At 37.3% G+C, this 243,793-nt stretch overlaps 2 protein-coding genes across 2 annotated transcripts; both read left to right on the plus strand.

The window, feature by feature from the left end:
* The first annotated feature begins 32,154 nt into the window (after positions 1-32,154).
* C11H10orf90 (chromosome 11 C10orf90 homolog) lies at positions 32,155-68,476 on the plus strand. Its single transcript, XM_053451133.1, has 9 exons — positions 32,155-32,336; positions 48,459-48,526; positions 50,498-51,503; positions 53,527-53,727; positions 55,600-55,736; positions 56,140-56,329; positions 67,231-67,294; positions 67,889-67,988; positions 68,347-68,476. The coding sequence occupies exons 1-9, from the start codon at positions 32,183-32,185 to the stop codon at positions 68,383-68,385; spliced, it is 1,959 nt and encodes a 652-aa protein (XP_053307108.1). The 5' UTR covers positions 32,155-32,182; the 3' UTR covers positions 68,386-68,476.
* Positions 68,477-88,858: 20,382 nt separating this feature from the next.
* On the plus strand, positions 88,859-241,271 carry ADAM12 (ADAM metallopeptidase domain 12). The gene is made up of 23 exons (XM_053450939.1): positions 88,859-89,033; positions 111,228-111,361; positions 126,530-126,603; positions 171,759-171,837; positions 179,478-179,554; positions 183,042-183,222; positions 186,199-186,264; positions 189,433-189,504; positions 192,127-192,296; positions 195,387-195,471; positions 198,408-198,553; positions 210,510-210,687; positions 213,063-213,152; positions 214,900-215,095; positions 223,171-223,279; positions 223,373-223,571; positions 228,471-228,548; positions 231,140-231,248; positions 231,679-231,814; positions 233,370-233,472; positions 234,465-234,644; positions 239,697-239,827; positions 240,937-241,271. Exons 1-23 carry the CDS (start codon positions 88,931-88,933, stop codon positions 240,995-240,997), a joined length of 2,757 nt encoding a protein of 918 aa, XP_053306914.1. The 5' UTR covers positions 88,859-88,930; the 3' UTR covers positions 240,998-241,271.
* The last annotated feature ends 2,522 nt before the right edge of the window (positions 241,272-243,793 follow it).

A 243,793-nucleotide genomic window follows, 5' to 3' on the forward strand; every position in this document is an offset into this window, starting at 1 on the left:
AGATACAATTTATTTAATAAATGATGGTCTTAATATTGTGGAATATTATGTTTAATAAAATATCTCAAATGCAATGTTTTCACTTTACAAAATACGGTACCATCTTTGAATAATTGTGTTCGGGTTGAAATTGCATTATTTTACTTAGTCAGTATATCGTAAAATATATATTAGTGCATAAATTGTCAGGCTCTGTGTTTTGCTGCTCCCGCAGTAGTATGTATCCAGTTTCCCATGTGGCTGTGCTTTACTTTGTGTTTCTCTGTTCCTTGTATTTAACCTGTCCCACCATGTTCCTCTGGTTCCCCCTTTCTGGTGACCACTTCCGCATCTTCTTCTTCATCATCTTTTACCTTCTCCCTTCTCTTTTATTTTCAATGTTTAATCTTCAATCTGCTCTCTTCTATCTTCTTCTGCATCTCCGTGGACATAACCCTGTAGGAATGTCCACCAAAATGAAATGCCTGCGGTGATGTCCTCTCCCCAATCATCTAATCATGGGAGAGGACGTCACCTAAAGCGCCGTCACTTTGCCCTCACTTCCATATGGTGGCGGGTCGGGTGTATGAACCGTTGGCAGCTACAAATACTAAATAATTAAAAAAAATAATAAAAAATGCAATTTAAGTAGACGTATTGAATTCCCCTTATGAAACAAAACACAGAAGCCCAGAACGCTAAATTATAAAGCATGTTATTCATTGTTTTTAACACGTGTGCAAATTGTATGTAATGCAAGGATATTGTTTACAAAGACTTGGCAGGTATTCCTTGTGTTTTTCACTCAATTGGAATCATTTGTGTTTTGGATTGTGACCTGCCAAACCATGTGGATATCATTTAGGTTGTCATGAAGTCTCAGAGGCAGCTGCCAACGTGCCTTCTGCTGAAATTATGTGAAAACTAGCCTGAGATTGGGGATCAATGATTATTTAATGATGAACATAGGTATTAATGTTTGATATGTTACATAATTCCTTCTCTCAATGCACCAAACATCATTAGTGGATTGATTGCAACAAATAACCTACTTATGTTTTAGAAGCAAAGCATATGCAATTTAATTATGAAATGCACAATTAGAATACACAGAGATTAAATAGTTCTAGTAATTTCTTCTCTTGCTAGAGGCGAGTGGGCTCCGTTTCTTATCAACTAAGTCTGACGACAATGATGTTGTTTTGGTGGGCTTTCTTGTTTTAATATAAAGTAATACGCCACCACCTATTTCCAGGTGAATTCTGAATTAGGAATGCACCAACTAAAGAAATACATGCAATTTCCAGTTCTAGACAGACATTCCCACAAAAATAGAAAAGGATCAAAATGTCTCTGGATGGTGAATTTTTTATCTTAAATTAAATAATTGCAAGTAATATAACAAGAACAAATTTGTGTTTTTTTTAATATTTTCCAGTTTTTCCCGTCTTAATTGTAAGGAGAAATACTGATACTGTATTATATTGACAGTCATTCTCATGTAACACTCCTTCCATACCTTCCACGTATCTCATGCTGCATACGCTGTGTTGGTTACCATTAGACTGTGTTACTTTTGTGCACTGCTCTGCTTCCCTTTCTCAACTGTCTCCTGATCACTGACCCAGGGACGTGGTTTGTAGAGAGAAGAGGAGAATACAGGGCATGCTTTTACAGTTGGTTTGGGTAAACGTTATATGTTAAATTCAGTAATGTAGACACCATGGACACATTCTGTCACCTAGTGTTACAGTACAGTTGTCCTTATTCAGTAACTCATATTCATAGTGTGCGTCTCCCATCATCTTGTGACTCACATTAATAATCCAGTATGAATGGGATGATGTGATAGCATTCAGCCCAGAATCAAATCCCAGCCAAAAGTTCTATTACTCTGTGAATCTAAAGTTGTGTTAATGGGCATGCTTCCTTTGCCTCCATTTATTTATGACTATTATGTATGGAAATACTAAAGAAATTGAATAGTAAGTATTAGGGTACTATCTATCTTAAATATATAAAAGTATTCTTGATTAGGAAACCATTGTGTCTAGTGTTTGCACACATCTAACATTTAAACATTAAAAAATGCAGAGCAGTGTTTTTTGGTAGCACTTTTGGTGGAAAATAAAATAATTTTTTAATTATGAATATATGTAAGGTCATCAGGCTTAGAACATCTATTTCTGGACCTTTAAGAATAAACGTTCAAAATGTTGTTGAACAGTTGAAACATTCTGTTCCATGTTCTCTGGACAAGAGTAGATAAGGCCCATAAAATAGATATACGGTACTCCCGCTATACTCCCGCTATAAGGCTCATAGCGCTCCATTATAGGTGGAAGGCAATGTTTTAGCCAGAAACAATGAGCTTGATTCAAGGATCCAACTAAACTTTAAGTGGTGTCAAAAAAGCATGATTTGCAAATCAACTACGTGTCTAAACTCTAATATGCCGTTGCCGATTCTAGACTTGGACTACTTAAAAAAAACCTGTATTGAAGGCATTTAAAGAATACTTCAACTAAGAGATTCAAAAGTGTTAGCATGTCTGCAATACATTTCAACATATAGATCTTAGACCATAAAAATAATTTGCCTAGAAATGTTTAAATACGTCTGAAGAAATGTTACATCCTGAAGACAGCTGAGAAAGTCGAGCCCAGCGTATTTGTGCAATAAGATCTGTTTGTTATTTCTTTGTGTTCAATGTATTGTAATATCCAGAAATATCTGCAGTGACATTATATTGTGTCCTACCGTTAGGTTTAATTATATAGACAAAGGATAAAGTAACCAATAATGGTGATATATTGAAATTGGTCATTTGGACCAGTACGATTGATGGTAGAATTCCCTATGATTTTGGCTATAATTTGATGTTGTGTTTTCCCAATTTTTTGATGTCCGCTCAGAACAGAAGGTTTTAGAAACAGATGGCTTTCTCAGTATACAGAATACCTTTTATAACTACTAACAAAAGCATTTCCATAACAAATAGCATGAAAACTCATTTGCCATAATGTTTTATTTATAGGGACCTAATTTCAGTATTTTGTACCGTATATCATATTGTATTCTTAAAACATAAATTGTTTACTCTACTGAATCCAGCTTAGAATCATCAAACGAACATTTTAAAAATGAGTAAAAGTGGTAATTTTAAAAATTACCACTTTTTTCAGTTTAAAACAACGAGCACCAAAGCTATATAAGGAGAAAATGTAAAATGTTCATCGCCAGATGCCTTATTCCTTTTTGTAATTGCCTGTACAGTGGATTGTAGAAGGAAGCTGTGTTATTGTTACCAGGGTCTTGGGATGAAGAAAAGAAGATGATAAATTGAACTTCTGACACCCACCTGCACAGATGAATCGGTTACCATTGATTTTATGTGTTACTTCCACCTAGATGAATGCGGGGTTGGATGCTCTAAAAAGGCAATTGTCTGTAAGAGTTCAATTCTTGAACTTATGGAATTGTAAGTTTTCTAAAGGCGCATTGGAACAAAGTTAATGCTTGAGGTTCAGATATTAGGCTGCTATATTCTAGGCAGCGTATAAATCATATTGCTCATTTGCTAAAATATAGAAAAGCAGTAAAATTAAAATTTAAATATATATTAGAAATGTATCATTTAAAAATGTACATATTAATTCTTTGATGGAAAGCAGTGCGCATATTCCATCTGAAAACTTATTTTTAGAGAATGTAAGTTTAAAGTGCTTGAGTATATTTAACCTGGTTTTGTATCATGAGGACATTCTGTCTCCGGACTGTTGTTTACACATGACTTAAAAACTGTGATTTATAGACATTGTCAAAGATTAGCAACAATATCCCTAAAATGCCAACTCCCTGCTTGTTTTCTGTCTAAAACCATAAATGCTCTAAAACTAAAACAACCATAATTACAAATTACATTTGTTCTATATGCAAAAATGCGAAAAATAAATCCACCTTACATATAAAAAAGGCCATGAAGTGACGCAGACAACTCCATTCTAATTCTCATAAAACTTATATACAGCCAAAGCCAAATTCCACCTGGTTCCTCCAAATGGTTCCTGGAGCAGGTGGATTGGAGTGGAATACTTATCTGAAGCCATATTTCCTCTAACTGCCAGAAGCCTCAATTTTTCTCTAATAACCCATTTTTCCTCATTCTTACTTCCTCTGTATTCCCAGAGGTAGATGAGCTGACCATGGTGTAGTTCAAACCAAAAAGATGCCCTGCTCACCAAACTGTTCTCACACTCTAAAAGTGAAGGGTCAAGGATATACCTGAAGACTAGAAGACAGATGCAGAGGTGCCTTATTGCTTCTGGTTCAATCAGACTTGTTCTTGTTGGGTCAGACAAAGAGTAGTGTTTGGCTTTCCCAAGACAGATGCCCATGGGGCCCTGGCTGTTGTGCAGAGGAGGGGTAGGCTTTTTCATGGGAAATTAGGGGGTGGGGTTGGGTTAGATTATTTAAGTGCCTCTTTTCCCAGGCTTAGGAACCATTCTTGTGGTTAGCTTACCTGGTTGTGTGTCCCACCCTCCCTCTATTTATATTTGTATTCTGGTTTTGGGTTTGTGGTGCTTTTATCACAGTCTGTGGGGCAGCAGCTTGCCAGGTATCCAGGGGGTTAATGTGGTGATAAGTGAGTTGTTGGTAACAACTGGTGGGAGGTTCTTGTCTGTCAGTGCTGGGAACCTCAGGTCAGGGTGGGGGCATCCGTGTATGTCCCTTCCTTAAATGGCATTTAGTTATGGCACCTGGATTACTTGGCAAGCTTGGTGTGTTTATTGTGTTGTTTATTTTTGTATATATTTACATGTTTGTGTTTTGAGTCATTGTCCTTGTTAACGCATCTATGTTTATTGTTTCAGGTTTTGGCATGACAATGACTCTAATAAATAAAGTTGGCTGTGGCCTTTTCTTATCCATATTCAATGGTGTGTGGTGTCATTATTGGGGTTATTGGGGGGTAAAGCCTAGCCCAGAAAAATCGAGGCAACAACAGTCACAAGTGTTGCATTTCGTCTGAATCTCACCTGATGTCCATAGTCTTTTCCCCCTTAGTCTCCCATTTTGTCGAACCCTCAATGGAGGGCCAAATAACAAAATTAGAATTTAACTTTTTAGTAACTAACGTTGTTGTTTTGGAGACCAAACTCATTTTTTAAAATTCATATGTTCAAATCAAAATATGTAATGATGGCAATAAATATGCTTCACGGCTAATAAACTAATTTGCCCCTTTTCAAAGAGCATTGTTCCTCATTTCGTATGAATAATTTTAACACACCATTAAAAGGATATTCATTGAGGTTTTATTCTTCAACTTCTGAGTATCTGAGATGCATTGGAATTGATTTCCTACAACTAACTCCCAGAGGGATTGACTGGTTAATGAGATTATCTTGCTAAAAGTTGTATGGATTTGCAGCGGGGAAGCTTTGTTTGTTCATCTCTCCCTAATAATCTACCTCTTATTAGTTGCCTTCAATTTATTATAACTCTGGTTTATTTAATCGTATGTTAATTCATATTTGTTTCTCATCAATCAATACATTCCGCTACTAATTCAGCTTTATGGTATATATTATTCTGCCAATATATCAATGACGTTTTTTCTGCGATAACATATATTATCAGCACTTCCTAACTACACCAGCTGTCAGAATTGTCGCCTATCTAGCATAAACTGTTCGCCGGTCAATAAAGGTACATTTGGAATTGTGATGAACTATTGGTTATAACTGGAGTACAGTTATTGCTTACAGAATGAGGAAGACCTGAGTTCCAGAAAAAAAATCTATTACTACAACGTGCATACATATAATCATTTATACATGTTCTTCTTGAGCCTTGGGGATAAGCCCGTGTGCACACAATTAAATTGAAATTTAAGGTGGCAAGGTCACCTGTTAGTTAAGTAGACCAGAAAAAAAACAGGAATAATTTTCATGCAGCTCTCCAGAATATGTTTTCTATGAACATTATAGAAAAAGAACATTATAAAAGAACAGGGCCCTCTCCTTTTTTTCTGGAGACTGTTTTAACATTGCTACGGAATCTGCCGGCGCTATAGAAATAAATGTCATGTAATAATTCAATATGTGTTCCCCCTGAGCTTGCGTAATGTATTTAAGCCACCCTACTGGTACTTATAGGGTTAAAATACCAGATTATTAAAGAAATTAGTACAATTTAAAAATATATTGAAGATTAACCATGCTTTGCTCATCCTCGGGCACAGAAAAAAGTCCAAGGCTAGGTAGTTGAGTTTAATGCATCCCTTTCATGTATAATATAGTAATAAACAAATATATTTCATATGCATCCAAATATTATATTGATTGTGTTATAAATGTACCTGGGTAGCTTGCATTGCTCACTTATGCACATTTTATACAACATGATCTGACACAAAGATATGTTTATGCAAGAAAGCAAATGTATCAGTTCCTGATATTATATTCATGAATTTCTCAGCTGACAGTTAATTAATCAAATGTTCCTTGTTGCTAGTGAAAAATTGGAATGCAGACTTCCAAAACCTATAGCTATGGAAGGATATATATTTCCGATAGCGTTCTTTTCGTGAAATATTTAGACACAGTATTCCAAAAATGTACAGGTATCAGTGATATGAAAGTATATATATATATATATATATATATATATATATATATATATAAATATATATATATGTTCTGGGGGTATATATTTCAAATGGCATATTTTAATGAATTCGTGGTACACAGGGTTTGATATAAGTTCTGTAGAGGAGATGAAATTGAATCTGCAAGCAGGTGGAGCTAGCTGTTCACTTTCAGGGCATGGAACCCGTGCAGGTCTAATTAAGTGATCAATTCCACATTTTAAAACCAGACAGAGGCATTTATCATCGTCTGTGCTGCAAATGTGATGCAGAGTTGCATTTTGTGTCACTTGATTAGTATTCACAGACGCAAACCTACAGGAGTGAGCTTACCGGTTTCAAGTGATAAAAAAAAATGTAATCTGTGTTATCTGTTTTTGTTTTTATTAAGCGCTAATGTGCGTGTCTACAGAATATTATACATATTAATATTATATTTATGGCTGGCTGTTGCTGGGGCTTCTAGTTTTTACTGAACTAGGCTGGTCATATATGTCATATATATGTTGTTGACCAGCACATGCTCTACGGGGGGATTAGTCACCCCTGTTTACTGCGTGAAATATATATCTGTCCTGAAAACATGGCAGGTGGGTTACGCCTTCCATCATCTTCATTTATGGCTTGCTGCGGGTATTGAGAGTTGGGCTTCAGAAAATTAACAGTGTCTGATTTGTACAGCCTCTGGGATCTCAGGTGGGACCCATTCCAAGACCCCCTTGCTATGGCTTCATTTGTTACTGTATGGTAGGTCATTAATAAAATGGTCCCAAGAGATCAAGCCCAAAGTATTTTGTTTACTAATAAGGAAGAAAGGAAGATTCTAATTTATAAAATGTGGTATACCTCTCAGTGTTAAGCTTATGACATCACTCTCTTCCTAAAATGGATTTTTGTTCTATTTCTGAATTCTCTTGGGTGGTAATTTAAATGGTAACGATAGGATCCTATCTTTTTTACCTTCAAATATTCATTTGTTTCTAGCCTACATTTAAATATAGAGTTTAACCGGATCGAAAAAAATGATAGCAGAACTTGGGTGTATAAACTCGGTTCCTTGGTTTTATGACCATGTTCTGGATTTCTGTGGTGCCACCTGCTGGAGTAACAATTGTGTGAGATCTAGAAAATGTACTGTGTATTCATACAGGAACTGCCTATGTGCAGATAATGGTAAACTTTGATCTGCTTCCTTATAATATAATTCCCTGTTCTTGCTACTGAAATACATCCAATTCATTCATTATATATTATCATATACTCATATACACCGCCTTTCTCTGTTCCTTATGTTTTCCCTCACCGCATTCCCTCCAGATCGTAAGCTTGTGAGCCGGGCTCTCTCCCCCTAATGTATCGGTTTGTCTTAGTCTGTCAATTCTCGTCTTGTCAAACCCCTTGAATATATGTATTGTATTAAGCGCTGCGTAAATTGTTGGGGCTATATAAATAAAAGAAAATAATAATAATAATAATATATTGCGCAAGAACAGAATGTCAAACAATATCAAACTGAACATAGCATTCACATTTTAGGTGTTTTTTTCCACTGTTTTTCTATATATAAAATCTATAAATCAAATTTCTGTTCATCCTGCTTATCCTCAACTTAAACTCATCGAGTTTCAAGTCCTGTATGTAAGTGAATACCAGAAAAAGAAGAAGAAGAGTAAACAGGGGGATGACGTGGGGTCAAGCAGCATTCAGTCAATCTGCAATTAAATGTTAAAGTGTGAAAATCTTACATTTCCCATGACTGTAAAATCAGGATGCTACTTTAGTTGGGCAAGTGTTCTAAGCGCGGAATTAAGGCATTTTCCATCTAGTGAATTTACAACTGGAGCGGGGCAGGCCAGCTGCTGTTAAGTATGTGTCAGGCACAATAGAAATCAGTGAACGATCACCCAGTTTCATAAACTTGAAATGAGGTATAGAAAATGTCATCAGGAAAAACATGTCACTATCTCTCAGTTCAAGAAAAAATGTAATTATTTTTACGCAGTGCTACTTTATAACAATTGAAATGAAACATAGCATATTTAGTTTAATTGTGATTTATGTATTATTACGCTTATTCTGATTATTATTCACTTAAAATCATGTTTTTGTACCTGGAGGACTTAATTTCCACCAAACCTTGCAAAAATGTATGCAAACCAACACATCTAAATGAGCTTAGCCGTTCATGAGCTCTAATTATTATATATGCCTTTATTTCAATAGGGGAGGTTTAAAATGATAAATTGTAAATCTTACCGATAATTATGTTAGTGCACGTGGGCAGCAAAAATAATTCCAAGGGAGTAATTCTGTCCAAACAAGTTAACTAATGTAATTGTTCATTAGCATGGTCTACTGCACATAAGCTTGAAAAGATATATGGGATAAAATGTTACAATAAATAATATATATTTTCTTATAACAGCTGATGTACACGTGGTGTTATTGAGAAAAATGTGTAGATCTAAATCCAGATTTTCCCACATCTTAATAAATTATATTTGCATTTAGTACCTTCATACGTCAAATGCCACTTCATCAAAAGAATAGTGAATAAGTTACTGCAAGGTGTTTGTGTGCTGATAGAGAATGCGAATTTAAATTTCATGTTGTATGTTTTTTTTTTTCCGTTTTGATATTTACTATAGATGGCATTATATAGGTGTTTTTTCATTCTTAACAGATCATTTATAATTCTGTAACTGTTGCATACAAATTAGCCGTATCCCAGAGGAAATACATTCTCTCTATAACACAGGGTTTCAAAAACCATTTTGGACAAATGGTATTATCCAGTGTATGATTCATGGGTGACCTTTTATAATGCTTTGTTTGATTATAGGTTGTACTGGAAAGTATAAATAAAAAAAATTACTGTCTGGAATGAATTTTTGACCCAGGTTCAACATTGAACTAAATGAAGAGATAAGGCGAAATAAGAAAAGTAATGGCCCATTGTTTTGTTTGTTGGGAGCCATAAACCTCTGGGTAATATATATAATAAGGTGGGTGATTACTTGGTACTTAAGGCTGAAATTTGCTCTAAGGTGAAAAGGGTAGTGGGGTATTATTTGTTGAGCACCATCTGGCTCATATTGAAAGATCGGAAGCAGTTACTTGAGCAGTCCCTAGTCTCAGTACTTAAGAGGGAAGATGCTCCAATTTTTTAGGGAGCCTTGGTGAAGATGGTTTAAGGTGTTGCCGCTGCCTAAGTTTCCAGTCCATTACTCCAGTGATTTTGTAATGGAGGAGCTGGAGCCTGGAGGACTCAAAGCGGCTGCCTGGCATGCTAGCTGAGTGCTGTGTTTTATCTCTCCCACTTTTATTTGATCCCCCTTTCTCATTAGGAGATTCTGAGATTCTCTTTATCTCAGATTTCTCTTTATCTCTCCTCTTATTTCTCTGCATCTCTCCTTTTTCTCTGCATCTCTCAGTCCTAGCAGGAGCACAGGACCAAAACAACGAGCAACAGCAGGCAAAGGCCTGGACTCAGTGGCTGAGTAGGTTTTTATGGGGAAGGTCAATGCCCAGGAAAACAGGTGCAGCTGATAAGGTCATTAGTATATGGTTCTTCTGATCTTACAGAAGATATGCCCTTTCTTGTTATCTCTGCCAATGTTCCCTATCTCGCACCTTTCTCATGAACTCTCCCCTTTCTTCCCATCTATCTTCTTTCTCATAACCCCCCTTCTCACTAACTCTCCCCTTCTTTTTTCTCTTTATCTATCTATATGTTTCTCTCATCTATCTCTCCCCTTTCTCACCATCAATGACCTTGCTGAAGTTCTGTGGTGGGAGTGCAAGGCCTCTGTCGTGGTGAGTGCGGCTTCACTGCCGAACAATGGAATCTCACATTATTTTCCGGCGCTCAGAATCAATCACCAGGACCGTGAGAGAGCAGACAGAGGCCTTGCACTCCCTCCATCGCAGCCCTCCTCTGCATTGGTCCTCCTTAGCTCGAGAGGTCTGTGCTCTAGGTCCGTCCCTACCTTTAACGTCAGGGTCTCTTACTGCAGGCGATGGAGTCCAGGAGGAGGAGAGATAGCCGCACACACGTGCAGAGACATTGTTGCAAGCAGTTGTAGATGGGAATAACTACAGTGATAGTAAATTGGTGCACAAGTGCAATAATTCCAAAATGTGATCAAAATGAAACTGGCTGAAGGTTAGAACACAAAATATCATCAAACAGCAAATATGTTCTTCAGAAATAACAGGAACACTGAAGGTAGCTTAATAACTAAGAACAGAAGGAAAGGTGTGGGTAAATAGAGAGGAATCAGGGTATGCATCTTACACCCGGAAAAGGTATTGTTAACTGATTTATTGCTCTGGCATCTGCATAGCAATGCTAATACCCTGTCTATATGAAGAAAGAAGCCAGGCCATGCCATCCAATGGCAACTCAAGTGTGGCAGCATAGAGGAAAGCTGTCCTGCATACTGTGGGCATGATTCTACGATGGCTGTCACTTCCAAAAGGTTGGTAAGGGTGAGGTTGCACCTGCCATCTTGGACGATGGCGAGATCACCCTCCATTTTAGGAACCCATCAGGACTTGCATCTCCTCGCTGTTGATGGACGTAAGGCAGCTGGGGACATTACAGTACTTTGCTTATAGGTAGTTCTGGCCCTTTGTATTACAAAACGGTAAAATTTTCAGGGAGCTCCACTACCCTTCTGGCCACCCTTGTAAATTGATCCACTATATCATCAAGAATGGTCAACACCTCAGAGAAATCCAACTCAAGATAAAAACTAATTTTATTAAATCACTTTTAAAAACAACTGACACAAGTTAAAATACTGTAAAGGCATCCTGATGATAAGAGCTTATCTGCTGTTCCATGTACTCCTCACTCCTCCAGTCTGATGCGTTTTGTATGCATGCGCATAAATCCTCAGACACAAAATGCATCAGAGGGGAGACACAAGAAGTGCGTGGAACAGGGGATAAGCTGTTATTATCAGTATGTCTGTCTAACAAAGCTGCTTTTAAAAGTACTTTAATAAAACAAGTTTTTGTCCTTTCTTTTGAGGATTGGTACATAATGTTTGGTTGTTGCCTCACTTGGCTCAGGGATGGTCTTCTTCAGGGCCTCTCCTTGCCCTGGGAGCGCAGGGAACTTCCTCTTCCCTCTTCAAATATAAAATTGTATTTTCCATGGGTTCTCTTGTGTACATTTTAATATTTTATTATTTTTCATTTATCTGGATCTCTTTGCACAAATCAGTTAAAGGCAAAACTCTTTAAAATGCAATGTGCAGTATACACTGAAAATATAGTAATCCCATTTTATGGAATATTAGTCTGCATATTACCCTTTTTTCTAAATGTTTGCTTTTAAGTATTAGATCTTTCTGTCTCCCCATCTAATGGATAATTTGGACAGTTGTTGTCGGTACACATTGCAGCAGAGTGTGGAGTTGCATGTTTCTTTGCAGACATCAATTTACTGATCTTTATATGTATTAATAATAATAATAATAATAACAATAATAATAATAAAGAAGAAGAAATCAATGGATGGTAACAAAAAAATTAGTAAACAAAGGTAAGCAGTCCACAAAGAAAAAGGCAATGTCAGACTGTACCAGATGTACAAATTATCAATCTAAATGGAAGACCACTAAGGGGGATAGAAAAAATACAATAGTATTATTTAAACTGACAATGTTCCCTGAGTACTATTTGCGGAGTTTAAATACATATCCTACATGATAGAACTGAAATGGCAATGTAATTGTAACTACCTTATACATTTTTAATTCATGAATATGCCGTTGCTTCTGAATCTTTCTCCCTTTATTGTAACAACAGAGCTACTGTATTACCTCCTCTAAAACAATGCTTTGTTATAACTAGCACTGAAATAAGAAAAACTTATAAAATATATATTATTTTACCCCTTAATGACAAAGCCCTTACATGTATGGGCTCAAAATGCATTGTTTTCAATGGGTTTAGGGAGCGCCCATTGTCCTTAAGGGGTTAAAAAATCACCTAAGGTACCACCATAAGCATCATAAGGTCCACATCTAAGCTATGACATGGACCTTATGAGAGAGCTATGAGAGACATTTTATTTTATTTAAATAAATCATTTAAATATGCTACTATACTTCATTTTAATTGTCCGTGTCTTCTGTTCTTCATAAAGATATGACTCAAGAGCATTCCAGCATTTTGGAGTAATGACCCTCCTTTGATAACATGGTTTATGTTGCTCTAGATATTCTCCCAACAAACCAACATGTGCTTTATATCCCCTTTGAAATAGGATTAGGTTATTACACCCGGCAAGGACATATTTATGTGGTCATAAGAAAGGAAGTGATAAGGACTATGTGTAGGTTTTACTTTTGGTGATCAAATAAGTCTAACTGAAGCCTGGAACGCTTTGCATTATTACAGACTGTTTATTGATTGTTGTTATTCAGTGTTTTTCTCAGAAGCATTATATGGCACATTAAGAGATCAGCACAATAGTCCGGGAATCAATCGTTCGTTTCTCTTTACTCCTCCATTTAAATTGCAATATCAAGGATTCAGAAAATCACTTTTTTACATAACGTGTATTTAAAACCTGAATTCAAGTATATTGTAGAAGTGGCGAGTTCTTACGGTTTGAACATTCAGTAAGTGGATCCACAATTAAACATAAATTCATTCTACCTTTCAGCCATTTTTCCTGTTTCACCAATCCGATTTCCAACAATTGGAAGAAGATGGAAGATGGTGCAAGGAGCAAAAGCAAAGAAGTCCAAGATCCTTCCATTTAGAGTTCCCCCTTTCCCAAGCAATATAAAGGTATGTGATACCCTTATATATTTAATTTCATGTTTTAAAATAGCTATTTTGAAATATTGCCACCTTTTGAGGATACGTTGAGAAGTTTTGAGTTGGGACACGGACAGCTGGTCAAATTTAACTGTTTTCAGTTAGTAGTCCAGCTGAACTTAGATAATATCCATTCACTAACACCATTTGGTTACCAACTGGAAATAACTTAACCTTTAGCAAGAAACCCAACAACCTTTTTTGTAAGGGAAATAATCATGAATAAAACATTTACTACAAGCATTAAGCACATGTTAATTTGCTGTAAAAGATCCTCGGGGTTGTAAGCTTGAGAGCAGGGCCATCTTTCCTTACGTGTCGGTTTGTCGTAGTCTGTCAGTTCTAGTTTTGTCAGACCCATTGAATGTATGCACTATAAGAAATTGTAATTTGTTAGCGCTATAAAAGATAATAATAATAATAATAATTCTACTACAATGAAACTAGTTTCTTTTACAGATTCTGTTTTGAATACAACTTTTCTAGAAAACCTGAATCTATTAGCAGTCAATCCACTTGTTTTTCTTTCCCCACAGAGTGAATTGAGTGACACAGCAAGCAAATTTATGGGACAGCTTTATCAAGCTGTCTTATCTTCTGGCCATAATTTTCTTTTAAGGCTGTTGGAGTGACTATGCTGTAAATATGTTAAACACCTCCGCAAAACATTCTCTTAGTGGTTGACTTTGGTAATGAAATCTTATTTTAAGTATTTTGTGGATTCTAATAACAAATGATACTTCAAAATGAATTATTCTATTCTAACAAATTATCTCAATTTACGTGATAACAATATCAGAATAGTAATATGTACAATATAGTGAGTCGCTAATGATCAACATTTATTGTTTTGCTATTTGTGGTATAAATATATAATTCAATATTTTTAAGTATATAGTTTTTCATAAATCGACAGTAAATATCGTGGAGCATAGAGTTTTTACATTTTGTAACAAATAAGCACCTTAACTTCCATTCTAACTGTGAATCAGGTAAAATATATATTTGGCAAAGTTGGTTAGACACTTTGGCCATCCAATGTACGGAGTTCACTACTACTAAATATGAAAATAAGGATACTTGATTTTGGTGGGCTTCAGGGACCATTAAGCTAAGCTGTCAACCAATGCCTTGTCTGGTGTCTGTAGATGAGTGTTTTATAATGCTTCTCCTACCCCTTTAATTTTAATGGAAGTGTTTTCCATTTAGCCAACATCACAACCTCATGCTGATGAGTCTTATTAAAGATGAAACAGCTGTCTATGTCTGTAGTATCTAGTGAGCAAAGCTGTCCATGAGCGGTGATCTGGCTATTGCATTTTCTCCTGAGTTTTGTCTAAAGGCTGTCCTGTATAGTGGGAAATTACTTTCAAGGGATCCATGTATAAAGTGGATACAGAAGCAAATGGTGATAATTATTGACCTTGTTTGCATGCGCCTACCCAGAATCCCTTGTGGTTGTGGCAGCACCATGAGATTTCTGAGGGAAAAACAAGACTTCTGGCTTATCTGGTGTCTGTAGATGAATGTTTCTACTATAATGCTTCTACTACCCTATTAATGTAAGTGGAAGGGTTTTCCATCACCTTTACCCACCATAACTTATGTAATCATATTTCTTGGCTACCCCAAGCCTCAAGTGATAGAGCCAGTATCACAGCCTTATGCTGGTGAGTCCTATTAAGGATGAAACAGCCAGGCTTTATCATTATTTGACAAAGTTTGCACTGTTCAAGGAGGATCTTTGGGCTCTGGCCTTTTGACAGGATCTGGATGGTCCCCCACAGAAGTTCAAGGGGAGCTGCTGGGCCCTGGCTCTAAGACAGGATCTGGGTGGTCCCTCACAGAGGTTCAAGGGGGACCTCTGTGCCCTGCCTTCTGGCGGGATCCTGCTGGTCCCTCACAGAAGTTCAAAGCTGCTGGGCCCTGGATTTCTGGTGGGATCTGGGTGGTCCCCCACAGAAGCTCAAGGGGACTGCTGGGCCCTGGCAAAGAAAGAGTGGTGATCTGCCAGTATCACAATCTCATGCTGACGAGTCCCATTAAGGATGAAACAGCTGTCCATGAGTGGTGATCTGGCTATTGCACCTCCTCCTGAGTTTTGTCTAAAGGCTGTCCTGTGCAGCGGGCAATTACTTTCAAAGGGATCCATGTATAAAGTGGATATAATTATTGACCTTATTTGCATGTGTCTACCCAGAATCCCTTGTGGTTGTGACAGCACCATGAGATTTCTGAGGAAAAAACAAGCCTTCTGGCTTGTCTGGTGTCTGTAGATGAGTGTTTAATAATACTTCTTCTACCCCTTTAATTTTAGTTCAAGGGTTTTCCATCACCTTTACCCACCATACAGAGAATATATAATTGGTTTCCTTTAATGGGTAAGCAGAGTATCTTATTTGTAAATGTAATATAATGCCTCATAAAGTTCTGGAGGTGACAGTTTTTACTTTGGTCATTGTATCTGTCAGCTTTTCACTTAAACATTGAGAAAAGCTACTTCTACCTCTGCCTTAAAAAAAGAAGACAGCAATGGTAGGATTAACTAACACACATTCTCTCATGTGCCGACGGTAAATTGTCAAGTTAATTATTAATAAATGAGTCGCCAATTAATATTAACAGCTAAGTGAAGATTAAACAAAATCCTTTATTAACAGTTTCTTTAATCCACCAATAATTATGTGGTAGGCTATCAGTGAACCACTTAAAGTCTGAAAAGCTTTAGTTAAAAGCAGAAGGTAATTGTCTGACACCGAGTACCAGAGTAATGGATATGGACCGAATCCAAGAGAGGATATCATTTTTTTCCCTCTTTTTTATCCTAATTACAGACATCCTTTAATTGACAGTTTGTTATACAAAAAAAAAACACCTTATGATCCATCGATGCCATCGGAATACCATCTGCTTTAACAAAGTCCTTACATGATTTCATAACAGTGTATGATTTTAAACAGGGACTCTTCAAACAAATTCGAAGTTTGATAATGCTGTTTTAAATGCTAGGAACTGCTGCAAAAATCAGAAATCGCAAAAAGAGCATGAAATATGAAAAGTAGTAAACACAGTTGGGTTTGTCGCAAGCCGTCACCTTTAATGGTTCCATGCATATTTTTTTATTTTCGGCATGCGGAACTGATGCTCGCCAGCACTAATGCTCGTGATGTAAGTGTGACAGGACCGACCTGTACCCAGACTGGGTACTCCCGCCAAATGTTGCTTCCTCCTGCCGGGACACCAACAATTAACCCCTTCAGCACCAGGCAGAACCAGCGTTGTAGCTAGAAGGGGGACGTCGCTGCACCGGAGCTGTGTTGGCACTGTGGCTATCCGAAGCTTAGCTACACAGTGTGGCTATTGTCCTGAAAAGAACAATAAAAGATCATAGCAGCCACCCATGCATCAGGCAACACTCATGTTGAGGTGAAAACAGGACTGTTTTATTTAAACCCAATACAGAGCTATATATATACAAGTAAGAAAAGGGGCAAGACAAATATCACCTTTATACATGGATCCCGCTGTACAGGACAGCCTTTAGACGAAACTCGGGAAGAGGTGCAATAGCCAGATCACCACTCATGGACAGCTGTTTCGTCCTTAAGGGATCCTTGTATAAAGTGAATATAGAGCAAAAGGTGATAATTGTTGACCTTATTTGCATGCACCTACCCAGAATCCCTTGTGGTTGTGGCAGCACCATGATATTTCTGAGGGAACAACAAGCCTTCTGGCTTGTCTGGTGTCTGTAGATGAGTGTTTGGGAGCATTTTTGTATATAGTTTTTTCACTTGATTGTACTGTTTATTTCACAGCGCACGTGTGCGTTTACTTTTTGATATATTTTTGTATTTTGAGTTTATTGATACAAGCTGTGATTTGGTGGACTGGACACGAACACGACACTAAAAAGCCACGGTGGAGCCGGGTCCTGCTTCTCTGGTGTGGAAGGGAGTTAGGTAGCTCTTCTGAGCAGCTCCCCTCCTCCAAATGAAGATTTCAATGGCCCCAACCCTTGCAGGAAGGGGCCAAGAAGATCCGGCCCTCCTGCAGGCCTTATGGCCGCGGAGGGAAGGAAGGGGTTGCATATCCTTCGGGAGTGCGACCCCAGAAGAAAACATGTACAGCGGGCAATTACTTTCAAGGGATCCATGTATAAAGTGGCTATAGAGGCAAAAGGTGATAATTGTTGACCTTATTTGCATGCGCCTACCCAGAATCCCTTGTGGTTGCGGCAGCACCATGAGATTTCTGAGGGAAAAACAAGCCTTCCAGCTTGTCTGGTGTCTGTAGATGAGCGTTTTATAATGCTTCTACATGCACTTTATCGTAGCATGCTATGATAGCCTATAATTAACATGTAAGGCGTTATCATCTTTGCGTATTTTGCTGTATGTGTCCACACTATAGCTTGGAATAAAAGCACCGTTTTTGCACTCACCCTGAATATTGTGGAAGCTCTTTGTGTCCTTTTATTATTAGTAGTATCAATCATTGAGTAAGGTTGCTCAGCGGGGATGAGAGTGTTTTCTGTCTCTCAATCATTTAGTAGTTTTGTTAAGAGCGTTTCTGCTTCCATCTAAAGTGAGCTGTTGATGTCCATAAGTGATTTCTTTGGTCCCTGGGTGAAACCTTGCTTCCCCTGGGTCAGTTTTCTTTCTCTGGGAGGGTAGTGGTATTTGCCCATGCCAACTGGTTGCCTACTTCGAGGCCTGGACTGGCCATCTGGAACATTGGGTCCGACAGTGCCATACACACTGCATCATCAATCGGCCACTGGCCCACTTCAGAAGAGGGAGAGCTCCAGGTAGCCTACATTGGGGAATTGCGAGGTATGAACATATTACATTGGCAATTAAAGCTTGTGTATTATACATACACTGTATGCATAATGACCAGAATCTAACCAGAAACGTGACAAAATGTAACCACACACTGGCCATTGCTAAATTCAGATGTACTAAAAGTGCTCCTTTCTTTTTTAAATATTCTTCAATATAAATTCAAATAAAGCACGAACAATTTCTGCTTGCCTCCTACTATTTTGCAATGGAAATTTGTCAGTTCGGTGATGTTTAAGCTGCATGGTAAACTAATTAATTTCACTCAGTTTTGACAGACTGCTTAAATCAGCTTAGAAATACCACAGTTGAATGAACCCATCTTAGAGTTTATGATTGCTTTCTTCCTTAGGCCCAGTTCACGCGCCAAAAGCAACTGAGACAGTGCAGTATAAGCCACTTAATTAAAAGCAAAAGAATTTGTCTCACATGGGGTAGAATGTCATCCCTCTTAGCGAGCACTAAACAGAATGAGTAAAAAATGATTTGATACAAGCCAAAATGTGACTGATTTTGCCAGTGTCCAAAGGCTACAACATGTTAATAAGGGGCAGGCATAATTCCAGGCTGGGGTTTAACCAGTACATGTATTTGTGACTTATGGCTAGCTTTAGTCCTATTGATTGAAGAGCTGGAGGTGTAGACCACAGAAGTCTGTTTGCTAACATGTTAACCTAGACGTCGATGGGTGATGAGGTAGTCACATGCGTAGGTTTTCAGTTGGGGTTAGTTTGGTGCATTTACGAAAGCACATTCTCATCCTATTTACATTGGTAAGAAACCAAGCTGTCGGATTGTCTACGTTGGCAAACTTACTAATAGTTGGTGTGATGGTGATGTTTTTAAAATGAGTTGAAATATGTTTTATGTGTAGAATCCGATAAAACTGATGTTTAATGCTACAAGGACAGCAGTTTCTACTAATGAGGTCAGAATTCACTGACACCAGCATTTTCCTGCCAAGTTCCAATGACTTTAAAAGTCCGTGTTGGCAGGTGCTTTGAGAAATGTTATCAATACTCGGAATCAAGTTCATATATCATCTTATGTACTGGTCCGATATAAACCCAAAATGGTTTCTGATGGTGAAATACAAATTTATCAAATCTAATTTTAAAACGCGCCCAATTTGTATTGAATATTGTATTACCATTGCCTTTTCCACTGCACAATACCTAAGAATGGTAAATATGTTATTAGCGTCTCAGAAATATAATTATATATTTTATTGAAACAAAGGGGCACCATATAAATACAGTGACTATATTAATACCAAATGAAAGGTTGATTTATCAACAAATGGAATGGGATGAATTTATCTTGGGTTAAGTCACATTGTCAGTAGTTCTTTGAGCAGAGAGGAGAATTAAGTTCTCATTCACTACTAAAATAGGTAAAATATTTCCAGATGTATACTCCATGTAAGATGTGCAAGTCAAATTTGTCAAGGGAAAAAATCTGAAACCAAGAGAAAAAGAAACGCTTATATATTGCAATTCCATAGGTTGCTATAGTGATTGGTTACAATGTAGAATTTGAGAGTGCTCTGGTTGTGCCTTGGTAAACATGGCCCTCCAATTACTAGACCATGTTGAGAAATATATTTGAGTGTACCTTCCCATCAGTCGGTATTCATTTTCCATTCTACGTGGCAGGGATGCAATATCCTGGTGTTTGCTTTGTGCCGTCACACCATCTAACTAGGATATAAGGACAGAACGTTTGATTATTTGCATTGGGCAACTAATTACAATCCTGAAAGTCACCGGATTGTTATGCAGTAACAATCCATAGTGGAGATTGTTAAGAAGGAACAGCAGTAACGCATTCTTCACTCTATGCAGCAAGCTTATCTGCGACTTGCAACATTTTATTCGCTCTAGTCTAATTCACCCCCTACTCAGAGCCACTTGTGCTATTGTTTCCAAGAAGCAATTTTCAGAGTGACAAATCATATAGCTGTCATCAATGACTCAAAGCCCCCTTAGATGGAGAAGGAGGATGTATCTGGATACGTGTTCAAGAGCCCAGTAAAGTGCTTGTTTGATGCTTTTGCATCAATAAATTCTGACTATAATGAATATTATTCTAAAAAAATCAGAATGCAAGGCACTGAATTTCCGAAAAAAGTAGAAACACGACAATGGGCACATGAATAAGGAAAGATACATTACATGTTAATGAGGCAGATAAATCCAAAGGCCTCATAATTAATAAGCTCGGCAGCCAGGACTCTAACAGATGTTTAATCACAAGCCTTGGATAATGGACTTGGGTTTTTACCAAGCTATAACTTCAGCAGCTTTAATTTGTAATTTGACCTTGTTTTATTTATCTGATCTTAAAGTTTAGTAATGTTTTGTGTCATTTTTGCTCAATAGACATTAATTGTGTGATTTGTTGCAGACATACAAGAGTGAGATTCTAAAGTATTATCTACAACAATGGTCTAAAGATGCCATTTTAAAAGATGTGATAAATATAATGATTATTCTAATCATCCAATTGCAGTATTTTTGTTATACAGAACAACCACAGTAAAAGTAACATGTGGAAAGGGAACAGTGTTTACTTATAAACCAGTAGGGAGGTTATCAAACAAATAACTACTGAGGATCATCTACAAATGAGGATCATACACCATACACCATACACCATACACCATGGGTAAAGGTGATGAAAAACCTTTCCACTTAAATTTAGGAGGTAGTAGAAGTATTATTAAACACTCATCTACAGACACCAGACAAGCCAGAAGACTTGCTGCCACAACCACAAGGGATTCTGGGTAAGCGCATGCAAATAAGGTTAACAATTATCACCTTTGCCTCTATACATGGGCAGCCTTTACACAAAATTCAGGTAAGAGGTGAATTGCCCAATCACCACTGATGGACAGCTTTTTTTTGTGGTGGACTGCCCAAAGGCCAGGGCCCAGCAGCCCCCCTTGAGCTTCTGTGGGGGACCGCCCGGATCCTGTCAGAAAGCCAGAGCTCAGCAGTTCCCCCTTGAACTTCTGTGGGGGACCACTCAGACCCCCCAGAAGGCCAGGGCCCAGCAGGGCCCCCTTGAACTTCTGTGGGGGACCACAAAAGTCCTAGTAATAATTTTTTTTTTCTTCTTCTTCAAATAACGATAAAGCCTGGCTGTTTTATCTCTAATTGTACCCCTCAGCATGAGGTTGTGATACTAACGTTTCACTTGAGGCTTGGGGTAGCCAAGAAATACCATTACATAAGTTATGGTGGGTAAAGGTGATAGAAAACCCTTCCACTTTAAGGGGTAGAAGAAGTATTATTAAACTTAAATTTTTCCCTCAGAAATCTTATGATGCTGCCACAACCACAAGGGATTCTGGGTAGGCACATGCAAATGACGTCAATAATTATAACCTTTTGCCTCTATATACATGGACCCCTTGAAAGTAATTGCCCGCTGTACGGGACAGCCTTTAGACAAAACTCGGGAGGAGGTGCAATAGCCAGATCACCACTCATGGACAGCTGTTTCATCCTTAATGGGACTCGTCAGCATGAGGTTGTGATATTTTTTTTTTGGAAGCCCGAGGTGTCGTGCTTCTCATGGAGGTGTGTCTGTGAAATTCAGTGATGAACTACAGCAGAGCCAGATACAACTTTTACTATTTGTCCTGCAACCCCCCATGGGATACGCCAGGACTTTTTTCCTCCTTCCTCAGCCAGAAGGCCTGCAGGAGCGTCGGATCTACTTGGTCTCTTCCGAAAAGGAAGACCACTGTAAGGAAGATGTAGGGAGCCATAAGGCCTCCCCTACCTCTCCCAACAAAAAAAAAATGGATTTCAGTTTCATCTTCACTGCAGTGCGCAAACGTCAAAATCAAAATCGTGTCCAAAACAATCAGTGTGCATTGCCGTATTTCAGAAAGCCGTGACGCAGTCCTAATTCATGAGCACACTTGCAAAAAACATGGACAATTCCATAAATAAAGGCCACAATCGGGCAGACAAATAAAAAAAATTAAGTCCCACACACAAGCCCATGAGGGTCAAGGAGTGAAGTGCTTCAGTAGCAGGCCTTCTCTGCTTGTTCGCGCTCAATCCTCGTCAACATAAACACAAGGTTGTGAAGACGGCAACCAGAGTATACTCTGGAAATGAATAAGACACCTTGGGCTCCATGTTACCTCAGCCCTAAGGCCAGAGGATCAAGCTTTTCCCCCATTCCCATAGGGTGCCACATTTAACCTTAACCAAAAGACAGAGACGCTATTTTAACCTTGTGTTAACATGAGGTTGTGATACCACCATAATACTTGAGGCTTGGGTTAGACAAGAAACACCATTACATAAGTTATGGTGGGTAAAGATGGTGGGTAAAATTAATAGGGTAGTAGAAGCATTATAAAACACTCATCTACAGACACCAGATAAGCCAGAAGGCTTGTTTTTCCCTCAGAAATCTTATGGTGCTGCCACAACCACAAGGGATTCTGGGTAGGCACATGCAAATAAGGTTAACAATTATGGATATAGAGGCAAAGTTGATAATTGTTAACCTTATTTGCATGCGCCTACCATTCTGGCTTGCCTGGTGTCTGTAGATGAGTGTTTAATAATGCTTCTACTACCCATATACATATACATATACGTATACATATACATATACATATATTGCATTTTCTAAGATATATGCTTGGTATTAGATTAACTCATGCTATTCCTTGTTGCCCCCTGCAACTGCTCCTCTTCATGTATATTCAGTTGTATAGTTAATGTGCTCATAATATAACCCTATATAATATAAATATATTGTTTAGGGAGCAATGATTACCTATCATACTATTGGCATATTTAACATAATTCCAAAATGCAAAATGGTTTTATTATGATCTATTTTTTTAAATTTCTTTATAGATATCCTCGTGTCCTGAATAAAACCTTTTCTTCAGCTTTGAAAGCTGCTGATTTATTGTTTTCATTGTGCATTTGGAATACGTTTGAAGTGCTCTGAACAATGTGTTTAATGCATGCGGTGTTCTGAGGGCATCCCAAAAAAATCTTGCAATACGCTTTTTTGTAAAATATGCATAATTTAGACACACTGTTATTAGAAGCAGTGCTAGTATGGTATGCATACTACATGCACAATTCAGCATGATTATGAAATATAACATCTTTACCTTTAATTTACATTACCCTCAGCACTGACCCTTGCTGAAGCACGGAGATTAGTCAATCAATTATTGATATTTCTGAAAGAAAGTTTTAAACTGATTAACTGTAAATGTTACTTTGTGGTAATAAAATAGCTGATTAAGCACTGGCTGTAGGCCCATTGCTAAGAAAACAAAGTATCATAACCACATTAATCATATTCATAATTTGGACCTTACAAAGGAACATAGAATTTGACAGCAGATAGGAACTATTCAGCTCATCTAGTCTGCCCATTTTTCCTGCCATAAAGACTCTGACCTTGGTCTTGTCTAAGATCCCGGATAGCTTTATGCATAGCCCAAGCACTTTATTTCCACACTGTATTAGCCTTTACAATGTCTAATGAGGGGCTGTTCCAATTATCTACCACCTTCTCAGTAAAATAAACTTTCTTATGTTATATCGAAATCTTTGACCCTCTAGTTTTAGTTATTACTTCTAGTTCTAACATTTCTCCTCCTTCGAAATATATTTCCTTCGTGTATTGTGAGAACAGCCTCCAATTTCAGGTGCTGCTGATTATGTCTAATTTAAATTTTGAATTGAACAAGCTGGCCTTCTGTATCTGCCTTATGAAGAAATAGGACAATGTGCAGTTTTTTACTAGACTTGCGCACAGCAAGCAAAATCAACTCTGGCAACATTTTTGTTTTACTTTCGCCAAGTTTTCATCTTAGATGTGGCCGCCATCTTTCTTGTCATCTATTTCTGTTTTCTGTCCTCCAGGCTAGCAAAAATGACATTCGGGGGATCAATAACACCTTCTGGACTCACCTTTCACCTACAGCGGCAATTATGTCAACGTTTAAAAAGCAACACTAGCCCAGTGGATACATACATCCAGCAGATTCAAGAAAGCCATCTGCTCCACCAGGATTTGGAGAGAGTTGTGTTCTCTGGGTTGTGTTTGTTGCCTGTCACAGAGAAAAACCTCTCACTTTGGAGACTGGTGGGCATAAATGTAACTGCTGGGACACTAAGGAGAGGCTTGGCTAGATAACAGCCTAATGGTCCTAATAATTTAGGGGGTCAGTAGTATGAGGTAGTGGCAGTTCCTCGAGGTAAGATGACCATTTTAGAGATGCTAGTCTGACTTTGAGGAGCTTGGGTGGTATCCACCAAAGTATCAAGGTTGCAATGGCTGCAAGGGATTGGGAACTGGACATGTTGGTGGCACTTCTGGAACAACTGATGGAAATTTCCAACTCTTGCATCCCGTCTTTGCTTAGCGTGTCCCTTTTGTGCTGAATCTCATTCACCTTATGGACGAGCATATCTCTCTAAGTTTGAAAATTATTTTTAAGGGCTGGAGACTGCAATGTTCATGGAGTGAAGAGCCGGCTGCTGCTCTAGGATGTGCTTTATCCAGGGTGAAGATCCAGCAGGTCACCATGTCCTGACCTAGATATGATGGGGAAGACCTGCCTTTTCCTGCTCCTCACTGAGGAGCAATAAAATATGCTGCCACATTCACAGCTTCCCTACACCATGAAGTGTCTGTTGTGTTCGGGTACAATCATTCATTGCTTATCATTTTAATTTCTAATCTTTTATCAAAATTATTTACAAGCATCTTAAACCTACAGTATGTTAGATTTTGTTTGTTCTGCCCAGTTCTCGGCTATAACATTGTATTGCTTGTTTATTTTAAATTAGATACGCTTAAAAGAACAGCCTATTAGTAGAAAACACCATTCATACACTCATTTCTTATTCACTGTTTGGAAAAATACTTATATCCTGGGGTTGGTTGTTACTGTTTGATCTATAATACAATTATTGAGGCTCAAAATATTTTTTTAATCTAGAAATTTAGTACATTTTGTAAATTATTATTGGTGCCTGCTATTATGGATACTTTAGCTACATGTGTATATGAAATGTCTACGGATAGAAGCTGCATGAATATTTTTAACTACCAAGGTCATCAACACCAAAGCATTTCCAGAGCAGAGTATCAAATATTTGTGTGGTCACTTTAAATTACCGTGTTGTCTGTTTTGTAAATGCATGGGGCGATTATGCAAGGATGAAGTGAGGAAAAAATCTAAAGAACGGATAACAAATATTTTGAGGTTTCACATCCAAATCAGAACGCACAAGTCTACTAAATAGCACCCAACTGGCACAAATCTTGGCTGGCAGGATATCAAGTTGAGGTTTATTAGTATATGTGACTTTCTTATCCAAGACTTCTTTCTCCTGGAACAAGTTATCTCTATTGCGGTTTCATACTACATGGATCTGTTAGAATATTTACAGTTCAATCTAAAAAAAATGATTTGCTTATTTTAGTCATACCAGTCTTCAAATGGCATTGCTGGCCCCAACAACAAAAACAAACTATTCTCAAGCTATATTTGATACTCCTCAAACTAGTGCTAGAGCGCAGTTAATATAAACTACTATACTATAATGTAGCAGATCCTGTCCAGACAGGCCCTTGCAGAGGTTGCCTCCTCTCCCCCTTGTGTGTGCTTTGGACTCTCTGCTACAGAATGTTCTGTGTAGCGTTCAGGGTATACCCACTGGTATTATGTAAATCAAAGTGTCTGCATTTTTACAGATAATATTTTTCTTTTTCATCAGTCAATCTTTTTTTTCATCAAAACACTCTGCAGGGTAATTAACATCTTTAAATAAACTAAGTAAAATTAAAAAGAAATCTTCAATGGGAACCCTTGTTGCGCTCAAGTGGCACTATAAGAACTCATTTTCAAGATGCACAATGTTGTATTTTCAGTAGTATGCCAATAAAATTGAGAATGCTAGCCAGCCATTGTGCATCTTCAGGTTGGTTGGAGCTGAACAAGCCCTCATAGGGTCCCCCATATGGTTCAATAGTTCATAGTGTAAATTTGTGCCGATACTTTCTACTTATATGTGTCTAGACGTCACAAGAACTCTTTGGATGGGGGAGCCCCTAAGCCTGTTTTGGCTCAGGTGCCTTCCACTCCCATTGTGTTGGGCTGAGTCAAGTATCTGGCTCAATCCTGTTCCTGCACTTAGACGTATAATTAGAGAAATTCTAAAGCTTTGCAGTGTGAGGGGGATTACTATGTAGCAAACTTGGATACTAGAGCCATCAAAAAATTGGTTGAGATGGATCATGCCTACCTACTGAACAATACTGTATATTAAATCCAGCACAAAGGCTCTATCATGAGGACCCTGATTTGGAACCATTTCTAGGGCCTAGAGAAATCTTTCAGGGAAATAGTTTGACACTTATCTTAATAATTTCTGTGTGAAATTTACATTTGAAGAAATATACAATGGCAAAAAAAAGCATTCATAGCCACAATGAATGTATCCAAGCACAAGGAATTATAGTGTTTAATATAAAATGTCATTAGAGCATAAACATTGCGGGACAAAAATATAACAACAAGAAAAGAACAGCATATTTTGAAGTATGTATCAAATAAAAATAATTTTTATGAGCTATTAGGTCGAATTGTAGACCTTGTGTCACAGAGTAATATTTTCATTTGTGTATTGATATGAAAAGCAAACATTATTGTTCTGAGAGTGGCATTGTCCTGAACCCTAGCGCCACGGAGCAAGAACATTTCTGGTTATGAAGACAAATTATTGCATCTTTCTTGACACTTGTGCCGTGTACTTTTATATCAATGTGTGAAAAGTCCCGATAGTTTAATTACACCACAACTTAACAGCGGCATCTCTTCTTATGCATTCCAAGCACAAAATTCATTTGTTACTTTTTTATTTTATTTTAGGAAAAGGAGTAAACAATGTAACAAGTACAAAGTATTTTCATGTCAAACTGGCTGGCTGTGATGCCAGGTGTCATCTGTATCAGACGAAACTGGGATCTTTCTCTGTTGTATTATTTTTTTTTTCCTTTGCTGAATTTAAGGTAAAGTGTTGGATGCACCACTTTTGAAATGGAAAGCAATAATAATAATAACAATTTGATTAATAACTATACCAAAAGTCTCCATGAGGTACTGGTAGCTCAAGATGCATCCTACCTTGATACCACGGAGTAGCTTCTGAGCCACAAGCACACTCAATTGTCTAAGACAGTTGGTTAGTATGTCTGTTCTAGCATAACTATCCCCCACAAAGATTATTAAAATGTTTTAAATATATTCGTAATCTGAAAAATTCTGCTTTTATTAAACACATGTTTATACATACTTGTGTTTATTCATTAAATGTGTAAGGGTTGTTGAATGTGGCACATGTATAGTCATCAGTAACTCATTAGAGAATCCAAGATCATCTTGCAACAATGTGGCATAGGGACCACTTAGACATAGATGGAACTTTCCTAAAAAACAAAGAAGCCAGTGATTTATATGTAAATAATTATTACATTATAGACCAAAATCTCTTGAAATACTGTATGATTTAACCCTAATATAAAATCATATTATACGTATTATATAGGCAGTGGTGACCCAGAATGGTCTCTTTTGAACAATCAGTTACATCAGCATTTAATGTACAGATTTAGCCCACTCTCTTAGCCCACTTTCTTTCTTATACTGACAAAAATACATGTATTGTGCACAATTTAATAAGGTAAACGTGGGTTTCTACTGTGCACGTATGTTACGCATACCTCATTATTGAGCACAATGAAGGTTTTTCCCGCTTTTACGAATTACATGATTTTGCATTTATCTGCTGTAGCACTTTCACCAGGACAACAAATCTATCCGTTTTCCATGAATGTTACTATTCAGACATAACTTTCTATGGAAATGAAACCTCATAGAATGAAGGCATTACAGAGGTGCTTAGCAACAGGTATTGAGAGGACAATCATTTAAACTCTTCACAAGCCAAACAAGGATGCTACACAATAAAGCAATTACAGGCCTATTGCCTCAAAAAATTGTAGAAGTGTCAGAACCTGCTTTTACTGCGTTAAACAGGCAGTCGGACATTTTCTTTTAACGCATTAGTGAAATTAACTTCTCTTTCCACTGATACCCCTAATTCAGAATATCAGATGCTTCCTCCCACTTTCTGGTGTGCTTTTCGGTCTGAGTAATTATGTTAGAGATATTTAATTTGAAAAAGTAAGGGATTGTTTTACCTCAGGCAAGCTGAGATATGTCAACGCATGGCAAAACATGCACGGCAATACATTGTTACTCCCTTCTTCGTTCTTTCGTTCTCCCAGCATTACTACAAATAGTAATATAGCCATGAAAATTACACAAACATTATGGAGGCAGTTCACACACAAGGGGTTTTTAGTATATATATATATATATATATATATATATATATATATATATATATATATATATGCAAGCATTTATTAAGTACTGTGAAAAATAGAAATTGAAAACTCTTCTTTTTAACTCTCAGTGTTTGACCCTGAGTCTCACGTTTTTCGCTCTTTTCTAAGGGTGAAAAGGCAAAATCTCAATGTTATCCATTCTGTGTCTGACTCATTCATGCTCTACAGTGATCCGGTGATATCTAAGACTCCTAATTAGGGCTCTTGCTGTCAGGATCCCATGTTAATATCCATGCTTGAATGTATGTTACTCAATTAAGCGTATCTATAAATAACGAATAAAGTCAAGGTTTCCATGAGGATAGGTATCAGGACAGGAGTCTTTTAACGAGCCACTACATAGAATCTGCATGATGGGCCGATAAAGGGTTAAAATTTATCAGGTCATTTAGAAAGTTCTCAGTTATGAATATAACAAAGAAGGGTAGGTACAACCTGCAACATTTATATTTTGATGTCCACACTAGACATAGTGTCCTTCTTAAGGTTGATGAGAGGTGTCGTTTAAACAACAGTGGGTTGGTTAGTCGCTATCTATGAAGCAGTAAGTAATATTGAGGCAATCGCTGAGTTTTGAGCGCACTCTTAATAATTGCTCAACTTATGTTGATAGGCCCTATCACATAAATACATTCCAGAGTTTTACTTTATGGCAGCTTTATTTACAATTTTTTAATCAACTGTTGCTATGGATACTGAAGATGGTAAACTCAGGTTACATAAAACATGGAGAGAATTTATTCAGCTACAGAGGACTCATTCATCAATGTCCTTCACAAAAAAAAATGCTTCCTGTGACTGCTAATTGGTCTGTATTGCTAGCTGTGGATATTTTTCTTTTATTAAAGATAAATAAGTATTTATTATAGCTTTGCTTCTTGACAGATTTAACACAATCCTTTAGTACTGGAAGGTTCAATGATAATTGAAGTGTTAATACTTGATGTACTATACTGTATATCCTATATAAACCAAAAAGTCCCAAAATGATTGCTCTGTCACCTTCAGTAACCTCTCTGCCAGCAAGTTAAACTGTATTTATGAAGGAACTGTCACCTTTAATTCTAAAGGAACCGTCTTGTTATGCTGTATATTTATTACTCTAAAGCATGATATCACTATTAGACAGGAAAAATACCCTTCCTTGGGTTCTAGTTTCATAAAATGTCCTGTGAGGTTATGAACAGGACAACGCTAGGTTTGATGGCTGCAGATGAATTGACCAACAACTGGGTTGACCACATCAGCCACTTGCCCAGCAGTATGCACATACTTGGGAACTTCCCAGAGTAGGCTACCCAGATACCCCGGTCCTGAAATTGCGATTTTTAAGGTGAAACTGTGCAGGCAACAGATCTCTCTATAACACTCTATACCTGTGAAGTCTGCCCTGAGGGCAACCACTTATTCCTGCGTTTCATGATGTTCTTGGTCAGAACTTGTTGCTCAAGTCACCTTAAATGCACAATGTCTGTTGCAAACTGATGATCTTGGGAGAGGCTGCCATATTGGAACTTTCCTTTATAAAGAAACAGAAAATTCTATTGTACTATTTTAAAGAACTAAAAAAACGGTCATATTTAAAATATTTAGGGACTTTCTCTATAGATATGCAGAGTGCATTTTACTGTGCATTTTACTGTAGACTGGGAAGATCTGGGATACATTAGATCTACAATAGTTCAACAGAGGCGAAAAATGCTTATAGAATATCTTAATAGTTTAGTCAGTAGTTGTAGCTGTTTCTGCTCATTTTAAAAAGTTCACAGGTTGTTCAGAGTTCACAAGTTATGAGTTTAAAACTAAGTCGAAGCAGGGAATTGAAGAGCCCTCACAGGCACAAATGTTACAAAAAAGAAAGAAAGAAAAGTTTTTACAAAAGTTTAATATTTTATTTTAACTTTACAAAGGCTGCCTAACAAGATTATGGGGATATTACTGATATACTGTTTGCGTAGGCATTAAACTTCCAGATTTGCTCTTAACTGAGCTTAGGGAAACACTCTAACAAAGAACGCTGACTTCAATATTAAAGTCAGAAAAATTAAACATTTATGCATTTTGCCATCACATTCCTTGGTGCTATTGGTGAACTCACAAATTAAAAACAAAGCAAGAATTCAGCGGATACGCAGAAGATACAATTCGCTGGGTGTGCACTGAGCTATTGCTTTGTCTTGTGTGCTTATTGGTCTTTATTATCCAGACAGCAACCCGGAAATCTCAATGTTTATGTCTGTTATGTTTTTTAAGGTTGTGTGCTATTTTTTATAGAAATTAAAAACTGTTACACTATAGAAAAAATGTATGCTAAATATGCACACACAAGCATACCCCACAACGTTTTAGGACCACATTTCAAAAAGGAAGCATGAGAAGAGGTGGGGTAGGGTGACCTTACTTGTCAGTCCACCTTGAGGGCTCAGCTTAAATGCACCAGAAGGTGGCAACATGGGAGCTCCGAGGGTCTCATATCAAACCAGTGGATATCTCCATCTTGATAATCTTGTTATCATGGCACCTGTCAGTGGGTGGAATACTTTAGGCAGCAAGTGAACATTTCGTCCTCAAAGTTGATGTGTTAGAAAAATGGGCAAACATAAGGCAAACGTAAATCTGAGGGACTTTGACAGCGGCCAAATTGTGATGGCTAGACGACTGGGTAAGAGCATCTACAACACTTGTGGGGTGTTCCTGGTCTGCAGTGGTCGGTACCTACCAAAAGTCGTCCAAGGAAGGAAAAGCAGTGAACCAGTGACAGGGTCATGGGTGGCAAAGGCTCATTGATGCACATGGTGGGCAAAAGCTGGCCCGTCTGGCACCTACAATGGGCACGTGAGCATAAGAACTGGACCACTGAGCAATGAAAGAAGCTAGCCTGGTCTGATGAATCACGTTTTCTTTTACATCAAGTGGATGGCCGGGTGGATGCATCCATGGAGGCCGCACTTCACAACTAACAGGACTTAAAAGATCTCCTGCTAAGGTCAGAGGTTCAGGGGGACCTACACAATATTAGGCAGGTGGTAATAATGTTATAACTGATCAGTGTACATATATATATATATATATATATATATATATATATATATATATATTGCACATTTTTAAAGAAAAATGTCACAAAGCTTTAAAAATTACCAAAATATATGCTTTATTTACTTTTTGTTAGTTGTATAAACATTTTTTAAAATAAGATTTTTTTCTCTTTTAGAATCCAGATAAAATAATGGTTTTGTGTTAAGCAGAAAGACAATAGTGGGAGGTGAGTTGCATTAATTATTCATCGTTGCAGCTCAGACTCTGTGAAAGAGCAGATCCTGGCATTCCCTGTTACCAATGCAACAAGTAACTGGCCTATTCTCACACGAATCTCAAGAGACAGCTAATGCCTTCCCCGGACAGAATTCCTGTGTTTTCAAACTATATAAACTATATAAAGCATCACAATATGGATTTAAAACCAGCACCAACCAAGACGTTTGTTACTCAAGTTCACCTTACTCTGGAATGTCCTTTAAAGAAGAAATCTCATTGTTTTAGTAAGTAATGATTAATCCACATTTAAGTTTAAAATTGATAATCTGGCGATCCCTGTTAAAGAAAAACATGATTTTTAAAAAATATATATATATTCTTAATATTTGAATGTTAATAAATAGTAAAGGTTTAAAACAACAATGAGATTTATCTTTATTATCACCAAGTTTAATTTCACGTTGCAGTAGTCCAAAGCCAATCCATATTTGCACTTAAATCTGCAAAATATTATTAAATAACAGGCAGGGAAGTGTATCTAGGGTAAAATCAATTGAGCTACAGTCAACATGCTTTTAAAATAATAAAAAAGCCATTTACAAAGACATAATTTAATGACTATATAGAACAAATTAGATATTACAATCATTGCTAGAATAATTTCAATTGTGGTTTTACTTTTTGAGGTTGATTGAAAGGCATTTACAAAACCCAATGCAAATATGTTTTTTTTTTCTTTTAACTGTTGGGATGAATAGATCATTATGCAAAAAGTTGCCTTAAACCAAGAGATAACAGAATTTACAGCCAGGGGTGACGTTTTTAGTCTTGGATAAGGTTTCCTTGCTTTTGTGCTCTCGTTGGGGAATGCGAAGCTGTAAATGAGACTAAACGACAAACTTTCCCACTCAGAGACACCATGACAACACGGAACCGACGGGGAATTAAGCAATTAAAAATGCCCTTTAGAAACAAAAGTGGCAATAAAGTTAAGCCTATATTAATAATTATATATATATATATTTAAAATTTATATATTTTAATCTCAAACCTGAATCTAGAGCGCTTTCTCTTACTAAGAATCAATTTACAGGTTTTCTATACGTGCTTACAAAAACTTTTTGGCAATTCAAAATGTTTTTAAACTATAAATATAAGTGAAAATAAGTGAAAGATAAGTGAAATAATAAAAAATAATGTTTAATATATTGTTAGCTTTATAATATTTGCGTATTGCATAGGATTTGTTGATTTAATTATGAAAAAAGCTGTGTTTTCTAAATGAGTAACTCCCGTACTGTTTCAGTAAGCCAAGTAGCATTCTTTTCAGCTTTTTATTTCCTCTCCTACTCATCACTGTTTCGCTGCATGCATAATATATGTGGAGACACAATAGCACTAAACTTGTATAACCACGGGGCCTTCTGACGTTACAAGATAAGCGTCTCTTTGTTTTTTTGTTGTAACCATGGCAACTGATGCATGGGGAACCAATTCAGAAAAATGAACCAAGGACAAATAACTTTTCACGAACATCAAATAGAAGCCATTAAGTTTAGAAAGAAACGGATAAGTGGTAATCCATTATAACTTTACTGGGAGTAATAGTAATGAATTAAAACAATACATAAAGCAATGATACAGTTAATTTGAGACATTGCAAACTGACAGAAAAAACACATATTGCTTACTGTGAGCTTTTTTATGTGTTTGGTATCAAGAGGCTTCAGTAATATAGAGCTGGACGGGGAATAAACACGTCCATTTTGTTACATGACCCCATTGCCAGTCATACGTTTCTGTAACTTCCAGCTGTGTTAAGGAGGCTTCATCACCGGCCTCAGACGGCCTACTGGTAAGGAAGGCAACGGGAGAAGCCCATAGATACCAATGTGAGAACGTGCATGGAGACTAGGAACACTAGCAGTGACGCTGTGGCCTAAGCACTGCAGTGTCGCAGACATAGCACAGAGGCTGTGTCATTGATAACTTTGATCGCCTCACCTGTTATTATTATTATTATTATTACTATCTTTTATTTATATAGTGCCAACAATTTCTACATGTTTTAGCTGGCTTTCCCTTGTCATTCTGCGGAATTCCTATACAGCACTAAGTTGATAAGTCTATTATTGGCTGTTGTTACCAATTCGTCCTGGACCATGAATTGCTAATCAGAGTTGCCACCACAGCTCTTCCTGTTTGCCACCTGCGCTATACTGCTTGTTTATTTGCTTGCACCGTATATGTTCATCAGTGTCTCAGCCTCTGCTCCTCATATTAAGTCATCCTTCCACGTTCACATTGAAGTTCCTCTCTTGCTTTAGTTAGTTATATTAACCACACATGGCAATTTGAACTTGGAACCTCAATATCTGAGTGATAATGGCTATGGCAAAAACTGAAAAAGAGCTGTTTCTGTTCTTTTAATTGGGCACAACTGTCCTATTTTCGTGTGAAATGCATATTGGAGGCCATTTTGCATAGATTCCAGTGTATTTTAAATTAGTTCTAGTGTTCTTTAGCTACTGGAGTTGTTCTGTGTCCTCTCTGTCACCTACTACCCATTTTTCCTTTGGGTACCCATTATGTCTTGCTTGTTGCAAAGGCACTTAAGGAGGAACAGAGGTATCTAGGGGAAGGGTATGGGGTGAAATATAATTGTCCACTTTTATATAGTGCCTGATATACGATCAAGAGGAATTTGAAAGCTGCTTGTTGCTTCACTGGTAGCCAATGTAGTTTTCTCAGCTAAACAGATATGTGATCTAAGTTTGTGTTTCCAAGATATAATTATGTCTGCAGTATTCTTGATTACCATACTTGGGAACTTGTGGGTTCCTGCTACCCAGAGCCTACTCCTGTGGGAAGCGATCCGCTGACATTTGAGGTGTTCTCGCTGACATCTCGGCAAACACCCCCATTTAAAGGGGAAATTGGCAGGGAGTGGGGCTTGTCAGGACCTGGAGGGTTTAAGTGTTGACCCCAAGAAGCAACTCCAAACCCAGAGAGTTTCCAAGTATGTTGAATACCTGTAGCGAGGAGAACAGTTAATCTGGCATTCCTACATATTATGTTGTAGTTCAAATGGGATAGGACTAGTGATATGTTACTGTTTTTAGATCCCTTTGGTCTAGAAGATATGCTATTCTGTGTATCATGTCTACTGAGTTCAGAGCAAGTTTTGTACTTCTAATGCTTGATTCTAGCATCATCTGTTCAGTTTTATCTGTGTTGAGTTGTAATAGGTTAGCCATCATCTAGTCTTGAATGGACTGGATGATACTGACATCCCTTCGGGGCTGTCCTCATGATCCAAGATATTTCTGTGTATCATCCGCATACAAGTGGAAACGTAGCCGTCTTGATCAGATAGGGTCTGCGCAAGGTTTGAAGCATATGTTAAACAAAATGGGTGATAAGGATGACACTTGAATGACTCCACAAGTTACTTGAGCAACATGTGTGTGGTCAGTCAGGAATGATATCACTCAACGGATTGCTGAGCTGGGAAGTAAGGCAACCTCCTTAGGTATCTGATTATCATTGTATGGTAAAGGGTGCCAAATGCAGCATATAAGTCTAGGAGAAAAAAGGCTACATTCTTACTATTGTCCAGGAGATGTTGGATGTTATCCTAGACCTTAACCAGTACAGTTTTAGTTTTTATTTTTTTGGTCTGAATCCTAATTGGAGGGTATCAAGCAACCTATAGTCTTCTATGTGCTTATGGAGCTGGGTTGTGATTTTCAATTACTTTAGCCAGAAATGGGATGTTGGTGATAGGTCTAAAGTTTTCAGGGACATCTGAGTCAACGTTAGCTTTAGAAACTCACTCCCTGACTATGGCATGGATTGGTGCAACTAGTCTGAGGATACTTGGTGGGCAATGACTCAAAAGTAATGACTGTCCCACAAAAATGGGACAGTTGAGAGGTATGTGTTTATGTAGTACTTGCGTTTAGTTAGATTTAAAAAAAAACACAGGTTTAAGACGCAGCTTTCCAACTTCTGCTCTACCAAGGTGTTCCAAATTCTAAATTAGTATTTGTAAAATCTACCTATAGAAATGTAACAGTTTATTTCCCCCCCCCTCAAACTACAGTTACAATATAATTGTATAATGCTGTATAAAATATATTTATTTGTCCATTTATTGGTTGAAATTAAATGATGAATGTTTAACATTAGATTCAGCAGAGGGGGAAGTTATGTTAAATTAATTATCCATTGACTTTGAAATTATATTATGTGCTTAAAAAGCATGCTACATATGTTTTGTTTAATAATCGTACGCAATATATGTTCCATAAAGAAAAAAAATCACCTGGCACAGGCATTATTGCAAAATGTGATACAGATGTATTGCAAATATCCATAGTAATTGGATTTTAGCATATTATATTTTAGCTCCCTTTGAAAATATTGATTTTACATAGAATGTTAAACTGAAACAGAGAACATGAAGTCAACAAACGAAGCATTGTTTTCATATTCCCTGAAGAATTTTCACCTACTTTGTGAGTATAATCAATATAAACAAATAACTCTTAAAATATTTTATGTGATTGAATGTCGAACACAATTGCGGAGTATTGCTTTTTTCTTTTGGACATATTCTACAATGCTTTTATTGTTAAAGTCTTTTCTTGCAGATAGAGCAGACCAAGTCTTAAATAAAATATTTGAAGCTTTGTTGACAATTTTTGGAAATAATTAAAAAAATATACATTCCTTTTTGTTTTATATATGTGGCTGGATAATTATTAGTTTATTTAATCGCATCCAGCCTATTCGCCAATGAAAAATGAAGGATTTAGTTGAGTTCATGCCCCTTGTCACAACACTGCGCTTTAGGACTCTAGACGAGGCAACAAATTAGAACCACTCTGCATTATACAATACAGAAGATATTTGTGAGTGAGTGACCATCATATTGGAGGGTTTATGAAGTCTAGGACAAGAGTCTTCGTAAGCTAAAGCCTGAGACCTTAAGCAATAGCCTTAGAGGCCCAGTGGTTATTCCATCCCTGCAGGTGCAGATAGCACCATCGTTTAAGATACAATATACAATATACATAAAACTGGAAGTATGAATTGTTATACCAAGTCAGGTAGCTGATTGCCAGGCCTTTATGTAGTAATTGTTTCAAAACTGGAACAAAAACAAGCCACAGTAGACAACCCCTGCCTACCCTCCAGGAAAGGATATTCATATGATTTGCCGACATCAATTTAAGTGTTCAGGGGACATTTTGTTCCTACCTTCCCTGGCCAAAAGGTCAGAAGAGAGGGTTACATTTTTACACTTGCTCCAGAGAGCAAAATCCATCCATAAGTCTTCTTATTCAATGAAGATGTTGACCAAAAGGACAGTAACCAACCTCTCTGAAAAGGTCAACACACATTCTTCTCTAGCCTTACCAACTTCCTTGGTTCTTTACCCCATTGTCCTTACTTATGGAAAAGTGGTGGGGTGGCCTGAAACACCCCCATCTTTGCTGATGATTAGAATCTTAAAGTAATCATATATTTTAAAATAATCTATTAATGACTGTCAATTACTGAAGCTTTTTGAGTATTTTCAAAATACAATATCAATTAAAGTCAAATTATTACCTACCATGCACATATTTTTTAAAAAATAACTATAAGGAATAAATAAATAATTTAGATCTTTCAGCTTCAACACTACATATTGTTTCATAGCACAGCCTTTGCAAAAAATAATATAGAGTGAATATGCATTATTAACAGCCTTGTGGTTTTCTGCTGTTATTCTGTATTTTTTTTAAAAAAAAACTTTTTTCTTTATGTTCTAGTCTATCAAACAGTGTAGGTGAATTCAAGGTAAAGTTTTAGATTAGTATATAGCCTCAAACGCATATGGAAACTCTGGCCTTCACCCTCTGTAGTTTTCCACCCCTGTAAAATCATTCAGTCGTAACATTCTGCCGTCTTCTCAGCATCTCCTTCTACTTTTGATGTCTTTGCTTGTCTCCAGCGCAGGAGAACTCATGCAAAAAAAAATAATCCCAAGAACCAAGCAAGGGTAAGAAACATGTAGGAGTGCATACTGAGTCATTCTAGATGTTCTCTTGGATGGCAGTAGTTTTTGAAATCAATACTTTCAGGATTTACAACTCTTTTTTTGCTTTTACTGGAATGTATTATATTTTTATTGTTGTTTTAGCCAGCAGACATTTAAAATGATCCATTAGCAGTTAAAGTAAAAAAGCTGAACTTTTCACCCTAAATTAATTTGAAAGGAACTACCATCACCAATCTTTACTAGATCTACGAAACATTCTCTATGTTTCCCCTGTACATTCTGTAAAAAGGGTTGGATGCCCATGAGCACTGAATCGTGTACCCATATTGTTCCTATTTAATTGTTGTATGCACCACAAATACACCTATTTTCTCATTTTCTAGATACTCATTTTCCACATATTTCAACCAGAGAAACAACCTTAGTTCCAGAAATCTAGGCTTTAAAAACTATAACTACATGTTAATATACATAGATCACTCCTCCCAGACTAAAATCCTGAAGCCCTCTATGCGACCATAATAGTTTTTTGTTGGTTGTACTGAAAATGATAGGTACTTTCATTTCATTCATCAATGCAATGTGCGTAATGGCTGCATGCAGCCACTGTGATAGCTCTTGAAAAATGCTATTTGTAATATAGAAAAACATCAGCATTTTCTAGCTCACTTTACAGTGGATCTAAACCACAGAGAGTAATAATGGGGTCCCAATAGAGCACAACAAAAAAACTCGAGGGCTATGTATATTTAAATTGTATGTTTTTTTTAATTTTCATGTTCTGATCGAGAACTCATTCTATCAAGTAGTACCGTTCCAAATCCCAAATGGTCCACGCATTTGCATTGATACGTACAGTTCTAAAACTTAGCTTTTAGGATTTTGTCTTTTTCAACTCCAGCTTCTCCAGACCTTAATGGGCCGCATCACCCTAGAGATGACAGCATATCCTTGCTAACAAAACCTTTTGGTTGTCACTTATTGTGACATTTTTGTAATGTTTTGAGATATACATGGAATTGTTAAACAGTATCTATACTTACCAATACGTTTGCAACACTTTAATACACCATTACAGACAAGGCTCCTTTTAAAAGAAGTCATATTAATAGCTGTAGAGTATTTGTTGTGTAGGGTATTTGCGTACATAATATTAACCTGTCCAAATATTTTTCAAATATTCTACTCATACTTTCAACAATGAATGTAATTTTTTTTAAATAAGCAGTGGAGATCTTGTAGTATTTATGGCTAGTGGCATCTGTATAGTAAATTTGCTACAAGAAAGTAAAGTAAATTTACAAGACAGCTACTATTCTCTATTTTCACCCCTTCTTTTGTTTCAGTTAGCCATATAATTCCTATGATATTATTATGATTCATTGTTTTATATAGCGCCATCAAATTCCGTAGCGCTGTACAATGGGTGGACAGGACATAACAAGTAGTATGTAACATAACAATTTGACTAACAGAGACAACAGGTGAGGAGGGCCCTGCTCAGACGAGCTTACAGTCTAGAGTATATTTGTAATGTATGTGTTAACCACCCGATTCAATTGTACAGTGCTGAGTAATATGTTGGTGCTTAATAAATAAAGGATAATAATAATAATAATAATCAATTTAAACTTACATATCAACAAACTACTCTGGTCCAAAGTTTTAAAAGTGTTTTAAAGGTCTTATCAAGTAAGCAATTGAATATTGCTGGTGAATAGTCCAATCAGCATATATAGAGAGCGAGAGACAGTATTTAGGAAACAAAACATTTTGTTTAATCAAAGAAAAAAGAGTTTAAACTGTAAGTCTTCCCAATTATCGTGACAGATTTAGCAAATAGTTTCAATCGTGTCTTAAAACATATCTTGCTGTTTAGCGCACCTGCCTGGTTTCCTGGAAAAGAAATGAAAGAAGGCAATCATGATAACGAACGACTGCAGCTGATAAAACAGCAGGACACACACATGGCTGCGCTATACCACTCACTGATAATGCAAAACATTACTCTCTGACCTATAGCCAAAATCAGTATGGATTTTATGAATGGGTAAGCATCATTCAGTGATCAAATGAAGAGGTATGATGCTGGGGCAATGAATCTTCTCCAATGCTTCGCCTTGATGCTCATAACTAGCACTTTTAGACATAATATTTCAGAGAAACAGCTGTGCTTTTAAATATATTTAAAATGTTTCATATTTTTAAAGCGTTGCAAAAAAAAAAGAGTGCAAATGCCCAGTACGCATTAATATATTCCAGTCCGGCAGTTAAAATGTTGACAATTATTCAAGAAAATAAAAAAAAATCTGGACCATATTTTTAGTATGATCTTATGATAGAATCTGTTAAGGTAATTATAAAGTTTAATGTGGGCTGGGAGTTGGAATAATCACTTCCTTTGTCTTGTTTGAATCGTTGTAAGCTCTATGGACTCTAAAAATAATATAATATGAGGCAGAAGGGAAACTTTAGGCTCAATGGGAGTTAAAGAGGACGCTGCAGCTTATGTGAGCTCAGTGGGCGAAATCGCTCTTGGGAATTTAGTGGGTTTGTTAATCAATGGGAATTCTTAGAACTTCATGAGTATATTAAGGATGATAAATCTTAAGCTCTTAGTCATATAATGTGATCATTTAGAATTCATCCAGTAATGCCCTTGAATAGTTTTGCCGTCTTATCATGACAACGGGTGAAAATTGGTTTCAAGGTATAGCGGTAGAAACAAAGGGGGCATGTTGGAGGCTTGATGGGTTCTAGAGTAAACAACCAAGAAGATATTTGTAAGTTCTAGAATATATTGATGGAACAAGCCAAACAAAGCTATTGTGGGAATAAAAGTGTAAAAACATAAAATATGTAGATTACATAAAAATGTTAAAATTCTTATCGCCTTGAAATTTCTGTGTTATCATGATGGCATCACAATTATCACCCAGTATATCTCCATTAGCATACCAAGCCCACAGACACTGCACGATAGTTTAGTTTGATGGTTGTGATTATTGTTGGCTCCACAAGGGGAAAAATGTAATTTGCTGATCTTGAAATGCAGCTTGTGTAAGATACATCTATTACAGCCTGCCTCCGAGATGATTTATATGTACCAAGTAAAGATTGGTCCTAGAAAGTAGGTTTAGTTATATATTTTAACGGTATTTAATGAAAGAGTTACTTACTAAAGGTGTTACGGTACAAACGAGTGGAAATGGAGGTGAATCAGTATGCAATAAATAGTATAATTATCCTTTTAGTTCATATTTTACTTGTGCACCAATAAGCCAACATTTTTCATTATACTGTATATTCATTATATCTATAAATATGCATTTTAATCAAAATTGAGGTCAATTTGCCAAGTGTATGTTATATAGAATTCCCTTATGACTACAACCCATTACTCATACTTAAGTTTGCTCAATGCTTTTGGTTAAAATATTCTTGGTTCAGTGACACATGGGACAAAACCTACAACTAATTACCTCCCTACACTAATTTCGACTACCTTCTCAATTCCCACTAATGTACATATTGTGAGGCTGACTCACTTCAATGTTAAAATGTTTTGTAGTTGCTCTGTGATATGAGATGTTTAATCTCATTGCATTAACCATCTCTATCAGAGCCAGATATACGTGGCTGCATGTTCCATTTTATTTAAATGGCTTGTTGGCAAATCAGATAAGTATGGGGGGACCTGGCATTTGCCCAGTGTGCGAGATGGCCAGTCCGGGCCTGATCTCTGTATACATATATAAGGCCATGTCAGCATGCAATTGTCAGTCACGCTGGATGGCAAAGTGTATTATGAGTGGTAATTCACTGTATTCTTTGTCCAGAGTGACCAAGAATTCATAGCAAAGCTCTGGCAGATAGTGAAGAGTGCAGAGAGGAGATAGACTGTTGGATCATGTTGTGTGCAGGGGTTGGAGTAGCTGTTGAATAGTGTTGTGTGACGGAGCGGGTGTCATATAGTGATGTGAGCAGGGAGGAGATGGGCTGCCAGGGCAGAGTAAGGGGGCTACATACAGTGTTGTGGGTGCATGGGGAAGCTGCCACAAAATCAGACATAAAGATAGGGGGAGGGAAAAAAGAGAGTAAGAGAAAAAATGTGAGGGTTGTTAACATTAATTTCCTAAAACTACAGGAGCAGAGGTTAAGATGTAATGTAAGAACGTTTTACTTTACTGAGAGAGTAGTAGATACATTAGAAGTGGTAGAGGCTAGTAAAGTAAGGATATTAACCTGCAAGCTATAGGAAAGTAACTCTCCAGACTCTAAGGCAAGACCAAGGGCTGATAAAGGTTTGGGTCTTTACATCTGGAAAAAATGGGTAGACTAGATGAGCCAAATGGTTCTCATCCACAATCAAATTCTTTGTTTCTAGTCTAGATGGAGAATTCATCCATTAATGCCATGGGTTCATCCTTACTCAAATAGCAGTAAAGATATGTATGGAACATCAAGTCGCGTAATAAAGATATAATTTTGCCTCTGTATAAATCAATGGTAAGGCCGCACCTTGAATATGCTGTGCAATTTTGGGCACCTTTTCTAAAGAAGGATATCATAGCACTAGAAAGGGTGCAGAGGCGGGCTACAAAATTAATAAAAGGAATGGAGCACTATAGTTATGAAGAAAGGTTAACTAATTTAAATCTGTTTAGTTTAGAAAAACGTCGCCTCAGAGGGGATATGATAACGTTATATAAATATATTCGGGGCCAATACAAACCATTGTGTGGAAATCTGTTCATAAACAGGACTATGCATAGGACACGTGGTCATGCATTTAGACTGGAAGAAAGGAGATTTAGACTAAAGCAGAGGAAAGGGTTTTTTACAGTAAGGACAATAAGGATGTGGAATTCTCTGCCTGCAGAGGTAGTTTTATCAGAGTCTGTACAGACGTTTAAACTGCGACTGGATGGATACCTGGAAAAACATAATATTCGGGATATAATCTTTAATTATGGGGAAACAGCTTATTGATCCAAGGAGAAATCTGACTGCCATTTTGGGGTCAAGAAGGAATTTTTTCCCTGGTTAGTGCAAAATTGGAAAGAGCGAAGCCGGGGTTTTTTTGCCTTCTTTTGGATCAACAGCAACAAATTAACAGATATAAGAAAAGGCTGAACTTGATGGACGCATGTCTTTTTCAGCCTATGTAACTATGTAACTATGGAACAAGCATTATAAATAGGTCTTAATACATTGACAAAAATAAATTCTCTTGCATGGATATTTAAGTGTCTTTTGGAAGATTTTTTTGGGGGGGGGTACAGCAGATAGTAGCAATTTCCCTTGGTAAGAATTTGTTGAACAAAATTATCAATTTATATTTAAGAGGATTTGAGAAAATTCGTGTTATACACAGTATATTTAATTTTATTTTTGAGTTATGTATTATACTATTTCAAAGGCTTAAGGTTTTCATGTGGGATAGAATAGAATCATGATTTTTTGGTTGGTTGCTTGGCAACAGATTTTTCATTTCTTGGAAATGTAACAAAGTATTCCACTGCACAAAATAATATTGCTTCAATGGATGGATTTTATAGGATCAAGAACAGCTGGAACGTGCTCATATTATTTAAACTTTAAAGTAACAATATCAAAGGCAATGTCAGTATATTTCATAACAAAATATATTGTTGTAAAAGTAATAAAAAAAATTGAAAAAATACTTATTGAGGAAAAGGTCATTTAACAAAATTGTGGATCTATGCTTTGTTAGACATGCATAATACAATAAAAGGGAATATATAATTTATTTATTTTATAGTGGCATCACTTTCATGTTAACCTATAATAAAAAATTACTATTTATACATATGTATAAATTATATGTAATCCCAAGAAAATACATACTCTTGGTAAAGAAAGCATATGCCGACCAACGGTTCAACTGCAGAACATGGGTCTTCGTCAGTACACATTGGTAGGTGTTTTCAAAGTTAATGAATGTTTTACTTTGTTTTGCAAGAATGTGCATGAATTTGTCTCGGTCCTAATGTATTGTACCTCTGCTGTTCTTTAGATATACACGTCTCAATTTGTCTTTGCTGATGTAAGTGTAACTTTGCTTATTTTCTTTGTGATGTAGAGTAATCCTAAATAATTCTTCCTAGCTATTGTTCAGGGACTAGATTGGGTTAACTTGTTCAATAGAACAGAACTGAAAGAAGTGAATGCGTTATTTAGTTAATGGAACACATGAGGACTGTGCTATGCCCATCCCCATGGAGCTAGCCACACATATAGGCAAGGCTATGGCACATGTGGATGGTGCTAATGGCACATAGGGAAGGAGCTAGCCCAAAAAGGCCTTTAATAGGAGTAAACAGACTGAGGATCAGCTGAAAAGTGCCTTAGAGTAAGTAGAATGTGGATAGAAGAGGACATGGCAATAGAACACTCCCCAACATAGAGTAAGAAGAAACTGACCTGGAGACCCAGGGAAGTACGGTTTCACTAGGAGACTAGGAGTGTTTCTAGGTATGGATATGGTCACATGACCATGAATTGGCCACCCACATAAAATATATGGATGGGGCCCCACAACAGTTGGCCTTCAGAGAATTAAAGATGGTCCTGGTGGAGCACTGTCTGAAGGTATAGATAGCCTGTCTCTTACTTCCATTCCTTAAAAAAGGCCTCTTTTCTTCAATGAAGTGCACAGATTGTACTTAACATAAATTTGGATGAATAAGCACTAGGAAAAAAAGAAGAAATTATTCCACGCTGTAATCTTGGAATCAAATAGCTCGGGAGGACATGATCTGCTTCACTAAAGTTGATACATGCTGCATATTATGTGAAGTAATTGACCAGAAAAAAAAACAAGCTGAAAGAGCCCAGGTACATTGAAATGCATAATGCTGTTTTCTTAATTTTAAAGATAAATAATGTATCTGTGTAGAAGAATCCCCTATTTAACCCTAATCATATGTAAATGTCCGTATTAGTTACCCCAGAAGGCCAAGTTTTTGGCATGTTAGAAGAGGAGAGAGTAAAGCTGCCTTTCCACTAAATACAGCATTATACAAACAGAATTCATAGTATTGTTGGAAAAAACCTTCCCAGAAATCATTCTTTAATCATCTAATGATTTGCCTCATAATTGTCATGAGACACATAGCAGGAACTTACTTTTTTTTTTTACAATAAAATCAGAAAAACATTCCTTAAAAGTTTGTATGTTATTTTTATGCAATTAAATGTTCAGGTGACCCTAAGGACTACCAGAAGATTGAAACATTGCTTAAAAATTTTCCCTATTGTTCCATAACAGATTTTACCTGGTGATTTAACCTCATTTCAAACTTTAAACCAGACTCTTTCTATACACTGCCCTAGTAGCATTATTTAGGCATGGGGCTTAGTTTAAAATGATTTTGAAACTCCATTCAGCATTCATCATGCATTGTCATAATATCAGCAGATCAGATCCAAAGCTCTCTGGGCACAATGCTTCTAAATGTAATGCTTTACGATAAAAAAGCAATTACTGTTTATCTGTTGTTGAAAAATAGATAATATCAAAATCCACTTACATTCTATTTTAGATTTATATATTAACTGTATTTCATTTGATCACAGGCTTTGCAAGTGGTAGGTGAAATCATTTTTAAGAACAAGTAAAGAACTTTAATTGAATTTCCAGCTGCATAATCTTATCCCCATTTTGATCCTATTTCATATATACATATAGATAGCTGGGAGCTTCCCAGGATAAGCTACCCAGAGCTCTGGAAGGGCAGGGCTAGCTGCATGAATGGGCAGAGCTTACCATATGCATGGGTGGGGATTGCCCCAGAAAGCCCTTAGTGGGTGGGAACTAGGCAAGGAGCAGGGGAAATGGGGAGTAGGCATGGAAATAAGCTGCTCCCCTTAACACATTCGCAAACAAGTTACTGTCAGATTCTATTGGAGGTGTCCAAGCAAGGTTTCTCATGGACATGGGTACAACACATTTTGTGTTTGATTTTCCCTGAAGCAGAGCACTTTTTTGGGCAGAAAACACACTTCATTTGGGTTGAGTGTATTGTTAGGGTGTGTTGTTTGGAAAAAGTTATATTCGAGGATAATTGGCCCTTGTTTCTTAGTGATTCATATCAACCTTTTTCGCGTTTACATACACAACTTTGCCAGAGCTGTTATTTTTTTCTTTACACTTCTTGGAATCGCTTATCAAGGCATCACTGATTGACAATGCCCACACACATTCATTTTGAAAGGTTGGGTGCGAGCAGCCAAAATGATGAACTTTATTCTGGGCACCAGATGCAAGAAGTTATCTTAATCCAATTAACTCAAATAATCACAAAACCACAGCAGATCTTCGAAGTTAATTGCAGCCTTTGTTGGCTTTGAAAATATGGGAAATGTTGTTAGGTAGGCTTGTCTTTGCTGGTTTCTAACATCACTTTGGAAACATGTGTGCCTCTCTTCTGCAGGATGTGTTGATATCTTTGTTCTTTTAAGACAATTTGTCAGGTTTGCCATCTCCAAATCTGGTGAAAACAAACATTATCATAGACTTTCTTCCAATAATCAGTAGACCATCGTTCACTCCAATGCAACTTTTGGGCTATCCAGTTATGATTAATGAATATTTTGCCAGCCTCCATCACTTCTCTGTATGCATGAATCCATTCATCATTCATTAGTTCACCATCATTAACCATAGTGGAATCAACAACATTGTTATATATACAGTACACACAGTATATTATATATATATATGATATAAATACAGTATATACATGCATTATCATCTAAAAAATGGCTAAAGTTACCCATAATGTTCCATTGAGTCATCTATAATGATATGTGTCACTCTGAATACCTTAAATTGGTATAGATTGGTACCTGTTTGAAGCTTTAGTTTATATGGCTTAAAAAGAGCAATTCTGATGCAAAGGGAGGTTATAAATTGTGATTCAGGGGCAAAATCTGACTAGCCCCGATAAGATCATCTAATTTTTCGCTATGGTGATAAATCCACTTTGTAAAACAGAACTGCTCCCTGCAAATTTGATCCTAACATATATCCTATCCTTTAATGTACTATATAGCAGTGTTTTCCGTTTGCTATATAATTAGGCTCGGCTTGTTAATGCCGTCTTCTGTCAGCCCCTGATATTATGTTTGTGTGCTGGCCGAAGCAAAATGAAACTATAGCTTCTATAGCAGGTGAGATTATTTTATTTCTCTTTAGCATGCACCGGAATACCCTTGGAATAAATTACCAAACTATACGGAGCAATATTTATTCTCAAGTATGATAGATTGTGCATAAAAATATAATCTAAAGCATCACAGTAATATGTGTATATTATGTTGTATATTTCACAGACCATTGGTGTGTGTGAGGGATTTGTAAGACATAAATTACAGCGATATAAAAATAATATACATGTCGGTATTTGGTATAGTTTTTAGATTGGATAGAAATGGTCCAGGAGGCATATGATGTGACGTGAAAACAAAACATTTGACATAAAATATTTGCTTATATTTAAAGTGAGATTACAATGATTTAGGTGCAATAGCCTAGAGTTATATGGAAACAAGTCTATCAGTTTTGAGAGAAATTATATCTGATATCCCAAATGCCTCTACCAAAAGAATGGAAGGCATTTCCCATGATGCCTTAGTGACATTTGCTCTGGAGTCATTTTCAGCGTAAACAGGAAGTTGTAGCACACTTCCTGTTCTACGATTGTCTCCTCGAATGTTCTTATTTGAACATTTGGGGACACTAAATCCTTTTTATGTGTGTTAATAGAAATTGCACATAATGTTGGTAAAATTATAGGGTGTCCAAAGTCTAGGAAGAATTTATATCTTGACATTCGACGAATGTTATTGGGGATTATTTACATCCTTGTGGTTCCTTTAAAAAGTTACTGTCATCATTTTAGAGCAGAGCAGTAAACGTAATCTAGCAGCAAGATGGCTACTCTCACAGTGCAACAGTTTAAGTGTTCCCCGAAAGTTCCCTGAAAGTATCAGTTAAATACAGAAGAAAAAGAACAAAATTGTATATTGGGGTCTTTTGGAGCGTTCCTTATTTAGATGGGATATTCAGTATCTGTAAAATCTATCCCATATACTTTTAAGAATTCCTTTTGTTTCAACTAAAGTATGTAAATGTAGAATCTGAACCCATACTCCCAGCATGCTAAGCCATTTGTTTGTTTCAAGCGAGCATCCCGGGGACTCGAGTGCCAGATGATTTTCTGTGCAAAACGATAGGAGAATAAACATTTTTTATTATCTTGCATCCATGGTTTCATCACAGGGTATAATTTATTATTTCAGATGGTGTACTATTTTATTTTAACAGATTCTAAAGAAAACCAACAGAGTTCTTCAGTTAATCCACTTGAACGTGAAGAAGACCATTCTAGCACGGTAAAATATCTCATTTATGTATGCATATTTTTACTTGTATACAATCACATACTGCGTTCTGCAAGCTGCCGAAAGAAAATCAAAATAGAAACAATAGGTACAGAATAAAATAAATAAGATGAAAGATGTGTTGTGTGTAATATACACAGGAAGGAACATAGATATTTAAATATTCATAGCAGATAAAAGTTGTTTGGACCAATTTATCTGTTATTCTATATGTGCTATAAGACCTCAAACTCTACTTATAAATAACACTTTAAAAAAGTCGAAAACTCTCCAAAGCATCCTCCTTTTTTTGTTGTGCACACAAAATAGCCAGCGACATATTAGGTACACACTAGGTATGTGCCTAGTGGACTAATGGACAATCTGCCAGCGCATCTCCACCAGCAGGCTACCGTAGCTAGGATGTGGGCACACAACGTGGTCACCATGCATTACAAATGTGGCATAGGGTAGCTTTTTGTGCGTGCACAATTGCCCATGTATGCATGTGTGTGCTTAGGGGCCCCAGAGGTTATTACTCTGGTACTGCAAATGGCCGTGGTAAAGTCAGACACCGTAAAACAAACTCACAATGGACCTCTACTGCACATGTGACGACACTTCCTATGTGTACATACATCACATGCTGCCAACCCATCTTTCACTAGTTGCACATTAACACATTAACACGTTTGTAAACATGAAAGGCTTTTAAAATGTAATTGTTTTTATATATATATTGAAAAGCCTGGCCAAAACTAACACCATCATTGTTTGGACTGTAAACAAAATTGAAATCAGTAAATGAGCATAATTTGATTATGGGTTTGTATCGTAAGCGCAGTCGAATGCAAACATTAATCACAATGGCATAGACTTTTTTATTTCCTCTTCGCCAAACATTTAACGTCAGTTAGTGTTTTATTTATTAATGTCTATAGTGCCCATTACCCTGTACCCCAGGGTGCTGTACGAAATAAGCTGGAGATAAAATGGAATTACTTAAAATATAGATTACCAAATTATTGAGCAAATTTACATGCTGCCTAAAAAATCCCTCTGTGTCCATTTGTAGTTTATAATAATTATTTAAAAAGCAATTATGTCCTGATTCACACAAGTGTTTTTTTTTCTAAAGATAAATGATCTGTTGCTTACTTTACTGGTGATCTCTTGGAAAAAAAATTATATTCCATGAAGAAGTATAAGACATGAAGGGGGAAGATATGGCAGGCATGGAGGAATATAGAACAGTCTTCTATCCATCCATACCTGCCATCTCCTTTCACTATTATGTATTTTCCTCCTCCCTCTGCTTGTTAAATTATGTACACCATTTTCTTATTCAAGTAACATGTCCCACAGTGCCACCATTGCCCCCAAACAGTTTATGAGTACCACCTTTGTCTCCAAACAGCTTGTCTGTGCCGTCTTTGCCCCTTGCCCCCTCTAACATACACATATGTAAACATACTTACACAAATTTTGCTTACTCATACTTACTAACACACTCTCACACCACTTATATATACATTAATACACACACACAAACATCTCACACCACTTACACATAAATGCTCACACACAAACACATACACATCTATGCCCACATACACACTTATGCATGCATGCTCACATATACATAGACATTTATGCTCACATACACTTGATGCTTACATACACTTATACATATACATCCATGCTCACATACATACAAACATACATACCATTATGGACTTATACTATTTTGGAACAATGGTTACAATGGTTGCTGCATGTCTGAATAAATAATGCAGACTATTTAACAGCAAACATTGCCACTTCAACACAGGAGGTTTGTACAAAAGAAACAAAATAACAAGCTCAATTATTATTAAGGTTGAGCTAATACCATTTCATTATGAATGGCGCATTCCAAATCATGAATTTTGTATAATACCACATGTTTTTATAATCAGATGTATTAACTTTTTTTTTTTGCAGAAAATTCTTGGTTCATACAATGCTGAATTGATTTCATCCATACTCAGTTCACAGATAATTGATAAGAATGAATTGGAAGACAATGATCTCCTATTTAGTTTGCACTCTGGCACAGAGCCTACATTGTGGCATATACAGCAATCTTTGGCTGATCGCACTTCACTTGGAATTAGCAGAGAATTCACACGGCTTCCAAGCACACTGGAGATCCAAAAGCCCGTAGACATGAAGATTATACACAGGAAAATCTTGTACCCTACAGAAGAAAAGCAAGTCATGCATATGAACAAAGGATTTTCTTCTATTACAATTACAGCCAGAAGAAATATTGCATCATTAAAACATGCTCTGAAGGAAATTGCCAGTGACCCAGCTCCGTCTATCTTCAAAAATATTGATTTATTAATGAAGATTCCTATTTCCTCTGTTGAACGAGATCAACATTGTAGATACTTAGATGGCCAAGAATGGTCTATACAGAGTTGCACAAGCCACAGAATATTTAATTGTAAGAGAGGGTGGAGAACAGTTTTGATTTCTAATGCCAAATTAAACACAGAGGGCGGAAATAAGAAAGCCCCATTTTTTATCTCTTATGTCCATGCTCAAGTGAACCAGGCATGTCCAGGTGTTATTTACTATGTTGACAGATCATTTTCCTTACCTATCGGTAATGTTCATGTAGCAGATCAAGCAACTTATTGCTCAACATTATCCTTTCAAATAAAATACCATTCATCAAAAGTAGTTAGCACCAACAGAAAGAACATTCTTAAGACGCAAAGACTTGATGGTATCAGGGTTGATAAAGCATCACTTAAAATGGAAAGCCAGCAAAGGCAGGCCAATTACCAGCCACATATCATCAAATCTACATCATTAAAAGATCTACCTGATACATTTCATCATTTAAAATGTGAAAAGAACTACGAAGCCCCAGTAGATCAACCAGATGGACACAATCATGGACTGTGTAAAGACATTTTGAATTGTCTAAATACTAAAGGTAAGGAATGCATTAATTGTAAGTTTTACAATTTCTGTATTGTCCAGAATTATCTTATACATAAAGGACATTACTTTGACATGTTGCTGACAATAATTCAACTTAACACCAATAATGATCTAAATACATTTTAAGAAATTCAAAATTAAATTAACTTTACAATCTGGATGCCTATACTTACACATATTTTTTCTATATCCCATCCCACAAAAAGTTTGTTTTAGGAATTCATCTTTTAGAAATGGAAAGAATCAATGACATTTTTTAAATGTTGTCCAATTTATCTTTGGTTACATTATAGTTATGGAGGGCCAGCAGATTCCGTAGCACTATTTCAATAGGGGAATGAACAATAACTTCACAATAACGGTAAAACCCAATAATGTATACTGGAACAGAACGAGGAGAGGACCCTGCTCTTGTGAGCTTACATCTATTAAGAGAATAGAGAGGAGTGAGATAGAAGGTGAAAAACTTCTTGATGATTTGATGGGACAAAGATGGTACAGAAAAAGTTGGTGGGGTTTATTTCTCTCAAAGGTGGAGAGAACAGGTTGTTTCTTTCAGAACGCAGGTTGTGGGCATAGTATGCTCCAATGAACAGGGGGGTTTAGTGAGCTTTTAAAGTTAGATTATGCATGATATGGTATGCAAGTCATGAACAAAGAGAAGTAGGTGACTAGGTGACTAGGAAAGAAATTGGGGGTTTACAGTGCTCTGTAAGTAAGTGTCAGAAGTTTAAATATAATTCTGGAGGGTATAGGGACCCATGGGGAGACTGACACAATTGGATGACCAATTAAGAACAATGGAGTAAGACAATTGGCTTCAGTAGGACAGCCCTGAAATAAAGCGGCAAACTTTGAGTAACGGCGTTAAGGCTCCGTTGCCGATTAAATGACCGGCCCTGTAGAGGCAGACGGATTTGGGAGCCTACCTTTAGGAAAAGTCATAGATTTGCTTATGTTTACTTAAATAAATATTTATATGTGAGAATATTTTGAGTTTGTGCAAATATTATGCTCAATATAGATCTCACAGCTACATATTCTGAAATGGGTCCCATATGTCAATGTGGGCCATAAGCAGCTGTTACGTCTGCTTACATGATAACCCAACCTCTACTCAGGTCAGCTCAGTACCTAGTAGATCACTATGGTTAACTTCTAAATGGTACAACAATAATTTTAAAAGCCTCAAAAGATTCTGCTTACACCTGCTTAGAATGAAATGCTCTGGATTTGGCATTGCATGTTGAGCAGCTGTGCTGGCTTCAATGCAGGACATAACGAAACATATTTAAATATTTGTATTTCAACCCATTCCATCCCAAGGGGTATAGGACTACATCATGAAAAATAATACACATTTTTGTGTAAATCTTCTAAAATTGGTAGGGCAAAATAATAATAATAATAATAATAATAATAATAATAATAATAATATGAATATTTCTTAGACATCCATACTTTAAGGTAACATTAATAGTTATTTAATAATCCTTTACAAATTCCTGTTAATATCCCCTCATATATAATTTTATATGTTAAAGTAGATATTTTTTAAATTAAAACAGACTAAAATAACAGCCTTTAAGTTGTGTTAAATTATTTAAACTGTTTTGGACAAGATTGCTTTCCATATAACTGAGATTCTTCATACTGGTATTTTTTAAACACGGATCTAAAAAAAAAATCAAAACTTAAAATGCATTCTCTTTGAGCATTATAACAAGACATTTCATGAAATAACAGTAAAGACATAAATTAAGAATACCAGGCAGTGATTTTTTGATTTATCTGATGCCTATGGCTCAGCCAGTGGAATATATTATATTTATAAATGTCAGCTGATTTTATCAAAGAGCCCAAAAAATTGCCCATCCCAATATTTCCAAGTAAACCACTTAAAACCAAACTTCTACAGCTTAACATTAAGAAATCATTAAAAGCCTGTTTTAAAAGATACATTGTTTTTGTGAACAATAATAATAATGATAATAATATATTTCTATGATTTTCAGCTTCCAGTGTAGGAGTCAGAAAAGAAGAACAAATCCCTATTTCCAATATTTATTCACATAAAAATGATCCTCCAAACTACTTTAGTGCCCTTGGAGCAGAAAGATCAAACATTACACGGTTTAATTTCATTTTTGGAAGACAAATTTCAAAACTCGACAAGGAAAAACAGAAGCTACATAAGGAAAATCTTCCTCCAAATGGTAAGATGGGAAAAAGATGTTTTCTATTAGTGAATGTATTGTTCCAACATTAAAAATGATTACTAGTACTGTTGAATGCCCAAACTCCCTCTGATTATAGTTGTCTAATTAAGTAAAATGTTGCCTCAGTTTTAATCTTTGCCGTGAATGGGTAATGGTGATGGGAGGGAAAATGGCGATTCCCAAGAACTGCCTCGGGTGAAAGCAATCTCCTGCAGTAGGAACCACCATTCATGGCGATCCAGCCTACCGCTGAATAACATTTTTTTCTTTTATACCTTATTATTATTTTTATTTTACTTTAATTTCTTTCACTCTTTCGCTGTTTTGTTCTCAACTGATCAGCTGCACTCACTTTACATGGAAGGAACATCAAGTTCATTTAAAGTCTTGTGTGGTAATGCGAGACTTCTGGCATGAGGATCATGAATGGCGACTCCATAGGACTGCTTCAGATGCAAGGCAGTCCCCTGCACAGGGAATTGTCAGGTAGCACTCCCATGCACACCGTTACATTCTTCATGACAATCCATGCTGTCATGATGGCTTTTTGGGCCACCGTTTTCATGAATGTTTAAAGGGGTTAAGATCCAAAGTTTGAGGGTAGTCTTATAATTGAGAAAACACGGTATGAAAATGAAATATGGAGGGATAAATCGGTTGCCCTTATAGAACACTTTATCTCCTACATCCTTTTAATATAAGACCTCAGCAAAGATTCTTTCTAGACCAGCAAACTATATATTTTTTAAATGGCATCTTGGATTGGCCGTTCTGGATCATAGCTGGACACTAATTTATAGCTTAGCTGTTATATATGATGGCATCTGAACCGGATTTGTGAGCGGAATGACAAACAGACCATCACATTACCTACCATCTGTTGACTCAATGATATTTCTGAACATTATGACTCCTACATTGCAGGGGAAAATGAGCTGGCAAACAAACAAAACTGTACAGCCATCTATTTTTTCCAGTGCCTTGAACCTCTTGTTGTGCTGCTCAGCGTGAGGATGTCAAATGCTGTTAATAAGACTGATTGAGGCCTTGTTGAAAAGTACATACATTTCTTCAGTGTTAATATACTACTTCTGTCCAATTCCAAATATTTTGGTTTCGGCCGGTGGTTAAAGTAAATTGACTTAACTGATAGATATGTACCTTTTTTAAAAAAAAACAAAAAACACAATACTTTAGATGTTCACAAAGGTTTGAATGGAGTTCAATGAGCGTATTTTAACATTTTTAAGATTAAGGTGGATCTGTCACCTTGCCCAAATATTCCTTTTTTTAAACTAAACCTTTGTAATTGCACACTGTATATAATAATATATAAGACAGTCACAAATTATCCTTTTATTAGGCAGAGGTGGTGCTACATCTAAGCGTACCTGTGACCTTTCTGGGTTTGACCTGGAGTCTAAAGGTGAATTGCTGCTCCCCTGGATCTCCGGGCCACTTTTCTCCATGCACGGCTATCCCCACCCACATGTGGCTGGCCCCACCTCCACATTGAGCCACTCCCCCAGAAAAGGGAGACCCCTGGGTAGCGTCAGAAATGCATATAAGAAAATTAAGCAGCTGCTCAGGCCCCCAACTGATTTCCCAGTATTGCCCTATATAATTCCATATTTTCTAACAAAGAAAAGATTCTTTTATTGAGAAACCGCTCAAATTCTCTGGTGGCCAGTAAGAGTTCTTTAGCCTCCACGGTAAGCCCAGAAATCAACCTTATTGTTTAGAAATAACTATATAATATTAAAATGTGTTTTTTAGGAATAAGGACAGGTGTACTATTTGAATTTCAACTATTCTATGACAATAAAATAATTACATTGTGCTAAAATGCCATTTTCTTTCCTTACTTAGGTTCTAAACAAGTGATTGACATTTATTCTGCAGAGCACATGTCAATAACATCAGAGACTAAAAATAACATAGTGTTTTATCAACCGGGACAAATTAATGAAAACAAGGACATTTTACCAGCGATGATGAGTCTGAGGGTAAATATATATATTTTTTACTTATTTCTAAAAACATGAATCCTATGAATAGAGTATTATGTAAGATTTTCTGTATTTCAGAATTATGACTTCTTTTTTCACACTTGTAGGTCAATGTACATGAACAAGGGCATGATAAAGTCACTTCTGTTTTAACAGGGACCTCATGTGTTCCAGTTTTAAGGATATCTGTGCTTTTAGGTGTTAAAGTACAGTCCATTCATACAGCTAATGATGCATTCCTTGAAACCGTAAATGTATTCCTGAATGCTGTCATTGAAAATGGCTCAATTATTTTGAGTCAGTATTGGAGAATGTATCTGCACTAAAATGAAAACTAACCCATTTATTAAACATTCTAAAACTTTAAAATATACTTTAAAATGAAATTTCTCTCCGTCAGGACGCCCTAGAACATCGTAGGCCAGACTTTATCACTAATTCCAAAGAACGGCTACGCAAGCTTGAACTTATGGTACATCGCAGGAAATTCCAACAGGGCCAAGAATCACCAAATGGCAAACCACAAAAGTTTCTACCAAAACCTACTTCCATCAGAAGGAAAATCTTCACGGTGCCTCATCCGCTGAGTGGTGAGTCTATGCTAGTAGGGTGTAATAAAGTTAATTTTCAAATGGTTACCAGTATCAATACCGTATTTGCTCGATTATAAGACGAGGTTTTTTTCAGAGCAAATGCTCTGAAAAATACCCCTCGTCTTATAATCGAGGTCGTCTTCTAATAAGACCTCAAAATGTCCGCTGGGGCCATGCTGCTTACCGGGCTTTGGTCGCGAGCAGCAGGAGACCAGGAAGCTAGAAGAGTGTCACATAACTCTGCCTCCCCCCTCCTTCCTCTGGGGGCGGGGCCAGAGAAGTTGCTCGCACAGCCGGGACCCTGCAGAAGTCTTCGAGTGAGAGATCTGCAGTTCAGGTAAGGGGGTGGGGGAGGGTTTTTGTGATTAATGTGTGAAGTATGTGTGATTAATGGAATGAATGAGTATTTAAATGTTTGTGAATGAGTGTGTGTGTGTGATAGCATGGATGTGTAAGGTGGGTGGTGGTGGTAGCATGGCATAGGGAGGCTGTACTCAGACTCCTATCATCCCCAGGTTCCAGCATGTACTGGCTGCCTTGGCTTGATAGGAGTGTGATTGCTGTTAGCAGTTATATATATATATATATATATATATATATATATATACACACCTCCAGAAATGCCTTTTAACCCCCTATATGCCACTCTGCCCCATGATATGAGTGGCATATAGGAGGGTATAAGACATTTCTGGAGGCAGAGTGGCATATAGAGGGTTAAAAGGCACATCATGGGGCAGAGTGGCAAATAGGGGGTATAAGGCATTTCTGGGGGCAGAGTGGCAACCCTGGGGGCAGATGTGCATAACTGGGGGGGCAGGTTGGCAAATAAAAGGAAATAAAAAAATATATATTTTTCTCAATCATAGCTTTTATTAAATATGAAAATTAGTTTACATGAATTAACATTTACTGGTAAAACTTTTTCCTATAGGGTAGTCTTATATTCAGGCTTTTTGTTTTTTTCCTAAATTAATATTTAGATTTTGGGGGGTCGTCTTATAATCGGGGTCGTCTTATAATCGAGCAAATACGGTATGTTTTTATGTTCACATACATCAGTGTTAACTTTATACTTTGTCCTTGTCACAAATATGTATAAATGTCACTTAAACAGAAAGTTTTGCACTTTCCAAGTATTTTTGTGCTTAATTATTGGCAAAACTACTGTAAATTTAGGACAAACTCAACACTAACTTGGTTGCAGTTCCAGAGTTACCCCATTTGGTCCACACTCAACTGAGGACATCTCAAAACTCCCCTAGAAACAAAGGCATAGCTTCTAAATGTACCTCTTTCGGAAGAACAGTCTCTTTGGACCCCACATCCCTTTGCCCCTCTTTCCGCCACACACGACCCTCTTTTCTAGAAGCTCAGAATGTTTGCCAGGTATCCGAATATCACAATATTAAAAGTGGCAGCAATGTATTTATAAGCAACAGAAAATATGTTTCTAAATTAAATTGTGTAAGAATAAATATAGGTGACAAAGCAGCGTAAAATGTCTCTCTTTGACCGTTGGAATTGTTGGAATATATCCAATGAGTTTGTTAGACCTCAGCAGAACCTGAATACATCAGAGATCAAACATTCACCTAAGCGTGGATTCCTAACACGCCATCGATTAATGTTCATATACACCAAGATCTGTTTTTTATTAGTAAAAGTAGCAAAATCCATCCCAAATCAATAGCTATGTTTCGGTTTTGAAGATTTTGGAAAGAAGATTTACGCTTTCATAATTACTACTATATGTCACTACACGGAAGTATTTTTTCATGCTAACAGTGATTCTCCTCTTTACGTGTATATGATTTTTGGTTTAATTTTTTATTACGCTGAAAATTCGACAGCGTGGTTTATGCAAAAAAAAAAACCAAACATTTAAGGCCTCATTAAGCAAGCATAAAACAAGCATTTTCTCTACAATATTTTGCTGACGGTACAACAGAAATGCAGATGTGTTCTCCACATGCTGAATCAGCATTTCGTCCATTCTAAATAGGATTTGTTTTAGGAAATTTAAGCAAAGGATAAAGGCATTAGGCAGACCTAATGGGCTGATGGAGAATAGAGTGCATCGTAGGTGCAAGGTACTGTGTAAGGTAACATAATGAGTTTTCCTTCACCCTTTTTGTCTTATGACTGCATATTTTTCTTTGAGTTAACAGATAATACAGTATATACAAATTACAAATGTTCCAAGCTAATTTCATATAATTTTCTTCTCGTTTTGGCAAAAGCTTAATGTAGTATAATACAACATTCATCATTCACCTTACTTGGAGTAATCATTTGAAACTGTTGTGTAACATTTAGGAATGATGGAATACGCCTGTCTCTACAATAGTGTAATTATATTAGCATATGTAGGAGAGAAAAAAAAAACATACTTGCAATATAAAATTCAGAGAGGGTGAAATTATTTTTCATTAAAAAAAGCTTATCACGGCTGATCTACACTTCACTATTGAAGATATTTGTTGACAAATAGTCAGGGATGCTCAGGGTTAATTAAAGTCATAGCTGCCAAAATCCAGTATTTGCCTCCGTGGCTCTGGGGAGAGCTGGGTACCTTCTGGCAGGGATTTCCCCTTACTTTTTTTCCATATGTCTCCTCTTTCTGTTTATTTCCCCTCCTCCTTCCTTTTATCTCTCCTCCTCTTTATTCTTTATCCCACCCCTCCTTCTCTTTATTTCTCCTCTTTCTCTATATCTCATCTTGCCCGCTTTATCTATCTTTTTATTTCACTTTATCGCTCCCCTTTGTCCTTATTTCCCCATGTCACTCCTCTCTCCATCTCACATTATCTCTCTCCTTTCTGTTTATTTCATCTCCCCCTTTTCTCCATATCTCTCCCCGTTACTTGGTGGCCATTCCCACTTAACTTTTTGGACGTGGCAAATGTCCCTTTTGTTGGTACTGCATACTATGCTTTTAGACTATATCTGCAGGGAGAGGGGAAGACGTAGCCTGTTCTGCATGCACGTTACTCTCTTGCATCTCCATATGTGGGACATTTGAAATGTATGCCTAATCACACAGTGTGGACATGATGTTTGAAAGTATTTATGTGGCATAAACAGAGCACAGATTATTGGACCTGCCACCCTAGGCATAGGTTTACTTTTATTCTTAGGCAGAGCTGTGCAAAATTTAACAAAAACATTCTTCCATAGGAGTACCATGAAAATCTTGTATTTGTGTCGGCTTCTGCAGTAGTTCAGGTGCAAGCGAGTTGGTAGAACATGTAAGCTCATAGAAGTTCTGCGTTGGCGACTTACATTTGGACTTGCAGAAATTATCACTTTACTTGCATATACTTGACTGCATGTAGGGTTAAGCATTGTCCCTGATGGATTAAACTGTTAAGAAAAGGGAGTTTAGGAATCGAAGATCACCAGTGAAAATCAAGACTGGAAAATAAATCTATTCTGTTATAGTAAGGTTGTATGGTATTTCCATTCTGTCTCTTTAATCAAATGGCATTTTTCCCTACATTCCAACTGGAATAATTTCAAATTTGAATGCGCAAAGGCCAAGGGCTGCAAAATGTCATACATGTGGCCGCAGGCTGGACACGTTCGCTTGCACACTATACTCAAACTCTTGCAGCATGCAAGGATTGCAGTTTGAGTGGCAGTCACATTAAGTGAGCCATGCACCTCGTTTGGGAGATGGCCAGTCTGGGCATGGGTCTCACAATAGTGTAAACCATTTCATATGTAAAATTCAATGAGAACTCATCTCGCTACCTAATGAAAACATAACTGGAAACAACTCATATGACATACTAACCTTTTGTGAGCGAGAGAATTTATGAGATGTCCTTCCGAGGATGAAATAATCTACGCAGCAGCTGGAGTGATTCTGTGCCTTATCTGCCTACTGGGCTGCAAATATTACAATTTAAATATTTTTCAACTCAAAGAAGAAAGGAAACATAATAGATCGTGTTAGGTTAAGTAAATAAAAATATGTTCTCAGCTCAATTATGGAACAAAATAGCCCAGCATTCTCATTCACAGCAGATTAGTGGATTCTTGCTATTTCACACACTTACACAGATGCTTTAGAACTAAAATACAAGGTGAGAAATAGCAAAGTAAAATGGAAAGGAACCCAAGTTGCCCAAAAGCCCCAAAATGTACAATTTTACAATAGTTATCCTCTTTTTTTACCATTTGACACTTTCCCCAAATATCACAGTTTACTCACCATAGAAAAGAAAAAACAGCAAATGATACTGAAAGACATAACGAAAATGACATAGGCAAGACATACATAACCCAAACAAGCTAACAAGGTGAGTGTGATGCCTGCTATATGTATAAATTACTACACACCCAGATGTCATTACGCCCATATGAACTCATTCTAACAGACCAATAAGTGAACAGAAAATTCACAACAGCAGAATCCCCTGCACATTATAAGCCTTTTTTACTGTAATTCTGTAATTCATGGGGGCACGTGAGAAATTTGCTTACAATATCAGGTAGTTAATACCTAGTAGATTTTATATATATATATATATATATGTGTGTGTATATATATTAATAATGGTCCAACCAATTCATTCGTAAGGATCTGACATGAAGGAATAACTTGTCGGTAGTTAATAGTGAATAGTGAGTCACAGCCATTCCCTGGGCTGGTGTAATTTTAAGTATTTGAATCGCTTCACATCCCAGCTATAGTTGTTATATTAAAGCAAGACGCTATCTCCGGAGACTCACAGCTGTAGAACATTGTTCTGCTTTAAGAGATGTCCCTTGATAAATAAATACGCAGTGGGAAAACGGTTAAAGTAACTATGCTTCCCAAGAGATTCTGCAGCATCTGAGATCTTTCCTTCTTCTGGTTATAGCTAGCAAGCTGCAGGGATTGTCCATGTTGTATATACGTTGAAAGCGTAATTTTTTCTGAATGTGTTACGATCTCAGGGCCAGTGTGATTATCCAGCCTCCTTCTCTCCTCTCTGTCAGTTATACAATAAAATACTGACTCATAACCTTCCACAAAAGCACCTGATTTCTGTTTACACATCAGCAAGGCCACAACACAATTTATAGCGTCTATCAGACAAGGGCCTTAAGAAAGCCTACTGGATTCTGGAAAGTAGAAATGAAAAGCTATAATAACTGATCTTAACCTTGTTATTTGGTTAACATTACATACAATGAGAGATTTTTTTATTTGTTTATTTATTTTTTTGAAATGCTTGTTGAATTAAATAGTTATTGTACTTTATTGTTCCAGATGGGAATGCAGTATATTGCTTTGTTATGCCATTCACACCTTAGTGGTACTTAACAGGTTATATGCAGTTCCAAGGGTTCTCAGGCTACCTTGACCAAGTTTTATGAAAATGAATAATTTATTTAATCACTAGAGTAAACCTGAGTGCCAGCCCCACCACACTTTAATTTGACTTAACTCAAGTCAACGTGACTAGCAACTTATAGGGAGCTGCTGTAGAAATGCAAAGCAGCTCATCTAAGATGAAATAAGTTGGCAGCTCAGTTTACAAAAGGGCTTTAACTTGACAAAATCTGTTCAACTTTTTAGGAGGAGTAGTTGACCAAGAACATCATGAAAGCCTATAGGGTAGCACAAGTCAGTTGCTTACTGATAGACTTGCATGTAGATAACTGACAAACATAGTAAGTAATCATCTCAACAGCTGTCAAAGTTCAACTTTGAAGGCAACTTCAACAATATGGGAGACTTGAAATTTCCAACTTGATAACGCGCAAGTTGTTTGTAAATAGACCATTTGCTGTTCGAGTTGAATTAGCCAAGTTCTGTAACTCAAGTTTGGTAACTTACCAATCGCCAAACCTTACCGAGCTGACCTGACTGCTACAAGAATAAGCTGCGTAGTGTTTTTGTCGTCCCTTAACAATGACAGTGAAACTTTAATTCCTTTCTTGTGTTAAATCTGTGTTCTGCATAACTGACTGGTGTTCTTTATGAAATAAATTACTGTAAATTGCAAAAAAGTGTTGTAAGTCCTAGCACTTTGACAAAACATGCTCTAAAGCAAGAACTGAGAAGCCGTGTGTGCAAGCCTCTGTTTTTTCTTTTTAAAATACCGTAATATTTTTGACCTTTGTTTAGTGTAACTTAAAATAATTGCATCCAAAATCTTTGAGGATAAACTTGCTTTCTAGAAACGAAATCCTGCCCTCTGAGTGAAAGAAACATTGTATTACCCTCTTCGCGACCTAGTGGAAAAGCCGTGAACATCACATTAATTTCAGATTTCACTTATAAGCTTTATATTGTTAAAAACTTATAACACATAAAGTGTCCATCAAACCCATCCTATGGAAAATACATGATTTGGAGTCAGAATCTCCTACAGACAATTTTTTTTTTTAAATTGTTTATATAGGCCAGATCTTAAAGTGAACATCAGTATGAATTCCAGTATGAGAATCAGTGCCCAGTAAGTTTTGATGAGCCTTGTGGAAAGTAAGAACACTCTATAAGATTCTGTTCAGATATTGAGTGTAATGTAATGTGAGTTGCGGGGCTGAGTTCCAACATTCTTCTCTTGGCCATGCCGTCTACTGCTGGGATCATTTGTAGTGTGGAGAAACTGGGAGTAGTCCAGTGATCAGACTGAGATTCTTTCCCAGTTAGTCCCAATATGCATATATTGTCCTTTACATGTCTCATATCCAGAATGTCTGAATTGGAAACACATCTGTATTTAAAGTGCATTTGTCACCCCAAGCTGACCTTTTTATAGATCCTCTGAATCGCTTTTTCTAAGATATATAATAGGTAATATTTAGTGGATCTCTTAAAGAACTAAAAGCAAAACTACCTCTGGGATTTGGAGAGTTATTGCCCCATGGACATTATTGAAAATAACAAATGTATACCACTCAGTGTGTTAATTGTGCTGAAGTGTGTGCCTTACTCAGCCTCTCTGACGATTGATTTATGTGTTTCATTTGAAGACACCAAGAATGTGCCAGTTTCTTTGGTTAGCATATGCACAAAGCCATTGCTGGGGTTTGACTGGCCCCTAGGAGACAGCAAAGCAACTGAATGACCTGAAACAAGAATGGCAGTACCTACATTTTGACCGGGAACCATTTTTTTTACCTAGAAGTTTTTATGTTAGCGGGCAATATATCAGGCGCCAGGTGTCCTGTCTTTGGTGTGGACTTCTGGAATCATGTGCATGTTCTAGGTTATCCTTATAGTTATACACAAGGGGATACAGTTGGTTTTAGAAATCAAATTCTTAACATTAAGAACATGTTAATAGTGAGTTTATTATTGTGACCATTGCCAGCAATCCCTTGCTGCCTGCATATTAAATAACCCGTTCTGCTTTATTAAAATGAATCAGTTCCCCATGTTACAATGCCATAAATATTTGTTGTCCTAGTTTATAACTAAAACAAAAACACACACAGTACTAAGCAGCTGTACCGCGCTGTGAAATCAGTTCTCCTCTGACTCACGCTATTGTATGACAGCGTTGTCTCAGCCTGAGACCGTTACTTGTGTTAAACTGCTTGGCAGTAACATTTGTAACTCTTGATTATTCCCTGACATTTTAATGTTTGTGTTTGTTCAGCATTTCCATTGCCAAAATTGCTATTGTTTTACCAGATCAGCTTTAAAAAAAAATGGATTTGCGATTTAAAAAAATGTATTAAAAATAGAAACATTATCAACAGCCAAAAGAATTACAACTTTGCTTTAACTTTATCATGCGACCCTGGTTAAAATATAATGAGAAATAAACTCAATTATAGAATCTTATATTATCACTAAATAATGATCAGAAAAGACGGATGTGTTTGTATAGACCTGGGGAATAACAAGATAAATAATTTGACTATTTTCACAATATTTATGGTAAGAAAGAAGACATTAATTGAACATATTTAGAATATGTAGCTTTAAATGGGATCCTTAGGGGAAACTTCCATTTTAAATGCTACAGCTTGGCGAAATTCTACTTCTGTACTATTAAGAAGATACTCAACAAAGAACAATAGGGAAATATATAGGTCATGTCTAAAGCTAGTACTTCAGTGGCTTAGATGCTTTTTAAGTAAGTTTTAATTTATTGAGAAGGTGGTAGATATGTGGAACAGCTTTCCCGCAGAAGCGCTAGATGTTTATACTGAATGGAATTGAAACCGGCATGGGATGGGCATAAGTCATGGGCAATGGACCATTGCTGCTGCTCGCTCAGTAGTCCATTGCTTTAAAGTGTAGTGGAGGGCAGGATAAACATGGCTACAACTCTACTAGGGCCAGGGCCAGTTTCATCTCTCATGGAGCCCTTGGCTATCATGAGGAGGAGACAAGACCATGGACCAAATACAATTTGATTTTCCCCAGCAGGAAACCATGGTCAGTGTGATCGGAACGAGTGTGTGTGTCTGCTCAAAGAGTGTCCCTAAGTTGGGCATTGTACTGAACTTAACAATAAGCACAAGCCAAATGCAGTTCTGATAAAAATCTATTACATTTTGAGGTTAAAGACAATGGAAATTGGTGGGACTTGCTCTGCTTGTATTCCCTAAACATTTTCAAAGATACAAAAAGTATAGATATGGGACTTAAATATTTGAAAAAACCTTATGACTAAAAACCTTCATTTGCATTTCGGTAACTCCTACAGTATCTGGAGTGACAACGCTTAATCCCTGAATATGGTTTATAGAATAAATAAATAGGCACATCAAAAGAATTTAATGTGATCTACACATTTGTTTAGCAGAGAAAATAGATTGTACTAATCAGTGTTATAGATTATGGTGAGCTCATAACAAACATATTAAAAGCCAATCATGCACTCATTCTTTTGCCTTCTGGCACCGGCACGCCTGATTAAGTGTTTTCTACCACCTGTCTTTAGTCCTATGTTATCCGTCCGGCTTGTCATTTGTTTAACTCCAGGTAGGAAACGAGGTCTCATTCAAACTGGAAATAATTAAGAATGCGACCAGTCACCCGTTTCATCAATACCCAACAGCAAACGCGTTGATTGAGAGGTTTTATCCTTAGTTAATTTACCCACAAAAGGTTAAACTACATAAGGTTTTTTGAGTTTGGAAGTTAGAGCTTTTGTTGCAACAAATTTTAAATAATTTCATCACCGATTATATAGAGATTTGTTTGCGAAAGAATATTTTCTATTCATTATAAACAAAATGCATTGTTGACATCTCTATTTGTACTTAATATTATTTACTTTAATTAGTTTGTCTAAGATTTATTTTGGAGGACGCTTGATAAAGTGTGTTGTTGCATTTGATTGAATGTTAAAGTATTTTTCTGTCATGTTAAGTGAAAAAAAATGCTTCATTGTAAAACATTCAGCATTTTTTTTCTTTAGATTTAAAATGAATAAATAATCATTATTTGTAGATCATTATTTTTTTATTATTTTGGAGTGTGCAATTATTTCTTAAATATTTTCAATAGTGGTATTTTTGTTATATGGAGCGATGAGTAGTACACAAAATGTTCATATTTATGTATTTATTAATAATCAGCTTTGGAGTCTATAAGCAGAATAGAACCAGGAGGTTTAACGAAACTTCCATTAACAAATAGACAATTAAAAATAGATTTAGGGAGCTGTTAAAACAAGCACATCTTCAATCAAAAACAGTAAAGATTTTCTTCAAGTAAATGTGAAGTTGAACAAATATGCTGTGATTAGAGTAATGTTTCAAGCCATTATGTACTTTGCTCATGAAAGGTAGTTCTGAAACATAACTACCTAGTTGTTAATATCTACAGGGTGGTGTGTTATCGTGCAAAGGTGGGCTCATGCATAAGTGACTGTGGTTCCACTAACAGGAGAGCAGAGATAAGGCCTCCACTGTGTGAGTGGTTTCTGAGTGGTGTACTGGGAAATAAGGATCTATGGACTGGTCACTTGGGGGGATGCGTCATAAAGAGAGAAGTAGTCTTGCATGGGAGTGAGACTAGCCCTAGTAAATAGAATGAGGATAGGGCAGAGATATGATTCCTAGACCCTATAGGCTCCCAAGCATGTATATTAGACATGTGGAAATGGACCAAAAATGATTAGGACACATTTTTCAGTTTGTTTTTGGCCCATTCCTTTTTATACGTATTATGTCCATAACCTCTTGCAAATCTTGGGGGAGGACGTCACTGAAAGCTCCAAGGTTTTGGCAGAATTTCACATAAGGACCAAGTGGCAGTGCTTTTGGTGACATCATTTCACCTGATTGGAGGATTGGCCATAACTGGCGTGAATTCTGCTAAGGTGAACTTTTACCAAAATTGTGATGCTCTTGGTGGCGCCCTTTCGCAGAAGTTTGCGCTTGTTTATGTCCAGCCGGTAATATCCAGGTGCTGGCCGCACACTCCAGCACCCGATCTGCTGCTTAGGTACTAAGGGTATATCATAAGAAATTGTCAAAGGAATTTCTCTTACTGATATACAAAGGAATAATAGGAATAAATGAGATTGATTAGAATGAAACATAAGTTATACAGTATACGAAAAGTCATTATAACCCCTAATATAGCTAAGTTTGATAGCAGCGATATTTGTTAATCATACAAATCCTGTATTTTTTTGACTTGTACCACAAAATATCAAATTAAATGTGTATAACAAATGAAATGTAGTAAAATTGATTATGAAGCCATTACAATATTTTCAATATTATTTTGATTAGATTAAGATATATTTCTTTATTTAGTGCATAGTTTTCTTTAGTCCCTTCTCTTCTACTTTAGTCCCAATAATATTCTTATTAATAGACTGCAATTATATAAAAGATTTGAACAGTGATACGAATGGGGCGATGAACACCATTACTACCAAACTATGTAACACATTATTCAAACTTGTTTTTTTTCTTCCTTCCAGATAACTTATTTAAACCAAAGGAAAGGACTATTTCTGAGCAAGAGATGCAGAAAAGATCTAAAAGGTACAAACGATCTCCTGACATTATGAAAATGTTATCAAACTGTCAAATACACATTTAAGGTTGACTACACTGACTAGGTTCAAACAGGGGTATACATTATTCCTGCTCTCTTTGGGACCCTTGAGACCTCAAGTTTGATATCCCTACTTTAAAATTTGTTCAGAAGAAATTTCTGCTTTATACAGTTTTACAATACCAGCCCATAGAAGGAAACACAAAAATCCACCTTTTCTCTCTTCAGCTTATAAAACTAGAATATTGGCTCCTGTTTAAATTCCAGAGCACAGCATCTTTGTAGCCCCCCTTTGCATAGTCAAGGGCTCTGACACTGGCGTGACCTTCGTGTTTCTTAAAGCTGATTGGAGTAATAGCCTATACCACATGCTCACATATGTGTTGATGTGTCCAGAAATACATATTTGCACATACATGGTTTTGATAACCATGGCTCAAATTTTTCCAAGAAGGTTCTTCTCCTAAGAGATTCCTCAGCACCAGGTAGAAGTCAGATCAAGTGTAAGACTTTCTTAAAACCCAACTTGAAAGTTAGATGCCCAGTCTTGAATACTAATATTACCATTTAAATGTTTTCAGGATTTATAATAGTTTGCCCGAAGTAAAAAAGAAAAAAGAGGAAGAGGAAAAAAGGATGATAACACTGAATAACAGAATGAGAGCTGAACTATTCAAAAAGGTAAACACTTTGGAGATCAGTGTTTGTGTCGTTATATTTGTGAATCTATTTGTTGATTTAGAATGGAATAATCTTGTTCTGTGACTATTGGACTTATAAACCTGTGTTAAAGCAGTAAATGCATGGCATGTCGTGACAATATTCACTAGCCTGCAAGTCTTGATAATCCAGATCTATGAAAAATGCACATTATTATAACTGTAGGTTCTTTTTCAGAAAGAAAGCCCCCCCACAATCGGTATTAGGAGTAATATTAGTATATAATAAAGTTTAAATTAGTTACCAATTGCACATGCCTGATAAATAATGTAACAACTTATAAATAATAATCATAATCATATATGTTCTTTCTCCTCAGAAACTCCTGGACCAGGTTCTGCAAAGAAATACTGCCTGATATCAGACTGCATACTGTAAGGATGACTTTTCTTTAGTTGGGATCTAACTAAGGACACAGCATCTATAGCGCGATTCAATAATTCTTGTCCAGAAGAATGTTGTAATTTGTAGGCATTAAGAACTGACGTAAACTACTCTGGGATATACAAAGAAAGGTTCATATTTAAGCCACTTGGCTAACAGTATGCAGCAATTGGCTAATGTAATGGAACCACTGTTGTCTACTAAAATTGCTCCAGACCCCTAAATACTGTTTTCTTAGTTTGTTTTCCTTATGGGACTAATGAGTTCGAAAGCTTGAATCCTAATATAAAAAGGTAGGTGATTTCAAAGAATTATAGCTTAGAATTGGAATGTTTTCATATAATTTTTATAATTGGATAATTATTACTTTATAAAACTATTTACTGGGATTGTGGATTGTTTGGCTCCCAATGAACATTTCTATGTCTAGTGATCCATCTAATATTTGTATATGCTTGCCGTCATGCTTGATAATTTCCCTAAACGTTTTTCCAAAGAGTCTGATTACTGGACAAAATCAAGCACATAGCAAATTTAGAATTTGTTATTCTCATTCTTTGTCTAGCGCAGAACTTATTGGTTATAATCAGAGTATTTTGATTGCGACGGTGTATTTACACTGGTCCCATTCAAGTGAAATTTTGATGACATTTACCTGCCACATAAGTTGGCACGCTTACTTACAAAGAACAATAGCCATATAGATATAGCAACTAAAAAGTCATCATTAAACGTATTGCTTATAGTGGCATAGCTGCTTGATTTTGGAGCTCTCGAGCACCGGAAGTTAAGAATCTTAAAATATCCTTTGGACTGATATTTATTTGATCCTAAAGTGCACTGGAATTTTTAATGTGTATATTTGTAGGGATTTTATGAGGACCTTTTAATATGATTCCATCAATGCTTAGTTCATTAGGGGCAACATTTGCACTTAAGTATCCAAGTTTGAAGACTTTTAAACTAATGACTAGAACAGAGCCAAACTCTTTATTTATGCACTTGCTTATGTCTTATGTCTCTTGAAAGTAATGCATATGTCACACTTACCTTTGCATGGTGGGGTCCAAGTAAGGAGTCATTTCCCTTTAGAAAAGCTCATAGGAGGTAAAATTATGAACCATGCCGATGAAGTGTATGATAACGCTAACATACAATGTGTTTCTTATATGTGAATATAAAGGGGAATAGGAGACATACAAACAGACGGGTACCTTAGAAGGCCAACAGGTTATCTTTTGTGGTAAGGGTTATTCTGTATTTTTGGAAATGCCTACTTGACATGACTCTGCATTAACTTGTACAGTTATGTGTGCTCAGTCTATTAAAAATAAACTAAACATGTTGCATATGTGTTACTGTGCTGGCTCTTGATTGTAGCTCGTTCTACTTAGATCTGTTTCTGTCCTAAACCCACAAAAGAAGACAGAGCGGAGTGGATCAGATGCATTTGAAATGTATGTTGCTTTATATTTGTTCTTGCCCCTTCCTTCAGCTGCTGTATAAGTGCCCAGGAAACCCACCATGTTTGCACTTATGGTACCATTAATCGTTGTCCTTTAAGGGTGACCAGTTACCTGCAGGCACAGTTGGGGAGATCCCAGATCTCCTTGATAAATTATCTATGCTTTAAGATTATTTGAGTACAGACCTTCAAACAATCCCACTGATCATACAGAGGCTGTTGACGATAGAAAGGATCATTGATGTGGAATGTGTATCCAGGGTAATGCTTTCTTTCCATAACACTGATCTGGAGGTCTGTGCCTCCGCTGCTCCATATACTAGACCTTGAATATATATACATGCAGTCCTTCTAGGCTAAGAAGATCAGCCATTTTTTCCAGAAAAAGACCATTATCACAATGTTGAGTTCTGTAACAGAAAAGGGAGATAAATATGCTTTCTGAAGCCAAAAGGCATCCGGCTATGTGGGCTTTAACAATTTTGTCTGTTTACTTAATAACAGGAAATGCATTTCGGCAAGGAAATCATTTGAGGTCTTGATGGGTTTCAGCTGCAGTAAGCATTATTTGAAGCATTGATTGAAACTTCTTTGTAAAACCATGGACAAACCCACATTGGCTGCAACATATTGTGCATTTTATTTTTAGATCTTCAATTTTTTTTGTTAGCATATTTCAGTAGCAAGAAATTGTTTACACAAATCAGCTCAAGGCCATACAATGGTAGCTATAATAATATGCTTGCTATCTGTAACTGGTGTGAATTTTTTGCTGTATAATTGCTGTTTGTCTTGAATAGGAAAAGGAAATAACAAAGGAAGCTCTTGCCAGTTTATTGGGCAAATACACTGTATGACCAAGAGTATGTAGACAACTCACATTGTGAGCTTGCTTGACATCACATTCCAAAACCATGGAGTAGAACGTGTTTTAATTCATCCCAAAGGTGCTGATTTGGGTTAAGGTCAGGGCTCCAACAGCCCCAGACCATTATCCTTCCTACACCAAACTTTAGTCTATTAGACTTCCGGATAGTGGAGCGCGATTCATCACTCCAGAAAACACGTTTCCACTGGTGTTGTCCAATATTGGTATGTTTTACACATCATTCCAAGAAATGCTTGGCATTGCACATGCTTTTCTTCGGCTTGAGTGCAGTTGCTCTGTTGTGGAACCCATTTCATAAAACTCCTAACACACAGTGGTTGTGCTGATGTTACTTCCATATGCAGTTTGAGACTCTGTACTGAGTGGTTCTACAAAGGACAGGTTATTACACTTTATGCACCTTAGAACTCAGCAGCCCCCGTCTGTGAGTGTGAATGGTCTACTGCTTTTTGGCTGAGCTGTTGTTACTCCGAGATGCTTCCACTTCACAATAATAGCGCTTAACAGTGGACCAGGAAAGATCTAGCAGGGCAGGACCTTCACAAAATGACCTGTGCCAAACGAGGCATCCTATGAGAGTGCCATGTTTAAGGTAACAGAGCTCTTCACTATGACCCATACTACGGCCTACGTTTTGTTCTATGAAGATAGCTGCCTCTGTGCTTGATTTAGAAAATCTGTGAGCAATGGAACTGTCTGAAACTCAATAATTAGGAGCAGTGTCCACATACATTTAGTCATGTAGTATCTACAAATGTCCAGGTTTAGTAGAGAATGTTTTGCTTCTCTTAAGATGAGTTACTGTGAGATGTCATAGCGCAGTCCTTAGAACAGAAGCTAGCAAATGTAGTTCAATTGCAACCGTTATCAGTGTATTGTTTAATGATCCGTTCATTGCTGTCTTGTGAATTCTGGTGATGAATGGACTGATACGTAGTTCCCTGTTCACTGTGCATTCTAGCTTTTTATCAACTTGCTATGCCTTTGGGGGGCAAGTACAACAAAGTGGTAAACCGTCAATTAAGCTTAGGCACAGGTAGCATGAATGACCATCGACCTGCCCCACCCCAGGACCTGGAGCCCCCTAGGCCAGATGTCATTAGCCTATTGCCACCTCATGTTTATGTGACTTAAGACTTTTTGAAAATGGAGTTGATTTAACCACTAACTTGCCAAGGTACTGTTTACATCTGCGCCATTCACACAATATAACTCCAAATCCCAGATATAGAATGGAACAAACCAGTGGAGATTGTTGTTCCAGCCCTTGCAATTTATCTCTTCGTTTTATTGCTTATTGCTTTTTAAGTACCTTTTATTTAAGCTGTGTCCAGCTTCTTATTAAGTGCCCCATTAGTGCGTTTAAGTAACAAGCCCAGTCCCTATGTAAACTGTACTAACAGAGTGTCACATTTTATAGTGATTTTCTTTTTTTATGAGTCTTTGGTTTGTTCTTAGAAGTGTTCTTGCTTTTAAAAATATGAGCAGCCAAAGAAAGAGGACATTTGGTTTTCAAAGGAGAAAACATCGCTGGATGAACTAGAATAAAAAGCTTTTTCCTCCCTGAGCTTCTATCCATTCATTTCACATCAAGATCTGTGAGTGGCTCACAAATCAGAGGTATTTTGGAATGTATCACCATCTCTCTCTGAATATCAAGCAGCTGGAGAAAAATGAATTGTAAATGCCAAAGTGATGAGGCATTTAATGTAAAATGTTTTAAAGCAGCATTACGGTCTGGATTTTTTTTTTATTTTTAATGGATAGAAATGAAAAATATTGCTCATTTATGTGTTTGCATGGCTGATAATATTATCCTGTCGTATTGAAAAAAACTGCTGTCATGTTCTCTTTGCTGTGTATGGAATGTATGTTATTCGCAAACTTCAATGAAAACAACCGCTTATATCAAGCAGGCTGCAAGTAATGAATTCCCTAAACCAGGAGTTTCAAGGTAAGCTAAAAATTCTACATCAATGGCCAACGCTGATCAGTTTCTCCTGCAACAATGGCCCGCCATAACGCATTGTTAAGTTAAAGCTTAAACTCTCCCATTGTTAATCACGCTGACAAACCCAATAAATCCTAATTATAGGAGTAGTTATTGCCCTTCTTCATGGATTGCTGTTTTGAAAAGACAAAATATTACTGAAGAAGGTTAGCACCATGAACATTGGTCGTACCGTGACACTTCCAGGCCAATGATGTCAACATGCAAATCTATGATGTCAACACTTTTACGAGTGTGGATGCTGGTCCAAAAAGTAATGCACCACATAACAATTTAGGCTTATACAAAAACCAGTGTAAGGAAATCTCCCACAGAAATGGTTTATTTATTTATGTAAATGTTGCATTAATAATTTTGCTAGCAACACTTAATTGTCATGTGATTTAACAGTCAGGAAATAATAAAATGACAGCTAATTTAGTAAAAACTAGCGAAAATTAGAATTTTTTTTTAAAATATATTTTCCCCTCTGAATCCTCACAAAATTAGGTAAAGTGACGGAAAATCCCCTCCAAGTTTATCAATTCAGGTGTCCTGAGCACTTATAGGGAACATACTATAAGGTGTACATTATTCTTTACAAAGCCGTAGCATTTTTACACTAGGTATGATGAGATTGCAACTCTAATTTTAAACAAATAAACCAAAAATACCCACAAAAGTATATATTTCTGTAAAGCAGACAACCCAGACTATCGTATCAGGGGTATTTGGGCATTCTTCATGTAGCTATTTGGCCACCAATCACTGTCACAGGGGGCCGCAGAAATTACTTCCTGCGCTTTTTTTCAACAGCTCCTCTGTGTTGCTTACATTTTTTTGCACAGGGTATGTGTTACGGCAGAGAAACCCGGCCAATTACGGAGATACCCCACTTCCTTAGTTTTTTCTTTCTAGAGGGCCATATCCATCCCTTACATATAGTACCCTAGGAGGGTTATACCTTTTAAATGTTAGGGCAATGGCATGTAAGGTTTTTTCTTTTTATTATTATTATTATTATTATTATCTTTTTTATAATTTTTTTATTATTTTTTAATTTTTAAATTTTTTGTATTTGTTTCTTCTTATTATTATTTTTTATTATTTATTATTATTTATTGTATTATTTTAGTGATTTTTTTAAATGTAAAAAATCAATCACTAACACTTTTTGTTTTGGCTGATTTGTGTTTCAGCATGGGAGAAGAGTGAGAAACATGGACGTACCGGTACATCCATAGGTGATTCTTGAGATGCGTTTTATGGATGTACAGGAACGTCTATAGGGGACTGAAGGGGTTAAGCATGACAGTTTCTTCTTACTTCTCTTATTCAGTATAAATCGAACAGAAAATGAATTAAAGACTCCATGTTGTCTTTTATTTGCAACTGGAAATTACTCATGAACTTGTGATCAATCTGAAGATATTAAGCAAAAAGGCAGCATATATACAATTTCTTTTGTTAACTCAAAAGAATTACAGAACACACTCTTTTTTTCCATGACCACACATTATCAATTTCATTTGATGTAAAGTAAGCAGATGTGTTAAAGCAGTGGAATAAAAAGAATAAAACCAATCAACACCTCTATTGTGTGTATTCTTTGCAAGACTGCAATTTTAAGATGGAAATTTTGCAATTTACTTTTATTTACGTTCATATTCAGTGCGCTGTCAAAATATTCTTTGTTTTTTCCAATCTAGGTTTGTATAGGAAAAATGCAAAGGTACAAATATTAGTAGGTTTACATGAAGTATCAATATTACAGTTCTCCTGTGTTTGATCACTACAAGTCTGTAACATCTGACTCCAGACAGGAAAAGTCCATGAAAAAAACGTATTTAGGTGAGCAATGGAATTGCAGAACCTGGAACATAATGTGATCCATCTCCTTCTTATCTTATTGGCTGAAATGAGAAAAAGTTACAGGTAGAATTCTTGTGTCTACAAATAAACAGGACGTGTACAATAACTCAGGATCTAGAAGCTAGAAGCTAGGAACTAGAAGCTGGTGGTACGTGGAGAGCCAAGGTCAATTAGAAGCGCCAAGTTGTAGCTCCTGAAAGTACACAAGCAACTCAGTAGCTTGACATACGCCCTGGAGGTGCAGAACACTTTAAAAAAGGACTTTTGTTTGATGCACGTGTATTAGTGGTGATCATAGCTGAGAATGCTGCAACAGGGAACCTACAGCCTGCCATCGGTAATTCACCACTGGCTGCCATGACAACATCTTTAGCCTATTGTGCAATTTAATCCAGTGTTATGAGATCTAAAGCCCATCTGACTGCCACTCACCAAGTGAAGCATTTCACTTTGCAACCAGCTGTCTGGTGCTAGATTCCCAAGGTGATCTCAAGGTCATTTACCATGTGCTCTTTTCTTTGGAGGAGCACAGGTGGATTAATCGTTGTCTGCTTTTTTCAGTTACCGGTGCTCATGTGAAGAAACATGCATCGTTGAGCACCAACATTGGTCTTGGGTGCCTTAGTCTTAAAGGTTGATTCACTACCATTCATCATTTAGAAGTTAAAATATTACTGAAAATTCCTAACGTTGTGTGTGTTTTGTCTTGACCTGTGCAATTCATACCCCATGAGTTATCTTAGAGCGTGGTAATCAATAAGATAAAATGTACTATCTCCATAAACTGAAACTATAGATTTTAATCTCTATCTAACTGTTCCGGGTGATTTGTTATTCCTAGTCCATTTATAATTAGCATTCTAATACATACTTTGAAATAAATCAAATTCATGGCAAAATACTTATGTTCCACATGAAAAGGGAAGTAGATTTTAGATAACATTTCATCTATACCCTTGCCATTGCCACAATGTAGAGATGATTTTTCGTTCTGTTCTACAAAGTGCACTTGAAAGATCAAATGGGCCTTGAAGTTTTTTGTCTAAAAAAATGTACCCACAGAAGCAGAATATACTTTACTTTGTCTTTATATAAACCTGAGATGAATTTTGTGTCTTGTAAGGCTTGTTCCTATGAAGTGCAACCTTGGCTAAAGATGATAAAGACCCGGGAATGTTTTTTCTTAAAGAAGATCCAAGTCTGTGTGTTTATTTTTTGTGTAATTTCTATAATAATCATATCTATTTATTTTACTAAGTGTCATCATACTTTTTTAATTTTGACCTATGTAGATCTCCACCTCGTGCCTTCAGTACATACTTATTCATCTTCTGTGTGTCTTCTCCCTTCTAAAGCTGCTATAGTATTTCATGCACCTTCACATAAGTTAATTAGAAAGGAGTAGAAAAACCAAAGCATATCAAGGATGTCATCGCTGGTAGGGTAAACATTCGCAAGGAGACGCATTTACTAAAAAAACAAATTTACTAATATTAGATAATAACGTAATCTGCAAGATATTTCATAAAATGGTTTGTTCTGTTCACTGACTCACCACTTTAAATGTTGCAACATTATGACCTTGAAAAGTTATGAAGACAATGGAATTTTAAGGTACACTGTGCTAGTATTCTTTCCATTAACCTTGAATATGAAGGGACGCCATGCAGGTCATCCAAAAATACTATTTTCATTCCAACCATGTACTTCCTTCCTAACCTCTCCATTCTTACAAATAATAATGGTGCTCTTATTGCAAAAGATACAATGAAAAGGTCTTGTGAGTGGTACAAAGTAGAGGTGGCAGTGGTCCATGGATAGATATTGATCACATGTTTACTGGCCAGAGTCATCCTAGATTCCATGACATCACTCGTCTTCCGCTCCTTCCCTGACAATATCATGCTTATGCTTATTGTGGAATTCAAACAATGGATCTTTTTATCACATGTACACACATAAAAGTGTTTATTGCCATATTAGTCCTTAAAAATAGTCCAAATATACCTCCAATATCATTTAGTGGACCAGTGGTCAGATGTAGCGATGCTTTCTAGACCTTAGATGTGCCTTCTTCAAATATAATAATAGGAAAGCTTAAAGAATTTCCTGCCTTGCCACCGAAAGACATCATAAACTTTTTCGAACAGAGCGTTTCACTTTCTGACACTTCTTTAAACCTCCTGATTGTGGTTTTGAAATAAGTAAGTAAATAAGTAATTGTATATTCAAGTAAAAATAGTGCAAGGGGTATATTTTCCTTTAAATTCCACATGAAAACTGATTTTAAGAGGAATGTGTAGAATTTTGAGCAACGAGAGAACATATAGATTTCTATTTTAAGACTATAGTTTACCTTGTTTGTTTTTTTATTTCTTTTTGTGAATGAACTAAAAAGAGCCAGCACACTTGTCATAAGACACCTATACGTAAAAGGCATGCTTTTAACAAACTGAAGATATCAACTTAAGAGTGTACTCTCTAGTGTAATACACATCGCTTTGAGGGGAAAAAACTGGCATCATAGAACAAACCGAAAGGTTAAAGAAGGACGCTTTTGCTTCCAGAGACAGTTTAGGGACTTTGGGAAAAGGGGAGATTTATAGAGATAGGTTTAGAAATTTATGGATGGATTTTACAACATGATAGTCAGAAGTGGAAGACTAAAAAAGATCAAAACACCCAGGAGGAAAACAGGGAGAGGTTTGTATAAATATTGTACAAAAACTCTGCTCTTTTGTGGAAATACGATTTCTAAACCAAGAATGAGTGCTACATTACACATCCAAGGTCTTTTTGTTTCAAGAAGTCACACAGTCAGCGTGAGGTAGTTGCAAAGAACAGAAGTAAGAAGAAAGTTCAGTGCCATTAATGTTATTTTTTCTGAAGGCAGAGAGAGAACCAAACATTAACTAATTGGTATATAAACAATGTACTAACAGAGCACGTTTTAATAGTGAGACCATGAACTTAGTCCTTGATAGAGAAAAATATAAATGAAATCGAGTAATTTTCATGGACAGGTTTACATATTTATTGTTAAACTAATGGTTAATACTCCAGCACATGGATGAGAAAAAAACACATCTAGAGAAGGGCTCCATTAATGGGTGTCTAAGGTTTGAAGACACCAAGGACACCAATTCCTTTTTGGAAACCAATGCCTTGTAGCTACTGAAAATATTACTTAGTAAAATAGAATCAATTTAAGGTCATTTTATCTACCAATTTAAAATAATTTCAGAAAAGTGTATACCAATTAAAAACTCAAAATTTTAGCTCCTGTTTAAATCAACTAGAAGTGATGGAACAGGGAACATAGTTACAAGAACATTACATTAACCCATTAGAGTTCTTCTGAAAAATGATATATACTATATATATATATATATATATATATATATATATATTTGAAATCTTGTGACAGCATGTTAACAGTGAAGCATCATAGGATCTGTAGTGATATGGAACCCATGGAGTTACTGTTGCCTACCCTTAAATTTCCTGTGTATTGGGGTAACATGTGTGAATTTAGTGATGGAAGTGTAACTGTCAGTAATAATCCGGTTTAAAAAGAACCAAAGGCGGTAACAAGCTGTGAATATAGAAGAGAATGCGCCAGGGCTCAGGGATGCCTGGTGAGGCTTGTATGGATCCGGATGCTGATTGCGGTTGCCAGAAGCTGAACATGGCAGCTGAGTAAATGGCTGATTAAGGCTGAGTGATAGCAGATGATTACTGATAGTCAGAATGCCAGTGATTCTAAACAGCCCAGACAGAGAAAAAGCAAATGATCGTCTTGCTACGTTGCAGGGTAATTCACTATCTATACAATCTAAAAAGCACAGCTGTCCTCCCTTACTACTCCCGATCCTGGTAGCGAAAATATCTGTATTGCAAAAGTTCAAACCAGAACAACTGTAACCTAATTAATTTCTTCTGTTTTCAAATCCGTTACGCCGGTAGGAAAAAAGATGTAGTAACAAATATCTGGAGTAAGAAACTTCCCAGGAGCCCGAACAGGCATCTTGCCTGAGAAATCTTGAAACAGGAAAATGTCCACGGCGATGTTATACGGGTTTATCCAACAGACTGTGCGAAAAGTGGGATTTGTCCCCAAGGAAACAAATGGTCCATGGTCTGTTTCCATAATATATGTGTGGGAAAGTTACACATAACAATATGTGCCAGAAACTGCAGGCAGGCTCACATCTGAGAAAGCTTGGAGATAACCTGGAGACAGAGGTATAACAATAGGGGTCACGGTAGGCCCAGCCAACCTTAACCCCTGCAACCCCTGGGACAGCATGGAGCTTATAGACCTGTGCTTTGGCAAGGGGGGAGCTGGCAACAAGGGGGTGTCCAGCTAAGTGGTCAGCAATGTAACAAGTACATAGGAACATAGAATTACACGGTAATTCTAATCATTCAGCCCTTCTAATCTACCTTTCTTTTTGATGTGAAGACCAAGACCATAGTCAGTCCTTGATCTTGTCTTAGATATCCTGAATCTAAAACCTATTTCCACCATATTTTGCTACAATGTACTTAGGTAATCTGATTTACCTTACTCAGTACTTTTCAGTTTGGGGTTGAGGAAGTGGAACGGCCTCCAAGTGGAGCTGGCAGAAGTTAATAGAGTAAGGAAAATGAAGCACGCAGGCGATAGGCTCTCCTAAATCTAAAACTTGACCAAGGATTGACTAAGGTTTCAGTCTTTACAGCAGGAAAATACAGCAGCCTAGCTGGGCCAAAATGGTTATCTGCTGTCGGATGTCTATGTTTCTGTGTTACTCTATGTAAATAGATGCCAAATAAGATGGCCGGTTAGAAACAGAAGTTGGGTGTCAAAATACGCACAAGGTTGTTTAGCATTATATGCTCTTTAAAAGAAGGATTACTTAATTGAATCCACTTCAGGCATAACAGAAGAGTCCCGTTTTAACTGCAAACCCGACGGTTTCAATCTGTTGAGGGTGCTTATTTCAATCCCACTGTAATTTATCTAGCAAGATTGTTTCTTTTTTTACAGCAAGGGGTAAAATTACTAGTTATTAAGCTTTGTTTCTTTATTACATGCAACAGACATATTTCGAGATAATAATGAAGCTGGCATGCTTACAATAAAAAAGTAAAATCACACTTAACAAAAGACAAACTTCTTACTACAATGTTTTAAAATGTCAGTTTTCTACGTATAATTATAAGCATGCAAGATCACATGGCCTTGACAAAGGCTTCAAATAAATCCCCAGGGGATATTTGCCGGAATCATTAATTGTTATTATTAAACCTCTTCTTCCTGTGATGTTATGTAACTGTAACGCAGCATATATTCGTATATTTATATAGCCACGTCAGACTCAAAAAATGCTTATTAACTGTAAATTACCAATCTCGTAAAACACTTTCAGCAATATTGGTTTAAATCAAGCTGCAAAGTACTTATTACCTAAGTCCTGGAGAGATTGTGTACTTTATCATATATAACAGAATACATAGAGACATAGAATACTCAGGGCCGGGCTAGCAATGACGAGCCTCAAAGTGCAAGGGCCACCTGATGGGGCCACACGTTACGTTTTTATGCTCACGTCGCATGTAACCGAATGAGTGGCCAATGGCCAGAGGCCCACAGTGCATTTCCTGGTGCAAAAAGATCAGTTCACTTTTGGCATTAGGGACTTTTGAATGTTTCACTGTTAAGTAGGACACCAATAGTCTGCCCCACACCCTGCCCATTTGCCCCTTAAACAGGGGTGTGTCCAGCGATGTCAGTGATGTCAATGGGACCGCCCTCCAATGTCCGTGGCACCGCCCGCAATGTCAGCGCGAGTTTAGCAAAGGGAGGCTCCGGTTAGCTGGAAGCCATAAAGTTCTCAGGTAGGCTGATATAACATACAGTATAAACCCGTAGGGTTATTTACTGCTCTTATGGTAAGAAGCAATCTACCAGATTAGAGCCATCCTCATGGAAATTCAACGTTCAACATGTATGGCGTGGGAAATAACCATTTGTTAGGGGTTTACATAGGGGTTCACATAAGGCTCACATGTCAGTAGTGTATATGTCCTCCCCAGCCCCCTGACGGACCTCAGTCTTTTGGGGGGAGAACCATAACAAACTCTCAAAGTTTAGTGTCAGGTTCCATGTTTTTTAATACTTCTTGAAGTTGTCCAAAGCTTCTTGTTAATATCTGTCCTTATCTCTTTCTTGAAGCACAAGAGACTTGACTGCATCTTTCGAAACTGATCTATAATGTTCAGTCAAAATCAAATTGGATGAAGCTTATGTTTGATTTGCTCTGAAACCTGGTCGTGAAGAAAACACACTTCATATTGGTTTTTTTTTATGCTTCTTGGAATAACTCATCACATTTAGTGCACATAAGTCCATACTTTCAGAGCATATAATAGCATTTGATGCATTGTTTATCATCTAGGTTATAGAAATCCAGCAAATGGATATTTTCCACCCGTACAAATTAATACATGCAAAGTAAATTCATATATTCCCACAAACAGCATCATTTTAAACTGATGAAAAATATATCAGACGCCACAGCCCTCTCGATGGAAAGTCGGATATAACAGATATCAAACTGTGGCCTGGCAATTACGTTTTGCATGAAAATTACTAGAAATGTGCCGCATAATATATTAAAATATTTAATTGACTACCTTAAATAGGCCCTTACAAGTCGAGTGGCATTTTAAAATAAAATGTATTAATTGCAGTGTATAATACATCATATTACGGCCTATCTGAGTTATGTAGTTAAATTAGGTTAAGACTTAAACATATTGAGTTCAACATTTCCAAGATATCACTTTTTGTATTGATCCTGATGAAGGCAATTAAAAGGATAATATTCATAAGCAAAATAATCCACATTGATCACCGTTACCATCTCCATAGGCAGTTTGTGACTTTACAGTAAAGCATCTTATTTTTGGTTTAATTGTAATATTTTAGTTGTGACCCATAGGATACCGGTTTGTTCCTCCGAGTTCTTCTTCTGTTAAACTGTTGGAAAGAAAAGTATTACTGAGAAGTAATCTAACAAACACATTGCTAGATGATATATATAACAAATAAAATATGGACACCCCGACTGCAAGGTAATCTCGACAACGTACTGCGGCATGAAAAATAACAAATAAAATATGGATGCCCTACTTCACTGTGCATTTATAACGTCACCAAAAGTGCTTAAACAAAATGGTTATTTTTGTTATTATGCAGAATTTCATTGATTGGTGCTCAGAGTCTTTAAAATGATAATCTTAACACAAGACGTTAAAGTAATCAAGACAAACATCGTTGAAGGTGACATTAAAATAACATCCTGCTTTTTGTTATTAAACTTTGCTTCTTTTACTGTGTTGTCCTCCAAATCTCAAAACTAAGATTAGATTCACGAAAGAAAACGTAGCTGGTTCTCCAAAACCCATTTCTTCGGCGGTGATTATTTCACCAGATACAGTAAAAAGGTAAACATTTCTTCCGTATTTCTGCCCAGAAAAGGCTTCCTACTGGTATTGTGCTGAATGGATAACACATTGAATGCTAAAGCGGTTAAATCAAAAGATGGAATTAATAAATAGGAACTCTTGGCCATATTATTCCAGCTTGATGATTCAAAAGACTCAAACAGCTTATTGCGGCAGAGCCAGGAAATGAGTACACGGTCCATGTATGGTGTTGTCTGTAACAAAAATGATTGTAAAATGTCGGCTGAATTGACTGTTTGGTACCTGCCAGATTGTCTGGACTGTGTTTGAACGGAGAATCGTGTAAAAGACCAGGGCAGATTGTGTCTCTGACATGTCGCATAAGCAGATACGTTTCAACGACCCTAAAAGATGACTTCACGACTTCACGAGGACATACCTTGAAACTTTCAAATTAAATCTTTCCATAAAATGACTACTATATCCCAGCATATGAATGAGTAAGTGAGGCTGAAACGTTTCATATTACAACTGAAGGATATCACAATGCTCTACAGATGCCATTTAGATTGGAAAAATATGCAGGAGAAGCTTCCTGCTCCTTTAAGTCAGGTGAGCAAATACAGTCAGCATTAACAAAACAGGAAAGCGATCACCACCAAAACAAAACAATCACAATCTTCTTAACACTGGAAACATGGAACATGTACATGTACGTGCTCAAAATGCATTGTTTTCAATGGGTTTAGGGACCGCCCATTGTCCTTAAGGGGTTAAATGGGGGCTGTTGGCTCATACGTTGTCGGAGTCACTTTAGGACTTCTATCAATACACACATAGAAAAGCCAATATTCTACTGCCTTGCTAACTCTACTGGTTCTACCACCAGCTTTTTCAGTTTATTTCTGTATATTTCTAGTTCTCCATGACCTCAGAGATCTAGCATGTGATCTAGCTATGCCAACAGTCCAGACAGCACTGCCACAAGTGACCTTAACTGTGTGTTCTATGGATTTTCAGTGCAGTCCCCTTTGGTGAGTGTCTCTTGGTCAATGACAGAGGATTCAGTGTAGACCTTGTTGGAGTAGACAACATGGCATCATCTCATCTTGACTGAAATTTGCAAGCTTGTATCTGGCCACAAGCTTAGTGAATTCATGGAAGTTCTTTGGAGACAGAACTCAGCTCAATATATTGTAGAAAATCCTCAATGTTATACCCAAAAGGCAGTCCGGCATTCGGACATATAGTAGGCATGGAGGGAGTATCTGGAACAGGAAACCGATTTAGACTGATTTAGCAGTAAAACCTGACAAGCACTTGACAGGGATGTTTCTCCAGTACAATTCAAGGCATAATGTTCAAATCAGGAGCATTCTTCATGCATTCATGTTTAACCAACAGCTGTAAGCTGGAATTGCATGCTATGTTTGCAATATTCCGTATAACCCTCTGATTACAGAGATTTATTTAGTAAAACACACATTTTGCTCTTGTCTAATTGGAAAATATTGACATACAATCCATTTGTCTGCACACACATAAACAAAAATTCAAAAATGAATATAGTTTTAATTTTCTTTTCAAAGTAAACAGATAAAGATAATTACCACGATACAATGTATTTTATTACATGTGTTGCCATTTTAGTGCGTTCAGAGTTAGAATGTATTCAAAATAAAAGCTATTTTAAAGGGTTTTGACGTGTTCTAGCACCTTACATGTCAAAATAAGTGCCATTATATCAAACATTCTAGGTATTGGTTGGTGTATCTTTGAGTTGGAGATGTCTCTGCTCTGCATGGATGGGATCTAAAAAGATTGTAACAGCTGCGTGTCGGTGGTGAGAGTCTGGCTCATGAGATTTCATCCCTGGGCTATGCTAAAGTAGCAGGTATATGAAAATAAGGGAGCCCGTGTAACAGTGGATAAGGAATCAAAATGTTCTCATTTGTATAACTCTGCTTAAATTATTCAACTGGATTCCAAGCTTTGCACTTCTTGAGTGCGCAGGATTGTTTTTAGACATGACCATCTGGAATACAGGGTAAATGTTTGGTAGCCCATTATTAGATGGCACGGATCAGTTCCTGCAGATCCAGTGCTTTAATGTACAGCCACGGACTGGAAACACATGGCTCACACCATGCAAGGGAGCATCCAACAAGTCCCTTGGTTTACAAGTCACTCGTAGCTCTCCAAAAATAGTGAAATTACTCTCTGCATCCCATCTTGGGAGAAAAGCACTGTCTGAACATCCATCGCTCCTGTATCTTAACCAACATTGTCAAGGTATGAAGAGATCAGGAAAATATCAGCTTGTGAACTGGGTCAGAATTAAGAATTCACTTCATTTGAGCATGGGCTAATCTATCTATCTATCTATCTATCTATCTATCTATCTAATCTATTGATCATATATCTATCAGTGTATCTATCTATCTATCTATCTATCAATGTATTTATTTATCATATATCTATCCATGTATCGATCTATCTATCTATCTATCTATCTATCTATCTAATCTATTGATCATATATCTATCAGTGTATCTATCTATCTATCTATCTATCTATCTATCTATCTATCTATCAATGTATTTATTTATCATATATCTATCCATGTATCGATCTATCTATCTATCTATCTATCTATCTATCTATCTATCTATCTATCTATCTATCTATCTAATCTATTGATCATATATCTATCAGTGTATCTATCTATCTATCTATCTATGTACATGCTCATAGTTTAGATTTTTTTGAAATATATAACTTTGGAACTTATAGAATTATTTTTTTCAGCTTGGAAAAAAAACTGATTCCTTATGATTGCTAATATTCATACAATTCTTCTTAACAGACTCACTTTCTACAGAAATAGTAATAGCCATCACCATTATACAAAGCAGATTAGGTTCAAGCCCCTGGAGCTTCTTTATCATCCTTTTCACGTCTCAGGTAAATTGCTGTGATTTCACGCTATCCCAAACTGTAAATCGTATACTAAATAACTTTGCATGAAGGAAAAGTAATAACAGTGATCAAGGTAATAATGTTGAATCTGATATGCCCAGTATCCAGCTCAGTTTAATTTACAACACAGAGGGCAAAATGTTATGCATTTAACAGATGCCACCACTAGATGGCGAGCTCACATTTTACCGAACGGTTACAATGTTGGTTGGGGGAGGGGAACTTCATTCATACATCAATATGCATTTAGGAAAGTCCAGCTAATATTTCTAAAGCCACATATAAATATTTCATAAATAAATGGCCCCACCTAATGAAAAAATAATATTGTTGATAATTAAGTTAAACACCAAGGGGCAGAAATTTATTAGTAACACACATGTTTTCGCACTTGAGATGATATCATTAGGCTAGAAATTGATTTATCTCCAGGCCTAGAATATATTAAAAATATATTGCTTTAAAAGTACAATGTTGGCCTCACCATGCCGGCAATGAATCTCTGTTGTATAATATAGTTAATCAGGTATACTTCTGGCAATTAATTTAATAGGCTCCATGGTCATTATTTTTCAAGGTTTTATACCTCAAACATAATACGCCATATTTGAGCACATTGTCAGATTACGCAAGATGAACAAAAAAAAGATCATTAAAACACCTTCTCTAACCCAGCTTTACATTTACAGTTTTATTTGAACAATTACATTTTTTAGCTTGTCATAATGACCTTTTCTTGGTCAGTGAGGATTCTGACCCGTAAAATTCTACCAAAAATGTTCTCCTTGAAGTAGGTTCATTGTACTCCAACGGCTTTGCATGCTAGTTATAAACACTCATTATCTGACAAGGACATACAAGCAACGGCCCTTGGTCCCCCACTCCATATCTACTAACATATTTTGAGATACCTTCAAGATGAGCCTTGGTGTTACTAGGAATTACAGTGTTTCTGTTACATGCATAGTGGAATATTTCTACAAGTAGGAACAATATTTATATATTTAGGTATACATTTTAAGATATTTTATTTATTTTTGTAGTTTCAGCATGAATACGATTTGTTTTAATCAGCAGGCTATCCCCAACCCTGTTTTTGGAAGTTGCTTTTATTTGTTAATATCATAAGGTAATTTATTTGTAGTATTGCACTAACCACACTTTTATTAACATTTGCAGCACGTTGGCCCATCTTGGTGGGCTTGTGACTGCGCTGGATGGCACACATAAGCGGTAGGTTTGCATGAATGTTACAGGCACTGACATTCCTGATAATGTAAAACTAAAACCGGTCATTTTGGAAACATGCTTTCATCCATAAGCACCAAGATAATGTAACTTCACTTTCTCGAAACCACACTCCTGGAAGTACTGTGCATAAAGTAAAGCACCATCCATCAAGATGTTGTTACCCCAGTGTGATGCAGTTAGGCTTTCATAATAATGGTCATTGGGCAGCCTTTGGTTGACACATCATTTTAGAGAATAATGTGGTTAATACTATATGAATCCTAAGGAGCGCTTACTTAAACCGTCTGTTTGACAACATCTTGCAAATTTGACTACAGATTTTCCTCCATGTTTCTGCAACTTGAAGTCCAACAGATACATGACTGTACTTGATAATATCAGACGCTTGATTCCAGATGTCTTGTGTATTTCTCAGGACTGTCGGTGTTACATGATTTATTCTAGGGATGGCTGATGATCCAACTAATATTTTATGTCATCAATATATCCAGGCCTATTCTCTTCAGTAAAAGGTACGGGGTCATTTGATTTTGAGCTTCCACTCACTATTGAGCAGGGCTAGGCTTAGTAAAGTCTGGTGCATGCTGTCGAATACCCGGGAATCTCTAGCTGCGTTGCAGGGAACATTTTGATGTCCTTCATCAGCTACACAGAGTAGGCTCTCCTTAAATGAACTGGATTGCCAATCTAACCTAACCTAAATATATAAAAATCACCTGCCACCATAGTCTTAGTTATATTTATATTATTTCTTTATCACATAATATATATCACAACTTTTGATGAACAGAGAGAAATATTCCGGTAGTTTTACAGGACCTTGACATTAAGTTACAAGTGACATAAAGAAGAATATGGTCGTGGACACCTAATCCTTAAATAATAACTTTAATATCTCCAAAAAGATTAAGGAACAACACTATTTAAAAAATAAAAAACACAAGGTATGAGAATCAATTTAAATTTGAAAAAAAACCAACCCTGCCTGAATTGTAACTTATCAATAATGGAGAACCCATGAGATTAATGACACTTAACCTGAGTAATACTAAATACAATTTTAATGAAATTATTGATTGATCTCTTCCTTCCTTTTTTTCTTCTTATTCTCTGCAATAATTGGAAACGAAGAACGTGCAGGCCATGTTTCCCATTGTTTCAGGGTTCTATACTGTGGCCAGTAGCCAGGGAACTTGTGTCACTTGCCCCGTCTCATGAAGTGCCACTGTCTCTTGATATCAAATGCTTTGTGAACAAACTTGGATTGTCTCAGTTAACAATGGTGACTATTGTATTATTCGATTGCCCTTTGACATTTTATTTTTATGCTTTTAATGTCCATTTTTGTGCTTCTGCGATTTCTGTTAAAAAAATCATTAAACTTCAAATTTAAAAAAAAATGATGGTTGATGCAGCAACGGCTTCTTTGGGTCAAAGTCAACGGCATAAAGTGTGGTAAAGAGTTTAGTGGACAAATGCCCTCTGCAGCTTGAAAAGAAGTTGCCTAATATTTAAATGTAATTGTAACTCTGAGACCTTACACACACGGCTGGTAGTTAAGCAAGGGGTTAAACAGTCTAATCACTCTGACATCTGTTATTCAAGACATGTAATAAAAGGGTGTATTACTTTCTGCACACTCCGTGGTAGCATAAGAGGTATTTATAGTGCAACGTTGCAGTTTAAGTGGTAAAAATATGCGTTTTGGCATTACGAAATAATGGGGTATAGCATTCAGAGATATAATTGTAAGCCTGTAATGCTCAATTTATATTAAAAAGCAGGTGTTTTCTGCAAAGTCGTGTTTTTCTCTTTAATCCGTAATCAAAACATTAAACCGGAATAAATGTGAGAAAACATATTTTCTGATTATTTAATTACACACCACATTAGGCCAGTTATTGTCAGATTTGTCGACCCAGAAATCTAGATATATTCCAGAGCAGAGCTAGGAACCCTCTGAGGGCCCCGGCTGCTCCGGACTTCAACTCTGAGCACACTCAGCCTCCGAGACCAGCCACCTTGGTCCGTGGCGTAGAACATTGTCCGCGCAATAGGTTGTCACCTCACAATTCTTCTCCTTCTGTACCGCTATGTATTAACATCATCGTCACTTCAAAAATGTGCACTGTCCCCTATTGTGACAGCGCTACGGAATCTGCTGGCGCTACATAAATAAATGTAACGAGTCTGGGTGAAACATATGTACAGACATGGCTGCTGTGGGATTTTAGGATCCTGCAGAGTACTGGAGGCTGGAGGACAATAATTTGTTCCATTGTAATGAAAAACTGTAAATGTTGGCATGGATAAATTTCACAGGCCTGTCTTTCCTTTACTAAAAGGTCTTTTATGCCTTTCTCTAGCCAGCGCAGACAGTTTGCTCATTTATTGCAAACGGTCAACTTGCATCGCCTTTGCCAAAAAGGAAAAAAAAAAAAAAAAGTTTGGAGAGGGGGGAGAGAAAGGGACTACATGATCATCCCAAGCAGGAGGGGTTAATTCAAACTGCATGCAGGAAATTTCTCACATCCTGCATCCCTCGTCCCCTGTAACTGTATATTATGGTGCTGCGCTCCTCGCACAGCTGATGAAAGCTCTGTTTCAGTCTGGATAAAATGTCAGAAAACCTGAAACCAGAACAACCATTTTCTGTAACATTCCAGATATTTATCCTGCTGTTGTGCGCAAGCGGTGTGTTTATTTCTTCCCGGGCACAAGGTAAGACGTTGCTTTTCTTAACAGAGTTACTTTTTTTGCTGCCTTTAGGCAACTTTGTTAACTTTCAGACAAAAGATCAACTCGTGGAAGTTACATTTTCGGATTGTTAGAATGTCCCCATTGTTCTTGCTTTCACACAGTTTCGTACGTCTGGGGGTAAGTGTGTGATCATGGGGCTGCTGCTGACACTCAAACCTGCCTGCTTCAGGGGTGCAGCCCTATTGCTGCCATGTAAACAGGGGTACATTATAGCAGCCCCCCTTATGTGCGGAGTAAATGTAATGAGAGATACGGTGTTAATGAATGGGATGCCTGTCCAGTTGTCTTATGTAGTCTGGCCAGGAAATCAGTGGTGGCTCATTCACTCTCCTATTGTTTATACAGTGGGCAAGCCACTCTCCAGTTTGGCTAGGAAGGTTTATACCTCCAGCAGACACTTTGGGAGGTAGAGATGTGCACAGCAAGCGAGTCTCACTACATCTTCATTTGGCAGAATGATCCCCTTCACAAGATGCTCTGCAGCAGCTGCGGGGAACATTGACAACTAACTCACACTTGCCCGTATCAGCCTGAAAATAACGTCATCATATGGCATTTCATGACTTCATTATATTTCATGTAACAATAACAACGTAAGGGCTGCGTTAACTATATTTTGCTTAAAATACTCAGTAAAATGCATTTAAATAATGAGATGACCATTATGTGTTGTATGGATGTTGTAGTGAAATTAATTACTGAAAAAAAGACATAAATATTACAGTATTGTATTAGAATATTATTGAAGAGACACATCAAACGTTTTCCGGATTGGTTTATTACATACCATTAAACCAATTAGTTCTGTGCTGTGAAGCAGTGATCAGCAAGCCTGGCCAGTGTCATACAAGTGTGATTTTTCAGACATTTCACTGTTTCTTATTGTTTCTTATTGTACTGATGCTGTATTAACAAAAAACGTTAGCAAGTCATTGTTAAGCTGTTTAGCCTTACAGGGCACACGGGCAAGGGGTAGGGGTGATATGGTACCACCCTGGGTACCTGGCTTGAGTATTAAGATTCATTCTGTTTTGTGTGCATTATTGTTGTATATATAGCTATATATATATATATATATATATATAGCTGTCAGTGTCTGTGACTATGACTGTGTATTAAGAATAACTCTAGGCAGTATTTACACAACAACTGGATCCTTTCTGTGCTGGTTTAATAAAATCTCTTCTAATGAATGGGTGCATGACAGGTCAGGATTGGGTGAGTGGAAATATTATCTGCTAAGTCAATTTGGGGCCGTGAGTCATTTTACTGGTCTTGTAAAATGCTATACTGGTGTCATATTAGGGCTTATGCACAAGCACCATGCTAGCTGTATTCTAAGCACACATTTCCATTGTGCTATTTAAATATTTATGATTTTTTTTACCTGTTTCTTATTTGTATTTAACATAAATGTAGAGTAGCATGCCTCTAAGATTGGGTATTTGTCTATCAGTATTGTTTATGTAATCTCGTTCAGTAAATTGGGATTAGATTGGGATTCTCTATTAGATCAATGAAATTCCAGCAGTAAATATAGTTGGGAAGTGATTGTCTTAGAAGAGGAACTTTTGACAGGATACAATTTGTTTCAATAACTCATGGGGTGAGATGGTCACGTGGACCTCAATTGATGATTGTTGATGCTGATGAAGTATAGTAGGCATGAAGGTATATTTCATGGGTTCTTTGATCTAATTTGAGGTATACAGATTAAAACTACTCTAGTAATGGGAATTGTTGTAATTTAGTGTCAGGGTAGCCAGCAGATGGCTCTCTAGCTGCTATGGAACACCAACTACCATAGTGCATAGTCAACATTCTACAACAAAAGAGCATACAAAGCACCCTGGTAGTCCCAGAACCATAAGACTTGGCAGCACTTGTTGGCTACGCATTGGTCTACTAGATAAGGACTATATTTATACCTGCCGTATGCTGCAGGATTTCATTGCTCCCCTACACGATTTGCTCCTTTATAAAAGGATATAGAAATATTGTATCACTTTTTGTCGACACTGTAAATTGTTACAAGTTCGATTTAAGTTTATCAATCTGTTCTAGGATAGTATCTCCTGCAAGAGCATTTTACAACATTTCCCACCGCTCATAAATACCTCATCACAACACATATGCTGAGATTTATTAGATTCAAACAGGTTTTTACCTAAAATAAAAAGGGAGTCATCTCCAGTATGGTTATTTACATTTTTGGTCAATGTCTATTCACACGGTGCCCTCTGTATGATTATGATCTTTTATTTATATAGCACCAACAATGTACACAATGCTACTTATACTCCATAGAATCAAAAGGTAGAATTTAACTAAAATTCAAAGACAAACTGATTCATTAGGTAAAGAGGGCTGTGCTCACAAACCGACAATTTGTATTACCAAAAGAAAAGCGCTTTGGCTCCGAACCTGTCCTTGATGTCTGCCTGCTGGATTCAGTCGTAAGCCCAGCTGCCAAGGGATTACTGTGGGAATGGTGACCATATCCTTTCCTAAACTAGAGATGCTTATAAAGTCTTTTTTTGCAAACACTTTCTGTATGCATAGTCCCAGTTTGTCCAGACACACTAGGGTGGGAGAAGTTGGACCAAACCAAGCTGGAGCCAAGTCAAGTCCCTTTTGAGGCAAATGTCTTGCATGAAACAGGTTGCATGAATGGAAGGTTGATATTAAAATGACTACCTTCACCATTCTTCCCACATATTCATTGCACAAGTCCCTGTGTAGCATATGTAAAGTGGTGCCCAACATTAAACCGAATATATAAACAGTGGACCTGATTTCATTCTGTGAGCTTCTACAACTCTTTTTGAGTAGCACATTACATGTGTTGTCTTAATGTATGTGGGTTCTATAAAAATGACTGATCATTACCTTATGGACTGTCATACCTATACCTCTAGTTAGCTCCCTCCAATGTTTGACCAGCCTTGCCCCATGTAAAGCAAGCCATATCTTCTCACAAAGACGCACCCTCGGAAATAGGTGAGGTCCATGTAACAGTCCCTGAGAGGTTCCCTGGTATGCCAATTATAAACACGTGTGTAACAGATAGTTCTCCTGTCTTATTGGGCTTAATCAGCCTGTCCGTTAAGGAGGCAACATTTTTCAGGGAAACCCAGCATAAAACGTTCTGAAGAAGGGAAAATAAGTCTTTATTTTCTTCATTCATCTTAAAAAAAAGCTGTTTACTAACGCTTTAAATATTGTGCTCTAAAACAAACATGGCCAAGTAAAGATTGCATACATCTGTTAGCCAGAAGGACATTAAACGATTCATACATGTTGTGTATGTATAAAGGTTGGGTGATATTTATACTGGAAGGATATATTTTTCTAGGCACTGCAACCAATAACATCAATTCACCTGACAAATAGTTCATTACGCGTAGTTAATATGTAGCACGCGTGAGATAGAAAGCCACGGTAATGTAATACAAATACCTGATAATGGATCTTAATTCTACAAATGACTTGCCCTCTCATTTCTCATTGATTATACAATTTTCATCAGCTCCATATGGTGTGTTTGTTGTGTTTGCAAATGCTCATTTCCTCCTCTTTTTCTGCCCGAATTCCCTAAAGTCCCACCTAAGCATATAAGGCATATGGCTACCCCCGTTTATTCAGAAAGAGTTTTCTTCCGCTTACATGAATAGTCTATGGGAAAAAAAATATATGTACAACATGATAAGATTTATATATATAGATAGATATATATGCTGTACATATATTATATATTGTATAACGCTGCATTCAATATTGTGGATTAACCTTTTGTGGGCCTCTAACTGCAATAAAGATTAAGAAAAACCTGAAAAAGGAAGGTTGGAGGTCACATTAAAAAAAATGCCCCCCCCCCCCAAAAAAAGTGCAAGTGAACATGGCTAAAGAGTTTTCTTCATTGTCTAGCTTTATTTTTCTTCTTTTCACCATCTTTTTGGTCATCTGTTGGCCTAAAAGGCATTGGCGATACTTTTGATTTTTCAGACTATAATTATTTTCCAAATCATATAAATATGATATGGAATTTCTTTATCGGTGAAAGAATAACTTTGCCATTGGTGTATTTCCACATGATTTAACCACCTAGGAAATAAATTTTGTTGAGAAATGCAATTTATTGTGTAGCATAGAAATAATAACACATTTTGTGTATTTTGTGTGCATATCTCCTACTGATATGTTGTATACCGTATTTCGCACTCCCTGTGTCAATCTGCTCAAAGACTGATAAGTCATAAGAAAACATCTTTAAACAATAAACTTCATCTATATCCCATTTGATGACATTTTCCTTACATAAAATCTCATAAAATCCTTCAGCCTACTCCCAACCTTTCTGGTTTGTGTCTGAAATGGCCTCTCTAACTTAAAACGTATACCCTCTTCCCATACTGAAACCATGATCTAATAAAATAACAAGTGAATATTTCATGGCCTGTTAAACCTTCTGGATTGAAATATAAAACACTGGATATGGAGCTGGCAAAAGGAATGTTGAGACAGTAAATTCCATAGATTTTGTGCTACAGAGAAAGAAGCATTCAGACTTCTTTTAAGAAAAAAGGGCTTCCCTTTGCAAATTGTCGGCCATATCCTAAAGACCTATAGCCAACAGTAATGTTTTAAATTAAATAGTGAGTTACATGGTAGAATATTTGCATAGATTGTAAGCTCGCAAGAACAGGGTCCTCTTCTCCTTTTGTACCCGTTTGTTATTGTTTGTGAGTTTAAATTTATGCTACCGACGCTGATTGTAAAGCGCTACGGAATCTGCAGGCGCTATATAACTAAATGTAATGTAAGTGTTTTGTTTTATTTATCGTCCATTCGTTTCCATCGAGTCTTCCCTTTTTTCCTGCTGTAAAGACTCAAACCTTCCTTTACCTCCCAGTAAAGGTACATTTCCTTACATTATATCTAAGCCTCATATGATAATGTCTTACTATTTATCCAAACAAATGGAAATCTACCATGAAGTAACCCAATAAAGACTATTATTATTGCTGGTGACCTTAAAGTATCCGGCCGTATACTTCAATGCTGCCGAAACAATGCGCTCTACCACTTCCAAACGCCTAATAGTCCTATAAATACAGTTAGATCGTCGACATTTAGCTAAAACAATTTTATTCCATGGCATACATTTAATATGGTTTTTTAACTGCAAACATTTCAATTAACCAAAGGCAATCAATTTTCATTTTGTGGCATTTAAGTCCATAATACGCCCCCGATGTCCTTGGAACAGGTGCATTACTTAGTTTGCTCATACGAATGTTCCGGCTTTGGTACCGCAGCAGCTGTTAAAATGAAAACCGTGAACACCTTCTCCTTGTGAAAATCAGTACAGCTGGCAGAGGAGGGATTTACGGGCAAGGCCAAAATAAAATATGGTGTTGTGAGCAAAAAAAAAAGAGTTCCTTATAACAGCTAAGACAAACTGTGAAGTAGAGAATATTGATGCAATGGCAGAAAGCAGTAGCTTAAGAAGAATCGGTCGCCTATTACACATTGGACAATTATCATCAGAACATGTTGTGTTGACATATCTGAAAATGGTTCTGCAGTTTCAGGATCATTTTTGGTGACGATGAGACCTTTTATTGGGCCAACATTCCATTGGATCATTCCATCTCAAAAGCTTTTGTAACTATACATTATGTATAAAATGTATTAATTTCAGCTAAAGACTCCATCATATTTTGGGCTGACGCCGCTAGATCCAGTTTAGGAATAGATTTGTGCTATGTTCATGTTACTTGGTTAATTAGATGTGTGTATCTTGTTTTATCAATGATGAAGAAATAAGGACTGGGGAATGCTTGTGGTTGGATTTTTGTGTCTGAGTCTTTTATGAGAAACATGTTTATAACTTTAGAAAAACATAGACTTTTTCACGCTCTACTGATAAATATAGACATCGCCTATGCTCCTATTCAAAAGTCTTCATTATAAAAAGGCAGAACCAGTCCTACCATATTGATGCCCGGTCACCATAACTCGGAACTTGGAACTAGATGGAGCCCCCCCTAGCGGCATGCAGGCAGGAAGTCACGCTGACATCAGTGGGTGGTCTCGTTGACGTCGCGGGAGGTCCTGTTGTCGTTGTGGGAGGTCCCGTTGAAGTCATTGTGGGGCTATTGTGAGTTTCCATCATCGAATATCAACATTGTAAAAAATGACAACACCTATAAATTAATTATTCCTCATTACAATTATATAATAATTATAAATATATAATTATAATATATAATCCCTTTTTATACATGGCATCCCTACTGTCTATGCACATGTCAGCTCAACATGGAACAGTATTAAACTGTAATTTTTGGTAATTCCTACAGTTCATATGTTGTATACAACCAATGTAACTGTACTTACATATTAAAAAAGAGATATGTTTTAAAAAAGCACCCTGTGCAAAAAGTATCTTCTCAAGATTTGCACAATTATTCCTCCCAATTATTAAATCTCCCCTTTTGTTGTTGATTGGTTAGGTTGTAAGGCTGGGCCGAGGAGAGGGGAGAGAACATCAGGACAATGTTATGATTGGTCAGGACAAGAGACTGGATAATGACATTCATGAGCAAGGCCGGACTGGCGATCACAAGGTGGCCCTGGCACTTTAAGGCCAGCAACCGCCTGATGACGTAGGTGAGACTGCTGGCTGGATACGCGCGGCCGGACGCTACGTTTTTACGCTCATGTAGCATCTGCCCAGGCATTTCCAACAGCATTTGCTCAGTGTGCCCAATGGCCAGTCTGGGCCTAAACTAAATATCCCAAAAACAATTACAGTGATTGACAAACAAAAACATTAGAGCTATAAATTGCTTCCATTAATTATTTTAAAGAGGCTAAAAGCTCTAAGCACATTTCATTCCAAGATTGGCAAAGAAGGTGTTAAAGTTTATTTGTGTCAAACATGTGCTTCCATGACACACAGAGTCATATGGCATGTTCCAATGAAAGACTCTATTATTGTAGTGAGCCTCATAGTCTCTTCTTATCTTACAACTGTTGTGTTCCTGAAGGATTGAGATTAAGACGTTCCGAGGGGTGCCTCCTGAAAATGCCTTTTAATGTGTCTCTCCAGCAGTATTTTCCTTTTTAAAACATGTCACAAGTTTATTCAGCTGGTGAGTCACTGACCTTAGATGCCATCATCTTCATTTTCAAGAGAGCACTTATTGGAAGCTACATGTTTTTAGGCAGATGTGAGAGTAGGAAATGCAAGGACATTCAGGAATACACTCAAATGTCATCAGCAAGAATGTGTTTTGTTCCACCGCTTTAAATATTAAACATTTCTATAATAAAGAAAGGGATGTGTATGAGTACATTCATTGTGACATTATTAAAGGTTGTATAGCTATATCGTTGGGTACTATATGTATAACAAATATGGTGAACAACTGCAAAGTAAAATATTACTTTATCATTATGGGTGGGAAAAAAAACTATATGAGTGGGAATGAGATTTGGCTTGTAGTAGTTTGTCACAATTTTAGCCAAATAACATGCATTTTAGTGAATAGACCCCAATGAAAATTAGCAATTAGCATTGCTTCAAAAAGTATTCAAAATCTGTTGTTACGCAGTGCCATTTATTCACTAAACACAGAGTTGTGCAGGGATAATTTCACCGTTAATGGGAGCTTGAGAAAATATCTGCTTGTGGGCCACCCCAAGTCCTTCAAGCTCGACCCCCTCCATCTCAACACTCTCTACTATTCCTAGAGGCATTAAATAAACGTGGGCCCCTGATATATGTATGGCTCCGGCGTTAACGTAAGATCACTTTATTTCACCTTATCAACTATGCATTTTGCAGGACCCCCCTGTCCCTTACTATATGAGGGCATGTTGTTACTGATCATGCACCATATCATAGTCCAGCCCAGGAGATGAAATGTTTCTTACTAACTCACCTAAAATTCACTCTTTGTCAGAAAGATAACAAACAACCGTGTCAACCATTTGCTGGTTTAAACTCAAATTTATATCAGTCAGAAGAAAGCAGCAAAATTGTTTCAGATGGCATGGAGTTTTGCCCGGGCTCTGTGGTCTCCAAGAATGAAGCACAGTAAACGACGTAGACATCGGAGAATTAGAAAAGATGCATTGTTAAATCTGATTATGTAATGAGTTTGGTATCCTGACTGCATGTCTTGTAATCCAACGGAACATAGTTAATAAATTTAAGAAAAAACACCATAAAGTTTGCCATCCAAAGAACCTTATTTGGTGATATTGAAGAAGACTTAATTTTGACTCATCATGGCAACACATTCCTTCTCAGCTTTAAAGGAAATAAAAGTATCCTTTGGATCAATATATTAACCGGGTCTCATTAATCACTGAGTATCTTAACCCTTTGTCGTGTTCAGAATGTCTTGACAAATGTAGTTTTTTTTGTTTTTTTTTAAATCAGGACAGATTTGGTGAATCGCTCCAGGCTTATGTATTCCATTTACCAAACTACAGTATATTTAAAAGCAACACATGTAGCGGTTGGTAAATCAGGCTTAATTACATGCGGATGGAGAAAGTAAATATTTGGACTTTAAGACGTAATCATAGAAACTGTATCTGACACACTGCTTACCCCATTCCTTTTATAACTCTGTTTTATAAATGAATCCTTGTCAATGAGGAGAGGTATATTGGAACTATTTTTCTGTGTCAAATGTCAGCCAACAGAGCACATTCTTCAAATAAATGGTGTATTTTTTTTCAGTCGAGATTTTATTGGAAAAGTATGATGCCTTACTGAAAGCGAAATGAGTCTGTTACAGTTAAATCGATGCAACAAAGGGTGAGGAAACATTATGTATTATATTAAACAGGGCTGGCAAAAGGGACAGATGCCTTGGGGGCCTCCAGAGAGGACATAGCGCTACCCTTGCAAATGTATAATTTTGTGTACACTAGTGTAAAATCCCACACAAATACCCCCTGATGGTGTCTGGGCCCATTGTATTGTATGCTCCATGTGTGACAGTGACCCATAATGTCATGGACGATGTAAATGTGCATGAAATCTCTCTAATGGCACATATATGTAAAACTCTAAACACACTTAGGGTTAATGTCCTACAGGGAATTCCAAATATTTCCATTATGTAGTATTAAAAAATACTTACCTTAAGGAAAAACTGCAACAGAATGCATCCTCCATGGCCCAGCGATTCTCACCCTGATTGGCCGTTTGAAGTAGCCAATCGGTGGTATGAATGTGCTCCTATTTAAATCCTTGTGAATGCTTTCTGCGTATTCGCACTGAGGGTATCAACAGACTCATGCTATATCATGTGGGAAAATGCATATTGGGGGATTCTATAGAAAGGGAGACATCACAAAAAAAGGGACCACTCAGCTATCCCTTGTATTAAAGTGCATTTGACGGCTGGAGTGTCCCTGTGAAATCCAACTGGATTCACTATACATTATAGGGGTTTTTTTTGTCAGAGGATGAACTCATTATTTATCTCAGCACCCCTTATTTGATAGAGGAATGGGGATGGTAACTTGAGACAAAAGATGGGTTAAGACAAGCTAAACTGGGAAGTGAGGGTAGAAGAACCGTACCTTAGGCCAGGATGACACAAGTGCCTTTTCCATTCGCTTCAGATCCCAATTGCTAAAATTGTGGCTTTCGTGCTTGTCGTCTATCAGGGGATATAATCAAAGCAAACAAACGCTCTATTTTGTGCCTAATACCCTGCCTAACACTATGGCTTCTAAGTCAAAGTCAACTCTAAATCTGCCCCATACAATAAAGTTGACCGTTTATCACGGAGAAGCTTGAAATGAGTGTTTACCTCGTTGAGATAGATTGAAATAATAATCATAAACTTACAAGATTGATATACCGAGAAACTATAGTGCAAGGTTCACCGCTTTTATAAAACTCATGCATGACTGAGTACAACAAATATATTTTCACTGCGCAGTGCGACCTTTCAGATCATCATGTGTTTCTCAGGGGCAAAGAGAGATGATGTGTGAATTTTATTTTTAAACTCTGTAGCACTTATTTTTATATCATTCTTATTAAAAAATACATCCTTACCTTGGGGTGTAGGAAGCGGATCCTAAACCCCAGAGAGCTGGCTTTTCATAAATGCACAGAAATGCATATTGTTTTCATTCGAGAAAGTCATTATACATTCTATAAGGAAATGACTCACATGACCCAAGGAAGGGATATCGGTCCTTAACTCGGGATAAGTTTTAACCAAAGCATCAGCGATACAGATCCAGTCGTCGCAATTTTCCAGAGAAAAAGTTAAAAATGACTGCCAACAATACACGCAGAAAATTGATATTCTGAGACATGTGTGTTGTAAATGAATCCACAAAACGTCTTTACGACATAGAATTGCTTTTTCTTATGTATACGCTGTAGTCCCAATTAATTCTCATACAAGAACATACATATTCCGCTATACGAACGGATACATGTATTATTTATATCCCGTGGGGCGCATCCTACAAGAAGGTAAGGTTTATTGTATGTATTTAATTGTTAGACTCGTAGGAGATCGAATTTGCATGTATGTTTTGCAAAAACCTCAATCACTACGATCCCGTACGTGTCTAGGAAGCTTCATATCCATTTCTTAAACGCTAGTGATGGTTGCGGTTTCTCCACATGGGGAAAAAAAAAAATCTTTGAATATACTTGGATGATTCTGATTTAATTCTGAGGGTTGTGATAGTCACAAATAACTCAGTATTAAGATTTTAATCTTTCATAGTAGATAGATGCAGTAAATGTAGAAATATTAAATGTCGTCTCATATTTAACATATCACAAGTACGTCTGTAAAGCTAAATGTTATGTGTCAGATTTACGGAGTGATAGAATTTTACCATATATATATTCTTACATGCTATAAAATATATAGTAGTGTTATGGTGAATTCATTCTCGTAGGTGTTCGAGGGCTTCCCATGGGACATTAACTCTTTGTTTAACGTGAGTCATTTTCATATGCAGAAGGAAACCACGCTAGTTTCAATGTTAAGAGTTGCGTTTTATTGGCTGCATTTTAAAGGGACATTTCAGGAACCCAGGCAGCCTCGCAAAAGAAGAATGCATATTAAAGTACTTTTTGAGTTCTTTAACATGCAATGTTTAAAAAAGTTTTTTTTTTAGAAAAACTTTGTGGCAGCAGAACTACTCCCTTGTGGCCCAATGGTTTGCACCACTGATCGGCTGCTAGAAGGTGATAAGGGGGCAAGAAAAGAGGAAAAAATTTATTATTTATTAAATTATATAGCACATAATTTTCTCCAGCGATGCACAATTGGTAAATAGCACTTAAATATAGTACATAACAATTTTCACTTATAGAAATAAAAGGACGGCCCTGCTCAAGCATGCTCTCAATCTAGAAAGAATGAGGGTGTATTACCCAAGAGTTAAAGGTTCCACTCATTAATAGACCAATAAATGTGAATCATTTTCAAGTGGGAACCACCTAAATTTAAAGTGACCACTCAGCTAGCATATGCATTAAATTACATATCATGGCTGGAGTATCCATTCCATCGTTTCCACCAGCTCACTTACATTTAACAAGAACATGGCCTGAATTATGGGGACATCCATTTTATATTGGATTAAAGTAATTAAAGTGTAACAACATCAATTCACGCATTAGATCTCTGGTCCAAATACACAAAGGAAAATCATATATGTTCTCAAAACATTGATAACTATCCTATGATGGGGATCGTTAGGAGGGGAAGCATTGAAACCATAACTGGATTCTTTGCATGTTACATTTAACATGCAGTTCCTTTTGATGAATGTGTAACAGACGTGGCTAACTACTTCTTGAGCCAGCTGTCTGCCAAAAGAGACTTAGTCCACTGAATTACAAGGCCAGGTGGTCTGACAATGTATGGATCATTTCTGTCTCGTAGGTTTATTTATATATAGAACTGTTCTTAAGTTGACCCATTAAAATTCCATTTTTAAACAGTTGACTTAATAAAAAGTGTAGAGTATAATTAGAAATATTTTAGCCTGACCTATTGAAAAAAGTACTATAAGTAGTATGGTTCCAGCTGGGTTATACAAACCTTCCTTTTTTACTTGGTATGTGCAAACCGGGAGGCATTGATAGATTATTAATAAAACGATTTTAATTAATAGTTTTAAATAATATATTCACAAGTGAAGAAAGAGTGGTAGCACCTCTTTGTATCTTGTCTGTGTATTTATGAAATATAGGAATTGTTTGAACTTGGTGGCTGGTTATTTTAGATAGTTGAAAGTATTGGATAGACTGCATTACATTAATAGCCCAACCGGTAGACAACTTTTGACTTGAAAGCACCACTCATCCCCCGATATCTCTATTCACACTTTCTCAACGATTGTTATATCTGTCACTGACAGTGTCACGGTGTGATGTCATATCTCGGTACATTAGTGACAGGTTTCGAAGGGTCCAGGTAGAGTACAGTATGTTGACAGTATACACGTAGAAACAGATGGTGGCTATTTGGCCCATCTAGAATACTAATTTTTGTGATGTAAAGACTCAAACCCTGATCAGCCTTTCCCTCACTGTATTTGCCCCTACTATTTCTGATGGGAGGCGATCACATTTATTTGCCACGTTCTTGGTAAAGTAAAGCTTCCTTTTATTGCATCTAAAGCACTCACTCTCTAATTTTAGATTATGACCTCTTGTTCTAATATGTCTTCTCCTTTGGAATAACATAGGAGATAGTCTTCTTTTGTACCCTCTAACCAGCCAAGCCCCATATGCACCTACTTTGTGTGCCTATACTGCAAGACCAGCTGATAATGTTCACAGTCTAGATTTTAGAACTGCAAACCCTCCTTTGAGACGTAGTGGAATTGCAATACAGACAATGCTATTTTCATCACTATTAACACCAATTAAGTCTTTGATGGATCATAGAATCAAGCCCTTGGCTGGACAGATCTGCATAGGAGTCGGACAGATCTTTTCTAAGACTATTTAAATTCACCAAGGTTTATTGTGAAACTGGTTTTACGAATGCACTTGTCTTTGCAACCAATATATAAAAAATATTTGGCTCAAAAATACTTTACATGAGATCCCAAGGTTAGTTTTCCGTTACATTGTTGCATAGTAATGAGATGTTTTGACAGATTGATTCTAGGTGCACGTTGAACCATTTATCTGACCCAGCTAAAGCGTTCGTTATAACAGAGCTGAACAGGAGGTACCTGTTGGCAAATAAAAAGTAGAGTATACAAGGAATGTCAAATAAATTGCTCTCAATTGATTTATGTCTATTCCTGACATTAAATCTTTTCTATGACCTTTTGTAGAAAACATACATTGATGCTTTAGTTTTTTTTCCCCTATGATTGTGTGATTTTGCTGTAGGTAGAATAGTTCCAATTCAGAGCATATGATAGCTGATGTTCCCTTTAAATGAAATTTGCTCTCCCCTTGCAAACGCATAGAGGGATTTATCAGAATAATTTGTATGCATTTTCCCAGCTCCTTGGCTTGCAGGACACATGTTATTAATTTCAGTTGTAGTGCTACAGCTGGTCCTAGAGGTTCATGTTTTAAATCCCTACTTGCAGGTAACAAAAATACCCAAACTATTAAAATACTTATAAAGTAATTTAAAGTGTCCCTGACATAGCCGTTAAAAAATATTGCATTTTAAATGCTCATCTGTTATACTTTAGAAAAAACAGCCACTGCTGTACGGGGTCAGAATGCATTGTTTTCAATGGGTTTAGGCACCGCCCATTGTCCTTAAGGGGTTAAGTGTCTCCGCATCTTTTCCGTTTCTTGTTCAGCTCCTCTTCTTGGTTTCTTGTTCTTCTCTTTCTTCTTCTCCTGGTTCTCCACCACTCCCGGCTCTACCCTGCATTATCCGGGCCTCTTTGGAGTGGTTCCACAACACGCTGGAGTCTCCGCACACACCATGGGTTATGAACTCTGCCCCATTCCTCCAATTCTCCATCTGTTATGGAAATACTTCAAGAGGATCCTCAGAGAAAGATGGCTGGGAAAAGAAAAAATAGTAGAACAAGAAAAGGAGAAGAACAAGAAGAGGAGCTTCACAGAGAAACAGACACACGGAAGCATTTGTCGGACAAGGTAGAGAGAGAATGTGAATGAAAGTAAGAGAGTGTGAGAGAGTGCATGAGAGCAACAGATTTAGTTTCAGAATCAAAAAGCCTTCAAAATGAAATTTGTCCAAATTGTTTTTGGTCCACGTGTACTAGTTGACTCGTTTATATTGCAAGGTTTATATATTTAATGTTTAATAAAGAAACATTTCTTATGCTCCGCCGTTTATATATTTTTTCCTTTTCTCTAACAGAATTGTTACACAGAAGATTCAAAATAGGAAAATAGTTCCAGCACTTAAATAAAAAAGGACCATGTGCGAGCAGGAAAATTACAACAGTGGGAAAGATAAGGTTCTGATCTTGTGTGGCGAGAACACTGATTGATGCATCTCTGCATGGGATGAAATTTGTTGAGTGTTCCTTTGTCTGATAGATCGCGAATCACTGAAGAAACATTTAACTTAACTTCTTTGATGACAGAAGTACCAGATGTGGTGTAACTACATATATCATTCTGATTACCACATAGTTTTACTCTTCATTGTTTGTTCTTTGCTTACTGCTGTGCAAGCAATGTGAAGGAATAAAATTTTTACAGACACACCAATAATGTAAAAAGCTAAAGTTGCTGAGGAGCAAGTCGAGAAAATTAAATCTCTTGGAAGATTTTTCTATATGAAAATGAGGATATTCTCTCACATACACCTCTATATGCACAGTTTGTAGCATGGTAGATGAAAGCATGTCTGGCCGTGGTAAAGGAGGTAAGGGACTTGGGAAAGGTGGTGCTAGAAGACAGAAGAAGGTGCTCTGTGATAACATCCAGGACATCACTAAGCTGGCTATCCACAGATGGCTCACAGAGGAGGCATAAAGTGCATCTCTAGGCCTGTATATGAGGGGATTTGTGGTCTGCTCAAAGTGTTCTTGGATAATTTTTACATTTAGATAAATGGAACCATTGGAAGTGGTAGAGGATAATACAGTGAAGGAATTTAAATATGCATGGGATAGGCGTAAAGCTGAATCTAAGACAAGACCAAGGACTGATTAAGGTTTGAGTCTTTAATCAGGAAAACTAGGCAGACTAGATGGGCCAAGGGGTTCTTAACTGCTGTCAAATTCTATGTTTGAATGAATAATAGGAGAATGTAAGTGAATGTGTAGGTTAACAGTCATGATCCATAATACTATGTGGGATAAACACATACATGGGAACTTCCCAGGGTAGGCTTTGTGAAGGGTGAAGCCACCTATTTGTGAAGGTGAAGATAAGCCATGCATACCAGATTTCCAACAAAATGTAAAAGTTTTTTCCTTATACATTTTATGAACATTATCTACAGTTAGCACTTACATAAATATATATGAAACAGCAAGGGTGCTTCAAAATTTGGAATATTAGCTTAGCCAGTCTACCTATTAGATGCAATTTGATTAAATTATTTTCACCCAATCAAGCTAACTTATTTTATATTTAGAAATCACAATATACAATAAATTATCCAATTTACCAAATGGTTTTGAAATTATATTTACCTATTGTGTAAACAAAGGTTTTGGAGTTCAGGTGTCCAATTGGTGGCAATCTTCATACCCGATGTTTTGTGCCAATCCAGCCTTGCATGCAGCATTTGAATGGTAAAATTTACTCTGGAATAGCACAAAATCATAATGTCAAGCTGTTTTGTTTTGTAGCATCAAAAAAGGTTTTCGCTTTCCAGAGAAATTATGTAACAGAATGCCGGGCACAGAAAGGGAATCATGAAACAAAAGAAATAGACATAGATTATTACATTTTAGATGAATGAGTAATGGGTGAACTGTATCCATAAAAGGACATTTTATTCATGCAAATGAATGCTTCACTGATTAAAGATAATATAGTGAGGGAGGGAAGGGTCACATGACCCTGACAGTCAGATTACCAATGAACCAGAAATGTTTCCCACCAGACAATTTTTTAATAACATATGTCTATTTACTGAGATCACGTGGCTGACATGAGCTCAAAGGGGTAACCCATCAGGGTGAATAGAATATTCCCCAAAAAACATGAATTTTCTTCTGGACAGTGAGAGATCGGGAAATGTGCCTGGTTAGGAAAAGGTGAACCAGGTTCTTAGGAGACCTAAACCAAATAGTTAGTGGGGGTTGGCATCTATAACAATTGTTAATATGTACAAACCAGGAACTTAATACTTCATGTGATATTTAAAAGAAAATTAGAGTGAAATGACATCTATTTCTTCCAGCTTCACATATGGGCCTCGTGAGCCAAGATTAGCCCTAAAAATATGCCTTTTTGAGAGGGGAAGAGTGTGAGACAGGTTTATTGTTGAAAGGATGCATGCTATGATTCTTCCTGTTTCTTTTTTTCTTGATAATACACAAATTATCATATAATAAAGGCTCATCCTTTTTTTATTGCAGAAGATAAGGTCTTTCTGAAGAATACACTTTTAGGGGTGAGTTGGTCATAGGGAAAGCCAGCAGAGGTGAAATGATATAAAGAAATAATAAACGTAATAATATGCAGAAACTTAGTTATGAATTTTTAAGCCCTCTAGGGTACCCAGCTACCACTTTGCTATCTCAAGCATCTATTAGAAATCCATGGAAGGCGATCACTCTATCTTCATGGCAGATACTTCCTTTGGATTCTGTTTTCAGGTTTGATATTTCAATGGGCAAACTATCACAGAAATCATTTTGCTAGATTAACAATACACAATCCAAGACCTTTAAGCCACTGCAAAATGAGGTTAGGTATCTTTGAGAACCACTTGTATGGGTATTGTACTCTCTTTTCTTTTAAGTACTTATTTGTCTGGAGTGCTAGAAGCTGTTTGTGAAGCATAGAGAAAAGTCATAATCGATGTAAAATGAGTTCGGCACTTCATGGCCAGCAATCCATAGAACACAGGTACGCGGCCGATACATGAGACTAGCCACATGTATCCAGCAGGTGACACTATACATAATTCCATCAGAAACTATAGTGGGTACGACGGATAAGGGTCGCTGGTCCTATGGGGCATAGTCAACTAAAAGTTTTGATAAAAAGACATAAAGACAGGTCCATCTCTACGTGTAATTAAGAAGAAATACGAAGAACACTCTCATGAGAAATCAGTTTGAGTTCTATGGAAAAAATTAATGGCTGATAATTATTATTTAAAAAAAGTGCTTTTATAAAAAAAATCAATCATCCACATGCCCCTTAATGCATAGACTAACTAAGATAAGGGTATAGCCTGGCTAATAGCATAACATAATAACATCACGCCCTATGCCTAAGCTACTCCAGCCCCTCCAGTGCTTTGACATTTACATCACATAGTGTAGTTTTCCTAAGTTGGCACACATGGGAGAGAGTTTTGAAGGTTACGGTATTCTTTCTTCGTTATAAATTACCCTGGCCTGCCCTCCCGTCTTTGTGTTTTTTGACAAAAAAGTAAAGTCTGTATCCGTGGAAAGAACTTGAGGAGATGCTGTGCACAGATGTTCCGGGGCACTGTGTTAATACTACATAATCCATATTAAAACGTATTCAAAGTACCAGATGTTTTCTTTCCTATTAATAGATGGACCCTTAATTACGATGCTATGCATTCATTTATTATGTAAACTAATGGGAAGTAAATGTCAGGGCGCACTCAAAGGGTCTTGCGTGAATTGTGTAGTTCGGTTTGTCTTTGAGTGCGGTGAACTTTACATTTTTCAGAACTGTTATTGAAATGTGAATATTTTACATAAATTATTTCTAATTATTTATATCAGTTTTACAGTTATTTTTGATTCATCGCAAGCAGACGATTGGCTAGATACAAAGCCTCTAATGCTATCCAAAATGGGAGAGATGTGCATCAAATACGTTCCCAGCTGCTGACAATTTACTCGACAAATAGACCATATAGCCAAACATATGGATAGATGTATCTATCCACCATTTATCACGTCTTTTCCAAAATAAATGCGGCATTGGTATGACTCACCGGTACGAAATGTCTTTGTTCTTACCTGGAGTTACCAGCACTATGCTCTGATGGGGTAGGATCACTAGTTATTCCCGTGTTTTTGATTATGTGTTTTTTTTGTCGTTAAAATGCTGATGAGTATTTTATTTGAGAACGTTATATATTAGTTGAATTAGTTGACTGATCCATATACATTAGTTTTACCCCATTCTTTGGGTTGGCTGTGAAAATAAATCACTTCATTCATGTAAGAGAATGCCTTGGGCAGAGGCAAACACTTAGGACGGAGCTGTAGTGACAGCGCTTGCCGCTCACCCTCACAGTTGTGGTCTCTGCAGGTCTGAGTAAAGCAGAGTGTTGAGATATTAAGTCATATGCCAGCAATGTTTTTCTCTCAGACTAGCAGAGACCAGGATGTCCTAATTCCATCTTCCTAAGAACTAGAAGCCATAAAATTATTCAAGGCGTCTCTGCCTAGGAGTGCTGAATCTAACTGGTAATTCAAAATAATACCAGTTGCTGAACATTTGCAGTCTGGTTCACATCTTTAGTTCTTCCTTCCCATCTTCTAACCAGTTCTTATTTTCAGCAGGGCCATGCCAAGTGGACAGACATTTTAGAGACAACCTAACCAAAGCTGAAGTTGAAGGAAAACACATTGTTCTCCTGCAACTAACTAGAGATTCCTGATTGCTCCTGATCGTGCATCAGAGCTTACCATGTATAGGACTTTGGTGGTCAAATGGGCTACCTACGCCTAATCAACATTGAATAACCCGCCAACATTGGGTGATCTGATACCTTTTTAGAACCCCCTCTGCCCTTTTTTAATTAATTATGAAAGCCATTTACTGAGGGTTTGCATTTCAATGAAAAAGTCAAGATTTGGAATAAACATCCAAGAGCTGGGCGATAGCCAATTAAATCAAAGAATAAAGGTAGCGCAGACATATTTTTCCTTCAATGTGTGTTAATAGCCTGAGCATCCCCTTCAATATCCTGTATTGTTACAAATGATTAATCGTTACTTCAATTACATATATTTTAGATTTTAGGCTCACTTGTGTGATATGATAAATGATTTCTGGATACATGTGTTTCCAGGATAAAACCTCCCAAAGTATTTATGTGACATGCCCACAGTGTCCTCTGCTCTTGTTAGCAATTCACGACAGGGACCATCGACATTGCAATTAAATGGATGGTGCGGAAGATGCACTCTATGTGATTTGTTCTTTGAGACGGTTTCAGACCTAACAGAGATTCCTTTAGAACGCGTGGACTAGAACTTATTATTTTATCGGTATAAGTCAAAATAAAAGGCAAGTATTTGGGTTTTTTCTTTCTGTAAGGTTGTAAAATGAAAATGAACAAGAGTATGATGTTAACAGTTGTAATTTACAGTATATGCGCGACTCATCAAACTTGAAATGTACAATCATCCGCTAGAATACGGTGGATGTTAGAACAGAGAAGAAGCTGGAGCATTACAGCAGCATAAATTCTTTCAATCACCAAAGTTGTCATAGATAAAATAAAAATCATATCTCTTTTCTTTGCTTAAGAAACGAAGGTAGAAAATGAAGTGAAATCCGGAGAAATATTTCATAGGGGATTTTTCTGGAAACCATTAATCAGCAGAGCTATAAAATGCCTGTAGAATGTGGAAGATTGAAGGGTTTTATGTTTCTAGATGAGATTAATTTTCTGTTCTTGCATTTTATGTATATGTCAATGGTCAACTTCATGTTTGCAAATCTAATCTTAAAAGCAAGCTATCACCAAAACATTATAAAATGCCTGTGAGTTATTTTCTATTGCATTAAAGTGGACCTGCCACTTTTCTCATATATATTTTCCAGTTTAGCATAGTAAATAAACATATGTAATGCAATTGTATTGTGGATGTAATGAGAACTTTTTGTTGTTTAGTAGTGCATCATCTTTTGTTAAAGGTACACTACAGCCATCCTATAATGCTTTGAAAAGCCAAATCTGGCTCGAATAGCAAAACATGGAGGAAATGCTATGCTGCAGCTCTGGAGCTACAGTTTCTTCTAACGAAAGGTTCTTTCATTGGTGGGGTTGTATGAGACACTAGACCAGGGGGGGAGGAAACCTTCGGCATTCCAGATGTTGTGAACTACATTTCCCTTGATGCTTTGCCAACATTATGACTGTAAGAGCATTATGGGAGATGTAGTCCACAACACCTGGAGTGCCGAAGGTTGCCTACCCCTGCATTAGACTATACTGTCGATGTATATTATATACTGCCCTTTACTGTCGAAGCAGATTGGCTCAGGCAGCGTTTGCAAGGGGAGAGAGAAGGGAAGTACCTTCAGGACAATGAATTGTTATTTCTGCCTCCTTTTGCTGAGAAACGGCATCCGCTAAATAAAATATTTTTGAACCAACTATTTCTAGAATTGAAAGGCAAAAACAAAAGCTACACACGATCTCAATAAATGATTGTGGCAGCTGGCAGGTTAAAAGATGTGACGGTTACAGTATTTGGAATGGTACACTATGATGTGCTGTTTAAATGAATGGTAATTGAACAGTGCAATTATAAAATTATGACGTACTTAAGGATGCGGAACATAAGGACATTTGTATCATAATGCCCCTATTTAATTTTACACACAAAATATTACATTTTCCGCTGTATTGTTATTGAAATTGATTTCGATATAAGAAACCAGGGGAAACCATGTATAATCTACAGCATGTTTAATTGGTTCATATATTTCCATTATGTTAAGTCCTGTTATATAGGATCACTATTGGTAGAAATAATGTGTTTTTTGTTAAATCAGGTACCATTAATGACAATTCATAGCAATCTGCTCCTATAGCAATTATCATTGTATTCTGAAATGGATATAACTGTTGATCAGTAAGGAAGTATTTCAAGAGCTACAATTTCTGGAATAACGTTTACATACTGTAAATACACATTTATATATAGATCTAGATCAGGCATGTCCAAAGTCCGGCCCGAGGGCCAAATGCGGCCCGCGTTCCGGGCTGATAAGGCCCCACAGATAAGTTGCCAAAATGAATAGCATGCCATTTTCAATAAACTTTGCATAAAATAATTAATTTGAATTTAATTTTAATGGTTAAAAGAATGTCAGGAAAAATGGTCGGCCCTCGCACATGTTCACTTCATCAAATCTGGCACTCTTCGAAAAAAGTTTGGACATGCCTGATCTAGATGTATAGAATTATTCAATTAAATGAGAAAATTGCAATTCCAAAATTCCCCTTTCCTGTTAAAGTAGTCCCAGGAGCCATCAGAGCTGTGGAGTGTCTTCTAGATAACACTCGGTCAGGGAATTAATGTAACCGCTCTTGGAGTGTGGGGGGAACACTCACTTCACTAATGAAGCCTACTAGAGGCCAAAGTGTATGGCACATCGACGTAGACTATTCAATGACAAGGAGGCCCTGGCACTTTAAGGCCGGCAGCTGCCTGGAGATGTCAGTGATGTCCAGACGTATCCAGCCGGTGGCCACACACTGCAGCACCCAATCTGCCTTTAATTGTGGTAATGCTATTTCAGACACGCCACAGTCCCCATGTCCTGCGATTCCAGACATCTTAGACCACACAGCACCTTTCCTGAGATCCATAAGCAAAATAACAAACTTTACAAAACCATACACATATATTAGAATATTGAATATTGGAAAACAATGCTTTAAAATGAATGTGAACCTTATCTGAAATACATAATATAAACCTTAAAAATGGTGCAATGGCGACCTCCAAACATTTTATTTTCTAGTTTTCTGACAAAACTTCACGCAGTTTTTTACGTGGTTAATAGATACCTTTGATTGTATTGTCATGCAATTGCTTTGCTTCCAGTTTCAAGTCGATGCGCTAGCCAGAACTGCATAATTGCTTTGATTTATTAATATAATTCCTAGAACATATTCATCTTCAGACACGTCTGCAAAGACATGAAAACGGTAATGTCTGCGCTTGCAAGTTGTTTTTTTACTAAAATATGTTTCATTCTTTTTTTTTGGCTAGGACAAAAAGTGGAGAGTAATTGGAAATGGTCTAGACAATGGATAGAAGAGGAACACTTCAGACATTCTGAGACAATAGTGCCCTACCTTTTAAGTGGGGATCAGTGGAAGCCTATAGGTCCCATCTTTTCAAAGGTTAGTATTGTGTTTGCTTTCTCCCACTTTGTCTGGCATTAGAAACTTATAACAAAGCTGGCATCTTGAAACTGCAGCAAATACTCAAAATCAAAATAAAGGAGACCTCTCAACACAATGTTTTCTTAAGCAGATTTAACAGAGTAACAGCAATTGTCAAAATATCCACAGTTGGCAGTTGTCAAAATATCCATCAGCCTTGCTATGTCCCATTATTTGGAACATATGTTCTCCACTAAAAATAAATACGTGTCAATTGCCTTTTACCTATGGGGATGTAGCATATAGACAGAGTCAGTGAATATTGTAAATTGTGTTGTAAAAGTCATTGGACTTGTGCTGACCCTGAGTCTTGTACGAGCGTATGTGTGCCCAAGAGGTATGTATATCTACTTGTGTGAAACAGGGAGACAGCAGAAGCTCGTTTTAGAAGCCACAATGTCCTGCTACCCCTTGAGGATACCTTGAAGTTGAGTTGTGTATTGGTTGCAGGATAGTTGTATATTTTAACTCATTGGCTTGACGTCATTATGATGAGTCGACCCAGTATAATGCATTCAAAATTAGAAAGATATCTTTCAAGAAATTCCCCCACTCTAACTTTACCTCCACCATTCCCTTACCTGGAGAGGAAACCAACTCTGGGAGACCCACTCCAGGAGACCCACTCTGGGTCAAACCCCGAGAGTCCCCGAGTATTTTATATACAGTATGTCTGAAATCAGGTTATGTTCTAACTTTATATGACCCTGTGTTAGAAAAGCCTACTTATAAACCTAGAAAATAATATATGAGCGGGACCGTGTGACCAATATAATTACTAGACACAGTTAAAAACCAATAACTAACTTGTCCTTCAGGAGGGTTTTGACATCTGAGTTAATACATCTTAGAAACATGTAATTTCTAAAGACTTTTTAAGTCAGAGAAGGATGTGGGAAGTGCAGAAACAGGGGGGAGAAGTATTTTAAATATGTGGCAATTGAATGGACAAGGAGTGTGGGAGAGAATAGATAAAGGAGGACAAGATGTGACAGGGAGCTCATTAGGCAGAATCCAGTACCTATTATTATATTATAAAGAGCAGCCCCTTATGCAATTAAAACTTCCAAGAATTTCGGAAAAGAAGGAAAATACAATTATATCTTTATATAACCCATTACACTGAATATATATATATATATAATACTGTGCAAACATTTAAGGCAGCTGTGAAAAGTAAAAATCCTGAAAAATAGGAATGCTTTCAAAAATAGACATGTTGATAGTTTATTTTTATCATTTAATAAAATGCAAATAAGCGAACAAAGGAAAAAATCTAAATCAAATATTTGGTGTGACTACCCTTCGCCTTCAAAACGCCATCAATTCTTCTAGATACACTTGCACAAAGTCAGGGATTTTGTATGATTAAACAATTATTCCAAACAGGTGCTAATGATCTGAAATTAAATATATAAGTGGGAACACAATCATTAATTGAAACAGGAACAGCTGTGTTGGAGGAATAAAAATGGGTGAAGCAACAAGATACAATCTAACTGACTGCATCAGCAAGGTCTCTCCGAGGCAGAAATTTAAAATCAGACAGCGGTTTCCAGATATTCTGTCCAGGCTTTTGAAGAACACAGTAAAGGGCAGCATGTTCTCAGCCAAGGAATCTTCCAGTAGTGCAGAAGATGAAAGACACATCGTGCTCACTTCCCTTTGCAATTGGAAGATGTCCAGCGGGGCCATCAGCTCAGCATTGGCAGAAGACAGCAGGACCCTGGTACAGGATCTACTGAAGAAGTCTGGTCAGCAGTGGTCTTTATAGTAGACTTGTGGCCAAAAGGCCATACTTCCAATGTGAAAACAAGGCCAGGAAACTCAACCAAGATGACCATGAACGGAAGACTAAAGCAGAGTGGCATCAAGGCAATTCAAACGTTGGCACAAATCCTACGACACTACAAAATTAATCAGCAGAAATGGTTTCTTGGCTGCAGTTGAGAATAAAAATTGTTAATAGAAATTAAAAAAAATGTTGCTATGTGCAACTGGTTAAAAATTACTTCATAGGGTTAATTTTCATAGCATGTGAACAGGGAGTTAAGATGGTCATTGGATACATGTCGGGTGGATTACTAGTACATAATGAATATCAATACATATACGCATTTAGTATACAGAACAGTAAAATGCATGAGTTGGAAAAATTACCAATCTACTTTAATGCCCCAGCCTACCATCTCTTTTTCTGCTCCCATGAATATAAACATAGTCCAGCTGCTAATACTAATCTGATCCTAATACCATAATGCTTGCATTTTATCACCCTAATACTTGGCCAAACCCTTATATCCTGATAATCATCACAGCCTCACTTCCTTTGTTGAGTCCTTAGGGTTTTCAAATTGGTTAATATTAAATCAAGATTGTTTTGAGGTTATTTTGGCTAAGTTTGGCCACCTGTGAATATTGTACTGTTATGTACAATATATTTCATTTGCTGTCTTCTCTTGAAATAAATTTATTCAATATGGGTTGTAATTTTAGCTATTAACGCTATCGTGCAGGTTTGGTAACTGTTACCATTTAAAAAGGTAAAACTACAACAGACAACAGAGTGTAATGATCTCCATCATTTTAAAGTCCTCTTGGCCAGTTGCCGATGTTTTGTTTACTTACAGCCAACACGTGAATAGCAACAATGATTAAAACGCTGTATGTTTTAAGGAGTTTGTTTTTGTGCACACTGGGCTTGTACCTCCTAGGGTTCATCAAATGTAATCTGCATCACGCTGATTATCCTCCTTGCTACATTGTCTAAGCAAAGAGGAAAAGAAAAGAAATTGCACAACGACATGGAATTTTTTTTTTCTTTCCTGGTTAACTATCTTCGAAGGTGAATCATTTTCAAGCCTTTGTCCCTTTTTGATGAGCTTGCATATATATTTGAGGAGTGGATTTGGACCGATTCCACATCCTATTGCTCCATCTGTATTCTATTTGCTTCTCCTTCCTATGAAACATCCAATTTCAGGAATGTTGCCCTTTTTTTTTTATTACACAGGTCACTCGAAAGTCTTTTCGATACAGTTGCATCATATCTGGCCGCCCACTTCTCAGTATTAGGACTCGTTCCCATTGCCAGTACCTCTGGATAGAAACGTAGCTCATACAAAATAATTTGGCATAGAAGGAGTTAAAAAGGAAGAATGGAGAATAAATATTAGATGTTGAAGGTGACACCATGTACAACCCCCCACAGGACTCCTGTAGAAAAGACATGTTTGCCCTGCTGCATTGGCTTGGATTTTACATAAAATATAAACAGGACTTAGCCAGAGCTCATCGTTTCTATATTACCGTAATTGTTAAGAGGATGCTGGGCATGTTAGTCAAGTCCAAAACTGTTTATTGCATGGTTGCATTTTTCCATCCCATTTTATTCATTTATACTAATATTTTCCATTTACATCACTTGTATAATAGCTTTTTTATATTTAGAGATGGTGTTTATCTGCCTAGGGAGATCCAGCAATTTAGACCTGTATGTCGAGTTCACCCTTTTTTACATTAATTCTGCATGTATTGTTCGTGGAGTACAGAAAGAGACCACCAAGGGAAAGAAGTAGGAATAAATCAGAGACTGGCTTACTCCAACAGCAAGAAGTGACGGCAACACCAGGCCAAGTATAGGAGATAGTTGTGTAATTCTTCCTGTTTTTTCAGTTTTTAAGGAAACCAGTCATATGCACCACTCCCACCATACTTTAGACTGTTTAGACATACAGATTTTTTCACCTCATTATTGAAAAGCAAACTGCATTTGGCCCCCTGTAGCATCTTCCAATTCCATATTCTGGAAATATACATAATTAAACATGACATGTTCTGTTCTTCATGTGATGATTTCTACCGGCTGCCAAGTATAAGCTCCCGTTTAATGCCACAAGCTGATTGACAGGGATATATATCCCCTTTTCATTGTGTTTACCAAGAAATGCTTAAAACTATCAAATTGCGTGAAATTAACGTGGCAAAGATTGACCCAGAGGACTTATTTGAACAGACTAGATGCTTAGAATCTTCAAACAGACATATAAAATAGTCAACTATTGGAACAGCTCTACTTATCAGAACAATTATGACCCCAAGGTTGATTGTCTAATAACAAATCCCCAATAGGGGACACGAGGACCTTGCTGTTTCCCTGACATAACAATGTCCTGTAATGTATGAAAAAATGCGCTCTTGCCTATGATTTATTGAAGAGCTATTAAGCTTTATTAGAATTACAAAAATGATCTTTGAAGCAGAAATAGTTGGCACGCTGCTCAAATCTGCTGATAACATAAAAAAAATTGGCTAGGATTTTGTATACAGCACAAGGAAGCAATCAGCTGCATAGAGGCTGAAGTCACTTGGCTGAACAATGAAGGTTAAAGGTTCACATGATTACACTTGAAGGCATTATACAAAGGGACAATCGCAAGCCAGCAGTATAAAGGTTTGTTTCTTCATAATCGAGGTGAAATAGTCACAGAACTGTACAAGTTTCAAGATTTCTGCATGAAATTTCAAAATTGTTACCTTCTCAACAGTGGTGTAACAGAAGATACTAGATATTCCTCGGCAGACTGTGTTGGGTGGGTCTATCTCTAACTGTTGTATATATGACTTTTTTACTGCTACATTAATAATAATGCCAGTTAAAGCCAAGGGTGATTCAAAATTCTTCACATATGGCTGGTCCAACCTAGACCGGGCTACTCAAGGAGGCAGGAATGCAGTGGGGTCATGTAATGCGTGTGAGCAGCCAGCAGGAAAGCTGCAGGCAAGGTAAGGAGGTGAAAGAATGAGATGTATGAGGCTAAGGTAAGGAGTGAGCAACTATGTATGTTTGTTAGAGTGAGAGTGTATGTGCATATGTGTGTGTTAACATAGCCGCATAAGTGTGTATATGTGTAAGTGTTGAGTGAGAGGGAGTGTGTGTTAGCATGAGTGTATAAGTGTGTGCTAGTGTGGGAATAAGTATGTGTAAGTGTGTGTTACTGTAAGTATGTGTGTGTTTGCATGAGTGTTTCCAAGGGCTGTTTTTTTATGCTAGTTATACCCTTGGTAAACATCTAGCCAGGGCATTTCATGCTAGTTATCCTTTGTTCTGCATGATCCCCTATGACTGTGATAACAGAACAAGGAGCACTTTTCTCTGTAAAAAATATCTTAAGGCAAGACAAGTTTAAAATGTGATGTTGCCACAAGATGTCACCTGTCACGTAGAGCAGAAAAAATACTTAAATAAAAACACTTAAACAAATATTGAAAGAATGTGAGTAATACATCCATTTTAATGACAGCACTGAAACACCCAATGAATTATGATATCCTGTCTCATATCTAAATTTGGGTGAAATATTGAAAAATGTGGGAGTTACAGTCAAAACATCTGAATTTGTGGTAACTCCCACTGAAGCAATGACTAGTAACAAAGTCGTTTTAAACTACCGGTTTTCCTAAAATGGTGTAACATGAAAGATTTCCGGGAATGGAAAGAGTTATACACCCGTTTTTTTTATATTTTCACCCAACTTGACTCAGGCCTGCAATGACATCCCATCATTAATCTATAAAGTATATATATATATTCGGACTTCAGTTATTGGAGCTCTTAAGTGTAAACAAAGAACCCTGAATATGGGCCTTTTCACTATTTTACATTATTATCACTACATTAAAGATTGATCCCTTTGAGAACTAACCGTAATGCGTACCCCCTACATTTCAGGCGCCCTAAATGTGAGTGTGTTTAGTGTCAGGCGGGGTATGGTTAGTATCAATACTGGGTGTAGGACCATACACGTTCCTGACATTGAAGCAGAACACCAAGATGTGACATCATAGACCAGCACACAGCTTCCGTGCGTTGCAAGGACACCATGAGTGAGTTGTGATGTGAGGTGTGTGTTGCAAAAGCTCAGACCTCAATCAATTTCGTAGCTCACTGGGCAGTCAGGGGAGATTGGGACATCTTGGCAGCAAATTGGAAATAAATATAGTTTATAATGTCAGAGTTAGAGAAGACAACATAAAACTGCAAAGCAATGCAACATTGAATACAAAATCACAATACCATATGGTTACCGTTTTAAAAAAAATCAGAAATATTACAAAATATCATCATTAAATACAAATTCTTAATGGTAATACTGCTTTTGTGATTCCAGAGCCCTGCTGCTTGTGAATAGATATATGAATATTTGCTATTTACACAACTATATCATAAAAATAGAGTTTTGATGCATATTTAGTTTTCTGATGAAAAATATAGTGTTTGTGGAATGACGGATATATGATTTTGACTTTTGTCGGAAGCAATGTTGTACAACTAATGCTATCACCATGTCAATATGGAATTTTCCTGCTTCCTGCGACTTTGCACCCAAATTTCTCTGTAAACAAAACCCTATAATCCTTGGAATGCTGGCTGAGATATATTTTATGTCTCCATGGTGACCTAATATAATTAGCCCTCTAATCAAGGCCTTGCCCTTCATACAGGAATGTTAACGCAGCACAGTTACACGTAACTAAACCCCAATAGTGGGTATGATTTCACCTTTTTAGCAAACTGGAAAAATCTTCTAATAACAACTCTAAGAATCTTGTCAAATTAAAGCATGCAACTTTTCAACCATTCATTATTATACCCTTATGACAAGTTGTAAAGATGAAGTTAGTGGATGAACCAATGTACATTTATTTTCCACTGTTTCCCAGAAGAATTCTCGTACAGTATATTGATTTTCCGTTCTGTCTTATTAACTGACATATTTGCTCCCTGACTTACTTTTCTCATTTTTCAATGGCCAGTCTGACATCTTAAAAGACAGAACCTACATGATGGGCCAACAATAAGAAAGAGGCACACATGGACTTGCTCAAAAACACATTCATCATCAAGCATGTCGACAAGCCCTAAATAATTATAACACTTTTTATACATACGGCGTGCAAACGTACACCGAGATATTATGAGCATTCCAATACTGCAACATATGAAGGACAGCTCAGGCTTAAGTATGTTAACCTTGGCAGTCACCCAGAGATCAATAACCAGCCGATGTTGGGTATTGGATATTGGCACTAACTGATTAGAAGTAGAATCGTCAATGGGTCTTCTTCTTGAAAGTCTGTTGAATTCTGTGTAAAAGACAAAAAAGGAAAATAGATATTGCTAAAAATTGTGAGTTATAGAAGAGTGTAAGCCAGCATAGCATCACCATGACATCACTGGAGTGACCTCCAAGACACAGTTCCTCACGTGTGTCCTTCTGGTCATGTATAAGGACCCAGTAAAGCACTTTAGCATTATTGCTACATTGGAAATAAGTATTTGGCCATCTTCGAAAATGGGTGAGAAGTAGCCCTTTTTCTATCCCCATAAACTCTCATGGAAGCATTTAATGCTTCCACTGCTTGGTTTTCATTGTTGTTTGTATCATTAATATCCATGAAATATGCAAAATTGCATACAACATGATGTGGCGGCTTCCACCTAATTATATGCTTGTCAATGCCTGTCAGTGTCCTTTATATAAAGCAGAAACATATTCCATATAATTCCAGAAATATCCCCCCAGAACGTACATTTCGGAAACAGTATTCTTACAGCTTTTACTTTGTACTCAAGGCCAATGCCATGAATTCCCTAATTATTTTATTACTTTCAACTAACAAAATAATTAAGTACATACTTAAAGTATAAACCTAAACCTAAAACTGAGCCTGTTTTATTCATTTATACTTTATGTTCTGATTCTGTTAATTAAGAATACGTCTGTTTTTAAAGGATGATAGAGACCAGACCTGGAGTGGCCATCGGGGCTGCTTAACCTTACTGCACCTCCAGCAGCGGATCGGGCCCTGTCGTGTGCAGCCACTGTCTGGATACATCTGTCAGCAGTCGCTGGCTTCATTACCAGTCTGGCCCTGACGGAAACATATCACCTGTCTGTGTCACAATACTGCATAGCACACAAAAATATATAAATTCGAGTTCTATTAGTTTCCACGTTATTAAATACTGGTAGATTGCATTAAAAAAAATCTATAGTTTTAATGCTGCACATTTCAAACGGTGGGTCACTGGGAGTTATGTATAAAGTGCCCCGAACACATGATCCTCAAGAGACCCATTGGGTGACAGCGCACTGGGAATCTACCCCTGTTAATGCAGTACGGGGGTTATTTCCAATCCCGGACCTGCTTCCCTAGGCAGCCTAGGCCTGGATATACTACTGTTTACGGACCTTTTATGCCCTTCTTTTTTTTAAAGAAAAATATTGAGCACCCCCCTCTGGAACTTAGATGGTTAAACAGTGACCCTAATTGTCCCGAGCAGACATATATCTGTTTTAAAACATTACTTTTGAACAGTAAAACTAGGTGAAATCAGTTCCACCTGATTTATCAGGAAAAAAAAATCCTCCACCCTAACTCATGACGCCAATTAAGCCTTTCTTGATTGATAAAAGGGCTCCACCGTTTTTCTGCTCCTTTTTACCCAGGAGACTTTGATAAATGACCTAAGATATTTCTAATAGTCTTTTTTTAACCACAGGACTGATACATCACTGTACTGAGATATACTGAGTAATTAATTTGTCATTTTAATATTGGCCTGCTATATTTAATCTCCATTAATTCTTATTAAGGAAGGGCATTTTTGTTTTCATTGTAATAAGTCCAACTAATTATTAACATTTCCAGATATTTCCGGTAATTGACATAACAAATTGTGTATGCTGTAATTTACTCATCACACAGAAGAAAATTCATTGTCATGTCAAGTGATGTATCCTATAATAACTAAAAGAAGAGGCTCGGGCACTTCTTCTCCATAACCTACATTTTACACTAAAGCATGCTATGTAATACTATTATATTTACACTAACTTCAAAGGTTTGGGGGGGACAGCTGTTTTCATGGAAAACAAGGATATTTCTAAGTGACCCACCATAAAAGCTGATTGGTTCAGGCAGTTTTGTAAAGGTGAGGTAAGAAGAAGGGAAAGAGGTTAAGTTATCGTTGACATAGTGACATATTATGTTGTATGTCAACTAGGCCTAAACCTAGGATAGCAGGTCGGGGGGGACAGCACCTGCACTTCATTGGTTGATGGCAGATGAGCCCTCTGCTGGCGACTAATAGAGTCGCTGGTACTGACTTTTAAAATCCTGGTACCGCAACTTGGCCATGGGGGAGACCACTGGTCTGCCAGCTCCAAGAGTTAAAGGTCCGTACGAATGACCAATAGAGAGGAGGCCCCTGCAGGCGGCCCATAGAGTCCTTTAACTCCTGACGCGGAACATGGCCTGGGGAGACCAAGAGTTAAAGATCTGTACTAGAGACTCTATTGGTCGCCGGCAGGGAGCTCCTCTGCCATCAACCACTGAAGTACACTTGCAAAAAATGCACCCTTCATGTTCGTTTTCATGTTCGCCTGAATACGAATGCACAAGTCTAGTGACTACCATAAATACATCACTGCTCCAACCACTGAACTTGGTTTCAAATACTAAAAAAATCTTGACTATAGATATATACTGTATACTATAGATATCGTAATAATGCGGAAATATGCGTAGGTGACAGTTCTTCTTAAAAGTGTCAGAAAGCTAGGTAGTTCAATTATCTAACAATTCAATGTGTTGTAGCATTCTGCAAATAATTCCATTCACACCATTTATTATTACTTATCATTTATTTATAAAGCATATTCCACCATCCTGTTCTGTAGAGAAGTGACAATTGCCAACATAAATTACAGTCAATAACAAACCCTGACGCATAAAGTACCCTGCTCACCGGAAAAATATTATGAAAAAATAATGGTGTAAAATACATACCATGAAAGACATCATTTTAATCAAACCATTATTACAAAATCATCACTCACCCACCATACTGCACATTAATTAATAGTTTATCTTAGTGCAGAAAGTGTAATGTTGTAGGGTGGATTGGAGAAGCTGTAGGGACTGCTGTATTACAGGGACTGCAGCAGATATATTTTCCCCCTGTTCCTGGGTAGAGTTTAGTTGATTAACACAGTTGGCCATCATTTTTATTTCAAATATTTATTTTATTGAGTTTCATTAAGATAAAGGGGAACAGAAAGGAAAGGGGACAAAACACATTGTGTACATATAAATATCCAGAGTTCAATAAATATATGTTTACTTATTATCAGACAAATAAAGTGTCTTGAGATTTTTGACGATCGGAAAGAAAAGAAAGAAGAAATTATTTTTTTTCATAAATCAATATTGGTGACAAACCCTGTCATTATAATAAGCATAATATAAAATATTGTGGAAATTTAGGAAACGAAATTCGTTTGTCTGAAAACGGATGCAGCAAAAAATAAAAGTCTAATTGATATCTACATCACAACCATGATTTTACTCTAACAGGCAGAGTGAAGCACGCTTAGTTTGCTTCACTGATCCATGCCTTAAGTTATTTTGCTTTCATGATAGACAGTCATTCTTTTCAGCGACGAGTGTAATTTAGAATTGTTGTTTGTGCAGCACTGTGCTTTGCTATTAGGAAAGTAAGAGGGCTTCAATGCATTTGACAGAGGGCTACAACACCGTCAAATGCTTAGTTTCACAGTGTTGTAGTAAAGTGTATAACTTTTCATAAACAAAGGTTTTAAAAATATATAAATGTACAACTAATTGACAACGTTGCATCATTTTTTTCTTTAACGCTTAAAGTTTTCAATTATGAATGCCATATAATTAAGTTTTATGGCTGTTTTATCCATTTTTTTTATTGCAATCATTTGTTAATGCTAAATAACAATAATACGCATTTTCTATTAAATCATTTATCATCTTTAAAGATCAATAAATATAGACTGTGGTATGAAAGAACGTAGATTAGAAGCTTACTCTTCACACCTGAATTCTATCCTTTTAGTTTGGTGCAAAGCGGACACCCATTAAAAATGGTGATTTCAAAATTAAATCCGTATTGAAGTCAATAAATTATCAAAGTAGATCCCATCATGGCAATGCCTTATATTTGCAGAGCATAAAGCTGGTCAATGGAGGGGATAACAGAACCTTGGATAATAGGAATTGAGTGAGACGTTGGTAATGTGATTAAAACAGTGAGATTGGAAAACACCCTTCATGTCTTTGGAATGATCTACAAAAGGTGCAATCCCACTCTGGCTGTTACCGTATTCCTTAATAGTCCTTAGTTGATACATTTTATTGGGCCAACATAGAAAAAGATGTAACATTATGTAAGCTTTTGGGACCTCAGAGGTCTCTTCCGTTGCAATGGCAAACTAAGGCGCAGTCAATCTTAAACATGCAACATAACTAAAAAGAGAATAAATAGAGTGAGAATCTGAAGAATAGACACCCAAAGTCCAGAAAGCTAAGTTAACTTTACATCTTTTTTCTCTGTTGGCCCAATAAAATGTATCTGCTTCAACCTAAGATTCCATTTTCTTTTCATAAATGTAACGTTTGAGGAAATCAATTTGATGTTAGTTCACTACACGGAATGTAAAATTCATAAGTGCCCTTTTTGTATAATTCATTGGTGTCCTTTTTGTAAAATTCATAGGTGTTTAGTTTTAGGTATTTGGCAACTTTATGTTTAGCGCTCAAAGCGTCGGATAATATTCCCTGTCAGTCTTATTTGTCAATCGTGGTTCATATAATCATATAAAAGATCTTGATTATTTATTAAACTACAATAAGCCAAAATCAGTGATAATTACAATTAACATTGAACTTTGGGTTCTTCTATATTTAGTTGAGATTCACTAATTAACATTAGCAAAAAAAATTATACTAACAAATTAATCATTAGCATAGTAATTTTCAGTAATATCTGTAAAGTTGTCTATTTCCATAGATAAGTATTAATGGAATAATTCAATATTAGCACCAAAATGAACTTCCACCATTCTTTTTCATGTTTTTTTTATATTATTCTAAAATATGTTATTAAAATTATTTAAAAACATATAAGGACAGTGGTGTATTCTGGCCTTTGCCGACTAGGCCTAGGGTGGCAGGTACAAGGGGACGGCAGCCCTTCTGCCGCATAACATGGAGGCCGATGACCCTCTTGGGGCGATCAGGCACCCTGTACGGCCTTTATTGTTATTATAATGAGTATTATAACTTTTATTTATAAAGCACCAACGGTGCTTGGTTTCAGATGGTGGTTTGTAGAGGGCTTGGGGTGTTTCGGGAAAGATGCAAGGAGGGAAAGTTAATAAGGGAAGATAAAAAGATGGTAAATAGCCACAGGAGGGGGCGGCTTGAGATGTTGCACTTGGCTAGACCGAGAGCATCGCTCAAAGTAAATGCGCCACTGGATCAGGATCAGCCATCTTGCTTTCCCACCAAACCTCATTGGAGGTGGCTTTATTTTTACAACCGATTCCTCTTTATACACAAAATAAAGCATTTGCAAGATAGCAATTTTATTAGGGGGAAAAGACCTTAAATATTCAGTCACTGTGCTTTCAATTTTTTTAAGAGACTTAAAAATAATTAAATTTAAACATCCTCTTTTGCGCCCTTTAACCATTTAGCCCTAATTACTGCTATAAGAGAGCTACTACTCCCTTTATCACCCTCCTGTGATCTTTTTCTCATATGTATGTACTAAAACACTTGATCTTTACACATACATTAACAGTCAAAGCTGACAGACGCAATACTAACGGCAGACAATATAGTAGGTATATATGGTAATAAACAGGATTTCCGCATTTTTCCATAAGATTATAATCCCAGAACATAATATCTCTTAAATAAAATCAAATGTTCTTTAGTTGAATTATTTCTTATTCAATAATGTGTGATTATTTTAATTAACTTAATTTCCATCAGATTATGTCATGCTCTTGTTATTAAATTCAGTTGTCATTTTAAAATTGGCAACGGCTGCTTTGGGTTTCTCCCCCCTGAACAGACCTTTTCAAGGGAAAAAAAAAGATTTAGAAATACAGTCCTTTGCTTTGGCTGCCTGTCAGTTCGAGAAGCAGTTGAAGAGAAAAAAGCATGAATATTTCCAGACAGTGAACTGAAGAAATATTCCTTACATGAGGACAGAACAAACTCCTTGATTAGAAAGTGTGCCTACCGGCAGTGGAGGCTTTCGCTCTGATATAAGCTCCATTCACAATGGATCTGTTCAGATGTCCAACTTGCCATGAGGGAGAGGGATTTGTCATCCTATAATTATTTCAGAACATTCTGTATTCGGAAAATGTGCCTGTTTACATATTAATTTACTAACCCTCTCTTATCTCTGTGAGATTTTGTATCTGACATTAAAAAAATGGTTATTCAACACATTGTTTCCTGTTTGGAACAAGCCCACGGATGTTTCAAAGGCATTGATGCATTAGGAACGAAGCAAGAGGGACATCTACCCTCTATGGCTGCTAAAGTCTGTAAACCACAGTAATGTCACTTGCTACAGCACCCAATATTACCATTGTTCCAGACACATCAAGGGAACATGCATGTTTTTTGGGGTCTACTTATTCCTCCTTGCTATCAGGCAGGACCCAAGCCTCACTGTCTCCATTAGCTCGCCCATGGCTATCCTGAATGTTTGAAGACGGGTGCATGCCCGGGAGAACCTTTGTTGGTGTTATTGATCCAGGTGGATCTTTGAGATTCATGGGTCATATAACCTCTTGAGTAACTTAAACCTGCACTGTGGTACACGAATCAATAGGAATGGCAGCCCCCCCAAAAAATCCCTGACTTATACCTTATTTTTCTGCCCCTGCATGTTACATAACAGACCATCCATCATGTTTCTGGCCCTACGTGTAATATACTTTAATCGAATCCTCTACAGATCAGATAGATTCTCAAGAAAACCTCATAACCTTTTCTTGTCTGTGAACGAAAATCGGAAGCATGATTCTTTTCATTTGCTACAACTTTGGAGCAATTAATTCTATGAATTCCAAATGCAAGGGGAAGTAACCAACCATTAACGCGCTTTATTTCTTCCTTCTTTTTGGAGAAGTGTAAAAAGCTTTTAAATGAGAATTGGCCGCTTTACCAACTTCCTGTCTATTTTGTATGTGATAAAAATGATATATATGTTTTGTGTGCTGCTGTAGACAGCTACTATCTGGGGAGAAGCCAGAGGCGGTATGAGTTCCTAGCAACATTCCAGGAACAGTGAAGGCATGAAGACATGATCCATTTAACAATATCTACTACAGAAATGCTCTACGATGTGGCAAAAAAACATGTTTATTTCTTCATTTGTCAGATAATAAACCAAATAATTAACTAAAAACCATGATCTTCTCTCTTATGAAGTCAGCTGATATACATTGCTGGTTTCAGGAAAGGGTAGACAAGTGCAAACTGTTCTGGACAAGCTTATGATTGTGAAGTTAGCCTTTTTAATGTAATGGTTTAAACTGGTGTCTCCCAATTTACAAAATTCCCTGCTAATACTGATTCGAAAATGGTCTGTCAACCAAAGATGAACCTTGTTAGGTATTCAGACGTTTCATCCTAGGTCTAACACGGGTTGGAACCAAGGAGGTCCCTCGGTAATTGAGACATGGTCTGTTCAATGACAAGTGTGTTCTGAGTTGTTAATTGGTTCTATGATCAGCCGTGGTGGGGAGGGGTATGTTTTCATAGCCAGCTTGCAGAACCACAGGTATGTATATTGACATGTATTGCTGCGTTATGATGTCATTTCCTGTCCAGCTGTATCATTTTGACACTGACTTTGTTGCCAAGGCAATCATTTAGTTGACTTCAGGTTTCTTTAATATTTTGTTATAGAAATATATCTTAAACCATGCCGAACAGATTTAAAAATGTTTTGCCTTTGTATTATCAAATTAATTAATATAGCGTTCTTATAAGAGGTATTTCCTTTAGAAGTCACACTTTTCACACCGGAATTGTTTATTTTACAAATGCCTAAATGATTTAAAGAAGTACTGTCAAAGTGCACAAAAACAGAAGCTGAGTCTGTTGGACAAAATGCTCATCTACTGTCAAATGTGAAGTTCTTATTGTTTTCTTGATTACATGTTAAACATTTAATTAAATGTATTATAATGACCTTGTGGTTTGTATTTTTTTTTCTAGGATTATCCGTCGGTGCTAAAACTTCTATTAAAAGCTAAAGATGGACAACTGTTGATTAACCTCAAGAGAAATGAGTATGTACTTTAAGCTAAATCCATTATTATCGTTTCTTAATTGAGTGTTCTGGGGTATTATTTCATGTAGTGTCACGTATAAAAAGAGACATTAATCTCGGAAATATATAGTCTTGTATACTGTATCGTTTGCACTGTATGTTTAATCTAGAATGATGATCGTAACAAATCTTAAAAGTCAATACATTTAAGTAATATGTTCATTTGCATCTTGGTGGCACCGTAAAATCCAGTTTCCCAATATGTTTAATAGTGGGACTTAATTTCACAAGTTTTTGCTGTCCATAGCCGATACACGAACAATTATAATTAATCCATTTTCTATTTACTCAACCCAGAAATAGGTGTCACAATTTCATGATTAGTTATTACTATCCTGCCATCTCTAAAGCATTTAGAAAATGGAAAGATAAATGGTTTCATAGCTTTCATAAATCCCCTAATGAATTGCAATACACATTACCAGAGATTATGCTTTGTTCACCAACAAGCTTCGAAGAGATTATGAATTATCCTTAATGATATTGTTTATTGCCCACTAGACTCATAACACGCTAAGCTTTCTATCAGCATTTCAGTTTAATTATTTTGGACATGTTTACTCCCAGGCCTAGAATCGCATTCCAGGCATCACTGATGCCCGTCATGCCCGTCACACTCTTAAACCAAACTGAAAAAATTATTATACCTTGTAGATGGGGAATGGGTGGCGAATGGGTGAAACACATTCTCCATCTAGGTTCTGCCCACTCCTTGCCCCTTTTTGCAGTCTAACTGCCCTGATTCTTGGCCACACACACCCTTCTTGCCAAATATGATGAGCAGGAGAGGGTTAGCTCCAGCAAGCCAGGAGTTCTCAGGTTTGATAACCACGAGTGTGCAAGACATATAGTGGCGTTGGTGAATATTACATTTACTTCCTGCAGATCCTCCACAAATAAAGTAAAAAGCCCTCAAGGTATATGTCTAGTCTGTTTTATGAATAATGTTTAACTGTATATTTTTAGCCTATTGTAGGTCCATATCTACCTCCAGGCTCCATAACAATAATGGGAAGAGAAAGAATATTGAAACACAGGTTTTCATCAGCACTTATGCTGATGAGAGTCTAATTTTATTTGGTGGGCAGCAATGGCTTGTAGAGCTACACAAAGAAGAAAATAATGTTAAAAGTGGTTGTAACGAGTTGCTTAGTTAGGGCTATAGATAGATACACTATGAACCCTTTGTCTGTCCCTCAGGATAGTCTCCAGCCTCAGGAGGCTAATAGAAAGTTAACGCAACTTAACCTAGATGCCTGAAACTTCCTCCATAGAGAAAGTTATTTGTTGACCAGTTACTATACTCCATAGTTATAGTTCTTTATTATGGATCTTCGTGTTTAAAACCTGCTGCTGCACAAAAAAATACTACACATGCTAACGTCCTAAGGGTTATCTTGACCATTGCATGTACATCCATAGGGGTGTTAAGGAATTAATTGACACTAGTGTATAAACAGACACTGGTTGGTGAGCCGGTGCTCAGTTGAGATCCTGAAGCCATGCACTGTTGGGGGAGCTTGAGGACCAATACGGAGAAACTCTATTCTAAATACTATAGTTTAAACAAAGTTCAAGCTAACATCGCTTGTTCAGGGAATACTAACGTCAGCAAAGGGCTGTTATATGTGCCATCATAGCATTCTTTAAAGAAAACAATACTCAAACCAATCCCATAATTTGTGCATCAGATTACTCTAAAATATAGACCTTCAGTTCCATGTTGAACATAAACATCTGTGACCTCAACCTTAAATCCCACTTGTAGAGAAATGTTCCAAAACACAAATCACTGCCCTAGAGTGATTGCTATGTACTATCTTTTGGGCTGTAATGTAATCTGATGTATTACCCCATGTGTTACTGATAGAAATAGTTTACAGCAATTATGTTAGAGCACTTAGTGATTTTTTTTTTCTTTGGCATATTTGCCTGTGTACACATCGGACATACTGTTGCAAATTTATGTATCACATATTTAAGACATTCATGCCTTGCAGGTTTTACAGGTATTTCTAAACACAATTTCACATTCCAGTTCCTTTTCAAAACTGCGTTATGTGTATCCGTAACATAGTTCATTTATTTAAATGTGTTTGCAGGATTGATCCTCTTTATAGTACTCTTTATATACAATCTTTTTGCTTTTTAATCTATGTAGGCATTAAACACGGATAGAAAGCTCTGATCTTAGAATGTATGTTTCCAACAAGGATTATTGGAATATGCAATATCGAACCCTATTTGTTTTTGTCATGGTCAGTACACAGAACCATGGTTATACCTGGGGAGATGATCCTGAGTAACATGCCAAATTCTTGCTACCAGTACAATTTGTCCAGATATATGAAATAACTAGCAATAATTGACTCCTACTCGCAAATTATAACTCTATTGGGGGCTATCCCTGCCTCTACATGAGGCTAGCTCAGCCTCTCACATTGATAGCCCCACCTACACTTGTGGCTAGTCCAGACCCCACATGGGCTACCTCCACAGAAGAGGGAAAGCTCCAGATGGCCTAACCCCCGAAACCTCCTAGATGTAGATCAAAACAATGCTTCCTGTGTATATCTGAACATAATCGGTTTTAATAAAGTCTTAAATTGGCTTTTGTTCCAACCTCCTTTACCTGAGAATAATGAAACGATCAAAAGCACAAGTCTCCTGTTTCTGTGAATGACTATTTGTGACCGTTGGCTTGGTGACCATACATCTATAAAATGTTCTCCTCATGTCAATTTCCTTTAACCATTTAGTATTGTATGTTGGTCCTTAACATGAAGTAAAATTGACTCTTGTACACAAAATATGTAATGTACGACTGACTTCTATGGTTCCTTCTCATTTTAAACAGATACATTTCTAATTTATGCACTTAACATATCCCATCAAAAATATTATAGCCTCCTCAAATTTCATGTCCAGTGAATATGTCTACTATTCGATGTGATTACCCTGATTAAAAAACAGAGAAGTTTTCTTTTCAATTTCCATTCAGTTCATTGAGGTCCAACAGGAAGTTTCGTCTTCATTTTAATCTTTGGATCAATGCCAGATTCAAATTCACTCTCAATAGTACCCATGAATCATGTTTTTTTTATGCATCTCCTCAGAATCCTGCAAGACATAAAATCTTGTATTTTCTTACTGCTATTTGCATATTATTACAACACATTCATGACAGATCCTGATAAATGTGAAGACACACTATAGATATTACTTTAAACGCCACTTGTTATTCGCGTGCAAAATTTCATCAGCTAGGACTATCTTTGGAACTCTATATTTTTAGAAGAAAATCAGTTGAAAACTGGGATACAACGGTCTCAAATACGGTTAGAGTGAGAGGTTAAATATAAAGAATGAGGTTCAAAAATGTTAGATTGATCAATAGAATTATGTTGTAGCTATGGTAATATCATTAGTTTGGAAGAAGCTGTCTCCGGAATGCTAATGTTTCCTTTCCTTTAATCACCCCAGCTATGTATTGAACAGCCTTGAATAACTGAATTTTATGTGACAGAAGAAAGAATAAGTAATGGACGCTCTTATTCTGGACTGTACATGCATAAAATGCTTAGCATTTCCCTTGAGAACGAGAGACCGATGAGCCAGTGAACGCAGTAAATTGAATGAAGGTGTATTATACCTCGTTAGAAAAGATGACTTGGCAAAGGGAAAATCCTCCGATGAAAAACGTTGTTTAATAAATTAATCACAATGACTAATAAATTCAGTGGGTATAGCGTTATCTATGCAGCCAATGTCATATTATGTTATACGTCATTTGTACACTGTGGACTGTGCTTACAGCTAAGTTGAAGGCAACTTGGGACGGCTTAAAAATATCTAGGTATGCTGTGCATTTGGACTTAAATCTCACACAGATCATGCCCTCATTTTTGCATCGAAAATCTACAACATCACCTAAAATTACAATCATATTTAGAAACAGATCATCATTTTCCCCCAATTTGTTGGAAATAATACATGGGGGTTTGTGACAGTGTTAGCAGTAAAGGGATTACTTAGAAGCAAAACCAAGCTGTGGTAAGGTACCTCAGATGCTCCACCATGAAGTGGGTATTCTCAGCCCTACTTATCCATATTATGTTTTTGTTCTGTTTTATGTTGCATTGGCTTAAATAACCTGTTTTTAATGGTTGATAAATGTTGTTTGACACCATATCCTGCCTTAAGAACTGGCATGGGGCATGTAAGAATTCCAAACCAAAGACTCAGAATAGTATCATGCAAAAAAAAAAATGGAGAACTCTAATTTAGTTCGGTATACTTAATTCAGTATACTTTTATAATCACTGTTTTTAATGGGGTTTTCTACTAAATGCAAAATCAGGGATTCTTACAACATACATTGTTATACTAGGAAAGAACTTTGCATATGACAGCTGGAGCATTCATGTAACACTTATCATTCCACTAGAATTGTCCCCAAAATCAGCACACATTTGGATATCTGAAACATTGTATACACAGACCTACACAAACCTGATTGGCAACCCAGACTAAGCTGACATAGTGCCTTTTAGATTTAAAGAAAATACCTTGAACCCTTGCAGTTCAAAAAGTTATGACTGTCAGCTGTGAACTATCTCTCCCAAACAAAGGCTCTTGGCCAGAATGACATTGTTCATTCCCTTACCGGTTTTATTGGTTGTAGCCAATTTTAGGGGTGCATGAGATTATAATAAAACTGGATGACATGACAACGTTTGTGCTTATGTAGAGCTTGTGCTTGCTTTGAGAATGGACCTCGGAGAGTAATTTATCATTGTGTAAGTCATAACATAAACATGAATATGCATCAGAATCTGCCGAACACTTGTGATGCTCTCTTAGGGAATTGTGTTGAAAAAATCAGGTTATTTTTATAAGGAGGGCAGGGAAATTCTATTAATTATGTCAACTCTGGATAATGAGCACTTAACTTGTCAGAGTTCCTAAAAGTTTCAACTAGCTTTCTGCACCATTACCTGTTACAGACAGAATACTAGGACAAAAACGTGAGTTCCTCCTTTGTGGTTAATTGTAGTCGCGCATATATTAGTTTAACGCCTGCTGAGTTTCTGTTGCCATGCTCTTTTGCTTATAACAATATAAGGAAGCAAAATTATTTTTTAGGATCTAGAAGTAGTAAGGTTGTGACTTTCCAGTCATTCTATGTGGACTAATATACTTGAGGATCCATAAAAGTACTTATCCCCAACCCTTCACTAGTTCATGAAATGTTTCTGACTTACTCTAAAATAGACTATACATATCATTTAATACTAGTGATGAGTAAAAACAGTTGTCTTTATTATAAAAAAAATGGTATAAAGGGGAACGTCTACAAAAAGAACCCCAGAGAAACAGTTTCCATCGGTTATGTGATAAGCATCATCATGTATACATCGCATGAGGTAATGTTCACGTAGAGAAGAAGACAATTTCAGGAATTGGATAGATTTATTGGATGCAGCAAGTGGATCTTTCAACTTTCTGTAGGCATTGGCATTTGCAAAATGTAGGGATATTTGCTGCAGGAAGGAAACCTCACTTTGTTCATAGATCTCTTTCATGCTGTACTCAAGGCTAATAGGGACAGGATTATACCCCACGCCTTAGCTTCATAAGGTCAATACAACTACACACTAGGGTCCTTTTGGATGCACTTAGCAATATATCCAGGCTTGGGAGGAAATTAGTTGAGTTAGGTTGCTCTGTCAGCTGATGATTGAGAATTTATGACATTAACCATCTGGTATTCCAGCTTTTGTGGACTGCAACAACTATTTTTGAGGGGGTAGTTGCCAATTAAGAATAGAATAGAATTAAGAAGGCTGGGGCGTAACTATAAACCACAGGGCCCTGGTGCGAAAATTGCCCCGGGGTCCCCCAACTTCAACAGCTGGTCTGTACCTTCTTTGCCCCCTGCCCCCCTTCCCACATACAACATATGTAAACAAATTACACACACTTACTCATACTCACTAACACACACATTACACATCCATGCTCACACACACAGAAGTACAAATGCATGCACTTTTAGGGGTTCCAGATTGTGTCATTTGGTGAGGATTGTTTTTCTCCTTACTGCCCCTAGAAAGTTTCCTATAACTATTTTATTTGTCGTAAACAATATTTTGCTTTAACGTTTTTACTTTTTACATGGTGAGATTTTGATTTCCACGGATTTGACACCAAGTACAGTATATTTCAACACTTTTAGATTGCTGATCCTCAACTTAATTGACAGTCCACGCTTACAGCTAGACATGTAATTTGCAAAAACATATAGGAAAAAGAAGTAAATCAATGCCACATTTCACTTTCAGATGACCTTCGCCGTGTATACGTGACAAGAAAAAAGATATTATGTTAAAGAGAAAGCTAAAAAAAAATTCCTAAAGTTCACAAGAGAATGACAAACAGGTACATTTTAGTTACATTCAAGGTAACTGGCCTAGATTCTGTTCTTAGTCAGAAATGTAACAAGATCTTTGATACCATCATTTATGGACCTGCTGCCCTCAGCGTACTTCAGAATACACCACTGACAGTGATACAAAAAATGTCTGATGCTGTCCAACAAGCATTTAACGCCATAATGGACCAATGTTAATAGAACAATATGTAAAGTTACATAATATTGAAAACAACAAAGTTTCCTTATATCCAAAGAATGTAACTTATTGAAATCACGTTTGTCTATTTAAAGGTATCAAAAAGTTTTTATTGTAGTAAGCAAACAAAAAATAGTCACAGTGCATACAAAAAGAGATGATAAACAGATAACTTACACCAAACAGATAAAAATAAAAAGGAGAAATTACAGAAAACCTAACTACTCACTTGAACGGTAAAGTTACAGTTTTTCTGTCCGTAGGGCTCCGGCAAGGAAAGATGGCAACTTACTTAAAATTAGATCTTGGCCCCTAGTGAGCACACTGACCAATTTCCTCTCATTAAATGTATACTTTTTTCAGTTTATCTTGAGTTTCCAAGCCGGCCCAGAGGTGGTGTAAGCAGAGGGAAGGTGAACTTATAGGAACCATAAGCGCCCTCCCCCTTGTGTGGTGGAACCATATCAGTCAAAATAGATCATTTTTTATTTCATTCTCCCTACTGTGTTTGCTGTAACGATAATTCTTGCATTTAGGAATTTCTTGTAAGTTATGAAGTCCATAGATATGTCACACTTGCTACTTATGACTGAATACCACAGACTCCACAAACAGCTTCAGTTATGCCGCCATATTTGTATTCATTTTGTAGGGTGCGCTTTCCCAGTTCTAGATTTGCACAAAATGAGGTATGATTATGAATCCATGGGTTATTATTGATGTATGTGTTGCATATTACCCTGGAAGAAATGGTTTTCCTGACTGCTAGTGGTCACTTAGCATATCAAAAGAATCTATGAGGGGATACAGGCATATGGTGGATTTATGGTCATTTTACATTGGAGCTAGACGTAGCGCACCTTCTTTGTAACATTTCACACCTTGCTGAGGGCCCTGCTTGGAGTCCCAGCTTCAAAAGACAAATTCATGTTAAAAGACCTTTTGGCACCACATGCCTATACAATCAAATTAACCCCTCTCATACTGAAATTGGCCATACCAGCTCTACCGGGTAGCAAGTCCATGTATGCACTACACAAGTTGGGGTGACAATATGTATAACAAACATAAATAAGTACCTTAATTGTAGTTTAATTAATTTGATTACTCCAGGTCTGAGAACATCATTAACATTGTTAGGACATCTTAAGCTCTGTCCAAGGACAAACGTAAACCAATGCCACTTTCAGATACAATTAAAGATTGTTACTTTGATTTCCAGAAGTTGGCATGTCTTCTCTGACCTTAGAACAACTGATGCATTATTGTCTAATCTATTACAGATGATACAGTAGCTGCCTGGTGGAGCAGGTGTTAAGGACATTGAGTGAATAATGTGAGTCCCTAATGAGTCTCAAAGTAAATAAGAGTGCCAAGTCCCCGTAGAAATTAGATTACCAGTCATCAAAAGTGTCTTTTGTGACTTTGAGGCAACAAATCTTACTGACCTAGTTATGAAGACATATATAGTAGTCACAGTTCATATTTAAAGGTTGGACAGAAGATACTATCTCTCTTTATAGCTTGATCTTTGAACTGCCTCTATTAGATGTGATAATTGCACTTTACATGTGAATTAGTCTATCGCCATCTTTCTTCAAAGCCAATACACCACTGGCGATAGACTAAAAGGTACATGGCCGGACTGTGATGGCATGGCACTCTTAATTAAACCTTTAGTTCTTCTCACCAAAACCACATTTATTTAAAGTAAAAATGCTGCCAGCATTCTATGTAGTAACATTAGTCTAATGTTTCCTCTTTAGGACACAGACATGTCTAATGGAGATTAATATTATTTACACAGAGTGGTGTCATTTGAGACTCATTTTCCTTTTTAGAACAATGTTTGAAGATAGTGATTTAGTAATTGATTTAGGATCTAATTATTTTTGAATTGTAAATGAACCTACTGCTCTTGATTTTATCCTACGTAAACTTCTCATGGTACTACTGCTGATGTTAAAGGTCTAGGTAGTGGAGGTGGGTATATGGATTATATATATATATATATATATATATATATATATATATATATATATATTTAGGGGTATGTAGGAGCATTATTAAACACTCATCTACAGACACCAGACAAGCCAGAAGGCTTGTTGTTCTATCAGAAATCTCTTGGTGCTACTACAACCACAAGGGATTCTGGGTAGGCACATGCAAATAAGATCAACAATTATCAACTTTTACCTCTATATCCACTTTATACATGGATCCCTTGAAAGTAATCGCCCGCTGCACAGGACAGCCTTTAGACAAAACTCTGGAAGAAGCGCAATAGCCGGATCACCACTCATGGACAGCTGTTTCATCCTTAATGGGACTCGTCAGGATGATGAGATGAGTGATTAATAATGCTTCTATATACCCCTAAATTTTAGTGGAAGGGTTTTCCATCACTTTTACCCACCATACCTTATGTAATGGCATTTCTTGGTTACCCCAAGCCTCAAGTATTAAGCCAGTATCACAACCTCATGCTGACGAGTCCCATTAAGGACAAATCAGCTGTCCATGAGTGGTGATCTGGCTATTGTACCTCTTACCCGAGTTTTGTCTAAAGGCTGTCCTGTGCAGCGGGCGATTACTTTCAAGGGATCCATGTATAAAGTGGATATAGAGGCAAAAGGTGATAATTGTTGACCTTATTTGCATGCGCCTACCCAGAATCCCTTGTGGTTGTGGCAGCACCATGAGATTTCTGAGGGAACAACAAGCCTTTTGGTTTGTCTGGTGTCTGTAGATGAGTGTTTAATAATGCTTCTACATACCCCTAGCATTTTGATCACCAAAAAAGCCAAGTGACGTCTGATCAGTCGCTGTAGATGGAGCCGTGCAGCACCTTCAGACAAACTGATTATTGAGCTTTTTTTCTTCTCTGATTTGGAAGATTTAAAAAAAAAAAAAAAAAACATTAATTATCCATGATTAGCACAGGCCAGTGGAATAGTTGCATATTACCTTACTATAACCATATCTATTATTTTCCATGCTGTTATATCGCATACATATCTAGCACCTAATAAGATTTGTTTTTCTGAGCCCAAAACTCTTATGTCCAAGAAGATTTATTAGTATTTTATAGAAAGAGAAAACAGTACCAGACTGGACTGGTAAAATTTGCCCTGAAACTGTAAGGCTAGCGGGTGATAAATCATAGTACAGCCAAATGTTAAACTTCTACAGCATGTGGATGCATGTTAACTGAAGTTACGGGCCCTGCCCTAGAATCACCCCACCAGGCTATTGTCCAGTGAGCCTGATGGCCGGCCCTAAGAATATGAGATCAAACAATCGTGTTACTGTGAAATCCTGCAGTTTTGTTGTTCATGGCATCTTAAAGGCTGTTACTTTACTGCCTATTCCCCGTTCATTTGTGCTTCTTATCTCTTTGTATGAATGTTCTCCCTTCAGGAATCTGATGGGGCTCACCCCAAGTTTAAAGGTTAGTCCAGATGTAGACCTCCATGCTCACTTGGGCCTAGAGCAGCGGTTCTCATCCTGTGGGTTGCGACCCCTTTTGGGGTTGCACAACCCTTTCAATGGGGTCGCCTAAGACCATCGGAAAATATATATTTCACAATATATAATTACATAATTTTATCGTTGGGGGTCACCACAACATAAGGAACTGTATTAAAGGGTTGCGGCATTAGGAAGGTTGAGAACCACTGGCCTAGAGGGATACCAACCGAACTTTACTAATGAGGTCCCTGAATGCTGAAATATACTGTAAATCTGGAGACATTGGATCTCTTCTACAGAGGAAATTCCCTTCACGTTTTGGTTCTTGATTGCCCTTGTGGACAGCATAAGACAGACATATCATATATATGGAGTTTTTGTTCCTTTGTAATGGTGCAAGTGAGATAAAACGTGAGATGCTAACCACATTTATTGCATACGTTTACTGAGAAGCTATCATTACTGTTAATAAATATGTTTAGGTATGGAGAAAGCTATGTTGGCAACATTTCCTCTTAAAATATCCGACAGAAATAGAAGAATTTGTTTTCCTCAATAACGAAGGGGGCATCTGCAAGTCAAATCTACCTGGTTAAGAGTATATTTGTATGGTACATCAACTGGTTTACCTGACAAAGCACTATTGACCTCATGATTCACATGATTAGTGGTAGCAAAAAATGTCCAATCTAAGTTATGGAGCTAAAAACAGATACACAGGCTTCAGCCCGTCACCTTCTGACTACAGGAGCTTACCGGACAGTAAAACTGTGAAATGGATACCCTGTCTGCTAATATATTTACTGTATATCCATACCCATAAATGTGTCACAGAGCCCATAAAGCTCTGGAGAATTATGATACCTGCCACGATGTGATTGAGTAGCCCTCTAGGTCCAAGTGTGCTGTGATATATGTCTGTGTCTTCTTATAAAGCACACTTTTTAACAACTTTTTTCATTGTAACATAGGTGCAGGGGTGCTGCTGTCATAAAAGCAGATGCTTAGGGCCCACATGTGTCAAAGGGGGCTTTCAGAAGATGAGGGGCCTGCACAATTGTGGCAGTTTTGCCACCGTTATATTTTTTTCTGTGAAACTGATTTTTCTAATGAGAAATATTCCATAAGTGTTCCATATAATCACTCTTTTTAGTAATTATAAATCATCTTTGTTGTTAAAGCCTCCAAAATTCTAGAGCTGTCTCTTTCTAGGTTTTAGCATCAAGAGAAATATGCTTTTCTTTACGAATCCAAATACTGTTTGCTTTCTTAAATGATTTGTCCCCTCCTATGAACAATTTGTTTAACGATGCTGACTTTTGCATTATGGTTCTAATGTATCTGTGCAATGTCAGTAATGTAGGATGGAAGTTACTATGCATGACATCATCATTTTCCAGAAATGAACATTACACACAATTCTCCAGGGAGAGCACAAGCTGTAAGATATCTGTTTTACTGCAATTCAGGCTATACCCTAGAAACTGTTTTTTTTTTTACAAATCTTCAAAGGAAAGATATTACTTTCCTTAATAGCGAAGTCGCATTTATTGAAAGTTAAAAGAAAGCATATTATGTCTTTATATAATTAAATATTTAAAATCGTGCAAGTGGTTTACTTCTTTCTTTAACTATATGTGGGAAGAAGTTCGGAAAACATTATACTTTAGCACAATCTTGTCACGTTACAATCAATGCACATTAAATACTTACATTTTATCCAAGATGCGAAAAAATGTACATGGAAAAAAATATTTGCCATAAAAATATATATTTCTGTTCTGAATGTGTATTGTACAGATCAATACACCAGATTACATAATTATTTTTCTGTCACTAAAATATTTTACTAAATTAAATAAAAAACAAAACCAAATCTCAGACTATTTTAGAGAATGTAACTCCTTACCTTATGATTCATTCACACCAGCCTGTTCATTCTAACACAATATGATCAGGAATGATGAAATATATATAAATATAGCTATTTCTCATTAACCCACTGATTTATAGGCCCCCTTATTTGCACATACATCCTACTTTATATATATATATATATATATATATATATATATATATATATATAGCTTTGAATTTTACACACTCAACATTTTTGTTACTGTAGGGTGTATTTAGAGCTAAAGTAAGGTCTATAAACCTGCTATTTTATGGTTGCTAGAAATAACCTGAAATAAGCATATGTATTTAAAAACAATTTTATTTTATATAATTAGAGGCTTCCTGAGCAGAAAAACTTTGTTCCAGCTTTTACCTCTTCCTGTGAGTCAAAGGCTTTATCCAGCTCAGAATGCCTTCTACCGCAACATGAAATAGTAACTGAATAGAAATGAAGAATGGTTTATCTGACTCACCATTATTCAATAACCGTTTATGAAAATTCTAACCTTTTACTGCACTGGTAACTAAATTACTTTTGTCAAAGCAGGGATCTCAATTACACCCTTCAGAAAAAAAAAGTGCTGATTGTGGGGCTTCGATATCATGAACCAGTGTAAAATTTGAATTATGTGGTTCAAAGGTGAATGGCCAAACCCAAATACCGGTCAGATACAAATACTGTGGGTCAAAGCCTCAGAAGGCTCATGCATGTGTCGGGGCTCTTATGAAGTCGGCTGTAAAGGATCATAAAATATGGATACCCTGATAGTCAGTAAAATGCAAAGTCTTAGCTCTCTGCGATATATGCAATTATACATACTTTGTATTCTTAAGATAAATATGCTGATGAAAAAAATTAGGTTCATAAGACAATTGGGTGAAAGGAGAGGTGATTTTTTTTACAAAAGATAAATATTTAATGTTAAGAAAGCAGCAGGAGAGTTCCATTGGTTCTCATGGTGCTTTACATTTAGAACTTTATCAAGTAATTACATTTAATACATATGGTCCATATGTGGTAAACTTTTCAATTTTTTTTAGATTGTGTTTATGTTTTAATTTCTAATGTATCTAAAATAATTCTTAGAACTTTGCACAAGTTTTTGTCAAGTGCTTCATTTGATTTGATGTTAATTAAAATGCCATTTCTACAACTATAACAGGTTAATAGTTATTGTTGTGCACAGTGAGTACCTCATTTTTAAGTCCATTGCATCTGGATCACTGTTATGATCAAACTAATTGAGATGTATGTGGGGTTTCCTATGTGCTTCCAAAAAAATATTGTTGTCTATGGAGTCCTTTTTTGCGTACGGTTTAGGTTGAGAAGCTGTTGGTGAAACACCTCTAGGGATGACCTCTCAAACCTGTGTCTGGATCTGGAGTAATGTATAAAATAGCCAAGCTCCAACAGTTTTGAGAGGACTCTTTCTGAATAATGATTTAAAACCCCGTGCACCCAGGGAGTGCAATGCTATGTATGTTCTAGTCACTCTTCAAATAAACAATTTGCCTCATTGAAGAAACAAAGCTCTTGGCACCAAGTGACTGTTACATCATACGCCATGGGAGTGCCTGGCTGTTCATGTCCTTTTTACCTTTCCATTCCTTGTTCTCCTCCAGTCTGTTTCCAAAATAATTTCTGCCTTGTATGAGTGGAGTCCTGTCTCCTGTTCTCCTTGTCCTGTCATAGACTTATTCCTGCTTCGCAGTGCATTTGTCCTGTTTTCCCGATATTGTCCCTGTTTTTCTTATTCCTCAATCCCAATTTATTGAACCCCTGTCATGACTTGTTTAAGGAGAAATCCGATAACTCTAGCCCAAATGAATGTGTGAATTTGTAGTGTCTGATCAAATCAGTCCCCATTTATATTTTTAGTAGGCATATTGTGCATTGAAGCAAACTACAGAGCAGGTATAACAATAACAAAATCTTTTCCAATTTAACATAAAGATAAAGTCTCCAAAAAGGGTGGAGTGGGGTCATAGCGCTAAGAACTCATTAAATTAGGCAGGCATGAGAGAGAACCAGACCAAAACCTGTTGATGAGCAGGTTCAGCCCAAAATACAAATGGGCTGACACTACAGCTACTGTGGACTATAGTTCCCATTATGGTTGGTAAGCCAATTAGTATAAAAGACTGGATGTGTCGATATGTGCGCTGTCTTGTATGTGTGGCACAAATGGTGTGTGAATGTACAGTAACAGCGGATCGAAGCCTTGGTGTTGTGTTGCTGCTCATATCATGGACTGATCATGTGCTAATTCAGCCAGACTCAGTGTCTGCGATCCTCCTATAGTTGAAATGGATGACTGATCTTGGTGAATATGGTTGAGTTTATAATCTTTATACTCTTTATTTAAAGATTATCTTTTTAAATAATAGGTAAAACATCTGAAATGGTGAACAAAACAACAAAATATACAAGTAGGTACTCGATCTCCACACTTAATATACAGAGAGGAACAGGCGGAGCTCAAAAGAGGAAAGGGTGGAGCCTAAAGAGGAGGCATGGGACCAAAAGGGAAAGGCTGGTGCTTATAGATGAAAAGGTAGATCATAAACCAGAATAGGTGTGGCCTGGGCAGGAAAGGTGGGGCAAATTAAGATTGACGCAGCATGAGTTTAGCCAGGTCTAGGGCAGCACAAAACCTAAAGACACCACTGGGTATGACTACATTTCAAATCTACACAGGCAGCAAAGGGCCGTACTCACTGAAAATGTTAGAGAGTTAGAGATCACTCAGGGTGTCTGAAGAATAATCAGTATTATCCTATATGACATTGTAACAAAGTAGTAAAATGGGACATAAATTTGACACTCCATAGCATCGTATATCATAGTTGAATTTATGCAGGGTAAAGAAGCATTTGAAGAGTGTGACCCCTGAACAGTTAAAACATATTAAATTAAAACGGGTTATTGAATTATCATAAAAGAAAATCAAAATTCATTCTGAAAAAAGAAAAATAATAAATGGCCCATAATAGGTGCTTGTAATAAGGCTCTCAAAAAACAGGTTCCCTTTGAAGGAAAAACTGATTCAATGTAGAAGTGAATGATCAAAACCAAACACCAAAGTCAAACCTCAAGAGCACTTAAGCATGTGTTTTCTTATTAACCTGACCTTACAAGCAGGGATTCTAGTATCTATGTAGATCATTGGAATCGAGGCCAGCCATAACCGATTATAAAAATCTGGATGTATATATCCTGATACCCTGCGATTATAGTTGCTAGTGAAAACATTTCCATTTTGTGTATTATTCTGCTGACAAACTAATGTATTTTCATTATGTGCATTTAATGTATATAATTTTTGCAAGTTTCATTCTTGTCGTCATTGCAGGAAGGAGAAGGTCGTTATCCTTTGACCCGGGGAGCATTTACAGTTAAGCCCCCCAGCCCCCTACTATTCTATATGAGCCCCCATCTAATCTGCTTCTTAAGCTTGCACACATACTCTCCCATACATGAACTCAGTCACAGATGACTGTCTGGCTCCTACTTGCATGTTGTATGAGCTGCCCCATTATAATTGCAGGGTCGTGTAATATTGCACCCCACTGAGCACCCTCCTCGCAGAACTGATTGTTAAGGGTCACATTAGGCCAGCCCTGCTTAAATAATTTGGACCTGCCCCAGGGGGCAATAGCCCCCAGGCCAACCCATCCCTTACTGTAGAAATATTTTTCATGAAAATATAGTCAGCGGGCTCTGTCATCTAGACCAATTAACTCTTACCAATGGCAAGCAAGGTCATGGAGCACAGCTTTCATCTATAGGTTTTGGACATAATGGAACGTAGAACTGCGGGTAAAAACAACATTGTTAATATTTATTTACAGCAAGTATGAGCTTCATCTGCTTATTTGGGACACAATATTTATTATGTTTTCATTGCTTCAGCTGAAATAGTTCATTAAAACTGTGTATGTTATCCTTTCCTTAATTGATATGACAAAGCTATGTGGATTGCTAAATAATGTCTTGCTAAATAGTTTCTTGTCTAAATCATGAGGTTTATGGGTTTTGGAGTTATTTGCATTTTATAGCCCATGGGATTAAATATGTTTTGCAAAAGTCAAATAGGATCTGTGGTTGGTCTGACCTTTTACATTTTCTTTACAAATTAAAAAAAGATATAATCACCCAGTTTATAAACCAAGCGATTAAGTGGAAATCCTTGTCTAAACTAGTTAGACGCTATATGAGAAACTTCTTTTTTTTTCTTTCAATGTCCTTTCAAACGAACATAAGTGTCATGGAGGCACTTCTGAAGTAACAAACGCAACGAGATAACCACCATGCTAATGAAGTACATACGATATGAGTATATTATCTTGATTTCTGCCACCAGAGGATTTGGATTAGTGTGAGAACAGATGCAAAATAGTCACTCCAACAAACACAGGTGTGCGACCGAGCACAAGATGAATAGGTTAAATCCAGGTTTGATTTCTCCTCTCAGCTTAGTGCTTTGGAGACCGAGGCATGAATTAACTTTCAATTCACTTTTTTGTATCTTATAAAGCAAATCATTCACTTTTACCAAATTCTGCATTCTAAACACTGATTAAGCCCTTATAACTGTGTTTACAGATTCAAATAGACAAATTCTTTATTTCTGCCAATGTGTATATCATTAGAGAGAGGTCATCATGAGAGGTCTTAAAATGCTTTTCTCACCATCTGCATTAAGGTTCCTCCTCGTTGCTATCTCTCACTTGTTAAGTTGCTGGTTGTTTGTGATTGATTTAGGCAGCCTCCATATTGCCAAAACAACTACACTTATAACCAAACAAATAGCTCAAAATATGCTAAAAGCTGTGCTATGTTTTCATGCTCATGGAGCGCCAGATAGGGTGAATCTGTAGTGCTGTTGGCCTGATTGTTGGCCGGCATATCCCTCCGGATATTTGCCAGTATGCCTATTCTCTTCCAATGATGCTACCACTCCAAAAATGCATAAAGGAAAAGCACAAATTCTTTAGTGTAATACTATATATACATATATATATAATATGTCCACAGTTTAAGGAATATTCACTTCATGTCCTCATGCACATTTTCTTAAATCAAAGGTTTTAGTACCTGCATTTTGGTGACATTACCGTATCGGCTCTACAAATTGATAAGGTCAACAATTATCACCTTTTGTCTCTATATCCACTTTATTACTTTCAAGGGATCCATGTATGAAGTGGATATAGAGGCAGAAGGTGATAATTGTTAGCCTTATTTGCATGCACCTACCCAGAATCCCTTGTGGTTATGGCAGCACCATGAGATTTCTGAGGGAAAAACAAGCCTTCTGGCTTGTCTGGTGTCTGTAGATGAGTGTTTAATAATACTTCTACATATCTCTAAATTTTAGTGTAAGGGTTTTCCATCACCTTTACCCACCATAACTTATGTAATGGTATAACTAAAACAGTCTTCTTCTTCTAAATGCCTTACCTATGTACATGAATACAGTAGCTATTAAGAGGTCACAAAGTCAGATAAAAAGTCTTAGTATATTAGCCTCTCATCTAATCACCCCCTAAAACACGTGTCCATATTTGACCAAAATAAGGTTTTATGCCAGTCTAATTTAGATGTTGTATTCAGAGGATTAGTACTATTTTAATTTGTTACTTTTGACTGTACTTTTTTTATATAACTGACTATAAAACCAATATGTTTGGTTTTATTACACATTGCAATAGTCCATTATTTTACACCCACATGGTTGGACTAATACTGTTATCTCAATGTATGTGACTCTAATCCTAATATTTTAATATAGGAAAAAGTAGGCTAAAAATGATATACATTCTCTTGTCGATGGAATATAACACAAATCCAATTTAACCTTGCAGATATTTTGCTTACATATTTTTTTTTCTTTTTCTGTTTATTAACTTTGTTCAGTATTCCCTTTTTATAATGCTAAACAAGCCAAGGACTCCCCCGCTTAATTTAAAGTCTTTCAAGTAAGCCCAGATATATTACATTTCTTCAGGCACTTTACATCAAATACATATCCCGTATTCCCTTTTTTCTTCATTCTACTTCTATGAAAATGTAAGATACATGAACAGCAATTACTATGTTTTTTTTCTTATTCTTACAGAAAAAAAAAATGTCTGGAAGATTAAAGTCTTTGGTTATATTGCTAAAACATGAACCCATGTGAAGCAGGGTACAAAAAAATTGTGAAGCCTTACTGTGCTGTGTTAAAGGAAATACTTGTGCTGCTGTCTGATAATTCAATATCAATGGTTTAAAGTAATATTTAGGTTGCTATTAAGAAGGGGTTGGGTGAATGATGAAGAAGCCAGCTTGGTTCTGACAGCCTGTGAACAGTAACATTGTGTTTCAGTGCTTCGTGCTGTTCATCCTCCTCCTCTCTCCTGACTAACGCATTAGGAGATGTGCAGTTGCATTTTAATGAGAGTTACAAATATACAGCCGGGGCAGCGGACAGTCGGAATTACAATTCGTATTATTAAAGACCTAGTGCAACCTAACAAGGCATCTAAACCTCTTAAGTCTGAGACCTTAGAACGTGACTGCAAAAATTTCAAAAGGAGACCATTAAATGTATCGGCCTCATTTCGGTGTTTTCGGAAATGTTTTCCCTTATTAGTTATCTTGTAAGACATGTAGACTTATGCTTGTACAGAAGACTATGAGAGCAAAGTTAGAAGTTAAATGCAAATGTGAATTGAAACCGAGCTGCAACTTGCTAATTTCATGTCAGGGAACTGTGCGATAACTATGCAAGACCCTCATGCCCCTTATTAATACAAAATTATTAATACAAAAAAATATTTTAATATTATTATTGTTCCATTAGATATATTGCACAAAGTGTGCTTAAAAAGTATTTTTTAATTCAACATGCATGTCCTCGCCTGAAACTCACAGTACTAAAAGTTACATGCACTCGCAAACAGTATGCTTGTGAGGCTACACAACCTCAGACAAGTCTGGTCAGTTGAGTTAACCCTTAACTCAACTAACTATTGGACTTCTTAGTAAGTGGCAGCTAAATTATTTGTGTGCAGCCATGTGTGTCCAGCTGGTGGTCGCACACTGTAGGACCATCTGCGCCTGGAGAGGCAGTATGGGTAAGAACTGGCAGTGAACTCGAGTTGCTTTAACTCAAATCAAGCATTCAGTGCCCCCTCTCTTACCCAACTCCATATGCGAGGGGGCTCATCATTTACTCCATATTTTTTCCTGACAACCACTTTTTCCTATAGAGTAAGATGGTGATAGAGCCCATCCACACCCTCCTTGCTTAACCCTTTTTTGGAAAATGGAGCTCAACCATGACCAAAATATTTTTTAATGTACTTTCCATCTCCTTGTCAAAAGTATATGGTTTCAACTTACCTTGTGATGGCATACCACATTGTCATTTAAGTTTTTATTTTCATCCTAATGAATAGGGGGGATAGAAAAATAGATCGCTGATAAACCATTTTGTATCAGAGGGCAGCAGACTGAAACATGCTCTGATATGCTGGTTAATATTCAACCATTATCCAAAACTAATATTCTTTTTTTTTTTTAAGAAATTAACAATTTAGTTTTGTCAAAAGTCTCCAGTTTTAATATGCAAATAATTGTAATTGTATATGTATATATCTGTACAGAATTGCATATATTGTCTGGCTGCCTATTAATATATACTGAATATTAGGACTTCAGTTTACCAAACTGCTATTTTCTATTGAGCCAGTGCTGCAAGCTTATTAATATATCTCGCAGCCTAATTCTTATTTTGTGCTGGAGTTTAAAAGCTTAGAAGTGTTGATCAATCTTTGAAATGGCTTAAAATTGGAAAACAAGACTTGTGACACGGGAAAGATTGATCTGCGTTGCTGGGTCCATTACTTGCATCACAGTGGGAGTCGGCAATGATGCTGTTTACTTTGCCTTTGAGGATCAAACTGCAAGCATAATAGGCCCAAAAGGGCACATATTTAGTGTTTAGTTTTCTCAATGTCAGTGGTTATACATCGTAAGTAATAGGCAGCAAGCTAAGCAGAAAATAATCAGCGTAATTTACATATAAATGGAGATAAATTGCAAGTGTCTATGGAACAATGTATCAAGTCGGCAATGTATTCTGGTCATTTACTAAAATTTAGAATGGTAATAAAAACTTTTCCCCACTCCTTGAAGCAATCTGAATTCTGAATTAATAGTGGGATTCCATCCTGTTAACCCCGAGGTTGTCACATAATGTGTATAATTATCCGTCAGAAACATACTGGGCTGAGCTTTATCATTCACTTTGTATTTACTTACGACGACCATTGTTAAATCACACTAATTAAACTACGCCCTCTTTGCGAACAACTAGCAATCTGAAGAGGTTAGGGACTGACAATGTGTGTTAAATGCACACATTATCTATTAATTTACAGTATTTTGGTATTTTATACCAATCAGTAATATTTTTTTGAGTGAGCTTCCAGAAGGGCTTGCACCATTCAGCCAAAGAGGCAAGTACATAGAGCGACCCAGTAATATAATGTTCCAATCAACATTTGAACACCATTCAGCCATACGTGGTTTATCAGCGAGGAATCTCAGGTGAAAGTCTCTGTGTATGCAGAAGACCTGTAGGCGAGATGGCAGCTCACAGGCAGGGTCTGCAACACCCAATGTGTTGTAAATTTGTTAACAACCCTACTTAAATTGTACAGAACTGCGTAATTTGTTGACGCATAATAAATGAAAGGTAATAATGATAATATTTTTTAAATGTATGGAGTGGGATTTGTTATGTTTTGTTCGTACTTTTTCTGGGTTTCAGGTGAGGACATACAAGTTTTCATTTGACTCGCAAAATTTAACATTGCAGACACTTTTTACATTTTACAATTTTACAATTAACAATTGCAATGAAGAATACAGCAATAAGCAATAATATATACTCTATATGCTTATATACAGCAATGCAATAACACTTATTTAAAAATCTGTTCTGATTTATAATACAAGTATAAAACTTATTGAAAGAATTCAAAGGAGTTTCAAAAATGCCTTGTAAAAGCAGTGATCACTTTTATGGTATCACTCCAATAAGCAGAGATAAAACATTTCTGTCCTATTTCAACATTTGGAATAATTACATAGATATTTTTTTTTCAAGTGGGAGCTGTTATCTGAGCCAATACGTAATAGGACGAATTCCTCTGAGTACAGTGACTTTGCTGATTTTGTAATATTAGGAAGAAAAAAAAAATCTTATTGCAACTTTGCTCAAAATTGCCTCTGCTGTTTTGAAACATAAATTCAAGTGAGCGTTTCTACATGATGAAAATGGTTCCCAGTCACAAGTAAATGACCCTTGTCTTTCAGTTTACAGGAGTTGTAGATGATAAAATATGGTGAAGCTCCTCTCTTCTGTTATACGATACACTTTCCAGATGCGCCGTATGAATCTCTTCATTTCGGCAGAGAGGTTATTGACCAACGTTGCAGGTCAAATTAATCTCCTTGCAGCAGTAGTAAAGCGTTGCATTTCAAGATTTAACACTTTCCAAGGGAAATGTATTGAGTAGCAATAAACAAAATTTGATTTGTGAAGTGGAGATCCGGAGTCTCATTTATTGCAATAAAACTCTGTGATAAATGAGGTGGGTAGAGTGGGTATGAAAATATAACAATGGTTACTGATGCTCATAGAACAAAATGTTCTTGTGAATTCTACAGCAGACACTGATATAAAACAAAAGCTTTCAGAGGATTTTCTAATTGTTTTTGTAAGTGATAAATAAGACAATGCTGCAATAATGTATAATCCCTTGGGGTGAATTCACTTACTATAACGGTGTGAAATTGCTGCAGTATATTTGCCCTCTAAAATAAGACGTTGATTATGTATGTAGCACATTTTCATATTGACTGGGCCTTCTGTCAGTCCTAGGTAGACCAGCTGTTTGTCTATGCAGGATGTATTTGTGTGCTCTCACACAGGAAGTGATGGGATATGACATCATAACTCAGTGCATCAATAAGTGGTACATAGGGCCAAGAAACATATTGATGAGAAATGTCTGTGTCAGAGGAGACGTACACTTCATACTCTGTATATACCAGCACCCTTTCTAAATCTAGAAAGCTAGACAAGCGGAGCAAAGGTTTTGTTTGTTTGTAATGAAGTGAAATGGTGGCCTTACACAGAACCTATTCTCTTGTCCTGTTTTCCCTTTACAATTTTGTTTAACTTATTTTATTATCTGATATTAGCTGCTGTAGAAAGAAATATACATCTCATGTCTCCTCCATACATAGAGCATAGAGGGTACCCGTCCCTCAAGGCTGTTGGTAAAGTTCCACAAGCCACCATGGACCAGGTGATGGTACATGATGTAGACCCCTGAGCAAACCATCCCTTGTTCAGATCGTGATGTGAACTTCCTGGGTTTGACAGGAAATCATTACAAAAGATAAAATAAAGGCTTTTAAACCCAAGATTTTTTTTTTTTGTCACGCACATGCATTCCAGGGACAATGGACGATATATTGCACAGCACGCTGTGTTTTGGGTGAATGGAAGAGGAAAGTATTGAGTTGGCTAAAGTTCAGCACCCACTGACTTAAGCACAGGCACAGCACATTTTTCACTCAATGTCATATAAAAGTAATAAAACATAAATTGGAACCAAGGCTACAGATGAAACCAAAACCCCAAAAATCCAGTATTATTATAAACTGTTAACCGACTTGTGCTATGGATTAAGTCCTGGCAGCTGGAACTATATTTAATTCTGGGTTTTTTTGTATTCTTGGTGGCTTTAGATGATAGCGAAGTCTAGCAAAACATGCATAGTTTTGAAACATATTTGTAAAGTGACCAAATTAATGTACTCTATTGATTCCAAGGCATTCTAAAAAATAATAACTGCCAAATTATGGGTTTTTGTTCTAGAGGAATACCGGCTTCTCTTGTGTTCCTTTTGAAATATAGAAGCCCAATGTTATTGATTCTATGTAACAATAGAAAACATTTTTATCAGTGTTTGCAAAATTCTGACTCTATTAATGCTACACCATGCAAAAGATTATACTGCATTGTATCTCCTTGGCAAAATAGTGAAATCATCCTTTAATGAATTTGATAGCCAAGGTCTCTCATATTTTCAGGTTTAACTTACTTTGTAAGAAGTTCAAAATATATCTTCGTTGTTTAGGAAGCTAAACTAGGATCTCTTGCACCATTCCACTTACTGCCGATTGCCAAATGACCAAACCCTTCCCCAAACTATTTTTTTTAATCATGCTAAATTCTATCTCATTAAATATTTTATGGTATATGTATATCACATGACGAAAGAAAACACTGTTGTAGTTGCCATAAAAACTTAAAAGAACTACACTAAAAACTTAAAATTACCTTTGTACTTTGTATGCAATGTAGGTTTTAGAGGAGAGAATAAAATGACTTAATTTTTTTTCTCTCGGGAGCGCAGGTTTTTTTTTTTTTATTGGAACAGCACCTTTAGTGCATCTGTTAAACAATTTACATTTGATTCTGACATTACCCCTATTGCATTTCTGGCAATCACCGTTTGTGCTTAATTAAAAATCAGCAATGCCGCAGTGCCAATCAGGTTTAATTAAGTCAATGGTGTACATGAAACTACTGCAATATATGTGATTGCAAGAGAAACAAGTGTTTTCACAAGTGCCAATCTTTTGTCTACAGGATCTGATTGCCTTTGATTAATTCTAAGAAGTATTAATGCACAATTAGTTATATATCCGCAGCAGAAAAACAGATTGAGATGTTTGCCTTCGGGCTCTCCGAGTAGAGACTTCTGCTTGAATTAAGACACTGTAGTCATTTCCGACTCTGCTCGATGATAAATAAAGCTTATTACTACCAATAAGTTAAGTATTTTCAGTGTGAAGCACGCATACTTATATGCCTTGAGCTGAGCAGAATCTGATTGACAAAGTTCAGTCTCTCACATTTCCATGCAAAATGTCACCCATTTGATACATGTGTAGTTGGTCCAGCACCGGTGTTGCTTCTTCATATGGCACATCATTCAATGAATAAGACTAATGTGTAGTCAATCTTTCAATGGTCTGGCTAGATGAGATGAGCACCACATATTGCTCTAATAGTTCAGTGGCTCACGAAGAGCCTGGATTTGAGAACAAAGTATCCCCCATTAGGTATCCCTACATCTACACAAAACAGAACGTTATGGACTGCTGGGTAAGTTTACTACACCATCAATCCATATACACACCCTGTAGTGTCATCTCGCTGGTGACCTAGGCATTAAGCACGGCCAAGTCCTCCCTACTTGCACGAGAAACTCAACAACATTGGCCGTTTAATGCATAGTGATGTCAGTGAGATGAAATGTTCCAGCATTTGGACTAATTCACTTAAGGCAGAGTGAATGCAGGGCGGATTTGCAATAGCAAACTTACACGAGTAGGACAAGTACATCCAAATCACATATTTATCACTGGCAATGTGCATGCGCCTTCGATGAAAGCATAACTAAAACATAACATTCTTGACCCCGGTTCAAAACTTACAGCAACTTAAGGTTTATTCGTCTCCGAATGAGCTGTGAGCTGAAACAGTGTGCCGATGCCGACGGGAGACCCTGGCCATCAAATGCACTTTAATGCATATGGTAGCTGAGAGGCACCTTTAAATGTAACTCTTATACCCCTGTCGCAGATACGTGGGGGGATTTGCACAACCTCTCCATATGCATTTGCTCCTTTTTCATGCCCTCCGGCTATTTTCTGTGCAGTATATATGTTCGGGATACACATATTTTTGTGCGTGATATACTTATACCAGCCAGGTCCAGCGTTGCCTTGAGTGGGAATGCAAATATACAGCAAGCGCTCCCACTGATTCTCTCCTGTTACTGATTGGCTGCTTCAAGCAACCAATCTGTAGCAAGAATTGTTGTTATATATATATATATATATATATATATATATATATATATACATTTAAAATGATTTGCACGCATATTTAGACTTCCTCTGTTAAATATGATTTATTGTTACACATTAATTTATTTATGATTAGGTTTTGTTAACATTAAAAATGCCTGCCTGAATAAAAACCTACATGCACGTATATTAATTTGTACTGACAAATATTTTGGGCTTCTGGATGGGAGCTGGTTAGTTTCACTTTAATATATATCCGTCCACGACTTTTGTCCGGAGACTAATGAAGTGTTCAGTGTTTTTCTGTCAAAAGTGCATGCTACAGTAACTGCAGACAGATCCCTCGGGCCTTTGGTATTCCATCAAATGTTTACCCAACAATACCCTTGAGGAAGACATTTAGCAAATAAGAAAACATTAGCTTCAGCAGCCGAATGTGGACAGAATTCAGTCTAAATGGCAATAGGTGGCGTGTGGCTGGAAGTTCATTTTGCTGGAATCAGATAAGAGAGACGCCTGGTTCTATACGGCTTCTTAGCCTTAGTGCCTTAGACTTATCTTTGTAAAGGACAGCACAAAGTCAGTGCCTGATATTAGATTCCTGCGGTAAATAACCCGGGATAAAAATAAACACCAAAGTCTGATTTTCTAGGTATAACCAAGAAAATGACCAGGTAGAAAATTCTGGAAAGGCATCTGCTGAAAAAAAACCCACTTAAATCTTTTAGTACTTCTGTAGACAAGCATGACTTCAAATATATATATATATATATATATATATATATATATATATATATATATATATATATATATATATATATATATATAAATAAATATATTAGTTTTATGTGGTTTTAGCGTTTAACTAAGTTATGAGAAACAAAAATGAATAGTTAGCTGTACTTCTGTTCAGATCAATGAAGCAAGCAAAGATTCTGCAGGGGTGTTTCAACAGAAAACCATGCATTGTATATTATACACTCTGATTAAAATCATGTATTAAGTACTGGTTTTAAACATAAACACAGAAGGGATTTAAAAGTATAGCATAGGTTTAAGGCTACCATGAATATGACGAAGTCCAAGGACCAAATACATTTTGAGGTTTTTACAGCAAGACAAAAATGGGCAGAATAGCCTACATGTCAAGTGTCCTGGGTTGTTTTTTTTTTGTATCACAGTTCAAATTTTCGGCACTTCCCCGTGTTGCTGCCCAACACTTCTTCTTTTGTGTTAACAAAAAGCATGCATGATAACACACATTAAACACATGTAGACTTATGCTAACACAAACTTATGCTAATACACGTATACATACACATTCATGCTAACACAAACACTCCCTCTAACACACACAGACACACTTTTACATACACACTTATGCTAACACACAAGTACACATAAACATTCACGCTAACATACATACATACAGATTATTATATTTTGCTCTGAGTCAAGAGCTACAGGAGGTTGATGGGAGTTCTAGTAGAAAAACATGAACACTACAGGTCTAATAACATGGTATGTTATGGTATGAGAGCTGTTACCTCCCTTACAAATAGACATTATTTTATTTATGCAAGTGTAACATTCCATGACACTAAGTTATAGTGAAAGGGCAATATGACTATTTTCATTAAAACCTCACCAAGCTAGTCTTGTATTACACACTGCAAAAGTCAGAACAGCACTGCCATTTAAAATAGACTCTATACATCCCTCGCTGAAATCATACCTTTGCATATAGGATTTTTAGAGATGATAAAGACAAACCTTCTCTCCCTCGGATTTAGCTTAAATATTTATTCTACACTCATTAGACAGTTGTTATGTGACAGTAACAAACTGCACAATGCATAAGGTCCATGACTTCAGTTAATACATATTAAATGGAAGCACGCTTCATCGAGTCACAGAGATTAGGACTGGCAGAACTCCAGCTCTGCATTGCATGTCAGGAAGATTTTAAGGCATTTAAATGTATAATTGAATATAAATGTATTATTACGGACAGCTATATAGTATGCTAAAATGCAAGGATTTTGTACAGGTCATTTAAAGTGGTAAGAACGGTTGGATATTCCTCCACCTCCAGCTACTTGCCGTGGTATACATACCGCCACTCCGCTTACCAGCTGGCTTGGCAAACTCCCTTCAGACCCTTATGCGCATGTGTGTCAATTGTTCCAACAGCCAATCAATGGCAAGGACAAGGACAGCATCCATGAAGTGGTCTTCATGGAAGGCCAAAAACGGGTGCAGAAAATGGCAGCATGTGTTCTGGTTTGAACAGTCATATTGTTTTGAAAGCAAAGGGAGGTCACCTAAATTTATTTGATTTAGATTTTTTTCTTATGTTCACATATTTTTTGAAATCATTCTTACTTTAAAGCATTTTTACACATGTCTAAAACATTTGCACAGTACCGTATATATTTATTTAAAAACCAAAAACAGCAAATCCGATCATGTCTGGAAGAGTTTGCTTGTGACCCCTGTGTTACTCCTTAGACAATCGATTTTTTTCCTCTCTCCTCATCAAAGCCAAAAGCCTCCCCAGTGCGGATGACAAAAGTGCACGTTGTAGCTCTGATTAAGTGCGCCACAGAGCACTGGAAAGGGAAATGGCACAACTTCAAAAGAGGTTTCCTAAAAAGACTGAATGATTTGGAAAGCAGGCCACCCTGACTGGCAAGGACTCTCCTCTGGGAGACATCCTGTCAAGTAGAAAGATAGCTTTTTCCATTTTTCCCCATCTAAATACTGAACCTAGAGAGGCACCCAATTACTTCTGACAATGACAGAAGACAAGCTGGTTGCACTGTAAGTGTACAAACAAAATAAATGGTATTTGTCACTGTCTAAAAAGAGTCCACCTTTTAATGTACTTGCTCTGAATCGGTCGATGCTATCGTTTTCAGTTCCTTAGACTGTATAGGCTATGTATATAGTTGTAATTTTACTTCCTTTAGTTTTTCTCTCCATCTGTACTTCTCAAATTTTATTTCATTGCTGTGTAATTCATTATAGACTATGATGACTTCACCTTCATGTAACAATAATGTTAAAGTTTAGTCACCTGCTACCTGGATGCTGCCATTGGTGTCAGTTGTGATATTTTGCGTGACTCTACTTGCTAAACACTGCATTGAACTGGTTATTTATGGCAAAACTTATAAAGTCTGTTTCTCCATACATTTTAATTATGTGTCCGGCTGGGATTTAAACTTTTGTTTACCACAGGGCAGTATGATAAGAAATCGGGGTGTTTGTCTAGTAAATTAGTCTATGATAACAGTTAGAACAAATGGCTAACAAGAAGCTGCCTGAAAACATTATATAAAGTCGAATCATTTGCAAGTAATTCAAGTTTTGGACATGATGTCATAAGACATAGCAGAAAGGATGACGGCATGAAGGTAAGTAAAGGGGTGGCTGGGATCCGACTTTGGCTCAAGCCTATTGTATCCCCAACCTAAATGCACCACTAGTAACAAGAACAACCAAACATTCAGTTTTAAATAAAATAAGTTTTGTAATCTTTAAGATAGAATCGATGTCTTTATATAAAGTTGTCCTTGACAGCAGTTAAACAAAGGCAGATTAAAGAAAGCTTTATATTTACCATAAACAGTGTAATGTAGTGGTGCCTTTGATGAAGCGTTTATTTGTTTGTATATAAGTCATTTAACAAATAAGACAGCATTAATTGCAGCAGCTCAATCGCTTTCTGAATTGCAATATATGATCTGCAGATGGAAAGCAGTCACTTTCAATATAGTGCAGTTATAAAAAGTGAACACAACCAACACCTAATTCTAACAAAAAAGAATTTATATGTTAAGCATGTTATTATTTAATGTAACACTACTAATCTCTGTGTATATATAGGGTCTCATGAGCTTTTTTCTACCTTTAATTTCTTAAGAGAATAAAAAAAAAAGTTCTATATTTTTTTTTACTTTAAGATGATATGATTCGGTTTTTATTGTCTGATAATTCCCATTTATATGAAACCAGCAAAGATTTCCGATCCCGGAAAACTCAAACAGCTACTCATCTATAAACCATCACGAACGTTTATTCTGCTGTCGAGTGCTCGAGTCGAGTTGTACATTGTGAGACTCCTGTTGGGTGAAATTGTCATCCAGCTTAAGTTGACAGCCGCTGAGTTGTACTTCATATCTAGTGAGTTGAAGTCAACCACTGTCAGGTCTGTCCGTCGTATTGTTCATGAAATTCAGTGTTCAAGTTACTCATGTGAGTCTATCAGTTCATATTGGTTGTGTAAGTCTGTTGAGTTGAAGGTCAGTGGGTTTGTCAGGCCCATTGAGATATGATTCATTTTCCGATCAATGTGCTTGGTCAATTTAACTGTACAGTTCCCTCAAAATCACTATGAATCTGCACATAACTGTTTTCATAAAATAAAACCCATGCACTTCACACAAACTCAAACCCAAGTGTTATATTTTACATCTGCTGGGCTAATTGGTGATTTCACAGGACACTTCTAATTAGCAGTGAAACATGGTGATAATAAAATGTTTACTTACAAGTAACAAGGTTGGAACCATAAAATGCTCTGTGCCAAGGAATGTGATTATAAGCAGAGATATATAGAACAAAATGTGAATCTGAAAACTATACTGTATATTAAAATAGTGGGCAATCGAAGAGAATGTTGTGACCCAAAGAAGCAGCAGCCCCATCATAGACTTGTTTACTGTAATATGAATTATCTATTTTGCACAGTTTTACATTGTATTTTTATGTCAATGTGTATCAGGGGTTAAAGAATACAGAAAAGGAAGATGTGCTGTGTCCGTGATCAATCAGCATTAATCAATACACATATCACAATGTTAACACATACGAATGTTTATATCCATACTTATGCGGTCTTCATAGTGTAAGGTATAATAAGCTACCAATAAAGGATTAAGCTCACTCACTTTTCTTAGAGCTTGTACTTGGTGTAGTGTATGTGCTTCCTCCATAAAATTATATAAGGACCTAAGGAGTTAATGGAAAGGGCTCTACCAGGTTGTGTGATAAAACACCAGGAACATAAAAAACATCTGAGACAACAGTATTGACAGCGTCCACAGTTCCACTCTTATTAGGAAGATGGCGCCCCCCCCTTCTCAGAAGAAGTTCATAATAAATAACAAAATGAAGAATAAATCCAATTATCCAAAAGTCCAATCATCCAAAATGTCCTGTGCAATTCTCCAACTCACACAAGACGTTTCGACTTACTTGTGGGTTCCTCGAGGTGTGTGAGCATGAAAGGATGATTCCAGTATTTATTCGACCCCCCGGTATCCACGAGACTGTCAGTGAAACCAAAACTGCTAGTTTATAGTATTGGTCTCAAGTGATCCAAAAGTAGACTCCATGACATCATGAAAGTTTTTTATAGGTGTTATAGAAGTCTCGCAAGGTGCAAAGCTGGATACCATAACAGCAAAAGCAATTCTTCTTGCATACGTAATAGGGAGAAAAAACATTAACAAGAATTCTAAAACTATAAAACTATCCTAAAACTCCTGTTTGTACACAACCATAATTATACAGTAACATTTTGGGTCTTTGTAAGAAAAAGAAATGATGATTGCAGCTAACTTAGGATCTTTTCCAGACTTAACCACAGTGATCTATACCTTTAATTCATTAAAAATAATAGGTACAGATACAATCTAATGAGACAAAAAAAGCATGAAGGCCAGGAAAGCGGTATTTCCATTCTACAGGCATCTCTTTTGTATTGCAGCAACTTACTCGGGACCAAACCCAAAATTTCAACAAAATGTGTTCTTGATTATAATAAGAATGGAGGAAAGTAATTCCTATCTTCGGGGATATTTTACATGATAAAATCTCAGTCACAATAAACTAATGTAAATACACAAATCCTTTTTAAAGATACATTTGGATCTGCAGTTTTTGGAAAAGGTTCATATTTTTTTTTTTTCAAATCACTGTTTACTCTCAGCACTCTACTTTAAGACCGAAATATAACAACACTGAACCGTTATAGGCATGTAGCACCATGACAAAGATGGCAAGTGGCAGGTGAGAGCCGCTGATATAAATACGTTAGCATTGGATCGCTGGCTGCAAAGCTATTCTCTCCCGAACGTAACATTGTAGATAGCAATACAAACATTGGTCTAGCAAGTCTCCTGGTTTAGCATGATGGCAGATGTTGTTCTCACCTGGATTGGCAACGTTTTGGAATCTTGGCCACATATTTTGTATCTGTCCTGGTATGACCTATGCCGCTGCTATTTGTATGTAATTATCTTTGCATTATACTTTATGTTAAAATGCACCTGAGCAAGAAATATCTTTATCGTGACCACCAGTTAGTAAGCAAATGCAGGTGGAACGTTATAGTCTTAGAAGGTTCTACCTTTTAACTGGATGCCACCTGGGATTATCAAAAACGACAAATATGGCTGCTGGGTGGGCTGAATGCTCCCATAATTCTCTCTGCAGGGTTACTAAATTCAATTTGTAGTGAATGCTGTCACAGAGTGAATCAATAAACTTGTGTGCATTACCTGAAATGGGCCCTGTCATCCACGTAAGCGATGACAAGTCTCTTTCAACAAACAACGTGCCCTTGAAAGAAATCCAATGTGATAAAATGTTTGAAGCAAGTAAGGACTCCTTATATACAAGAATAAACTTTTCAATGCGCCCACTAAGGAAAACACTAAGTGAATTTTAATAAAGACTAATGTTTCGTTTTTAATGACATGTATGTGTGTATGCCTATTATGTGCCACTATATGATTAATGCATTGCGCTGCAATATGTTGTTTACGCAACTGGCACTCATAGGGTTAACCCAAGCCATTGAAATCCCTACTGAAAAATAGAAGACCACTGGTTATCAGAGGTCTTCTGACTCCACAGCATTCTAGGTTGATGGAGAACACATGACAAATGGTGTCCATTAAAAAAGTATTTGTCCTTGCTGCTGTGTATTTATTAGATTTTTGAGAGAAGATTTAAAAATGTAACCAAAGAAAGGGGCAGTCATCAAGGTCATTTGAAGGATATTCCTTCCAGGCTTTCCTTGTTATACATAAGACGGCGCACATGTTTGGGACATCATTGAGAATCGGGTAATTCTGTACGAGCTATTGGTTTGATGAACAAGAAACATATGTAGCAAGTAGTAAGCTAGCAGTAGGTCAGACATGGATTTGATTGAAATATCCATCTGTGAAGACAATGGAAAAAAACCCAGCAGAGTAAATCCGCAGTGGTGAGCTGCATACACAGAACACGTTACCGATGTTTGCAAAGCACTAGAGTACCAGACATCTACACAACTCCACTAATAATGTGCTTGACAACAGCTGTCAAACATTGAACAGATTCATCTCACACTCAGCCCAACAAGTGCTGCCACCTTCTCTCTATTTACTTTTTGTAAATTGTCAATTTTTGCAACAGATGTGTCAGACATATTTGCCGTCACAACACCATCAATGCAAATTGCATCTCAATATGTTTATCTTATGCCTCCCTTAAAAACAGATCTGTTTTTCTCAATGAAATCATTAGAGAGATGGTTAAAAAAAAAACAATTAGGGAGGCAGCACATATGAGTAGTTTGATGTCTAAATAGCCATCAAAACGTGTGAAGATTGCACATGGACAAAAAAAAATAGTGAATGAGCCAGCTAAAATACAAGATAGCAAGAGCCAGACCCCAGGCTGACACGAGGAGCCTATTAGAGAAAGAAATAAAGTCTTGAAAGCTTCGTTCTAGACACAGAGATCCAAAAGGTGGAAGAGCAACAGCTGTCTTAGTCAGCTTGGTTCAGTCTTGCCCTTTTGTAGCTCAAAGCAAGGCATTGAGTTCAACTCCACGACAATTCATAAAGCCATGGAACAGAAACCACATCATAGATGAACATGGCTTGATCTTGCCAACACCATTATTAAAGTCACACCCTTCATATTTGTTTGTGAAAATTGGGCATGATGCAGTAGGATGGAATACTTTGACGTAAGCAATGGAATCTCAGGTAGCAAAACTACCTGGACACTAAGGGACTGACATTACTGTGGGAATTGAGGAGGACTGGGGGGCTTAGTTATTAGATCAGATTATGATGAGCTGCAATCTGATGAAACATCATCATCATCTCAACAGAAGTAAGCTTGGTGATTAACCCGGCAGAGTGGGCTCTGTGTATTGCATATTAAAATTTGTTAGATGATACATAAGGAATGTCATGAAGATTTCTGTTGGATGTCATTCTAGAAATCTCACCCCAGTTGACCCAGCATAATGAATAGTTTTGTTCTTGGGAGGTCACGTTTTATGCTATCTAGCTGATGTTACAGGAAATCAAATTATTTTCCGAAAATATTCTAATTGTTCTTTTTGATTTTCTAAGTCTATAAGCATAACGGTTTTGATTCTTTTTTTTTTTCCAATGAAATGTACTGATTTTTCCTTTCTGGGGGCTGGAGGACTCTACTTTGAACCCAAACCAGGCCTGCAGTTATTTTTGGATCATCAGGCTAAGAAAAAAACTACGTTAGCAAACTTAAATTTCAAAAATCCTAGACACCTTAAATATTTTTTTTAGAATCTTTGTAATTCAAACCAGCTGAGTTTGTCCTATTTCTGCATTTTTTCCTCTTGCATTATGTTATAAATTACCATGGTATGCATCTTGGCTCATACACCACACAAGACAGATCAGAACAAGCACCATTAAATGTAGCCTTAGAGATGTTTTAGATTACTTCAGCAAGTGCTTGCACAGAATTCTGTTCTATAGTATATCCACATTCTACAAAGACTCATTCATTGCATAAAAGAAGGGTCTTGTGTGGAGTTTCCAAAGTAATTTCAAGTCTGTACAATGAGCTTATGTACAATAAGGATTTTCTAGACATGTTATCATTTTAAGCTTTAAGAACATCATGGTCATTCACAAGTAAGTAACAAAAATGAACAAAACACAAACATTCTAAGAGAGAATAAACCTACTAAAAATATATTTCACATTATCACGGATGAGTATGTAAAATTTTAGGAGCCACACTGAAAATATTATATTATAATATCAGGCTAGTTTATTTATTGTTTTATTAAGCACAGATGTATGGGTTCTATTAGGAAAATAATACAAAGCATTGACCTCCACCAGTGAGCCAGATGCATCATCACATGCAGTCATGGCTCGCAAAAGGGATTGTTCTCTAGACCCCTGAGGACTAAATACCCCTTTTGAGTAATAAAGAAGAAAGTACACACTGGTAGAAATCACTGGGAGGTCTATTTTTTGTGCATGCGCATGTTAGGGCCACCCTCCCATACTCCCCTAGCCAGTACAGGAGCCGACTGGGGGTAAGTTTATCAAATGGCAGGGGTCAAAATACAGGAGTATGCTTATGGGGGATTCTGCAGAATCCCACCCTGCGTTTGGACCGCATGAAAATGTTAAGGGACCACTCAGCTATCACATTCATTAACATGATGAGGATGGTTGAAGTGTCCCCTTAATTTAAAACAATTAAAGATGGCACAAGTGTAATATGTAGTATATTACATCAGACCAGAACTTTATTTGGAGAACTTTTGTCACAGGTCAACCTCAAAAGAATAAAACATTTTTAAATTTCAGTTTATATTATTTTTTTTTCAGCACAGGAGAACCTTAAAACGTGTGCCATAACAGATGGGGGGAAAACTTTATTTTCTGTTTTATTATTGACTTCGGAAGAACAACATTTCTGTTGAATAAACTGTTTTATCCTGAGTCTTTTCCTGGATTTGGTGAGAACAGAACATGGTCCTCATCTTGCCAGGCTGAATTCATTTTATTGTTCCTTAGACAGAAGTAAATCTATTTAGTGTCCCTACACAAAGATCTATTTCAGAACTGAACAATATTACTAAAATGGGTTGGGTAAACCTAACAAGACCCTGAAAGTGTAATAAAACAGATAGAACCTACGCAGCAGCCAAACGGAACGCATAGAAAAAAGGGACACTGTAACTTTAAAACTAACTTTTAAAAATATTAAGAAACAAAAAAACTTTATAGGAGTCACAAAACAAAAGTGTGCCATTTAGATTTTCTGTGGCTGGCACCTGCAGTGTTTACTATATTGTCTGATAAATTACCAAGACTTTTAGAGCACAATACATATTATTTCCAGTCTGTATTGATCCAGGAACAAAATACGTATAAAATAGCTGCGGAGAATATCATTTTGTTTCAATGAAAACCCCTGCAGTATTGAACATCTGCTGTTTCAGAAATAAATAGTACGTAGGTATATATGTGAAGGGCTACAAAATGTACGAGGAAACTTAAACACAGGAACAGTACGTAAATAAGCCGGACATAATAGCACAACCCAAAGCAACACGAATACAAAACTCTATGAAACCGATGATATGGCCAGGGGCAACCCATGGGTTAATGGCACCTGGGTGCCATATTTATTCCGTGCTCCCAAGCACCCACATGACCCATCTTAAAGCCCCTCTGGGTATGACAAGGCAACCTATAGCCCTTTCCAAGCTAAGGTAGCAGTCCCACCTTGCCCTGGCTCCGGAATGACCCCTCTATTAGGCCACCCCACCAACAAAGGTGGGGACCTGACATGTTGGGGGGAGAAAGGAGCACAGAGCTAATGAGCGTCGTAGCCCAGCTATTGCTTGAGAGCTTCAAATTGCCCTAGCTTATAATAGCCAAGGGTGATGAGAGTTGTACAAACCCCTGCAAAGCCAGAATCACTGGGCCAGAAAGGCTTTGAATGTGCATAAGTTAAAAAATGTGCTGTATCTTAAATTTAAAATAGTTATTTTTAAAGTCTTTCGTAGCAAATAAAGAAATGTGTATGAATGAAGATAACCTAAACATAAATATTTTAGACGTGGAAAGTGCTGGTTTTGTGTAATATATTCAAATCACGTATTATAGTTACAATTGCCTACTTATGGTAAATTCTATCCAAGTCGCAATGAATCTGCCCATCACTACTTAAGATACAATAGTGAGTGCCATGTTGCAGGCTTGTTCACCAAGGCCATTAATCATAAGGGAACAATTTTGTTTTCATCAGCAGAAGCGGGATGAGAGAATGTCAGTAGTTCAATTTGTTAACACTTTCAAGAAGTTGGCAGAACACTATGATTTTGGCCAAGCAATCCAAAAGAGATTGCTATCAAAAGCAAACTTGACCTTCAAAGAGACAGTAGAGGTAGCAATAACCATAGCAACGACAGGCAGGCATTCAAGACGGCCGGCAGCTACATGTGCAATGCATTCAATTGAACTTCATTGTGATTATAATTATATTCATACTTTGTCCTGATATGGGTCTGCTTAGTTATGATTGAGATGCCGCGCTATAGAAAGTGGAACAATGATTCAAAGCCCCAAAGATACTTTTACAAAGGAAGACATGAAGTGATATGGTAACTTTCTCAAGGTTAGAGCCGGATACCTAAAACTTTGCGGTTTCCAACTCTCACCCTAAATCTCTAGAGAAATGTATACTTTGGGAAACAATTAACACTTCATGATAGATGTGTGGGCAACCCCTTGGAAAGCGCTCCGCACACAGGTTTTAAAATACTGTACCATTTGAACAATGGGATGTCTAGTATTAGAGAAGAAGCTGATAAAGCCAAAATCTCAAACTATTTTTGATTGTATTTAATTTTTTGGATAATATTGTGATCATCTAAACTGGGTGAGAACTAGAGCATTGCAGCTGACATACTAATGTGATATGCCAATAACCACGTGTCAGGGTAGGTTGACTGCAAGTACCTGGAAGCTTCCAGGCTTGTAATGAAAAGACAAAGCCCAGAGTTATAGGTTTAGAATTTTCCAGCCAGCAGCCTGTAGCCACAGAAGCAAAGATAATTTGTTCAGGCAGAGCTAGGATCAATGTGTAGGAAAGTCAGTGTCCATGCATGTATGTTTGGATGTCTCTATGTGAGAGTATGCGATTGTGTCTCTTCAGTGGCTGCATAAAACTGTGGGGATCCATTAGACATGTGCAAATGGGTCAAAAAGGATTCAGACTAAGTTTTTTGTTCATTTGCGGCCCATTTTTTTCCCGACAATGAATTCCATTTCCTGCCCATTTGTTTCAGACATAATCGGGGGGGGGGGGACATTTTAAAGTCGGAAACACAATTTGTTGTCTGACGCCTACATTTACACAATTGGGAGAGAGGATGTCACCAGAAGCTCCGCCATTTTGGTAGAAGTTCACACAAGGATATCATGCAAAACGGTAGAGCCTCCGATGATGTCCTCTCTCTCGATCCTCCAATCGAGGGAGAGGATGTCACAGAAAGCGCCACCATTTTGGTGGAAGTTCGGTGGGAGGTCATGTCTGAATTGAGAAGAAAGAAGAGAAAAAAGAAGAACAAGAAGATAAAGAACCAAAAGATGCAAGACAGGGAAGTGAAAGTGGTCGGTAGAGAAGGTAGGGAAACATTCAGAGAGAGAGAGTGAATGTGGAGGTGAGTGTGAGACAATGTGGATGAGAGTCTGAGAGAGTGGATTTTATACAAATTGCCAAACTTGGTAAATTTGCAGTTGGTATAAATCCCAATTCCCAAGTCTAGTGTCTAGTATGCATGAATTTATATTATGCTTTTGTGTGTCTACGCATATTAGTGTAAAAGCAGAAGGAAATAAACAATATCTCTGCTTCTGTGATCATTTTCTATACATACACACACACACACACACATATATATATATATATATATATATATATATATACTACATTTCCATGCATGTATAATTTTAGGGGGCCCTTGTACCATTGTTGTGCTAGGACCCCATCAGATCTTTATCTGCCCCAGCCTAAAGAAAGCATGTTTTGGGCAATTAACACCTGGTAACATTACTGACTTAAGACTGCTAGGGATAAATATATACTAAAGTCAGTTTACTAAGTTGTTTTTGTATATTTTAAGATAAGCAGAATATAATGAATTATGAAACCCTGTAGAATTATCTCAAATAGTGTTGTGCCCATTTAAGCGCTGCATTATACCTCTACTGCTTGGGCAGAGTTTGCTAATTACATGTATTAAGTTTCTGTGACATTGTTGTTTTAATAATGAATGCTGTTACCCACAAAACACGCTATAATGTAATTGATATAAGATGGATCTTTAGAGATTCCACACAATGAGGAAATATTCTAGCGCTATCCGAACCGCTTAAGATAATTAAACAGCAGGAAAATAAAAGACAAATAATGTATTTCTTTGAACAATATTGCTGCATAAATATCGTGATGGCATTAAATGTATGAGAATGTAGAGCTCATTATCTCACGGCTTTTAGTTATTTTTCTCTATATAAGTTAATATGATATGAAACACGCTGAATTCCTCTGCCAGCACTTGCATTGCTATAGCGTTTGAGAGGTTACTGTAATTATATACACTGCAAGGTTATTGGAAAAGGGTTTTCCTTGAGGAATGTGATGTATTTTCTTTTGAAGAGGCCTGCTACGGAATATTTACCTGCTGGTGTTTTTTATTTTATATACGTTCTGAAAAATAACGCGGGTACGGGGTAAGAGATTGTAAGTTTGTAAAGTCGCGGAAGGTCCTGGCAGGTGGTCTTAATTTGCCAACATTTTATCAGCAGGGGCAGCGCTTCCTGGTGGTCCAGTGTATCAGTGAAGACATGGCAGGTCCTACATGGCTATATCATATCATGGGCCGTCTTAACAGCATTGTAGGCCCTGGGCAATGTGATTTAACACGGGGCCCCTAAAACATCCCAGTGTGCCCATACGTTAAGAGGGCACTGATGGCAGGGGCTGGTGGGTACAATACAGGGGCTGGAAAGGACCCCACCAGATCTTGATCCACATCTGTCTAAAGAAGGCACAATTTGGGCAATCAACATATGGCCACATGACCAATTTATGCCAGCATGAGAGAGGGAACCTCCAAAGTCTCCTGCCGATAAATTGACAATATCCACTTATAATCACCAAAATGATCCAATCAATTTCCTGTGCTGAAGTTCTCTTCCTTCTCTTCATCCCACTCGATAAATGCTGTATTTCACCATTGCAAAAAACTTTCTAGAAAAAAACATTTTCTAACTTCTTTTTGTTGGCTTACATAGCAACATAAAACATATGATTACTACTTAAAAACAGCTGAAATGATAGAGTGCCGCGGTCCTTATTACGTTTTGCTGTTAGAAAAATACAATTGTAAGGCTTGCTCTGCAGAACATAACTTTGCTACGAGGTATAGTCTCCCAAAGTTATTTTCGTGTTAAAATATTCCATTTAGCCTTCCTCGGAAATGCCTGCTTACATTATAAAGGTCAGAATGACCTTCTCAATGATTTTTGATCAACAATGGCTTATAGTGGTATCAGCAGGTAACAAGTTAGATGACATTTATCAGTGATACATTTTTTTTTTTGTGCATGCAGACTGTAAAATATTTCTTTATTCAAACCATGATAATTCGGATCTAATACTTAAAAGATCGAGTCTAAAATAGCCCATCAGATTATTCTTTTTTAATGGAAAATTCTTGTTCAATAGCAAGCAGGAAAATGAAATGCCTGAAAGCATCCATTCAGAAAACTTTTTTTTGCACAAATAAAGAAACTAAAAAGATCTGTTTTCTATATATACAAAAAAGCTGTAGAAATGCGAGCTTGAAAGTTTTTGTGTGGTTAAGGTAAGATGGAATTGTAGAAGTTGTATCCGTCTGGTAGTTGTGATATCTCTAGGTTATGGTATGGTCCAATATCTGCCTACTGCCTACAGGATAGCTCTGATACACGAGGTTATAAAGTCTTGGTAACAACTATTGATAAGCTTACCTAATTCCCAATTCTCAATTTCTGTTTCTCTTGGATACCAGTTCACATTCATGACGGCTCATTTGACAGTTTGTTTATCGGCTTTTTGAGAATTGACTCCAATCTTTTTAATTAGACTCTGTACAACAATAATTAGCATTTCCGTGAAGAGCACCAGGCTCCAGCTTGTGCAGATCGAAATCCTAAGAGTGAGTCGATGCTTTAAGAATAAACATATAGCACGGGTTCATTTTTAGTCTGCCGTGTGATAACGGTATTATGTAAGTGAATTATGTGTTGTATTTTGGTGCAGGGTCTTTTTTTCAGTTTTGGGTTAAAGTAAAAACATTTTTAGTATGGATCCCATATAGAACACTTCTGTCCGATGAAAAATCAGATTTTTATATGTTTATAATAGCACTATAATTATTTTTAATTACAAAACACAATACAGAAAACAAAGTAAGAAGTCAAAAACAATATAATAAGCACCAAAGGAAATCAACGATTGATTGGTAATGGTTGGAGATGAAACGGTTTATTAGCCTATGTTAATTGGGAATTTATTTTTTTTTATGAAATTTAATGACATCTACAGTGAATGTGAAGAGAGATGTATGTTGACCGATGTGAAATGAAAGAAGCAATAACATCATGTGGACATTTCCTACTTCAAACTCTCATTAAATAATTATTTTGGATGAGAAGTCTTAGACTATTTTTGCAATAAATCCTAAATACTCCTTTTCTATAATTATCATTTTTCTTTTGCATTAACCCCTTATGTTAAACTATGTCCTGTTTTCTGTGTGTTCGTGTTTTGGTTTTTTTTGGAAATACAAACATACATTATTATTATTATTATTTATTGTTTTATATAGCGCCATCAAATTCCGTAGCGCTGACATAGACCATACCCTAAAAAGGCCAAATTCAGTAACCTGCCCCCATGTCCTGGACATTTTAGGGACCACTGGTTCTGCTCTTCTCACTCATTCCCACAAATGATGAGTAGTGATGTCTCTACGGATTAATAGTAGGGATCAGATATGAAGCAGTGATATATTTATACCCATCTGATCTTCTCCTGCTTCACAAACAGTTGGATCGGTAGCAATGAAAACAAACATTTACCCTTTGAGCTGTACCTATTCAACTATTTCCTTACAAGACGTATCCATGAAATGGCATGGATATTACCCACGTGTCCCCCCTGATGTAAAAGAATATAGTAATAATGCGATAGTCCTTTGAGGTAGCTCATTTTTCAAAGGTCAATGGAAAACAAACCAGCTGGATGACCGGAAACATAAAGTGCACATCAAATGTTTTATTAGCAAAATTAGTAGATATCAAATACATTTTTTGTCGGTTTAACAATGTTTCATTCATTGGTAGAGGACCCGAAATTCCCCACAAAAGCACGGAAGTAGACCCTGGAGGGATTGTTGTTCGCTTTTAGCAAATTGGCTTTAAAATAATTTATGAATCCATTAATAAAGTATAATCTGTCTGTCATTTTCTACAAACCTAGGCCAGTATACAAAAATAAAACCTCACAACCCTTTCCCATTCTCCAGGATGTGAACAGAAGCTCTTACTGTTAAGCACCTAGACCTTTGGCTTAGACTCTAAGCAGTTTGACTCAGGGGCCTCCTTTCCTAATGTATCATACCTATTGTACCTCGTACATATATTTAACTACTGTATTAATGACATTCTACCTCCCAATTATAACCATAGGTAATATGAGTTCTTGTTTTCGTTTGGGTGCTTGGAGGCTACAATGCTTTTACCATTCCAAAGCCTTGTATTTCAAGGAAACACTAAAACTGCTCATGAGTATTGATAACCGAGTGTTAACACTTCATTTGCACACTGGAAGTCGCAATGAAATGTTTAGGAAATCTGAGGGGGAAAACCCACGATAAATCAGCTTTATTTGGATCTATTCAGTCTCTTAATCGCATTGATCCAATTAGTTTAAGTAGCTGGCAATATCTGAAATGGCATAAATCTTTTTCTCACGCTTGGAAGGATGCCAAGAAGAAAGATCAATTCCTGGATGATTGTGCTTTCCCAATCTTCTAAATTATTATAATCCATGTTATTAAATTGCTAGGTAGATTATTGTAATACGTTTATATTTTAAAAAAAACATGCATTCAGCCTACTTGTAAATTACACAAAAGCTGCTATCAATTGCAGAATGCCTGTACTACATGCACAACATCCTAAATTGTATTTCCCCGTGAGAAACATTGAGTTTAATGCTTATTATAAAACAAACTGAGAAGGCTGGGCTTTGGGATGACTCATTGTAAAAGGAACACTCAAGCCATCATATTCAGTTTAATGTTTGTGTAGTCCCCATTGCAAATTAATGGGGCGATAACGCACAATCCACAGGGTCGGCCCAAGACACTGTGCTGCCTGGGTCCAAGAATAAAATGCTGCCCCCATATGCCACACACACCAACATACCCAGACACACACAGACACACACATATACTCAGACACACACACTAACATATTCAGACACATACTAACATAGACACACACCTAAGCAGACATACACTAACATACCCAAACACACACACACACACTAATAAACATGCAAACTAACATGCCCAGAAACACACATCCAGACACCACACTAACATACCCAGACCCAAACATTGTCACCAAACTAGCATGCTTACCATTGTGAACCCTCAGCCTATCCTTACCATAACTCGCAGGGGGAGCTGCCCCGCTACCTCCACAAGGTCATGCAATGTGATGTGACCCTGCTTATACATGCCTTCTCCTTAAAGGCACCAGAGAGAACCTGCCTTGGGGTCGCCTCTGTCAAAGCGCCCATGGACCCACCAGGACCCATGTAAGGGTTGGCTCTGACAATCTCCCCATGTGAATTTGCCCCATTTCTCTACCTCCTAGCAACTTGGTGGTTCAGCTGAATACTTTTCCAGCTATGACCTCCAGTCAGCTCCAGCGCCGGATTGGCAAGCATTATGGTGAAAGTCTACTGAGATTTCAGTGGGTCACTTTCCTATCACTGATCGACTGCTTCAAGCAGCCAGACAGTTGAGCGAAACATGCAGCTTCTCCCAAAACGAAGTCCTGCCTTTTTTATTTTGTGCTTAATATCTCATATTTAATATCATAGATTAAAGCACCTGTTTATATCTAAGGGGACTAATAATTTTTAAAAGGTGGCTCACCAACTACTATTGAGTTTTGTATGCTATTCTGCTACCATCCCACCAAACAGACCATAACATGTCTTTAGAAGAGGTGATGTACAAAGTAGTCACTATAGGTTTTAATTCAACTAACCCTCCAAAATCCTTTATCAGTGGATAAAGCATAATATATCATTATTCTTTTAAATGCCATTATCCCAATCCTTTTTGCAGTAGCTCTGTGTTTTTATTAATATTAGTATTACACTTTAATGTTTATACAATATATAACATTTTAATATAAGTGTACATATATATATATATATATATATATACGGTATATACGGTATTCAAATTGGCACCAGTAGTTTTTCACTGTATACATTGGGTATCCCTGCATTCGGACATTTGGACATTTTCTGCTCAGCAGAACTCCGTAAAACAAAGCAGCTGTGAAATAAACTCCCAGAGTCAAGAGAGTTTTGTTATTATCTCAGATGAGAGTCATTTTACCATTCTCAGAACGACCTTGCACGGAATATAATTTAATCAGGAAGAAGTAAGTCTGCAAGGTCAATGACCTAGTTTGTGCCATTACCAATAAATTAGATCCTGCATCAGAATATAGTGGTTGAATGAATTAGATTGTAGAGGAGAACCAAGCACGCTCTTAAATCAGCACCTGCTGCCTCGTGCCCTCCTAGCAGGTAACATTTCATGAGCATTAAGGTCTGTATATGAATGCATTGTGGTTGAAGCTGTGTCTTAGATGGGTGTCTGGCGTATTCCCTGCATTCAATCAATTCTCCGGTTTAAACAATAACCTGTGACGGGCTATTGCTCACAATAATGACTTACCTAGAACCCCTAAGCAACGAGAAGTCTGCACACTCATTTCTTTACTTATACATACGCTTACCTGTATGCACTGAATGCGCTGACCAGGATACTTCAATAATAAACTTGTTAAACGTCTATCATAAAGATTCTATTGGCGTGGCTGATTAACGGTGCAACCAAATGGTTCCAGTATGGTTCATATAAAAAGAACAACCTTTGGAGCTATTCTGCATTATGTCACAATATTCAAGGAAGGATTTCAGCCTAGACGTGACACACCACCTCTAGGCACACGGATCTTTAACATTTCAAGCCAAAATGATTTGTATTAGTTCATTTTAAGCATTGTTTGCTTACGTTGGTTGACTGTGATGATCGGTTTCACCTTCAGATTGGTGTAAAAAAAGCCAAAATGGGTGCACCAATCCTTATTAAGCCCCACTCTTTAAATTCTCCAATACTTGTCATGGTTTGGAGAACCTCATACACTGAACAAGATATATGACTAGATTTAGTAGAGGATGCAGACAGTAGGAGCATATATATGCCATATCAGTAGTAAGGTGTTCTGGTCTACGATGACTAGTCTTAAGAGTGGCAGATCTAGGGGACAACAACCTCCATGCCGCCCCACCAGGGGCAGATCTCCCTATTTGGAGACATGTATAGACCATTCTACTCACTCACTTGAGTGCAAGTATTTAGATACGCTCTTGAATACCTATAGAATTAAGGTGACGATCCAGTCTCATGGCTATCTGAGTCCTTCTCAAAGTGTAGAAGAAAAACAAATGACTAAATGAAAGAGCAGAAGGCACAGGCTTTAAAAATGTAAATAAGTTATTTAACAAAAAAATCTCAGCAAGTGATTAATACGTTTTTGTCAGTGGGATTTCCTTTTCAATTAACACTATTAATAAAGAATAGCTCCCATTTTTTTCCCTCATTAAGTATAAATAATTTTGTGTATTTCTACTTCTTTCTTTAAAAACACCATCTGGATGCCTCTAGTTGAATGAAAACTTATCCCACAATTAATCAAAACAATTTCCAGCTAAAATATCGTTCCAATTTCAATAGGTTTTTTTGTTTTTTTTTGTTCTTGTCTCATTTGTATCTCAAACTAAAATATTGTTGGAAACACAGATGGCGATTTACAATCTTCTATTTTAATATTTTGAAAGAACACTTTGATTTATTCTGCTGGAAATAGGTTGACACAATGTTTTTTGTTCTTTATATTTTAATAATATGAATGATTACTTGTTTTCCAGGGGGCTTTTTGCCAGGAGCTTTACTGCAAAACACTACAAGGAAGATGGTACTGTTGTTACCGCCGCACATAATAACTCGGTAAGGCTTTTTCAAAATGTAAAATAGCGCAATGGCAAGGTTTACATCATGAAAAGAGGAAACTCTAATTGACCAACTATTACAACTTCCTGTTAGTGTCGATAACAGGAATCAAATGTCATCTTTACTGAGAGGTCATGACAAATGACAGAAAATTTGCTTGAAACGGCCTGGTCATGACATTGATGGAGGCAGATGTGATGTACGAGCTGGAAAATATAAATCCAAATTGGAAATAATTAGTTCTAGGTCCCTAGGCCCTCCTCGACTTTTATTTCTGAAAGTCCAAATTATTATGCAATACTCTTCTTGTTATGTCCTATTTACCCAATGCACAGCACTGGGGCATATGATGGTGCTATATAAATCCATAAATAGCCATAATTCTAACATACATAATAGGTGAATTTTGATTCTGGACTAAGTTATGGCTTTAACTCATTTGCCACATTTTGTCTTAGTCAAGGCCCGTATTTTATCCAATGGAGGAATAGGCAACCGGTAGCACTATTAACCATTACAACCCTTCACCACTATTAAGCCTGTTACCACTCATTGTACTGTCAAAGTACCCATGGTGCTAGCGTTTCCAGTTGGCTTCTTGGTACTTTTTCACATTTCACAGTCTAGAACATACAATAAATTAGCTTCATGCTTTATAGAAACAAAATCTGCAAATGAAACACTGTGATGAGCAAAATGAACACCCTAAACACGTACACAGAACCCATCACGAGACATATTGAGAAGAAGATGTCAGCAAAGACCTATACATAAGAATAAGGCTTTTCCTGCCAGACCTTCTGCGGGGGAACAAACTACTACTTTCGCTCCATTTTTAGAGTTGGAAGGTTTTTCTTTTCACTCAGATCTATTCAAGCGTTGCGACAGTCTTCTGTATCCTTTGTGATAAAATTGCTTGAGATTTCAAATAGGAGTACTATCGGCCGGTTCATATGGAAGTCATTTGTTTTTACCTTGGGGAGACCAAATGTGGCCCATTGTAGAGTTAGGTGAAAACATATGAGAAGCATGCATTCTATAAAGCATTGAGCGGAATTTTCAATTAGTCAAAATGATAGCAGGAAAATCCTAAACATAAGTTGCTATTGACTTTACACATGCGCAGTGGTATGTCGTGATTCATGACATAGCCATTTGATCCAAAACAGTCTACATTGCTGGAGGTTGGGTGGCGTAACACAGGTTTCGGGGGGGGGGGGTATTCTCTAGTACAGTAGTTGTCTTGAGGGTCACTGATTTCCCCTCATTAGTCTAATAATGAACTAGATAACAGATTTTCTGCAATTATTTTTTAAAGCGGTTGTTCATGATTTTCAGATGACATTTAGGCCTCACAGCTAAATACACAATGTTTGGAGAAACTTTGATTCATGTTGATGTTTGGGATGCAAATTAATTCAACAGAAAATTCTTGTCTACCAGAATCATGCATTTTGAAGAGTAAATTACATCATCAGCCATACCCTACGGATTAATAGTATATTTTGTGTTACTAATGTCCTGGGACTGAACTGTCTAGCCGGAGCCTAGAGGCAAAGAACAGCTGGAAGAGACCAAACCACGGAATGGCTGCTTCAAATAATATATGTTCATAAAAAAACAAGTAGAACTTTTAAGGTCAGACAATGTTAACAGCATATGTTATGACTCTCAATATTTGTTCTGTAGTGAACGTATGCCTCTTGCAGCTATAAGCATTTTTTTAATCAAAATATCAAATCTCCAAACAGACAAAACACCAAGATCCTAACAGTCAGAATTCCCAGTAACCTTTGTCATATGTTTTTATTTTTCCCCTATTCAAACAATGTCGAATACGGATACATAATCTCTCGTGTAACATCTGATTGTGATGAGTGTCAGGGTTTTTGCAGGAATTAAAGGAAGATCAATGCATTATTTTCTTTAACATCAGTTGGTTTCCCAGAGCCACAGGGGCATGCTTCTAACTGCTCTATTATATATATATATATATATATATATATATATATATATATATATATATATATAATATATATATATAGTGTATATTTCCAATGCATTTAGAGGTATGTATGAAACTACAGTTACAGTATTTAACACTCTACAGAAATGCACAGACCAAAAAGGACATAAAAAAATATATCTGATGGCAAATGATATGGGTAATTCACAGAAAGTAACATCAGTGTTTCTAGGATTAGAGTAACCTGTGATTAATTCACTTGCCTTTTGATTTATTAGAAGACTTTAGTAGTTTAGGTGTCCCTGCGAATTAAACATAGAGACAGAGAATCTGACAGCAGATTTTTGGCCCATCTATTCTGCCCATTTTCCTGACGTGAAGACTAAGACCTTGATCAGTCCTCGGTCGTGTCATAGATTCAGGATAGTTTTATGTCTATCCCACGCATGTTTAAATTCCCTCACTGTATTAGCCTCAAACACGTCTGATGGGAGGCTGTTCCCTTCATCTACTTACGACTTGGTAAAGCAAAACTTCCTTACATCTTAACCTCTGACCTTCTATTTTTAACTTCTTCTTATAACATTTCTCCCCATTCCATGGTAGTTCACATCCTTAGTCAATGTGCCTAGAGCGAATCCGACTGTATCTCACCAATGACGCCCATACGACGGCCGGAGGTTAATGATTTCCTTGTGCAGAGAAAACGTGTCTCTTATTTTTAGGCATAGACAGTGGTTACGGGTGGGATTAGTCTGATACACAGATGGAGGTCTTTCTCTTGTAATGGCACACGTAGGCAAAATTTGCATTTTTATTTTTTTTAAATATAGTAAATAACACCTCAAACGTGTTTATTCCTCCTCGTTTCCAGGTACCTGTTTAAATGGAATGTTTTAATTTCATATTCGAACCAGTTAACCCCCAGGTGACTTGTACCTCCAGGTGCTTTCCATAAAACCATTTCATATTAATGTTGTTCTCCTTTGACAAAACATGAATTCAGCTCATGATAAACAAATAAATCTTAGCAGATCTGTCATTTTTTTTGTTTGAAGGCATAATCACCTAAAAAATACACAGAAATGTTTTAAATTATTTTTCAGTTTCCAAATCGAAAAAAATCAACATTTTATATAATTAAAGAATTATTTCTCGGGAGAATTTGGGCATTTAACAGTACTTGGAATGATGGATGTTCCCAATGCTGTACTTAGTTATAAACTAAAGAACCTTTTAGCGGGAAAGCACCTTTAGGATAGCCCAAGCATAATCCGTCTCCGGGTTTAATAACTCCATTGTATCTGTTATTTAGCTGATGCATATAATATTGGTAATAATCCAATAAACTGGAATTGCAGGGCAATCTGTTTGTGGTAAGTGCGTTAAATCAACGTCTAACTGTAGGCTCAACCAAATCACATTTTCAGTTTCGAATTAGAGACTATTACAGATGCTACGGCTCCACACTCTTGCGCGACGTTCATACCTAAGTAGCTGCAAGCCTGGAGAATCTGAAATCAATCTTTGTCATGCGTTAGTTAACTTTCCTCGTCTACAGTGCGTTATTTCTCATACTTATTATCATAAACCAGTTCCTTACCAACAAACGCCTGTATGGAACATGGGTTTTTGTTTACTGTAAAATAAGAGTCCTTATTTTATTTTCTCCTTATTTATATGGCAGTAAAAAAAATCATATTTACAAATAAAATGTACTAAAACATAGATGAGTGGAAAATGTGTTGAGGTCGAGAGGAAGCTTAGTGCTCTTTAAACGGGAACTCTGCCCATGACAGCTTTTGGCATAGTGAATTATGTTAATTATGATAACCTATTATTGCACACAGACCAAAAATAATTTGGACAATTTTTTTGTCTTTGGCTCATTTGTTTTCAGACAACGAATTCCGTTCCCTGCCCTTTCAGTTCAAACGAAATTCTGAGGGCTTTTTTAATTCAGAAACAAAATTCGTAGTCACTCAACCTCACTCTTTCTCTCACACTCTCTGTCACAGTCTCTCACACTCTCTCATGCTCTCTGCCAATGTCTCCCTACTTTCCCCGCCAACCGCTTCTGTGTCCCCGTCTTCTTTTCCGCAGCTCTCCTTCTTGTCTTGCCTCTTCTCCTTCTTCGCTTCTTTTTTCTTATGTGTTCTTTCTTCCTTCTCGGCCTGCTTCTTCCTTGATATCCGCAAAAGGGTGGAGCCTCCGCGCACACCCTTTCCCCTGATTGGAGCAATGAGGGAGAGGCTGTCCTCGTGGGCCGCACCATGGCTCTTCCGGGAATAATGCGTGGAGATTGAAAGGTGCAGAAAGGATTCTCTCTCTCTCTGTGCATCTGTGATAAAATAATCACTTGATACAGCTACTGACAATGGGGTACATCTGCCACGAACAAAGAAAATCTAGGTTGTATTAAGGTCAACACATGACTTGAGGCTAAAGTTGTGATGGTCTCCCCATACAGATTAGTTATAAAGAAATCTTCCTTTTATTGTTTTACCAGAATGGCTTAAAACTGTTTAGTAATGCAGCGTGTATAATAAACAGAGCATTCTGCAGCCAAATCTGTGTCTTATTTATTATGCATGAAGAGCTTTAGAAACTGTTACAAGCATACAGGAGAAGAAAACAGAATGTGAGAAAACAAGAATACTAAAAGATACGGACATCCTAGAATCACTCATTTTTTTGGTAATGATCCCCACCGTGTATTGTAAATAATAATAGGTCTTAAGGGAATGGGATGTTTTAGTCATTTAGAAGTAATTTACTCATCTTTACTCAAGGGTGGCCAATGTCTATTTAGTCATCTTCCAGAAATGAAAATATAAATAAAGAGCTTTGTGGCGCACGTGCCTGACAGCTGCATTTTACTAGACACGGTTCAATCATGCGTGTGGATTTTAGCTCAGACAGAAGAAGGAACATGTGGAAGGATTTTCTTTGGTTTTAATGTCTTGAGTTATTCAGCGGCCCAGTTAAAGATCCCCATTTTGCGCCCAAGAGTGTGGGTAGTATGATCAGGCAACTATAGTTTAGTTATAGGCCTTTGCATTAAACCTTTAGTTTAGTCAGCGATAATCTCAAGGAAAGCTTTCGGAATGAATGGGTATAACCCCTTCAATACTAGACACATAATTCTTAAGTATTTCATTAAGCTTTCCAAATGCAATAACATGTGAGATGCTATAAAAATGACATGTAACCCGTGTTAACATGCAAGGGCCGGCACTCAGCAATGTATTCTGACTAGGACGGCAGTTCCAAGGTTAAGCAGCACTTCTGCCGCAAAACCTGATGAATCCTAAAAAAGATTGCAAACTCAATAAGGCGGATTTAGACCAGACCAATGCAGTGTTTTCTCCAATCTACCTGTTAGAGAGCTCATCCGTTTCCCCCTTACAAGTAAATTTCAGTAAGAAGCTTATTATGTTTTTTTCTTCGAAAATGAAATTCATTCTGTATGGTACAATTGTTCTAGATGAAGTTACCAAATTTAATGACAGCTCAACAGAGAGTCTGAGACAGGTTTTTATTAGTCAGCAATAGAGTGAAGTGCTCTAAAAATCTGATCTGTCACTCTTTATTTAAATTAAACCTACTTTAGGTGATTGCAAAAAATATGTTATGCTGTCTACGTTCGGTATGTTTGATCATCTCCGGAGACCTGTGCAAATACACGTTGCAAAAGATAACATTTATATTGTTGCTTTAAAAAAGCTTCTAGATCAAGGATTTACAGACTAGTCTTCAACGGATCTTGACCTGCTACGTTGGTGTGAATCATAGCTGTCAAAACATGCTTTTGGGGTTCCCAAGGTGGTTAAGATACCGGATGATAGAATTCAATCAAAGCGATTGACAAGTTTTACTGAAGGGACAATATAAAGAGCTCTATGATAGATATAACGTGAGCCCTTACAATAAAAATGTGTATTTGGTGGTATAATATTAATGTATTTTATATGTTTTAACACTTTAGGCACATGTATCATCTAGTGTTGTCAAGCCTTGGATTACAAGTCACAATGAATATGCCACATGAAGGCCCCACTCAATATGGGACGAGTGGCTAGTCAACTTTCCAACCCTTTCAGTGGGCAGCCCATCCAACTTACTATCCGACTATAAAGATTATTTGCCCCTCCTTAAGGACTGTCACAAGTACGGAGCCCATCAGAAAATATACTGTCAATATGATCTCATTCGTCACATACAAAAATAGCTTGGTTTCCCTAACCCGCACTTTACATGCGCCATGTGTACTTCTGTCACCAATGTTGGATTACCAGACAATCATCTGCTTTCTATTGCCGTTCATCTGACATTTTATAGAAGGTTCACTACTGCATGCCGGTATTTGACATTCCCTTTTTTGTATAACTGTATTTTTAAGGTTTTGTTCATAAAAAAAAAAATAATTTGCTTTTGATTAAAAATAAGATTGCACGATTTACCCTGTAAAATATTAGATTATGGATCCTGCCAATAACCCAAACAGATTTACAGTATCGGTAACCATAATACACTATGAAGATCATCTGAGCATAATTTCCAGCCACAAGTCTTATGTGTGAACATTGTAATCTTTTTATTTTCCTTTAAAATCCCCATCATGTGTTATGTATATGAATCAGTGGTGTAGAATTTCTATCTGTTTGTTTTACTTCCATACATTTTGTACTCTGGGTCTTTGCATAAAGTAATTGCAGATGTAGAGTCTTATGGGGTGCTGGGTGGTAGGCTTGTGTAAAATTAAAAGGCATTATGTGCTTAACCAGGAAGGGAGACGGAGTTATTTAATATCAAACTTCATAAGCAATCAGCTGATAACAAGCTGAAGTCATTCATTGAAGCAAGATACCATTTATCATTTTTTCTTCCCCAGAAGGAATTTAAATCTCTCAGATTTAAATTATATCCCGAAACTAGCAGGGAAAAGTATTCCAGCTATAAAAATGATGAAAGGGGGACGGAATTAAATGTGTAGAGACAGGATTTCATCCTTGTCAAACAGGAACCATTAGGTGTAGCCTTGATGCAGCCTTCAGTGAGTAGAACACAAACAAAAGCACAGATGCACATTTGTAGGAAGCGTCCGACAGCATCCTAAAGACACCGTTGGCAAACACACATGTTGTTGTTTCTCCCCATCTAGACAGTTGCTGATTTGGCTCTTCTTTTGCTATCTGATTTCTAAACCAAATGAGTTTAGCAAAATTTTAGGTTTTTGTTGACTCCCAAAATTTAAAATTAAAAAATATTTTTTTAGTATCTTAGCAGAATAACGTTTTTCTCACCAGTTGGCTGTAATGAGTGAGATCTTCTATGTCCGTACAGCCAATGGCAACAAGCTGTTAAGTGACCAAAGTAGAGAACACATTTTCTAGGGGACGTTTGATAGATCCTTTTTTGAGGTAGGTGGCTAAAAAAACAGAAGTTGACATAATGAGGGTTATTCTATTAACCAACTGAACAGACGGAGTCTAATTGTAATGTCTAAGCATTCTTATAGCTTGGTTGTGTATTATCTTTTTCAGAATGGAGAGAGGACTATATCACATGAAGCTAGACTTATCCATGATCATACTCACTTAAAGTTGCGTGCATAAAAGCCTCCAGTCATATAAGGGCTAATGTTATTTCTTATTCTGTGTTTAATTAGGAACGCTGCTATTACCATGGTAAAGTGCAAGGATACCACGATTCGGATGTTAGTCTTAGCGCATGCATGGGCCTCAGGTAAGTGGTATGTTCACGTGTCTGCCTGGCACACAGTACTGAAATATTTTCATTAAAGATCACTCCTTTTACTCAAATGAATTTAGAGACATTGTAACGTCAATGAGGAGCAAATAAAATGGTAACGGTGATAGAAATGAGTAGGGAAAAAGGTGAGAACTTTATGGAGTAGTAGCTAAGTTTACATTTCTGAGAGGATGGTAGTTAAGTAAATGTTAAGCAAATGGTTAATACTTTAAGGAAATGTAAACATGTATGGGATAGGCGTAAATCTGTCCTGAATCTAAGACGAGACCAAGGACTGTTTAAGCAGAAAAACAGGCAAATTACAAATAAAAGGATTGGAGGGGTATGATGAAACTTTAATTCTGTGTCACAATATTTGTTTTCTAAGATGCTTTAGGGTTTTCTATTTTATTTGTAATGATATGCTATGTTTCTTGGGGTGGGAATACATTGGTGAGGTTCTGCTGTGATATTTAGGATATAATGTATGGTCGGAAGTGGATATTTAATCCAGTGAATTCTTATGGTCGTAATCTCCTATGGGTGCCCTTACAGTATAATAGTTAAAAAACAGCTTTTAGGGAGTCAACATGAAATTAGTTGTTGTCCGTAACAGCATGACTGCCTGAGAATTTTGGAACCCCGGATCTCCGGAATTTCATCCCACTTAGCAATCCCAGACCTTCTTCAAGGAGAACTTCACTAAAGTCTGTCCACCCTAATGCATAATGAATTCAGAGACATAGCACATAGCTTATCCACCAGGTTTAGTCAAAACCTCTCAAAGGGTTAAGATGAAAACACAAGCCAAGCAAATAAATTAACTAATTTATGCTTCAAGGTTAGTTAATGTGTTTATTTTGTGCTTTTTTTTTTTTTTTGCCTAATTATACAATTCTTCAACAAACAATGACCTTCTCAATATGTTCTAATTAACACAGCATTTTTCACAGTAATGTTTTAATCACTGTAATTATCAAAAATTGGCATTATTGCTTTACCTATTGAAAATGGCTTTTAACAGATTTTTTTCCCACATTTTTTCCCCAGTGTGCACATCTGGCACAATGCAGACCTTGGGTATTATTCTCTGCATTAATCTAATATTATTTCAGTTTACTCAGCTAAAAAAAAAAAAAAACGCAAATAGAGATGGATGAATGTATTACCCATACATAGATTCTGACTTTTTGACGTCCACCCATTGGAAATGTATATTTCTTTCTGAAATAACCTGTGCTTAAAACTATAGAAAAAGTAAAAAAAATATATATGTGAGCACTGAGGCATTACCATGACAGTATATCAGTAGTATATCAGTAGGATTTTTCACTTTAGGTAACTGCTTAGGCTAGTATGGATTTTAAGAATACCGGTAAAGGAAATCATTCATCTTGGTTGTTTCTTCTTCCTCCAGACAACCTCTTAACGTCCATCTCAGCGAAACTGTACCTTTGCCCACCCAAATCCTCAAATCATTGTCCTATCCAACATTTCTTTGAGAGGTTTGTCTATCTCTCTGTTGAATCTCTGTTGAGGGCACTAATGACTAACCAAGCTAGGCCCTTGGTACACATTGAAAGCCCGATATAAATTGGTTTTACACAGAAAAAGCATTACATTTAAGACTTTGCGTCTGCTTTCAAGTACATTTTCTGTTTTGTAATTTTCGATCATTCAAAGAGACACTCAAGCCCTCACATGCACTTTAATGCATATGGTAGCCGAGTGTCCCTTTTATAGTTTTCTCTCCCATGTAAGAGCATTAAGGGATTCGGAAGAATTCCATCTGATTTGCCTCTTCCGCTGTTCCCCAGCTCTTAGGCTTGTAGGAGATGTTCGGCCAAACACATCTCCTGCTTGCCAAAGGGCATGCAAATACAGAAAGCTACCTGCATTGATTTCAACAGCCAAACGTGGCACAGAATTAGGACTAATGGTTCTGCAGCTTCTGCTTATGGAGTGTGCATATTAAAGTAGTTACAAAGTAAGTATGGGACACATAGTTGCAGTGCTGCAAAGTAATTTAAAGCATACATATATTATTTCACTGACCTAGTATGAACCGACTTAAAGGTTGCAATGCAAGCATTCTTTAACATATTTTTGTATTTAATTGCTATGCTTATGTGTGACTTTTTAAGTATATGTTTCCTGTTTATAACAGTACAGGAAATGATCATAGCCAATGACTGACATATTGTTTGCTTGAGCTGACATACTGACACATGGTGCTTCCCGTGTGTGGTGGAAAGCATGTGTTTCAAGTACAGGAAATTTAATTAAAACCCCTTTTCCAGTCCCTATGGTGGGAGGTTGTGATCTACATATGTGCTGGTTGTGATCTTCTCCACAATATTATCCTGATTCCTGGATATGGTGGCCCAGAAGTCTCTCCCTTCCTCTCCATGTACAAGACTGGTCAGAAGCAGGAGGGCTAGTAATTTAAGGATGTGTCACTGCTATCCCTCTTTGGGACCGGAAAACCTATTTCCCTATTTCCTCCCCTGAGGGGCCTTTTACTCACTAGCAGATCACAGCATTCTACAGCCCTAAAGGTAACAATGTTGTGTACACTATATCAACAGCAGTAGGTTAAAGTTAAAAATACTTAGCCCTGCCCTTAGCCATTATTCAAACCACACTCTCTAAAACAAATCTTCGGCTAATTTTGAAGGCAGAGCAAAACACCATTCTCCCACATAAGCCAAAGGACTACCCCAGTGGCTTACCAGCTAGCTACCAGGTATGGATATTTATGTTCTGTGCCCAGGTAGCACTGCCAGCCACCCCTCGGATCTACTGTGCTGCAGGTTTTGTTCCTCTACAGTTTAAGTATATGACTTGTGCAAATGGACCACAAATGATTTAGACAAATTGTTCATTTAGTTTTTGTTCCATTCATTTTAGGATAATTAATTTTGTTTCCTACTCATTCAGTTCAGAAAAAAATTGGAGGGCTTTTCACATTCGGAAAACAAAATTCATTGTCACTCAACCTCATTCACTCCCATGCTGTCTTATACCATTTTACACTCTCACTCACATTCCCTCACATTCTCATTCACTCACTCTCATGCTCTCTTCATATCTTCAGTCAACTGCTTCCATGTCCCTGTCTCCATGTCACTCATGTTGTATATTCCTGTTCTTTCTTCATCCTCTGCTCCAAAAAATCTTCTTTCTTCGTTGCCTTTCCGTGGACGACTGGCCATGGCCTTCTAGTCAATTTAAGCAAAAGGGTAGAGCCTCAGGGCATATCCAGGCATTTCTGATACTTCTTAGAGTATTTTTTAAAAAATAACAAATTCTCCAAACCTCCATCAGTTGGATGTTTTACTTTGTATTCTTTAGTCTTAGGACTGGATGATGTATGTATGCTTTTGGTCTCTATTATTTTATGAAAAATATTTCAATTTGTAAACCCTGAACATACAAATATTGAAATTAATACACCAGTAACCACATTGTTCATTTTCAGGGGATTAATTACACTTGAAAATCAAGCATATGTTTTGGAGCCACAGGCTAATTCTACAACCAGCCACCTCTTTTACAAAGCAGAACATCTAAAACTGGCTTCTGGATCCTGTAGCCAACATTTTAACCTCTCAGGCACATCTTTGAATGACACCTTACAGTATGCACAAGATTTAAGAAGGGTAAGCCATGAAACATATACCTTTTCCCAATCATGAATACTCTTATCTCAGCAAAAAATGTTTATATTAAAACACACTTCTTAATTAACTGTGGCTGGTACTGCATTAATTGTCCCTTTGTATTATTCTAAAGAGCTTTAACATTGATATTTAAGTACATCTATTACATAAGTGATGTTCAATGTCTAAAGTGTAGCAAAAGATCTCTATGCACTGTATGAGGGTATGATATTCCTGGGAACTGTATTATATGAGAGACCCTGTTTCTTTGGGGAAACATGATATAGTTTACATTCTAAACTGAAACAGTTTAGAATGGCACTTAATCTCTGTTCCAGTTCATCCCGAAGGTGCTTAATGGAGTTGAGGTCAGGGCTCTGCGCAGCGGGTCAAGATCTTATGCATCAAAATCATCCAACCATGTCTTTATGGACCTTGCTTTGTGCACTGGGGCACAGCCATGCTGGAGTAGAAAAGAGTCTTCCCCAAACTGTTCCCAAAAAGTTGGAAGCATAGAACTCCCCAAAAATGTCTTTGTAGCATTAAAATTACCCTTTGCTGGAACTAAGGGGCCCAAACCCTGAAACCCAGCCCCAGACCATTACCCTTCCTACACCAAACTTTATAATGGATGCTATGCATTCTGGTAGGTCTCCTGACATCTGCCAAACCCATATTCATCCATCATATTTGAAGATATAGAGAAAACATTTCCACTGCCTCGGAATCCACTCCAGCCCATGCTTGGCATTGTGCATAGTGATCTTTGGCTTGCGTGCAGCTGCTCAGCCAGGGAACCCCTTTTCATGAAGCTCCTGACTCAGATAGCTTGTGCTGATGTTGCTTCCAGAGGTAGACCCTCAGAAAGTGATGTTACAGAGAACAATGATTTGTATGTGCCTTGCACTCCAGCCCTCTGCGGCTCCGTTCTGTGAGTGTACGCGGTCTGCTGCTTCATGGCTGAGCTGATGTTATTTCTAGACAGTTCCACTTCACAAAAATAGCCCTTACAGCAGAACAGGCAGATCTAGCAGGGCAGAAGTTTCTCAAACTGACTTATGGCAGTGCCACATTTAAATTCACTGAGCCCTTCATTACGACCTGTTTGTCTTAGGAGATGGCAACTTGTGTGCTTGATTTTATACACCAGTTAGCAATAAGTGCGACTGAAACTCTAGAACTAAATATGTTATGTCCACATAATTTTGATCATATAGTGAAGCTGATGGGACTAGAATTTGGGCTTTTATACCCTGACACAATGTGGATATAGATCACCAAACAAAAGCTTTACAACTCTTCAATCTGAAGGGTATAATTCACAATTAGATGTCACATTTAGTCACATTTAGACAATTTCATATTTTTTTGTTATTATAATGATTTTTGATGACAAGCTTCCTTGTCACACAATCTTCTGCGTATTAAAGTATATAATTTAGTAACCCCAGCATGGAGGTGTCAACGAGTCTGAAACAGATCTATCAGGCTGCAGCTCGTCCGTCTACATTCTGTGTTTAGCCTGATGTGAACTTTTTAATGCTGGCTGGAATCCATCTGAATTCTAGGACAACAAGGCGAAGAGACCATTAAATGTCAATAGGTCTTAGAGCAGGCTGGCAGGGAGCAGTACCGGGACTCCCTGAGCTACATGATACACATACATTACTATCTCACTGCAGTTTTTTTCAGCAGTTATATAATAATAACAGGTTTCAGATGAGGGGTGTATTATTAGTTGCTGTGCTGTGATTTCTCTAGATCGTGTTAAAGAGAGGCTGTCAAACTATAATACAAATAGCATGTTTTTTGGGGCTCTCAGATCATCTTAGATTAAAAGAGGATATTCCAGCTTTTATCTATCCACTGACCATCTATCTATCTATGTATCTATCTATATCTATCTATCTATCTATCTATCTATCTATCTATCTATCTATCTATCTATCTGTCCATGTATCTATGTATCTGTCTATGTATCTATCTATCTGTATATGTATCTATCTATCTGTAGATGTATCTGTCTGTCTGTCATAATTCTTCTTACTTAAGGTGGGGCAACCAGAGAGTGATATGACGCTAACGGTGCCAAAACAGGGGCCTTGCTCACCCAGAAGGATTCTGATGACCCTAGGCTGGCAAAGGAGGAGGTGTTTTAGCCAATTCAGTTCTGGTTTGCAGACCTCCTCCGTGAAAAGCAAGGATTCCTGGCCCAGCTTCTTCTTCTGGGTCGGAATTTTGACGAAACAACAGCACTTTGTTTGCAGGTGCGAAAAACTGCCATCTAAAAAATGGCCACCCTGCAGTAACGGCCCCATAGACACTCCAAGAACTCTTTCCTCCTCTGATAATCTGAAAAATGTTTGGCAGGTTTACTAGGGGGGTTTAAAGATGACGCTAGACCTTCTGCACTAGTTTTGCTCTTTTTTCCTCATATCATTGGCTCCATTACAGAAACACCTGTGATACATTTTCCAATTCATCACATCTTGCGCTTCATACGTGATGATCTGTTGGCATTTTTCCTAGTACCTGCCTCACTGGCTTCCTTTGCTTTAGTTAGTTTTTAATAAACTAATTTCATTTTCCATAAATTAAGCAGCAAAAATGTACAAAATATATCGTATTATTCTTCAGTACTGTAATAGTATACATGAATATATTTATGATGGGAAGAGTCAGAAATCTAGAATCAAAGCAGTTAAACAATTTTCCAAAAAAAGTGCAAAGTATGTCAGAAACCAGAAAGAAAAAAAATAAAACACAAAAAAGGCAGCCATCCTGTGCAAGCATACTGAGTCCTATTCGTTTTCTTTTCTTATTACCTAAAAATGTTCTGCTAAATTGAGAAAATACATTTGAAAGTCTAAATTGTGAACTGAGAACGATGACTTGGAAATCCGGTCTCAGGGCTGAAAATGAACAGCTGTGACTTATAACACTCATATAAAAAATGTCTTTAATCTGTTTTGGCAGCACAAAAGGGACGCTTTGAAAATAACCAAGTACGTGGAGCTGGTTATTGTAGCTGATAATCGTGAGGTAAGAAATGAGACAATGTGAGACCTTCATACAGAACAATATATAAATATATAATGTGACACCTCCCAATATATGAAACGAAAGGGGAAGCAATATTACCAAAGGGGACAAATTGTCAGGGTGCAGACGCAACAGCTTAGCCATTCTTGGAGTAACGTGCTTGTGGTTGTCCTCCATAATGACTAGAGAAAGTGAAATCCAGGGCTGTTTATCGAATAAACCCCAATGACGATGGCGACGTCAAGCCTTTTCTCTAATTATTGAAGAAGAGGAACTCCTTGATATTTCATGGCTGGTATCGGACTTAGTTTGAATTGGACTTTCCTAAGTGTTTGTGTCAGAAGGGTGATCAATACTGTTGTATATACATTTCTCAAGGAGATAGTATAATGCCCCGTACAGCCCCACCTAGTTAGAAAGAATACCAGAAAATGTAAATGCTTCTTTACTATAAAAACACAGAAAAGAAAAAGACTTACGGGGTCTGCTGTCTACATTTTGCAGGATAAAACATACCAGGAAAGGTTAAAGGAACTTAACATATATAGCCTGGAAGAAAGACGTGACAGGGGGGATATGATAGAAACATTTAAATACATGAAGGCAATAAACACGATAAAGTAGTAATAAGAAATACTACCACAACAAGAGGACATAGTCTTAAGCTAGAGGGGCAAAGGTTTAATGGTTAAATCAGTCGATATTACTTTACCGTTAATACAGTGAAGATGTTTAAGCAAGCATGGGATAGGCATACGGCTAAGATAGATATAGGATAAGCCCGGGGAGTAAGGAAAGCATTCAGAGGTTGGGCAGACTAGATGGGCCGAATGGTCCTTATCTGCAGTCATTTTCTATGTTTCTATATGGCTTGTAGCAGCCAATTACTGCAAAGTGTTCCCATTGAAATCGATGTGCATGCACGTGGAAGGGGTTAATTATACCCACTGGGGTAGATTCTGATAATTCTGTTAATTTAGTGGTGATACTCAGCTATCATATACATTAATGTGCATATACTGGCATGTCCAGGAGCAAAACCCATGGAAGGGTTTAGATGCTATTTTGAAGTAGTAGACTCAGTGAGTGTGTGATGCTTACTTATTCTTACAACTGGATATGTTTCTTTATAATTAAACCAGGGAGGGTTATTAGTGTTTAATAAAATTACATGAATCTGGAAAATGTAGGCTCATAACCCAACCAGAGAAGACAGCTTTTGTGTATCACTAAACTAACCAACAAAATGGGAACACTTCACATTTTATTTTCTTCTACAGTGAAGACAATAGTTCTAATAAGAACATTATCTGTGACTTCACAGTGTGCTTTCATCTACTGAATTAAGCTCCTTCGACTGTCAAGCCGTGGGCAAGAATGCTCTTTGAGGAAGTGCATGTTGGTTCTGTGGCTTAATTAAGATGGAAGCATGCTGTAACTAGACTTAAAGTTCTGTGAAAGTTCCTCACCTGTGAAATGACTCATAAATAAAATAAAAACACTAGCATTGCATGTCTTCGGTCTTTTTTCCCAATCAAATTAGACATTCTTTATTTTTGTTTTTGCCGACTCTGGCCTTATATATGTATTTAATATATGTATTAAAATACCACCTTATGTAAATAATAATATAAATTGAGGTGATTGTGATTTATTGGATCAGACGGTCTTTGTAAGGACAAGGGAGATAACTTTGAAATAGAAAATTGATCAGATTATGCCACCCAGGAACATAGATCTCCGCTTCTATGAGGCACATACTTAAACTAAATATTTCCAAAATAATTACCAAACAAAATACATACGTTTTACTATTAAATTACTTTAGTAATGTTAAAAGGTGTGTGTGAGCAACCGTTCCCCATTAATAAGTAGTTGTGCTCCAGGGAAACATACTGACGCCCTTCAACGGCTATCCTCGCAGTGTCATCCCTTAAAAAAAGCAGGTTGTTAACCTTGCATGACTCTGCCAGAAAACAACATTTTTTATGGTAGAATATAATAATATCCTTTGTTCTTGCTTAACAGTTCAGAAGTTTGCTAGATTCACGATGCTTTGTAGTTATGACCATCACTGCTGGGACTTCTCCCTTCATGAGACCTCATGCCGCTCCTCAAGGACTAACGAGGCATTTGGTCTGTAGAGCTTACACTTCCCACTGAGGTCTGTAAACTATAATCATCTAAAGTACTGGATGAACGCCATGAGATTTAACTAGTATAATATTTGCTGCCTACAAATTAAATTACAGTTAGATCCAAGAAATACTAAAGGCTGGATTAACGTGATGTATTTACTTACAAGAACTTGGTGGCATCTCTTGGTAACTTCTGTCTCATGGCCGATTTACCTACATATATCATCCAGAGAGTAGTTAAGGGCCGAAGGCATTTCACATGATGTTTGTTAAGTCAATAAAGCCAATAGGACATCACCAATTTACCTCCAATATTGATTACTAAACATAAAATGTGTCGATCAATGAGTATTGTCTTGCTTGTCTATCTCCAGGAAGACACGTCATTATATTCAGCCGTAATAGCTGCATGATACATATAAACCATTTCTCTGTAGTCATATGCCTGTACTTTTAATGCCGAGAAGCGGGGTGAGCGTATGCAGAATTTGTCTAATTATTGCAATGTGGAAACGCTGAGTTGTGTTGATAAAGGGCAATTCTAGGTCAAAGAACTCTGGAGCATCAACAGAAATATTCTGATGGTTTCCATGTTGGTGGATCCATACTTAGGTCATATCACCATAGCAGCAAGTGGAATGTTCCTGCGGGTTGCTCCACATGTTGCACTTTGGCCCCGGAGTTCATCTTCATGAATATTCCATTATTTAATTTTGTCTCCATTTCCATGTGGATACTGATGAAGTCACAAATAAGCTTCTTATTGTATTTTGGGGATTTTTTATACATAAGTTCTCATTTTAATAATTTCTCTTTTAGAAAATAAGTGTTCACTTATAATATGGTTGTGATGCTGCTTAATTTGTGTATACGCTTCCCATGATAATTCTCATATATTTAGCTTTGGATATGTAAAAAATGTATATACCGAGATCTGTATGCCAATAAAAGCTGATATTGAAATGGTAGAAACAGAATTAAATGTATGGTAAAATGTGCACAAACAATAACATTTTTATTTCATTTACAGTTTCAAAGACAAGGCAAAGATGTGGATAGAGTTAAACATAGACTCATAGAAATGGCAAATTATGTCGATAAGGTAAGTAGTAAGTGGAAACTACATTGATGAGCCATTATTAGATTGTAGTCAGATTTAACTTTAATAATATTACAAACCTTTTTGTTAATACAGCAAAATGTATTTTACATTTTAGTTATCTCCCCCCAAGACACCAGCACTTGACCCCTCCATGACCGGCACTTGACCGGCACGTGGTAGTTCTGACTCTGCTGTTGGTGTATGCGGCACGTGGTAGTTCTGACTCTGCTGTTGGTATATGCGGCACGTGGTAGTTCTGACTCTGCTGTTGGTGTATGCGGCACGTGGTAGTTCTGACTCTGCTGTTGGTGTATGCGGCACGTGGTAGTTCTGACTCTGCTGTTGGTGTATGCGGCACGTGGTAGTTCTGACTCTGCTGTTGGTGTATACTGCACGTGGTAGTTCTGACTTTGCTGTTGGTGTATGCGGCACGTGGTAGTTCTGACTCTGCTGTTGGTGTATGCGGCACGTCATAGTTCTGATTCTGCTGTTGCTGTATGCGGCACGTGGTAGTTCTGACTCTGCTGTTGCTGTATGCGGCACGTGGTAGTTCTGACTCTGCTGTTGCTGTATGCGGCACGTGGAAGTTCTGATTCTGCTGTTGGTGTATGCGGCACGTGGTAGTTCTGACTCTGCTGTTGGTGTATGCGGCACGTGGTAGTTCTGACTCTGCTGTTGGTGTATGCGGCACGTGGTAGTTCTGACTCTGCTGTTGGTGTATGCGGCACGTGGTAGTTCTGACTCTGCTGTTGGTGTATGCGGCACGTGGTAGTTCTGTCTCCTGTTGGTGTATGCGGCACGTGGTAGTTCTGACTCTGCTGTTGGTGTATGCGGCACGTGGTAGTTCTGACTCTGCTGTTGGTGTATGCGGCACGTGGTAGTTCTGACTCTGCTGTTGGTGTATGCAGCACGTGGTAGTTCTGTCTCCTGTTGGTGTATGCGGCACGTGGTAGTTCTGACTCTGCTGTTGGTTTATGTGGCACGTGGTAGTTCTGTCTCCTGTTGGTGTATGCGGCACGTGGTAGTTCTGACTCTGCTGTTGCTGTATGCGGCACGTGGTAGTTCTGTCTGCTGTTGGTGTATGCGGCACATGGTAGTTCTGACTCTGCTGTTGGTGTATGCGGCACGTGGTAGTTCTGTCTCCTGTTGGTGTATGCGGCACGTGGTAGTTCTAACTCTGCTGTTGCTGTATGCGGCACGTGGTAGTTGGAACTACTACTTGGAACTGATATATCAGGGGTCATCTGACTACTTTTTCCTACACATCTGCCGCTAGCTTTGCCCAACCCAGGAAAACGAGACTCACTCCTTCTCACCAACACTACCAAACTTTTTTTATTCATCGGTTAAAAAATAAAAATGTAGAATCTGTGACAGAAAGCAGGGGATGATAATGGAGGGAGTGTATATATCCCCTTATATTTTGCAGGGTGGTTACCCACAATAGTTTTACTAGCCCCAGGGAGATTTATTGTTAATAATGGAATTATTAACGTCTGTTGTTGTTATTTGTGTGTTTTGGGCCCCTGGGGTGGAGCATTTGGAGAGTAGGGCGGGCCAGTGCTCCACTCCACAGTTTATGAGCAGCCGCAGTCCAGCAGGTGGGAATCCAGTCCGGAGATTATCGGATACTCTCCTAGCACTCACCTGGTTCCACTAATTAATGGGAGAGGCAGTTAAGTAGCCTCCTGGTCTCAGTGCAAGAGAGATCATTTGGCTCCCTGAGAGCGAGAGGGAGAGAGCTGCCAAAAATACTGACTGCTGCAATTATTGCATACAAACTGTTATTTTGTTTGTTGGGAACGGATAAGCCGTCCAACTGTAGTTAGGTTGGAGATCCGTGTATTAGTTAGAGCTCGCAAGAGCAAGGCTTTTGTTTTGATTTGTTTATTTTTCCTGTTTTGCCTGTGACGAAAAATAAAAACAGGCCCAGCCTTTTATTTTACCCTCCTCGTGTCTGAGCCGTCTCTGCAGCCTGGAAGACTGTGTGTAAGTAAAGATTCCCGGACAGAGTACCAAAGTGAGGGGGTATTGTGTCACAAATCCTACTCAGGAATAGAATATTTTGTCACAGATATTCATAAATGATGTATTGTCTTGCATTGTCCACAAACTAGAGGTTTTGCTTATTTGTTTTATCTATAAATATGTATATTTTTTTTAACCTGATAAGTCTGTTTTAGTGGAATAAAAACATTGCTAGAAAAGTAGAGAGAATAAAACATAGTATTTGTGAAATCGAATTTGGATGCTTTTCTAAATACAACAATGTTTATTTTAATAGAATAATATGGAGATGTTTACTACATTTAAGAATTGTAAACAATAGCTGTGCGGGTTGTTTGCCTGCATAAAATAAATAATTTACATGATGTATGTATGTATATCTATATTGTTCTAAATGAAATGTAACGGATCCCAGCAGATTATTATTATTATTATTATTATAGATTGTAAGCTCCTTTGAGCAGGGCCCTCCTCAACTGTTCTATAAGGCATATTGTTATGTTACATACTACTTGTTATGTCCGGTCTACCCATTGTACAGCGCTACAGAATATGATGGAGCTATATAAAACAATAAAGAAGAATAATTATAGGTGCGACCTCTTTTCTACTTAGTTTTTCAGGCCATTGGATATTCGGGTGGCTTTGGTCGGAGTGGAGATATGGAGCGACACAGATAAGTGTGCAATAACGCAAGATCCTTTTACAAGTCTTCACGAATTCTTGGATTGGAGGAAACTACATTTACTACCTCAGAAGCCCCATGATAATGCACAGCTAGTAAGGTTCGCTCTCCCGGTCTTTTATCTGTTTTTTTTTTCCCGTGAATAAGGAGCCTGGTTACAAAGTCAGTTGAATCTGTTACTTTCTATCCAAGGAACTAATATAAAGCAAAGTGTGGTTTCAGGAGCAGCCAGGCTGGTGTGAGACTGGTTAGTCCGCCCCACTTTACTGTCGGAGACTTTCTTAACTTTCTTTTATCTGTTAAGAAACTTTTTTGTTGCACCTGGAATCCTCATTTTTGCAGAATGTGAACTTCTTAACAAGCGCTAGTGTTCAGTTAGTTCAAACATAGTAATTGGTAACATATTACTAGTTAATAACAGAGTAATTCGGGTGGAAAAAATCATTGATCAAGATCGTTTATATTTCTCAATAATCTGGTTGGTACTGAAGAGGTGGATAAATCAATGGGATGTTAATTTGTAGTGCGCATGATTGGTTAATCGGCTTTAACGTTCAGCCATAAGTCATCACACCTCTTAGACTCATTCGCTGGCTAGTGAGTCTATTGTCACTCGGCGTCACAGCAGCAAATGACATTAATCACCAACTGGTTATCTTTATAAACCAAGGGTCTATAATATACATCTTACCCGGCTCTAGGTCTAACCCTGACTACTGGTACAAGAAAGTGCATGGATATAAATTCCTTTTCTTCGGTCGTTACGTCACTTCGATTAATGGCTCCATTTGGTCTATAGAATTGTTGTCTAAGTGAAGTCTGCTGGATATTCCTTTTTTGTTGGTATGGACTCCAGCTTGCAGGTTCCTTTAGCTTCCGCGTTTAATTAAAAATCATCTAGTGGTCCACCCTGAATCCTTTACTGCTACAGTACCTGGCAGTCCCAAACACACCTGTATTAATAACTCCCTGAACAGCAATTCCCTTGCCTAGTAAGCAGGAGGCATTTGGATTTTCTGTACAAATTACATCTTTAGTTATCTCTTTGATACTAAAAAGATACTCATTTCGAATAACATATTATTGCTTTTTTAGCCATTAGTTGACCTACTTGTGCAGGCAGGAGTCTTAATTACACAACCCCCTGCTAGGACTCTTTCTTATTGTCCCCTCGCTAAAAAGAGAGGAACATTGCCAAGAAAATTGTTTTTTTTTCCCCTGAAGAACTCTGTCTTTTTGCTAGCTGCTTGTGAAACCTACCGAAGACTTCTTCTGAAATATATGATCAATGGACAAATACAAATAAGATTAACCAGGAATATTGTATATCTTTCGGGGCAGGAACATTAACACATTTTGTGTTCTAGCTAGTCATCAACTACTTTGGCTTAGTAGCTTCAGGCTATACATTGCAGATTGCAAGCCCTTTTCTCAGCAGACCACAAGTCAATTATGTTATAGATCCAAATCTTCCTAGATGAAAAAAGCGGTGGCAGTTTGCTAAGATACACATAGAACTCATGGATCGATACTGTCTGCCCAATCGATATTTTATTACACTAATTTCCGAACAAAGTGTAACTTTTTTATTTGCATTGATTATGTGAATAATATATCCATTCATATCATCAATGTCTAGTAATTAAGGGAGGCTCTAATCCTCGGGCAGTACAAGCAGCATGAGGTTAGCTCTAGGTAGAGACCGTACAGTAAATGGGCCGTGACTGAACTGACAAGTCCCCCAAAGGACTAAGAGGGTAATGGAGATCTTGTTAAAGAACACAAGTGACAAAGTCAGATTTCTGTGCTCTGAATGAATGGAAGTTGAAGGTGATTAGGGAACAAAGGGAGGAAAACTCAATAAATTGATTGAAACAAAAGTATTAGGAACATAGGATAATAAGCAGGAAAAAAAATCTTTAATTTTATAAAGAAAGCTTGGAAGCAGGATATTATATAGACTAAATTACAAAGACTGCACAGATTTACAAGACTAGGTAGTGGCCTGTATATTACTAAGAAAAATCTCAAAATTCTGGAATTTGACTTGGTACCCCTGGTAATGGCCCATTTATTTGCAGACTAATATAACACCCGTCCAACACCTGTCTATGAGAATGAGATAAATTAGGAGCTACATTTTGAACGTAATATAAGGAAAATCATTTTTGAGTCCGTGACTCATGCTGCTGGTTGAACAACCCAGTCCTCAATATTCAGAGAACAGACAGATGTCAAACACACCTTCGACGGGAGATTTTAATTCCATATTACAACATCATAGATACGCAGCAGTAGCTGTTCAGAGCTAGTTGTCTGCAGCTGCGTTATCCTACTGCGAGTTAGAAACACATTATGACCTTTTGGAACCTGTACCGTGGAACATGTAGAGCAGCACCTAATGCCATTAAGAACAATCATTGGACATCCATCTTCTGGATTGCTGCCTTTTTTCAGGGGATGCATTTGTCATTTTTAACATTGGTACTACCCATGCTGGCCTTTGCAACAGGGCATGGGCCACAATGACGGCTTAAGTTAAATTTGTATGAGAAACTACAGGTACTTAAAATGTATTTTTTTAATATTTTCCTGGGAAAAATGCAAGGCACCACTGGGTTCTCCCAAATTCCCTCCCTTAGTGCCCTCTCCTTCCCACCAACCACCTTAACCACCCAACTCCAAACAACAAAAAGGAAAAATATAATATCCAATATCTTAAACTCCTACCAAGACATGGAAAATATATATATATATATATATATATATATATATATATATATATATATATATATATATATATATATATATATATATATATATATATATATATATATATTCAGGCGAAGGTGACTTTAGGTGTTTTTTAAGTAAAGTTCCCCTTTAACTTTGCAACAAAGATGCATTGTCGGCCAAAATTCCATGCTTGGCATTAGTCACTGTCACTGATTGTGCTTCAGTAGTTTCATAACTGCTATGAAAAATATTCAAATGGATACAGCGACAGTGAAATACTAATGGGAGTTTGAGAAAATGAGATGTCTTTCCATTTCAAGAGTTTCAGTGTGAATAATGAAATCTTTTCTCCGCAGCACAGCCAGTAGCAAATAGCGTTGTTAGCGTCTGAATGTCAGGAAATACAAGTTGTGTTAAATTAATCAATTTCTTTTGGTCTCTCTTTTTTTTCCAGCGGGGTTTATTTCCAAGGTACAACTATTGGCATGGCTCCTATAATGAGCATGTGCACTGCAGACAAATCAGGTGGTGTTGTTATGGTAAGTAGTTGGTGGTACTTGGTTCAGTTTAGAAAGAGGCTTCACAGGGTGAGTTGCTTGTGTGTGCCTGGGTAGGTATGTGTGTCTGTCTGGGTATGTTAGCGTGTGTCTGCCTGTTAGTGTATGTCTAGGTGTGTTAGTGTTGGTATGTCAGTGTGTGAACATGTGTCTGTGGGAATGTTAGCATGTGTGTCTGTGTGTTGCCGCATGCACCGTCACCAGGACGGCCCACTGGCATCAGCTGGAGCCTGGATGTTCCCAGGTATACATACTAGTTTCCCTGTCTCAGTTTACTGGATTACCAGCTCATTGGTGAAGTGGAGAGTGGGTGGAGAGTATGTGGAATGTGGCCGGGTGTGGGTGTGGCCAAAGACCATTCTCCTGCCCTGAGAAAGCAGAAACTAGCCTGGAGACTCCAGGTCAAACTCAGAGGGCTCCCAGGTATTTTCATATCTCAGCTTTAAAGAAATGTATAATAAAAAAGTATATGTGTTACGAGTCTTTTGTGAAAAATATAAATGTCAGCATTCTGGAGCATAACTGGTGAAATACAAAGGGTTAAAGGAGTGCCCACTATGAAACTCAGTTTCACAAAACTTTATTTTGTTATATTATAATTATTACATTGCACATGCTACATTAATGTCTAGATTATAATTGGTGACAGATTTGCTTTAAAGAGCATTTACTAAAATAAGAGTTGTGACGTGTAATCTTAAAAAAATTAAATAAAGAGGCAGAAATAGGGATACCATAACTCTCTCTCATTAACAAGCACTTGTGGTTAGAGACTTTCATGCAAAATTGACTTCCACAGATTCCTATAATTAGAGTTGTCTATTTTTGAGAAGCATTTGTGCTACTGTGCCCATTTCACTTCCTATTTGAATAAGTACATGCTGTTGTAAATTAATTTTAATCTTAACGTTTCAGTGAACATAAATATTGAAACACTGAACTGGATCTTGCGTTCTGTCTTATCCACTCACTATAACATTTCTTGGCTTGTATACCATATTGCTTAGAGCGTTTACCATCTGAAATGTTGTATACAAATTCTACTGCTAAGTGGGTGGTTAGAAAACATCTATAATTCATCAGTTCTTAGGGACTACATTTTTTTTTGTTATACACTATATGGCCAAAAGTATTGGGACACCTGACCATTACACCACCAGGAACTTTGATGACATCACATTCTAAATACATAGACATTAATATGTAGTTGGTCCCCCCCCCTTTGCAGCTATAACAGCTTCTACCCTTCTGGGAAGCTTGTCCACATGATTTCGCAGTGTTTTTGTGGGAATTGTCGCCCATTCATCCAGTAGAGCATTTGTGAGGTCAGGCACGGATGTTGGATGAGAAGGCCTGGCTTGCAATCTCCGTTCCAGTTTATCCCAAAGGTGTTGGATGGAGTTGAGGTCAGGGCTCTGTGCGGCCGGTCAAGTTCTTCCACATCAAACTTATCCAACCATGTCTTTGTGGACCTTGTTTTGTGCACTGGGGCACAGTCATGCTGGAATAGAAATGGGTCTTCCCCAAACTGTTCCCATAAAGTTGAAACCTTCAGCATGTGTCTATCTATCAATTACATTTTCTTAATCATGTTTATCATATATGGTGGTTTGCTTATAATTAAAAGTAATGAGGGACATGAAGGCTAGAGGGAGAGACCTTTACCTAACCCTGGAGGTTCTTAGTCTCTAATCAAACTCTAAAACATGAGGCTCTTCCAGGTTATTGAAAGACTATTAATGGGGAAAATGGCAGCTTTGTATTTGCTCCTAAGGATGTTTAGGGCCTCCAAAGCTTTTGCCCTGCTTAGAATTCATTAAGTTATTTAATTTAGTATCCTTCCAAGCTACTACAAAAATGAAACAGTAAAGTACATAAAAAGCAGTCCTGGCAAGAATATTCACTTTTAAAACCACATTGCAAGTATCCAAATCTTAGCATGTTGACACATGCACACAAGCTCTTGTAGGATTTGTCGTCGTGAGGCTGTTCAGTTCCTTAAAAATAGAACTTATAGTACAGGTATCAAATCCACTCTAATTTTACAGAACTTTAATTACATGTGCTTAAGCTAAACCCTTTCTTAATGCAATAATGCATGGGAATTCCACAGAGACCTAAAACAATCAAGTATGCTTATTAAAATGGGAAAGGCTGCTAAAATATATGGCGCTATGATTCCATGTAATTTCCTTTATAAGATCTCTAATTGAAGCAATAATTGAGCTTAGTGGTTTTGCTATCCTGATGAGGGAAACAGATGTGCGCATTCCTGTCGTACGATAAATTAAACTGAGAATCCGTAAGCGGGAGCAAGTTTATGCCCCTTTCACCATCTTCTCGCACCCTCTGGAAATGCACGATAGTGTCCATTAAGAATTGGTCACCACCTTCGCATTATTGGGGCAGAAAGGTCCAAAAGTATCATCTGTGTGGTGTTTGTGTGTGAAATGAAGGAGATATTTTCTAGAGAAGCCATCAAAAATCTATTTCGCCACTTTAAAGAAAAGATTGCTTTGTGTTGATTGTAAGATATTACCAATGATGGTTCTGCTGAAAGGTATGAGCTGACAGAACATGGAATGTTAAGGACACATCAAGACAAAGCACACTGCTCTTGATTTTTACTATTTATTCTTTACATTGTGCTTTGCCACATTCCTATTAAAAAATATATATTTTCAGGAGCAAACAAGTAACGTTTTCCGAAGATGCTAGTATAACAAAAAGTCACTAACCATAGAAACCATGGATTTCACCATAAATGGCATATGGTGAAACTTTTGGCCCTTATAGTTCTGGATGATCTTGAAATGGTGTGGTCAGTTAATTTGGGGCTTCACTCACGTTACTGAATAACAACGACATGAAAACAAATAATTCTAATACAAACTGAGTACCATTTTGCTGTTTTGCAGGACCATTCTGACAATCCTCTTGGAGCAGCCGTAACACTCGCGCATGAACTTGGCCACAATTTTGGGATGAATCATGATACCCTGGAAAGAGGTTGCAACTGCAAAGGATCTGACAGAGGAGGCTGCATCATGACACCATCGACAGCGTGAGTTAAAATGAGATCATATTTTCATGATACTAAAATAACAAAATAAACTTTTTGTATATCACTAAAAACAAAAGCAGATGGCCAACAAGGGGCAATTTTGTATGTATATGGCTTCCCCCTAAGGTTTGTATCAAAGAGGACATGTTGTTAAATGCCCAAAAATAAACATACACGACTTTGCCGCTACATTTTTTAACACTTTACATGCGTCTTCATTGATAACGACACCGTGAGCTGTTAGAAATGCATCATCTATCGGCATTCCCACCAGCAATAAATCTAACTGGATAAACAATGCGTGCTTATCACACATTTCCATTTCTATTTCCAATATTTTTAGCATATTACTTATCGCTGTACAATAGAGGTACAAACTGGACCTAGGGTAGGGTATCTGGAGCTGTGTAGGGTTAAGGCTAGGGTTAAGCTGGAAACGGGGTGAGGAGTGGGAAAGACCTTCCATGTCTGTCGCTCTCCTGCCAGGAGAATGGAGGAACCGACCCGGAGACCCAGAGAAGCAATGCGTCATCCAGAAACTCCCATTTATGTGGGCATATGATTACCATACAAAAGTATATTCAAGAACAATACAAGAACCTTTCTGTTGATCTTTTTATTCATAAACTTTACAAACAACATAAATGCTTCCTCTAAAATTGGAGGATAAGAGATTCCAAAAAATGGTTTACAAAGCTGGTTCAACACAGAATCATCTGACATTTGAATTTACATTTACTGCCATTTTCAAATGTTTAATTTAAAAATATAATCATTTTATCTGGCAACACAGGCGATTACGTCATATAAACAACAATCGAACATTACTTTGTTTTATTTTAATCAATGCAAGCAAAATCGGCTGCCGACTTTTCGTAAATATGCCGCTAAGCCGAAACCACATTCTTCAACAACTCAATTTACAAAGAAATCATGCCATGGACATATCAGTTGATGTTACGGAGCGTTTCTGCACTTGCCGATGTACAGATGGCATTAGGAATGCAACAGCGCAAGCAGCATTTAGGATTCTAGCTACAGCCTGTTGGATAGAAAGATGTTTGAAGGTCATTAGATGTACCACATAAAATAATCTGTGAAGATCTACAGAACCCATTTAAGATAACATTTTGGTTCACTTTTCTTCGTTGCAAAGCAAAAAAAAAAATGAAGCAGAAAAAAAACTCTTTTTGGAAATCAATAGTATTATAGTTAAAAGCACGGCAATACCACCACCTGTCAGAAAGGCTGTAATTTTGAAGAATACCCATCTATTTGCTGTTTGATGGAAATGCGATAACACATTTCCCTACAAATCTTATCTGCCATTCCAAATAAGCTGAGATAGATCAGGAGCAGAAAATGATATGTGAGCAAGACAAATCATCGCGGTGAACTGTAATGCAGGTTATACGGCGTACGGTTTTCAGAGAAATAGGAGAAAGATCTATAACAAAAGATAATACCTAAGAGTCTCCATTTGCTTGCACTTTCCTTTCAAGTATGTGAAGAATAACGTTCATGTCAAAATAACTTGTGTGCCAGCAGTATGATCTATTTCATAACGTGTGTATGGCGTTCTTGACATAGCCTAGCGCTGGATAAATGCGTTTGTTGTACAGATTGTAAGCACACCTGACCAAAGGTTATGGAACATGGCGATCTATGCGTTATCTAACTATAATGCCACAGATCCAACACGGATAGCTGGAGAAATAAGCAAAGAGAGTCTATGATAGGAAGATACTGTAACAGGTTGAGTATAATTTGCAGTTGTGTACGATATGTATTAGAACTACATTTTCAGGCAGATATTATTTGGAGGTCGTGAGATTTTCTGCTTGTTTAAAAGAAGTACCCCAAAGCCCCAGAATGCTAGAATAGGAGGACATCATTTAAATTTAGAGCATCAGAGGCTTAGATGTAATTTAATCATTTCCTCACTGTGAAGGTGGTGGATAAATGGAATGCCCTTCCAGAACGAGACATTATTATAGTAACATAGTAACATATAGTAACATAGCATAAGACTACCTGAATATAGGGTAAGGTCAAGGACCAAGTATGGCTTGGGGTCATACAGCAGGCTATGTGGGCCGATGGCTCTTAGCTAATGAGATGAGTTCTTTCTGTGATCGGTATTGCAGAATTTTGTGTTAGAGACGACTTCATAATCTAGATATTCTGTTTACGATAAACTATTTGTAACAGGAGCAGTAAATGTTATATTCAATGGACATTTTCTGGATTAGGAAGCGTCTATAGGGGTTTAACTATATCTCATCCCTGTGTTCATCCATATTGTTTTAGTTCACCAGTTTTAGGACTATACCTCGCATATAAAGCGATATACATATAATATGTATATGCCGATAAGAAATGCTTTTGAATTAGGGCAGGTTAGTGGGAGTGTTGGGACACGCTTCCCATCACCATTGACCAACCCAACATTATGGTCAGGGGCCAAACGTCATGCATAAGTGTAATACCCATCATGAGCTGTATTTATATACACACACTGTGTGGTAGAGCTAGAGATCTAGGTGATTGAGCCCCGAAGCGTCGGGAACCGTACATCCCTTTAATTTTTAATTTTCTTTCACTGTAAAGTTTTTGCAAGCATCCACCCACGTCCCTCAGATTCTGTTTTTATTATATTAAAATAAATCATCTTTACTGTGAGTCTTTCATCCCTCTAACTTTACTGTGTATAAAAACATATTTTAAGTTTTCACTTTTTCTTAAATTTACTGGTACAGATACAGAAGAGGGTCCTGTTAGGACAAACATGTCAAATACGTAGTATTATGTTGTGTCCAGGTGAGTAATTAAATACATTTAGCCTTAAAAAAAAGAAATTCCTAGTATTTCCCCCCAAAAAAGAATTTATTCCTCAGCTTTGATTGAGGTGTATCGGATTTAGTAACAATTAAATGGGAAGTAAGGAGAGGAGAATTCTGGACCGAGCAAATTACTGGTTGTACCAGTCTCACCACCACTTATCCGTAAACTTGTCCTTCTCTTTACTGATTTCACTAAACAAGTTCTGGCCATTACTGCCCCTTTAAAAACGAATTTAAGTTAATTTCCCTGTAGCATATATAACTCTCACATAACAAGAGAAGTGCCATTATACTATAATTAACAGTCAAAGCGTTTTCAGAAACTCCTTAAGTGGGATATATTGAGTAGGCTTCAAATTACGTTAACAGTCATATCACTCAATAATATGTAATTTGGTGCACACTTGACCAAACAACATTCTTGGCACTGTCACCAAGGCTATAAATCAAATCAAGTGTCACCATCTTAAAATATACGGCTCCATTTTTTTAATATCGGCCCAGCTGTCACGGTTCTTTATGTTCCAGTGACAGGAAATTCAATGATGATAAAGGGTGATGGTAATGACATAGTAGGCATGACCCTCAAGCCCGAGCTTTGTTCTATGTCTTTAACCCCAGTGCTGCTTGATCATCTCCCGGTCGGAAAGGCATTACTGCGTACAACAGTGCCCCTGGCACTCAAAGGGTTAATCGGTGGTAAATTCGGAAATCTTTCGAAGAGGACCGCTCACTGTATTTCTTTTTGTGATGAATACATTATACATGAATTGTTTAATGCGTTCTGTTGGACTCAGCACTGCTATGTGATATCTGTTCCAATCTATTCACCCTTTCAGTGCCAGGCTGGCAGCTTTACATATTATTTCTAACCAGCTGTGGCACCTATAGTGTTAAACCCAACAAACTGACCAAATATCTAGATTGTGTTCTGTAATCAAACTGTCAAGCAGGGTCTGGCAATAAGGATAGATTGTATTGATATACCGGAGTCTTCAAAGTCAATACCTTTTATTGGGCCAACATAGAAAAGGATGTGACGTTAGTTTAGCTTTCAGAACCACTCAGGTCTCTCCTTCAGATGAAATCATCTGATGTATTGCACACATAAAATCTTTTTTTTCATTTTTTTAATTATCATCCTCCTTCGTCCCATTTTCATGTCACTGATTGGCTGCTCGAGGCAGCCAATCAGTAGCGCAAAAGCACCTCTACTCAAGCCAATAGGAATGCTTTCTGTGCATCCGCACAGGGGGACTCGAGCTGACTGGTAGGGGGTATATCACATGGCAGGAGATATGTGCTGTCATTGTACAGCACAACTGAATATTTAGAGCTTTATCTATAATAAAATACATACTTTATATGTTTTAACAAAACGCTGATGCTTCATGCCTAGTCTGACCTTAGTTGGCCTTCAGTCTCTATAGTCGGTTCAAAGAAAATAAACTTGCTCTCAAAATGTTAAATAATTAATAAGCTAATGTAAGGACACTAATGTTTGTACAAAAATGAAGAGGCTGTTACACCTCTTGGCTCACAATAAAGTATCAATCGGACCTAAGATAATATTAAGGGATAATTGGATGAAAATTGAGCAAAGAAAATGGAATCCTAAAGATAAAAAGAACATGAAAACAGATGAACATTGACTAACATCACACGTTGTGCTTTCCAGTCGTAACAAACATCAATGTTTCCATTTCTTTTCCTTTCTCTGCGCAGTCATTTTGTTAATTATTACTATTGATAAATGACTTGAAATGACCAATCACGGCAATGCATGTTCTACATTTTCTGGTTCATTAGATAATTAGTAGCATGAAACCAAAAGTCAACCCAACTCTCTCTGTAATAAAATATCTGTAGTATTTGCCATAGAATTACCTGTTTCTAGAGACATTTTATACCTATAAACCTATCTTTGTCGATTATTTAACCTTCTATGTAACAATGGAATGGATTCCCAGCATGGTAAATTTGAATTGAGCTAATCCGTGACGTGAAGCGCAGCAGATTGACACATTCATTTAGTAGTACAAGTAATTAAATTAATATGGTTAGCTGTTAGATACAGTATATATAACACAGAACACAATATACATTGAGATTCTATGTTTGCTTACCAGTTATGCATCTTCATGCATCATTAGTACTGTTTAGTATCTATTTATTTGGTTCTGGGATTAAAACCTTCCTCATCACTGGTTTGTAGTATTGGCTCTATCATCGGGAAAAAGGCACGATCATATAATTTAAGTTCTGTGCAAATCTTTATCCGAAATACAAGGATGAAAATGCGCAGGGCTGGAAGAGCAAATTGACTACTATTACAGGTGCTGTACCAACTACTGAAACAAAACTATTCCCATAGTGCTGAATGCCCAAATTATTCCCACTGTCCCTCTATCACAGGCATTGTGGATCATTGGCCACTTGGATAGACCCCCTGACCGGCTCACGGCTGCAAAATCAATGGGGGTCCATGCTGTTACCCCACAGACATCTATCAAAGCACAAGGTGGCCCTTTGGGTAAGGTAGCTGGGCAGTTCTGCCCTTGAAGCAACCTTCGGTCACTGCAACAAAGGTCTTCCAGTTTGCACATCTGAAATGCTGGGGTATGGGAACAGTTAATTGTCATGAGACACAAAAGCAGGCACTGATAGGTTGTTGCCATGTTTGGCGTATTGTTTCTTTATGTAAATAAAGGAAATAATAAATTAACAGTTTTGCTAAAATTCACTAGAAACGGTGATTAATGTGTTGTCTAAATGGAACAGCTTTAACCTTTAAACATCATTATATAACACCTTGTTATTTTTATTAAAATCTAATGTTTCATGTTGATTTTATAATTATTAAGGTACAGTACATCACATCACCAAAAAAAATAGGTGAAAAAGTAGGCCATTGACTTCTTGAGAGAATCGTAATTTTACTAAACAAACAACAGATGTTTTATGTATACAATCTGTGCCATAAACACGTAATGCATATATGTCATGATACATATAAACAAAAACTATTATGTAAATAAATGCTCCTAACAAACCTATGGGCTCGGGATATACCCCAACTCTAAACAGCTGTAAAAAGTATAACTCCCATCATCCCTCCTAGTTATAGCTCAGCAAGGATCATGGAAGCAACATGTATGTACCACGGAACACAAAGAGGTACCGATTACATGGCCTAAATCTCATGTTCTGCAGAGCTCCACTCTCTTTCTCTTCTATCAAAGCTAGAGATATTATAAATCACATTTGGAAATGTACTAAAAAAAAGTCTGCAATTAATGAATTCATTAAATTTGGAAATTGCTTTTTTTAATTACTCTTGTAAATAGCATTAAAAGAACTCTATTCATCTAAAATGCAACAATATATAAACTAAGAAAACAAATCACAGTACCCTATACAAACCCTAAATAATACAAAAAAAAAAGAGATTTTATTGCTATATTTTAACACGTAACTAGACTAAATCAATATTTCACGGTGAGAATGAGTGGCAGGCCTCACCCCTGCAAATAGGGAACTCGCAACAAAAAAGAGGAGAAAACCTACTACTTTAAAGAAAAACTTAGGATGTATAAATATAGCTAATGGAATTTATATATTCGATATGTCAGTGGGTCTGTGAAAGAAATATCTCACCTATGATATATAACCTTTATGGATGAATTACACTACATTACATGATATGAGCTCAAGGCAGTAATATATTCCAAGACTTTGTTGCCATAGCAGCAGAAAAATCTTCTTAACATTTGTGTTGCATGTACTTGTTTAAAATATTGAGGATGGAACAAACTGGCATTCTTAGTGTTAATTTCAATCGGAGTGCTCAGTTAATGTCTTGGTTAGATAGAGAAGCACCCTTGGACTGATATTGACTAACTTATTGAGTGACGTACTCATGGCTTCCTGTTTGTGATGTTGTGTTCTTCAACTGGGCAGGCAAGCTTGAAAACCAGCTGAAGAAATTGCTTATTACCTAAAAAATATTTTTAGAAATCCATGCGCACACCGCGGCAAAACAAGTCGGTTAAGGAAATTACTATCACGGTCAGGAAAAGGCAAAAAACAAAATAGGAAGCAGCTTGGAGTCCCCTCACTAAATAAAGTCATTGTACGCGTTATCGCAAACATTAACATGACGTCTGTTTGTTGGGTCATTTTGGCAACTTTAGTCTGTTTTTCCAAAAGAAAGTGTGTTACGGATTGTGAACGCAAGACAGAAAAGGGGCAAAACAATAGAAATAACCGTGTGCTGATTAAGGTAAAAATAATCGCATGGCTCTCTGATCATATTAATCATATTGATTTGGTAAAAGTTACATTTTTGGATGCTTTTATGTTATGGCCCATTCTAAGTTAACAGTTTGCCAGCAAAGGGCCTACAGTAGTCACTCATCATCATGCGGTCCATCCAGGAGAAAGATGACTTCCTTCCTTCTTGTAGAATCACCGTTTGGTCTTGAATGAAAACTTTATGGGATAGGCTTATCTATTGTTCTGAGCTGACGAGTTATAGTTGAAGGTCACCTTGAAAAGTTTGAAAAAAATGTAGCTTAATTGCATTTTTATCTCCGGGTCACAACATGATAAAATATGTAACTGCAGTGAATCTTAATGAAAACATTAAAACATTGTTATTCATAGTTTGCGTTTAAAGCTTAAGTTCTTCTTGGCATGAAAAGCTCTTATTGATTTAGTAAATGCATTTTGTGATCCATATAACAATTAACACCATATTAACGATATCGTTATTTATTTAGTGTATTGATTGAAAATGCAAGACCATCAAAGGCTTTAATAGCCACACCCACTTTTGTCTATGCTCCACCCATTACTACATATGCCCTCTCCAGACCCACTGCCTCTACCCTTTACTACAAAGCATGCAGAGGCTCCTGGGATGTAAATCTGGCCCTGTCAGATACCTTGCATTAAAATGATGTTATTTCTCAGATGACGCATTTCTCTTTTGTTAATCAGTCCTTTAAATTGTGGATATAGATAAAAATTTTGGCTAATTTTAAACTTATTCCACGCAAGCAACAGCTAAGTAAGGTGTATGTAGTAAATCATCATGCGCTCCTTTTATACAGAGTGGGCTATTGTTCACTAAGTAATCTTTCTCCTCTGGGGAGTAGCTTCTTGAAGGGGTAGGGCTAGCCATGCATGGGAGGTACTAGATGCACACATGGATGGGGCTAGCCCCTGACAGCCTTTAGTGGGAGGGGAAGGGGGCTGGAATTAGGAGGGATGTGGACTAGAATGAGCATGATCAAATTTGCCCCCCCCCCAAAGGAAACTGACCTGGAGACCCACTGAACCATGGCTTCACATGGAGAGGTATGTGTATCCGTATGTGTATGTGGAGGAGTTTGTTGAGCGTGAATGGTTCTATAGCATTTTCTGTTTTTTTATTCTTTATACTATGTATGTATACATAAGCTTCCCACTCCCCAATTATGGATTGGATATCCATACATTTCAATGTATATTATAGAAAAAAGCTCAGCCCCCACCACAACATGTGCCCCCACTGCAAAGTAATATAAAAGCAGAAGCAATCTGAGCATATCAAGTCAAAATATAATCGAGCATCATTGCTACACGTAATTACCTTTGATTTATTTATGAGAAACACACAGGGAGGATAGCCAGATCCAGACCCGAACACAGTTCATATAAAATATTTTATTGCAGAATTTAATGTTACAATATTTCTCTTGCAAAACAGAACCGTTATGAAAAACTGCATTTAGTAAGATAATTTTCGTTTGCACATTTCATATTAGCAGACCTCTCATATTCTTAAAGTGTTTATTATTATTATTATTATTATTATAATTATATAATTATAATTATAATTATTATGCCATTTTATTATTGGTGGACTGGAGAAAATAGTTGCACAAACTATAGAATATAAATATGTAGCATAAATATATAAATAAATATATTAGCCAACTCTGTCCTAAAATGACTTTAACAAACAAGATATCAACGGTATTCCACACAAGCAGCTTCATCGACATAACTTATTTAAACGCTTGTATTGTTGCCAATGTTCTACGCCATAATGACATTCAGTAGTATTATCGGTAGGCAATGAACTTGGCCCTCGTCGTCTGTAGTAGCCACCACTTGACACACTTGGCAATTTTACAAATTTTCTTATTTGGTAATTAAGCCAGATGTAAAACATTACATACGACCAGCATTTCTTACCATGTGTTGTGTAAGTGACCCCCCCTGTACCTTAATAAATATAAATATATTCTTTGTTGAACCTCTTGAACACTTGAGCGTTTTTCATGAACACAATGATTCATTGCTTCTGGCAGAAGCAAAATTTGTTGTAGTGTGGGTGGTGCGGCAAATAAATTGCAAAAGAACAATAAACATCTTTCATTTCTTTCAGCGTTTTATCATGTAGAATGCAGAGAATCGAGGTGTAGGCAAGATAATCTTTTCTTATTCATCAGGGATGCAACCTGCAATAAACAAGAACTTTTAAAAGAACAAAAAGAAAAAAAAACATGAACCTACATTCAGCTAATGTGAACAAATGAGATTTAAAAAAAAAAAAACACTTAGTTTGCATTAAAGATGTAAAAGGATAAATCCCATTGAGAAGATATTTCTTCTACGCGGGCACGTAGCTCCAGTAGCAGATGCTTGGTGGTTTCAGTTGTCCACATGGTGTTCACAGAATGGTCAACCTCCATATGTTAACTTAGCCAGAGCTACAAAAATCCTGTATTTGAGAAGAGTATTGTACCAATAACACTGAACATGTGGGAGAAGATAATGCCAGCAAATATGTTTTCGCATTAATGTGTAACACACTTGGACAGGGCAGAATGGGGAAGAAATGGCCCTATAAACAACACCAGCCCCAAATGTCATAGTATTGTTATTTGTGGCATCCTAGCCCCATAATTGTTTAATGTTCAACCCCTCCTTAATACATATGCCACCACATTCATACCTCACAAGCACTTAGTAAAACGCTCACTCATACTAACCACACTTTGCAATTCTGATGCAAAGTAATTACATACTCTTGAGAGTATCTGCGCTATCCCCATGCCTAGTGGGATGATGGAAGCACTGACCCCATCACTTGCCTCTGCTTCCCTGTCCATCCCTGTTCTGGTGGAGAGAGAATACCCCCCTACTTTCATCTCCTAGGTAGGGGTGAGTTCCATCTCCCTGGAACTCTTTGGGCACTCTTTGGGTGTGAAGAGTGTGGACGGTGAAAACCATGATCCATTCCCTTTGTAATCCAGGCAATGCCCAATGGCAGTGGATTTTATAATGGCCACTGGTTTTGTTGGAGGGTCTATATATATGTTCCTATGCATCAACAGCCCCAAGATGATTGTGTATGATCCTCCATTGACTTGAACGGGACCAAATGACTTAAATGAGGTTCATAGGCTTGACGCTCCAAACTTACAAGCCGCTTGTTGGTAATGAATCCGTAAACTTCTTGCCTGTTTTCAACTTGGCATGTCCTACCTTCGACCCTAGGTGATAATTTATGAGTGCAAATTAGAATTAAGAAATTTGCTGCAAATTCTCATTTTATAACAACTCACATTTTAGCAACAGACTGGATTGCTAGTGTGAGTGCGCGTGGAACCGGGTCTCTACGATATTTAAAAAAAATGTATAGTTTTGACATTTCTCTCAGAGCGAAAATAGAAAATTGCTGAAAATGGTTCTATTGCACTGGCAGACAAGATTGTGTGCAGCTGTTGAGTTTCGATACTCATGAGTCAAACCCATTTCTAAATACAAAGTTTCAACACTTGGCTCATGGGCGTCCAAGGATTTATCTCTCATATTATGGATGATGTTGATGACTTTAAGTTGACCTCGGCGTTGATCTGATAAAAATGTGAGTTGGGACTCTATTTTGTCATAGCGTAAGCCATAATGATTTCAATTTACCAGCTACAGCGGACGTGTTAAGGGATTCTTGTATCTCCCGTCCATAGCAACCACCTTTCCTTTGAAACGTTAATGGAGATATACAAGGTAACGCTAGCCAATTTGCTCTTTACAAACATTTGTTTGTAACCATTTGCCCATCCGTGGTAACACAACGTTATATTCGTTTCTCTATACACACATATCAAAGGTTTTAATGCTCGCATTAAATGGTCTCTTTCCAGCTTTGTTGCACATTTGATGCCAAACAATGCTATCTGTCTATGATAATAAATCCGCATTTTCAGGCTCCTGTTTCCATCCACTACAGAATGCAATATTTATGAGTCACGCTGCGTTCCGTAAGTGTTACATCTGCTTGTAATTGCCCATATTGCTCAGTAAAAAAAAAGTATACCTTTTTCTTCCAGTTTAACTATTTGATTCCCATAGTGTAACTTTTACTAGGGGCAACCTTAGTCTGTCAAAAATAAATATAATCTAAAGGAAATTGTTAGTAGTAGTGAATGTGATACAGCATCTTAGAAGAAATCACAAAAAAATGAATATCGATAACAGTTTTTTTATACACTTAACAACAAATTAAATATTTTCCTGTTCTGCAAAAGCTCCATTTTTATTTGCAGCTAAAAGCACGAGGCATTTGAGGAACAAAACCAGCTCATTAACCATTTGCCTTTGACTTGTCATAGTATTGAGTTATTGCCTTTCTGTGAAGCACTAATGAATATATGGCATAGTGTCTTCAGGGACACAAGGAGGCTTGCGTTTTAGTGTGCCAGCTGGGGGGGCTCCAAGCATAATATAACCACGTGAGAGGCACAGTTTGGCATCATTTGAGCAAAAAATGCGTATATGGAATGGTTGTGTTTGGAATAAAATATTAGTCACATATGTCACTTCAAGGAGGAAGCCTATAAAGTCTCCACCTCTCTCAAAGCCAAGAAAAAGAATTAGTCGCATCTTCTGCTATCCTATTGTGACACGGAAGAATGATTGTAGAATTGAAAGAGTGATTATCAGACGACACCGACATGACTTGACCCTATGCTAAAGAAAGACTAAGTTACCAAAAGTCGTGTCTTTTTTAACAAGAAAGACCTGACTCATTTAGCAGACCTTTTCTTCTTTTTCTGCAGATACCCTTTCCCTACAGTATTTAGCAGCTGCAGCAAAAAGGATTTGGACAGCAGCCTGGAAAAGGGAGTGGGTATGTGTCTATATAACATGCCTGAAGTTACAAAACCATTTGGAGAACAGAAGTGTGGAAACGGATATGTGGAAGAAGGAGAACAGTGTGATTGTGGAGAGCCAGAAGTAAGGATTTTCAGTAGCACTCATCAGATATGTTTTTTTTTATCACTTTTATGTCCTTTTCGGCAGTAGCTGCCTAGAGCATAGAGAACATACCTAGTGCGGGCATTGAACGTGGTCTCACTCTGGCCAAATGCAGTGCAGGTCTCCTCTACTTTATGCGTATTATATAAAACATCATCATTTATACAAAATAGAGGAAGGGGCTACCCCATGTGATTGTTTTTGTTATAATAGAAACTTTAGAACTGGTTAAAATGGTAAAAAAAAAAAATGTATGAGATCTCTCAAAAACAATGACGTGTGTGGAAGTGGCTGGATACGGTCACGTCATATGAATATTAAGGTTTTTACCTGTGAGAATTACCCTGGGGTAGAAAGTTCTAGTTTCTAGTAAATGTGAGCAAGATGCCTTCTGGGCTTAAAAACTTGCCCTGCATATTACAGTAGGACACTCCTGGCTATAGCCATCGTATAAAACGTTGCTTCACTAAAATAAATATTACTGATATATATATCTATATATAATATGTATTTTTAACCCAACTTTGGGCAATAAATTCAGAAGGCATTGAAGACAAGACTTTCCGATTGTAAACATTGCTTTATATAAAAAGCCACAATCCTGCATATTATTTTACATAAACGTTTAAATACTTGTATAGCATGTGCAATAAGGTATCTAGTCGACGAATTAGAGATCACATACATAGTACGTCTGGAGATTTTGTTGCAAAAACCAAAGCGTCCAGGACACGTAGTTGTGAGACCTCAACTGAGTGTCCAAGTATACTCAATGAAAGGGAAAGGTCCACTTTAAGATAATGAAGCCATTTTTGGTTGTAATGTCTACTTTTAAATTCTGATCCAAGACAAGCAAACATCTTCTGAATCAAATACTAAAAAATACTCCCAGTACATTGAAATTGTATGTATTTGCACAGGCGACATTAATTAGGGTGGTTAGGTTGGATCAGTTGGCCAATGAAGTCAGCATTACTTTCTTTTGTTTGTGTTTAAACATGCACTGTTTAGGCCAAATCTTATAAATAACAAAATTCAATGCCTAGTTTCTCATCATAACATAAAAACTGAGTTTGATAAATTTTCCCTTTTCTACCAAGAAAAAAAAGGAGGGTTTTTTCCAGCAAGACTGAAATAAAAAAACTAATAAACCAATTTAGCAAATGATGTATGTTCAGACAAGCTTTATTTATTTTGCCTGGCTCCATTAATCTTGACCATACTGAACCACTTACATTATGTGAATTAAGAATGAGAGGCAACAGTGAGGATTCTATTATATCAAGCAATTGTTTTATCCTGACTTTTAGAGCATCCTGACAGCTCACTCATTCTTGACCAACAGGGTTTCCAAAGTTGTCTTATCTTAACGTCAATAACGTGACAAGAGCTTGCGAATAACTCAGTACCCCGGTTGTGTTCTTCATGTTGTCTCTTGCAAATGTTAGTGAACTCTTGTTAAGAACAGAGAGAAACCTTTGCGTCTGTTGTTTCTCTAAAGCTCTTCCGCAGTTGGAGATCATTAATTACAAAATCACTTGGCATATCATGATATGCTGTCATGCATGCGATGCTTTTGGATGATGCAGGTGTCACTAAGGGAAGGGTCATGTAGGCCCCCAATATAAAAAATAAATATTCAGAAGCATCATCAGGACTACTAATTACTTTACTTGTGTAAAATGTATAACTTTCCTCTTTCTATTAACATTTAAAAACTCAATAACATACCTCCCCTCCTATAACACTAATGCCACATCCCCACATTTTGTTCACACCGGTTCACACCTATTTTCCTGGACAGTTTTCTCATTAACGCAAAGTTAACCTTTCCCAGTAGGCTCTGAACTCAATCAGAGCAGGTCCTCTGACGTGTCTGACATCACCGATCTCTTAAATTCAGTCAGTCAGCCTTGACCTTCTCTCTGTCCATGGCATACATGCAATCTCACTTCTATAATCCAGTTTCTCATCTCATATTCATGAAGCTTATTGTCTTCCATGGCTGGTTGGACTACTATTCACCAGGGTTAGAGAATTATCTCACCGCAATCATCTGATTCACCTACACCTTCCGGACAATTCAGACTCCAACTCAACTCATACATCTCTACACCGGCACTTGTTCAAAGTCATTATAAATGTAGACCTCTCTAAGCAAGTCTCTACATACCGGGCTGCTCCTACACCACTTTTAATCTTGTTTCTCTTCTTTTGTTATGGTTATTGTCTTCTCCTCAATATTGCATGCCTGGTTTTTATTCATTTATTGTATTTTATTATCGCATTGTGAAATTTGAATGGATTCTTTATATGTAAGGTCATGCGAGATACCCATTTCCCCCTCTTTCTAGGAATGTACGAACAGCTGCTGTAATGCCACTACATGTATGTTAGTGGAAGGAGCCGTGTGCGCCCACGGACTTTGCTGTGAAAACTGCAAGGTAATTATCTTGTTGTCTCATCTCTGGTACAAAAAAAAACAGGTATACAAAATTCACGTCTTTGTCTAGTTGTGATGACCAAAAGAAGATTTAGCGTGCTAAATCCCTAAAACGACCTATCGGAGCATCAGAAATCATATGTAGATGAATACCTTTAAGAGTGTGGGAGTTGTGGGACATATTTAAATAGGAATAGAAAATCTGTCACAGATCAAATTGTTTACATTATTTAAGGTATTCGCATTTTTCCCCATTATGATACAAACATCAGTTAACACCGGTGCTAGGGGTTCAAGGACAATGACGGCGGATGATTGTGTTTGAGGCTTACATCAATGTTTACTTCCCATTGTATAAAACACCTGCAGAAGGCACAATGGGGGATAAACATAAAGAGCAGTTCCAAAGCAAACTATAAAAGCATGAGCAATCAGCGGGAACGGAGCAGTAGTTGCTATGGTAATTGCACCACTTACAATTCTTCGCACTAATTAAACACAATTATTATTCTTCTAAGCGGGTGTTAAGACGAGCATCAGCTCAAACACTCAATGATGTTATTGTTAGTTTTGTAAATATTGCTCCCCAAATATTATGACCTCCTAGCCGGGGCGTCCCTAGAATTTGTAGCGTCCTAGGCTCGGCGTGTCTCTGGTGTCCCCCTCCTGCGTGGAATTGCATTTTCAACATTGGAGCAACACGTCCACCTAAATGGGAGACCCAGCCCTCATCCTAGAACAGTTAAGAAAAAAAGGATTTGGATCCAAAAATGTAAAAAGAGGCACACATAAAACGCGGGTGGCCTCCAAACAAACCAGACAGTTAAACTCACAGTTCTTCCAAGTACACATATTAAACGCATCGTAAGGAAACCTCCAAATCAAGTGATATTCATTCCATGGAATTGTTAATGATGTTTACCATTTCACAGTTAGTAGGAATAGCCATAAACATAAAGAAGCAGCAATGTTTCATTTAATAATCTTCCAGGCCAGATCAATGCGTGTAGTGACTATCCTTTCACACATAGTTCTCTTCTGTTATTGTCTTCCTGCTTCTCATATTTATCTAATAGCTTTGTTTCTCACATAGATCTATTTCCCCATAAATTGCATTCTCTCTGTCACAGTAATGATATTTCCCAGTGTGCACGCAGAAAGAGTCATATTCATGATGGACAAATAAGTGCCAAATTAAGTCTCTGCTCTATTACCCTTCTCTACACATTCTGCCATACTTGGTTGGCCTCTTGACTGAAAGATAAACATTCACAGTGAGCTGAGAGGCCTTCAAAACAGCGTTAAGCAGAAGCCACAGACTCGTGTCACTTTTGGACCCTACGGTATATTTTATCTCGCGGTGGTACCATATCTTGTCTGCGGTATCACTAAAGATGGAAGCTGGACTACAGGTCACGTGCATCGGAGCAGCAGTGATCTTGGTTATTTGGGGTCTTATTTCAGACTTTGTTAAAAATGAAACATTATGTTTCTACCTTTTTCTACATAAAACTGAGTTTATTGTAACCTTTTCTTCCTGGAATGGTATTCTCACTGTGTCTTTCTTCTTAAATAACTAGTAAAAGGTTAATGAATCAAATTCTGCAATGTAGAAAGCGTTCCTTACCAAAAACATGCTATATCCCAATACGGAATTAACAATGCACACAGTTGTGTTCATAATATATTCATCTGTATTGCAATGTCACCTTCTTTCAAGTGAAAGTATTGTTTTTTCTATCACCCAGCTGAAACCAGGAGGAACACCATGCAGGGATTCGAGTAACTTTTGCGATCTACCGGAGTTCTGTACCGGAACCAGTGCCCACTGCCCAGCCAATGTTTACCTACACGATGGGCAGCCATGTCATAAATTAGATGGATACTGTTATAATGGGATGTGTCAAACCCATGAGCAACAGTGTGTCACGCTCTGGGGGCCAGGTAGGTGCCAAGCTGCCAATAATGGCTTTCCATGTTGATCACGCGTACAATAGCTGGGTTTTCGTAAATCAGTGTACCTTAACCATTGATTTCTATTAAACCACCATTTAGGATGGTGAGTCTTTACGTCAGGTTCTGGCACTTTAGGACCAGTGGCTGATAAATAACGTACATGGTTGTGTGTATCAAGCCAGGATATCGGCAATAAAGAGAGCGACAATACCAAGTGGGCACTCCACTTCTCACAAGCTAGACCTGTACCCTTTTTTTTGTAGATTCTATGGGCTTTTCCAAAAAATCATAAAATAGTCCAGATCTGGACCTACTTGCTCACTCTGCCAAGAAGGATACACCTCGATGGCGTGTCCACAATAGCCAAAATGCTTTCTGGAAACGTGGCTCGAATTTATGAGCAGGACTACCTAAGTGGGATGCAAAACATTGGGACCCTCGCCTTAGAACAAGCTTTTAGCCATCACATGTTTGTGGTTGAGCTGGTATTATTCTCATTTACTTTAAATAATTATATCAAGTACCTAGTATTTTTGGTTCTTTAAAGTTAATTAAGAACATTCTGTTTATCATAATGTTATTTCTTCCTTCCTCCGTGGTATCATTACAGTAGTTTCGCATCCTTAATTTTGTAGTTTGTATTGATATCAACTTGAAAAATTGTAAGCGCTGTTTTATCGGTTTTCCAGCTCATTATCATTATTGTGTACAGAAATGCCAGTGTACGCTTTCGGAGGAATCGTCACGTATGAGAAATTTACATAAATCATTAGAACATTAAAGCCTGTTTTTAATCTGTTTCCCTAAAGCTTTAATCCCATGAAAACAACACGGAAGCTTTTCAGAGGCTGTGGCAACAACCTATCAGCGTCTGCTTTTGTGTCATATGACAATTCTGTTTTCCCAGCAAAAAACAATATGAATGAGAGAGAATTTTGTTTGGTTAAAGAATATTTTGGACATTCAGTAGTAGTAGGAACGATGTTTGCAGAGTAGGTGAAACAGCGTCTTCATGGTCCCATTTGTGACCTACCTCCTGTAATTGATATTGTTGAGGAGTTTTCTTATCATTAGTCAAGCACTGCAGTGGTTAATAAGTTTATTCCAACGTTGGTACGTTCATTTTAGCGGAGCGGTTGAGGCAGCTGGGTACCAGGCAGTATCGCGCAGGAAATGACATAGAAGATAAGCAATAAAAAGCAAAGCACAGTGAGAGCATTCAAGAAAGAAATGTTATGTACACGCCAACTATTAATTATCCCTGTTGGATTGACATGAAGTAACATCAGGTCAGAAACCAAAGCCGCTTGAAAGTGCGTACTCTCCGGGCTTCCTGATGAGAATGCTTCCTCAGGAAATGCTGTTGACAAAATGTTTTATCTGTTTGCTTCACTCTCTCGAAAATTGTAGTTTAATTTAAACTTTCCAGAACTCTTCCTGTTGAGTTGCTGAATGACAATGGATATATATATATATATGCCTTGTTAACGTACTAGATGTCCCATCTGACCTTAGCGGACATTTGCGAATGACCTGTTCATGAGGCAAACGCTCATTTATGAGAAAATATTACTCAATTTAGTTACACAACTTCCTTATTTGGTTTATTATTCCAGATGAATAATCAATGCAACATTCTACGAGGTGTACCTGGGGCTTTCCCCCTCCCTCAACCTATAGAATCTGGTAGCTTGTTATGTCATCAAATTATGTAATGTGAAATCAGCCATAACATGTTAAATGTTAATGTTTTAGTCCCATTTAGTGGCCAGAACTGAAAAAGGATCCCAGTGGGTATTGATGAATAAGCAGTCCTGTTAATCAAACAACCAAGCAATTATTATTGATAAGTGGGGATCCTCCTCACATCATAGTAACCCTCATTTAACTAGTTATCTCACATACTGAACTACTAACTAGTTCTTTCACACACTGATACCCTTTGAAACTTCCCACGAGTCGGACACACAGAGGACAGGGCTAATATACAATACAGAGGGACTGGGAGGGGTGTAGAGAGGGCCAGGGAGTCCATAGGTAAAACCAAACATCACTGCACCCCCCACATGATGATCAAAACTTCTCTACTAAAACCCCAATAGTTAAAATGTTTACATCTGGAATGGGAATGAATTAATGTTTACTGATTCACTTAATTTGACGCAGGACTGACTTAATATATGACTAATGTCACCTCGAAATGTTGTCATCAGGGCCATTTTTAAACATAAAGGGGTCCAGGGGGCAAGCTTCCACCGGGGCAGCTGTGCCTTGGGCCCCCTCAACAGCTGCCGTAGTCGCGTGGAGGTCTTAGTATCTTCCTTGGACTATGATGGCTGCCATGGCCAGCTGCCATGGACCCCCAAGGTTTGCCTGGGCCCAGGGCAGCTATCATTTGTTATCCTTTTTGCCCTGTGTTAAAGATTGCCTGGATGTGATATGTTTTTTTGCCATCACACTTTTTATGTTTTTTATTAGAAAACTGTTACAGTAGGCAGTAAACATCTTGATGAATATTTCAGAACTTGAACAAGTTACAATGATATAGATGGAAAGATGATGGCCGTGTCTCGTCTAAAATTCCGCATAACCTTATGCCTTTCCCAAACATGTTCCTTCACTGCATGTATCGCTACCACTTCGTCTTGGAGGCTGTTCCACTTATCTACTCGTCTCAGTGAAATAAAACACAGGTTACTCAGTAAAGTAAAACAAAGCAGAAATCATTAACAGTCATTTTCTGCTTGGTATTCAAGGCGGCATAAATAAGCGTGCATCTGAACCGATAGACAAAATCATTAAGCAAACCATGAGCGTCTGATACAGATTCCCTGCACATTTAATATGAATTGATTTTCCACGTGGCCATTGCAACGATATGAAAGCTTTTTTTCTTTCAAATGGATGAATCATTGGTAACAAAACCGTAAACCGGTGGCGGAATAAAGGAAAAACAATTAATAGGATACTTTTTTGTGTTAATTTATCTAACTAGCAACGCACATCAAGATGGGAGAAAAATGGTTAAAAGCTCAATAGAGACAAGAGGGCTCGGGAACAAGCTGTTCTCAGCGAAGATTGATGTAAAACACCTCATGCCTTTTAGCTTCCGATATGTCACTTTGCATGTGAAAAAGCGCAAACAAATCAATGTTCAGCAATTTGGTTACAAGGTTTAGCAAATATCTATTCGCAGACCGTAAGTCTTCACATCTGCTGAGAGCGCGTATCTCCAGCGCTTCGGGTCATCCGTATTGTAAAACGTCAAATCCTGCGGAGATGTAGTTAACCGAAGCCCGGATAATTCAGTGCCCGCAAAGTGAGGAGAAGCAAAAGGAGATGGAAGGAGTGAGACGCATATAAAATATTATTCATGAACACGTGCTAATTAACTTTCAAAGCAATTAGCAACGGGCAGGCTCTAGTGTTTCATTATACTTGCTACGAGCCATAGGCGTGAAGGTACAAAATAAAATGCCTTCGGTAGAATGTTGGAGGAACGAAACGAAAATGGTGGTTTTGATGTGACAAGCTGCTTACACCAATGGCAAAACTTTACTTTTCTATCAATTAGAAAGACATTGCACCAATAGAACAACTCTAATCTCGGACCCCCCCTCCCCCTTTGTGGCCAGAAAGCCCATAAAAGTAAAATAAGGAATACACTTTAAATGGATAGAAAACTTTTATTTTATGGTAATCACGGCAAATAAGGAATAATTTCCTGTGAAAATTGTACCAAATGATACTAGGAGGTTTTCTTTTTACTCTGAATGTCAAAAAGTGGTTAAAGAGTGGTAAAAATAAGTCCTAAAAAATTATATCCCTATTGGGATGGGATGTTTTTGTTGAGGTCGCCGGCACTGATCACTGCAGTTATCCGATTCTCTGCATTTTTACCCAGGGTCACTCAGTCCAAGCTTCATAATCTACTTAGTGTTTAAGTGTCCCAAGAGTAGGCTATCCAGAGCTCTCCATCTTCTGGGGGAGTGGCTTTATTAAGGGTGGGGCTATGGACACATAGGGGTGGGGCTAGCACCATACAACGTTTAGCGGTTTAATTGTGTAGTGGGTGTGGCCTAATGCTCCTCCTCTGCCCAGAAAAGGAACAAACTGACTCAGAAACAGCACTTCCCAGATACTTCCAAGTCAATCCAAGTAAATGCCTGTTGGGCCGGCTGCCACTTGAGACACACTCACCTTTCCTGTTGTTTTCGTTGCTGATCGAGTCCCTCGGTGTGCGGCCAACATGCTGCCAGACGAGCACTATACTAATAGCATAGCATGGGGGTCTGCTTATGGCCACGCGTATGTCATTTAGTGCTTATTGGCCTTAAAGGTCCATGGTCACTTTTTTTCCACCAGTTCTCATTGAAACATCTAGTCCCAGCTGGTATTTTTATGCATAACACACGTGATGTCATTAAGAATATTTTTACCTCCTGAAGTTATAGTTTTAAAAGGTTAACATTTGGAAGACCGATAGTCCGCTCATTTAGAAAAATCCAGTGTATGATAATGAGCATGCATCACTGCCATTTAAATCTTTGAAGATCCTTCAGAATAAGATCTATTGAATTTATTGATTCACTTAAAGCCTAGAAAAAAAATGTCCAATAAAATCCACCGATTCCAAAAGTAAAAACAAGCACTATTTTTTTTTGGTGTAAAATTTGCTTGCCCATTATACTAGTCAAAATTTTGCAACTACAGTCAGTAAAGTAAGAAATTATATGCGCCAAAATATAGTGTTTAATAAAAAAAAAAAAAAACAACTATGAACTAACCCTGGGTGCTGAAGTCCGTGTTCACGAAGACCACCGAGTTCATGATTAGGGGTAATCAGCTGGAAACATTCTGACCTGAAACCAAAGGTTATCCCATTATTTTTGACGAGCAATCAATACAGAATGCTATTACCAGATTTATTTTGCAGTAATTGCTTTGTTTGTCTTTCTGCACACAAAAAAATATTGTTTACCCATTATTTGGACCGCTGGACTGACCCAATACAAATACTGACCTCGACATTTTAACTTTAGTAATTATTGTAATCATTGTAATTTTAACGTATTTTTCCCGTTCTTTTCTTTGGTTCATATTCTGTGTTAATCCGGAACAGTTCACAGTTGAAGCTAACAGTGTATGTGTTTCAACTTTTTTTTCTGGATCGGTAAGAAATAATCAACAAATGTTGACGAGCTTTACCTGTTTTGCAAAGGGCAGCCATTGTTCTATGAAGTTATCTCAGCAAAGGTGGCATCTGGCATCTATGAGGCAGGACAGAAATGGCTCCTTGTAGTTATACCTTTTAACAATGGGGGTATGTACAGGCTTGAAGTACTCGACTGGAAGAATCTGACACATATAGCAGCCGGTAGCTACGGCTCCTTTCGTTTTCTGTCCGCTAATGAAATTATCATATGTTGGGGTTCTGGTGGGTCTGAGACGCAATACCGTGTTTGTTCTAATAATGCAGCTATTGACTGTGTTTGAGAAGTGGCTAAGAATAACCTTAGAGATGGTTTGGATGGAGAATGGGCATTTTATGCATCAGGCTGGGCAGAAATAGATAACATCCAGATCTCTGCAGTGGCTGGAAGACAGGGCTCTTGCTTCAAAGACTCGGCAATCAGCTGGGAATTGAGTAGGAGAAGAGGTCCCATGAGTGGTTATAGCTTTTTTAAGTAAGGAGGACATCTTGCATTTTGAGCAAACATTGTGCAAAAACTAGAATTGCTAACACACCCCTTGTGAGCTATACCTTAAAATTATATATATATATACTAAATATAACTATATATACCAAATTACTCCAGGTTAACACACCAATATGTCCACAATAAAGGAAGAGGTCAAATATCAGTTTCTGGATAAACAACGCTGCATGGAATGATGGGGGTGTCTGCAGTATTCACTAAAGTGGAATTTGGAGGTGGAGATGACCCTAATACTAACTGTGTCTTATGCAGGGAAAAGTATGGTTTTCTCATAGGAGAAAGCCACGAATGTTGGTCTACCACATTGAATTGGGTGAGCTCGAACTGCAAATCACAAAGAAAATCCCCTGAAAACTCCCCCCGTTAGTGAATAATTCCCTGCATAATAAAATAAAAATGTAAGTATTCTGCAACAAAGTATTTGGAAGGCAGAATCTTGTGTATTTTTTGTCCAGAGGATTTATAAATATCCGCTATATGTGGAAACGTGCGACTGTGTTGGCTAGACCCCCCATCATAACTAGACTGAAATAAATATACCTACCTTTCCAAGCATTGATTTTCTTACCGAAAGCAAGAACAACAGGAGAAATAACGCTGCACGGGAAATTAATTGAACCTGTTTTGCTTTACTTATAATAGTCACTTTGCTTTGGTGCCTCGGTAGTTTCAGAACGAGCGCCTGTGGTTTATTATGTTATTTTCTGGTGGCCATAGCAGATAGTTTATAAAGATCATTTTGGAGAACTTCCCGGTAATTAATAAAGTCTTTTCTCTCCTTGTCTGCCTAAATGCTTTTGAATGTATCATCTTATAGTGCTACAACATAAATTAAGCTTTAAAGGCAAAGCTGCTTCATCTTCTGCTTTATGATAGTCCGTTATTTACTTTTACAATGTTTTGTACACAAAGTCTTTTTTTTTTCATATTTTACCGTGTCCTTGATGTCAGTTCATTCCAAAGAAATAAAAAGAAACACCATAGGAAAATATACAACAAGGCACTTCTTTGCTTTTCCAAGGCAGATAGAAACAAATAAATAAAATATAATAAAATTATTTTAAAGGCAAATTTAATATATGTAGTATCGTTAATATATGTAGGTTAATGTAGAACCTTTAAATGGGCAGAAATATGTATATAACCGGCTGAATGTTATCTCATGCTGGTAACACGTGTTCAATTGATATCTATTAATATGGAGTTTACCAAAATATCGGGAAAAAACTATGGTTCAAAAAAGGGCATGCTGGAGATTGGATTATTCTGAATAATCCTTTTTTTAATATTTGGTAAAGATGAGTATATTTATTGGGCACAATCCAGAAGATAATCTTACACTTAAAGGGATACACATATTGTATTAATATTTATATTTTAAAACTAGGGTCTGTACCTTCCAGTGCAAGATGTGAGGACTTAGAGTTACAATTTTCTTGCATAAAGAGCTGTCCATCAGTACATTGTAACCTTATCTAGGGCCCATTTCATGAATTTATTTACTATACTGGACCATAAAAAGTGGGATTTTTCGGAAGGGATGGATCTGTTGCAATGAGAGAGCAAGATACCGACCTCCCTAAATTAACAAACAAGTAATGGAATACTAGCAGGAGTTATAGTTTATCATTTGTATTATGGTCAGACGAGGAGCATTTGTTTGACAGCAGCAGGAGCTGTGCGGTAAGGATTATAACACCATTTTATCCCATAATTAGGTTCCATCCTCCCTCGTTCCAAACTACAACAAAAAACCCTAATGATTCATTTAGAAGCCTCTGATGGCCAATTGAGTTTAGAATAGATGGGAGTAGCTTAGGTCCGGGGTGAGCTCATTTGTCTCTGTGTTCATGATTCTGGCTCTTTCACTTTTATCTAAGATATTTCAAGACACTTTTACTGTGACTTTGAAGGCCTCCTATTATCTCCGGAAGCTTTTTAGCAAACCATTAGGGAAATGAGTGAAAAAGACAAGCTCTTGAGTAGGTTTAATGGATCAAAATCAGCCGTTTGACACATTCAACATTCTTTTTACTTGGCCAACAAGAGGACTGAAATAACGCACTGGGAGTTCATCGTGTAGAGCTCCAGGGTTACAAAATAGCTTCTCTGCAAAGGGTTAAAAGGAATGATTGTTCAATATATTTATCCATTAATACAGTAATAATAGAAGATCGGGGGGAAAAAAAACATTGGGGTGGGAAAACGGTAATGTAGGAGTGGTAACCAAGCAATTATATTGTACATGTATCCAGTAAATGTTCACTGATTCAGTGCACTGTATAGGGAATAAGAAAGTAAAAACGCTTTATAAACGGAACTGACATGAATCTGTTGTTTTAGGTGCCAAGCCTGCCCCTAGTATTTGCTTTGAAAGAGTGAATTCGGCTGGAGATCCCTATGGGAACTGTGGGAAGGACACCGCGGGGGCATTTATGAAGTGTGAAAGCAGGTACAGAGATGTACTTATGACTGTAACGCTATTTACTTCTCCGAAGAATTAATTAAAGACTCTGTTTGTTTTTTGTTGTTGTTGTTTTTGTAGAGATGCCAAATGTGGAAAAATTCAGTGTCAAGGAGGAGCAAACCGCCCTGTGATTGGTACGAACGCTGTTTCCATAGAAACCAATATTCCTCAGCAAGAAGGCGGAAAGATCCTGTGCCGTGGTACCCACGTTTACCTGGGAGATGACCTGCCGGACCCCGGGCTCGTACTAGCCGGCACCAAGTGCGAAGACGGAAAAGTAAGGTTTAACCGAAGTTATTCGCACAACCACAAATATAAGGCTTTTTCTTCTGGGGTGACACCTAGCGAGCCAAGAAAGGCTAGAAAAGCTTTATACCGCTGTGTATATTGTTTTACTATGCATTGCATTTGGTACTCCTACCGGCAGTAACATGTACAATAAACGTATATAAGGTACAAGCCAGAGGGCAAGCTATTCAACCATCGTCCGGTCTTGGCTGAGCCAGTATCGCGCTTTCCTATACATATAACGTTCTCTTCATATTGTGAGAGATTGTTTTGACTTCTCTCGTACGTTTAAAGTCTAGCACAGCCATCTTCTGGGTGTTGTGTATTATCGTTTCTCATTTGGGCTGTGTCTGTGATCTGTAAGGCAAACATTATTTGGTGCATTGCAGAACAGGCTTAACACTTAAGTAAAAAGCTAAATTTGCTAAAGAGTATAAAATTTCCGGCTTTATTGGGGGCCACGGCATTCAGGTTCGGTGTTCATTATAGCAAAATTGGATGTGACATCCTTAGCATCTTATAATAAGAAGATAGCAAATACTGAAATATTGTACAGATACTGGATATCTCTACAAACTAATTTCAGAACCAGGGTGCAAAGTAGCAGAATAATTAGAGAAAAGTGAGTGCCTTGCAAAGCTCATTTCACAATTGATTTGTTTAATATCTTGCTTTGTTCCAATTTTACCACCGATGGTCAATCTACTGACAATATGAAATAAATACCAGCTTCATATTTTATACAGCACAAACACATAAGCATACAGGGTTCAATCTTTTTAGGTGGCCATCATTTGCTCAGTTGATGCCCCAAAATGGAAGACTTGCCCATTGTTATAAAGATGGCTCTGTATATATAGTTTTCACAGGTTTATATTTAAAAAAAAGACTCTTTTTTGAGTTTTGAGTTGGATAATACAAGGTTGAGATGCCAGTCCCATGGCTGGACTTATGTCTTCCAGAGAAACTACTATGCCACCCCTCCTGCATGCATTTGCTTTCTATAGGAAGGAACCTCATGGTGGCACCACTCTTCCCAGCTTAGTCGATAACATTAGGCCAATGGGGCCCTGTTCCTCATCAGTGTTCATCACTCGCTTTTCCAGCTAGAGACTCATGTGCGCTTCTTAGAATGCATTGGATCTTAGTGTTTATGGGACATCTCTGAACAACTAGAGAAAATAAACCTATGGAAAACAGAGCGATGGCACAAAATTAGATAACCTGTTACCTTTAGAGGATTAGTGTTGAGTCTAAGACACCAATGATTACATCAACGTAAATTACGAGTTCAGACAATGGTTGACGGAAGGAACACACTGTAGCCAGGGATTATTTAATGGATGGGTGGATATCATAGTTTATCAATTCAAGGGCCAGTTATAACATGTTGCAGCCATCATCACTGGAACAATGATTACAGAATTATTAACAGCAGCTCCTGGCAGTGTCTGCTGGCCAGAGAAATCTCTTCTTATTTGTACCATTCCACCCAGATTCATGACTGCTAGAGCATCGGGGATTTGCTCCAGATTACTCTGGCCAACTTCCACCATCTCTCCTCTTTGGAATGTAAAGACACAATTCTTCTCATCCCTGTTCATGTAGCCAAGTGCGCTGGGCCCACGGTGGAACCTGCATGCTGCCGAGAGACATTTCTCATGGCCATTACCTGCCTGTTTGGGAACGGATGTCTCACAATTGCTTCCCTGCTGAGCATAAAATCTCATCAGTTTATACATACAGAAAAAAGACATCATTCACACTCTGATTTACAGACTTGTTAATATTTTCTTGATCTGATCATCCCATGAGATGATCTGTGGCAGCAGCCATTATAATACAAAAATAAAAATTAACCATCTGACTACCGGTGATGCCGCATTACGTTGTCTGGAGATAGCTGTGAGCATCCCGTTCTTATTGTGGCAACGATTAGGGATTCAGGATTGTAGGGGGGGGGTGCTTTTAAATATTCCAGTAGGTTGCTTCTTCAATTTGTAATTTCAAATATGCCAGTTTTATTTGAAGTGCCTTCAGAATGCTGTATGTAGTGGGAATATGCAAATTCCAATAGCATTGCTGTAATCAGGCTGTACTCCCGCAGTATGCATACCAAAGTAGGTTTCCTTCATGTCATATCTTTATTCTATTTCCTAGCTCAAGGGAATATCAGGCCTAATGAGGAATTCCTGTTGACTCGAGCATCGTTTTTACCTCCTCTGTTGCTAATTATTACGCCGGCTGCTTTTAGTGCTCCTGATCTTTGGTTATTAGAATCTAATAGAATTTCCCAGCTTACATTTTGTTTGCAAACCTGTAGGTCACTTTCCATTCAACTTTAATATGACATTATCTCGGCGCGATTTAATAACCTTATCGTGGCAGATATTTTGCCCTCTGATTAAACCTGTGTGGCTATCGCTATCATAATGTGACTTCATGCAAATTACATCTTTGAACCCTAATCTTTCTCAGCAGAACGGAGCTATCTTTGTATCGTGATGGGGAAATGCAATTTTGTGTTTGATTTCATTATATTAAAATGCATTGTCCTCTTGTTATTTTCTGAAATGCATGTACAAACCCATTTTCCAGGCAACTGTTAATTACAGAGTTCAAAGAACATCATTCTTTTAGTGTATATTTATATGAGCTATCAAAAAATTAATTTAACTATGCATAAAACCTGACATTAATGAATTTTGTAAAACATGAATCCATTTTTATTTATAAGTCATTTTTCACTTTTTCTTTTTTTATGTTTCTATTTCAAGTGTCCAGAGACCGCTGGGCATAGCAGAATGCCTGTTGCCCCATATTAGTGGTTCACCTTGGCAGGGTACCTGAAGCTCGCCCTCTTCTAGGGGAGTGGCTTTGTGAGAGGGTAGGGCTAATTGGCCATCTAGGTGGGACTAGTCATGTATGGGGTAGGACAAGTCCCAAAAGATTCTTGAGTAGGAGGGAAAGTGGGCAGGGAGTGGGCGTGGCAATCACTGCTCCTCCTGCCCTGAGAAAGGAGAAACTGACCCGGAGATCCAGAGAAGCACTGTTTCTTCCAGAGACTCCAGGACAGCTCCCAGATATGATCCTCCATCTTTTGTAATGTACATATCCCATGATGTGCACAGGATCACCGTTTTAGCATCATAATTATTATAGCCCCCAGAATAGGATGCACATGGATGTTTGCATGTTTTCCCCCTGACATATATTAGAACTAAAATCTGTTGTTCCATACCACCCAATATTTGGAATAGCCAAGAAGGGACACAGTTTGGTTAGAGACATGGTTCTATCAACATTTTTCAGGGGAGATTTTGTGACCCCCGCTGTTTGTGCAACTGAGTAAGATATTTCAAAGAACAAAAAGAAGGCATTCCGGATACATTTATACCCAGGAAATATTCTGAGCTCCTAGAAAAGAGGGGGCATCAAATGAGGAATGGAGGCAGAGGGAAGTTTGGGTGCCAAAGAGGGACTGTCCCTCCTAAAAAAAAAAAAGACAATTGGGAAGTATGGTTCACTTTTGTGCACTCTGAAGAAAAATATAAAGACAAAAAGTGTTTTACCTTTAATATTATTAAATGTTTATCATGGAAGACATATATCAAATTTCCCTATGACACTACCCTCTGCAGTATCCATTACACTACGCCCCCAAAAAAGGAATGTAATTAACCCAATTACTGCATTGGTTCTCAATGCTCAGCTCAATCCTCAGATTTATAGTGCAAGTCTTTACATAGGGTTCATTGGTTAAATAATCACTTTACATTACATTTAAAAACCATCTACGGTTGAGGAAAAGCCAGAATAATTCCCCTATTTAAGATTCAGTATAGCTCTGTGACAGCGGACGGGCTCGATGAAGGCTACATTGCTGTCGTCTGACCTTGTGATACGGCAGTTTATTGTATTCTTTATAGCATGCAGCATTATTTACAATGCTCACCCCATCAATCTAATCTCTTCCCTTCCGTTAGCTTTTCCTTTTCTGCTCTTTTGGGTTCAAAAATGTGTGTTTCCTACTATTAAACACAAAAAGCGAAATTCCCTGTGCAACAAAACAATGGGAAGCCAATTCAGAACAGATAACATTTAAATCAGTTGAGTTGCTCGGGATACATGTTTTAAATGGGAACCGGGTTCATTATTCGTTAATAGCTCCCGATGTCTTCTGGACACTTCTGATTCAGCTTCATTACATTTCACATCACCTTCAACATATCGGAGCCCTTCTGGGAAAGCAAGTCAAAGCCCTTTTTCTAACATCAATACAGCATATTTCTTACCTGGAATATTATTACAACGTACTTAAAAATGGAAATATATTTTACACGTAATAAAGTCTATCTTATCTTACTGTTGCCTACTTTTGCAAAGCATACACAATGTAATAAATAAATATAAAATGTATATATATATATATATATATATATACTGTATATAATTAAATATATTTAACAATTCATTTAAAAAAGGCATTTTAAAAATATTTTCTCTCCATTTTAATTCCTTAAACAACAAAATCTGTTTTTTTTCTGCCTTTTGCCATTCAATTAAATTTAAATTAATACAACTATAGACAATGTGAGTAATTTGTATCAAGAATAAATGGTAAAGTTGCAAATTACCATATTCGCCCATACTACAGAAAATAATAACGTAAATTGCAGTGTAGTCCAGTGAAGTTTCCATTACAGGCCTCACATTGGTATAAATTTGGGAAGAAAAATTAGGGTTGTGTTCAGCCTGGTTCAGTTCTTATGAAAGAACATTTTTTAATAATTCTAAAGAAGTTGTTCACACATTCGTGGGTTTTATTGTAATGCGTTCATGCAACTAAGTTTTCTTGACAAAAAAAAGTCTTATTGTTTAATTCTAGATATGCGTCAACCGCCAGTGCCAGAACATCAGCATATTTGGCGTTCACGAATGCGCCGTCAAATGCCACGGACACGGAGTAAGTATTGTATACCTTTCTTGCTTGACATTTGCAGGTTTCATGCGTTTTTGAAAAGTGAAAACTGCCAACTAATAAAAGCATCACATTTTACGTTTAATCACAGACCTCGCTGCTGGATTCATTTAATTCCAGAGCTATTACAAGCAAATTATTAGCTGCAGAACAGTATTCAAATGATAATAAGCTAAATGTGACAATGAGAGAACATAAACTTAAAACGTGGTCATTTACATACACTGCTAATGTTGATTCTGATAAGGGATCGCATTGAAAACTTAAAAGTATGGAGGGTTATATTTCACTTCTTTTTTAGCTAATCTTAATTCCATTGAGCCAAGTAAGAAAGTAATGTATGACCTTCAAATTGTGAATTAGAGCTTTGCCGTTTCAATGTCAATAGCAGAATACAGTAACTCCGCTACCTTCAGCTACATGTGTTGTGAGAATGACCTATATAAAATAGCTGAAGAGAAAACCCGCAGTTTGTACAGCTTGTAATTATTGTGTCCATGCGTGGTTAGAGCTCCAGGGTTAAACCAGAAATAAGACAGTGCTATAAAATGGGTTTCACGGTATGGGAAGAACAAGGAGCGTCTGCCATACTTAAGAGCTTTCGGGGTTTGATCTCCGAGTAAAGTGATTTTTCTCTGGAAAGGGAAGCAGCGTTTGGCCATTCTCACAAACCAAACGCTGCCACTTCCAACTAATTCAAGGTTATCTGGGACTAGCCCTGACGATTGTGTGGCTAGCCCTGTCTCTATGTGGCTATCTCCACCTCTCACATGTCTATACCCACCATCAGATGAAGCCAGTCCACCAAATGTGTGCCACCACCGCGAGCAGACCCCGCATACGAACCTCCCTGCGCCATTTGCTGCCGGCACTCAAACCCTTTCATTTTCAATTATTTAAAAGGCTTGGGGAATTTCTTTATGGCATTGAAGAGCGGTTGTAAAGGTTGCTCATCATAACTGGAATTGGAAGTAGATATGAATATTGAGTGTGCAAACTAAAATCAATAGCTTCTAAATCAAAGCTTGCTGTGATCTATCATGATCAGATAACTGAAGCACTGGTCACACGTCAGATGCCTAACATCAATAGAGCAAGAACCCCCTGCCTCCTGCCCGATTATTCAACACTTCTACCTACAGAACATCTGTAGAACGCTGTCATTCTGATCATTCTGATGTCTTAACCATTTTATATGGTCAGTCCATGTAAATACATTGAAAGCATGGTTAATGTGAAAGCTAAGACGTGTTTCATTATTGTTCCTGCGCATGACAATTTCCATATTATTCCCTTTGAATAGTAAAATAACCCAAACAGCACCTTAAACGATGCCTGGGTGTCGTAGAGCTTTTAAAATGCCTTTTCTATACTCTTTCAAGAAAGCAAATGCAATTTTTGCATTATAAAGAGCAGTTATGATAAAACACTTGATTTTAAATTAAATTATCATTCAATTCAACAATATGAATTCAAGCCTTGGCTCGCATTCATATGCAAATCTGTATTAGCATTTCAATGGTACGCCTCGCTCATACCAAGGACCCATAGAAAATCAAACAGTATATAGCATTATTAATTATTCGCCATAATGTTATGATACGCCACATCAAATCAAGAAATCCAAGTATGAATTAAACACAGAAAGGAAAGTTAGAAATAGGCGTATTAAGAGCCACATTTGGAATCGTATCTATTCAGTGATCCTGGTCTGATAACTGTATCTCTCGAACAATAGCCAAGGCATCTGAATACCGCCAGATAGACATTCTAACATTGAAAATACCAAGAAGAATAGTACGAAAATAGTTAGAAGAATAGTACGAAAATAGAAGAATAGTACGAAAAGCAGAACAGTTGATTTAGCTGAGTTCAGTGATAAGTTTAGTCTCCGATACAGTATTCATTTCATTGCTTTCACACCAACAGAAGTTGACAAAAATTATGTTGACTCGTAAATGGCAGAACTTCTAGAGTCATTATCAGGGTTTCATATATCATACCTGTGGTGCTGACCTCTGAGACGTTAACGCAATGCTTTAAAAATACCATATGAACAACTATAACAAAAATCTACGGGAAAAAATATTTACTAATAAGTGAAGAGTTCTGGAGGTTTTATTTAACTCATTTTCTTTTGAACCTCTTCAGTTGTGGCCTAATAGTTCTTATCTGCCACCAAATTCTGTGTTTTATATTTCTATAAATCAGGCGCTATGAAAACAATTTGGGTTTTCACTAAAGTGAAATTTCTAACAATCACGTGTTTTCATTACATTACATTATCAGTACATTAAAACATATTAGTATTAGCTAAAACTATACTCTTGCTGAACTAGACTGCGATCAGTTGGTTCAAGGATGCTCAAGGGACAAATACTCGTTTGCCTCCATGCCAACCCTTCATTGTTGATACCGCATAGAAATGAATGAATATCTAAGGTTATTTTTTTAGTTTGTTACCTGAACGTATTCATGGCCTACTTGGGCCGTCCTATATTTTTGCATTTAAAATAGTTTTATTAGTGTGTCTTGCACGTATTAACATAAACGCTGAGATTGTCCTCATTTTCTAGGTTTGTAACAATAAGAAGAATTGTCATTGTGAAGCTGAATGGGCTCCTCCATATTGTGAGAGACCGGGCTATGGAGGGAGTGTGGACAGCGGGCCCATGAGATTTACCGGTGAGTACCTTTACATTTTAGCTAATTCTTTTGATTCAGCTTTCTTCCCTGATAATAAAGCACGGCTCTGGTAAGCAAATGTTTAAATAGGACAATAATATAAATTATATTAAGTGAAATATAGCATACATTTTCGCTAAGTAGGTCGTGATTTTTCACCCTCTGTGTGGCCAACTTTCTCCACTTGCAATGAAAACAAGAGTGTTTGGTATGTGTGCTTTACATTCAAAAGAATTATTCTCAAAAGTATGTAATGTCTTTGGCCTTGTCAAATATTGCCAGGTATGTAGTATATTCATCGTCACGCAGTCAATGAATTCATTAACTAATTACGGTGCTGCCCACGGAGAGGTCAAGTTTTCCTCCAAACTACGCTTGTTTGCGTCAGCTCGAAATGCATACTAATGATTTACTGTCTTGTGTTTACCAGATAACAGAAGTTTAATCACGGGAATACTTGTAACTATTATCTGCATCACGGCAGCTGCTTTTACGATATACCTCAAAAGACGGACTGTTTTTGGGTGGCTTTTTACATATAAAAAGAGCACTGTTGAAAAATTAAGGTAATCTTTACTTGGAATAGATGTTTATTTTTTAGTGGATTATTTTACAGAATACAGCAAATATTAACTTTTTATTACCAGATTATCTATCCTGAACATACGTGTACATGTAGCCTCTTGTGTTTGCTATTAGCCAGACCTGCTTTCCAATTTTTGTCTCGATTATAAGGCCAGGTTGCAGCCGAGATGTGTGATAGTAGCTGTGACATCAAGATATCAGCCAGAGCTTCAGCTTCAGTCGCAACGTGAACTAAATGTTCTGTGTCTTCTACAACTTTAGTTTCAAAGAGTTAATGGTTTCGAATAGTTACTTAAATGACATTAATGTGTGCCTCGCATCTTCTAGTACTAGACGCTGACCTTTTGTCAAAGACAATACATGAGTCTCAATAATTTACACAAGGACAGTTTTGTTTCAGCAGGCTGCGTTTATTGCCCTGTTAGTAGGAATTTAATTTTCATCTAGCTTAATAGACCGTGGTCAGATCCGTTCAGTGGTTTTCCCACCTAACTCGTTTTGGGCAATAGTGTTGTTTTTTGGCCTGAAACCAACTCAGAGCAAATTCAGGGATAGCAGAGCAGCTCTCGCTGTTTCCAATTAAATCTACAGTGGAATCATCGTTTCCTTCAATGCGGTGTCAGCTCATGAACTGGAGTCTACAGGAACTACATCCCGGCGTCTGGAGAGCCTCACTCTAGTTGAGGGCACTCAGGAAGGTCCCATATGTTGTTGGTCCGTGAGAAGTTCAGATGTAATGAGTTAATGCAGTTACGTAGTTAGTGAGGTTGAAAAAAGTTCAACTTTTCCAAGACATCCATATCTAGGTTGAACCAGATGAAGTTAATGCCAGCTGGGCTTCAGGATGAAAAAAGACAATTCTTCATGACTCCAATAGGCAGATTTCTTCCTGGATCAAAACGATGGATACAAGACAACGTTGAATGATATAAGCAGATAAAAAGGACATTCAATAATATCTTGGCTTCTAACTAGAACATGTATCCTCTTGACAGTAGCTGTAAATCATAAAATGCAGCAGGCATCTTTTCTTGGAAGCTCTGCATTGGTAATGTTATCAGATTTATGGGCAGCATGCTTTCTTAGCTCTTTCTACTGTTTGTATTGTAAATTCCCCTTGAGCACTTGGCTGGTAAAGTTTTTTGGTTATGCAATCACAAATCAGAATGAACTTTTGGATGATTGTAGTTTGAGTTAAACACTGCAGCAATCTAGCCAACCTTTGATCGAAACCTAGTCAAGTGAGTTGAAGCCTCCATGTTTGAGGTCATTATTGCAGAGGCACTTGAATCATTAGAATAGTCTCCTGGGTGTTCTAAAAGACACATTTCCACAGATTGCAGAAGCTAATTTAACAGGCTACTGGCTTCCAAAAAAATCAATATTTATTTTCAGCCCTGTAAGGGTATTTGATTATTTTTACTTACGTTGTTCACCATGGTGAATAAAAACGAAGACACCCTTCAAAGTGTCATTGGAAATTGAAGTTCTGCTCTGCTCCCAGTTGCACGTTGTATTCAATTATTTATATTGCAGGTCAGTAACTCCATCAAGAGCTGGGTGTTCCAATGAAGCTAATCAAGAGCGCAGCACAACCCTCAGTAAGCATCTTTTGAGCAAAGCCACGGGGGCAGAAAAGGTGGGTGCAACCCCTGAGCTTTCCAGGCACAGAGCAAACTGTAAGACCTTTCATACCTTCCTGCGCCGACTCTATTTTATAAAATACGTTTGACCGTGTAGGAGTTATACACCATAACGGATCAGAAACTGTGCATAATAGAAAGTCTGCTACTGTTATTAATAAAGCGCATCTAAAGCAGAATGTTACCTCAATGTCTTCCTCAAGGGTGAGAAAGGTAATTAGCGCAATACAATAGACAACTTAACCCCTTCAGTATAAGAAATGCCAATCACCCTAGTCATTCTTCAAGACTTTTCAACTCTTTGACACAGTTACCCTCATATGTGTTATTTCTAGGACAGAAAATGCCAGTGGATTTAACCTTTTACTTGCACACAGCTATCATATGCTTTAAAGGGACCATCTAGTGTCCCATACAGGTCCACCAATGAAGACTGTTTATTAAGTCCTATAATAGGCGTAACAAAGACAGTATACAGCCCCTACATGCTTGGCTTCTTGCACCAGTTTTGGCTGCTTAAATCAGCCCCACACTGGAGCTGGCTGGTGGCGAGCTTAGCGTGTGTATGTACTGGTATGTACTGGTATGTATTGGTACACACTCGGAAGCGAAGGTACGTTCTTCAAAACGCATCTCCAGCAAGCAAAGCAGCTGGAGAGCAGGGAAAGCGGGGCAAATCCGTAGTGTGGATTCTGATCAATCTTTATTGAAAGGTGACACTCAGCTATCGTATATAATAAAGTGCACAGGATGGCTGGAATCAGCGTACCTTTCATTTAGTACACTGATTGAAGAACATGCATGTGGAAAGTAAATGAATTTAGTTATGTTTTCGTACACAAGTGAGAGAAATGTAAATACTGCATGTTTACAAGGTTTTTCTGCAGCTATGACATTACCATTAGACACGCTTCTCGCTACACTATGGGACCTCATTGCGATCTGATTGGAATAAATTAACCGATGAATATTAATTACTGTTATTCAGGAGAGTGAAAGGTTGAAGAGATTGCCACGGTTCCAGCCCGTTGACATTAGTCATCCTATAAGGATACTTGATGTACCTTCACACAGAATCCCACAGCAAGCCCAACCACGGCTCTACAACCTACCTATCCAGAAATCGGTGCCAGCGCGTCCACTTCCCGCGAAACCCTCTGCCAAGCCGGTATGTTTAGTGTATCGTGCCTCGTGTCCACAACTACAAGAGCACAACATAATCTAGAACAATCATTAGCAATTCAGGCCAACAGTAGCTGAATAGAGTATCAAGATTCTTCCAGAAACAGCTGACTAAATGTGTTCTGTACGTCAACAAAGTGGGGAAAAGGCTTGAATTGCCATGGATGTGGGCAAATTACATAATGGTTGGACTAGTAGCTTTTTATATGTTCAAAAACTAGGCGATCTTAAATATAAAAGAATCTAATGCTGATAAATGTCTTCTACAATAACACTTCACCATTACATGAAGAAGTTCAATAACCCCAATGCAGTGATATCTTAATATAAGGTACAAATGAATACAATTAAGGACAAAAACAGAATTACTATATTTTTCTATGATAGATTATCTTTAATAATTACAGAAAGAATTGATCTACTGTCATTAGTAAAACCATTTATCAATCCCTATTTATTTTATAGGCCATATTATCATGTAATGGCTTCGCTGCAATGCCTTGGTCATTACTGAAAATGTATAGTCATTAATTGCCAATTTAAAGCAGCTTAATTTAAGGCCACCAACTGACAATTTCTATAATCAATAAAACCATAAATAAAGATATGTGTCTGTAGTGCATGTACTACTTTATCTGCGCTAATGTCAGAACGCAGAGACGATGAACAGTTTTTACATAGTTTTACTTATTTTTACTTTTAATAAGTGAGAATGTTAAGCATTATATATAGTAAGTCTCTAGCAGGGCTATTGCTACTTAGTTGGCCACCAAAATATGCTTACTTCTTACTACTAATATAGACGAATATCGAAGCAGGAGTCAATTGCAGCCTCTCAGCATTTCGAGCAGGTTGGCCAATAGGAGACAAGCAGGGTAGATATTCCACCTCCTATTGGCTGCATCCAGTTCGCCAATAGCAGTTTTTTTGTTCGTTTTCGTGAATAAAACTTGTGCGCTTTGGGCTAATACAGTTTCCTTGCGCAAGGCTTCTCAGTAACTTAAGGAGTTTATTTAACATTTTCCCAATAGTATTGTGTGTGCATGGCAGTTTGGAACCATTATTTACACGTGTCTGTGTATGGAATATGAAGGGTTAAATATGTTTAAATAAGCCGATGACGATATGCTCATGTACCTTGCAGCCGGCAATGTCCAGCTGCTGGCCACACGATGTACCCGATCTGGCGTTGGGTGTGATGTTACTATATCTCTTTCTCTGCTTTGTATTTAGAAATAAAAAAAGAAAATTAGCTGCATTACGTTCCCGCCAATCTTACCCTAGCCGTGTAACTCTTCCATTTGTATAGAAACTATTTTGCATTCCGCATATTTTTCCCAACATTTGCATTCTCACTCAATGGACGGCATTTTTTATTTTTTGAACAGCATGTGAAGCGCAATGTTATGTATAATTTCTTTTACAATATCATTTCCCCATGTGAGTTGATTTTCTCCATTCCACGGTATAACTTCATTTTCCGTTAAGTATCTAGAGTCTGGATGTGTTTCCCTAGGCAGTATATAAAGTCATCTCGAGTAGCCAAATGGCAATGTTCCCATCACACAAAGAGATAGGCTGAGCGTTTAGAAGAAATAGACATTTTATTTCCTTGTTTGCCATGCCTGGATACTTCATGAATATCCGTAACATCCCTAATACTTCCTTTTATGTATCTAATGTTCTTTCTCCAAACAATTACTGATAAGCAAAGCATATTTATGCATCCTTATCCAGGAAACTAGAGATTATAGTCTTTACGACAATAGCCCAAACAGTTAGCTAAACGCAAACTCATACAATGGGAAACAGGAAAAACATAACTACTAAAAAAAACCGGCATTTTACTTGCTTATTTTAACTTTCTCATTGTGCGAAGCTGAATTTGTATCTGCTGGTTTATCTGTTTCAGTGCCAAACAATTATTGGGCAAACCATGCTTAAAATACATCATTTTGTATGAAAACCTGCTTCCACAAGATCATTTTTATTCTTGTTCCTACACTGATTTCACTGAAAAATGTAACATTTTTCCTGCCATTTTTATCAGATTAAAAAGAATTTTTCACATATATTGTGCAACTGAGTCTACAAAAAATATGAATTTGTTAGCATTGCCATAAAGCATCAGCCCAGCGCTGTGCTTTGGCAGGGAAAGTCACCCAGAATATCACATGACTGACAGCAATGGCCGCCACCGGGTCTGCAGATAAAGCAAGGTTAATGAAAACCTATTGGCTACACACGGCATTGTATTTTAATGCTGAAGGAGAATAATACTTTTTCTTCCCCTTTAACCTCGGTTTTGGGACAGTGTTGGTATACTGATCTTGTTTTCGCTCGGTTGTAGTTGTGAAAGAGCTAAAACACTGAAATTGCCAGTTAAGACGTTTACATACACTCCATGGTACTATTGCCTTCAGCAATATCAATTTTCTCTTCCCTTTGTTCTTGAAGTTGTGCTTCGTGTTTTTTTTTTTGACTGCTAGACTGAGAGCACAAGCATATTAAACAACTGTTCAGAGCTCTTTACACATCCCATTAAACTAAAGTGCTATATATTTTACTTAAACAAAAGATCTCTCTGGTGCGTGAATCGTGGAAGCTCTGGAAGTGTAAATAAACTGTTGATAATCCTACGTGGGCTGTGCACCCCTGTGATATGTGTGCGGGAGTTAAAATACAGCAGAAACGGATAAAGGTCAGGTTCTGTTAGTAGGCATTTTAGTTTTGTGGCTACTGTCGCAAAGAAACATTCTATGGAAATATGCCGATTGATACACTTTTTGAATGTTTTTAACAACAATGCTTACACGGCATGGGTTGCGTGATGCAGATCATAGTGGTTGGTAAATAAGTAGGTCGTTGGCTGCTGAAGTAGGTTTTTCTAAAGTCATATTGTAATATATATATATTGTATATATTGTATATTTCTAAAGTCATATTGTAATGGTAATCGTAGCCAAGTGTCCTGGAAGGGTTAAGGGGTCTGATATACAATGATTTTTAAAAAAAAAAAAAAAGTACCATGACAATTTTCACCTGTAGGTGACCATATATGATTAAACACAAGTATCTATGTATGGAGACGTTTTTAGCGATGACAACAAGGCAACAGCAAGTTATCAACACAGAAATAAGACAAAGAAAAATAATAATAATCCAAACTCAGTAAAAAATATTTTAAAATGAAATCATTTCAATGTACCTACATAATACATCTTTCATTTATATACTGGAATGGTATATACGCCATGTGTGTCCTCGTAATACTATCTATGAACGTGCCTTTGTAGTAGCCTGCCTAAAACTTTCTAGACTTGCTGTGTGATCTTCTTGAGATTTTGTCTAAAATTAATAATTTAAGCCCTGATAATTTTCTGTTTACCTCGTTGAGTGTTTTAGATGAAGTCATGTCCTATTGATCTCTATGTAATCTATGTTTTAGTCTAGATTTGACTAAGGCTATCGCGTTTTTAGACATGTAGGTGGACATACCATAGATTTTTTTCCACCACCATTCAAGAATTAGCATTTAGACTGCTCAATTAATTGATTCCAAGAAGAAAGTACATGTGGATTTTGGATCCCATGGAGTGACTGCCACCCCTTAAGAGGCACTTGGCAGACCAAACCACCATTATTGCCCAGTAATAATGTATTTTTTTTCCTCTGATATGCACATGTTGAGTTCTTCTCCAAGCCTCCAGTGGGGATGTATTAAAAATGAGCTATCTCCAGTTTAGCAGAGCTTAAATCGTGCAAGCTTCAACAGAGATACAAGCAACTCATAAATGTTATTGTAGCTTTAGTAGATGAATAAAAAAGGATATATCTTAAATCCCAAGGTTTCTGTCTGTGATACAGCTGTCTTAAACTTAAGTGCTGTGCTTTTTTCATAATCCTTCTGTTTATTCAGGAACATTTATTGTGATCAGACTTTTCAAGAGTTACAATATCCAGATTTTTTTTTTCTAGAAAGACAAGATTAACCCCACTGATGGAATTAACAGACGGTGGATCCTTCCATGAAACTAATAATTAAAATGCCCATGACTTAATTATTCCCTCCTACATTAAACGCGTTCAGTCACTCACCAAGTCATGTCTATTTTGTTTGTGTAACATTTCCAGGGTCTCCCCATTACTCTCAATGAGCTGACATGATCTGTAGGCATGTGTTGTTATTTCTTTTACTGACTAGTAGGACCTTCTTTAAAGTGACACCACTGCAAGAACTGTTTTGGAGAGGTAGGGCTGCACACCCCTGGTTTATGGTACTAGCATTTAAAGTAATGGAACGGCAAACACCCATGTGCACTGAGATTCCAGCTTAGCTGTAGAGATCAGGTATTAGGAAGGAGATTTGAAGGACGCATTTCGCTTTCTGTGTTTCAAGCGATTGAATTTGCAGAGCTGCATATCTTGTCAATTTGCTTTCAGCTTTGGTGATTTTATACCCTATACTCAACTGTATTTCTGATCAAAGTTTGTTGGGAATTATCAGATGACAATCATTGGCAGGTATATTCCCTAAACTGGGATTTGCAGATGAGAGAAAACATGATGAAGTATGTGTTACTGACTACCAGTGAGTTTCTCTTACTGAAGAGCTGACTTGGCTCTACAATGCAGTGTTGACGCTGAGATATATTGAAGGCATCTAACAGACGTTCTTTCATTCACTGCGTGTTCTTTCTGCCACATACTATTTTCTTGGGCCCATGGGCGAAGTCTACTCATCACGCCAAGCCATACGTAGCTCTTAAGCTTGTTGTGTGCCATATAGACGAAATTACTATTGGAGAATTTGGTTATGTTGAAGATTGACATGAATGAGCCTAGAACGTTCTGAAACTAGTTGATGTTAGCATTCAGAGCAGCGTGGCCCATAATGTGCTACAGCTGGGATCACAGAGGTCAAACATTTTATGAGTTTCCTCTTCAAATTGTAAATGTTCACAAAGTGTTTGGCAGGCAGATACTTCAAATGGTTATTCAAAATAGTCTGACGGCTGTTTTTGTATTTCGCTTCCAGGGATCTTTCATACCAAGACCTCCACAGAAACCACTGCCAGCAGATCCTTTGAATAAAACTACGCGATTTGACAGCGCCTCAAGCACAGTGTATGAACATCAAGAAACAGTGCCTCAGATTACTCCTGTGAGGTATGCCGAATCATACAACTAAAAATAAAGTTTGAAACACCGAAGATGTTTATTCTTTTTGTTAATTTTTCTAAAAATGTTTGTAACTCTGCAATCTTCAGTTAACCCAATGAATGGTTTTATATATATAAATATATATATATATATATATATATATATATATATATAAATATATATATATATATATATATATATATAAATATATATATAAATATATATATATATATATATATATATATATATAACCAAACACGTTGCTCACTAGTGTGACATACGCAGGGTTAAGACATTTGCACTCTAGACAGGTGCAGAACCTGTTGTTTTTGGAATTCTTATTTACATGTTATATCGGGTGATTCCACAGAATGTTTGGTAAAACGACCTCATGATTTGCGATTCTTTACCCCAGTAAAGTAATAGATCATTTATAATAATATAACATGTTTTAAAGGTTTTATGAGTTTGAATTTCCAGTTCATGTAAGAATCCACCTCTCCTCGCCTCCTAGAACCGTACTGTAGGGTTTAAGAAGCCCACCCTTTGAGCTACAGATGTTCAGTAATTACTGGCCCTGCAGACCTTTCTTTTTTGAATTGGATGGCAGAGAGCAGTTGGCCCGGCCAACACCCATGGCTTTGACTATGGAAGCCCATGTGAGATCACCTGTACCATGAAAAGGTGTCCAAGACCGTACTAACTATATGTCCATTTTCCCCAATGATCAATCCATGTCAATCCATTCGACATGCTCAGTAGCCACCCCATTAAAGTCACAGCCAATCACATGTATGCCAGTTACAAAATCATACATGTGATTGGCTGTGACTTTAATGGGTGGGGCTACTGAGTATGTTCAGGAAGTTTATATTCTAATACTTTATAGTATTTATATAGTGAGTTTCATTTTCTAACTCCAGTAATTAAAGAGTGCTTATCCAACTTGCATGCAGCAAGCGGATACAAAATGCACTCCAACATTATAAAATATTAAAAAAATATTGTTAAAAAAGCATTAAAAATAAAAATACAATTTTGGGGCAGCGTTCGTTCAACTCTAAAAATTTTGAAAAACACAGATTATTTCCATTGTTTTTTTATTTTATTTTCAGACCAGCGCCCAAGTGTCCTCCTCCACACCATCGATCCTTCAAACCTGCTCATCAGATATAAGAACCCGAATGCCTTATGTGAACTTTGCACTGTCTCAACTCATGTTGGAGTTTGTTTACGTAAATCAACACTTTTTTAATACTTAAAAAAACTTGTATTTTGGAAGATAAAACTGAGCTTATTTGCCTTTGGTGCTATGCCATGCTGTGGTGCTCTACATATTTGCTCAGGTACTTGTAAATTATTAATTTATGTTTTGTATTTAGTACAGTGCAGTGCATTGTGTTAGATATATTTAACCAAAAATGGCGTTTTCCTTGAAAAGGGGAATATTTTTATTATGTTAAATACACTTGAAACTTCATTTTACCTTTTTATAGCTCATTGTATGGTAATTTGATGTCCTTCATCTATTTCCAAATAGAGAAATCAATAGTCATATCGGTCACCCGTGCTTTAGATATACAGCCAGTGCACCATCCTTTAATTTATAGCGGATCACTTAATAGAAGCATTTAGCCAATAACATGTTTGGTGGCGACCTCCTATTAACATGTTAAACGGATAACAGAATTACATAATTTAATATACTCAGAAGGACCACCAGTTCTTTCCAGAGGAACATATCCATCAAAAGGTTGGAATTACTTCACTTATTATTACTAATACTTTTAAGAGGAAATCATTACGTTCTGTTATTTTATAATAATGGGAACATTGAGTGGGATTTGCGGTTTGATGAATCATCTGCCAGACATGGCATGTCCTAGAAAAAGAGGTCAGAACCTAATCTAGAGGGTCAGAGGCTTAGATATAATGTAAGGAAATGTGGCTTTACTGAGAGGGTGGTAGGGAAGTGGAACAGTCTCCCAGCAAAGGTGGTAGATGTAGAATTTAAACATGAATAGGATAGGCACATGGGTATCCTCAATTTAAGGTAAGGCTAAAGACCGATTAAGCTCTCTTTACACGACAGACTCAATCTGTCCAATGTTCTTATCTGCTGTTAAGTTATATGTTCTGTCTTACTAAGGGGTCCTCTTAGCAGAGAGATAATAGTGCAATATGTGGTGGATTTTACACTACAAGGAAGACATTAACGGAAAATATAAAAAATGCTTTCTTGGGCAAATAATTGCTTCAAATGTGATAGAAACAAAAGTATTGAAGAAAAAGAAATCTCAAAAAAAAATTGTGGCTTTTTTTTCCAATAAAGCAATTATTTGAATACAAATGTAAGAAACGATATATTTTATATGAAATGTAGGAATATATCCATGTAAGTAATTCGGCTGTTGTCTTACCCTTCCTAGTCTATTTTCGTCTTGGTTTAGGATACCTATATGCCCATCCCATTTATGTTTAATTTCTTATATAACCTCTACCACCTCTGTCTGCCTGCCACTTACTAACCACCATCAGTAGAATACAAATATTCCGCTTTCTGACCCTGGGAAGGTAAATCCCCCTCTGACTTATTTTTTAGCAGACTTTTGTAGGAATTTACCAAAAGCCCATCAGGGCTTACTACAAAGTTGGCCTGAATTTAGCTCATGAATTAACATCGCTGGGTTTCATCTCCCAAGGGGGTCTCGCCGAGTTAAATTACAGCTAAGCCCATTCTGGGGAATATCCAAGTTACCATCAGATACTTACTCAAATATCTTAATGACCTCAGCTCAACGCTAGGGTAGCGAACAGAATTCCGGTATGAATGTGTGCTCCTGGCAAACCAGGGGTTAATAATCCTGCATCAAGAATCATAATTCTGTTAGAAGATCGGTTTTGTGTCAAGAAAAACGGCCATTCCCGATTTGTTTACACCGTTATCTGTCATTGTATTAGAATACAATTAGTATGGATTCCAGCAGCGTAATATACTATCTTATTTCAACACTTGAAGCTACCTGCTGGTGAAACCGTATAAAAAATATCTTGCAAATCGATCCGCGGTTAAGTATCTTTACGAGACGCCAACTTATTAATATCTGGAGAAAAGCATCATCTCTTTTTTGTTACTATTTTATCTTTTCTGCAGTTATTTTCTAAAAGGGTCAACAAACTGTGAATGGTTAAAAAATAATCTGATACTGTTAAAAGATACACCATTCTATAACGATTTTATTACAATGTGTTTTATTTATTATCACGCGTACATAAAGATACTGTATCGGGATTTCCCGCAGCGACAAAATACGTGCGTTTGATTGCATTTTAGTACATTTTTTGCCGAATCAAAAGACACACGCGGGCAACTTCCAGGAGCCTCTGGCTGTTTAGGCGTAATGGGAGTTGGATTCCTTAGTACACTGAGTTACGTCACTTACTGCAGATTCCACCAGCTGGAAATCCACTCGTTTATTTGCGGTGGGTGCTTATTAGATTAAATTAACATCAGATAATTATAGCCTCTGTACTGTATCCACATATAATTACTAGTTCAGAACGAAGGCAGGAGGCAGGTTGGAATATACACAGGTTTTTTTTAAGAATAATGGGTATGTCTGGCTTATCCGATGCTGCATTTCTGTCCGCTGCCCAACGGCTGGTCATTTAGCGCAATACAATCAACTATTAAAGCACAAAAAATCTAAATGTATCTGCTTTTATCAACCATGATTGAAATATGCTTTTTTTGGCCATGTACCATTTATTTACATGCAATACATGATATAGATATATGTTTTACAATTTCACAGCGTTTCCGTAGATAGCAGCTCATGAAGGTACATGCCAACAAATCTACTAGCAAAATAATGCAATCAATAAACCATATATATATCAAAACCGCATCTGTGTCTTCGTACGTAAATTTTCGTATAATAATGACAACTGGGTATGGGTTTTCAACATCAT

Source organism: Spea bombifrons, chromosome 11 (assembly GCF_027358695.1).
Source record: "Spea bombifrons isolate aSpeBom1 chromosome 11, aSpeBom1.2.pri, whole genome shotgun sequence".
NCBI lineage: Eukaryota > Metazoa > Chordata > Amphibia > Anura > Pelobatidae > Spea > Spea bombifrons.

Bases quoted from the DNA above. Each gene is read 5' to 3' on its own strand.
- ADAM12 (XM_053450939.1), top strand. From the start codon at position 88,931: ATGTCAGAAAACCTGAAACCAGAACAACCATTTTCTGTAACATTCCAG. The intron at 126,604-171,758 runs GTATGTACTTTA...CTTGTTTTCCAG, and splicing joins ATTAACCTCAAGAGAAATGA to GGGGCTTTTTGCCAGGAGCT. The intron at 215,096-223,170 runs GTAGGTGCCAAG...CTGTTGTTTTAG, and splicing joins TGTCACGCTCTGGGGGCCAG to GTGCCAAGCCTGCCCCTAGT.
- C11H10orf90 (XM_053451133.1), top strand. From the start codon at position 32,183: ATGCCTTCCCCGGACAGAATTCCTGTGTTTTCAAACTATATAAACTAT. The intron at 48,527-50,497 runs GTAAAATATCTC...TTTTTTTTGCAG, and splicing joins AAGAAGACCATTCTAGCACG to AAAATTCTTGGTTCATACAA. The intron at 67,989-68,346 runs GTAAACACTTTG...CTTTCTCCTCAG, and splicing joins GAGCTGAACTATTCAAAAAG to AAACTCCTGGACCAGGTTCT.